This window comes from Erithacus rubecula, assembly GCF_903797595.1.
Source record: "Erithacus rubecula genome assembly, chromosome: Z".
NCBI lineage: Eukaryota > Metazoa > Chordata > Aves > Passeriformes > Muscicapidae > Erithacus > Erithacus rubecula.
This window is the reverse complement of record NC_136661.1, coordinates 19,915,782-20,204,139: the sequence shown is the minus strand read 5'-3', so window position 1 is coordinate 20,204,139 and position 288,358 is coordinate 19,915,782. Positions and strand designations below refer to the sequence as shown.

Here is a 288,358-nt window from a genome sequence, read left to right as displayed (position 1 = left end):
TTACAAAGAAAAAAAAATTGAAAAGGAGATCATGTAAAATTGAATTACAGGCTTACAAAATCATATGGCACTATATCATGAACACAGATTATTTTCTCATAATATTTACGTCCAGCTCTTTCCTTCCTTCTAGCAGTGTTCTTTCTCCTCTGATTTCTGCTGTATTGTGATACTTGATTCCTGGTCTGGAATGGAGTTGCTACCACTTTTATTTTGTTGTCAATGTTGTTATCTAAGCCCCCTCTATGTTCACTTCTTTGCAACAGTAAAATCTGGAAAAGGAGAATCTTTTAAATAAATTCAGCACCAGAACTATGGAACTGTTAGGAATCTATTCAGCAAACACAAAATCTTGTGCTATGTTTTCCACTGTGTTCTATTTAAAACTATTTATAAAGCTTTTCGACAATTTAAAGTATTTTACATGTACATAAAATATTTGTATACATATGAATAGAGTCACTAAGGATAAAATTGGTACAACATCTTCATGAGGAGTCTAGCCACAGAATTTTGCAAGCTTAATTCTCAAATATCAGTGACAGCAACAGAGGGGAGCATTGACAGCTGTGCAATGAGAAGAAATAGTATGAAATAATCATATTTGCTCTTACTGAAGATATTTTAAAATAAATACTAAACATGCTGCAGCTTAAGGTAATTTTCTGTGCCTGAAGTATATGATTGAAGGAGAAGGTGCTCTCCAAGTTCATCTGCAATAATATAAAATTACCTAAAATAAATGTAGGATCATGGACCTGATCCTACACTACCTTAAAGCTGATGTAAAGTCTTTTGAATCTTTTAATTTGAGCTGAATGAATTTGGGCTAGATAGAAGAAGCTGAGTAGAGTTTTGATGTTCTGATAGAGTTTTGTTCTGATATCAATCCCACTGGATATGATTTTCTGCTTTGGTTCATTATGACCTGATTTTGAACTAATAATCAGAGCAGAAGAAAAAACCTATGTATTTTTGGAAAAAAATTCAAACTTAGCTCACAGCATGTTTGAAAGGAATTTAAATAGCTGTAGCTGAGAGGAAGTGTCCCTGAGTAGGCCTTGAAGATATAGACAGGAAACTAGAATATAAAAAGCAGTTCAGAGACAATTTATTCTTTAAAAAAAAAATTAAAAAAAAAAAAAAAGTAAAAGGAAAAAAAGCACTATAAATGTTCTAAGCATTGTTCCAGTTGCAACATCACTTGAGGGGGCGGAGGAATAGTCCCTGCAGGATGCAAATCGTTCACAGAAGAATGTGGGATTTTGTCAGAGCAAATAAAAAACAGATCAACTGATTATGAGGGGACAACATTCAGGCTTCTACTCTTCTGAAAACAAATGCTACATGTTGCTCCATTTCTGACAGTATGTACAATAGAATTCAAATCAAGGCCCAAGTGTGAGCTCAGCGAGATGCTCAAATCACTCCAACCTCTAATAACACAGATAAAAATTAAATGGAGGTGTGTTTCTGCATGTTTTATTCATCCAGGAACTTTCATCCACATCCCATGCTGTCCTGAGATGTAAAAGGTAGGAGCATGACACTGTCCCAGCTGATCAGTCAGAAACACTGATGCAGGGGCTAATGATCCCTGAATAGAGTCTCTGTCATCTTAGTCAGTTGTTTGCATTTCCACATCACAACCACAAGATCACCCTTACCCCAGCACTCATGAGCAGCAGGCTTCTGTGCTCTCCTCACCTTTCTCACCCTGATGGGCACATTTACACTTCAGCAATCAGCCTTAAATAAATCAGTCCTTTTCTAAACATCCCCAGAGATCCCTTTGACCATTCAAATAGATGAAGAATAATGAGTTGGAGAGTTTATAGATATAGAGAAGCAGACAAGCTGAGGCAGGAAGGGCAGTGACAGCCTCAGGACCACACTGTGCATAGAAGGGACTGTCTGTGACCCAGGTGAAGCTGACACTCTTTCCTGCAGAAGCTCTCTGGCACCAACCTCAGCAATCTGGGCTTGGCCAGGATGGGAAGGAGAATTAGTCCCATTTGTTTGGCTCCAGACTATGTTAGAATAAATAGCTGCTTAGCCTTAGAGCTGGAGTGCACACATGCATCACCCAGTTTGTTATACAAATCTGTTTCTCTTTTCTCATTTTGAATACAAAAAACCTCCAGAAAGGAAAGACTACCCTAAAAAGAGGAAAAAAAAAAAAAAAACTAAACAAAAAAACCAAAAAAACCCACAAAACCCTATCTGCGACCTTCATGGCACATGGATTGCTCTCTGAAAAATAAACAGCTCTATGAGCAACAACAGCACACATGAAACTTGATTCCCTACAGTTTTGTGTCCCTGTGTTGCTTGGTAATGCCCTGACTCCAGTTCTTCTCCACAGCCTTTATTTATATTCATTTTGCTTCCTGGTGCAAGATGCAGGCTGTAACGTGGAGAGGCTGGAGCCAAGCAGGACATGGAGCCTGCACAGCCCAGACTGCTCTGTGGGCTGCACAAGGCTACCAGGGCTTTTAAACCCCATGGCTAAATAGTGGAAACAGCAGCAGCACCAACACAAATCAACTGAATTCCCCTAGAAAGTGGAATATACTCTCATGAGCTGCTGCTTCCTCTGAAGCACATGTCATTGTTGTGATAACAGCAAGTGACAGTGTTTTAATTGGCCTTAAGTATTTTATTGAAGAATCTTCATTAATTCCCACAGCTGGGTCACAGATTTTGCACGCCAGTTTTCTATTGGTAAACAAACTTGCCATTGATATACATGGATATAGAAGATTACACTTACTGATCATTGGCATTGAAATAATTATTTTATACAAAACCATTCATGATGCAAAATACTGCAACTACTTTCACATTACTTCATTCATGAAGAACAATCTAATACACACAAATTAGACATGAACACAGTAATTAAGTAATTCAGAGAAAGTTAAGATGATTATGGAAACAAGAGAAATTTTCGCTCTAAAATCTTTGTTTTAAATTTGGCTCAGTGTGTGCTTATGCTGAGCCATGACTGTACCTGAAGGGATCCTGCAAAATGATGGAGGGATACTTTGTGCAAGAGTGGGACAAGGGGAAATTGCTTTTAACTGAAAGAGGGTATGTTTAGACATTAGACAGAAACTTTGTACTCAGAGAGTGGCAAAGCACTAGACCAGGTCTCTTAGAGTATGTGGTGTGAATGTCCCATCCCTGGAAGTGCTAAGGCCAGGTTGGATGGGATTGTGAGCAGCCTGGTGTAGGGGAAAGTGTCCCTGCTCTAGTGGCAGGCAGGCTGGAATTACATGATCAGTCTTTAAGGTCCCTTTCCATCCAGGCCACTCTATGATTCTATGATTCTATGATTCTATGATGATTCTATGATTCTATGATTCTTTGATTCCATGTGATTCCATGATTGATTCCATGACTTTAGATTCTGTGAAATATGAGTCAGATTGCTAGTCAGATTACATTGTCTATAAAGAAAATGAACCAAAAAATGCCCAAGTTTATTGATGAAAAGAGCTCCTATGTTTGAGAAAAAGCTCTATGTAAAATAATTATTTTCTAATAGGCTGGAGTACTAGTTCTAAAATCTTTGTTGAACAAGGTAGCTACATAAAGCATGATTACTCAGTTCATAATCCGGCACTGTTTTCTAAATCAACATAGAAATATATGTTCTTACACTATGGCATCTGCAGCTTGGCTGAGTGAAAAATCACTATCTTCATGTAAAAGAGAAATCTGTACCAGACATTTGAGGAAACTGGACAGTGGGTTTAGTAGTAGACTGCACAACAGAGACACCTGATTTCTTCTACTGGCTGATTTCAAATTACTCACATAAATCTATTTTAGAAGCACTCGGATTTGGAGAAATTTATTATTAAGTACCTATCATGCAGCTACTCTGACAACAATTTTAAAATTACTGGAATATAGATTCGTTGTGGTTGTTTAACTGGTTTGGAAGTTAGAAGGGCTGTCTACTGAACTTGGAGATTCTAACACTCCATAGAGTAAGTTGCTTCACAATTTTTTATGTAAGGGGCTTCCTGCAAATCACAGTAGTATCTAAATTTTTGTACTTTGAAAATGCTACCTAAACTTCTCTGATATTTCTCATCCTTAAATTAAAAATAATGGACAAGATCTGATAATATCGCCAACTACTCCCATTGTTACCAAATGTGATTATATAAACACACACAAGGTCAAAGTGGGAGTTTTTTCTTCAAAAATGTGTTCTTCAAATAATTTAACTTGAGAGTACAGAGGTAGCAGTTGTAAAAAAGGAAAGGAAACCAGAGAGACTTTTTTCTGTTAAATGTGATGAATGATTTTTATATAAGATCCTACTGCAGTTTCACAGAACCTGCATGACTCTCCTAAAACAGGACAAGTTCTTATTGCGAAGAACAGAAACTAGATATCAGCATTTTGCAATTAGCTATTAGTCTGTGCTGCCTAGAAGGAATTTTTTTCAACTTTCCTAGTTGGAATTTGCCCTTCAGTCTGTACAGGTTCATGTACATTTTCCAAATGTTCCACTTTGTTTCCACATGATTATGACAGAATTTACTCCATAGGCAAAACAGTAAGAAACATCACAAAGGAGAATGTACATCAAAGTGGAAAGACACACCAGACCACTATAATTAGCATATTCATAGCATCTCAGCTTCTCTGTGACCAGCCACCAGCTGTGTGGCACTCAGTCTGGAGTCAACAGGACATCCACAAAAAACACATGTATTGCATAAAGCCTTATGTTTTTGAAATATCCCAGAAACAATGTCTTCTGTCTGAAAGGGCTAGTGTTTAATTTTTCCCTTTCCTCTTTTGCAGTTATCTTGATATTTATCTTGATGTTATCAGTTTAACTGATTTAACTGATGTTATCAGTTATCTTGATGTATTTCACCATTGGAATTGTATACTAACTTCAAAACTTCGTCGCTTTGCACACACCTGAACACACAGAGATATCTCTCCCTGTTTCACCTCAGTATTTTCTTGCTGTTCAGCCTGTGGAAGAGGTAGCCACTCTGTTGGATTCTGGTCATTCAAAATGAGGTGCACCTTTGCTGGTGCAGGCTCAGCTCAGTGGAGAGAGCCATCAAATCAGGGCAGCTGCTAAGCTCCCCCTACAGTCAAAGGACAGAGGAGATCTACTGTGTACAATTTAGAGCATCCTTGAACTATAACACCTTATAAAGGTTTTGTAGCAAAACACTCCCCTGCAGGCACCTCCTCTGAATTCATTGCAGTAGAACCTTTATGCTCTGAGCAAAATGTAATATGAACAATGCATAGGTAGACATGGAGTTAACCTCGTGACTTGGGTTTCCAGTGTAATGGCAATTAAAAGCATATAGGATGAATTTATTATTTTAAGCAGATAAATCAGCTTAAGAGTATTAACAGTTTGTATGTAACATCTTCACCTGTGTGTACATATTTATGTGCTCCTCCTACTCACCGTATGTATGAGAATATCTGAAAATTTTCATTGCTAGAAGATATGGGCTATAAACAAATTATAATTTTATTATTTTGGTGAAAAATAGCTGTTGCCACTTTGAAGTGAGGGGCATATATTAGATCTTTGCTCAAAGTGTAGGTTTATTTCCACCTACTTTCTCCAAAAAAAGTCACAAGGCAATAATTCTGTCTGATTATCTGTTCACATTGCAACAGACGTATGTACTTGTGTGGGAAATAAAGAGGGGTCAGCTTGAAGAGAACACTTTTTGTGAGGAGGAATTGGGAGACATGAAAAACTGATTGCCCCATTAAGTTAATTTTTACAAAGGTTCCATCCTTCAAACACGTTTTGAAAAACTAGATTTATAGAAATAATTCTAATTGTTGAATTTGGAGAATATGTTGAAAGGGAAGCTTCTAGCTCAAGGATCTGCTATTACATGGCTGTTCTGATGAATACTAATCAGCAAGTTTACTTTTCACTTTGCTTCTCTAATCTACAAACTAGTACCTTGACAATGTTGTGTAAGATAAGAAACACAGGGTAAACTGTGCTGATATAAAGATGTTTCTCCCAAGCACCCATGACTTAATTCTGACCATTTACACCAGATATATGCTGCAGTTAAAATTGATTTAGGCAGATGTTTGTTTTTCCACATTTTTTTATGTGATCAGAAATTTTTCCTGTATACCAGTTTCCAGATATATGCTGAAACTAAAGGTGTTCATAGTGTAGTGTTAGGATAACAATAACTTTATTCTTACTTGTAAATATGAAATCAAGGTAGCTCATAGATATACTATGTTATGGTTCAGTATACTTTCAAGATATTATTCTTTATACTGAACAGCATATACGCTTTTTCACATGGTATTTTATCACCTCTGTTCTCATCCTTTGGATTTTTGTCCTTCTATCCTCCTGTGAATTTATTTATAGAAAACAGACCTGTAAGGACAAAACAAAGCAAAAACTTCTAATATCTTTGGTTTACTAGTACCTAAAAATAGGATTGGAGTTACTAACACTGCTATTTAGGGACTTTAACTAGGGCTTGTGAACATTGTGAAAGTCAAATTTTTCCTTTGACATTTGGTTCAAGATTAGATTACATTATGCATTCTCTATTACATCTTAATTATACGTACTTATTTAAGAGAAAAATAGAACAGCTTCAACCTAATTAATTTACCTTTAGCCAGATTAGCACATAAGGGAGTGTATTGTATGGTGGATATAAGACCACTGGAAGACCATGATTGTTTCAAACAAGTTGAATACCATATGCCAAAGAATTCCTTAACATTCTACAAAGATAATATTTTATGAAAAATAAATCCATTATTTACTTATTTTAAAACCTCTTACTATAAAAATCTAACAGAAAAAGTGGGTTGGGGGGATATTTGTGTGTGTGTACAAGCAACTTCCAGTAGCTGAGTCCTTCAGGGTGAGCACCTTTAAACTCAGAGGGAAGCAGAGGACAACTCTCTTCTGGTAGCTGCTGAAGCAACAACCTGCTCCTATTCATACACCCACACACAGGCAGACCTGGCATAAGACCTGAGCAGCTATTCCAGAAGAATGTAGTCAATGGATAGATAAAAGGATCCTGGCACTAGCTCCTCTAGGATGGATGTATCCCTGGCAATAGTTTCATTTATGACCTCTTAAAATGATTTAAAGAGACAAATTAGCTTGGCAGTCAAATTCTTCTCTAATAGCAAGAAATAAAGAGACAAGACAGTGCAGATTAGCTCATTGCTTTACCTGTCATTTTTTGACACATTTGTCCAAATTTTGTTTTTCTCCCATTTCCCCATGCAAGAATAAAAGACAGTGACTTAGGTAGCAGCCCCTGGGTTTAAAATTCATAGAATCATGGAATATTTTGAGTTGGAAGTGGCCTTTTAAAAGTCACCTAGTTCAACCTCCTGCAATCAGCTGTAACATCTTCAACTAGATCAGGTCACTCAAGCCCAGTTCAACCTGACCTTGGATGTTTTCGGGGATGGGACATCCAGCACCTCTCTGGGAAATCTGTTCAAGAGTTACACTGCTATCATTGAAGAAAAAGCCTTCCTTATACCTCCTCTGAATCTACCTTCTTTTGGCTTAAACGATTGCACCATGTCCTATCACTGCAGGTCTGCTACTACAGTGTCTGTCCCTGTATTTTGAGTACTGAAAGACCACAGTAAAATATCCCCAGAGCTTTGTCTTCTCTTCTCTTCTCTTCTCTTCTCTTCTCTTCTCTTCTCTTCTCTTCTCTTCTCTTCTCTTCTCTTCTCTTCTCTTCTCTTCTCTTCTCTTCTCTTCTCTTCTCTTCTCTTCTCTTCTCTTCTCTTCTCTTCTCTTCTCTTCTCTTCTCTTCTCTTCTCTTCTCTTCTCTTCTCTTCTCTTCTCTTCTCTTCTCTTCTCTTCTCTTCTCTTCTCTTCTCTTCTCTTCTCTAATAGTTCTGCCTCAATTACTAATTTCTCCTACGTTAGCACTTCCTGGTTTACACAAGAATCTATCTCAAATCAAGCACCTAAGGTTTATCTCAGCTAAGCACTTCATGACTAAGACAATGGGGGCTCTGGCAGTGTCCAGCCTGTCTACCTGTTGCTGGTTCTGGCAGCCCACAGCCAGAATAACTTCCTCTCAAACTTTGCTGCACCCAAAGAAGTAACATGCAGCTGAAAATCTGGTCTCTGGGGGGTTTTGTCCTACTCTTCTTCACTGAAGAATGTCCTAGGCATGACAGCATAACAATCTGGACATCAATTTATAATTTCCAAGGTCCAATGTTCAGAAGTGTTAAGCAGATTAGCACCCCATGCAATGGGAGTATGTAGGACTGGGTGTTAAACACCCTTACCCTTGTTTCTTTTGAGTAAGGAGCAACCAAACCTTTCATATTATGGTAAAGTATGATGAACAGCAGAACTTCTGAAACATGTGACATTTCAGGGGGATCCATAATACCTGACAAGGTTTTCAAACCAGGCAACTTCACCAATGCAGAGGGGATGAACCTGAAAATGAAATGTGGGGCAAGTGCCCTTACATGTCCACAATGCTGCCCCAAAGCCTTTGTGCATTTGTTTTATTTGACAGGATATCCACAGAGGTGTCATATAGATTATTCTGCCAGAGTAATGACAAAGACCACAATTGTATCTGCCTTTTAATCAGCTCACTTCCTTGCTGCTTGGACCACAAGTGACACTGACAGAGAGAACACAGCAAACTCCTTCTATTATGAGCACTGTGGCAATATTTTCAGCATATTTCCTCTGTACCACTGTACCATTGCTACTTTGTTTAATGGGAGCCTACATCAAAAGAAAGAAAACAAGAACATATTCTCCTGCCTTGAAGTCAACAACCTCCCATTCCTCAAATCGGCTTCTAATTGAGACAGTTGTGTCTGGCTTACGGCGTCAATACAACGTCATTGCTCAGTGTTTTTTCCTTTTCCACTGACACCACTGATGCACATTGTTAGACAGTGCTGCTTAATTAAACCACAGTGACAGGAAGAGTGACCCACAAATGCAGTGTCTAATAAAACCATGAGCAGATTTTATCATAACACTGCAAACATTTTATACGTTTGTTTGTTTTTGTTTTTTTTTTTTTATTATTTCTCCAGTAAGTAAAGTAAGGTAACGCAGTAATGACTACAAGAGCTGCTGCTTATGCAGAGTTGAATTTTGCTCATTCCAGGCCCAAGGCATTGTAATTCTGGAGGGATAGACAGACAGTCTGACATGAATTTCAGGAGTCTGAAGTTGTCCTGCAGGAGGTAAAGTGGAAAGAAGTGTGCAGGTAGGACTGTGAAAAGGACAATGACCTTTTATTACCTGGCACTGGTGTTTCTCTTGGAGAGTTTTTCTCCTGTGTCCACAGCAGAAAATACTCCAAGTGGTAACCATTCTACAATTCTAACATATAATTTAAGCTCAGGTTCTCTGTAAAAGTGAATACTAGCAATCATTTGCTTTTTTCACCATCCTGCAGCCACCTTTCTTCTATGTGCTAGCCCAGCTCCTAAAGTGTATGGTAATTATAAAAGATTTTTTCCCTTACCTTGAACCTCACAGTAAAAGAACCAAAATTTTTTCTACTTCAGCAGTGTCAAAATGCAAGAAAATGCAAGATGTGCAAGAAATCTAGATAATACTTGCTATTCAAATGCCACAGTGATTTTGGGCCTTTGTAACACATCTATTTGCATCTTAGCAAAGATATCTACACACCTCTATCACTTTTGCATAATTCCCAAATTCTATGATATCTAACATCCTAATTCAGGTAAATTTTATCTTCTGGAACTTTTCAAAGATCTCTGCTTCACAGTAACTGGAAAGAATCACAGGCTGTTGTCAGATCCACAGGATGGAGTTCTATGAGATGCATCAAATCAAACTTTGGGGGTCTTTAGAAAGAAGAAGAAACAAAAAACTAAAAAGCAAATTGGTGCATTGTAGCAGGGTGGAGTAATATTAGGTACTTTTGAAAATGAAATTTTCTTCTAGCCTAACTTCCTGAAAGGCCTATGTGAAAATTTAATGCTATAAAGATACAGGAAGTGATTAGACTTTGAAAGCCTTCACTCCAGAGCACTCAGAGTGGTGCAACTGAAACTAGTCTTGTTATGTTCCACACAACTTTCTGGTACAGAACAGAGCTACACAGATCTGTAATTTATCTCCAGTGAGATCTGCTTGTGTAGAACTAAAACAGAAAATGCTTTTGGCTGCCCCAGAATATGCTGACTTCACAGAGGACATTACAAAGTAAAGTTAAGATAGGAATTTTTTCACACCAATATCTTTAGAAATGTTTCCTAATCTCCATTATTCCTGCTCCATTGCTCTTTACAGAATATTGATTTATTTTTTCTTTGGGAACATGATTAATCTTATGATAACATCACAAGTCAATGAAATTAAAATATTAAATACATTTTGGGTTGTTATAAAAGAGATTAAGATTTTGATTGGGTTTTAATGGGTTGTTTCATCACTGCATGAAGTCAATGAGTATATCTGGGACTCAGCAGCTCTAGAAACAAAGCCACTTAGTTTACAGGGATTTAGGTCATTAACTTTGGATTAAAAGATTCAGTTGAAAAATCCTTTCTCTGTAAAGCAGTGAGGGGGTTGCTTCATTTTGGGAATATGTTTAAATTAAACTTGAATCCATGAAGTTTAATACAGAGAACAAATGTATTTCATTATACATTTTTGGAACCCATAATAAGAACTAGTCTCTGTCTTACAACAGAGATAATGATACAGTCCTTTAATTTACAAAACTGTAACTTTAGTGGAGTTACTGTAGATCTGTTCCAGGGTAATTGAGAGCTAAGGGTCAGCACCAATAAAAGTAAAAATCCAGAGACAGAAACAGTTTGGAAAAGCTCTGCTTGGGCTTTTCCAAAGTTTTCAGCAAATGCTCAGTCCCTCTGCCACGCCTTCCCCTTCCAGCTGCCAGCATGCATGCCCAAGTCATTTCCCTGCTCCCATTTCAAGGTCAAAGAAATTAAAACTCTACATGAGCCTTCTAAGGATGCAGGAGCAATTGCATTACTCCTGAGGACATTGTGTCCATCATTCTCCCAGCCAAAAAGTTTCACTTTGTAATCCCCCTTTCACAGAGAGGAAAGGGAAAGCAAGCATTGAGTACCTCCATCCCATAGGCAAAGTACAGCCTAAGTTATAAAATGTGATATAAATCAGTAGGGACAACACATGAAAGAGAACACAAAGACATTAATAGCTAACACCTGATGTCTTAACTAAAGGTATTGATCCAGACATCTATTGAGGGACCATAAAACTAATTTCTGAAACACTGTTGCTTTTACTTTGGTAATATCAACATATTCTTTTATCTAAATCCCATTCCTTAGACTGTTACTAAATGACAATAATATATTTAATGGCTGTAGGCACTGTACACAAAAGGTAAAGTAATGTGGTCACAGGAATATTACCAGTTGATATCCTATTATAAGTGTACAAAGATTTATACTAGCAGGCAGTTAAGGGACCTTTTCCTTTATATGCTGTAGCATGTGAATTTGAAGACTTTTCCTGTTCAGCTTAGCAGAATGCAGGTTCCCAGTCACAGATGAGAGTAAAGTCCAGCTCCCAGGTTGCTTGCACAGCAGCCAAAGAGATCTCCTTGTGTCTCCACGAATGTGCACTCACAGATAACAGGCAGCACTGACGTCAATCCAGCACAAGGCCATGTGCACTGCACTGCAATCTTTCCCTTTGATCTTTCCCACTGACTCCATGCAATACTGATTGCAGGGGTCACTGCAGCCTATGCCAGCTAAAAATAGGAAAAAATAAGTCTGTTTACTACAAGCTTGCAAGGATTGTCGCAGTTTTAGAAGATCATGTGTCTTTCTTGAGTGACAGCATGCAAAAAAAAATCAAGGTCTCTTCTGAAATTTTTGACCATTGACAAAGCTGGGAGCAATTGAAAGAAAATGCTCATAGTTTTAATATATTATGTAAGTGTGAAAGCCTGTTTTTACTCTATGTCTAGATCCGAGAAGTCTGAAATTTCTAAATATACCTTCTTTTTCTAAGGCTCCATTTTGCATCCAAAAATGTATAAATATTTGAGCAGTTCAAGAAGAATAATTCAACAGTTCTTACAACCATGTCCCTCTATGGAGGCAATGTTTTTATGTGGGGTATTATTTATACCTGAAGTATTTGGGATCAGATGTAGTTTCCAAAAAATCTTGGTGTTGACAAAACTTTACCTTTCTCATGGGTTTTTTAAAAGGAAAAAAAATGTGGAAGTGTGTAGTTCTTCAGGAGCATGGCAGGGACCTGGCAGCCCTGTCAGACCTTGCCTCCATGCATCTCCTTTCATGGAAATGGCTCTTTAACAGAGGGAGGCTTCTTTCACTTAATGGCAGCTCTTTCTTATCTATGTCACTTCTCATGCAAATGTATCCGTGGAAAATGGGCAGATGCACAGGGAACCCTTTTCCTATGAGGCAACACAGCCACCTGCCAGCTTAGAAACTCCCTTTTATGGTTAGAGGCATGATCACCTGTGAGCACCTGCTTGTGAAATACCGGAGGGAAGAGGAGCTCAGAGGGATTCAGCATAAGCTGGTAAGCCTGCTACAATGGGGAAACCACCTCCCAACTGCAAAGATGTGCCTCTCTAAAGTGAGGAAGACATAACTAGTAAGGTAGAAGAGGCCATGCAGGAGGATGTGCAGCCTTGCATTCTAACAATCAGTGCTTTCTCCCCAGACAGGGGGATGCTCAGTCTCATTCCCTGCTTCCACGTTGATCAGGGATGATGCAAAAACACAGAAATCAATACTGGAACCACAGCATGTCCCCTTCTTCCCTTCCCTCTCCAAAAGGGTATCAAAACTTGCATCACAGCATTTGGCTCCTGTGCCTCACCAGACCAAGGGAGGCTCCTCTGGGCAAAAATTTCATTTTTACACCTATTTGAACATTGAACATTCTTCTTCTAACTGTTGAGCTACACTAACAGCACATTTATGTCTTTTCTCTGCTGTGCTGTGAGACAAGCCTTCAAACATTTTAACATTTAACCTTAACTTCAGTACTTCATCAACCACATTTGTCAGCCAGAATAACCTCTTCTATTCCTTCAGCCACCCTGGGGAACTTACTCTGTATACATGATTTGGTTATAAAACAAACCATTATATTATTCCTTACTAAAGGACTATACTCTGCAGAAGTATTTAAAAATGTAGCTCCTGCTGTTTCTAATGACTATTTTTCTGCCATGTGAAGAATGAGCCTAACTGCAGTTTACAAGATTTTGTCATCCATTTCATAAATTTGGCTCGGTGTTAAAAACTACCCCTGTGGTGCTACAATGGGCCCAACCAGTGTGACAAGTTCCTGTGCAGGTTCACAAAACCTGTAATTCTTGTTCTTTTCCTGGGTTTGCTCAGTCTCACTTTCTCTTCTCCTTGAGGGATCCAAGGAGTTTGCAGCTGTGAGTCATCAATAAGTAATGGTGGTGATATCTACAGAGTTGTATCTTGCCACTCAGGGGACAGCAAGACCTGGGAGCAGAGGAGTTAAACTGACTGACAGCATGTCCTTGGGGATCCAGCCTCAGAGAACATGAGACACTGACATGGTATTTGGCTATTCTTGCTCTTCTTCATTCCGTTCACCAATTTCTCAGAGACACAAATTCTCAAAACAAAATGTTCCATTTTACTTTAAAACCACAGGCAGATTCTTATGAGCAGCCAAGAGCAAAGCTGAAGTGCAAAGCTAACAAGCTTTCTTGTTTGGTGGTGATTAGCATGAAGGGTGGGATGGTTTTAGTTCTGACAGCTTTTTCTAAATTAGCATTATTTGATATCCCAGATGCACACACCAAGGATCAACAAAAACACATTGGCAGTTCTTAATCCAATGAGTTACATCCTTTTGATTAACAATTTCCACCTACCAGAGTTCAAGAAGCATTGGATCAACACTCAGGGACACAAAAACATTCTTGGGGTTGTGCAGAGCCAGGAGCTGGACTCAATCAGGGAGTTGGATCCTTGAGAGTGCTTTTCAGCTCAGGATGTTCTGTGTTTCTATCCCATAGATTTTAATGATTTCTGTACAAAAGTTTACATAAATCAAACACACTCTGGCCGTCAGAAGTGGAAAGTCAAGCAGATACTCAAATATAGATTTAGCAACCTAACTGAAAAATCCTTCTATATAATTTTGGCCATATTGCTTAAAGTGATTTACGACAAGAAATTCCATAGAGAAGTTTAGAAATTTGCAGCAGCAGCAGCAACAGTAGTTGTAATAGTAGTAGTAGTAGTAGTAGTAGTAGTAGTAGTAGTAGTAGTAGTAGTGAGCAAGACTGTTATCTTCTGTTCTGCTACACAAATCTGATTTACTATGTTAAGCAGCAGGATATATGATCACATCTCTTTTATTGAAAAATTATTCTTCCCATGCTATATGTGGAAAACTGAAAATAAAGTCACAATGTACTGACATGTTCACAAATATAGCAGAATAAAAAGGTCTGGAATGAATGTAACCATACTCTATGGTTGTTTTCTATTTATTTCTAGCTAATGTTAATGTTTAACATTACCTAAAAGAATACAAAGATTAATTATCTTCCATGAGCCTGATGAAGAAATTGTTTTATCAGGATGGCTGATATTTAATTAATTCCTAAAATTCATTAAAATTTGCATTTAAAAAGAAACATTATGTCATCTGCTTTATGGATAAGAAAAATAGCAGGAGAATGTGATGTAGAATGAATGAGAGCTAGAAAAAATGTCAATTCCCTTTCAATTTTAATCATTGCCTTCTACTTAGCAAAAATAGCTGAGATTTAAAAGCATTTTTTCTCAACTCCATTATACAGGATGCTCAAAATACCCTTTGGCAGTGTGGAAGGTTCTCTGATGGTTCAGACACCATCTGCAATGCTGAAAGGTCATAGATCTATTTTGGCCTCATCCAGAGGAGGTGGTTTGACCTTCAGAATTTCAAACTACAGATTGTGAGTACCCTGAAGGTGAGGAAGACCTAGAGTCATTCTGCTTTTCCACCATCAGATAAGATCATGGAAATTACCCAGAAACATTTTACAGCAACAATTTTCCAACTCAGCTGTGGTATGGAAAGGAAAATATATAAAAGGAGAAATTAATACAGGGGATATTCAGACACAAATTAATTATATTGAAGTAAACTCATCTCAAAGCAAGGGAATGTGGAATTCTTTAAAATCAATCAATAAGAAAAAAATACTATGTGTATGTTCTGAACTGAATTTTGAACCTAAAACAACTGTACATAAATTTAGAGGTCATTGGTTCACCCTAAACACTCAGAAAGACAGACAGTGCTGTTCTCAGCTTCGTATTGCAGCAGTAACAGCTCCCAGGTGCTTTTATCACCATCATTGTTATTTTTATTATTCTCAGGCTGTGTACATCAATGTCATGACCTCTGACGACAATATAAGTGACAGAAATTGGCAAGAAGAATATTAATTTGAGGAGAGGATAAAGTGAGGGGGTTTTTATATCCTTAAGTGTTGCTCTATTCCAAGCTGATCTCCAGTTACTCCTTGAAAATGAAATTGCTGATTGTTGCTTTCCAGTGTGTTAAACAGATTAATTTTATAGTCCATTTAGCTCAAAACAGATCAATTTTGCATATCAAAATACATATCATCTACCATAATGACAAGGCCTTTCCAGTCACACATATTATACATGTGTGTTTAAACAACCAGGTGAATTTCTTTTTCATTCCTACACAGTTCTGTAATATGCTATGGTTATTACATGCTAACAAGTACTAGTGCACACAGAACACAAAGCATGTGTGCTGTATGGATTCCTGGTAGTTGTAAATGAGATATTCTCTGTGTCTAAAAACAACAGAATGCAAAGCAAAGGAGATTAAGTCTATAGCACAATAGAATTTCAAGAAAACCCAGCAGCACTTTGAGAACAGATTAATTGTTATGGTATATAACTGTAGATGTTTTGGATACTGCTCACCATAAGTAAACATCCGTTTGGACATCCTCAGAAGCAACAATACATGAGAAGCATCCAGATTTCTACAACTGGCATTATTCTTGTGTTTGAATAAACATTTCCTTTTCTAACCGCAGTCCATTCATTTATTTGCTTCAGCTCTTATTTCCTTTGGAATCTCTAACTGTTGTGGAAAAATCCACAGCCAAAAGTGATGCACGAGGAAAAAATGACAAATTTTCCGCACAGGATTCTGTCATTGGTATGGCATGTTGCAAATCTGTGTGTCTCTCTAGACCCACCACTGTCAGCAGTATCAGGGCTATCTACAGTATCTGTAGTATGCTGATCTGTATCTCAGCACCAAAGAAAATAGATTTAAGGGAGTAAAGTCAAGTGAAAAACAGCTCTAGTATCATCTTCCTTGTAGTTGAGCCCTAAATTCTAAAGACCTTTTCTCCTTCTTTCTCTAAACTGATTTGTCATCTTCTCCTGCAGTTTTCACTTAAAATCTTTGGTAATAAGTTCATGGGGAAAATAAATTGAGTTTGCCTTTAGGTCTGAAATGAGATAGTCCAAGATTTGTTCAAACTTCCCTGGCAGGGATACACTAGAAAGCCTTTCTTGGGAGTTCCTCAGCTAATTCAGGGTTAGGAGGTTTTGTCTCAAGTGGATTCACCTCATCCCATCATATTTTATAAATTCATCTTGAGTATTTTCAAAGAGTAAATGTGTTTTGAAATGGTAATAATAACGTGGACTTTATATCTACTTGTATATGTGTGTTTGCATGTTTTATAAGTTTTCTCATAGGAAGAAAAAGCTGCTTTTCCGAACTTTCTCAAAACAATCTTCTTCATTTCCCATGCATCATATCCTAAAAACAGCACAATGTGCTGAACAATTATATCACTCAGAGAGGATCTTGATAATAGAAATGCTTTTAATGCAATTTATCTTCCCAAAGGATATTTCTACATGGATAGATGCTTTCTGAGATAAAATGCATCAAAATCATCTAGAAAAGATGCTCCTCCCTTAACTGAACTTCAATTATGCTGTCTCCCACTCCTTACATATGGAGTTTGCAGCAATTTTTTTTCTGCAAAATCTTTGCTATTGTTTTAGCACACTATTGTTTTACTGTAAAATGCCAGGCAACAAAACTCCTTGGAAATGTTTTGTGAAAGTTTTGGTCTTGATACTAGTTATTATTATTGCTCCAACACTGTTATTATCATAATAATGGAAAACAGTAGCACTGTTAAGAAAATGCTTGTTAGGATGTCCAGTGGGATTTTCATAGTGTGAGGATCAAAGCTCATGCAGGGTCTAAACCTGAGTGATCTTAGAAGAATTTTGTTAAGAAATTATGTTAAGGATATAAATTTCAAAATATTTACATCTTACTATGCTCTAGCAATGATATGGACTACCCAGAAAGACATCACAAATTTATTTTATTTAGATGCAAACTCATATTTTTGGTAAAGGAGATGTAAAGGTGGTATCTCCACTGTGATCTAACATAAAACATAAAAGAAGTATTTCCTGGAGCAGAAAAACAAGCCTCATCGAAAGGAAATTCAAAGCTTTTCTTAAAGTCTCTCACAGTCTAATTAGAATGTTCTCATATTCTCAGTGCTAAACCTGGAGGGACTATTCCTCCAGGTTCAGCTGGCAGCAGAGAAGGCAGTGCATCATTCTGTAGAAATGGATTCACTTATTTTCTAGGCTCCTGCAGGCATTATCCCCTAACAACCCGTTTGCTCTCACAGGGCTGTGAACACTGGCTTGGCAGTAATCTTTCCTGCTCTCCTCCTTTGGCATATTGCTTTACTGTGATTTTTGGAGGTTAGTACTAAAGGTCTTGACTTGTTAAAAGATGTTAAAAGGCTTCAGAAAAAGTTTTATGGATAACAGGCTGCAGAAGGCTGTGACGCACAAGAAACTTTTCCAACGTCTGCACGCAAGGCATGGACTCTCACTGCTGGGGCCACTTCCAGTCCCATGCTACTATTCCAACTGGGACATTGTAAAACAAAGACTTGTTCTTTCCTGCATTGAATGATGACTAGTACTGATGTCTTGTTAGTTGAAATAGGTTAGCTTATTATGATAATTCCAGGCCTTTTGGCTACACAGACTGGTGTCCTGTGGCTGGAGCAGGCAGAGGTGTGTTCTGAGGTCTGTAGTCCCTGGGAGATGTCAGAATTTAGAAAGTGGTTTACATGTTCTGAAGTAAACACCAGTGGTTTTCATTTGCATTTGTGTACCTTTTCTCAACCATGATGAAAAGAAATCTGAGTAATCTTTTTTCCCTCTGACCCCAAACTTCCCTTCAGTTTACTGTTTATAGCTATCTGAAATCTTTGTTCTCTTGCTCTGGAAAAAAAACAATCTATGCAGTCAACAGAAAGAACCTTTGTTCAAGAGTTAGTGATGGTGTTTCCTGCAACGGCCAGATAAACATCCAATGTCCTACCCCTGGAAATTTTATTACAAGTAGGACAAAAGCACAATAGTCTCATCAAACAGATGGATCAAGTGCAAGCCACTTTAAACAAAAGCATGCAAACCAGGAAATCTGGGACTTTAAGGCTAATCTGTAAATGAATTTAGTAGAGAGCTATATCAAAGCTTAAAGGTATGAAACATAAACATGCCCATGAATTCCAGGATAGTCTTTGATCTTAGCTTAGACTTTATTAGTATGTTTGTCATTTAATGCCTCCAAAAAAAACAACTTTCCATTTTTACTGCTACCACTATTATCTCTGCAATGCCACAGCAATGCAATGTATGGGGGGATTATCTGAGTGGAATGACAGTCAGCTAGGCCTTTGAGCTCGGAAATCTTAAGAAACTTTCCAAATGTCAGCTGGTATCATCATACCCACAAAGTTGGGGAAATCTGAGGATCAGAACAGTGATGCCAAAAGCAGGGTAAATTTTCATTTTGATACTCCAGTGTGGCTTGCATTTCCGTGCACTTACTCTGCATTGACTCTTATTTGCCATCTATATTAAGATAAGCAGAGGAGAGACAAGTGATTGAAATCTACACACAGAGTGATTCACAGCTTCTTGCCACATGAAAAAAGAAACAAGCACAGAGGAAGAAGAAATAAGGTTTTCCACTTCAAACATTTCAAAATTGTTGATAACAAATGCTACCCCACAGGTTTTAAATACTTTTCTGAAAGCTTATGCTAAAAGTGAAAATCTGGATTATAAACATTAACTCTGTGAAGATTTCTGCACATAAAAACACAAGAAATTCATTATGGCTCCCCAACAATAGATACCTTAAAGGAAATGCATGGGTTAGAGTAGTTCTGGACAATCAGAAGAGCAACTTCACATGAACTGTTGCTAGAGAAGGGAATGCCATCTAACTCTTCAGAATGTACAGTTGTTTTCATGAGTAAAAGATGTTCAAAAGAGTGACACAATACAAAGGGATTTTTTTCTCTATTGCTTGGATTGCAAACAGAGTTTCTGTGGGTGCCTTGAAACAGCACCACCAGTGTCAGAAGTAAATACTGAACAATGTTGAAAAGTTGCTTTTTTAAACCACGTCACATTCAAAATTTAAAATAGGTGCCTGTCTTAAAATTTTGAGTCTGAACTATGACTTTTCATATGCTTCTTATGACATCCTTGTGGAAATAAATAACAGTGAAGTGAATAGCACTTCTGTGACCCCACTACGTTTAACCCTGACATATGTCAGGATACCTAAAATGGAAATTGTCCTGAGGGTCCTCTTATATCAAAATCTAGAAAAGAATTATGGAATACTGTAAAAGGATGACTGGACAGTTGAGACTTGGCAGAGTTCATCAACTTTTGAGTGTGATGAATATGAGTTAAAGCTCTGATATTTTGCAGCTCAGAATCAGTGTCAGAAACTTCCACAGATCGTCTTCAGGATCAACTTGTTATGAAAAAAGCTCTGAAACTTGTTTATTGTTTTACCCTAACAACTGTAAGAACTATTTGTCAAACTTCAGAGGAATCTGCAGGAGACAGCAGCACTGTATGTCAGCTTTCACAGCAGTTGGCACAGCCAGGACATTCATCTGCTGCAGAAGTGGTTTTCTTAAAATTCTACAAGCTGCTACAAACAAGTCTGATGACAATATGAAGTCACTGTGAGGTCAGTTGTAATCAATAGCAATCCCTGCTTGTTACTAAGTCAAGGTAAATAGCAGTAAACTGTGTCTGTATTAGATTTAATTTGAGGTTTTGCTAATTAATCCTTTTTTGACCTCACCTCACAGTCCTAAAATAGACTAACACCAAAACTCTTTCAAACATTTTTTTAGGATTGGGACATACACACCAGTAATTTCACCTTGCTAGTATTCATATGCATGTTGTTTGCTTCACAGCAACTACTAGTAATTTTAAAATGAAAGAAACAGAAATTTTAAAATCGTAGTTTCCTTTGTTGTGCCTTGCATGTGTCTTGTAGTCAAATTTCATGGTTTTCAAAAATTACTGCAGGGGGACATTTCAAGATGCTATATTACAAGAAAAGCCTGCGAGTGTTTGCAATTCCTTGCCTGCCTCCCTCAACTTTCAAGTTTTCCAAGCCCTCTGCTTTCTAGACTTGACTTAATAATCCTAAATATTTCAAGACTGTCAACACTTCATTGGGGATTTATCTTGTCCATCTTGAAGATCACTAAATTCCTCAAGGGTTACAGAAATGCCATGCCAAGTCTTTCTGCTGCTACCCTGTTCTGGCAAAACAGCCTTTGCAGTCTGACAACAAGCAGTTTTACCATTTTGGGGAGTACATATCACCAGCACTAGAGCCATTGAAAAGGCAAATTAAACTGAAAACCCCCAGGAATCAAGTAATTATTAATATCCAAAAGCTTTTATAAAATTTTAAAAGTTAATTGAAGAAAAGGCCATATATGAGAGCAATGTATTTACCTAAGATAGATCTGCCTTATCAGCACATTCTGATGGGGATTGCTGCTTTTTTTTTTTTTTAAGTAGAGCAATAAAATACCAGTGAAAATGTCAAGCAATAAAGTATCATTGTTATTGACAACATCCTATTTGCATATCTCCGGAAAGTTAAGTTGTTATTTTTTCAAAGATAAGAATGAAAATACTCTAAGGTAAAGAAAGGAAAAAATACTATAAAAAGATCCCTGCAGCAAGAAAACCCTATATTTTTCTCTCAGCACTTTGTACTTCTCTACTACTGCTTTCAATGTTTCAAATTATCAAAAAATCTGGAGTCATGGGAAAAAATTCCTTGTTATTCCTTGGCACACCAAACTGAGAATAAGAGATAGATCCCATTTTGAGGATCTGTTGATCTAAGCTGCCAAAATAGACATGGACAAGGGGAAAAGGAGAGATTTTTATTGATAAGTTAGTGGGAAAGTCTATCTAGATAGTTTTAGGCCCTAAAACATAAAGGAAGCACCCTTCCTGGGTTTGTACATGCATGTCTGTGTATAACTGCCTGTCCACAAACCTGACTGACTTTGTCAAAGTGTCAGCAGAACCAGTTGTGGCATCCTGATTTTACAGTGGCACTCAGCCTGAGTCATTTCATTATCTTACTGGGTTTTGACATCCTCATCCAGAAACCATACATTTTATATTACATGACAGCATTATGATTAAGTCCTACCTAGACCATGTGTTCAGCAGAACTTGCTTCTTTTCCTGTGCCCCAGCCCCAGCCAGGGCTGCAGCTCCATAACAACTCAGTTCCTTTTTTTATGAAAAGGCTGAAAACTCTGTGGGTTTATTAATTTCCTGAAATCTTGTTATTAGTTGTGCTTGTAAGACATACTGAAAATCTAGACTTTCACACATAGGACTACTGCCCTATCTAATGAGGGACTTCAGGAGAGGTGTAAATTCACAGAGGAACTAGGTGACAGGAAGAAAGTTGTGGGATCTAAAGAGTGATGAAGGAGGCAAGTCAGGAATATGATAGTTCATGGGCATTTCTTTTGTACTTTGAACTTGTAGACATGACAGTAAGCTAACTCCAGGCTGAAAGCCAGGGAATTTGCAAGTAATTCAGCATGTTGGGTTATGAAATATTCTGAAAATTAATTCAAAATATATTTGAAATGTTCATCTTTTAAGGGAGAAAAGCAATTTCTATGCAATTTTTATTTAATTAACTAGGAAAATATTTTGCTTAATCTAAAACCATTTGAATTTCTATGAGGCATTTTACATGATACGTGCATAAGAAAAATAACAAAAGATCAGAGTAACAGGTTTACTGGGAATATTTCTAATCTCTTTCTGGTTTACTGCCTTTCAAGAGATACTCTGAACTTAAAAGTTAGCCTCTCAAAGTGGAAAACTATGTGAACTGATCAGCTTTGCAGTTGTGTTTATCTGGCAACACTAACTTCAGGTCTCCCCTAACCTGTATAGTAGCATCTTCTGTAGCCTCAAGCTGTGAAGCCTGCTACACTGGTTTTTGAAGGTCAAACCGAAGGATTGTGTGTGTTGCCCTAAAATAGGCCCTTGATGTACCAGGCATTTGGGGAATGATGCTCAGAAGTCTTCCAGCAAACTTTGCACACCTTGGGAAGGGTTAGTGATGCAAAATAATGCTAATGAGATTTATATGTATCCTCTAGGTATCAAAACCCACAGGTCCTATGTACAAAATCATCAAGGAACAAAATGTTAGTGTGACAGAGGCAGAATTTAGATACTTACACCCTATTGCATTTGCAGTAAAGCCACCAAAACAGCAGCATAAATTCATCTGAAACAGCACCATGAGTTGGTGCATGTAGCATATGCACCCATGCACAGGTGTCCAGGAGCAGCAAACCTGGTGAAACTCTCCCAGGCAAAAGAAGGGAGGTAGGGGCTGCACAGGCATGTGGTGATGCCACTGTGGGAAGGCATTGGTGGCAGTCTGGCACTATTCACAGCAGCAGCAGGCTGCAGCTGCCCTTATGAATGACTTTCCAGACCAGCCACAAAGCAGGAGGAACTGCCATCACTTTGATACCTGTTGGAGGCACCTTTTCTTGCCTGAGCCAAAGGGGGACAGGGTACCATCCTTTGAACTTTGTTTCCCACTCAAACCCCTAAAACTAGAAGCCAGACCTTGAAGCTCATTCATTTTGATCCCTGTAATCTCCTCCAGGGTCAAATCTTACACACCAAATGGGCGAGATCAGACCTACTTGCACCTGCCCGAGTTTGCCTTTAAGGCAGTATTTGTGCACACACTTCCAAGAAAGCATCCAGCCAGATCCTTCCTAGCACTGACTGGAAGCACTTCTAGCTCACTAGGCAGCAAAATGAAGTAACAATGCACAGTAAGAAGCACTGTCTTTATTTGGACTGGATATTTAACACTCTTATAAACTCTGGCATCAGCAATGATCCAGAAAGGGAAGTGCCAAAATGTGGGGTTTATTGAATCTTGTGACTGGGGCAAAAGCCATATGTTACCAGCCTTCAAAACCAAATGTATAAAGCATCCTTCCCACTAAAGATCCTGGGTAGATGGGAGGATCTCAAAATCAGTTCTGATTTAAGGTACAATGGCTCACGAGAGAAGTTGAAGTGCAGAAATGTTCTTGAACTTGTGTTTTAATTGCCATCTGTCAGAGGTCTGTGTCTACAGATCACCCTTCCAAAGACAAGTGGCAGCCTGGAAAACCATCCATCCAAACACTGTCTACTCTTTCAGTCTTGCAGTGCTTACTCTGAGCATCATGAGAAATGGTCTCCAAACATCTTGCTACCAAATTTTGCAGTCCTGATCCCAAGGTCACTTGGTGTGCAGCTTTACAGTGGACTGCAAATAATTTGATGTGGCATGCCCCAGCCACAAGTTGCTTGTAAATTTTGAAATGTGCTACTCTGAAAGTTCTGGGGCAACCTGTTGCTATCACTTCGCAGGACTCTGCAGAAGAATAAGAGACTATGGCCAGATTTCAGAGAGTGTAGATTCACTGGGAAATGAGTCACTTGCATAAGTGCACTGAAGAAAGAGACATTGAGACATCCTAGGCATCTCAAGTTTAAGAAGCATTCAGAAAATATTTTGTCATATAGATAAGACTAGTGCATAAAGAAGAACTCAAAGGTGTTGCAATGCAGACTTCATTTCTGCAATGCCTGCAGAAAAGCCATCACAGGCTCTGAAAGCTATTTTGCCATGTTGCCAAATAGCCCTTTTTCCAGTAAAGTTAATTAGTTTGAATTAAGCATAATGCAGACTTTGCTGTCCTTCCCATTTGTTGAACTGGCTCCTTTTTCAGTTGTCTTGTGAGTTTGTAAACTGTGTTATATTGTAGGGTTCACACAGCCAAAGAATCCTCTTCTCTTTAATGCAAGGCCTCTGCTACAATAACATTCATGCTCTCAGACACTCTGCCAACAGATAAGTAAGGATGACACCATTGTGTGATTCATGGGTGAGCCTTTCCACAATCACCTTATAAAGCAAGAGTGTCAAGGACAGGAACCCTGTGACTCCATCCAGGTCAGGTATGCACTCCCAATATCCTTGTTTGCCATGCTGCTAGGTGTTCCACCTACATACCACATCCATCCCACACTGCTGCCAGAAGCTTAAAAAAAATTATCAGCAATTAAATGCCTGAGCCAGGCAGTGTCAGTATCTATTATGCCCTCTTGACATATTTCTGCCAATGCACATGCACATGTCTGTAAGTGTGTATGCCACTCTAGGGCGTGGGCTAGTGTTAAAGATGGTATCAAGATGGAAGACTGATACTAAGAAAACTGAAACAAACAAAAAACCAAAAAATTTTGAGTCACCAGCTAACACCTTCATGCAGAGTTCTATCTTACTCTGACATCTTAAGTAAAAAGGGAGTATTTACTTTAAAAAAATTATTCATATTCATGACCCTAATTATTCATAATACTCTTTTTCTAATTATTGCTGTACTATCAACAAGGTTTTTCTTTTAGATAAAGGATAGTATCCAAGTAGTTAAGATTCATTTAAGCTCACTACGGGAGATGTATAATAGGCCTGTACAAAAGTACAAACAGCCCAGCACAATGTCCAATTGACAAAAGGTGAAGAGCAGCACAATTAACTACAAAATTACAATCTAGGCAGCTCCACCTAGCCACCCAGAGCATGTCCTTATGCTAAACCCTTTCTTTTGGCTCTCTTTCAACAGTTTATGGGTTTGAGGATACCATTCTCAGGCTGCTCCCACACACTGCAGGAAGCTTGCCTGCACAAATGCCTCTCCATCCAGGATATCTCTGTGGGAGTCAGATGGAGCTGCTGCTTTGGCACCAAACCCATTGGTCTCACAATTTCATCCTGGTTCTAACCCAAAGTCCCCAGATGCCGTAAAAGTGCAGTTAAAAAAAAAGATGCAGTTAAAGCCAGATGAGTTGAGCTGATTAGCACTACCTATAGAACTGGTCCTAATAGTACAATACATCATCTAGAGGTTTTGGATGACAAAGTCTTTCCACTGAATTCAATAGACCTTGAATCTCTAATTCTGTGAAAAGCACATTTCCAGATGTATTTACAGCAAGGCTTTTCCTCTCTATTATTTAACACTACCACCAAATCAACTCTGACTTTACTGTAATGTGAGTCATGACTAGCACAAGGGTCTCACTGTCACCTTCTCTACACTACCAAAACCAAGAAAAATCAAAATATTCTCACTTTTCCAATAGGGTGAAGCAATTTAGCAGCACACACAAAGACACACACACAGACACACACACACCAAAAAAAAAAAAAAAAAAAAAAAAAAGTATGTTGGGAGAAATAATGAGAAAAATAAAACTCTCTGTAGATGGATGTCTGCTTTAGTAGGAGGCCCAGTTCTTCTTCTTTCAGTGTAAAATGATCACACTACACCTAGTCATACACTTGGCCTAATGTGTGTGCTACTTTAAGAAGTGAAAGTCATTGTTTCTGCTGAAACATTTGTCTTCCAGGGCGGCAGGGGAAATCCCCAGATTTGTGCTGATGACTCTGCTCTCTGACCACTGCTTTTCTGGGACACCAGGGACTCAGACTTCTCAGGGGTTTTAATTTTATTCCTCTTTGAGACTTACATCATAGGAATAGGTCACAAATGACCTTTAGAGACATGTGGTATGCCTAGCAGTATCTTTTACTCTAGATAAGGAGTAACTGCCATCCATTTAATCAGTTGTAATTATAACGCTCAAGAGTTTTGCCTTAGGGCTAGGTGTGCTGAGTTTAAAATTCTTGACTGTCCTACCTGAAGAAAACTGGTGAAGCACTCCATAAGCTCATTCACAACTTTTCACTTTTTTTTTGCAGGAAAATTAGTCAGTCTATAAGTTTCTGCCTATGTAAACAGAAATGTGTTGTATTGAAGAAAGTTCAAGTGGGCACTTCCAAACTATACTCCACTTTGCAGCACAGAGCTCCCCAGAGCTGATTTAGCTTTGTGGTAAGTGAATGATGGAGAAGGGAGAAGAGAAAATATCAAAATAATTCAGTATAAAGAGAAAGACGAGAAATCTGAATTACCTGGGGTTAACAGTGTCAGTAAAACACACAGATTTAGATTACTTAGTCACAGTGATTTTTTTCTTCCTCATACCACTGTACATCCTCCACGACCTCTGAAGTACATCCCTTCTCTCTCAGTGATTCCAGCTGACCTAGACAAGGAGAGAGACAAGGCCTGGGCCAGCCACTTCCTATGTCAGAGTAGAGAGTGCATCACTCAGGGGCGTGATTGAACAGTGTAAAGAAGCAAACTGGCACAGTCTGTTGGATTTACATCCACAACTATACTAGTCTGTCTCATCACACCTGCTTTATTGCACTTAAAGTAGGAGAGGACAAGGATTGGATGCCAGGATATGCTGAGCAGCTTAAGCTCACGCAGTGCAGGCTACAAGAGCTGTCAAGAAGATTTTCTGCTGTTTCTGCAAATGAACATTTCCATCTTGCTTGCTTTCTGCTAAGACAGAAAACAAAACCACAGATTGTCTATCCAAAGGCAGCACACTACATATGAAACAGAAGTTCTTGCTACAGCTGTCTAATCAGCACTGCATTGTATCAAGCAGCCTGGAAACACGGGACAGGATAATTGTCAGTGCTGTAACAAGAAGATGTGTAATAACATGTAAATACTTCTGCATGTTAGAAACTATGTCATAACAAAATTGACTTGGCTTTTACACAAAGTTCTGCACCTGAGATGAGTCACTTTGGTGCGTAATCTAGTAACGTTCTCTTTTTTTGCAGTTGTGTTATATAAATGCTCTTACAAGGCATGTATAGCCCAGCAACACTGTGAGGGCTGGATTTTCAGAACACCTGAGCATGTTGTTCTCCTTGGGGACATGTGCAGGTGACAAACCCGTCTTGTATTCCAGTGGAGACTTCTTTGCACTCAATCAAACAATGAGATAATTAGCAAAAGTTAACATCAGCATGTTTTTAACAGGAAAGGCTATGTAGAACTCAGGATGGGCAGAGCCTTTGGAACAGAATTGGAAAGCATCTCTGCATTGTGCGAGGGTGTGCAGAGTGAGGACTGAGCTAGCACATACCCAAACTGGTCTGTCTGCATGGCAGAGCAGAGGGCCAGGTTACCTCTGGTGTCTTGGCAGCAGGAGAGCAGCAGCAGTGTCACACCACGCCCAAGTAATGAGCTTGGCATCGCTGTGCTGACACGGCCACCTCCTCCAGATTCCAGGGCCCCATCAGCCCAGGCATGCCAGCAATGTGCTGTGTTACTCTGCAGGGACAAGCTCAGTCACACGGATCTTTGGATCAAGTGCAAAATGAAGGATTCAAGAGAGCAAAGAAAAGCAACCCCTCCAGTATGGGAAGAACAAGATGAAGAAGATTAGGGATTGCTTTGAACATGGAAGGCCAGTGATAGAAAGGCAGTAAAAGTCAGGAGAGATAAGCTGGCAAAAGATGGAGACATGAGCCAATTCTGCAACAGGCCAGTGTAAAACACATGCACGGTAATAACCATGCAGCTAAGTAATATATGGAGTTGTGCTGGTACACTGCATCTAGATGAGCTTCATCCCCAAGGACATATTAAATTAAATCAATGACCCAGTATATTTTGAGATATCACATTTGAGCTGAACCAGCATGAGAAACCTGGGCTTTATTCCCTTCTCTATAGCTCATTCTGAAATAAGTATTTGCAATGCTACCTCTAAATCAGTTTTCCAAATGTCTCAGGAAGGATGTAAACTTCTAAAAACATTTCAGAAGTTAAGTGAACTTGGAGTTCTTTCTGGAGTTAAGTTACACATTGTGTTTTTATGAACTTACTATCTCTTATATGAACCATTTGTAAAACACTGTGGCAGAGGATAGTCTTGCTGGCTGGTGTGGTTCTACCAGCTGGTTAAAACCATATTTACATTATGGAGCATACATAATGCAAATAACGCAAATAATAAATGCAGTGAATGCTTTGTCAAAAAGATCTTGCTAGTCACTGCTAGCATGCAACCACTTCTAAAATAAAACTATCAGGAACACTAGTTGGTAAATCCATAGCAAAGGAGAAGGAAAAATCCCCTCACCACTAGTGCTGGAAATCAAAAAACAATTTGTCCTGTATAAAATAGTAAAAACATTAGTTGTGGAAAAAACTTTATATAACTCAATAGCTAGAACCTTTGACATATTCATCCTATTATAAAATCAGCTCCTTCTATGCATCACAAAGAGTGTGAATACATCTCAAAAGTCCAATTTTTGTTTGTTTATGTGCAGGAATAAACAAGTTACTGGATGTAACAGTCTCTGGAGATTAGAAAACTTATGAGGCCATACCCTCATTCTTTTCTCTGCCAGTCACTTAGAGGAATCAGGAATATCTAGGACCTTAGCACACCTCAGATTCTCTGTCACCAGGTCAGCAAATGGAGTGCCAGCAAAGACCTGATGAATCCATGTGACAAAGGTTACGTTTTTCCTGACTGAGGAAGGGCTGCTTTTATTAAACTCCCCAAACCACCCTTCCTACCAACGTCTTCTGCTAAAAAAAAAATATTTTTAAAAGGGAAGAATAGAATTGAAAGGTCATCATTCTGCCTGCATTGGCTCATATTTGTCACTTCTTATGTGACTTCCTCTTGACATCTATTTATAACTTCCTTGTATGAGCTGTCATACCACGAATTTATATGACCCAGTTAACGTGTATGCAATTGCTTCAAAGATTGCTCTAGCATCTTGGATTTTTAGGTCATTAATTTAGATCCTATTTTTGCCTTTGCCTTTGTCCTACTTAGGAAAATGACCAGACTGCTTCCAGAAGACTGTGTAAAACATGCTGATGACTAACCTGGCATCTACAAAACCTACACTGTTTAAAGGATGTTTCTGATTTCTGCCTTACTTCCCCAAATGCAAGTTCTCTGCTTTCTCACTTCAAATGCATGACATAAGGAACCTGCTGAGAGGAAGACAGAAGCAATCAAAGGTAGCTGAAACCAAAGCACAGGTCTTTTTACATGCTGTGGCAAATCTAAATGATTGCTAAATCAGGAAAAGCCATGTCCCTATGGTGAAGGGAAAGTTTCTTCAGAACAAAATCTTCTGTTGACTGATTCCAGAGGTACTTACAAGGTACTTATATCATCAATCTCAATGCCACCTTCTTCTTTCAGAGACCCTGTAGAAAACCTTGCTTAATGTGTATGCATATTATCAAAATGTTGCTAACAGCTGTGCTCAGGAGAATGTGTCACAGTGCTAAGCCTAGCAAAGTAAAAGGAGTGGCCATGTCCAAGCTACTCCCACAATATAGAAAGGACACAATGGACAGTTGTGTTGAGGCAGTAAGGACTTGTGCCATGAGGTTATTACTTTTATCATTTGATTAAAACGAAGTTTACTGCATCTTCTACGGGGCAGTAGGAGCTTCAGGCAGTTGATGTGGCTCTTACTTAACTCATAACCCTGTTTCTACTACAGACACAGGACAGCCCCAAAACTTGCACCGTGTTGCCTGAGCCCATTTCCCAAACTCTTCTTGAGCTCTGTCAGGTTTGGTGTCACTTCCCTGGGGAGCACGTTCCACTGCACAACCATCCTTTGGGTGGAGAAGCTAATCAAGAAGTTTGACCAAACACCCCAAGATCACGACAAGAGATTTTAGACTCCAGAAATTGTTTCTGTCCCTGTATGACAAGATTCAGCACAGCTCAAAGCAGATGTTGGTCAGCAGTGTTTAGGTGAACTAGCCCAAGATAAACAGAAACTCATGGCAGGCGCTCCAGGAAACAGGGTGTGAGCAGAGCCTGCGTCTATTTTGGTGGCTCTTGCTGTGTCACAAGTTGCCACATGGAGCTATGATGCAGTAGATGTTGAAGGCCCTGTGTGTCCTGGCAGAGCAGGAAGGCAGGCTGGACAGCACTAACACAGTCATTCAGAAAATCATGTACCATCCTTTATGGCAGAGCTGTGCTGGACTGTGCTGTGCTGCACAGGTACATTGCATTTCATCCAGGACACATTCTCTCCATCACTGAGATTGTGAGCTACCCATTTTCTCTGATGAGAATCATTGTGTTTCCAGGTGGTATTTATTATTATTATTATTATTATTATTATTATTATTATTATTATTATTATTATTGTTATTATTATTATTATTATTATTATTATTGTTGTTGTTGTTATTTGAATTTGCTGTCATTGCTTCTACAGAGGCACCTTCTGTCTGTAAACTGAGTTTAGGGCAACCTTAAAAACCTTAAAATTGTAATTTTATGAACAAATACTTCAAAAACAAGCAATTTCACAACTTCATAAAATAGGAGAATTAAATCTAAACACAGTAATTAAACCAAAATAATGATCTGTTTTTGACAGCCTGATTGGTGAGTGGCTTGCTTCAGTGTGCCTACAAAGAACTCCTTCTGTTCGTGGGAGCAAATATCAGCATTACACTTGAACCACTCTGGAATCCCATTCTTAAAGCTTTTGCCTATTAGGGTTGTGTTGCATTAACAAACACGCCCAGGCTCTCACCCAGTCACACAGAAAGAACCAGGGCATCCCCTCATGTGGCCCCACACTTCAAGGGCTGTCCCCAGCCTAGGACATGCAGAGCAGAGCACACAGCAGAGCAAGGAACAGACTAAGAGAGCTCCCAGAACACTGGGTACATTTTCCTTCACCAAGAAAAGCCATGTTCAACTAGATTTTCATCTTAAATAGTCCACAGGATCCTGGTTATTACCAGCAGAGCAGATTTACAATCACAGGAATTTGCAGGGTCTGAAAATACAACATACTTTTTTTATTCTCCATCCAGAATTTATCCAGGTATTGCATCACCCTTAGCAGACTTGAGCTTTTTGTGGCCATCCTGTCCCATTCCCTGCTTTTTGAAAACATTAATGTTTCTGTTTGAGACCTGAAATGAACTTCAGGTGTAACTGCAGTTACACCACTGTGCATGCAGTACACAGGGACTGTGAGTCTTTCCAAGCAACTTTCCCAGGCCATTTCTTTTATATCTATGAATTGTCACAGACCTGCCCTACACCATCATTTCACTTGTCCACATTGATGGTGTTGCAAGTTTCAGTCTTTCTCTCACTTTTCCCTCAGATACAAACACTGTCATGCCTGTCTTTGTAATTCATTGTGTCTGTTGTGACCTGCCTTGATTATGCCTGCCGCTAACAAAACCACTTTCAGGAAAAAAAAAAGGATGATGTGGCTACTCCTCCAATATCCTTTTGTAAGTCTCACTCACTATCATGTGGCATTTGAAAGTCCAATGTGCTACAACATGGATTTTGATTTAATGTGCTCAGCAAAGGTGAAGATAGACATGCATTTTCTGCATGCTGTTCCTGTCCACTCCACTCCTACTCCCAGCATCTGAGTCTCTGCAAAGTCAGTGTAGCAGCAGCAGTACTGCATAAAACCTCAAAATGAAAATTTCTCAGGGCAGGTTTTATACCAATTTAAGCTAAAAACATAAATTTTCAAACTTTACAGGACCAAGACAAATCCTGAAGGGTTTTTTTCCCTAAAATATCCAATTAATTTTAAAATAATATTTTCTATCATTAAGTGTTCTGGGCTACTTTTGCCTTTTACCTAATCCCAATCCATACAGAGCAAACTGTTGGCAGATTTTGGTTACAGAGAATCAGGGTACTGGAATCCAACTGATTTCTGAAAGGAATGACTCATAACTGCGCTGAATCAAGCACAACACCTATTCATACAAATATAAAATTGCAATATCAACATAAAAATATGTATGTATTAAGATAAAATCCACAGGGTGTTTACAATCAAACAGACAGGAATCCCTTCAGGCACCAGCCCCACACTTTGTGAACCCTTGCTTTTGTATGGCATCGTGTTATGGAAAGTTTTGAGGTAAACATCTTGAGATCAAATAGCTCTTTCTGGTGAATCAAAACAAGAGCTGGGAAACCATGACCCTTAATTTAATAAAGAAATTTTAGAATTCCATAAATGCACCCACTAGGTCTGATTCTGCTCTCAGATATATTACTGTTAAAACCACATATTAAAAATTCAGGACAAAAGGAATGATAACAGCTGTGGTCAATCTTGTTCTACTGAAGCAAAATGGATCACCTGGTATTTAAATAGGTTTGCATGAAGTACATATATTTGATAATGATAACATTTCAAGCATAAGGACAGCATAAGACAAGTAGATTTAGTGATAAATCTGTACTTTATGAGCTTATGTAGAAGTTTCTTCATACATGTTATTTCTATAATTTATATCTATTCATTGCCTAAGCAGAGCTCCATATCTATTAGCAATTGCCACAACCTTTTTAATGTTAGCATCCTTTCTTATTCTATATTATTTCCCTCATTCTGTCAGACCAAACTTGTAAACCAATGTACAATAATAACTTAATATACTTCATAGACTCATCAAATAAAATAAAGAAATATTACTTTGGGAAATAGAAAAATTAATATTTTTCAAAGAATTAACTGTAAAACAGAACAAATATTTGTAAGGTGACCTGCATGACAGAGTTAGCATATTCATGAAAAAATATTTGGAAAATATTCTACATGATACTGTTAATTACCCACAAGACAATGATATTGTGGGTAGGAGAACTACCTATATTTGTTTGGAGTATTCATATATAATAATTATCTTAGCTATGCCTAAATATTTATAATAAATAATTTTTACTTTTTTTTAATTGAAATTCTTCTTAGCTTAGTAGAAAAAGATTTTTCACCAAATATTAATCCATTTCTATACTCAGTAACATGCACTGAATTTAACACTGGAAAAAAAACAGAGAACATCTGACTCATTTCATACTGACTGGAGTAGACATTTAATACAAGGGAATTGCACTCATGTTAAATTACTACATATACCCAACTAGAGTCTTTATAACTCTCTTATGAGTTTCTGAGGTACATAATTCTTTATTAAATATAATATTATAAAATAAGTATCTCACGTTATAATGCAAAATAGACAGATTAAGCTGGCTTTGGAAACATAACAATCTAGACTCATTAAATCACAGCTTCTGACACCAGCAAATTTTTCAAACATCTGTATGACTAAAACATATACTTCAGCTGAACAGCAAGAAAAAGATGATTCACACTGAGAGAACCCTTATGGGGTTGTCTCTGTATAAGACCAACCATCTTGGAGCAGCATTGTTTACAATGTGCAAGATAAATTAATGCAAATATTTCCAGGGAAGAAAGCTGCACCTATTGGATTAAATAATGAATTTTTACTGATATACTTAAATATGTTTAAATTTTTTTTTAAAGCAGTACACTGATTTATTCTTATCTGTTTTCATAGTGAAACACAGTCCCAACATTATAATGATGTGCAATACATTTTTAGACTTTTTAACCATATGTAAAGCAGAATGAGCCATCAGTTATATAAATCAATTTTAAGGTTAAAAAAAAAATACAAAGAAACAATGACAGACAAATGTAACCTTTAAAAACAAACAAACAAAAACCACCAATCAAACAAAAAAAAAAAAAAAAAGCCAACCAAAAAAACCACACTAAAACCCACTGATCAGAGCTAAAGTAACAGGAGCTCAAAATATGTTCAAATGTCATCAATGTAAGCCAACAGCTTAACAGGCTTCACTTACTGGTACAGATGCAGAAACTATCAAGGTGCACATAAGATATCATTAGAGGTTTGGGATGAGGTTTTTTTATGAGAATTTAACTCTTACCCCTTTCTGAAAAAACAACTTTTTAAAAACTAGTCATTTTAAAACTAGTCATTTTAAAACTAGTCACTCTGGTTAATTCTCACAGAAATCACTGTCTACAAAAAGGGAAGATTCAATTAAAATCATTGTGCAATATGGGCTGCTTATAAAAGTTAAAAGCTCATTTGCACCAATAAACTTCACAAATATTTTAAAGACAAAGAAACAATTGAGACCATCTTTCCCCAGACTGAGTAAAACCGAGAGCCAAGTCAAGAATCAAACTCCTCTAATTCCTCTTAATAACTGAAATGTTTTTTCTAACCCAGGACTGGTGCAGATACATGAAGTGTTCAAAAAAAAAAAATTTATCACCTTTTCTTTTTTTTGTCTTGTAAATAAATTAAAGTGATATCTCTGCTGGCCTTATGCTTTGCACTGCTGTTCTTGTAGTTGAACTCTGATTTGCAGAATTTTTCTCATGTTGCAGACACTCAGCATGTTATCAGGTATTTAAAAGGCATTTGCAATGATGTATGACACCATCACAGTCTGAAAGAGACAACACATACAACAATAACTCCAAGGGGATAATACTTTACCTTTTTTCTGCTTGCTTACTTGTCTGTGCAGAATAGACATGGCTGCTCCAGAATGGAAATTATTTATTCTTTTGCCCCAGAGGAGATATACAGGGACAGATTTGAAATGGTCTCCTGGTTTGACAATGCTAATACTATCAAAATGAGCAACAACTTGAACACATGCATATGCTGATTTAACCTAGATGGTATTTCCCCAGTTTTCTTGAGGGAGAACAATTATGGATAATGTTAAAATGAGATTACAAAGCATGTCCTGCTTATACTTTTTCCATTACTTAAAAAAACAACAACAACAAAAAAAAAAACAAAACCAAAAATAAAACCAAAACTGAAAACAAAGACACCCAAAGGCTCTGAAGTAAATTTCTGCTTCACAATAGAGATTGAATGCTTTTTATTGCTGGTTTGAGTGATATAGGTTTTGTACCTATCATAGGGATGCAGTGAAGTACTTCTTCCAGATCACATTTCCCAACTTAACCAATGGCAATAATAATAGTTAATCTTAGTTATAATAGTACTTGGGCATGTTGAGTACAAATCTATGCATGCAAACAAGATCCCTTTGCAGAAGAAGGGAAATTGCTGCACAGATTTTTAGATAGACTGCCTGCCCAAAATGTATCACATAAGGACTTCAAACTAGGTTTGGGTCTCTGAGAACAGCAGGGCAAAACGTTCATGTGAGAAGCAGCCCACTAGTGTTAACATTTGTAAGTCAAGTAGACTCTCAAAAGCACTTAAGTTTGGGCTTTAATAAATCTTTTGATTTACTCTGAATTTGGATTTTTTTCTCCATTAGCATTGCAGAAGATGGTTCTACCTCCAACTGAAGGTTCAAGCTTTGTTTTGTTGCTTCTAACCAAAATCAGTTTGTCCTAACTTGACAGATTCCCTTTTTAATTTAAATTGAAACTAAAATAACATAAGTACTTAGGGGAAAACACTTCTGTTTCCTTTGAAGCAACACAGTAAGCCAAACGGTGAAACTGTGCAACAAGTATAGAATTTTTTTCCATTGATAATTAACACTGTCTATATAAACTACAGCAAATCTAGAGATGCTGCATAGCAGCAGAGCAGACCATTCCTATTTCTGCTTCACATCTTTTGGATTAGGCAGGGCCCCAAGCTTTCTTCGATCAGTATGCTGTGGTTTGGGCCCTGCCCCAGATGACTAACATCTTGGTGGAACTATTTTCAGTCAAGGGATTATTTGTGTACTCCCTCTTGAATACTGATCCTACCACATCCACTTTGTGTCACAGCCCTAAACAACAAGAGGGGAAGTGCTGCCAGCATTTTTTCTGTGATCTTTGCACGAGCACCCCCATCCAGATTGCTGCCCACTCACTCTTCCTGGCACTGCAAGACTGCTGTGGGAATTCTGCAGCCATTGAAACAGCACCTTCACACACAGACCAAACACAGCTTCTGTTTCCTCATGCCTTGTTTCCAACATCATCCCATTTGGTTGTTATTTTGCTGGGAACAACCCCTTTGGCTTTCTCCTGCTGTTAAAGTACTTAAAAAGTACACAAGAATTAAAGGCTCTGTTAGTAAGGTGGTCATGAATTCAGCCAATGGGTTTATTAGTGTCAGACTGACAAAGGGGAAATGGAAAGAGTACTCTGCCACTTGCACTTCAGAAAGAAAAGATCCTGAGCTATTAGTATATATAATATTGTTGCTTTAACATTAAACAGCAAATAGCCAGATTGTGGTCCTCAGACTTTCCTACTTTTGATTTGTATTAATCCCTGCCCAATGTGCTTCTGAATCTGATTTTGAGTAACCTGTTAGTCCTTGTGTATTGCAGAGGGAACAGGGGCCACTTTCCACTCTGGACTCCACTGCAGAGATTATATGCCTTAACTGTGCAAGCTTCAGCATTGCAACTCTTGGATTCCCATTTGGATGCAGCCCCAATTTGCTGTACAGCTTCTCAAGCCTAGAGTAGTATACTGGTAATGCATTCTGAAACACTGAATAAATTTCTGTATCTGATAAATGTATAAAACCCTTCCCCTTGGAAGAACAGTCTAAATTCTCACATATAGAAGAAACTCTGGCACATTTTCCATGTTTGGAATTCAGGGCCATACCTGAATTTTCCTCTGAACTTCAAGAAGACAAATGGACCTAAAGAAGTAGTCTTCCTGTTTGTAGTAGGAAACTGTGCACAATGTCCATGTTTATATGGACAAGGCATAGGCACAGCAGCATGCCTTGATTTAGAGCTGTGGGTGCTGTGCTACACAAGCTATTAATAGCATCAGGACCCTGATACACACTGCTCTCCTTGGCTGAGCCAGTTCTCCAAAAGCTTGCTGGCTCTTTGGTTATGGTTTTCATAGCTGTCTGTCTGTCTGTCTATCTATCTATCTCTATTCAATGTGTGCAAAGCCTTGGAGCCTAACTGAGGGTGAGAATACAAACAGGCAGCAGAGGATGGTGGTCTACATTTCCTCACATAACTGTAGACCTACCTAGGGCACACAAACTAGCACTCCACTCATCCTCCACCCTCTGCACAGCCAAAAGAACCAGCTGAGGGCAACTGCAGGGAATAAGCCAGATCCCAAGTGTGCTGAGTTGCCTTCCAGGTGTGCTTGCATTCTCCAATAGACATGAGGGCAACTTTATGCTCCTAGTTTAGATGCCTCAGATAAGTGCCACGGCTCAGATGGGATATATCTGGGCTCATGTGCTCCTGTGTCAGCTTCATGAGAAGCTGACAACACACCCAGCTCTAATGTGGAAGTGCAGAATGTTATTCATCATTTGTAAATTGGCACCCTGATGTCTTCTTCCTTTCTTGCAGCTCTGCATTTAAGGACTTGGTTGTGATTTACCCCACTGCAGCAGCTGCCAATTCTACATCCAGATTACTTTAATTAAAAGCAATTGTGTTAGATAAGGACAAGTAAAGACATATCATAAAAGAAATCAGACAGAAAGAATAACCTTAAATATGTCTCGGGTTAAAATTACTCTGAAAATTGCTAAGAAGGCTAAATATTGTGGATTTCATTTTTAACTTGCCTTTAATGTGATGACAAAGTTTTAGTTTGTAGTTCCTTGCCTGAGAAAATTCACCTTCTTCCTTTTTTCTGTATGGTACCCCAAATTGTTGTAGACATTTTTCCTTGGTAAGCTCCATCACTGCTAGCTACTTGAAATTTAACTTAACATTACTTCTGTGTTTCACACTGGCTAGCATTCAAAAACAATTGTAAGGGTTTAGGAACATTTCCTCTAGCCAAACCAATGCTGTTGCATGAATAACTGATTGTTCTCTTTTTCCTCCCCTGAAAGCTGTTTGCACAATATAAACAAGCTTTTCTGAGGCACTGCCATGAAAAAAGTCAATTAGTCTCTGTACTGACTGTGTTGGAAAATGATTCTCTGACCTGCCTTGTGTGAGGTATTTGAGCTAAATCTCCCAGGATAAAGCAGTTACATATCTACACAAAGGGAATTCAGGCACTGCATGCACAGTGCATTTCTCACAGATAATCAGGAGCAGCTCCAGACAGAGATGAGAGCAGTCACCCAGAGCAGTTTCCTGCAGGATTGGCAAGGCAGCCACAGACCCATGGTGCATTGGAAAGACGAATCTACTGGTTTTGCTTCCACCACCAACTTAGAGTCAAGATTTATGAGAAGCACAGAGTTCTTATGACAGCAAAAACACCTTTCTTTCTTTCTTTCTTTCTTTCCTTCTTTCTTTCTTTCTTGCCTGCATCTGCAGCAGCAGCAGTAGCAGAACCAGGATTGCTTTCTCTTACCCCACCATCATGGCTTTATTCACTCTCTGATGAATGTGGGAGAACCCTGGCAATGATTTGCAACCTTTTGTATGGCAAATCCCCTTGTTCCCATGTGATTGAGATGTCTCAAGGTAGGTCTGGTTGCCTAGTTGTCCATTTATGTGAAGAGTCCCTAGTTAAAAAAAAGCCTAAGAACCGAAGGTGGTGAGGGAGGTGACTGACTACCCAGAAGGACCTCAGAGCATTTCAGAGGTGTGATCAAGGAAATGTGTAATTGCAGAAAACCCTAGGCTAAGTCAGAAGTCCTAATCTAGGAGCTGGAGACAAAACTACATGTATGTCCTTTGTGAAAAACAGAGTGTGAAATGGATTTCTTCTTCTATGGACTTATGTTTCTCCAGAACCCTTGGAGAGCTTATCTTGCACATGACTTCCACTGCACAGAATTAGTCTAAATGCAATTATTGTCTGCATCTATGCAGGTGCACTCACCTTAGAATGGTAGTAGACTGTCTGACACCTCCTGGATTTTATGAATTATACCAATATCTATACTCAGCAGACAATTAAAATTTGAATATATGCAGAAGCAAGCTGTTCCCAGACCTGCAATTAAACAGCTAACTGGATTAGGAGACTGTTTTTGTGAACAAGTTTTTCTACTGAATCACATTGGCTTTCATCAGCATGTTATAGCGACAGGGTTTCAGAAAACAGCAGTGCATGGGGAAACACAATAAAACTTACTTGTCTTCATGCAAGAAAAGGGTCAGCCTCTCTAGAAGAAGGTTGTATTCAGAAAAAAACCTCTTTTGTATCAAAACAGTTTATGTTTACCTAATGAAAAACAGACACAAACACTGCATATGCAAATACATCCTCATTTTAGTGACCAAGCTGCAAGTTTTGTGTGCATGTGAACTACATAAGGATATATCTCTAAATTAACAACCGATACCCTTAATCTTTCTTTTGTTACAGTAACCTAGGTCCCAAGTGGCATGTCAAATGTCCTGGCTTTTTGTCTGTGGTTGGACTCATCTCACCAAATTTTGCCCATATGAGAGGTACACAGACAGGATAAACTGCTGCCATAATTAACCAGGGAGAGACTCCTCAAGAACAGCACATCTTACCCACCCTGTCTAAAGGAATACTCCTTCTCTACCACAAACTACTGAGATAACTTAAACATCCAGTTTTGGACTAGATGACTAATTTGCTGGTGACCAAGAAGAATTCCAGTCTACATATGCAATTGGTAGAACAAGAGGCTGTTGTTTTGATGTCATCATTAAAAAACAAAAAAACCCCCATTATTTAGAAATGCAAGAGCAAAAGAAACACGAAGTGACATTGTTGGATTTATGCTAATAAATATATGCTAATACATATGCTAATTTTACAAAGTATTTAAGGTTTTAGAAACTGTCTCTATCTTTCTTTAAAATCCATCTGTGAACTATCCTTTTTTGCTGCACAAGCACTTCATATTATTTTTCTGTCTGTTTCTCCATAGTCTTTCTATGTTGTAGATGAAAACGCTGGTTCTCTGCAGCTGATGTTGATTTAGACACATTCTTATATGAATTTTATTGCTTTCCAGATCACAGAATTTTAGAAAAGTTTGGAAAAGACCTCTAGGATCAGAAACTTCAACCTTCAACCAAATACCACCATCCCACTAAATCATCTGTGCCATGTTTATTTGCTTTTGAACACTTCCAAGGACAGTGACTCCACCACTTCACTAAGAATTAGTTTGAAATCTCAGGACATTTTAACTCCTTTGACAATTTCTTCCAAAAGTTTTTTCTCTTCACTTGACAATAAAATTCTCTTTCCAACACTTTTAAAATTATTTCCAGTAAAGTCCTTGCAAATAGTCTATAGCTGAATTTTAACATGTACTTTATTGAAAGTAGAGATGTAGACTGAACAGTTCTGAATAGGTGTTTTTACAACTGCACTGGTTACTGTTCATTTTTCCTCATCAAACTCAAAGATAATTCAAACATTCATGAAAGAATCTTGTCTCTGAATTTGTAAGATGCTGACTTTACAGCAGAACAAATGAAGAATCAGCTAGTCTGATTCTTAATTTAATGCAGTGGATGCTAATTTTTTCATCTATAGTTAAAATGTGATGAAACAACTGCCTGCATAACCTCTGGGTAGTGCTCTGAAATTTTAAATTTTGGGCTGAATGTCTCCTTTTCTCTGTGTCAGCTTGTAGCTTATTTATGTAAACTTAAACACTTGCTGTAGTAAAGGCTGCTGGTTGAAATTTGAACTTTGCCAACGTCTGAAGATGCACAATCACTACTTTGCAGCTTGGTGACAAAGATTCTATGAAAAATAAAGGGAATTTGCAGATGCCATGATACCCATGTGTCCAGTACAAAAGATTTTTTAATGGTGATATGGGAATTGTCAAAACTCCACAGTATGGCCTAGTATGGATAGAGTTAAGATTGTTTACCCCTTTACCATCAGATTTTTTTCAAGAAAGGTGACTGGAATTTCTCTAGCTTGTGCTGAATTCAGTGCTGCCCTTTGGGATGCACTGACTATATTAAGCAGAGTCAGAGCGCCACTAAAAAAATGTGTTTTCCATTTTGCTTTGCTGTTCAGTGCTCCTTTATTTCAGGATTCTTCTATAGAGAGAAATGAGAACAAGGTAGGTGCAAATATACACAAAAAAAATCTTCAAGGATTCTGTTTGTTTTTCAATTTCTCTGAATGTCTTTTATGGCAAAGGTTATGCCATGAGAGCCAGGATCTTAGTCAAGGATTTTAAAGCAGTTTTCCACTTATAGAGACATAATCTACAATCTATCCATCTCTTCTTCAGCCATCTGTCCACTTTTTAAAAATCTGATCTTTGACTATAGCCCTAGTAAGCATCAGTGATATCTGGTATACAGAAAAAGAGTTTAACATCTATTGCCAGGCTTCCTAATCACTTTACATTTCATAAATTACATTTGTATTATCCTACTTCCAGCCAGAGTTCCAGACATACTTTCTGTTTAAGGCAGTCCAAAACCTGTTACTGTATATATTACACAGTAAAAGTAGTTTACATGTGCAGTTTTCTTCAGTGATGAAATAAAACCAGCATGTTGAACTTGACGATCCTTGTGGGTTCCTTCCAACTCAGGACACTTTGTGATTCTATGAAAGATAGCTCCAAAATGGCCTTGAATGTGGCAGCCACCAAGGCATTGATGAGAAACAGATACTCATCTATTTCAAAGACATCTTAAAACTGTCACATTTCTCACCACAATCACTACATAGGGACTACAAATTAGCATATCAGTATACAGAAACATAAATTGAAATATTTTATGGTTTTAATTGTTCCCATGTGACTTGCTTTGTTTTTAAAATGTTAAGCTATTTTATTTACTCAATTATTCTGTTGCAGTCATTTGTATTCAACTAGTAGTTTAATACAATAAATTAACTTGTGGCAGTTTACAAACATGGTTGGTTTTAGACTATATCTTAATAAGCATATTTGCCAGAGGATTGTGTTGTGACTTATGTTCCATAGTGTGAGCAAAAGACATGAAGAAAGGACAAATATTATTTTTCAATGAGACTGCTAGCAACTATATTTATTAGAATCACAGTAACTTTAATTACTGAATCATTAATATTTATGGTTTATCTGCCACTCCTAGGCAGGAACCCAAAAGGTAATAGCCTCTAAGATGAAAGATATTTTAAAACTACTTCAAAAGCCCAAGAAAATTTGAGGCCTCTTTTGAAACTGAGAGATATTTTGAGTGAAGGAAACCTGATGGTTTGGTCTTGGCTTTCTCCTTCATGGCAGCATATTAAATAATTTTTTCTCAGAAAAATGCCCAATTTGCCAGTTAGATTAGACACATCACATCAATCAGACAGTTACTTTACATATATCCAGAGGGTTTCAAGGAGGCTAAAATATTTGATGGGCATTAAAAAAATTCTATTCAGTAAAGATGACCCTCAGAGCTGAGATAATGCTGTTTCAGAGAGGAGCTTCACAATCTTGCTGCAGACAACTTAATTTTCTTTCATGTGGAGAGGGATGTTTTGTAGTTATTATTTTTACTACATTTTAAACTGACTAGAAAATTTTAATTATGAAATTATTTGTTTAGTTAAGTAGCCCTTTGACACTATTTATCAATAGAAGTCAACATAACAGTGAAAAATAAATTACAGATCAAGATAGCAATATTTTAAAAACAGAACACCAAAGACAAATGAAAGCTCATCTTTACTCCAAACTCTGATGATCTGGAACACAGGTGTCTTGTTTTGTTGCTGTTTAACAAACAATATCTTTAGAGATTATATGCTAACGAATCAATTTTATTCAGATTTACCAGCCTCATTGATTATTGCTAAAAACATTGAAAATTCTTTTATTCTTCTTGGTTTTGATAAGGATCAAAGGCTGGTTACTTTTAGAACATACTTGAAAATATTTAAACTGGTTTTTGCTGAAATTATTATTTAAAGTAAAAAAATGCTAACTTATTTGCAGGAGTTTATTTGCTTGAGTTTCTATGCTCATGCAAATAATCAATAATCTCTTGCAGTTAATTCATACAGTCAGTGTTAAACATATAAAACCAACAACATCTAAAAAAAATCTAATATTAAAAACAACAATAAAGTTCATTCTACATATTCTACATTTGTTAACAGAACAAGTGGCTGCTAGATTATCAACATAATGTTAATTTCTGATCAGCCTATCAATTCCTCAGATAATCATGAGTTATACAAAGTAATTGATCATGAGTATTACCTATCATCAGCTCTGGTTCCATTTTGATCTCTATCCATGAAAACAAATATTTTGCATGTATTAACTAACATACCAGTTATAGATTTTTTTTTTCTGATTTTATTTGTTTTCTTGCAACTGAAGATGCTGCTATTCAAGAAACATTTTCTGTACAATCCCAGCTTTCCTGTCTGAACTACACAGGACAAATCAATTTTCTCATTCCTTCACTGTACAGTAGGGAAAGAGGCACAATTCAGTGGATACTGCTTTCATTTGACTTTTCAGTTAACCAAACAGGATTTGATTATTCATTTATTTTAATTTTCCTGAACTATTACAGACATTGGGAAAGGTTTGATTTTGTCATATGAATAAAAAATAAAATTGGTTCCCTGAGAATTAAGGGCAAACTTCATATTGTTATGTAGACCTAGGCTAACTCAGTCTCAGGAACTGACAAAATTATGCAAACCTGCACACAGACAGTGTTACACCCACTCAAAAGTACAAAACAGTAGGAAAATACTCTGTATTTACAAGTATTAAACAACCTTGCTATCCTGCTCCCAAAGCAAACACAATCTTCTGAGCAACAGCATCTGGCAAGTCAGTTATTGTTGACAGGGTTTGCTCATAAGGGCTCAGCCTGCTTCCCCCCTTGCTTGTTCCTCAGGCTCTAACTTACCACTTTCCCTACAGCTGAAATACATCAGCTGATGACAATTCTGGGCCAGATCCTGAATTCTGCTGAGATTTCCTAAGTAACTGCTTGGCAAATGCAGTGAAAGAAGAGACAGAATGGTGGTGGATCTGGAAAAGGGAATAGTGTAAGGGCCAGCAGCAGGATCAGACTCTGGAGACTGCAAGAAGAGTCAGCTGAAGCCCCACAGCTGTGGTCAGAGGAAGCTGCTATATCTCTCTTCATCAAAGCCTGATGTGGCAAGCGCCCATGATGAAATGTTTAGCTATGATAATGTTTAGTTCTTCATTAAAAACAAACAAACAAACAACAACCTTCTTATTAAAATTGAAAGTCAGGACCTAGAGCAGTTGACAGGTAAACAGAGTTAATTTATTGAGAATTCTGACAGTAGATAACTATATTTTCACTCCTTTCCCCCATTAACAACTCGTGAATCTCCATGAGAACAAAGTTAAAAGAGTTTTGACAGTCCCCTCATGGAAGTTATCCAGTTGTCATGAACCTAACAATACTCAGACAAATAAAAACATTTACTCTTACTAAAAACCTAGATTAAACAAATAGCATGCTTTTCAATCTAAGAAACAGAGCACTGTGAGAAAAACCAACAACTTCAGGTGAGCATAACAAATCTGAAAGCTCTATCATGCCTGATTCATAGTAATACTCAGAAAAGAGGAGGATCTCATGAAACCATAAAAATATCATTATTCCTTGTCCTTGTCTGGTGACAAGTTACTTTTAAGAGGTATTATCAAAATCTGATAGTATAAAGCTCAGGCTGATTAGTTCTCAGGTAATGAGATATTGTTTTTTCCTCCACTCTTTTTTCTTTCACAACTCTGAGAGCAACGACCTTTAATGAAATGAGAACTGAGATTCTGAAACCACATGATTCAAAACCTACTGGAAAATACATGTCTGGATATTATAAGCCAATCTGCAAAGTAAACAATATGTAGGTTTTTATTATGATTACTATGATGGCTATTCTCTTTAGTTTGAACATGAATTAAAAGGCTTTGCAGAGAACACAAAAATACTCTGTAAGAAATGCAAAATGCATAACAGGTTCATGAGTTCTGAATAATGATACAAGTAACTGTATGGGTTGGGATTTTATCCTTTGTGTGTACTGGCCCAGCTTAATAGAGGCACTGGACAAGCAACTGGGAAAGTAGCACATGACAATTGAATAAATAACCTCCTAACAAGCACTGCAAAGCAGCTGTCAGAGCTGGGGAAAGCCTGAAAATGGAAAAGGGAAGCAGTCACTTGTCTCCCAGAGGGTCTCATTATCTGATGCTCCTTGGACAGGCACAGCAAGCTGCTGCTAACTCTGTGTTATTTCCTGAAACCCTCTGCAAGGAGAGGGCATCTCCCTGGAATTTAGCCAGCTGAATCTCAGCTAGTGTAAACCCTGTCCACTCTGCCCAAATTCCTGGCAGGGGTGACAGGACATCTGTTGGCCCAGCACCCTGCAGGAACAAAAGCTGGCATTGCCTTCCCATGCAGCAAAGGTCACACCAGTTCTTCTCCTCCGCACAAGGACCTGATATTTACTTCATTTTCTTTAGGAAGAAGGATCAAACCTGAGTGCCTAAATGCATTTAATGCTGAGATGCAGCAGCAATCCACAATCATTGCAAAGCTCTGAAGATCAGCTGCAAACATGCTGGTGCTCCTGCTAATGCCTCTCCCTGGTGCACCTGTTAAAAACACTGACACAGGACCAGGGTCATTTGCTCCCAGCAATGTTCAGGAGGATCTTTAATTCACAGGTCTCTGAGAATGAGTGACACGAAGACCTGAAGCTCTCTTCAGGCAAGCATCTAAGCAATTCCTCAGTAGCTTTTTCAGGATTGTAGAGTGAGGATATATCAGTAGTCTTCTATTTGTTTTTTAATTAAATTTCTCTCCTTAATTAAAGCAAGCAACACCTTTTTTCATTGTTGTTTTCTGCTTGGAGCCCTGACACATGCTTTTGAGAGAAGATGAAGGGATGGCAGGCAGGAATGAAGCACCACTACTCTTCTTGTCTCTTAAAACAGCATTCAAAAGCACTAATGGCATTAATGTATTTTTACTTATGTGTATGCTGTTTGAGGTTGTGTCCAAAGAAAAGGCACAGAGAAGATGGTAGGACATGAAAAGGCTTGTCCAAACTTATAAATATTATTGGAAAAATTACAAGTAGACCCACATCTCCAGAGTGCCATCCTGGTGCCTTAACTAGGAAAGAATACAGCTTCCCTTTTAGCTTACTTTTTGTACATTTTCTGTTTATGTCAGTTTATTCATAACTTGCATTAGAAATTTTGACCCAAGCTCTAGACAGACAGATGGGAAAAAGTGTCCCATCACTGTCCTGCAAACCACACTGCAAACCACACTGCAACCTCTTGATTCTTGTAATGTTGAAATTATTCATGGCATTTTCATCACTTTAAAAATTATATCAACAATACAAAAATTAAATCAGATTTTTTTTTTTCCAATTTAAAAAAAATTACCACATTGCAATTCCAGTTAAACCATTTCCTGGTAAGGATTGGTCTTGCCTGATGTTTCTGATTACCAGCATTCTTTCTTTCAGAAAAATTTACTTTTTTTCCTGCAAAAATTCATAAAATTCTTAAATCAGCACATACAACATGGATTTGATTTGTTCTGTTATGCTACAACAGTTGGCAAGCAGCTTTAATAATATAGTCAAAGGCTGTACTGATTAAAGCTTTCTTACAACTACCACCATAACAAAGATACCTACAAAGGACACATTTTCTCTGTCAGAATTACAGATTTCTCAATACGAAAATTTTTACCTCTATTTGTAAAATACTTCTAATTGCATTCTAAAATCATAATCTAAGTGAATATAGTCCAATAAAACCCCAAAAGTAAATGACGGAGTTGAGGATGGAAACTAAGCCGTGCAGCCTAACTCACTAATTTCCAGAACCAGGCAGGATCACATAACTTTCTGGAAAAGATCCCCAGTAATGAGAGTTGCATACAAGATTCAAACAACACAGGGAAACAGACATACACTTTGATGAGAACAAGAAAAATTGGCATTAACCATAAACAGTGTGGACGAATAGTGCCTCTCATCCACATGAACTCACAATGGAGAAATTTTGTAAGACCTTAACTTACCAGAAACTGCAGTCTCCCTACACCTTTAAATTAATATTATTGCAAAATATAGAATCACTCCATAAAAGTTCTCTCTTTGTTTTAAATTCTGTTCCTACCATTTAGCTATTCTAATTTCCTATTTTACACCAATTCTAATATTATTCAGCAGTAATTCCAATAAATACTTTGTATTCAAAACTATGTCATGCCACAATGTAAAACAGTTATTTCCATTTCCCTCTCCCAAAAACAGTACAAAATTTCTTGGAGGTTTTTTGGTTGGTTGGTTGGCTGGTTGGTTGGTCAGTTGGTTGGTTGGGGTTTTTTGTTTGGTTTTTTTAGGTTTTTTTTTAAGCTTAAGCGTTCTGCCTCAACTGAAATAAGGAAGTTCACTGGACACAAACCAATAATTTCTGCAGATGCAGATACATATAATTTAAATAAAACAAGTCATTAATCAAAATCAGCTTTCATTCAGAAGCAAACCCCTGCACCAAGTACTCTGCCCACCTCAAAACTAATTAGAAATGCTCATGTGTGCTGGATAATTCACACCTTGAGGAATCTGAACCTCTTGTGAGATTATAAAGTACAGAAGAACTTTGGAAACTCCAGGTCTTTCAGGAAGTGCTCAGTTCCCACCTAAATAATTTTTTAGATCATTAAACTTAGTGGTTTAATTCTGGGGCTTGTTAGGTCTGTTTTTATTAAGGGACAATATTCTGGATAGAGGTAACACTAGAATTTGTCTGGAAACTCTCTATAACTGTAGATGCTGTAATATTTATCTTACAGACATTTAGATATTTACTCCACAAACTTTTCTGATTTTAAGCAAAGGTCTTTTACCTGAGTAAAGCAAGTGATGTTAGCAGCCCTACAGATACCAGGGATCAGGGCCCAACATTACAATTGGTTATCTACTCCAAAACCCCAAATGTAAAATAAATATTCATAGAATCATAGAGTGGTTTGGGTTGAAAGGAACCTTACAGACCTTTCAAGTTCCAAGCCTCACACCACAGTCAGGGACACCTTCCATTGCATGGACCAGGCTGCTCAGAGCCCCATCCACCCTGTCCATGAACACTGCCAGGGATGGAGCACCCAGCACTGGGCAGCTTGTGCCAGGGCCTCACCATCCTCTGAGTGAGAAATCTCTTCTCCATAGCTAATCTAAACCTGCCCTGCTCCAGTTTAAAGCCATTCCCCTTCGTCATTGCCCCCATGTATAAACCATGTCCTTATAAAACGTCCAAATTTTCTCTAAGTCCCTTTATGTAGCAGAAGGTTCCTACATACTCCAAGGTCTCCCTGAAGCCATTTCTTCTCCTGGCTGATGAAACCCCTCACCATAGAAGAGGTGTTCCAGCCCTGTGATCGACTTAGTGGCCTCTTCTGGGCTTGTTCCAGCATCTCCATGACCCTCTTGTGTTGGGGATCCCAGAGCTTGTTGTTGCACAACATCTAGTGTAGCCCAAATGGCATTATAACTATATATGTTCTGTTTTGGGGTTTTTTTTTGCCTGATTTCAGTGGGAACAAAGCTGAGCCTTAAAAGCTAAACCAAAAAGATTAAAGAAATTGCATTAAACAAAGTTGAAGTAAACACAGTGGTAATTTGGTAGAGTTATCAACATTCCAAAAATTGAAATGCACTCAGCTCCCGAGAGAAAATATCCAGTATGTCTCATTTCAGACTTGCTAAGCAAGGAAAGCTACTGCCAAAATACACATTAAATTATTGCCACATGTGTTAGAAAACTATGGGGGGGGGGGGGGGTATTTATTTATTTATTTATTTATAGGCAGTTCTTGTTTTGGTTCTGTTTCTCCATTTTATATATCTGCATGATTTTATATGCAAAATAGAAAAAGTGAGTACTTTTCCCTTTGAGATCAGAGTCTAAATCTTACATGACTTGCTCTTGAACAATATTTATTGAAGTTATTTATTAATGTGTGAAATAACTAACCTGTCATGCAACTCCAAATATATTCTGCCAGGGTATTGTGTGTTGGGATATGGAAAAAAAATAATTGGAGGGGTTTAGGATGCATATGTACATTGAAAAGAGGATTTGATCCTTCCCTAGCTTCCCTCAATGACTTCTAACTCAGAAATGCCAAAAGTGACAGATTTCAGTGAATCTGTGTGGCTTTTTGCGCATACAAAGAGATTTCACATGGACACACACAACCATGGACTACTTTCTATCAGAAGAACACTGAAATACTTAAAAGTTTGCAACTAGCATGGCAATTCTGAGCTTCAGACACACTGTTTGCAATATTTAGGTTAAATGTCAGCTAGTATCTATCCATATCTTCAAATTAGATTCACTGGGCGGTTTGCCAGATATTTGAGGCAAGTTATGCCAGAAAATAAGGAGAAGTCCCAAGTAAATTGTTTCTGTGGAACAAAGAAAGTTAAAAGAAGAAACTGCAGAATACCTCCTTAGTGGTATCTCATTGTGGAATACACGGACAAGACACTCTTCCTTGAAGTCATGTGAACACTTGTAAATTTAATGGACAGCTTTGAAACTATGAGGTTTCATACTGAATCTAAACCTTCACTGGTCTCTGTAGTTTTATTTTTAACTTTTCTTTGAAGTCTATTAGTTTAAAATCTCTAATTTAGTTTAGATAATCCCCAGGGTTTGGGATAATTCAGGCACAAAAATGCAACCCAGCCTCAGTTGTCATTATCTTGTCTTGCAGTTTTGTGGAAGCCCTGGGCAATAGGACTTGACCAGCATAAATGAAACCTGAGATAAGTTGCTTGACCAATAGTTGCTCCCAAATAACTCTCAAACACATCAGGAGTTTGAACAGGCCATCCACAAGAGGCATGTTGTAGATGGGCAATGTATTTTGAAGGGTTGAATACTGTGGACATGGGCTCTGTTTTTTGGCTGAGCCCTAATTACAGAAGGAAACCTTTATCTGCTGACAATCTCGGCTTGTTTCTTCAGAATGACTTTGAACCTCCTTTTATTTTCTGTCAAATATTTATGTAAGTGATCCCATCTCAGTGCTAGGAAGTGTGATCTTTTAACAATAGAAAGGCAGGGTTTATATACCTATAAAAATACCATGAGTTAGGTGGTGATAAAACAGACTAACCTCAGGAGAAATACCATTGAGAATAACTGGGGAAAATGAAGGACATACTAGGGGTCCAGTAAATTACCTTTTTGGATTTGTTATTTGGTACCTAGAATACCCAAAATATGTCTCTGGAGCAAAGTTTCTAAGAACCAAAGCAGAATAGGTTCTTCACTGGATCCCTTTATTCTCCTGCAGAGAAGGTCAATGAGACTGGAAATGGCTATAAATCATATTACTGCTGTAAAGTTCTGGAAAGGGATCCTAGTGCAACCAAAAACATATCCATATCTGTGTCTTTTGGTATGTTCCTGCTCTCTCACCAGAACCTTGCATTTCAACAAGAACATATTTGAAATTCTCTCCCATAAACAGTTTAATGGGTACAGGGTCCAGACAGTTCACAGAGGGAGAAAGTCAAGAAACAGAATGTAGAACATTCCATGTTCCTACTCCTTCCCTTGAGGAGGAAAAAAATCTTCCAATTTTCAACCTCAGATTTAAACACATTAGCACTTATCAGTTTCTGGATTAGGTTAATTCCAGTGTCTGAACAATTATATTGAGAGCCCTGGAAGATTCTCAAGTTGAAATAAAACGCTGAGGAATATGTGCATAGAGGAAGAGATGTAAAAACCCAAAACTTTACATTTTTTCACTATATGTATGACATATTTATCAATGGAGAGGATTTCTCCCCAAACTTCTGCTGTTTGTCCTGGACACAGCCTGAATATTAGCACCAGCTGCTGCATCAGAAACCAAAGCAAGATGAAAGGCCAAAGACCCCAACCCTTTTAAAAGCCTTGCTCAGGCTGTGGCACAGAGCAGAAAACACAGCTGGCTGCTTTCAGCTTCTGACAGGCAAAAGGATATATTATTGCTTTATTGTTTTTACTGAAAAATGTTACCAGGAGGGAGAACAGAGTTGTGGAGGCTTGAAACTATATCAGTTGGTAAATACAAGTCTATGTATGACATACAAGATTCTAATTGCTACAACACTGCTCTAATAAACTTTCCTTGCAAATTTTCACATAAATTAGTTTTATTGTGGGGATATTAAAAAAAAAAAAAAAAAAAAAAAGTCATTGGTCCTGCTGAAGAGATCCAAGTGAGTTTGTACAGGAGAAGTTCATGAATAAATTGCAATTCATAATATTTAAATAATAATTATGTATCCATTTTGCAGAAAATAAGCTAGTACTGGAACAATTTTATTATGCTTTTTCTAAGCAGTGTTTGTATATATCTTGCTTTCTAACCTGCATACATAAAACACATGCTGCTACAGACAATATAGAACATTATTAGTTCTCTCCTACCCTTATGTGCATCTGAATTACACTGACATTGGATGATGCAGTTATTGAAAATCCTAGGAAAACTTAACTGGGCTTCATAAAGATATTAACTTACATGCTCAACACCCATACTTTTAATATGGAAGATGTAGTGGAAAAGCAATAACATATAGAAGACATTTTACACTCTAAGTCCAACCCGGAATATTTTATTTTAGAAGTGTTTTATACAACTACTCTTTAATAATATATTGAAGAACGGAACACCTGTATTAAATATTTTAACAGTTTTACCAAATTACTCATAAATAAACACTTCTAAGAACATTTTTGGCCAAGTTGTTTGCAGGCTGATACTGATCATGGATATCTTTTAATATCAGTAAATATTTTCAAGACATTTTCAAAGGGAACAGATGTATAAGACAGAAGAACAACTAGTAACAGATTTCATGGCCAATTTTGTGAAGTGTCTATGTACACAATGAACTGATTGTCCATAAAGTATAAAATATTTTAAAATATAAAGGCTTATAAAAGCTTACAATACTATTTGCTTTCTTGTCTTTAACCAACCTTCAGCCTCTGGAAAAAGCTCTTATCCAACCTTCTGGCAACCTGACTACTCTAATAATCTCTTTAATAATCTATGGCAGAAAACAAAGTGCATCTCTGGCTCTCTTTTATCCTTGTGCTTTATGGCTGCCCTCAGAGAGCTCCAGCAGGCCAGCAAGACAAGAATTCTTCTGCCATGCTGGTTCCCTCCCAACAGGCCATGTTCATTCAGGCACTCATGGATGAGCACAGCCTGTTGGGAGGGAATCACTGATCACATTCTTTATTGTTCACTTCAGCTTTTCATCAGGTTTGGAAATGGGACCTGCTGGTCTCTGGTTCCCCAGACTGCTCCACACCCTTTTTCCAGGTGGGATTACACAGAACCCTGCTCTTACACTGCAGCTACTGGCAGCAACCTTGGCCAGCTCCTCTGCAGCTTCACAGCAGAGTTTATTCAGTGCTGTCAGGAAAATGGCATCTGGCCCAAAGACTACCCACATTGTCTAATGCTTGCTTTACACTTACCCCAAACTCACCCACTCAGACCTGCCCCAAACCTCTGAGGGAAATCTTCCCAGCTACTTCCCAGCAGTAAAGCCTGCATGCTAGAAAGATACCCAATAAAAATCTTGTCATGCTGGCTGGCAACTTTCCTGTGATTTATCATTTTCCCCTCTCATAAATTCAATTAGAATTCTAATCTGGGCACAAAATTCTGTCTCTGAAAAGAGAGGAGTATTCCAGGGAATGTATTAAAGTTTGTTGAAGTTCACACCATAGTAATTGATTGCAGAATTTATCCCCTGATAATATTTTAATAAAAACATTGTGTATAATTACAGATATTTCTACAATAGAAACAAAATAAAAGGCACATTCCTATGAAGAAGGAAGCTTGCAAGAATAAACAAGTATTAGTTTTACATTTCCTATAAAAATTAACTAGAATCCATAGCTAACACTAGAATTTGTCACAGCACATCTTATTATTCCCCTGCATTCCTTCCTGGATGATTTCTTTTTATTTCAATTGCCAAGGAGTGTATTGTTTCCTAGTCATGCTTTGCCAGGAAAATAAGCATAAGAAGAAGAAACAGACTAAACAGCTTAGATGATGGGGTGATCTACTTTTGTCTCAAATTCACCAAGTGATGTCTTTTTCTGGGATTTTCAATTTAAAACAGAAAAAAACTATGATTTGAAGATTACATTTGAAGGATTTGGTGCACTTTTTCTGAAGAGCTCATTTTGGTTATGTATTTGCCAAACAAGAGTTTGACTAGATAAACTTGCTCTCTTATGGTATGAAAAAAACCAGAATTTTTCAAATAAATATAGTCACAGATAAAATCCCTACCCATCATAATTTACTTGCCCCATTCAATATATGAAGATCAATTTTACTCTCTGAATTAAAAATTGGTATTATCATTATTTGATAATAGCATTATCAGTCTCAAATTCTCCATTTTATTGATATCCCTTTAAATAAATCTGAATAATCAATACAGTGCATATAGATTATTTCACCTGCAAGGCAGGAAAGCCTGTAAAAGCAGGCAGAACAAAATACATTTTGCTATCTTAAATAGTCATAACTGAATGCTTCTGCACTTTCTATAGCGTGGCATTTCTGTACTTCCTATATATTTGAAGTTATCTATATCAATTTAGTATGTTCAAGCAGAAATTCTGAATTCTTTTTCCAGGTTTAGTGTCACTTTTTCAATCAACATTTTTTTTATTTTTAGTGACTAAAGCTGCTCAAATCTGTTTGGGATGGTTGAGTAAATCATTAAGACTCAGTGAATTAATTAGCCTGTTAATTCTTGAAAAAACCAGAATGTTAGTGCCCAGATTTGAATAAGTTATATTTAGTAATTAAGTATCAGTCTGAACTACCACTGGACGAGCTGACAAGGTGAACTTAATATAGCTAAATTAGTAAATACAGCAGCTTCAAACACTTCAGAAGAGTCCCCAGTTTTAGGCATTTAACCCAAGATTAATGTCTTGAATCAGAAACCTATGTCTGCATGATATTCTGAGTCTGCACTCTTTTGTTTTTACAATGCCAAGAGTATCTAGCAATTCATGATCAAGTAAACAGACAAAAAGAATTTTCTTGTTAACAATCCTGGCAGAGAAAAAGAGAGAGAGAGAAAAAGAAAGAGAGAGAGAGAAAGAAAGAAAGCGAGAAAAAGAAAGAGAGAAAAAGAGAAAGAGAAAGAAAGAAAGAGAGAAAGAGAGAGAGAAAGGGAGAAAGGAAGAAAGGGAGAAAGGGAGAGACAGAGAGAAAGAGAGAGAGAGAGAAATAGAGAGAGGAGAGAAAGAGAGAGAGAGAGAGAAAGAGAAAGAAAGAAAGAAAGAAAGAAAGAAAGAAAGAAAGAAAGAAAGAAAGAAAGAAAGAAAGAAAGAAAGAAAGAAAGAAGAAAGAAAGAAAGAAAGAAAGAAAGAAAGAAAGAAAGAAAGAAAGAAAGAAAGAAAGAAAGAAAGAAAGAAAGAAAGAAAGAAAGAAAGAAAGAAAGAAAGAAAGAGAAAGAAAATTAACTCTTAATTAACTGCTGTGATTGTCTCACTCTACTTTGAGCACATTTTTGCATAGACCATCTAAGATCCTATTCTAAGAGAATAGAATAGATAATATATATTTTATATATAATATAAAAGATTCCAAATACACTTTACCCAAGTGATGGACCAAGAGGGTCTTGGTGCCCTGAGAAGGAGGACCATGGCTGTGAATGGTCAACCCACACTCAGTCCTGAAATTATGTGTGATCTGCTGTTCCAGCTCCCTGCAAATCTGTGGGGTCTGATGGGATTTATTCAAGAATCTTCAAATTCCTGGCTAATGCCATCACAAAGCCACTCTCAATTTTTAAGAAGTCTTGGGAATCCCAAGAGGTCCTGGCTGACTGGAAGCTGGCAGACCTTGTTCCAGTTTTCAAGAGGAGCAAGAAGGAGGACCCAGAAACTACATTAGGTTCACTTCAGTGTCTGGTAAAGTTATGTAGAAAATTATTCTGGGAGGTACTGAAGTACAACTAAAGGACAGCACAGTAATCAGTCACAGCCAGCACAGCTCCATGAGGGGAAAGTCCTGCCTTCCAAACCTGATTTCCTTTCATCAGAAGGTAACCCACCCAGCTGACCAAGGAGAACCAGTTGATGGACTCTTCTGGCATGTCAGTAAAACTTTTGATACTGTCTCTCACAGAGTCCTACAGTGTCCAGCTCACTGTTGGATAAACACATCTGTGGTGGGTTATCAGCTGGCTCATGGGTCAGGCAAAAAGGGTTACAGTGACTGGGGTGACATCAGGGGTTCCACAGGGCTCCATCCTCAGCCCTGTGCTCTTCAACATCTTCAGAAATTACTTGGACACAGGACTAGAAGGGACACCAAGCAAGTGAAAAGATTATATAAAACTGCAAGGTGCTGTTGGCTCCCTAAGGGTAAGGAGACCCTGCAGAGAGGCCCCAACATATCAGAGAGATGGGCAATCAGCAACTGCATAAAGTTCACCTAGGGTTGGTGCCAGATTCTGCACCTGGGATGGGACTACCCTGGCTGAAGAGACAGACTGGGGAAGGAGATGCTGGAGAGCAGTGCCACAGAAAGGGCCCTGGGGCTGTGGGTCAATGGCAAGGTGAACACAGGCAGCAGTGCCCTGGCAGCCAGCAGGGCCAGCCCTGTCCTGGGGCATCAGGCACAGCATCACCAGCTGGGCAAGGGAGGGGATTGTCCTGCTCTGCTCTGCACTGGGGCAGCCTCACCTCCAGTGCTGGGGCAGCTCTGGGTGCCACAGTGTGAGAAAGGCATTAAACCATCAGAGAGTGCCCAAAGGAGGGCAGTGAGGATGGTGAAGGGTCAGGAGGAGAAGCTGTGTGAGGAGTGGCTGAGGTCATTTTGTCTGTTCAGCCTGGAGGAGACTGAGGGGATCCCTCACTGCAGCTACAGCTGCCTCATGAGGGGCAGAGGAGGGGCAGACACTGATCTCTGCTCTCTGCTGACAGGGACAGGATGCAAGGGAGTGACCTGAAGCTGTGACAGGGTAGGTTTATGTTGGATATCTGGAAAAGATTCTTTATCCAAAGGGTGTTTGGGCACAGGAACAGGCTTCCAGGGGCAGTAGTCACAGCACCAAACCTGATAGAGTTTGGACAATGTGTTTATACAATTCCCTGAGGCACATGGAGGGATTCTTGGGGTATCCTGTGAAGGGCCAGGAGATAGGCTTGATATTCCTTGAAGGTCCCTTCTAACTCAGGATGCTCTGTGATTCTGTGAATTCTAGATTCTCTGATAGAAAACATTGGAAAAAAATTAAAAATTAAAAAGGAACACATTTTCAAAATTTGTTCAGCTTTGTCTACAGTTTCTGCTCTCCAGAAACTCTGAGTGTAAAGTTTAGACTACAAACATGCACATGTTGTCCATAGCACATTGCCTTCCCAGGCTTACAGGAAAAGGAAAGGCTGAAAAAAGTTTCCAAATTCAGCCCCCTCACTAGCAGTGTTTTTAGCAGGAAGGGTGGCATCCAGTTTGACAAATTATCACTCTTACATAAGAAAACATAGTGCTTATGATGATGTAGCATACAAGGACTAAGTGATACTCCAGACATGTGATTCGTGTACCTGAATTGGGAGAATTTTGGTTTTTCACCTAGTCCAAAACTAAGCGCCACACAGAATTCCCATGAATTAGAAGTTTTTTAAGTCTTGAAGGGAAAAACTCCGTATATAGGACTGTCTCATATAAGATTATCTTTAGGGATAAACCTTGTTTATGTGTTTTGTCCAAGAACAGATAATAATGAATCACTAGCTGAATATGAGTCAACAAAGTACTGCTCTTGCAAAAAAAAAAAAAAAAAAAAAAAAAACAGACAAAGCCATACTCAGATGTTTATCCTCAAGTATTACTTTCTGCTTTACTGATCTTTAGTCAAGCCTTTGATGGAATGGTGTATTAAGTTCTCTGCACTGCACTTCAAAAACTGTCAACTAACTGCACAGGATCCACATGAAAGGAAATAATACTATCATACCTATTGAAAGAATTGAAAAAGAAAAAAAAAAAAGGGTCACAATAGATTTTAAAAATAAATTATTTTGGGGGGAGAAATACTAAATACTGGAAAATTTTCCTAACACTGGGGAAAACAAAGTATTGCAATAATTTCCACAAGGGCAGATAGAAATTTTTGTTGGTTGCAGCTTTTAAAAACACATGTTCTTCAGGAACACTGGATAATCTCTCTTTGAGGTTCCCACCACCTTTTCTCATTAGTTCTTGCATACTATATAGCAATTCCTGAGAAAAGGGTTCAAAATTCAAGTTATTTCTCTTTCTTTGTAATGAAGTAATACTTGTCTACAAAAGAAGAAACCCTTTGTTCTCTGAATCTTGATTTTTTGATGGGCTCTGAGTGAACTGAAATGTTCTCACACCCTGCTGAAGGGAAAGAATTGTGGGTTTGTCTTTTTCAGCAGAGGAAGTTATAGCAGCTCCCACATTGTGTAGGAACACTGCTTGTAGCCTGATGCAAACAGCTTTAGCAGTTTTTCACAAAAGCATTATCCTAAAGCAGCAGTGTGAAGCCAGGCTGTAGCACACTTTCCTGAAGCCCAGCATGATGCCATCTGCCTTAAGAGCCACCTAATAACCAGCCTGCACAAGACATCATCTCTGTCATGCACAGAACAGATATCAAACACTTCCTGTTCCTTTCAAGGAAAAGAAAATGCTAATGAAAAGGAGATCCCTTTTCTCCCAGCACCTCAGAGTCTGATTTCATGTTGCTTTATATTACAGTCTGGGTTGGAAAGACCCAGGAGTAAAAGTAGGTCAGGAAAATGTGTTCTCTTGAACTTTCAGGTGAGTGAAGGGCTACCATTATTGCTTCTCTCAGTGGAAAAGGTGCAGCTTTGTTGCTGTAGTGCATGGCTTTCACCCACAGATCCTTCATGCTATAATCCACTTCTGCTGAGAGGAAGCAGAACAAGCTGCAGTTGGCCTGGTCCTTCCACAGGCAAAAATAAGTGGCTGAAAGGAGGTAATTACATCCTGGTACCCATACTGAGCATCTTTGTAAGATCTGGAGCTGTCTAGACTTTACAAGTTTCTCACTCTCAGCCTGTGTCATGCTTAATCAAAGACAAGAAAAATAAAATTTGCAGATGTTTTTATTTGATCAACTGTCTTCTGTTTTATTAGCTGTGAAGCTGGTCTCACGTTTCCTCAGATGTGTCATGTTAATTCTTGCCATTCTAGATTGCACAAATCATACTGGTTTGCTGGATCAGACACAAAGGGAAGTGACTGCCCTAGTTATGTGTAATACTACATGGTCTTCCAGACATTTAACAGACAGAGAGCTTCAGCAACAGTGTAGTGCTGCCAAAACCATGGAGAAAAAAACATTACAAAATGCTTTGAGTTTTTCTTTGAATCCATGACAATTTCAGGGATAATAAAGGCAGTTGGAGTCCCTTCAAGTTTTAGCTTTATTTTAACTTCTTCCACGGGAAGGTCTTCTTTTCAAAACTGCAGCTATAGGGATGGCTCCACATAAAGAGCTCCTCTGCAGAGAACTTGCTGCTTAGCAGATGGCACTCCATCATCAGCCCGTCCCAGTGTCTGCTCTGTACTGCTGGGCATATCTATATTGCTCTGCAGTCTAGGGAATTTTCTGTAGCATGGTCACAGGGCTCTCTCTGAGAGAATTCAATCCATTATTCTCTCCCAGCATAAGGTGGATCTCCAGTGCTGGCCAGTCATGGGTTTTGAGGAACGTACTGCAGCTGACTCCCTTTCCACATCTTGAGGTGTTTTATGGCATTTTCCTCAAGCAAAGCCATTTTACTTGTCCTCTGTCCTGCTTCCTCAGCCTTGCTCTACTGCACCTAACAGGCAATAATCATTGCATCCCATATTTAAAGATATAGAACTGGCTTTAAAAGAAGATAGAAGTCTAAGTCTAGCAGCATTTGTTTACAACATTAGTGAGTACAGCCCTCAGCCCAGCATGGTCTGATTTACAAACTGGAGAGAGCAACACTGTCCTTTTCAAAAGATTGAATCAAATGAGTCAGCAAGGCAGGTCATTGTGAGATACTCAAAGAACATCTTCCAGCTGACACAAGCAGTGCAGTGACTCAAATACTGCACTCAATAGCAGTACTTGCTCCATACAGCAAAATATCTCAGTCTGATGCAGCAGGTTCAACAGAATCAATAACAAAAGTAAAAATAAAAATAATTCCTAATGGATTATGAGAGCTACACCTAATACTTAATTTCCAGTTAGAAATTAATTTAATAAGGCCACTCTTCCCTACATTAGACTTGCTAGAGGGACAACAAAGTTATTGCTTATGAACCACACACAAGTAGAGTTTCTGGAGTCCACAAAGGATTCTGAGGCAAAAGCAGCCCTTACAGAGCTGGCATGACAGATAAGCTTTAGCTTAATACAGCTTGAATAGATAAAGATTTTATATTTCATTTTTAGAGGAGGAGAAATTAACATGCACATACACCACTGATGTATGTATGCTATGCATCTTCTAGATACGTTATTTATCTTCTAGATACATTAGATAAGCGTAAGGATGTACAAATTATATGGGACTGCAGGAAGAAACTGACTGTATAACGAAAGGAATGCACATCTCTTGGTCACAATCAATCAGAAAGCTTTTGCTTTTTAAATAAGGGGTGTAAAACAGGCTTACTTAATAGGAAAATAAACTGTTTTGACCAGTTCTCTGCAGAATCTGTCTAATTTTAATATCCTTAATTGGACTGACTCACAGACCTAAAGTTAAGCACCTGCCAAATAGAGATTTCAATCACTGCAATGTCTAAATCCTGATTGACATCATTTGTGAGAATTTCTATACACATGCTCTCCAGAACCTGATATATTGTATTGATTCATTGTTCTTTGGATGACTGTGTGACCCAGATTTTGACTGAGAAAATCATTACTCCTTCAAATATTTTCTTCCTCAAATGATTTCCCCACAGGGATAGATTCCCTATTTTTTGCCTTTTCTGAGTTTACCCAAAGGTATCTTCTGCAGTTTAAATTGCTTTCTCTTCAGTGTTGCTCGTGAGAGACTCAGCTTGCTTGTAATTCTGTTTAATGTAAGTTAATAATTACTTTTCTGGTAAGTCTCCAGTGCTGATAGGACTAGGTCAAATGCCAGAATCTGTTGCTAATGGAACAATTTTTAAACAGCTCAGAGTGGAATTCAGGTGTTAAACAAGTGCATGGTCATATGGTCCACATGTGTACCCATAAATTAAACAGCCCTAGTGGACAGCCCTGAAAGGATTCACTTTCCTATGCTGTTACTGTCTGGGCTGTTTCATGCAAGTTATTACTAGAGAGCAGTCCTAACTCTTCAGTGTTCTCAGACACATCTATGCAACCACTAACTTACTCATTTCAACCACATATTGACACTATGTTCCGTGTTTTCAGCCTAAAAGCAAGGATTAAACTTGCAAGTGAACAGGATGTAAACTTGGGCACATAAACATTAAACAGTATAAAGACATATTATCTACAATTTTATTTGCTGGTAGGATGGTTATTAATTAGTTAATAAATTATTTCATGCTATTATTACCTTTACAAGAACTACATTATTGTGATTTAATAAGTAACAAAGCAGATTAAGTGTTATTTTTAAATCTTTTGAGCAGATCGTAAAATTACTTAATGCCCTTCTACCTCATGACAAATAACAGGGAGTTATGCAGCACTCAAACGTATTTCAGAGACTGGAGACTATAGAAAAATTTCAGTGGTCATTGAAAAATATTGTGATTGAATTTTCAACTCATAAATCAATAACATGACAAATAAAGGAAGCAGATGTAGATGGAAACAACCGACTGTAAGAAATAATATGAAAAACAGTACTTAATATTATTTAGGTCAGTTCTTTTCCTGTATTATGAAAATGAAAAAGACCATGAAGTATGCAGGAGAGTACAAACAAAATGGGCAGTTCAACAATACATGGCAACCAGATTTTAATTCTGCCCCTCTCGTCCCTAGTGAAGATCAGGAACTAGAGCACTGTTAGCTCTTCCAGTTCACACTGATGATGTTCTCATGCTTGACCCATCAGTAAAGCAGAGTCCTAAAACTGGCTGCAGTGGACTGTGAATCAGCCTTATTCAGGAACAGTGGTAATGATGTGTAAAGCACCGTTCCATTTGTTTCTTTAGGGAAAAAAACATGTGCACACAGATGCTAGAGGTTATCCAAGTCTCTTGTTACATTTCTTGGTTTGTTCTGCTGGGACAAAATTGTGATGTGCCCAAGGAGTTTTCCAGCCAAGCAAAACCAAAACACAACTTGTAAGGGAGAACTGGTTCAGTACTCCTGTCTCTGAGGTCAGTGGATGATACAGCAGAAAAATACCCCTGGCGTTTTATGCAAGAGTGTCTCAGCTAGCTCAGGAATGATTCCAACCAAAACCACATGTTCTACATTCTCAGCCAATGAAACATGACCAGTGGAGCTGTGACACAACAAGGCTGCCATGCTGAAATAAAGACAGACAGTGCTCAAGGATATAGCACATAGAAAAATGGGCACTTGATTTCTGACAAGTACGATCTTGAAAAAAAAAACACTTTAAAAAATTTAATTACTAGAAGAGCCTGAGAAATAACGAAGCATAACATTCATTCTCACATTACTGTGAAATAGACACCAATTGAAGACTGGCTATCTAATGATTTTTTAATGCAACTACAGTTATAATGTGATTTAAAACATTAACTTAGTAATAGAAGCTACATTTGTGAAGGGATTATTTGAAATACTTGAGGGATAATTCTTGTGAATTGGCACTAGGAACCTAGAATTTGACCAACAGGACTGATGGAACTAAACCTCAGCAAAAGAAATCCTCAGCGAATTTATTTTTGAAAACAATATAGTGGAAAAAGTGAGATGATGCTAAATAAAATTCAAGCCTAAGTAACACTTACAAACCTAAGCAAGGGTAATATTTGAGGATATGGCGGTGATGGAAAGAAAAGCCCAAGGTTTGATAATTTTTCTCTAAGTCTACAGAACAAGGCAAAATGAAGGAGCAGCATGAGTGATAACACAGAATTCTGGAAGAATAAGGGTATGATATTCTCATTAAGGTTTTTCTCACCTTGTAGAAAAAATTCATTGCCTAAGAAAACAAAGACTGACATAAAAATAAAGTGTCTGAAGTTTGTCTGAGATGTGAGAGATTGAACAACAACCTAAATTCCAAATATTCTTTCAGTCTCCTTCAAGAACTGGTTGAATAATTTAAATTATTTTCATTAGAATCATAGAATCATAAAAATCATAGAACTGTAGAATCACAGATTAATTGAGTTGGAAGGGACGTTTAAACATCATCTACTCCAACTCCCCTGCAATAACATCTTCAACTAGATATGGTTGCACATCTTGTCCTTTCAATCCCTTAAAACTGGAGTTTTAAGCCTTGTATTTGCCAATATTACTTGCAGTCTGATTGCTATAATCTCTGGTAGTATTTCACTTTTTCCCTTTGAAAATTTTCAACACTTGTTACATAAACAGGTTTATATGTATATCTATGGATGGATGGGAATTTGTATATTCATGTCTGAAATTTAAGAGAGTAACACAAAGTAGCACAGGGCACATTTTAGCTGTGCCATGTAACCAGAGAGGTGCTTTCAGCCAAATCATGGCACCAGCACTTGCTCCACCTTGTTGAAGCCCATCCTTTATGAAAGCCTCCTATTTTGACATTATGTCTGCCCTGTACAGCATAAAGAGATGTCTCTGCTCAATATTGAGAGGCTGTTGTATAGAACAGATGTGTGAAAATTCTGCCACGTGTTGTTGCAAGAGACCTTTAGAACTGAAAATCCTGTCAATCAAGAGCCAGAGACCATCTCCACTGTATAACAGTATCTGCATATGTGACTTCATCCTAAAAACCATGAGGCAAAGAGATTTAAAATAATCTACTGGCTATTTGGCAAGGGCTGAAAAGTTTTTACATGTCATTAAAAGATTTAACACAATTGCAAATGACTACTCATAATGAAACACTTTCTAGGTTCTTAACTGTTAAAATGTAACTCTGTTGGTTAACCATAATGTTTATTAAGCTAATTTTATCATTTAACAAATTAGAAATCTCTGATTCAAATTTTTTATTTATATTATGCCAATAGTGAATCATGCTATCTAATGTTATAAAAGAATGAACACCATTTAATGGAAACTTCTCTTCTAGAGTGTTATATTTAAAGCAAAGCATAGAGAGGTCATCAGAAGTCTTTCTGTTACATTAAATTAAATTAAAATTGAATGCATAAAACTTAATACATTAAATTAAAAAAAATTAAATTATAAGCACTCTAAAGTGCTTTCCTACTTTTGCAGCATCTTAATATGGCTGAAAATCATACATCATTCTTTACATGCAGTTGTAAAGATTTCATTCTCCGGGGCAAGTACTTATTTAACACAGGTCTTTCTTCCTTTTTACAGAAAATCTTTGGCTGCCCTTCATTGTAAACCCCAAGGAATCTGGATTCCTCGTGCACCAGGAATGAAAGGATTTCCTTCCTATATTCCTCCAAGAACAGTTTTAATAGCTGCTTCTCAAATTTACTGTGTAGACCTGGTCTGTTAGGTTTTTAAATTACTGGTTATTATTTCTCACTCTCTGTGGCCCCTGCTTCAAGGGCAATGAATCTCAGTTATGATTCTATTTTAGCACATATCATCTCTTTTTGAGTTTCTCATAAGGAAAGTGTCTTTGGGTGGTCTATGGCTGACAGGGAACAGAATAATAACCAGATACAATGTCAAGTGATTTAAATTTTCCATAGTTCTCCCTGATATTGATTTCTGCCATATATTTGCTTTTCCATTCCTTTCAGCTGAGAAAAATGTAAATTAATGGTTCAAAAAAAGGTCTCTTATTATCTTTACAAAGATTAAATAAGTCAAAGTAAAAACATTGACATTACAAAAACTTAATTACAATTAAAATGATAAAAATATTGAATATAATTCTTTGCATAATGTGTTAATTATTGATTTAAATAAATTAATTTACTCAGTTAAAAAAACCAAAATATTTTCCCATCACATACTGAACAAACATGAGATGAACTTCATTTAGCTTTAAGCACTTTAATTACATTTTGCATAATTCATATATTTTACAAGGATAAATTTCTTTTATTTGGTATTACATCAATAATGTCTCATCTATAAGGACATTCCTAAGGACACATGTGCCTAACACAAAACTCACTGTTGGTAAAGCTAGGAATAACCAACTAACTATGAAATATAGCTGGTAACCAAACAAGGCACAAGACACAGGATCACAGGATGGGTCCAGAACTGGACACAGAACTCCAGATGCAATCTCACTAGGGCCAAGTGAAAATTATATATATATGTATGTATATATATATTTCCCATTAATGTCCCATAAATAATTCATATCTTTATTGCTGTTTATTGAGATAGATTGACCTGATCTTCTGTACTTGCAACCTCAACTTTACCTCAACTTTGGCTTTCAGTATCATTAGTTAAATATTATGAAATTTAATTTTTGGAAGTCTAAAGTACTAAAATGCAGCAAAGCACTGACACACATAATAGGTTTTATCTTATCAGTAGTCCCAGTATGACCTACTGTGACATATCACACAAAGAAAGTTTAGTTAAAGTTTCATTCCTCCAGTGGAGCACGCACTTAGACCCACTGATGAATTGTGTCCACTCACTTGTGGATCAAACTTAAGATTGAACCTGTAGGTAAAGTATCTACTTTAAAAGTGCATGAATGATATGGGAATGGACTCCAGCTTGGGTTGTGGCTTTTGACCATTCCCATTTGCTTACCATGTACTGCTATGTGAAATCCTCCTAAACATTCCTCTTCCACTCGGCATGGTCAAATTGTCTCTTCTTGAAACATGTGGATGCCCCAACAGGAGAGTCCAAACTCTTCCAAGCAGAGACTGGGATTACATGGAGGAATGGTACAGGCTATGAAATTGTCAAAAAGGAAGAAGGGAGTTTAAGAGAGTTCCTCTGCAGAGATACAGGCACATTTACATGTTTGCCCACAGACAGTACGTACAACACCACAGCTTTGACGGAGGCACAGCCCAGGATCTGGACATTGGTCTGCCTGGCACCCAGGAGGGATAAATCCGACATTTAGATATATGCTGATACAGTCATAAGGCTTCCAAAGTGTCTCTTAATGTAAAGATAATAGCAGAATATTTGCTTTAATTCCATACTCAGATATGGAAAGAGGCTGCAGTTCTATTCACGCTGTTTGAGGTTAGTTCACCAATCAAGAAGGAATTATAGGGTTGGGTTTTTTAAAGATTAAGATGCCAGCGATCTCAGGTATTAACCCTCAGTCCAGCATATGCAGTTTTCATTCATTGTTTTCTGATCAGGGAAGGGAGCACACAGTCCCTCCACTGCAGCAATGGGACTCAAGGCACAGAAAATTGCAGGGTCAGGTGAAGATCTACTTGGTTACATTTCAAGGTTATTTGGGAGGGTAAGAAGAAATCACCTGCTCACAAAAGAGAATTGTACAGGTAAAAATTTAGGAATATATCACTGAATTAGGACCAATCTGAAGCTGGAAGTACTATATCCTTTATGCACCTGTGAAGAGAATGTTCAATGAAAAATCGTCTACCACAGTTTACGTAAAAGTCCCTGCCTTTTTTTCCATGCCTACATGAAAAACCTCTGGGAATAAAGGCTTTTTACAGGAATTTTTGGCCTAGTTTTGAACAATGTATTATCAATGCCAACTATGTATGTCAAAATTCACATTTCATTAGCAATGTAGTGAATTTTTGAACTTAGTCTTCGTAACATTTTTCACTTCAGTTTCTTCCTCATATGCACCCAACCTAGTTCCAAGAATTTATGCAAATACTTAGTATTAAGCACAAAATGTTCTGTGGTGCCATGAATAAGCATTCCTAGAAGCAATCAAACATTATAGGATACATGTACAAAAATATACTATTAAGCCATACCTAGTCAGTGTAAATTTTCCATCTCAGAGAAGGTGGCAAACCTGCACCAAGAATGCAACAATTTAACTTCCAGTTGTGAGTCTTCAGAATATAAAGGGAGGTCTCAAGTAATCAAGAAAGGAACAAGGTTTTAACAAATGCTTAATTTATGTGGATTTGAATTTGGGAGTCTAGTCCAGAGACTCTTCAATTTTCCATTTCATTCAGAGAAGTCACATGATAAATTCCTTATTACAGAATAAGAATATCTGGAATGGGAAGAGACCCACAAGGATCATCAAGTCTATGGGGATGAAACCCACAACCTGGAGCATTATTAGCACAATGCAAATGCCAACTGAGCTAATGCTGGCATCTGTAGACAGGGCCACCTATCATCTAACCTTGTACAATCGTCCTGTTCAAGAATCGAATTCAACATTTGTGGGAAAAAACTTCTGTGAAGACAAATGAGGAAAAGACGGTTCCCACATCTCAGTCACCATGATTCAGATTGTTTAACTTAAACAAGGAAGGTCTCCTGGTAAAGAAAAGAAAAAAAGTTACTTCCTTGGATTATCTGCAAATCAGTTAGTAGAGATTAATCCTTCATAATGGGTGCAGAGGATCTGGTACCTCTGGTTTCAGATCACTTTTGATAGTTCTATAACTACCTGAGACATGACTTGATCCAGGAACTGATCCTTTCTTCATTATAAGAAACACTCATATCTTGCATTTACCCATGTCCATTATGGACACATTCACTAAATTTTCCCTGCCAGCATTCTTCTTTCACCCAAGCAGAATTTTTTACAGGATTACTTATCTTTTCCCCTCCACCTCTTTTCCTTTCCTTTGTCATCTGTTGAGCAGAACGCCCAGTACGTGCTCTATCGTCATTTCACTTGTGGATAAGGGCTCATTGTTTTCCACTCAGACACGGAATTGTTTTACGAAAACAGTTAGGATTTTCAGTCTCTTCCAGTCTACTTTACTGTTAAAATTTCCCTTACTCACTGTCTTCATGTGGTTTCTCTCCTATAGGAATGACTCTGGCCGGGTCTCGGGAGAGCGCAGTTGTGCCGCAGCACCTTTCTCCGCTTGCGTCACTGCATCATCACGGTCTGGAGCCGGTTTTCCATCTTGCGGTTCGCCCGTTTTATTTCCACTGCCCGCCCTGAATTCTCAACGAGGAGATTTTATTTTTTTTTTTCCTTTCTAACTGTGGGGCTTAAGGGATCACAATGTTGCAGTTATTTGTGGCTTGGCTTTCACTCTCTATTTCTCTCGTCTTACAATGCTGCTCTCCCACCAGTTCAAACTTCTAAGGTAGTTCGTTCTCTCAAGTCATACAGCCAAGGAAAAAACCTTCTTTTTACTTTTTTCTATTAGCATTTAAAGCTATTGCAAGTGAAGTGTCATGGTACCATCTGGCAATCAGGGAGATGCTGCTGTATTCTAATTTTCTTTGTTATCTGTATGCACACAGAAAAAAATCAAAGGGATGTGGCCCTTTCTGTCTTGTTCCAGCTTTTGCATCAAGGCTGCTAATGCATAAAACTTTAGTGACATTTGTGCTACCCACTGAATTCTGGCTTTTGCAACTGCATCAACTGCATCAACTGCATCATCTGTATAGGAAATTCTCCATGAAAGAAGATACTAGGGAGGTAAATTTAAAGAAGGCAGTTTTTGAAAGTGTATTCATCTTTACATACCAGTGTTATTATACTTGGATTGCACTTCTGCATTTCAGCATTTTAACAAGAGCCTATTAAAGACATTCACCAACTGCTAAGGCAGAGGAAATCACTATGTAAGGGATAGTGGTTACCCACCTATCCTGGAATAAATATGCCTTATGACAAAATAACTTCCAAAAATATAAAGAAGAGACTGAAAAATTCATGCATGTATTTTACCTAAAGGATGGATTTTAATTTAAAAATGTAGTGATACCCCTTTAATAGAAAACTAAATATGATTCTTCTGAAAAGTCAAGACACCTAGGTTCACACAGTTCCTGGAGATGATACTGCTGGGACTGATTCAGCCTCAGTTGTTTTGGCAGATTTTCAGTCTGACTAAAAATACTTATGTGGAAAGAGCATTAGGTACACTTCCATGATGCCCATGAAAGGCAAAAGGAAACTCTAACTTCTGTAACACAGTGCATATGTAAAACAGTTTCATTCTAATTATAAATAACTAACCATGGAATTGCTTTTATACAGCTTGAAAACCTAAACAGTGCTGGCATACAACTTCAAACTCCATGAGGTTCTCTGGTTTCCTGATGTAGTTTTACTTCACACAACAAATAACACAGCCTAATGTGGCAACACAGACACACTACTTTAGGGTGACAGATTGAAACGCTGAGTTTGTTACTTTTAAATATAAAAGCTGTCTGTTTTATGGTGGATTATAGCCCTGTTTTAACAGCACAAATATTCTCCACATTATCTGAAGCATGCAGTCTGCTCAGATGCACAATAAGGAATTTGAATTAAGGCCTTCAGAATGCCACCCTCAAAGTGGACTCTGAGGTAGGCTTCAACCTTGGAAGCACATGCACTCATATAGTTCATTTACAGCAATAAACCCCTTCCAGCCAGTCACGTTTCTCCCTTGGCTTCACTGAAAGCTGGATCACATACTTAAAGATAATCAGTTACAGAAACTGTAGTCTATGATCTTGAATAATAACAATGAGTGCAACAGGAATAGCCCTACAGATGCAGCTACTCAGTCTGAAAGACACTGTTCCTTCATAAGGAGGAAAAACACATGGACATCTCATTGATGATTTGTAGGACATTGTTGACATTTCTCACAGGAACAAAATGCAGAGGGCACAGTGACTGCTACGCCACAAGAAAATATGAAAATAGTGATTATCTCATCATCAAAGCTTCTAGGTTTTGGCTTCTAACGATTGTAGTCCTTCAAATGCTTTTTAAAGCACTTTACTCCATTTTCTCTCTGCAGCGCCAAATGGTACCTAGAAGAGGTTGACAATTTTTTCAGTCCAAAGATATTTTCCTGAACTCAGATAAGCTGGGAATTATAACACTTTTAAGAATAAAACATAGGAAGACAGCTACCCATTGCAAATGAATATACATAAAAGAACAATATTTTTCATGTTGCAAATTGTATTCCTTGTTTATAATCAAATATGTCAAAGTCAGAGGAAGGTGCACATTCCTACAGGATACAAATATTTTCCAGGGACCTACTTAGTGAAACATATGTGTTTTTTCAGAAAATTGTATTGGGGTCACAAAAAGCTTCAGAATCAATGATTTCTGCTGTGACATTGCTGCTTTTAAAAGGCAGGTAAATCTGGCATTTTCTGTTAATATTTGAACTTTCTTATACTTGCAATGGGTTCTGACATTGGCACAGGGGAATAAAAAACTTTTTCTTCCACTACCAAAGATCTTTTATACCTTTGACACACATCTTTTCACCACCATTCAACTTATTTAAGAAACGGCAGTTTGATATTGCCAGTTATGAAGCAATGAATATTATGGAAATAGTTTCCTAATAATTTGCTTAAAATGTAGATATGAACTGAAATTGATCATGGGAAGGCCTTACTCATTATCCAGCAACCTTTCCTACCACCATGTAGTACCACTCTCACTATATTCCATTTCCTTAAGTATTATCACCAGATTATGCCAGACTAAAGTGTTTATGAACTTACTGTTCCTGTCTGCTGTTTTGAGAAATACTTTTGGACTTGGTAGAGACTAATTACAGCTGTGAATTTTACTTTCTCTAAAAAGCCTCTACATGTATGACAGCAGAGCACCAGTAGAACAGGCAACTAAAGAAGTTGTAGAATTTACATCCTTCAGGTTTTTCAGACTTGGCTAGACAAAACCTTCACTAATGTTGATAGTCTTCCTTGAGAACAAACTTTGACTAGAAACTTATGGAGCTTCAATCACATTTCTGTGACCTGTGATCTGAGTTACTGAAACAAACCTGGTAAGCACTCAATTAACTAAGTCTCTCACTGTCTGTGTAGACAGATAGACCAGGTATTACCTCTCAAAACTACTTTATCCTTATGATGCAGATTTTCAAAACATTCCTTAGATAATAAAACAGAAAATCCTTCATGAGAGTTACACAAAACTCAGATTTACTTCAAATTGCATTTCTTTTCCCCACACTTTAAGGGCTGGAGGGAAGAAAATTGGAATCTTACTTAGCTTTATGTTCTTGACAACTTCATTTTAACTGTACCAAATATCTGGTTCTCAGATTGGCTCCTTCTTGTGGAAGCCCAGACTAAAAGTGCACTTTAGGAAAAGGTACACCACACATTATTGCAAGAGGCTTGCAGAATATAACTGCAGTGGGGAAATTACTATCCAGGTGCATAAGGAGCACACGGTTGTGTAGGAGGAAATCTAACTCTGTACAGACCTCAGAACATGCTGGGAAGTAAGAGTGATACATGAAGAAGACAAAGAGAATGGGTTACTGATAGAACAGCATGCATAAGGGCAGACCTGCTGTAAGGAATATTATACCACTGTATATACAGAATATACCACTGTAGCATATATCTTTACACTCTGTAATTGAAAAACTATTTGATTATTTCTAATTTTCAATGAAAGTGAATTTATTGTCGTGAGATAGGAAAGTGAGGGTTACTGAAGAGTTCTTAATGTCTTAAGGTGATTTCCAGAAGGAGTCTCTTTTCCAGGCTGCATGGAGTTCTGTGCATCTAGAAACTACAGCAGTTGGATGCTTGGCCAATGCACAAGCTTTGCCCAGTAGCAAAGTTATAATGCATTCCCAAAAAGGCTGATGGAATGATGTTCATTAACAAACATGAGCTTCTAAGTCTCATCTTAGCCTTAGAGCCCTGAGGCTTCAGCTAACAGCTTAGAGCTCAGGGCTTAGATTTTCATCTAGATCACTTTAATAACAGAGGAATAACTGAAAGCACCTGAGCAGTCCAGTGAGGTCCATGAAAGCAAGCACTGAGACATCTGCCTGGACTGACTCAGACAAGAGCTAACAACAGAAACTATGAGTAAGCATGGAAATAAGACCCTTAACAGTACTTAACAGCACTCCTTAACAGTTTTCAAAATATCACTACACCACCCCTCTAAGAGCTTTGTTGAATAAATATCTGACAAAGTTTATTCTAAGCATTTTCTATGCATTCTACTTTTTCACAGCATACTAAGCAAGATTACTGACACCACATTCTTTTAAAATGTTTTAAAGGTTGTTATCTATGCATTTGCTTAATAAATATCAAATTATACATCTCTTCACTTATACCTTGTGGCTGCACAACTCTGAAAAGATATCCACCTCAAAGCTTTAATCCTCCAGATACACCAGTTCTTTTATTATAATAAACAAGTGGGCTATACCCACCGTGCAATTTGGTGATGTCACATGCAGAAAATTTACATAGCATATTCTGCCAAAAATATTTAGAACAGTTCTTCACAAACACTATAATAACACAGAACAGTCACTTTCTTATCAAAATCCACTGCTGAGAAAAAAGCTGCCACATTGCAGGAGATGATATTGGTTTTTATCTTCTCTAAGTTTAGAATGCTTATACCACCTTTTAAAAAACAAATCATATAAACCAGTTGATTGAGACAATACCAATTCCCAGCAGCTCCAAGTTAGTAACTCTAATGTTACTATCTCTCATTTTGAGTAAACAAGTTCACATTGTTACATATATAAACTGTTAAGAAGCAAAATACACATACTGAAAATTGTGGTAAAATCTGCCATGCAGTGACACTGTATGAGGAACATATTTTGATTACATAAGAAACAAAGTATTTGCAGCAGCAGAAAAAACCCAACAGAAGCAGTTGGTATTGGTTACAAAAAAAAAAACAAACAAACAAAAACACTTCAATAAGCCCTGATTATGTGATGCATGAGGCTTTGAGTAACGGGCTAGTGGAAGGCTCTGTGTCAATGGTAGTGGGTTGAAACTTGGTGACCTTTAAGGTTCCTTTCAATCCAAAACTTTCTGTGATTCTGTGATTGTAACAGTTCTTATGACTATTTTCCTGGTAATTTAAAAAAATATAGTAAAAACTGCTTGTTAACAAAAAGCAAGAACATTCTTGTCCAACTAAAAAACTCCTTTAGAAATAAAGAAGGTTGCAAACACTGAAATAGTAAAGCAGTGGTAGTCTTTTGCATAGTGGAACTGACATATTCCACTTCCTCCAGATCTGTGATTTGTTTACACATTTGTATACACATTCTACTGCAGTCCTCCTTACCTTTCACAGATCAATAACCAAGTTTGTCTAATCAGACTGAGCTTTAATTAGTGCTATTAGAGCTACCAGGACAGAACAATCTTGTGCATTTTTTGGTCCACCAACAAATACTGAGCAAGTTGATCCCACTTGCAGATGGACAAAGAACACCCTTGGCCAGCTGGGTCTCTGCAGTAACACCACCTAACACGTTAATGTAAGAGAAAGCCACAATTACACTGGCCTGCTGTGACTCACTACTAAAACCAGAACAAAACAAAACAAAACAAAACAAAACAAAACAAAACAAAACAAAACAACAGGAAAAAAAAAACAACGCAAAAACCCCCACAAAAATAACAAAAAGAAAGTAGCCAAAATTACTAAAACAAAATGTTTTTAAAATACACAACTTAAAAAAAAAAAAAAAAAACCAAAAACAAACTCCACACCTTTTGTTTAGCAGTTAAATATAGTTTGGCACTCTTAATAGACCCAGAAGCAGCATTCATGAACACCACTGTAGCACTATTTACTGCCAGGTTAATTCCTCTGCAAGCTCTGCTGACAGATTCCAGGATAGTCATGAGTTCATGCAGTAGGAGAAGTCTCAATGGTTGGAGATTTTAAGCGTTATATTTTAACTCCAGCCAGTTCTCAAAACTTCAAAGAAAAGCTCAGATTGCTCTCTTTGACTTTTCAAGAATTTTACATTAAATGCACTTAATAAAAATAGAACATTTCTTCTGTTGAAGTCTGAGGGGAGTCTTCTGCTGCCTTCACTGGAATAACACAAAACTATTCTTAAAAATAAGGATAGGTATTATCCAAATTTAAAAAAAAAAGAAAAAAAAAAAAAAAGCCAAAAAAGCTTTCTTGCCTAGTTCATCATCAGCCCTCAATTTAGGAGACATGATCTGGATTTATGATCCTACTTGTCCAGACTTTATCTCAAAATAGAAACAATGGTATTGTAAATCTCTGGGAAAACAGATGCCTAAACAAAGAGTTCCTGTATTGATCATATGTGGGAGTCAATGCATGTAGGTTGCAAAACCCCTTAATAGCAGCAGCATTTCCCAAGAGCAGGAAACCTCGTCTGCAAGCTTTCTTCTGCAACTCTGGAAACCTCTCCTCCTTAGCTCAGGAATCCACATCCTTGGCAATACAGACTCAGCATAAGCTGTTCTCTAGCAATGCATGTTTGCAGAGCCAGACCAAAGTTTATGTATGTATTCAACTTTCCACTTGTTTAACAAGTGGGCTTAGCCTGGATGATGAGTCTTTGCCATATGCTGCACTATCAATGTCAAAATGAGACTTTCTATGAAAAAAAGTTTGCCCTGTAAATATTATTTTGTGAACATAATATTAAAATTAATTGTTGCTCACAGCAAATGAGAGTATACAAAAGGACCAATTAACTATATTTTAAAAAAGAAATAAGATTATTATTTTATGGTTATGGGCATGGTTATTAGAATATTAGAATATGAGAATATTATTCTATGGTTATCTATATAGACAACTTATGGTAATAGTTTTAAAATACAGACAGCACTAATTATTACACTGCAAGCAGAGAAGTTGCATTTCCTTCTAAAAATAAATACAGCCTAATTTTAAATATGAGAGAAGAAACTAACCTTTAAAAAATATCGGAGAACTTACAGTGAATGACTACTGTTACTGTCATGCAACTCTTGGAGGTTGAAAACCTGAAAGATTGATGATTCCAAACAAATATTTCTAGTTTGCTTTATCCAGAAAGCTGATATTGCCCAGTGCTGTTTAAATCAGTTACCTTCATTGCTGAGCTCAAGTGGAACTTCACACTGCATAAAAATTTTAAAATTTAAAAATATTACTCTTGCCTGTGTAGAAGCCCACTTAACTGAAATGATTAAAATTAAATTCATGTAGACATTGGTAGATATAAGAGGAGATTCACTATATTTCTTCTACCTTCTCAAGATCTAAGTTTGCTTTCAGTGTGGAAAACAACTATCTGATTAAGAAACATCTGTGAAGCCTCCTACACACTCCAGCGTAGGTGGGTGCTGGGGCTCTGTGGGTGTATGTACTTAAGAGCTTCATGCCTCAATATTTGTCTTTTAATCTTTTTATTAATCAGAAAAGTTTATCTCATATTTCTGGCACCTGATCAAAATATTTCTATTTCCTCAAATCATATCAGATGTACTTATACAGCTAAACTGTACACCAGACATGACCCACTTTAATGTCATCAGCTCACTGGTTTTCCTTCTTTCTGTACAGCTAGAACCAAACAGGAATGACACTGGCAAGATAAAAACCTACCTACAGAATCCAGAGAGATACTAATTACATGTGTATTTAAATATGAGTGATGCCTGCTTAAGGAATGAGCTGAGAACTTAAATTCCTCAATAGGCTCATTGTCATTTGAAATGTAGAAGAAAATCACTGTGGAGCTCAGAAAGATTGAATGGATTTATCAGAAGCCTATCAGCATTCTGCATGTGACAACAAGCTTGTGTAGTTTTTCTCCCATCCTTTAAAATCAATTTTACATAAGCATTATTTCTGAATATTCAGGTTATACTAGCTACAAGTAGAGATGCATCTCAGGGACAAGGGATATGAACCTGGCAGTTTCAGTCACCTGAATTTATTGGTCATCACGACATGATGAGCAATTTAGCATCAAAACAGATGCCAGCACAGGTATCAATGAGTAGAGTGGGACTTTTTTTTTCCCCTAAAAAGGGATTAATCTTCCTGCCTAAGCAGACTTTATTTTTTTTTCTTTTTTCTGAACTGGAGGTTCATCCTCAGTCCCAGATCTTGTCATTCCACTATGAAGCAGATGGCTCCATTTGTCTAAGGAACAAATTCTCTCTCACATTTCCAAATTAGTCTACAAAAGTGGACATCTGGCTTAATGAAAATAAAACAAAAGAAAAAGCATCCAGTCAGACTGATGATGCATGAGCATAATAGTGCAATAGAAAATGAATAGGCGCATGGGTAGAATTGGTGTTGTGTAAGTTATACTCATCATAAACCTAAAAAAGCAAGGGTATCTATATTTGCTGCCATGATGGAATCCATCATGGCAAAAGACATGCAGCTGAAAGAGTAATTGGTCAAACAAACATTTTTTGAATGGACATTTCTTGTCATTTTACAACAGCATGAATTTTGTATGTGATTTTGCTCTTGTGCCTTACATCTCAGCTTTATGGTATACTTATCTTATGCATTTGCTGCAATATCTATCTTGAAATACATTCGTTAAAAAATGCTAAGAAGTTGCATTGATTTTTCCCAAACAGAATGAAATAGCTGTTACACATGACATCATAAACCCCTTTCCACACATTCGTAGACTTGAAAGAACAACCTTTCCCAAGGGAGGCAGTGAAACTGATAGCAATTAAGGCTGGAAAGCATAAATTGAGCCAGAGATTAAAAGCAAACTTAGCAGAGCAGTATAAAAGTGTGTTAATACAGACAAAGCAGTGCCTTGCAGGGACAGCAGAAATACTTCCACACGAGCCACCTCCAGAGCTGGGAGCTGTGTGGTGTTGGCACAGAGCTCTTCAGGCCACAGCCTAACTCATACCAAGCTGGTGACCATGGGCATTGCTACCCTAATAATTACCCTAAATCCTAGGTAAGATCCTCAGATGCCTAAACTACCTCAGCCTGGCATGCCTTGTGCCGTAATAACAGAGGGTTCTTACTGCATCTGGGTCTGGAGCCCACAGTCTGCCAAGGCCAGACATTGAAAATTAGTTGTAGGACAAGGAAGAAGAGGAAGAGCAGCAAATTCCACAAATGAGAGTTTCCTCCTAAAAGCTAAGTGTTGAATACTTTGGGACATGTCTTCATCAGCTGGTACAGAACCATCAAAATCTCAGAGCTCTGCAGAATACCTGTGGTTGGGACATAGTCACACAATTACATCCAATGCTGAGCAGCTACTTCTGAATGTGTTTACTTGTGCATTATGCATTGGGCTCTTCTTTCCCAATTACAGTCATCACCTGTGTACCTGCCAAGGTATATGTATATGTTCCTTAAGCATTAATGTCCACTTTCAGAAAACATTGTCCTAAGGGTGAGAAATAACTCTAGACAACCAAAATTGACATATGTTCAGACTGGTGAAAAGTAGGAGAATTTTATCTTTACAATTATATCTATGCAGATTTAGTAAGAGCTGATAAGTGATAAAAAAAAATTACACGGTTAACAAGACTAGCAGGATATGTTTAGAAATAGGAGGGGAGATTTATGCAAACAAAACCAAGGATGATAAAACTGCCAGGTAGAATAATTCACTGATTCTCAGACAGCCACATCATCTGACTATGCAAGAAGCAAAACAGATGGTAAATGTTAATACAGATGGGTATAAAAGCAGGTTATCAAAATGAACAAATATGTGCTGTGCAGCATGCGTAAAGGACATTCAAGCTATATTGTCCATCCTATAATAGCAATACTCTGGATGTAATATAGTTCTTAGACATTTCATATCCAAGTTGTGTGAACAGAGATAATGTGCATGTCAGTTGCAGCTGAAATGCAAGAAAACAGAGGTTACCAGGTCAAGTTTATGCATATTCTACAAGCCCATGGAACAGAGGGCAGAAACCACAGTACAGACTTCCCAAAAATATCTACAAATAAAAAGATAAATGTGCTCATACTGTCCTAATGGAAATCCGCCAATGGTACTATCAAAAATCTTGAAGTATTTAGACTACATTTTAAAGACTTATTACACCTTATATACAAACACTATCTGCTTTGGGAATAGACAGAACACTACCTGGGATAGGAAAATGCAATGTGCTAGCTGGCCATTTGAGGTGTACATAGTTTTCCAAACATATATTGCATTGCAAGCTTAGCCCCACAGTTATGTGGTTATCAGCAACAGAACTACTAAATTCTGGTTGGGCATGTTTGTGTGAATTGCTTTCATGCCTATGACTTCAACACAGATACTTCCTCCTCACCCTCCCCACAAGAAAGCCTGAAAATCAATTGGTGAAGCTTCAGAGCCCAGGCCTGTTAACACCTGACAATCCTACAATCCTTGTCAATATCCAAATGGCAGCAAAAAAATTCTGCAAGTAAATAGTTAAGAAAAACTTTATAGGAGTCATTAGAAGAAGCTTTTACACAGGTTGAGCATCTGCCATGGTACAGATTGAAATCTGAAGAAAATACATAGAAAATAACAATACATTAGTACATTGAAGGTGGGACAGCTACTCTGCCATACTAAAATGAGTAATTCAAGAAAGGCAACAAGTAATGCAACAACAAAATCTGCAGATGACACAACCTTGGAGATAATCAAGATTGAATGCTGTGAGATTATCAGAGGATCTTTACAAAGTTAAGCAAACAGAGAGCAACAAATAAAAGTAAGGACTGTGCTATTCCAAGCAAAGACGAACATTTTTTACTTCTCAATTAACTGTCAATCACTGATGATCATTAGTTAAGAATGTGTTTAATAATGTCCCAAAAGGCAATTATTCAGCAAGAATGCTCAAAGAAATATTAAAAAATGCTTTCAGGAAGCAGTATTGCACATGTACCTATAAGACACAGTTCAATTATTTTAACCTTATTTCCAAGAAAAACACATATACAAAAAACCAACCAAACAAAATTAAAACAAACTGTGAGAGAAACAGAAAAATAAAAGATTCAACCAAAGCTACAAGTAGCTTATCCTTACTGCATGAGCCAACTGACAGCTTTGGCTAGGCAACAGCTGGTTTTCATCTGCAGAACTCAGAACACCTTCAGTCAGATAAACAATGTATATAGTGGCCCATAATTCAGGATCAGTGTTCGTTCTGCACCTCAATTTTTTTTCCTGTGGACTCCATTCTACAAAACACCATTCAACAAACTCTGCCTCTTTGCCTTGCTTCTTTCCTCTGCTGTCAAAACAGAAGATACTCCAGAGACAGCAGAGTATTCATATTTGCAGGGTGCCCATCTGAACATTAGCATTAAGAATTTTCTATCTTGTTTAATTCATATAAATACAATTATTTTCCAAGGGTTCCTCAAATTCTGACTTTTGTTTGAAGTTACAAAACCTAAATACATCACACCCTGATCCTTTTCTATCTGATCCACACAAAAAACCAGCATTCTCCACCACAATCTGCCAGCCTCTCTTCAAGGACAAACTCAATTGTGTGGAATCTGTAAAGCAATTGTTATATTTGCCACGTATTTCCTGCATTAACAGGTGTCAAAACTGTCATGCAGGTATTTACAGAAAAGTTGAAAAAGTTTAAAGAAATAATTTACACCAAGAAGGCATAGTCCTTCTCATTCTCTCCCTAACAAGGAAGACAAAGAATCATCCCACTAATAAAATGAAAACAGTCTTTTACTTTTCATAATTTCATCCTTGAAAGTTCATTTAGAAAAAACAAAGATATTTAGCTCAGGTATCTCATAGACTCATAAACATTGTGCGGAATGATACTGCAGCAGTACTTCTACAGTGAAAATATCAGCTGGGACACTCAACAAAATCATAATATAAAATGCCACATAGATAAAAGTAAACAAACCAAACTTGCTGAAGCTGTTCATGCTATCTCTCCCAGCAAATGTACTTTTCAGTCCTGGTAGCAAAGTCTCAGGAGACAACCATTCAGAGATATCAGCTGATGACAGATATCTGGGAATATCAGTGGAACCTTCTGGAAGCATCAGTGGAACAAACTGCAGATTTGTGACTTTCCTTCTCTTTAACACTCTCAATGTTTCTGCTTTTGAGTGCTTGAAATTGCCTTCCTGAGAAAAGCTTTACCTTCTTTGGCTCTACTCAGCTTTGGAAAAGTGTCAGCTGTGTCCAGTCTGCAGAGCTGCACTGCACAGTAGCTGTGCATGGTATGAAAATGATACAGCATAGAACAATAATAATTAGAAATGTAGAGCTCATGAACTCTGAAAAAAATTTTGAGAAACTATTACCCTAAGGAAGAAAAGAGTGAAGGTGAAATCTAAAAACAGACTACAAAAACTATGATAACACAAAAAAAATGGGGGAATAATCTGTCTTCTGTGTCTTGGATGGACAAGCAAAGAAACCATTACTTTAAATTTCTGGAAGAATGATTAGGAAAGCAACAGAGAAGTCTGGAAATGTTCAGGAAAATTTTGTAAGAGTTAGGACAGGTTAAAATTTGAGACAAATGGCCTGAGAGGCATCATTAGAGACCTTAAGAAATGAGTGGGACAATATGAATGACACATTTTGAACCATGCTTTTCCCTGTCCCCAATGACATTCACTTACCCAGCTACTAAACTGTAAGAACACAAGACCTCAGTTCCTTGCAGCATGGAAATATATGACAAAGGGGTTAAAATTAGAGAAGTAGATTCATGCAGCAGCACTGTGAGAAGCCAAGAGCTCATGTGTTAGAAATCACCATGCACAGAACATGAGCTGGTGGGGACCTTAATAAAAATCAGATTTCAAAGAAGTCCCTTTCAACATGTAAATAGAGTTTATGAAAATGTGAGCTACGAAGTATTTTCATAATCAAAATTGGCAAACACACAGGCAAAAAAAAGCTGCAATGGTGAATGCGCCATTTGCTTTACTGAATAAGTTGATCAGTATAAAATCAAGGAGTTTGTTTCTTTTCAAGTATAACTGAAACAAAACTGGGAAGAAGGCTGAGTAGTAGGCAAGGAAAACTGCAGGTGCTTCAAAGTTATTTAGAGTGGTCAAGTCCAGACAGGACTGTGAGAAGTTTACAAGAGAAACCAAAATAATCGCCAAAGTGGCAAATGAAGCTCAGCGTTAGTACATACAAAATAACCCACATTGGACAGAAGAAAAAAAGAAGAGTGTACTTTCATCATCCTAAATTAACTGTATGAACTTTTGAAAATAGTCTGGTATCACTGTAGAAAACTCATTAAGGACCTCAGCTCAATGCTGAGCTGTGGTAAAAAAAGCAGACATGATGTTTTGAAGGATAAGACATAGGATGGTGAATAATGCAGTAAGCATTGTAATGCCATGATATAAATCAGTGGTGGAGTCTCACCTGGAATGCTGTACGTGCTCCTGATTACCCAGTCTCAAAAAGGATACTGCAGAACTAGGCAATGTTCTGAGAAAAGCAGTGTAAATGATCAAAGGCCTGGACACCTCACATACAATAATCAGAAAGGATAAAAAAACATTATCTCCTGAAAGGACCAGGCCAATTAGAAATGTGCATGGTGATGAAGTGTGGAGAAAGCAAATGTAGTTTCTCCTCATCCCTGACTCATGACACAAGAAGAAGGTAATTAATTGACATGAAAACATTAGAAACTTAAACACAAACAGGAGACACTTCACATCTAACACATAATTAATATGTATGTAGCATAAACATAATGCCAAGTACACATATTCTGCCCTTTTTTCTATACATTACAAAGCAATTTAACAAAAAATTTAAAAACAATTTGGATGAAACAGTAAACCAAGTATGAATAAGTCGTAAGCCAAACCTAGGAGGGAGACTACCCTTTGTTTTGGAAGCAATTTCTCATACTTCCTCAGCTAACTGGTGATGGACAGAGTTGACTGCAACTTGCTGAGATAAATCAACAACCAAACCGATTTGATTCTGGTCCTTTCTGGTCTGTGAGAGAAAAAGAGTGATGGGCACTGTACATCAGTGATGCAGATGGCTAAGACAGAAGCTGCTAAGAAATGCAAATACACAGTGAAAAGCAGTTTCAAAGTGGTTGTCAAAATCCACCATCAGATCTGAATTTGAGAAGGGCAGGAATGAATACTTTGATGATTGTGTGAATACACAACTGGCAGAGGTCAAGCTTAGGTAAAGAAGACAAATTGTAGGCCTCTGTAATGTCACTAACCTACTTAAATGTGAAAACATAATAAATGATGCTTTCTATAAAATAGAGATTCTGTGCATGAAAGTAAAGGTGTGCTGGCATAGGCCTCAAAAGAAGCATACTTAAGTTTTAAAGCTGAGTTGACATTCTAAAAACAGATGAAAAAAATGAAAACTCAGTCCAAAAAGTGACTCAAAGAGTGACTGTAGTTTGAGGCTCCACAAAGGCACTTGGTAAACTAACTTGTATTTCAAAGTATGTGCCTGAGTGACTAAGAATTTTAGCACAACTTTCAGAGACACTAACAGAAGTTATACTTTCAGGGCTCACTGATATTCAAAACAAATTGCTAATTGCATGCTATTTGAAAATCTCCTCTTTATAGAACTAAAGTGGTTTTTTTTTATTTATATGAGTGTTTTGTTTGTTTATATATGCATATTTTCACATATAAATATATATAAGCAAAGTAAAAGTGGCCAGGATAATTTTCTGACACTGAAGCCACCTGGTAATGAACTCAACAGATCTCTACTACTGAAAAGCCTGTGTCTGCAAAACAGAGAGGGCACAACATGGAATTAGATGTTAGACAGAGTCTGCTCCCCAGGAACTGCCTGGAAGAGGGTTAGCTGGCCTGACAAGGGCACTGTGGTGGCTGCTCTGGTGGCACAGCAGCAAAGACTCAGTTCTATCAGATGTTCTGGTGCTGCCTTCTGGCATAAAGCAGCTCATGGAACCCTGCCCCTGACTACCAGTCTCTGAGCTATTTTATTTTTAAATTATGGAGGTATTTTCTTCTTTACAGTGGGGGGAACATCAAATAAAATAAAATTAGTTACAGTTATTTTTCCTTACTTCATTGCTGTTTCTCATTACTCTCATTACGTAAGTCCCAAGTAGATAGCTAGTTTTCTCCCTTGCAGGAAACCTTCTCCTTCCCCCCTAATATGCTTAGTTCACACAAAATGAAAGGCATGTGATACTCAGGTGCTGCCAGAGCAGGAATATGGCAACAACACAAAAGCCATATATGGCCAAGGAGGCAGACTGCTGCCTTGTACTGCGCAAGGACTTATGACAACATCATGCTGAAGGGTTTGAATGACTAAAATTAGGCAAAACATATTCTCCATGAAAGAAAGGCAAGGCAGTCTACAAGCAGTAGCCAGAGGCAGCTTCAGACGTGTCAATTCAGCTGTGCAAAGAATGTGCCAGTCTCACACTTGGAACAGTTTCCACATTTAATATACAGAACGAGTCATTATGAGGGGGAGTAACATGAAAGGGTGAGGCATATGGCACACAGTGTGCTACCACAGCATACCATATATTCGAGATAATAGCGTGCATTAGAAAATCCATTTGCACTTTCACTGATGACAAGTACAGCTACTGCCAATTAACTTCTCACTCCACCTCAATTTCTGTTTCAAGGTAAATTCCTGACCTTAATGAACCAACAGCAAATTTGCTATAAAGGTTAGTTGGAACAATAATTACTTGTTTGGGATTGTGCAAGTGTTTATATTCTTCTAATTCAAATATATATACTTCTTACATATTTTAATACATATTATTTGCTTCACTCCTTCATGTTACTTTCCTCAAGTTTTTTTTTATTATTTGGTGTAGCAAAGGCTGAAAAACATTAAACTGCCCACACTACCATCATATTAAAAAAGATGGGTAGCAATTTAGGAGGCAGAACTCCTGTCTATCTTATCTCATTTCTAGTTCCAATCCTCTTTTGACCTTCATATGAGTGTGTCTCCTGTAAAAGTGGACACAGTGAGGCATAAGCAACATTAGCCAACCCAGATCCTGGAGGTCTGTATGGCATGAGCTCAACACTCACACCACCTTACATTCACCCAGTAAATGGCAATTGTATTCTGATGGTTTGGTGATGGTCCTGATCCACAAAAACCACTGCAAATCACAGACTTCTCTCTTAAGGAAATTCAACCCTGGACTACAAGTGACATCCCTTCCAGTGCCTCCTTGAAAAGAAAACAGCAAATATTGTTCATTCTCATGTGATGGCATTGGTAGTCTAAAGTAGTTAAACAGACCCAATCCACAACTACATGAACATTATAATATCACGTACCAGATTGCTTAGTTTGTCTTTCTGTACACAGATGGTACGGATTCATGCTGGTGAAAGATTAATATTGATAGTCAGGAGCTACCCACATTATTTAAAATATTCCAATGCAACTATAGATCACTTTGATCCATTGCACAAGTGAGGACGTCTGAGTTGATCTAGGAAAAGAGAAAAAGATCATGCAGGAACCTGTTTCAGTTTTGGGCAGCTGGAATGAATATTGTGCTGTGCACGTAAAGGCTCTGCGTAAACACACAGCTGCTGAATGGACTCTGATGAAACTGATGATAGACTCACTGCATTCCTGACACTGACAGGTGAGCACAGCACTGAGCCTCACCAAATAAATTTTAACTTCACTTTCACAGAACTCTCAATGAGGGGCAGTTTAATTTTGCCAGAAATTAATGCTGAAATACTCCCTCTGAACAAACTACAATCTATCTGCAAAGCCCATCTGTACAACCCTTCCAGAGACCCCACAGTCCCCCTGACAATAGTACTGCCCACCAATTGCAGTGGTTCCCTGTGAGGAATAATGCAGGCTGGCCTGCATTTTTTATTACATTTAGCCATAAATCTTACTCATGGAAGTACAACTGCATGAGCTTTAATTTCATAAACAGAAAATTTAAGTGCTTGTTTTATTGCAGTTAGTGTCTAAAAGGCCACAGGAAATCTACTCACTCCAGGATGACTACACATCTTCATATTGTAAGAGAGATTTTTAATTCATTTCCTGTATGAGATTCTGCTATTTGGGATAAATTAAAACATTTAAAAGCAATCTCTTTTCTGCATGAAAAATCCATGACTCTTTAACATTTACAGATCTTAGGTACGTTCTATAAGCAGCAGGGAATTTTCTTCTTATATCATAATATAGATTTGCACAGACATAAAAAGTACTTATTTCACCTTTATGCCAGTCATTAACTTAAAAACAATAGCCTTCTGAGGTTATTTTCTTTTTACAACTAATGAGGATGAAAATAAAGTCCTGTTCTACAAATTAATTAGTCTGGTGCCTCTGTACTTTGTTTTTTATTTCCAGAATCACAATTCCTTCAATGAATGATGAAATTCAGCTACATATGAAGGAAGATTGATGCAAAGACTTTGTGCAGAGGGTGAGGGGTCCATAGGGAAGATCCAAGGATTTAATGCAATTCCTAAAATGTAGAATTATAGAATAGAATATAGAATTCAGTGTATAAATGAAGGTGGAGAAGGCGTGGAAAGAAATCAGATATATTTCTAGAGCTTCAAACTCTTAGAACCCATTGGTACTAATGTCAAGGCAGTAAGAAACTCAAGTGACTTCAAGGGTGCAAACACCAGCTGTGTTTGTTGAATCAAACGTAGACATCATTTCTTTTTTCACAAGAAACATTTTCTATAAAAGGAAATTTGAACAAACATCAAGCTTTAGTCAAGTGCCAAGTTTGTATACCTGACGATTGTACAGGCTTTATTTCTCAACCTTCTTTTCACTTGAGTTATTCAAACAAAGCACTGCTGAAGCAATGCTAACAAAAAGCAGTTGTCCAAATAAGTGGAACCATCAAAACACATTCATATTATTTAACTTAAACCAACTCCTCCTTTATTGCATTCATCTAACATTTTAGTATAAGAACACACATCTGCAGTCCAAGCCATCAAAAGAGGAAAAATTAAAGCAGTACAGCTGTCAATGAAATCAAGTAATGTCAATGAAATCAAGTAATATCAATGAAATCAAGTATTATCAATGAAATCAAGTACTACCACATTGCTCCAAAACACCACCTTAAAAATGAAAAGCCAGGCCTCCTAGATACAAATATGTTCAACGATTTGTACACTTTTGTACCTTTAAGATCATTAATAATCTAAGCAGTAATGGCAAAGCAATGATGAATGGCATTTTCCCAGTATAGGAAATCAGTGACCAACACCCTAATTCTAACTGAGCCCATGAAAGGCAACCAAGGAAATTATCCACACAATTTAAGCTAAAGGTGAATGTCAATAGTTTACATGTAAAGCAACAACAAAAACTTTTTCCTATGCAGAATTTTCCATACCTATCATGTTCTAGAATGGTTTACAAACAAGAGTAGGATTCTGGTCATACAACTTTTTAAGAGGATGAAATATGTCTCTGGAATGTTCAGGTCCAGAGACTAATCTGTTTTCTTTATGTTGTGCTTAAGCTTTGGTGTCTATCCTTAGTAAAATTCATCCTGAAGAAGAACTTTAAGATGGTTTTCTTCTAAGTCAGATTTCTCTTTCAAGAGGCTGCTGATGTTTAAATTCTTAGTCCTGCTGCATTTAACAGCTGTAGCTGCTGTTGACTTCAGTAAAGCCAGGCTTATAAGCAATTTTTTATAAAGATACTTCTACTTGTCATCAGACATACAAAGGTAACATAGGCAGAGGCTGCTAACACATCATAGATAAGATACAAGCCTCAAAAGAAAAGAATTTGAAAATTAAGTTTTAGTTTCATAGACATACAGCCAGAAAAAATCAACTGAGGTGATTTTCATCTTGAGATGAAAATTTTAGTTGTTGAATAACTATTTTACTTTATAGTCACCAACCATACAAATGAAAGGCACAAGCAGTGTGATATGCTCTGGAATTGAATGAACTTGCCTTCTTAAAAAGCACAGAAAAAAAGCAGACAGATCCTCTGATTTCAAGAAAACAGCTAAGAAGATTCCATCTTTCTTCCACAGAACAGTCACACATATTTAATTTCATTTGAATCAATACCGTTTTTCATGCATAAAGTAATTCAGGCTAAATGATAATGGCAAGTTGATCCAAAGAATTTGCACCAGTTGATATTGAACAAGATGAATTCAGGTCTCGTAGGCAGGTTGCTGAACATGTGATTTTTGCAGACCAGCATCAGTTTGCAAACGATCTGGACAGGAAAGGCTTGGATCAGCATTATCACACACAGGACAGACATTAAGAATGCTCTCTTTTGATTCTGAGATAATGTTTTGTTGAGTTGTGTTTAACAACAGAGGACACTGGCAACAAAAATTAAGAACAAATCATCCCTTTGTGCTTTGGCATAGTCCTCACAGTATTGTATCACTACAACTATTTTAACCTCATAGACACATTTTCCATTATTTCATTTTATTACCCAGTGCTTCAGTGAAGTCTCTTTGTTCTTTAATACCAGGAAAATTGGAAGCTCTGTAGTAGCTGTGTTCAGGTCAAAAGCATGTTTCTGTAAGCCACTTTTTTTCCTTTTTTTTTTGTTTCTCCAGAATGAGCAGTTCAAAACAAGAGCCAAAGCACACAAAGAAAGTTTACTTCCATGGTAAAAAAACATTCGGACAGAGGACATGTCCAAACAAAAATTCCTTGGTATTTTCCTCTTCTATTCCTTGGAACAGGTTTGAAAGCTAAAGTTGAAGCTCAGTTCCAAATTATGATTAATGAGCAAAATCTTTATAATGCTTACAGTATAAAAAAAACCCCTGGGGTTTATTGAAAGAGAATACTGTAAGAGAATTCTGTTTTACTTACAGTGACTGAAGCACTGTCACCTTCCCACAATGATTAAGAAAGTATTTTTCCCATTGAAAAAAAATTAATATTCATAAAGCATTCTTGGAAAAAACACACTGCAGTAAACAAGCCCACAGTTTTCCTTCTATTTTCTTCAAATATTTTGCAGATTTCTGGGCTATGCTAGGGAAAAGTTGAAAGAAAAAATACCTGGAAATTAAACTAAAATCAGTGGGCAAAAAACAATATGAAACACTAAGAGACTGAAGGAAAAACAGGAGATATTAATGCTGAAGGCATTGGATTCAACATTAATAACTTAAAGAACATGGGCTCACTCCAAATTTTGACACAAATTTTCTAGTTGTTCATTTCATGGTGTTATTCACATGGGCAGCAGTTTCCACAATCCAACACATCCTCCATATTTTCACTGTAAGGAAACCTAAATCACAGTAAAATTGTCTTTCTATTCAACATGATTTTTTTAAAGATAAATCAAATTAAATAACATAAAAAATCAATATAATAGATTTCTATAAATATAGTGCATGCTTAGAAATTGATTTTTAAATTAATGCTGTTTTCTTAAGGGTATCTGCCCATATCTCAGCACAAGTCCTCTCTTACATACCAATACCCTGAAATACAGATTTGGGAGCAGGATTGATCACACTTCTTTTTATTATTTAAGATAAGGAAAAATGTTTCAGCAAGGCAAGAAGATTCCTTCTGTGGTCAGATGAGATGGACTATCACTCTCAGGGGACAATTCTGCATGGTCTAAGGAATGTCTCTATGGCACCTGACAAACTCCTGAACTCAGGCAGCTGCTGGAAGGAACAGCCCCATCCTCCCTCAGCTGCACATTCCTACAGGCCTTTGTATGCTCACATGCAGTGAGATCAAGATACAGATTAAGGTGAAAATTAACCTCCAAATTGAGGTGAAAGCACTCCAGGCAACAATTTTTCAGAAACATAAACCCCAATGTGAGTCAACAAACACCTACAGGAAAAAAAATCGTCAAGTATAGAGAAGCAGCTTGCACCTAGTTTAATCTAAAATGGTGACAAAACTGCATCTTAAAATAGGAAGAAGTTCCACACTTTCCCTTATCGAAGAAACCTAGATAATACTGTAAGAATACTGAAGTCATGAAACTTGTTTATTTATCTCTACTCTGCATGGAGTATGGTTATGAGATTTTTCCCATGGTGCTTGTTGAAAAAAAATTTTACACTCCATTAAATTGTTTCTTTCCAATGAAGATGCAAACATCAAAGCAAGTCTCTAAATTTGAGATGCTTCTCTCCTTGGCTTTATTGCATTACTGCAGCCAGCTAGGTTCATCTTTAAACTTTCACAAAACTGAAGTTGTAAACTTCATGTGCCACTGAGTTCCACCACAGAAAGTCTTTGAGCAAGAATTTAAGAAGACTTTAGATTGCTTCTGCAAAATTGATAGTTACAGGACCTGAGAGTGGCAGACAAAAATCACTAAATGAACACTGCATAGAATTTCTAAATCCGTGCTGCACTGTTGCAGGATTTTTCTTTTTGTTAAAACTTGTATCACTAGTATTAGCTCATAAACTTAAGAACCCTGAAAGCTACTGCCACAGAGTTTCTAAGCACAATGAAACAGTGTCAGTGAATTACTTTCAGGAAATAAATCCATATCTCTAGAATAAACAAAAATATTATATATCAGAAAGCATATAAAATAATCCGATACATAAATTTTTGCAATTCCTGTGTTAAAACCTTTGGGATTTGATATTTCAAATATTTTGAGATTGGAAATTTTGTATTTCAGATTAAAGAGAAGACTGATTTCTATTGTTATGAGGATACATAAGTGTACATAGTATAAAACCTTGTGTTAGGATTTCAACTTCCATTGAAATGATGAATTCCCAGGCTGCCTATAAGGCTTGACAAGAGAGCATCACACCTTTCAGATTTCCTATAAATCTGAATAAATCACCACTTTCACTTGCTGCAAGTCTCCCTTTGAAACTGATTGCCACCAGCCAGTCTAGCAACACAAAGACTGAATTAATTCTCTGTCCTAGAGATTACAAAGTGATGACCATGAGACCATAAGTGCCCCAAGTCTGGTGCTGGCCCCAAGACACCCTGAATAAGAGCACTTCAGCCTTGGCCCTCTAGCCTCACTGTCTGTTCTCCAGCCCAAGAAATCTCTATATACCAGCAAATGAGGTACTGGTAATACCTAATTTAAAATACCTCTTTAAAAATGCATCTGAAATGCATTTTTATCTCTGGATCTCAGTATTGCTGTTTTAGACAGCTGTGCTTTTCACCACTTGAATTTGCCTCAATTAGCCATATGCTCAAAACAATACAGCTCCTGAAACTGCCAGCACACTCACACACTAACACCCTCCCTCCCTCCCTGTCCCTCCTGCTGACACAATTCACTATTATGCAATCAGGACAATCCCAACCTCAGACAATTTGTTCACTTTCACTTCTGTTCCAGGATGTTGTCCCGTCCTGATTACAGACAGGTGGCATACTTAATTTGCTAACTGCATTGCATTTTAAAATAAATACTTCAACCAAGAACATGATTGCTGAGTGTTTAGAACTATAAGTTCTCCAATTCTGCTGGGAGAATACGTCTCCTTATTTTAATGCCAGAAAATAATTCACAGTAAAGAAAAAGCCTTATAATTTATTTTTTTTAATCTGTTCAAATCTGATTCAGGAAGGATTAACTGTGTAAAAAACCAACAGCAGTTTTGTTCTTTAAACAAAAGGTACTATATGCAATATATACATAGAAAATATGTACATTATGAAGTACTATTGCAATAGGAGTACATCTGCATTCACGAATTTGGAAAGGGATAAAGCAAGCAAAAACATTTTTCCTGGTTAACAGTGTACAGAGAATGCAGATACACATCATCAGGGATACAAGAGACATGAGGCAACACCAAGAGTCAGTGCTCTCAGAAATCATGCTGTGATGGTGACAGGTATGGTGGCAGAAAGAGAAAAAAAAATGAAAAAGGTAGGAGAAAAATCATTACTCAGAAGCAAAAGTACAGAGAAACTTGTGGGAGAACCTTATAACTACCAATGAAATGGTAGCCCTCTGACTCAAGAGAGGAAGAGGGAAATCCTGGACTTGCCAGGGAAACATTCTTGAAAAGCAAAACTGAGGCTACCTAACAGAGGAAATATTACAAAATGTGTCTTTCTTTCACTGCACCATTGAAAGGTCATACTGAAATTAAGCAATGAATTTCCTCTCAGATATTCCTCTCAGTGTCTCATCGTGAGCTAAATATCATTAAAAGTATCTTTATTGTTCCCTACAGTACAGACCTGTAAAGACCTGCACAGGGTCATTATTTGGGTGAAATATCCATATTGGTCTTTTACCTGCAATCTAATCTCTATGAAGACAAATATCTGCCTTTCTGTCATCTAAAACTGAAAGGCTTATCAGTGGAATGCAGGTTTCTGCCGGACATCAAGCAAATTCTTTGTTAATTCTTCTTAAAGAGAAAGTTTATTTTTAGCAAAAAGACAGCATCCATCCACCATAGCAAAGGCTCAGAAAAAAAATTTCAGATTAAATAGCAAGAGCAAATGAAAAGCAGAGAGAAATAGTAAGAGTATGTATCCCTACTGAGAAGACAAGTTGTACTGAGTCTAGCTCCCTTTTTAAAAACTTTCAGCAGCATTTCTCAATGTGCTTTTCACACATAGATCATTAAGGCTTAAAACTAGCAAAAATATCAAACACCTCAGTAGCCCTCGGTTCCTGAGGTTGTTATCTCCACAAGTAATCTGCTGAGTCTATTACTGCTACTGGAAACAAAGCTGCTGGGTTGTTCATTTCTCTAAACTGCTCGTCTGCTGTCAGGCTAAATCTCTTGTGCAATATTTGAGCCTTCCAGTTACTGTAACAGCAATTTTAGCTTTCAGAAGGCTTCCCCTTCCTCTTAAAGACTGAAATTTGTTTTGCAATTCAGTTCATTTTATTTATAAATATTTAATTTTCATTTGCCTCCCTAGAATTTGTTCTGAGTGGATAGTAACATGAATTTATTATGAAGTGTATTTATCTTTCTGTATCTCATTAGTGCTCAAGAGTTCTGTTGACTCTAAGGATTCTGCTAAACAAATTCTGGAGGCCAAATTAAAGTGCATGGAGGAAACAAAATGTAAATGTAGGATGTAATTCTTCTTTTATGCCCCTCTGCAATCTTTCTCAAAACCATATGCCCCCAGGAGTTTAAATGCCTTTAAGTTTGTGATCTGAAGACATGAGATATGGCCCAGATTACTTTTAACCCTCTGCTCCATATACAAATTGCACCATTTCCAGGAATAATCCAAAGTGACAGATTCAGGGGTTATAAACATGCACACAACGTAAGAAAAAGGGTTTTTTAAAGTCAGTTTTTAAAATGAAATTAAAAACTCTGAGTGAGGCTCTGTGACTGTCACACAGTGTTACTTTATGCTAGTTGTTGTCCAATACTACTTTTTACCAGGTCTGCATACTGTTCATGTCTCTCCTAGGCAATGAACAAATATTTCAAATCAAATGAGGCTGCTCGGAAAATAAAAAGCAAACAAATGTGAAAAATGAAGTGAAAAAGACACAAAGAGTGTCAACATTAAAAAAAAAACAAACAAACAAATATGTGAGCGAAAAATAGCTGACAGAAGAAAATAAGGTCCATTTATGCATCTCATCATGACAATGGCTGATAACATTTTCAACATACCTTCAGTTCAACCACTCAGCAAATATTGTGATAACATAAATATCCTGAAAGCATGAGCCAGGAACAGCACAGCATGATTTAAATCTGTTTTGACTTAGGAATATCACTATAATTTCATAGAAACAGGTCACAATTAATGGAATTTAATTTGTCATTTTAAAACCTTTATGATGCAACTTTCTTGGCTGGATATCAAAAGCTCTTTTCACTACTTCCCTGTTACAGGGAAATTAGAAACACATTACTAATTGGGCAATTCCAAGCATATCTGCATACTTTTTCCCCTTACACCAGCATCATAACAGCTCTATTGGTAAGTTCACAAGGAAAATCAGGTTTTATCATTAATACTAAATTATTGGGGAGACAGAGAATAAAAAACTGTAAAAGCAGTTAATTTAGATGTGAATTATGATGGCAGAAATCATTGCAAGGCTAAACACCTTGAGTATAGTAACTGAGTTCATCCATCTGAATGAAAACCATATTTGCATTTAGTTGGCTTAAAGCAGGGCACAGATAAAAAAATAAATTAACAGAGCAAATATTTAACAAAATTATTAAATGAAAATGTGCATCTTACTCTCTCTCTGCACAGATAAAAGACATGGATAATTTATGTTGGGGCTGAATGAAAATGCACTGTGCTTTTCAGAGGCTAAGCATTTAGTCAAAATTACCTCTACTGGTGCTCTCAAAATGTCATGATGATACATTTCCTTTAAAATGGAATGATACTAATATCTGCATGTCCTTCAGATAAAACAAATACTGTTTTTAAAAGTTCACATTGGTCTACTAAAATGGATACTACAGTTCTCTGTATGACTAAAATACTCATTAATCTGCCACACTCTTAGATATTTCAGAAAGTTAAACAGGTTTCTGGTTACTACTAAAAAGCACTTGCTATCAGGTTTGTAAGAGCTTAGGTATTGCTCTAATGCATTCTCTTCTCATTCCCAGACAAAACACAATGCTAAGAACTTCCAGTAAGGTCCTGCAAGAACAGGCACTTTTTCAAAGTACTCAAATTTTTCAAAATATTCACTGCAGATGCCTCTGGCATTAAACTTTCTGAATAGGAACTGCTCCAAAAATTGATGTCTACAACATCATCTTTTGTATTAACAATTTCAGGACAGTAGAGTTTACAGATGTCACATATTTTGTTACAGAAATTTCTAGAGAATTCTAATATATGGCAGTCTCAGCTACTGGAAGAGTCTTACAAGCAACTACATATTAGCAAAGCCTTTTGAAAATTAAAAACTACCACAAGCACTACCACTTTCTCGACTGAGTTCTGCTAAAAAGATTTTATTTTCAGTAAAGTGCTAACTTTAACATCCATCACAACCTTGAAAACAGAAGGCACTATTCTACGCTTAGTATTTGATAAGCAAAAGCATCAACATTATCTTGCAAATACAATTATCATCCCAGTTCCTTCTGAACCAGTAATGAACCTGGGGGGTAAACAGGGACTTATTTTCTTGATGGTCATACTTACTAAGGAAATAGAACAAAGTCCTATAAACTGCATAGTCCCCAAACACTGGAAGAGATTAAATCACTGATAAAAATATTATTAGTACAGACAATTTCTACTATTTATATCATTATATATTTTTATAAGATTCTGGATGAGCCATTGATCTCTTAAAAGGTGATTACCAATGACTATCCAGTAAAATAATCATCAAAAACTAGGATAGTAATTCAGACAAAGTGCATTGATTAGTTCCTGTAAGGAAAAATTGAGCAGAAAGAGCATTGATACCATCATTACCATACATTACTCAAGTTGGTTAATATGGTATCCAAAGCAATCCAATAAGCAAGTGATGAAGACTAAAAAAACCTACAGGAACCACTGGTAAGAAACAGCTTTGACACATGCATGGCACAGTGTATTTGAAGAGCAATTTTAGACATAGAATCCAGCAAAAAGGAACCAAGGATTCTTGATAGAACAAGTGGAAATGGAAAGCTGTGAAAGCAAGAGACACAAGGAGGTTTGAGAGATACATACAATACAAAAAGGAGCAAAGCAGTGATGGCAGCACAAGATACTGCATGGGACTGCAAAATACCTTACATTTTCAGCATGCATTGGCATTAATGGTTAGATCTGTATAAGTACACTAGAGGTAGGATTTAGATGTTTAATTTGGTGTTTAAATTCCAAAACTAGATACTCAGCATCATCCCGGTTACTTAAACCTGCCTACCAGCACACTCAGCTGCTATTGCACAAGAGAGCTGACATCTTTAGTACTATTTTAATTTTAATCAGTTTCACTTCTGTTCATATCTATGGATAGTTCCACTTTCTGCTGCTTCCCTTAACTGTGGTATTCTAATCAAGGACATTCTCAGAAAAGCAGGCTGAACACAGACTCCAGGAGTAACAACAAGCACTCTCTGGAGCTAGGGTTTAAAACTCTCTGCTCCCTGATGTGCGAGCTAATCTGCAAAGTGATCTTCTTTCGCACTCCCAATTAATATTTAATTATTCCACGAACAGCAAAACACCTTCAAGAGGAGACACTGCAACAATCCCACCTCAGTATTTTGTAGCCAGGATACTTTCCTGGAAGATAGGAGATGCTGATTACAGCTCCCTCAGGCAGAGGAAGGAACTGAATGCAAGCCTGCTGCCTTTTAACTGCTGAGGTAGTGCATAGCACACGTTGGGAGTGGCAGACAAGCTACAGAACAGTAGGAGCTTTTGAACAAAAAAGGCCATATGGCTAATTTCAGAAAAGGGAGCCTGTCTTGAAGGTCATTGTTTCCAGACAATGACACTGCTTAAAGTACTCCGTATTTTCAAGATCTCTCCTAAGCAGCTCTCCATTCAGCTTGTTGGGATTTGCCATGGAATTAACTTTTTCTAGAGGCTTCCTAAGCATCTAATCTTAATGATACAAATTCAGAAACACCAAGTATCTAGGTACAGCAAAGCTCGAAGCAGCAGAAACTTTTCATGCTTTTCTTTATGAGCAGTAGTGCCTAGCAGCTTAGAGAACAGGTCAAGAAACACAGTGTCACTGTCAGAGTGGGAAAATATTTTGGTCACTTGGGGTCAGCACAATTCTGGGTGCACACAAGACAAGAGAGTGAGCAGTCCAGACTGAGAGCATTCACTGTAATCCAGCAGAGAGTCATGAGGAGTGAAGACAACCCTTAGGATGTAAAACAATGAAATTTTAAGAAAAAGAAATGCACCTACAAAACAAGTGCTCTTCAACTCCACTTCTTCACAAGCTCCCATTGTACTCCTCTCTTCCAATACTTACAGTCTTATCACCAAATCTACAATTTGTACACCACACCATTTCTCTTGAAAGCTACCATCTTTCCATAGCCATTACAGATAATATTCCTTCTCTCATCACACTAATAAAATTAACATGATTAATCATAAATCAATAAAAATGAAACATTCTCTGTCCCTGAACGTATCAAAAACAGTTTAGATTATTTGTAAAACAGATTGTTATTTCTGACATACTGAGCATACTGGGTTAGGTTCTGACTTGTGATATGAATCAGTACATTTCCAAGAAAGGATCTGATTTACATTGTGAGTGTCATGCTTGTCTAATTAATATGCATCAGGACATTATGCAGGAATGCTCTCCACATGGCATACATGTCCATGAACTGAGGGATATATCACACACATTCCTTCAAGATCTGCCATGTCAGAAGAGGGTGTCCCACAACACTGCTATGTTTGCACCTGCTCAGGAGGGTGAGGCTGAAGCACTACTGCAGTAAGCATATCACAGGTACACATACAGGAAGAAATTACAAAAGAGATGGCATAAAACTGTGAGATCTACAGAGACCCTTATCATCCAACAATAAACATTATTCCTTGGCATTTTTTTTCTTTTTTCTCTCTTGTCAGCACATCTCAAGGGGTCTCTCATCCCACAGAAAGACTTAAGATATCTTGAGTTATCATTCTTCTGAGATCATTTCCAGGATTCAACAACATGTGTCATGCATGTGAAATTTAGTTTATCTATGAAATTATGGGAAGCACACAGACAATTCATTTACCATCCTAAAGCAAACAGTGCTAAAGTGCAATCCTTCACAACATGGTTGCAGCTTCAATCTTCTTTCTTTCTTCCTCCTCAGAGTAGGTGAAAACTGCAGCTACTCAGGTTCCTGAATCCATAATCAGATGCTTAAATAATTTCTCCAGCTGAACGAAAAACATAATACCATCACATTAAAAAAAAAAAAAAACCACCTGTGAAGCACTGTGGAGACACTGTAGAGCACTGAAGTTTTTGTGCTACATAACTAGGAAAGAACCACATAGAGTTCCTTGAAAATGTTCAGACCTCAGCAACCAACAGCCTTTCTAGAATTAACACCAGGCTCAGCAGCCCTGCACAAGACATCACAAGCCTGTAGGATCACATAATTACTCATACCCTCTGCGCTTTCATCGCAACACCAAAACTGTAAATGCTGCACACAGTAGCTGGAGCAACCCAACGTTTAGCCAAGAGTGCTTACATTATCCAAGAGTCTCATGTGCACACATGTAAAATTCAGCTAAAATTTGGCGATATACATACTGAAATTATATAGAAAAGAGCAAGGTGCCAAGGTATATAAACCAAGGATTATCTTGTGAAGTTAAAATTCCTGTTGACATGTGGAAGTTCATGCTGTTGCAATCAAAAGGCGTATTTGCAAGTCTAACATTTATAATTACACAAACATTCCCCCACCCTTAATGTCAAACATACTGAATGCCTTTCCAACAGTGAGAGGCTTTCCAGCTGGTGAAGAAAACAGCGTCAGGAATTCAATGTGTATATTATTTAAAACTATTATCTATCTACATTTCTAAAGAGAATGGAGTTCATTTTTGTTCTAGTCTGCAACTCAGCCTTGGCCAAATGTCAGAATAATGGATAAGATACATAAATTTAAGAAGCACATCACTTAGGAACATCTCAAAAAATATTACTAAGCTAACACATATCTTTAATAAATTGTGAACTGTTGTTATGCAGTGCAGTGGTTCAAAGTTTACTTATGCCTATTTAAAATATATTAATTGCTAGCACAGACATTCCTCATCTGTGTGACAAGCTTACAGTCTCAATTAACCAGGCATTAGCACTTTGCAAACTGCTTACCAGTGAAACAACATAAAGCACTAACTAAATCAACTATAAATGGGTCTGTGTGCTCCCAAGTTATTTCCATTTTGAAAGGCAATGAAGCCCATGAGATTGCAATGGACTGGCAAGCAGCAAATCTGGTACTAATAATATATATGATTTCAGAAAAGCTGTCCTGGGTTCCTCCTTGTTTTGTCTGCTTAATGCTTTGACAAAAGTGATCTTGGATTGGTATTCAGGTCTGAAATCATCCCATGTTAGTAAAATAGATTACCAAAGTGCCTGCACTAAGAGATTAATTGCCTAGGCTTCTTTTATAATTGTATGACATACGTCTTCTCTCAATGCAGAAGTTTTCCTATATTCCTTTGATCATGTAGAATACTGGGGTAAAAAATAGAAGCAAGTTAGCTGGTTATACCTGTATTGCTCTAAAATAAAGAATTCAGACACATTAGCTACACCTGATATAGTTAAGGGGTTTTTACCCAAGAAATAGAAAATTGTAAGTAGAAACCAATAATGTGCCATTGCTGAAAGCAAATCCAAAACTAGAAAAGGAGGAGAAAGCCTAGTCACACAGTTAGATGTGAATTATAGGCCTATCTGACAGAAAGAAAGAAGGAAAGAAAAAGGAAAGGAAGGAGAGGAAGGAGGGAAAGGGAAAGGGAAAGGGAAAGGGAAAGGGAAAGGGAAAGGGAAAGGGAAAGGGAAAGGGAAAGGGAAAGGGAAAGGGAAAGGGAAAGGGAAAGGGAAAGGGAAAGGGAAAGGGAAAGGAAGAAGTCCTGTGCATCACAGGGAAATCTCCAACTGATAGTAATATCAAGATCAAGCTACCCATAGGAGCACGGACATGATTGACACTGACCATATTCACAGGTTTCTTACAGGAATGCTCCTTGTATGATTTTTTTAAAGAGCAAATTATGCAGAAGTTTAAGATTAAAATATGCAGCATAGTATTAATCATATTACACCTCTTACTAAGATAAACAAAAAAGATAAATATTAACATATTTTTATAAAACAGGCAAAATGACCAACATCAATGAGGAGCTGAAGCACTGCTTTGAATGGAAACAAATTCTGAGTTACAGGGCTTAATTGAAATGTGGCAACTGAGCAACTGTGGATCCTCACATCTCTTCTGCTACCCTTTCAACTACTCAGTAATCAGTGCCCTCACTCATGCTGTCATGTCAGAAGAGTTTCTGCTGCACCACATTTGAGTGGCAGCCACAAAAGGTGACTTCAGAACTGCTTCCTGATGACTGATTTAAAATAAAATACCTCAGAGAAAACCATAGAAAGAGCATCCCTCAGTCCACACCCACTACCAGTGAGCAGTGCTGTAGGTGGGTACTACCACAACAAACTGCAAACGTATATTCTCCTCAACAATAGCTGCTGCAGCAGTGAGTACTGTGGCAGAAAGAAGGGCTTTTAAGCAACTGTAAACAAGCCAAACACTCTTCAACTAGAGTAATTTTATGTATTTGAAATTTTAAAAATGCTTCACATTGTATCTACTTCATTAGGTGACAAATGAAAGTGAAATAGCTCTTAAGCTGATAATGCAACTGTTCTCAGCACAAGCAAAATGCAGTAATTCTTGAAGGGCAAATTAAGCCCTTGGTAGCAGAACAGAAATGGGACTACTGTTGAATTTGGCTGCCTTTTCCAGTCCCAGCCTAAGAACATACCACAGCCTAACAATATGTTTTAGTATTTGTTAATCTGATGAGGTCAGTCTGTTGAAGTTAATTTTTATTGCCCTATCTAAAACAAGAGGAAATGGGAATCATTAAGTTACCTTTCCCAATCATTCCTTCCACACACCTAACTTCCTAGAGGATAAACTACCCTCTGCTGGAATAACAGAGAATTTACAGGCAAGAAAACATTTCCTTGAAAACTTCTGGTGGACCTTCGTAAAAACATTCTGCTACAAATACAGTTCGTCACTTCTGCAGACTTACTAAAGCTGGAGCTTATTCCAGTGATTTTGCAGCCAGTGTCCTCAATAAAAATAACTGACTCACCTTATATATGAATCATTCCCACAAAATTAGCCTTTTATTCAGAGAGCTTTAGTAGATTTTTCTAAGAACCAAGGTGCTGACTAACAGATAATATCCAGTAACTTGTTGGTTTCTGTGATTTTTTTGGTCCTGGAATCTTTCAGAATTCAATACTTAATGTAACATAATTTAACCCACCCAAGAGTTGATCACATACAGTACTTACACAGTGTACAAACTCTGAATAATTGCAGTAACAAGCAGTTATAAAAAGAAAAGATCTTTCCCCAAGAGCCCAGCCTTAGGATTTATTCAGATCATTCTTCCACCATGTAACATAAGAGAACCATCGTACTTCACTACTAGCTGCTAGTCTATTCTGGCAGCTGGAAACACTTTCAGGTCCAGCCCCACAGTGGGCAGGATGGTACAAGAAGAAACTTCTATTAAACTTTCAGCTGATTGTAGCTCACATCTATCCTCAAACCGTATGCCCAAGCCAGCCCTCATACTGCAAAGGTAGCAGAGACTCAACTGTGAAGGATTCTGCCCTCTTTCCAAAATGGTCCTGGTACCTTCATGGAAGAAAACAAATTTCACCTCAAAATTACTGACCATCCTCTTGGCCCACTTCACCAGGACAGAAACAGAATACAATTTGCATACAGGCAGTCTATTTTCCAGAGAAACCACAGTTTGTTTTACATGGAGGTGTTGAACAAAAAATGAAGCCAAGCATGACAACAGAGAAAGGAATGCTACAAAACCTTATCATGACTTAAGCCACTTCCATGACTGTTAAACCAGCTGCAAAAATCACAGGCCCTCTGATTTCATCACAGGTGCCTTTGGTACACAGCTTCTAACACCCGACAAAAGTTTCAACTTTCAAACAGAAATGCAAAGCTCTGATTCTTTCTTCAAATCCACAGAACATGGGTGTATATCACACCCTAACAATGCTATCACACCACCCAAAAAACCCCAAAAATATCAACCCTGAGAAAGCCTGATACATTGTTTAAATTTCTGCCACAAAATACTGTCACAGAATTACAAACAAGTTCTCTGGAAAGGGTCTTCAGTCTTATGATCTCCCATGGAAAATCTGCAGAACAGCTAGACTGGAACGGGACCTGCCACCCAACTGCTTCCTGTGCAGTGCTGGGCTGTTTCTGCTTCCACCACAGCTGCCACTTACAGCCCCTCCCCACAACAAAATGAAATAGCACACAGCATCCGCCACGGAAAGTTAAAAAAAAAAAAAAAAAGAATCCCAACTACTGATATTAACAGAGTATATCCTAAGGGATCTTACAACTCATCCAGTATATGTTCTAAAATACTAGTTTACTTCAGCAGAGGTAACAGTTTGAGCCAAAGAAAAATTCAACTCATCTTCTTATGCATAGGACCTGGCTTAGCTGGGTACATTAACACATTAGGTAATGCCTGAAACAGTCAAATGCACATTAAGGACTCTAAAAAAAAAAAACTGTTGACAGTTCTTTATCAGTGGTATTCTATAAACTTCCCATTTCTGCCGTTGGCCTCTGAAAGACAAGTAAAAACTGCTAATTTAAAAACAAATAAATAAACAAACAAATAAACAAGATAGTATAAGCAACAGTTGAAGGATAAGCTATTTTAACATACACTGTTCCAAATAAAGCAGATTGAAAAAATAAATTGAAGCATTTTAAGTATTTTAACAAATAATGCAGACCTCATAACTGCTAAAACAGAATTGTGTGTAGCGTAGTGACAGACATTATTACAGAGGAAAAAACCCAGAGTACTACAAAGATTAACAGCATCATTTAAACAGTCAAAAAAATCCCCAAACTTCAGCAGTGTGATTGACTAATATGGAACACATGACTGTGGAGTAAATTACAGAGCTGTGCCACAGACTGTCCCACGGGGGTGCAGAGGTGCCCTGCACCACTGGGACCCCTGGCACGGGCATTCTGCAGCTCTCTCCTAGAAAGACTTGCAAAAAGAAGAGCAGGAATGGGACAGGACTGCTTCCACTGCACAAAAAACTACCCTGCCCTGGAAAAGCCCCAGCCACCACAACGTTTTATCAAGAACAGAGGAAATGGGCCAGAAGTGCTAGTAATAATACTAGTAATATTAGTAATAACTAGAATTCCTAAAAAAGAAAAACCCCAAAACCAAACTGTTACCATCTGTGATGATTTTATACATAAGTATGAGGGAGGAAAATATAGCAGCTTTAAAGTATAAACTTTTTAGCAACTTACAATGCCACTTCTGTTGAAGTTACATTACAGAATTCCCCAATTCCTTTGAAACAGTTTTTCAGCTTAGTCCTTGCATATTTTTTCTCTTCTAATTATTAATTAAAGACTGTTATGTAACATTTGGTTCAGTCTGTCTCCATTGTCTATTAATAATGATTTTATTTTGGCATACAGACAGAGTTTACTCTAACAGCAATCTTTTTTCCTGAAAAAACTTTGTGTCAAAATTATGACAGCAAAAATTAAGCAAAAAACCAGCAATTAAGTTTTTCCACAGCCAAATTTTCTACAAAAGGAGAAAGGCTGACAAACTCTTGAGTAAGTCAAGAATGTTACTGAACTCCAAATATGCAATTGGAGTTTAGCATGCAAAGTGCTTTTCAGACCTGCAGCATGCTAAGAGCAGTCCAAAGTCTGCAAAACTGGCTGTATACACACTTCCACTGCCTGCTGAAGACATCACTCCTCTGGAAGTGGAGCTCGTAGAAGCACTGCCAGAAAATACCCATCAATTCAAATGTCTACATGGGCATTTCAGTATTAAAATCACAGTTACAAACAGCAGAAAGGCCTTAGCACAGTTTTTTGGCTATGATCCAGCTGCCCCTGAGCAATGCAGGTAAGGTTTTGGAACCATCAGCTAAAGGAGACACAAGGGATACCATGTGGCAGCTGAAACATGCTGAATAAATATTCAATGGAAGAAAAAAACCAAATCAAATATTTAAATTAAAATCTTTCACCAAGCTAGAAATATGACCACAGTTAGTTAAATATCTCAACTGATCCAGCTATAGTAGTTGACTCGCATGTCACAATTAACCTCCTAAAATCTGTAACATTATAATCGGAAAAAGTTTACTCTGAAGCAATTAAGAGTACATCCTAAATATTTTGACTGTCCTAATATTTTCTAATCTAGGATTTTCGAAATCCATTGAAGGATTTCCCATATAGGATTACTCTTCGAAGATTTTATTTTTAATTCGTGATACTTTGACTTCTCATGTTAGTGGTTTCCTCACAAACAGAAGTTCTTTGGTGATTACTCAATGCTACAACGTGTGATATTTCTGCTATGACAGAATGACAACTTATCTTACAAGTGGAATTTCTTCATTTTTTCAGTTCCATTTCAGTTCCACAGTGTCTGCTTTGCTCTGAAGACTAAGGACTTCACGTGATTGTACTTTTCATCTTGACTAGGTGCTCTATATATATATATATATAACAAAGCCATTAGTTCAGTGGGAAATTCCCAAAGTTACTGTATTGCTCTAATAATTCTGAAAGCTAGAAAATGGGTGGACACAGTAAGTGAACATCCCCAGAAACCCATCCCACAATGGCGTGACCGCTTTCTATCCTATTCTCTAATTAAAGAACATTATTTCACAAAACCGATCACATTATCCTTGCACTCAAAACTATACTTTTTGTACAGTTCTCCTTTAAAAAAAAAAAAAAAAATCAGTTTATTCACTGATTTTTCCTGCACTTTTTAATTAGTTCTTCAGGTGTATCCATTATAAGACAGACCTGATAGAACAGAAGATAATATCCACTCTTTCACACCCACACTCGTACACACACCCACAGAAGGGCCTGGGCATCCTCTGCTACAGACTTGAGCCTTCTTAAGACACACCATCTGCTGAGATGGGCAGAACACCTCATAAGATGAGATGCGAAGATGAGAAAAAAAGTGAAAAAAAGGCAGCAACAAAGAAACGCAAATCATTTCCTCTTGCCTTTAGTCACAAAAATCTTTTGCACTGCTTCAGGGAAGTAAGGTAATTCTTTTTTCATACTGATAAATATTGCTGCACGGGTGTTGAATTAATCCCATATAATGATCTTTAATGCCAGAGCTCCAAAGTCCCAGTGTATGAAAGAAGGACTGTTGAGAAACAACGTGCAATTACACCTCCTGAATTCAGAGCTTGCTCTGCACCTGAATCAGCTTTCCTGGAACAGTCAGAAAACTGTTCAAAAGATAAGCAAAAGCAATCTTTGTGCTGCACTTTCTTTGGAAACTGTTTTGAAATGTCTCTAATTTGCTTCTGTTAGGCAAATGTAACTGATCAACTTTTACTCCCACATGTACCCCTGTATTTGTGACAGAATGACTTTCTAACTTTGTAAAAAATAGCCACCAATACCAGAAAAATGGAATGAAAAATGCTGTTTTGTATGAAAAATGTAATGAAAAGACTAGATCACCACCACTGCTACAGTATGTTTATCCCTACTTCTGTTAAGTAAAAAACAAGTCTTCTTCTAAAACTGAATTTTAGTTATCAATTGGATAACAACACTAAAAAAAAAGCTGATCAAATAAAAACCAGCTTTTTTTTTCATGTGTGCCCATACAGCACTGAAAACTTTGTGTCCTCTTTCGCACAGTACAAACTTGTCCTCATATATTTTGTTCTTTTGTCATCAGTATATCATGATGTTGTCGTGACTTTACTGATAGCAAGTTCACAGGCATCATTTTCATAGGCTTTAAAGAAATAAAAGAGAGGGTAGAGAATAACACTGACAAATGACAGGCATTACAATACATTTTGCCTTTACATCAGAGAACAGACTCTTCTCATGATACAGATGTCATATTTTGGGACAGAGGCTATGTGTTCTTTGCAGCAACTAATGTCACAAAGTGTAGAAGGGCAAAAGACCAACAGGTGTGAAATCCAGCATGACAATGTGAAGCTTCATCCCTGAGCCAAAATGATAGCACAGCCACTAGCACAGGAACTCCCACGGACATTCTTGTGGTTGCAGGTCTTGTGTGGACATTTCTGCACTCGGGACTACATCACCACGGTCACCGCTCGGGTGAAAGCCGCACACAGGCACTGCATAGAGCGACTGCTGTCCTTCCAACAGCCCAGATAAGGCTGACTGTAAGCGTAGGGCTCTGCCAACAAGTGTAACCCTATTTTCAATTCACACGCGATCGTCTCACAGTCAAGACCGAACAAGTTCTCGGCACAAACACACAAATGCATCCCCCGGACGCACACACGCCCTTCCAGCGCTCGGTACCCACGCTAGCAGAGGCCAGGAACAGGCACTGTAGCCGATCTTCCGTCGGGCAGCGGGACGCGCTGCCCCGATGCCAGAGCACCGGCTGCCGGCCGTCACCGCGCCCGGCTCTGGGTGCGCGGCCCGGCGGAGCGGGGGGGACAAAGGCTCGGTTCGGTGACCCGGTGGAGCGGGGGTAACACGGGCTGGGCCCGGCACAATGACAGTGGGACCCTCCCCGGGTCCTCCGCCGGAGCACGGCGGGCCGGCAGGGACAACCCGACCCTGCGGCCCTTTCGGTGCGAGCGGCCCGCGCTCCCGCCGGCCGCACCCCAGGGGCTCCCGGGCCGGGCCCGGCCCACACACAGGTGCCCCCGCCGCCCCCGGCCCCCGCCCGCGCCCGCCCCGCGCAACCTGCCCTGCCCGGCGCGGCCAATGGGGCGAGAGGGCGGGGAGCAGCGGCGGAGCGGCCCGGGCCGCCCCCGCCCTCCGCGGCGAAACTCGGCGGGAGCGCCGCGGGGGCTGAGACGGCGCCCGCGCCCCGCACGGCCCGCACCGCTGCGCACCGCTCCGCACCGCCGGCCGGCGGCGGGGAATGAGCGGCGAACACCGCGCTCCGGCACCTTCTCACGCCGCCCCGAGGGCACCTGGAGCCGCCGCCCCAGCGCCGCGCTGAGCCCTCCCCGGCGTCGGTGCGAGAGGCGGTGAGGCGGCTCCGCTCGGCTCCGCTCGGCTCGGGCCGCCCCGATCCCCCTCCGGGCTGGGCGCGGAGCGCTGCGGCAGGAAGCAGCAGCCCCGGCTCCCCCGGCTGCGGTCGGTGGTTGACGGACGGCTCCCCAGTTCAGCCTCGTTTTAGGACTTACGGGTTTTGTTTTTTTTTTCTTTAACTGAAATACGCGACTTTTTTTTTTTTTTTCTCTTTTTCTTTTTTTCTTTTTTTTTTAAGAACTTCTCTCGCATTTGAATTTTTACTTTCGCACTATACAACTCTCTCCCCTCCCTTATTCGGCTTCTCGTTTTCGGAGCCGACCTTGCCGTCTCTGCGCTCGCCAGCTGCAGCGCGGGTACCATGTCATTCGACCCCACCATGGTGCCACCTGCGAACGGCTCCGCCAACGGGACCGCCGGCGGGCCCGAGGGCGGGAAGCCCCCCACTATCCCCACTGTCATGTTCATCTTCGGCGTGGTGGGCAACCTCATAGCCATCGTGGTGCTCTGCAAGTCCCGGAAGGAGCAGAAGGAGACCACTTTCTACACGCTGGTCTGTGGACTGGCAGTTACAGATCTCTTGGGGACCTGCCTGGTGAGTCCGGTCACAATCGCCACCTACCTGCAGAACCAGTGGCCAGGAGGAGCCGCGCTGTGTGAGTACAGCTCCTTCATCCTCCTCTTCTTTGGGCTCTCTGGCCTCAGCATAATCTGTGCCATGTCTATAGAGAGGTACCTGGCCATCAACCATGCCTATTTCTACAACCATTATGTAGACAAGAAGCTGGCAGGGCTCACGCTCTTTGCCATCTACGCTTCCAACGTGCTGTTCTGTGCCCTCCCCAGCATGGGGCTCGGCAAATCTACTTTGCAGTACCCCTACACTTGGTGTTTCATAGACTGGCGAACAAACGTGTCCACCCATGCAGCATATTCCTACATGTACGCGGGCTTCAGCTCCTTCCTGATCCTGGTGACTGTGATCTGCAACATCCTGGTGTGCGTGGCCCTCATTCGCATGCACCGCCAGTTCATGAGGCGCACGTCTTTGGGGACAGACACCACCTCCAGCCGTTTATCTGACTTTCGCAGGCGCCGGAGCTTCCGTCGGATGGCTGGAGCAGAAATCCAGATGGTTATTCTGCTCATTGCCACTTCCCTGGTCGTGGTCATCTGCTCCATTCCTCTGGTGGTGAGTAACATCATGCAACCCTTCTGTTCCATCACCCTTACTGCAGAGTCTTTTCTTCTCCTAGTCTGTGTTTGTCAAACAGATTCCTGTTGGAATAGGTGCTTATTTGTGGCACATATAGTTGGTGTCATAAACTGTTATAATAGCTCAATGGCTGTTAGCATGCATGCATGGTAAAAGAAAGTTCGGTAGATTTACATTTGCACTAAAAGAAGCCTGCTTATCCCAAGATCTGGAGTCCTTTACTTGATTAAAATAGAGCACCAGAAATCTCAATTGTTTCAGTGTTCAGTTGGAATCCGCATAGTAGAATCCTGAGTTAACTTTCAAGTTCACCTGCAAAATTAATTTGTTGTGAGGCTTGGGTCTGTCCTGCATTTCTGGATGTTTAATGTGTTTTTTAAAATGTGCATGCTGTTGCTGAAGGGTGCAACAGTCCCTGATGTGCAACAGGAGGACAGGGTTGTGTTCATTTGCAATAACAACACACAGAATTTCTCACAATTAAAACCTAAGCTTTCACTCCTCAGGGATTCATGCACCATCTCTGGGGTAAATCCTACAGACATTCTTTCAGGGGTTCCCCACTCAGTGGGAGGAGTGAGCTCAGTGGAACCACCTGTCGGTGTATTGCTCAGTGAAATGAGTGTTGGAGGAATCTGACCCACATAAACCTGGAGATCACACTGAAACATTGGACAACTTTATAGCTAACTTTGCTCATTTTCTGAAAAGGCTGATACAATTAGTGTTAGTAAATTCAACACACTAGATCCACTTTTTTTCTATTCCTCCACCTTATCTTCAGAAAAGACAAAAAAAAATGCAAATTCACCAGCTAGAGGCTCAGTTCTCGCTTGCCAACCGCCATAATAAAGCTTGTCAAAAATCGTGTTCTACTCTGGCTCAGAGACATTAAACAAATAGTTGGCTTGCCTTATGTGCCATCTTACAGAACACAGTGGCTGTCAGAGGTGTTTTTAGAAGGACTTTCTTTAAGGAGATTTCTTGTCAGTAGGGTGAGCCCTCTGTCGTAGAGTTGGGGTGCAATATATGTCAAATAGAGCTGGCCAGCTGGAGATGCAAAACGGTGCATATCACTGTAAGGAAGTTTAGAGAAGTGCCTGTGAACAGGACTCATCTGTCAGCGAGTCTGTCGCCCTGCTCAAGGAGCTGTAGTGTCAAGGGCTGGCCGAGGCTGCCCCATTACTGATAAGCAGGAGCTGGTGAGGTGTGGCTGTGCTGGAGCACCAGGGTCCCGGCTGTCACCAAAGGCCATCTCCTGTCCTTTGGCGGGGCTTGGCCGAGCACCACAGCATGTGTTCATTGCCTGACATGCAAAGGAGGTCGAGAGGTGCTGCCTGAGCTGCACACAGGGTGGTCCCGGGAGGAGCACATGCCTTAGACTGAGGAACTGTGCCAGCCTGCCCTGCATTCCGGCTCCAGAAACCAGGGGGGTAAGCTGACTCGCTGCACCGGGACACATCAGGTGGCCAAAACCCTGACTGTGTTGAGGCATGACAGTGCTTAATTTGATTAATCTAGTATCAAAATACCTACTTCACAAAAGAACAATGTTGCATTTTCAAAAGACATGCTGGTAAATGCAGAGAATGAGTTCTCTGAATTAAACAGTGTCATGATGTGATGGACTTAAGCAGCTTCAGAAAATAAGCCAAGCCTTATCTGGTAGCAAAGCAGCTAGAGCAGTGTTAAAAAGTCTGAATGTGAAATGCAAAATTAAATAGCTTATATCCGTTTGAACCTAGGCAGTCTTTTACATTATACCCAAAGAAAAAAAGGCAGGGGGGGCATGGGGGATGGGGGGGGCAGAAATTCAGCAGGAGGGTTTACTGGAAAGTGAGCTGGATTGTTGAGAGTTAAAATTAATGAACCTGGGTGGGGCAAAAGGTTTATTATTTAAACAGTCGCTAGTGAAAAACTTGTATGTAGCAGAAGTATGTGAAGGTGCAGGTGATAAAGTTGTATAGCTCTCCCAGACCTTGATTTCATTTCGTACAAAGGCAGAGTGTTCCCTTGGGAATGTTCACACAAGTTAGCTTTTACCTGTTAAAGCAGTATATATTTTCTCTATCTCAAATGACTCTCATTTCGTTTAGATGGATGACTAAAAATAAAAGGAAGCTTTTTCTTTCAAACCCAAATAACCACATATATACACATCATCACAGTGTCCAGTGTGGTTAAATTTCTCCATTGTGAAGTAGCTTTTTGAATCTTTTGCGTCCCTCTGCGGAAATAAGCCACAGCCACTTTTGCTGCCATGTATGCTGCTGTGTTAAGCACTCTGGATGCACAGGCACTGAGGTTAAGAATGGAAGAACTCAGAGAACTGACACCTTTATACTAGAAATCCCTAGAAAGAGCCACTAGGCAAAATAGGTATATTACTAATATATTGACTTACATTTTCATGACTCCAGGGAGTCTCAGGGAGCCCTCACTGCGTGAGAGGCTCACCTCTAACAGGTCAGCCTGGCAGTCATCAAGAACCATAAAAGTGGTGATGTGGTGGTGCCAGCATGATTCAGATACACAAAGCAGGCTCAGAGAGTGCTTTGTGACTTCATTTTTCTTTTGGTGAGCTGACACCCCATTGGTGATTTCAGCTCAATAAACCATCAAGTCAAAGAAAAGCAACTTCTGAAAGAGGCACGTTAACCTCTAACCTTTTAGAACACTTTTACAAGGTAATAAGATAGCAGATGGGGGCAATCCAACAGGATCCACTTATAGTTTGATAGAAAAAAATTTCAAGACTTGAAATATTAAACAGCCCTGAAATAACTGAGTCACAGATAACAGCAGTTTTTAATAATGAGATGCTTCAGCACATGATTTACAAGTAGGGTACTTTAGAGTTTTAGTGGTTATCCATAAAATCAGTAAAATTTTAAAGTAGCAAGTGCTGTAACCAAATTATGGGAGGTTATGCAAAATGCTGAATGAACCTGACAGAACTGAAGGCTGATCAAATATATCAATGAAAGAAGAGATGAATGAAAAAAAGATTTGTCAAAGGAAACTTCATACAACCTGGTGTGTTCTCAGTGTGCAGAAAGGGGTGTGAAAGACGAGTCTTACAATAGTTTATAAATTAAGTAAGAAAAGCACATAACTTATGTGCTCACTCTTATCTGTGACTCCACACAGTCATCTCTTAAAATATTTTGAGCTTTTTAGAAATTAGAATTGCATAGTGTGAAATGCAGGGAATAAGTTATATGAGGAGAGATTTTGTCAAGAATGGAGTAGAAATTTTTATCTGGCCTTTCACCAAGCTCTTTCAAGAGTAAATAGGCACACACTATTCAAAGTCTAGTAATTCACTCCAGCAGTCTGTAAGATACTCTTAAAATTTTTAAGTATGTGATCTTTTTCTCATTCTGACTGCTGAACATTGTTGTTAAATTATGGTGATATGAAAAATGAAATGTAATGTTTCAGGGTGTACATCTTGTTGATTGCATGAAATGATCAGGATTTTCTAACTTGATGTTCAATTGATCTAAAATTGGATTTTCTTTTGGCTCGGCTGGTTCCAACTTTTTAATATCCGGGACAGTCCATAAGGACACTGCAAGGTGTCAGGTATGATTTTTTGTAGAGTAGTCACCAAGCAGACAGTAAGACCTTGAAGGGCAAAGGTTATTGGCTTGTGGAGCTGCAAAACTTGTTCCTGCTTACTACCATATGTTTTTAAAATTTATCATATCAGCTTGTGGGGAGATTTTGAGGGCAGGTGGAAGCTGTGGAAACAATTACAAGTGTGACTGTAACTATAAAAGTCACTTTATAATGCTTCATAGGGTTAGAAATCATGACTTGCATCTGTAGTTAATAAAGAGGAACAGTGCAAACAGCACAAGGACTCTGATCTGTAAGTGCCTGTCTTGAGCATAACTCGACGCACCTTGGAGCTGTGTACTTCTTAATTGCAAATAAAAATTAAGATACTTTGTCTGAATTCTAAAGCTATTTTTTAGAGATCTGAATTGTTCTAGTTTGCTTCCTTCTTTAATTAGGATTTCAAATTGCACAAATAGATAATTTATTTAGTAGTGGATTCCACTTTCTTGGCACTTGCTTAGAAGATGACAGGAAATACCTTTTATCGTGTTACCTCCTGCAGCAGAGGACTTGTAGCCAAAACAGGGGTACATCTCTTGCTGTTATTTTAAGCGATCCTTTACTAAATGTTGTTTCACTAGTAAGTAAAGAGGGCTAGAACTTACATTCCTATACGGGTAAATTGTTACCCTCTTGTGATCAATGTAAGATAGCAATAGGTTTGAACTGATAAATGCATATGACATTCTGGGGACTCATAGGGGAAGTAGAAACAGTTTTATACAATCAGAGTTTTCACTGACTAGATCCATTCTGTGAATTGTTAACCTCCCATGCTGCATATCTGTCAGAAGGAAATATAGCAAGCAGAGATAGCGTGAAACAAGCTGTCCTGTACCATTAGCAGCAGTCCTTTTCAGCCACAGAGTGAGCACTGGGAGACATTTTCATCTTTCCATGAAGTCTGCCAGGTAGCAGAAAGAGGTGGAATAGGTACCTCAATTTCACGTGCTGCTTATCAAAAGAACAATCCAACTATTAAATCACTGACGTGTAACTATAGCTCTGAGTTAAAAAAAAAAAAAAAAAAAAAAGGCAAGCCAGGCCTCTAAGCTGAGCTGCGTATTTCTTCATCTGTCTTCAAAGTGTGCCTTCTGATTGTGCGATCCGGGTGGATTTGTTATACACGTTACACATATACACACATGTACACATCTATACATTATACATATACATTATATATGTATATCTATACATACGTATTTGCACGTGCATATTGTACGTATGTACACTTTGTACGGATACACACAAACACATTGCAGATATACACATGCCTGTTGTGCATATGTACACATTGTACACAGGAACTCATGCGCGTTACACGTATGTGCGCGCACAGCTCGCTCCTGGATTCGCGCTGCGGAATTTACGCGGATCCGCACCCGCCGCGGGGCGGCCGCGCCATCTAGCGGCGCGCCCGCGAGCAGCAACTTATTTATCAAACTTTTTTTTTTTACTAAACCTCTGTTTGCAGCATAAAAAGGGGAAGCTGCTCACAGAACAAACAGTCAAAATCACAAATAAAACAATAAAGCTGTGATCTTGTAAATGAAATTATTTATGAATAAAATTAATAATGATAAAGGAAATTATGTCTAAAATAGTTTAAAATAAAGCCAAATAAATATTAATAATCAATAAATATTAAAAATAAATGAAAGAGTCTTAACTTTTTTTAAAAAAAGAAAGCCATAAAAATAAGTCCATTGTGCACAAGAATACTGTTTGAAGCACCTGAATGGCATGTTTGGCCTAACAGATCAATAAGACCAAGAAATTAGGCAAAGAAAGGCACCTGCAGTGTTACAAATCATTAGGAAAGTGACTGCAGATAAAACTGTGCCACATAAAACTGGTATCTCTATATATAGATTCAAGATTTTCCCATATCTTGAGTTTAGTAGGTTACCCATAAGCCTAGAGAAAAGCACTGAGAAAGGAAATGCAGTCAATCATCAGTTTGACGGACCCTTTGAGAGAGACTGTAGGCACAGGTCTTCCACAAAGGGCCTCTGCATTATTCTAAACATACCACTGGTAGCTTTGAATACTGACAAGGCTGAATGCCACCACATTGTTCCCCTGCAAGAAAATTTCTCAAGAACTGCGAAATTTTCCACCAGACTTGGATGACTTCATATGCAGGACTTGTAAAAAAATTTGTTTATGAGGGCTGTCCTTATTTGGCTCTTCTATTTAAATGCTTGCTTGCCTCCTTGTCTGTGACCTCATAGCTAGGCAGGCCTTGATTAATTTTAGGAGCCAAAGATGAGATTATAAAACCTTGTAATTTTGCTACTAGATTTTTACTGTATCAGATAAAAATAAAATTAAGGGATCTATTTTGACTTACCTTAAGGAACCTGAAGAAAAGGGGATCTTCCATTATCACTTTTCAGTGACTTTCCTAAGCCTTTCCCTAACTGGATGCTGCATATGTCTTGCTAAAATGGAGTAGAGCTATTTGGAACACAATAAACTCCTCTGATGCCATGGTGGATGGTGCCTTACAGTAAAAGTGCCTTCTAAACAAGGGGAGAGACCTGCTGAAGAAGAAACTAGGAGAATATGCTGAACAATACATTTCTGTGTAGAAGACAGAGCCCTTCTGTTTTAAAATTTGTACGTGATAAACTAGAATCATTAATCACTAATTAAATAGTCACTTTGCACATCCACTTCAGCATCTTAAACTCTTGACCGCTTCCTTAGTGTTTTTGTAAATCAAAATGCTGGCTCTTTCAGAAGAACAGAGTACTCCAGCCCAGCACTGAAATAATCTCACTACTGTGGCCTATTAAAACTCTCCTTGCTGGGCTACCTGTCTTTTTGCAGTTTTTTCCCTACCTCTTCTTTTTTTTACATTTCTGTTTTTCTAAACCATGCTGCAGCAAGCAAACACTTGCGGTTATATAAACATTTCCAGTAAGGACAGGTGCCAGGAAAATACATTTCTAAACTTGGGAATCGACAGCTCAGGACTTGCTTACAGAGTCCCGTGTACTTGGATTATTGTGTGTGTTTCACTTCATTTCTAAGTGATTATTAGACCTTTGCTAGAGGAACTGGTCAGGTCTCCCCAGACCATTACCTCTTTGCAGTTTACATGAGACCTGAGGTATATGAAGGAAGCGGGATACAGATTTGCATCTTTGTTCCTGAGAAATTTTAAAGACACCAACCAAATTTGGAGGTTCAGGGATTAATTATGAGGCGACAGAGAGAGGAAAAAGCCAGCCTTTTTCTGCATATAACAAAAGTGTTCCAGTATTAATCTGATTTTTTTTGTTTGCTATTTCCGGAAATTATTTCATGACTGCCAATCTGAATGCCTAACCCTGCCAGCCTGCTCTTCTGTCATAGTTTGACAATCTGCAAATCTAGATCTCTGCTTTGAAGTGTAAGCTTTTCTGTCCTGATGCAATGATGTAATCGTGTCTTCCTTTTCCCCCTTCTCCTTGGGTAGGTCCGTGTGTTTGTGAACCAGCTGTACCAGCCGGAATCTGTGCAAGACGTCAGGCAAAACCCTGACCTGCAAGCCATCCGCATCGCCTCGGTGAACCCCATTTTGGACCCGTGGATCTACATCCTCCTCCGCAAGACCGTGCTCAGCAAAGCCATCGAGAAGATCAAATGCCTCTTCTGCCGCATTGGGGGGGCTCGGAGGCAGCACTCGGGGGGCAACTTCAACTGCGTGGATGGGCGCAGGACCTCCTCGGCCATGTCCAGCCAGTCGCCGTCGTTCATCTCGCGCGAGCTGCGGGAGATCAGCAGCACCTCGCAGACGCTGCTGTACCCGCCGGAGCTGAGCGAGGGCAGCGCGGGGGCCCGGGCGCTGCTGCCCGGCCCCGGCCCCGGCCCCGGCCCGGCTCAGGCCGACACCGCGTCCGTCAGGACGCTGCGCTGCTCCGACACCTCGGACTCCTCGCAGGGACACGACTCGGAGAGCGCCTTCCTGGTGGGCGAGATCGGCCCCGGCGGCGGGGCCAGCTCTGCGGCCAAGAGCGGCCCTCTCCAGGTCACCTTCCCCACAGAGACATTGAATTTGTCAGAAAAGTGCATATAGATAGCCGTGAAAGGCATCAACCCTGGGGATACTTCCTGGTACATTGGAAAAACTGGTGCAATAGATAGGTGTTCTGCTTATTCGTGGGAAGAGGGGTTCAGCTGTGCTTCAAAGGGCTATTTTTCTCTTGCTGTGTGATGGGTACGTTTCCTTTAGACTACTGAGGACTGTGTGAAACAGACATTGCACTTGGGCCCTGCCATCAGAAATGGCATAAAGCAGATCTGATGGGACTGGAACTGCCTTGTCTTGTTGTGGGACACAGGAGAGCTACTGTGCCTCTGGAAATAGAAAGACCCCATCACTTCCTTTTTTCTTTTTTTCTTTCCTTTTCCAAGTCTGATAGAATTGTTTTTGCTCCTTCCCTGTAGCTGCTCAGCTATCAAGAGTTTATGCTTCTGGTACTAGAGCTGAATATGAGGCAGCTGCTAGGAACTAGACACAGCTGCTCTGGGAGCTGCCTGCAGTAGGATTTTAAAGTGTCTCACTAAAGCATGAAAATGTGAATTTTTATCATTGTATATATATCAGGATTGAAAATATTTAAAACTATATTCTTCTCTATGAGAAGGTTTGTTATGAATACAAGGTATATGGAGATGATTGCCAGCCTTCTCTTCCCTCAGTATTTCCTGCTGATAAGGCATTCTTGGCTTAGATTTGTTGTCCATGCTAGATTCACAGCTAATGAGGTAATTCTCGAGCTGAGAATACATAAGCACTTTCTGAGTGAAATGGGAATATATGCCTTTTTAAGAGAGAAAAAGAAAACACATCCTTCCAACTAAGAATATTAGTTTTCAGTATATGTATATACTAAAAAATCAAATTTTATTTATGTTCTGAGAATGTTTTTCTGTGTAACACACACGCGCTTCTCTGAGTACTGTGGCCCACAGTCTGCACACCTTAGGCACACACTTAACATTGCCCATCAGAGTGGTCCCTCAGCTGCCAGGGAGACTCCTTACATGTAAAGTTAACGACATATAGAAGTGCTTTCAATATCAGGGCCTGAAACTTTCAACTCCTGGTTAATAGTCTTAATATTCACTTTAGTTAAAGCATCACTGATGTAATAAAGGTATTTTTTCATAACATTTATCATTTTTCTTTAAATAGTAAATAGAATTTTTTGACTGTGTAATCTGATACTCCATCAAATAAACGTATGAAACCATGGAAGCAGAATCTTCATTTAAAGTATAGATTATATAGAACTATATCTCAGTCTTAAACACCTTGAAAAGCACTTGTTGCTAGAGTTTTGATGACAAACACATCACCAAAACCAGCTGTTAACCACTGACAAAAAGGAGTTTGTGTTTTATGTTGTAAGGGTTAGATCTTGTTCCAGAAATACTGTGTATCAAAATAATTCTGTACAGATAATTGGGGGATGTTTTGTCAAATACAAAGCATGTTATGCTGCTTAAAGTGTTTTCATGTGAATGCTACATTGTAATGAAAATCTTGAGCCTTATGTTGATGTTTAAGCAGTTGTACCGACCAAAGCAACTTTGGGGATCACAATTAAATGGAAATGTTCTGCTTGATCTCAGATGTCTACATGAATCTGCCATTCAGTGCCAACTCCTTGCCTTAACAAGCCTCCCATCTTGGAATGCTTTGCACTCAGCTACTGCCAAAACATACTTTGTCCTGCAAGTTTCCAAAACACCACAGCATGATCACTGTCAGCAAGAAGCAGCTGTCTTCAAAACTGTCCCCAAAAGCACTGACACAGAGCCACAAAAATTCTTTATTTGAACAAATATGTTTTCCTTTAACAGGGAAGAAGTTGAGCTTGTTTGCCTTCTTGCATATAGAAAGTGAAGTTAAATCTCTACACAAATATTTGCAACAGCAGCAGTCACTTTTCACCAGTTAAGCTGGAGAACAGTATTACCCAAGCTCCTGCTGCAGCTACAGATAAAGATCTGCCTGAATTCCTTGCAATTAAACCACCTCACTATGGTCTGTTGCTTACTAGTGACCAGCAAATACAACAGACTCACCATACTTCCCAGGACAGGAAATAGCACCTGGCAGAGCAGGAAAGTGGGACTGCCTTTGGCAGATAACACCACTTGTACCAATATGGGACCACACCTTTGCAGCTGGCTCAGAGCAGCACAGCAGTGTTATTGGTACTTTATGCAATGACAGAATTAAATATCTACAGTCTGTAAATATTTAAATAAGTAAGGGCTCACTATTTTTTAAATTATTTCATTAATATGCTTTTGTTACTCTTTATCATCATTACTGATGAGAAATACACATGATCTGAAAGAGCTTTAAGCAAGAATAGACCATGTTATGTAGCTTCCCTCAGCAAACATGATAGCCTGAGGTCTTCCTGCCCCCAGCATTCACAATATATCAGCTGTGGACTAGACTCATCATCAACATGAATTCCCTCAGAGATGAACTCCATGATTCCCAAACAGCCCACAGAGTATTCTGAGCAATACTGGAATTGTCTGCCACAGCTCCATGGCAGTGCACAAAGGCACAGTTGGAGCACTTCTGTTGTCTAGTTGCAAACACAGGTGAGGTTCAGGAGCAGCTGGGCAGGACTGGGCAAGGCTTTTTTTAGGGTGACAGTAGAATCACATGTCACTTACCTGCCCCACAGTCCTGCTCAGGTTTAGCACCTTCCTCCAATGCTGACCACAGACATTACTGAACTACATTCCTCCGCCTCCCTGAGCTTAACAAGTCTTCTTAAATAGGGCTGCAAGTTTTAAGAGTCTAATATACCATATGGAGGGTAAAATGTTATTTTCTTGCTAGGTGTTATGAGTAGTTACCATATATACAAAAGGGTTTCCTTTCTCGCACTTATATCTCCCTATATTCCCAAACCCCAGAGATCCATATCCCTCAGAAAGGCCTTTTACATCGGCATCCATGTTCCCCAGTCCTCCATGTTCACAGAAAATGTACTGATTCAAAAATTTCTTACACCGGAATTGTATCTCAGTCACAGGGCTGGCAGTCCCTCTCTTCCAGCTGTCTGTCCTGTCCTCACATCCCAGATCCCTGCCTTGCTGACCCCTTTCCGTGCAGACACTGCTCTGCTCCAGTCCCAGCTCAGTCCAAGCCCCAGTCCCAGCTCAGTCCAAGTCCCAGCCCCAGCTCATTCCAAGCCCCAGCCCCAGCTCAGTCCAAGCTCCAGCCCCAGCTCAGTCCAATCCCCAGCCCCAGCTCAGTCCAAGCTCCAGCCCCAGCTCAGTCCAAGCCCCAGCCCCAGCTCAGTCCAAGCTCCAGTCCCAGCTCATTCCAAGCCCCAGCCCCAGCTCAGTCCAAGCTCCAGCCCCAGCTCAGTCCAATCCCCAGCCCCAGCTCAGTCCAAGCTCCAGTCCCAGCTCAGTCCAAGCCCCAGCCCCAGTTCAATCCAAGCCCAGCCCCAGCTCAGTCCAAGCTCCAGTCCCAGCTCATTCCAAGCCCCTGTCCTGCAGCAGCCCTTGGAGGATCCACCCACCACAGGCAGCACGGGAGCCACTATCTCTACCAGACAGTGGTTTCTGTGAAGATCTGCAGATTGGTTTGAGTCTCTAATCCATGGCAAGTTAGCCTTGTGAGCGGTTTAGGGAGTGGGATGTGCTGTCAGAGGACTTGGGCTGTTTTAAATCAGGCTCACACATTCCTGCTGTCGGGAACAGCCGTGCTGCCTGACCCGAACTGGCGCTACAGGCCCAGTGCCAGTGCACTAACAGGATCAGTGTAATCTGCTATCTTCAAATGGCACAGCCAACATCCTAAGTCAGGAAGCTTTTGAGGCTTTATTGCTGCTGCCAGACACAACAGCAAGCCTGTTCCACTTAAGGCAGATTTAGTATTAGAGCTACCAAATACCACCAGGCCTTTGCACTCCAGGCCCTCTTCTAGACCTGCCAGCTTTAAGAAACCCAGAGAATCTCCTGCTTTGTGAAACCAAAGGCAGCTCAATCCCCACATCAAAATGTTCCATTTGATCATTTATCCTTTACAACCCTTACAGCTCCTAGCCTTATGGCCCTCAAAGCACACCTGGCAGGATTCAGCAGTCACCCATGACCATCAGCCCCTCCAGCCCCTCTGGAGGCACCACAGCCCAAGGACACCAGCACATCTGGGAACACCATGTTAACATTAGTCACCTACAATAAACACATAGTTCCTGCAACCTGCCAACAAACCAAACCCACATGCTTCTGCTTTCCTGTGCCCCAGTCCTAACCACAGTTATTATAGTTTTACAGCAGTTCTGTGAACTCAAATTTAAGATACCACCTCAACTTTAGCATTTTACCTCCCTTCCCTTGGTTTTAGGATTGGGAGGGAACTTACCTTTTGTGGGCAAGCAAGTTTTCAATGCTGCCTCTCTGATCTTGATTTCTAAACTGCTCCATTTGTTTTTTATTCATTTCCATGACTACTTTTAAAATCCAGTATCTTATAGTATTATCAAGTAAGAGTCACTGTTACATTATCTGATCCTTATTCCTTTTTTTGCCCTCTAGAATTGTCAGGAAGGATTTATTTCTCTGTCAGTACATTTAAGGTTTTTAAAGATACTTATCTCCATCTATGAGAGTGGAAGTCACATGCCTGGTTTCAGCATTCGAGGTTAACTGCCCGTCAGTCACCTTGAGCTTTCTTTGTAGCCAAGGGAAATAATTAGGCACCATGGGAGGCTGATTCAACTCATTCTGATACTTATCTAACACAATGCATATAAATGGCCCTGTGAGGCAGTGTATTTCTTTCCACTGGATACCAAGGGACTCAAAGGGAAAAATATGTTTGAATGCTTTGAATGTAGGCTTTTAAATCAAGTAAAATTAATCCATCTAACCCACTGTTGCTCTTGAGCTTTCCTCTTGAATGCAACAGTTGAGCATTTTAATATGTGATTCATATGGAAGGCAAACACATGGATGCTTCTACATTCACTGCTACTAATGAACAACAAAAAGAATTATCTAATGTCAAAGGGGGAGTGTATTTCATTAGTAGCCTGTTTTGGATAACATCTCCTTTTGCTCCATCTCATGTGGATATCCCTGAAAGGTTTCAAAGCTCTGAGCGTCACCTTTTACTAAATATTTTTTCTCCGAGATGTCTTATTTTCTTTTTTACTAAAACAAATCAGTATGTTCACCAGAGACAAAAGCCAATTATTAAATGAGGAACATTCTGGAATGTGAAATACTTATTTTTGTTATAACCCAAAGAATAAACAGGCATCACTAAGCAACAGAAGTCAGTATTTTATTCAAATGGCAAACCGATCCAGAAAATTACATACATGCAAAACATGGCATGCTGTACAAAAGACAATATTGAAATCACCAATATTTGAACTCCTCCGCCATTTGAAAATAGTGTCCCAGGAACTTAACTGCCCTACAAAACACTATGGTTCTGACAATACCAAGAATTCATAACCTAATCTAATCAAAAGGAAAACACATCCAGTACGCGGGATGGAAACCACCACCCCTCGAGCCCGGCACAGCCTGATGGTGCAGATGTGCACCCCTCCAGCAGTCTGGCCCTGCAGTGCTGAAGTCAATAGGAATTTTGTGAATCATTTCAGTGGAAACAGATTCTGTGATAACACGGGCCTCTGAGAGAACGGCAGCAGTCCTTCCTGTATGAGTAAAGACAGAACACTGACGCAAGTAATAAAGCGCAATGAGAGAAGAGATGAGGTGGATACAGCCAAGCTCCTTCAAAATCAAAACATACCTTAGGGCATCTCACATATCCTTTTCCAGCCAGAGAAGATCTCTTCAAGAAATATGTCCAAACTCCTCTCTAATGCTAACTCTTCCTATGGCTGCCTAGATTGTACTAAGTGGATAGGAGACAGAAGATTAAGAAATCCTAACTCTAATAATTTAAACTATCAAACCATATCTTAATCAAGTGCCTATCCAGTAAGCATTTAACATCTTCCTGAACTTCATGAAGAAATAAAAATATAGCATGATGATATTTTACATTTCTTAATATATTTATGTCACTAATTATTCTGAGTATTCAGTAGACAGTAAAAGGTGTTATTTTGTGTGAATGTGTGCCCATGCAAGCACAGATCTAAAAATTCACACATACAAGAAAACATTCAGGGAGAACCTTTCAAAAAGTAACGAAAACTTAGTGCATTAGGGCAATTACGTCTTTTTTTAAAAACTGTATGTATCCTCTTAAAAAAAGATATTCTGATATCAGATAAATAGAAAGTATCATTTGAGACAGTTTTTCTGCAATGCATTTTTCACTGCAAAAACACTATACTTCTCAAGCAACATTATTTTTTTTAAATGTGTTAATTTGAAAAGTGCAAAGATGACTGATTTCAGAAATTTCACTTGTCTACAAAACTATCTATTATCATACAAATTTTTTTTCGAAATCAAGTACAAATTATATGTTCCCAAATGGAATTCTTCAGGAATTCCTCAGGTGACCATTTTTTCCAGTACTGTTATGATGTGATTATCTCTACCATGTCTCCAAGACAATAAAAAAGGTCTCATCACAAAGTACATCAAAGAAACAGCCTGATTTCATTTCTCTGAACTGCCAGTGAGAGGAACCAACTACCACTTTTCCCTGAAAAAAAATCAACATTAAAAAAATTTCAAGGGTTTGTCTCATTTCCCGTAACTGCATCCAAAATCCAAAAAGGATAAAGGAAGACTCTTCCAGTGCTCTCCTGGAAAACTGCTGGGTTGTTTCTCTTTCCTGAGGGCATACTTTTAATGGCTGGTCATAAGAATTAGGAAAAGCAAATTGAGTCCCTTCATCAGATTAGCCTCACTAGGAAAGAAAAGCCTCAAATACAATACAATTCAGCCATATCTATTTCCTACTCCCACCATTCTATTTTTGGTGATATCTGTAGCACAGTGCACAAGATAAGGAAAGGCCAATTTCAGTCACAAACACTGTTCGTTCTTCTGGTGAAATATTTAGTTGTAACTAAGCATTCAGGGCCTTGTTTGGTAAAGCATTTCCTTTCATCTAATCAGAAAGTGTTTAACCCACTCACTGAGGAAAGCAACTTGATTTGGCTACAAATCAGATCTCACACACAGACATACAAAATAATAATCCATCCCCGCTTCAAAGGAAACTTTCTCATAGAACAAGCAATCTTAATGAATATAAAGACTGTCAATAACAGAAAACAGCTCACACTTTTACTGGAAGAAAAATAATGTTAATTAATAGTGATTTGAATAATTTTTAAATGTCCTTTTTTCTTTTTGTGCTGGTTTCGGCTGGGATAGAGTTAATTTTCTTCAGAATTGCAAATAGGGGTCTAGGTTTTGATCTTGTGCTGGCAAGTGTTGATAACACCCAGCTGTTTTCATTATTGTGAGCAGTGCTTGCACAGGGTCAAGACTTCTTCCTGCTCCTCATCCCACCCCACCAGCAAGAAGACTGGGGGTACACAAGAATATGGGAGAAGACAAACCAGAACAGCTGACCCCAACTGACCAGAGGGATATCTCAACCCACAGCACAACACACAGAACGGGGGAAAGAAGGAGGAAGGGAAGACATTCAGAGTGTCTTCCCATGCCCTGCTTTCCTGGGATGGCTGAACACCTGCCTGCCCATGGGAACTGGTGGGTGAATCTCTTGTTTTGCTTTGCATGTATGTGCAGCTCCTGCTTTCCCTATTACGCTGTCTCCATCTCAGCCCTTGAGTTCTTTCACTTTTACTCTTCCAGTTCTCTCCCTCATTCCACCAGGACCCAGTCAGCTGTGTGGGGCTGAGCTGCCAGCTGGGGATAAACCACAGCACTTTTACAGCTTAAATAAAAGTTTCTTAATAAATGGGAAAATGTAGACATTAACTTGTAAAATTATGAAATACACAAAGATGAAAGCAGATGTTAAAATGCAGTTTTAAGCATTTCAACATTACATTTGTTCATAACAATTTAGAATTTCTAGAATCAACTCTTGGCTTTCTTTTTGAAAAATACGGATGGAACAACTCAGGTCATTGATTTTTTAATTAGCCAAAGAAAGATAACTTCAATTATTTAACTTTTGTAAACTATCCTACCATTTCATAAAAAAAAAAAGAACAAACACAAAGCAAGCAAAATACAATAAATAACAATAGTTCTTAAACCTATGGGTAAGACAACCCATGAGGCTGCCCTACCGGGCCCTGATGAAAAGGGTTTCATCAGGAGTTGCAGGACGATTGTCCTGCTCAGTAACAGTCTCTACTGTGCCTGAAGCAGACACAATCACCATTGTTTTAGCTGCTGAAAGAGCTTTCTCCTTCTCTGCAATGGCAGCACAGACTGCCACAATTTCATCACTTTCAAAGTCATAGTCCGGGATTGACTCCTGTTCGAGCTCTTCTCCTCTTGCCAGGGCATGCACTGACTCAGTCTTTGTGGCCTTCTGCTGTTCCTGTAGTTTTCTTGCCCAGGAAAGGTCTTCTTTCCATACTTCAGGGTTCATTGGAAAGATGTGTAAGGATACCTGGAAACTTCGGATTGCCTATAAGTAGAACAGAGAAGAAACAAATATGGAACACTTTAAAGCCTATCTTTTTAATAAAAATTGACAATAACAACAAAAATTATACATATATATATATATATATATATATATATAAAATATATATAATTTAAGGAAAGCCAAAAGCCATTTACTCCTGTCTTTATTGGACCAATCTTCCCTCATCTTGGTTTAATAGCAGCCTTACCTCCAAGCAATTTTGTCTGAAAGGAAAAAATGCAATAATAAGATAGGTACCTGGCAAAAAGGGCACAAATAAAAAGTTCATATATGAAAAACAATACTGATAATAAAAAGGTAATAGGAAAAACTATGTGTTGGATGACTTTCTATTCCACTTTCCTCTCATCATCAGATGTATGTAAATGCAAAAGCAGACAGATAAGGTTTAAAGACATACAGAAAAGGGATGACTGGAATTTGAAGTATCACTGGTATTGCTGCCTTTAAATTAGAATGCAGTTGTTTCACATGCAGACCTAATACTACACTAATACTAGCAACATGGTAAACCATTTCTGGAACAGGTATGTGGTTATAAAAATACATAAAAAAATGCACAAAAGGAGCCAAATAAACTCCAAACTTTGAAAGAAATTCTATAATCTTATAAACTATTTAATATTAGTAGAAGTATAGCTAGTGATGCTTTTCCTTTCTTTCAGTTCAAATGTGAAAATACCTCAACAAAGAAGTTGTGAAATTAAAAATAAAGAAGTGTGATCATCTAAAATAAGAAGAGGTCGCTACAATTCTAGAAAATAGCTACACCAAGAATTACAACTGCATTGTCTTTTAGTAATATTAACAGTGGTCAAGGCTGAACCTACCTCCTCAAATTCAGGTACTTGTACACAAAAGCATGAGTGTATTTCAAGTTTATGACTGTGAGTTATGAAAATGGGTCACCTTAGTGATCAAAATCTTGTCATGACATGTACAGAAGCCCTCCTGTAAAATGGGAAAAGTGTGATGGTATAGATTGGCATGATAATTGGGAAGAGTTTGGGCAATTTAAATATTAAAACTTTAAAGATATATGGTAAATTACAGTTCCTATTCCTTTGCAGTTTATAAATACTTAAAGCATGCCAATTAATTCAGAAAAATCACAACTTTTCTTCTGCATGGACAGAAACTGATAGTTCACCCTTCTGAAGGCACAGATGAATATATGGACTCCATATTATGGGAACTCAGATGAGAGATACAAAATCAGATTCAAGACACGCTATCTATGCTATCAGTATTACTGCTGTTTTAAGAGGCAGCCTTTTAATTCCAGATAGAAAAAAACAGCTTGATTATTGTCCACAGCCAGCTACAAAGCGTAAGAGCACACTGAACTTTAAACGGAAGAAGAACTGAAGTTTAGTTCTTGTAAAACAGTGTCCCATTATTCAACTTTGTTAGGTTTTAATTTTCAGGGACACATGAACAACAAGTAAACATTAAATGTTCATTTTTACATTTCTGTTGAAAACAAAATTTAAACAAACACCATCTGCTTTTAAGCTTTCCATGAAAGAGGTCTCCTAATTAAAACCCGTCTATATAGTTATGTTCATGCACAATAAATAACATTTGGTAAGCGTCAAGGCTGCTTTGATGATTCATACAATACAGCACACAACATAAAAAGATCATCTTAGTAAATCTATTAGAAAAGGGTTTTTGTGCTTGACATTTTTATAAAGAAACAACAAAATATTAAACTAAATTTTTAAGTGCTGCAAAAGATCAGAGGGATTAACTTTAAAGCAGCAATGTAGAACTGAAAACTTGTTGACATAGTTGTCATCCACTTAAAATTTTATGCTGCCACTGGAACAGTGCCCAAAGCCACTAATTTCTACCAAGAAGAAAAGAACAGTGCTACTTTTTACTCTTCTCCTAATGGAGATGTAAATCTCCTCCAATTGACTGCTGCATTGTAGGAAAACACAGTGACACTCCATTTAATCAGCATTTCTAGCTTAAAGAGGAGTTGTGATTTTAGAGACTCTGCCTGTAAGGATTACAGAACTTTAAATCAGCACAGTCATGTATCTGCTTTTGCTTCTGTGGAGAAGCATAATATAAAACCTTCTGCGAGACTTTCTTCCTTGTCATATTTGAAAAATCTGTATTTTTAAAGTAGTTTACATTTTGTCTCACTACATAGTATTCTGTAGCAAACAATCTTCCATTTGTCCCATGAGTAGAGTCTCCTCTGCTGGTTTGCAGTCTTCAAGTGTGAAGGGCAATTCTGATAAGACTGCAATTTTTTTACAAATTTCTGTAACACATGGACTTAATAACTGTCATTATACAGAAAACCCCCCAAAAAGCCAGGTGAGAATATTAAGAGGTTGTTTCTGCTACCAAAGTATGCATTAGGCATTTATTACATTTTCTGACCTGTTTCAAAGGATGTCTATCAGTGAAGTAAGTAATCTTTTTCTGTGTTAAATGATCTTTAATATGGATTTTTTTATTGTGTGTTTTTATAGCACTCAGCATAGTCCTTGGGGGTGCAGTGGGTGAGAGGCTGGACATGCCCCAGCCATGGCACTGACAGCCCAGAGAGCCAAACGTGTCCTGGGCTGCACCCAGAGCCCCGTGGGCAGCAGGGCAGGGAGGGGATTCTGCCCCTCTGCTCTGCTCTGCTGAGACCCCCTGGAGCACTGCACCAGAGCTGGGGTCCCTGCACAGGAGGGACAGGGACCTGCTGGAGCCAGCACAGAGAAGGCAACAAAGAGGATCAGGGGGTTGGAGCACCACTCCTATGGGGACAGTCTGGGAGCATTGAGGCTGTCCAGCCTGGAGAGAGAAGGGCTCAGTGACACCTTACAGCAGCCTCCCAGAACCTGCAAGGGACCCACAAAAGAGCTGGAGAAGGACTTTTACAAGGACATGCAGTGATGGAACAAAGGGCTGTAAACTGAAAATGGGTAGATTAAAGCTAGATGTAAGGAATGTTTACAGCAAGGTTACTGAGACACTGTAACAGGTGGCACAGAGAGATAGATGGTCAATGCCCCATCCCTGGAAACATTTAAGGCCAGGCTGGACAGGGCTCTGAGCAACCTGATCTAGCTGAAGATGTCCTGGCTGATTGCAGGGGGTTGGACTAGAGGACCTTTACCTTCCAAACCCCTGCAAGGCTGCTGCATGTTCTGCTGAAGTCACTGCTTCAGGTTGTCTCTACCACATGGACCTCTTACACTGTGCTCTACCAGATGCAAGGATATGCTCTGTGATGACCAAGGAAACAACCACAAAAATCAATCCCATCCTAGAAATCTACATAGTTAGCCTAAGAAAATAAAGCATAAGTGTTATCAGTACTTTCACCTTGCAAATTGGGAAAATCCAAAAAAAAATTTATTTCTCTATTACCAAATTATACTGCCAAAATTATTACAGGAATTTTGAAACAATGGTCAAATAAAATTTCTTCAACATCCCTGTTTGTCTTATCTTGTGCATCTGATATAGCTAAAGCTTTCAATTACAAGGTCTTGATGTTGAGAAACACACTCCTCAAAAGTCCTGAATATCTTACAAAGGGAACTAAACAGGAGGTGCCAGCTAAATCAGCCTTAGTCACTTGCAAAAACTGAGTATTCCTGGCAGAACTGTAGCTGAAAAGAGCATTTAAACTTTTAGAGTCTTGTTTGCCCTTCAGCTTTCTTGACAGAAAATAAAAATAACCTCTGACAAGAAGATCTTTTTGCATATTAACAACCACTATCACAAAAATATATTTATGATTTCCAATAGTGGTTAAAAAAGAAAGAAAGGTTACCCTATAGCAGATGGAGAGGGCAGGAATAACACAGGACCTTGCTATGGAAGCTTACATTACTGGCTATTACCTCAATACTCAGTTGGACTGATTAAAGCTGTCGAAAACAATTTAACAGAGCCCCACTTTAAATGAAAAAGCATGGTACTTTCTCTCTTAACTTAGCATTTCCTAAATACTTTGACTTGCGTGGAAGGCCAACCACCAATTTCCTTTTTATTACCAAAATACCCTCTTTCTAAATGCAAACATTTGTAACACATCAAAAAACTATCTCCAATTCAGACTAGTTATGTTAATTAGCTGCATTCCAATAAAACACAGACATTGCTCACTTTGGGAGTACAAATCTCCCATCATTATCTACAAGACCTAACACTATTTCTTTCAAGAGAGATGAAAGGAAAAGACTGATATGTTGTCAAGGCATGAGTCTTCTGATAAAATGTGTCACACTTAAAGACTACTAAAGCACTAACTAATTAGCAGGAATACAGGAAACCATATACTTCAAAACATGAAACAAAACCCATGCACAACTGTTGCATATTTATACATCTACCCTCTCAACTTTGTGATCCTTAGTATTCCAGATGTGACAGAATTTACCCAGATTGGGGCAAAGCTGAAGTTACAGAGCCCCAGAATGTCTGAGGGTGGCCAGGGCCAAGCCCCTACTCAGCCAGGGCCACTTGAGCTGGCTGCCCATGACAATGTCACAGGGCTGATGAACTTCTCAGTGGGACACTCACTGCTTCCAACTGGACCTTGATGTTTTTATGATTAGTTTTACTTTTTCTTCCTTTTTTTTTTTCTTCTTTGATTAATCAAAGAATGGGGTTCACCCTGTCTCATGGGAGGAACTGTTCCAATGAAGGTATTAGTGTGAAATTTTAAATAGTTAAGATGTCATCAGCAGTACAGGAAATGTAATTTGTAAAACCAAGTATTTGCAATGAAATGAGAGATATACTGCAAGCCTGACTGTACTTCTACAGTTACTACATTCACATTGCATGTTTACTCAGTTGTGATCTGCACATTGATTTGTAAAATTTAAGGAATTTCTGCCTTTACAGAAATAAAGTTCTCCTTGCTCACATTTAAGTATTACTGATGAACTACCCTATTTTGTAAATTCAGGGGGGAAAAAAAAGAGCAAACAAGTTACCTCATTCTTTTTTGTCACAAGTTTGACAAAAACTAAATCTAAGCAAATCTATCTTTCATTATTACACAGCTCATAAATACATTAGATTTGATTTGGGAAACTTCAAATTAAGACAGTAAATTGGTTTTTTTCCTAAGAAAAAATGCATCATTCATTGTGAAGTAATAAAAGTACTCACAACAGATGTTTGGCAGGATGTGGGTAATGAAGACAGATGTTGGTGGGGGAGAAATGAAACAAAGTAATAGGAGAAGCAGTTTTTCAGAAGGGTAGTAATTCCCAAATCTCAAAAAAAAATTACTAAAAAGCCTTGATATTTATGCTTTATTAACTTTTCTTTGTAAAAAAATATGATACAGGGAAAAATAGAAAATCATGGCAATGAAAGACTAGTGGGAAAAAGGATAATTATGACTTAAACCACTTGGTCAAGAAGACTCCACAAGTTCAATAACTGAATTAATTTCTTATTTTAAAATTCCTTCAGTCTTAACCTCTTAATATTCCTTAAAAACAGCTTGGTTCAAAAACAAATACTGAACATTATTTGCATTCTAGAACAACTCCCCAAGTTCCCTGTATATGAGCACATATTTATCAGAAGGCAGTTCAGCCTACAGACAGAAAGGCAATCAAGTACGAACCCGCAGTACCACAGCACTGGAGACACCAACAGGAGTTTCCACACCTCAGGCTCCCTATTCAGAGACAATCAAAAACACTAAGAGGGCAAACTCCCCGTGATAACCTCTCCTCCCTCCCTCTTCACCACACTAGGGTCAATTAACAATTACAGGAGCACCTAGAGCAGTGTTTCAGATTAATGAAGTGCTTTGATGCCAAACTCCGATTGTTCCCACTTAAAATGCTTTGCTTTGCATCACTGAATAGTCTCAGACACATAAATTAGATGTCTTTCTGATTAAGCTCAACAATGTTCTCTAAGTGAGGAACTGAAGTGCTATTCTAAAATAAAACAAAATTAATAGAATACAAACACTAGTTCCCCACCACTCAAGATATCCAGTCCCACTGGTGTTTTATGATTAGTCTATGTACAAAAACCTTAGAGGGTCTGGTGAATCAACATGCTGGGTGCAACTAGCACAGGTATATTATTACTTTCAATTGATACTACAGCAACTGCAGCATTTTCTACAGAATAAACAGCATCAGTTAATTAGGATCCTTGAAGGAAATAAACCTCTAACTTTCCTGAGGCTAGTGCATTTAAAATTCTGAGGCATAATTTACAGTGACAGTTTCATACACTTAAAAGGAAAAGACTAGACCATCTAACCTTACCTTCTACACCATGGAATGTTACCACTGTTGAAATGCAGATATGCATGGATTTACACGAGATATTTCATATTATGGTACTGCACCAGCAAAGGGAACACACTGCACACCTGTAAAACGCAGCTTTTGTGTTAGTTTTGTCTAACAGGATTGGAGCACCTCCCCAGTCAAGGTGAGCTAAGCAAGTTGGGGCTGTTCAGGCTGGAGAATTTTGTGTGCAGACCTCATAGTAGTCTGCCAATATCTGAAGGGGAGCTAGGGAAGCTGGAAAGAGACTCCTCAGGATCTACAGAAACAGGATGGTAGTAATGGGTACAAACTGAAAGAGGGGAACTTTGAGTATTAGGAAGATATTCTTTACTGTGCAAGTGCTGAGACTCTGGAACAGGTTGCCTAGGGAAGTTGTGGATGCCCATATTCAAGGCTATGAGCAACCTGGGCAGTGGAACGTGTCCCTGCCCATGGCACAGTGGGATTGGAATTAGATGATCTTTAAGGATCCCTCCAACCCAAACCATTCTATGACTCTAGGTGATTCATATTGCTTGCATTGTTTTGGTTGGTTTGGAATTTTTCACACTGCTCCTTACTACGTTTTAAAAATTAATTTTGCATGAATTGTTAATCTCCATCAAAAAAACCCCTCTAATTTTTTCAATTCTTAAAAATTTTCAGCCCAAACATTGTAACTTTGCAAAAAACACTCTAAATTACTAATAAAATTATTTGTATCAGAAAAGCACGCAGCTACTTCTATTCAAAATAAAATCAGTATCTATTTTCATCTAAGAGGTCATGACACATTGTTTTTCAAACAGACCTCTGTGAATGTGTCTGAGTTTGAAAGTTGACCTGTTGTGTTTTCACAGAAAATAGCAGAAAATTATGATACTCCAGAAAAAAAAAGATGCAGAGCATCCCTGGCTTTTTGCTCTCTTATTAAATGAAGAAGCAACCTCAGCCAAAATTTGAGGTCAGGGAGGCAGAGGAAAGAAGGAATGAGCACACATTATTTGCTGCATAAGCAGGACACAAGGAAAACAAGACATCAGAATTTTATCAGCAGACAGGTATAAAAACTGAGTGTGAACAATCAGCTGATCCTTGGACTTGGCATTACTCTCATCTTTAAACTATGGTGAGCTGCACTGTAGCAGAACAACACACAGAATGCAGTATGTGGAGTTATGTCAGCATAATTGCTCTATTGCATAAAGCCACCACATAAATATAGTATATGACACAAAAGTCTTGGAGCTAGACAGGTCTTCCACAAGTCCAGCAACAAAACCACACAGGAAGCACTTGTGAAATACAATAAAGCAGAGGGAACACTGGAGATAAATTATAATGATCTTTTTCTTGTCTATGTTCAAGGACATACATAAGGACATACAGCAACCTTGGTATTTCTGTACTTCCCTTCTCACACACAGTTAATTCTGTTATCCTACCAGTGCTATCTCTCCTAATCCAAGCTGGGCACGTCCCAAAGTCTGCCAGGCATCCCAGGAACGTGGGTTTCTCTGGACAGCCATTTCTGCTGCATGCACTGCTGGGAACATTTCATGTAAAGACATCAGGACCTGTATCAGAAATAGAAAAAGAAGGAAGAAAAATAAGCAACACTCAAAATAAATATAAGTTTTCTGGGATTACCAGGCAACAACCACTGCTTCAATAACTAAGGACTGGATTCATCTTACCCAGTTTTTTTAGTTAAAAGTTAGTTGTCTGACCTCAGTCAGTCACCCAGACTCATTTCGATCCCCACAAAGAGAAACAAGCATACTAGAGGATGATTCACTCAAACTATTTAAGCAACTCTATTACAAGTAGATTAACTGCTTCTGAAGGTGTCTCCTTGTCAACAAACCCTACACCCTATACAAGCATAACAGAATACTCAGGAAGACAAGCACATGGAGAACTAAATATAGTAAATGTGCAAGTACTGTTGAAAAACTCCTGGACTGTATTTATTCTTTTTAATAGAGAACTGGAATCTATCAGAAACAGTGCAGTGCAGATGATATAATTATAGAAACAATCCCTGTAACTCAGCATGGAAACAGACCTTAACAATGGCTGCTGTATTTAGAGAAAAAGCATTCTGCAGAACCTAACTTAGACATGAAGTCACCTACATTAAGTAAGGAAAAAAAGTGGTTTCTGAATGTGAAAATCTGTTACTCAGCAGTTACCACAGGATTAATCTTCTTGCATTGAAACTCCATAACTAAGGCAATAAATCACAGTTAGCAATACACAATGTGGCTCAAAGCTTGCCTTATGTTTCCAATACCACCATGAGATTGGCACATCACCTGAAAACCTGCATCACTCTGAGATCATGATTTCATACACCCACATGCTATGGTGATAGATACCAATGTAAGAAACAAATGACAACTGCATTCTTGCAGTATGATGAGAATGTCAACCACAAGGGTTAGACTCATGTGTGGGCAACCACTTTCATCCCAACTGACCACAACTATGATGAATAATATTAGAACATATCAGGACTATTGCTGAAGTTCAAAACAGATTCATTTAACTTTACTGTTTTATGATATATTAAATAGATAAATATGAGTATGGAATAGAGAAGGATTCAAATGTGATGATCTTGAGTATTTATTCCAATTAACAAATAGTATATGCACAAAATAGAGGTGAGCAGTACATTAAAAAAAAAAAAAAAAAAGAAAGAGGAAAAGGGGAAGGCAAAGATTTACTACAGAAAGCAACCCTGAACTGAAAAAAACACAAGCAATATCATAAGCATAGCTTCTGAATAACCCTTTTGGATTGACACTTCTGCTGTTCTAGTATGACTAAATTTTTCTAAAGACTAGTCTTATGGCTTCACTTTAATTCTGTCCAATGGACTGTACCTTTGAATTCAGAAGTACCTAAAACTCTTTTGAAAAACTACATGCAGCAGTTTATCATCTTCCCTCTTTTTCCAGCTCAACAGTTCTCAATAACTGCATTTTGTATCAAAGTCTGTGATGAGTGTGTTTTTCCAAAACTTTCAGATGAATTACATTTATATGGGAAGTTTCCCTTATCCACAGCAGATGTGTGAATAGAATCAAACCCTTACTAGTGGACAGGTGTACATCCTACCAAGATGAAGGAATTCTGCATCCATCAGCTGTGTCTTAATGTATTTATTCTACTAAAACAAATCCAAGTATACAGTCACAGGAACATTTTTATGCATCCAAGTATTATTTCCTACCAGTACTTTCTACTGCAAACTAATTATAAAACATCAGTGTAAGTGCTTAGGAAATCTTTTGTAGTGCTTAATGAATTTTACTCGTTTTTTTTACTGAATTATTACCTCACTAATAAAGGCAATTATTCCATTTTCATCTATTTATGACTACTGTGTGTAGAAGCATAAGCAACTGTTTTAAAAACGCTCTTCCAGATCATTTGCTCCTAGTAACTTTGGCATCAGATTCTCAAAGAACATTCAAACCAACACATCTTTGAATGTATATGCAATTTTATCCAATACAGGCAGTTTTTACAGTTACTAATAAAATTACTCAGCTACACTTGTCAGTCAGTATAACAATTATACTTATTAATGCACACTATTTTCCTACACTTTTTTTCTTCAGGTGAAGAGGTCATCAAAATGAACCTACAATGGTAGACATGAATGTGTGCAGCCTTGTCTTGGGTTACTCTACCTGTGTATCATAATCACTTCAACAAAACAACTCTGCATGCTACTTGGAAACTGAACCAGCAAACCAGCTATTCCACATCCAAAAAACCACACTGAACAAGGAACAAAAAGCACTGCTAGCACAAAGATTTCCTGTGCAGATTTGACAGGTGGTGCTCAGTTCTTTTGGGGTAGGGCCACATGGGCAAGACAAAACCAAACAGGAACCAAATGTGTATGTGTGCACACGTATACATACACACACACACACACTGATAACATATATATGCAGTGTACATATAAACTGATACGTATATATATAGTGATATATATGTAAAATGAGAATACTCTATTACAAAACATTCTTAAAACTAATCAAAAAATTAGGAAAAAATTTACAAAGCAGAAGAAACATCTCAAGACTCTCACTGCACACACACACACACAGATATTTACGTGTTAGAAGTGACTGGAGGGAAATGTCTTATAAAGATATTCAGTAAGTGGATTTTCAGCACTTGATTTATTCCAAGAAATTTATCTTTATTACATGCTTTATAACAAAAAACATCCATGTCCTATAGTAACTTAGTTTAACTGATCTAGCTTTAGAAAAAGTCATACAAGAGAGTTTACAAGAACTAGAAGAACTCAGAGGCAAAAAATTAAACATAACAACTCTCATCAGGAGACTGACCAAGTATTAGAAATCCAGGCAAAAGAGTGACCCATCCTATTCTGCCCACAATATTTTGGAAGTGTCATGAATCTGTGTAAATTCTAGTTTTAAATGAGCTCAGTGGATTGAGGCTGAATTGCTATATATAGACGCATTCCACTTCCAATGAAACTGATCCAATTCCTTTTTCCATCCAGTAACCCATTTCAAAAAACAGATAAATAAAATTCATCCTACCCATAAGTAGTTTACATTTATCCATGCTCTAAAGCAATTACCATTGCACCACACAGAATAGTTTTTTTGGCAACTTAGATTTCTGGAGTTCACATTAACGTTTTGACAGTTCACTTTCTCAGTATGCATCTCAATTTAAGAAAAACTAATTAATAATAATCAGCACTTACTAGACAATTTGCTATAATCTTAACTTGTTATTCTAAGTCTGGCCATGCCTTAGAAACTTTGTAATTTCTTAGGCAGGAAGAGAGATGGGTAGAAGTTGATATTATTTCTTCACTGAGTTCAACATTAAGAAAACTTTTAGAAGAGGAAGTGGAATGATTTGAAGATGATGAGTTTCATATATAAAAACCAAAAAAGAGACTAAGAAATTATAGTCCTGTTCAATTAATGCAAATTGAGGATGCAGCATTGTAGGAAACTAGATTCTCATACAGCTGACAACAAAACATCCAAAAAATTATTAAAGGAAACTTAACTTGACAGTTTACATTTAAATTTACTTTTATATATATATATATATATATATATATATATATATATATATAAACTGTATTGTCTACTTTAAAAGTCTTGTCATAGTTGCATAATTATCTGAGGTACAAGTGTCATGAGATAAGCAATACAAACCAGGTGAATTCTCAGTAGTACTGAATAGCAGTAAGTCTGAATTCCAAGAGGGTTTGTTATACAATATCACAATGCATCAAGTCCTTTGATATCCCTCTTCATTCAACAATGTCCCATATGGTCCAGCGACAAAATGTTAAGATAAAAAATCAAATAGTCAAAGTCTGCTCCTCCATCTTCATAATTCAAAGCAAAATAATCCAGTCAATATTTAAGGAATTCAGCCCCTGACTAATTTCAAGGAGTCTTAGTGGTTGCATTAATATAGGCAGTCTTTATACATTCCTTTGAATATACTTACAATACTATTTACTTAATACCAGAATCAACACTAGGCTCCTGTTGCTGGGTCTTTAAAAGATTTTTGGTTTTCAACAAAAAAGCAGAAATGAACTTGCATAAATATTTACTTTCCATTGTATTGTCCAAATTATTGTTCTTGCAATGGGGAAGCAGCTTAGGCTGGTGATGACAGTATCAAGCATGTATACTGACAGATCTTGCATGCAAAGAAAAGTGCACCCCTAACCTCTCAAAAACCATAAAAATAAGTTTCTAAATGAATCAAAGAGTAGCTGAGAGCAATGGAAAAAATCTCATCAAATTCTATGTTTTTTTGAAGCAATTGAGCAATTCCACAGTTTCCATGTGATTTTCTGGAAATACACTTGCTTCAAGTATCTTTGACAACTAGAAACTTAAACACTATTTCTGCCCTTCAGAAGTACTGAAAGGCATTTGTCTTACATCTGTTAAAATGCAGATCTTTAAGAACTTGCCATAAGCACTTACAGATTCTACAGGGCCACTATCATATTTATCAGAGCTGCATATTAAACAATGCAGTATTGAAAATGTTAAGTTTGCTGTGGAGAAAGAAAGTACTGAAGAATGGAAAAGCTGCTGTGTGACCCAATGTAAGGCTGTCCTAATAAATGTAAGACAGATGCTTAAGTCTATGCAAAAAAACCCACTTCATCTTCCAATGTTAATTCTCAGAGTTGCTTCATGAATAGACATTTTCTCACTGATTGAAAATTAATATAGCCCATAGAGAATCTCTGCATAGTGTAAAAAGTCATTCCTAACATGAATCTCCACCTCTAATATGTGACACACGTAGCAAGACAGGGGGATTTTTATAGACCTAGTGCTGGTCAAGGCATTGTTGAAATTGGTGTACAGTTCTTCCAAAACATATTCACTGAGCTACACTGTGATAGCTGCAGTATTTGTGCTGGTCTGCTGGACTGGAATAACACAGTCAGCTCTAAGACAGTATCCTTTATATACTGGCCATAATATTTTTTGAATGAATTATGCATTTATATTTTGGCAAAAAGTGGATTTTCTACTGCTCTCATCAGTGCTGTTAGAAGTACAAAGGTATCAAATTACACATTCTACTAAACAGCTTCCAGTAAGCATAAGTCATACTGCAAAAAAACATCTGCAATAATTATTCATATGTATGAAAGACATGTTAGCAATTGAAACAACACATGTTTTATTAAAAAGATTCAAGAATTAGTTTTACAAATGTATATTTTGTACACCAGTTTTTTATGTATTCTCATTCACATTCTCATTAACAAGTGTTATGCAACACAAGAAAGTGAAATCAAATAGAAATGGTGCAACTGCCCAGAACTGCTGTCTTTTTCCAGAAAGAAAGTAAAGGCATGGTGGAAGCAGAGGCCTGGGCTCCTTTGGTTTTTCATCTTTCTTTATTCTCCAATTGTTTCATCAGACAAGGACAGAAAATACACAAGATGAATCTGAGTCACACAGCTGTTTCTCAGTTCCTCTTGATCAGCAGAAAAGCTGTGTGCCTCTAGTTCATCTTTTCCATTTTGCTGAAATACAGGGACTGGGTAGCCAAGCAACCAACAATCTCTCAGTATTAGGTATTGCATCTGGAGCACAGACCAAAGCACATTATAGCAAGCACCTCTTTGGATGATTCACTGCATCATAGCTCAGGCCCAGGTAAGCTTACACACTATACAGTTCTCCTGCTATTTTCAGTGTGAAAATAGTTAATTTTGGTATAATTTCAATGAAATAGAATGCTTTTGGGGACCTATCTCAATTCTTGCATTCACATAAGATTATAATAAAGAACCATTACAAGGGAATTGTTCATTAATTTGTCCTGCTGAGCAGAACTCTCCTGAAATTTTTAACAGCTTTCTTCAAAACAGAGTTAAATCTTTAAACTATGATAATAAAATTCACCAATACCATCTTCATGTGTTAGCAGATTTTCTTTACTATAAACATATAAAGGAACTGCTACATAAGCTAACACCCTTTACAGCAATCTGGAGTGATGTTAATTAAAGCAGAATTGTACTATCCTGTGTCTTCCAATAATGCATAATCAGGACTTGAAATTCCTTAATACCTAGATCCACAGTTGTTAGAAATTTACATGGGAACAGAAAGCATTGAAATAAATTTCAAAAAAGCAAAACCTTGCTGGAGCCTGGGAAAAGGATCAGGAGAGTAGTACTGCTACATGCTTGTGCCATTGGTGCAACTCTTTTCCAGACATTCCACTAGGCTAGACAGATCAGTCCTTTACACTAACACTTAGGGAAAGACAGCACCACACTTCTCTCAAAACAGTTTAAAGAAAAACCTTTAAGCCATGAAGTATCTCTCAAACCAAATGCAAAACCCAGCAAGATCTAAACTTTCTGCAACTATCTAAAACAAAAGCATCCTTCAGTACTACTGCATTGAAATTAATTCTTTTGCAGAATCAAACTTTCTTCACTTCACCAGACAAGATGACTATGAGGAGCGAATGTGGTAGTATCTATTAGAAAAAGCAGCCACCACACCTTGGAAAAGAACCAGCACTGGTTCTTGGTGTTTGTTGACGTTTGGGTTTTTTTGGCTTCTTTATTGGGGAAGTGGGGTGTTGGGGTCTTGATTGGGGATTTTACACAATAAAAGAATTAGAGTAACAACAAAGATTTTAAAACTAAACAGTTCAGCAAACTTCCTACAAGTTACCTAATGCATTTACTGAAATTTTTTCTCTTCCTCTCTTCTTCAAACAATGTATTTTTTCAAGACTGTTTGCTGAAACTAAATAGGCACAAGTCTATGGGGCCTGTTAAAATGCTTCCTAGAATCTGCAGGGCTCCTATGGCAGCCACAAGAAAGCTGGAGTGGGACTTTTTAAAAGGGCACATAGTGATAGGACAAGGGGAAACAGTTTAAACTGAAAGAGGGCAGGTTTAGATCAGATATTGCAAAGCCTCACACACGACTGATTTTTCAGTAACATTTAATGCAAAACCAGACTGAAGCAAACCATTTGCATACAGTTCCTGTGTTTAGTATTGACAGTAGATAGTACTTAGCCCAATCTTTAGAAAGAGCAGGCAGATTTTTAATGGTCAGATTTGCTAATCTATCACACTAAGACTCTCCTTGATCCTTCAAATATAATTTTAAAGTATTTCCATTTTTTTCCCCACAATGTAGCATCCTAATTCACAATCCAACAAAGATGTTTATTGTGACTGGCTGGGATAACAGTGTTATTCCAATTTCTGTTAAAAAACACTCTTCTGGTTGGTAAAAATAAAATATCTGAATTGTGTTGTAATCCCTGAACACAACAACTAAACAATTTGTTTACTGTATCTGCTCACTGTATCTGTTCACAAACACAATGTTTTCTTTTCTAATTTCTGAACCAGCAAAGGATTGCTATGCTTTACCTGTGATTTCATCTCATAAAGTGTAGCATCCTCTGGAGTTAACTGAAGTGCTTCATCCCATTTGACAAGAGCTTCTCTGTACCTGTAGTTAAAACAATATTAGAGTGTCAAAATGTTTAAAGGGTCTGCATATTTATTTTTATATCCTGAATGTTGTCCTGAATAAAATGCCATGGCATAAGATTAATATTAATTATTTTTCTAATTACTTCCTCATAAGACATTTTGAACTGTTTCTAGGAAAGGGGTGTTTTCTGTTCTGATCAAATGGATGCTAACTACTACTACAGAACTGACCTCAGGTGAATTTACAAGGCAACATTGGAAATCTGAGGCAAAGCTTAATGGCTTAAAACTAGAAATCTTCATTTGAGTCCAATTTCCCTCACTGCAAAAAATCATCCTTAGCCAGGCATAAAAAAATATATTCTGAACTCAACATGCCATGGTACAGTCAAAATTTAAAATTTATTTTAAACAGCCTATATTTCTGTACTGCAAGATGTATAAACAACTTTGGTATGTAAATATAAGAATTAAGCTGAAAGTGAACAGCTGAAATCACTACTGAAATCACTATTTGGGAAAGCATACACTACATTGTTCTTTCCCAGGAAATAAAAAGTAGCCTTTTGTCTTGACAATGAGGTATAACTTGAACCACAATGAAGAACTGTAACAGAACAGGGCAATGCAATTACAGATGTGCAATCTTTCAGCAATAAAGGTGGCCTCTCATCAACATTAATGAGTCTGTGAGGTTATCACATTTTCTCTGAAGCTTCACAATACATATTTGTTATGGTGTGGGAACACCTGTATTTATGTTAATTATATAGTAAAGGTATGAAAACAGTTACTCTTGGAAGATACACGTGCTTTAATTCTTATACAGTTAAATTGACTTAATATAGTTAAATTAACTACAACAATTTTCATATGCCCTTCATACAAAACAGTTTTTATCTTCCCCTATTCCCCATTCTTCCTTCCCTTTCCCCAGTTTACAGCCCTTTGGATTTTCCAGAGCAGGTTTTCCAGAGTAGTCACATAAAGAATTCAGAAACTTCTGAAGCAATTCAGAACAGAAAAACAGACTGGAAAAGCAGTGCAACTGAGTCAAACTTTCACTATGATTCAGGTATTATTACTTTACAAATTACACTAGTAAGTCTGATGTTTGAGTGCTAAGCAAACAATGTTTGAATAAATTTTCAGATGTCATCAAAGTTTAGGCACCAGATGCAAACTTTTCATCTCAGTTTGCGCTCCTGGGCAGGTCTTCACCCTAAAGTAAATGTCATAACATTTTCTACATGCCTCAGTAGAAGCTTTATGCTGCTATTTACTCAGTTGGGACTACTTTTGGACATGAAGATTATAATTTAGTTCAAGACCTAGCACAGACCTTGCAAATAAAGCCTACATGAGTAAGTCCTCAGCTCAGTTAGGCGGTGTCCTGGCCATGCAGAAAGGTGCAATGTTGTGAGTACATAATAAAAAGTTTAGTAAAAAAAAAATTTGGAGAACAGAGCAATTATAACAGTAATAATATCAGTAACCAGAAAGAAGGAACAGCACTGGCATTCTGAAGTAAAAAGATGTAAGACAAAAAGTTTCATTTCAGGGACCTTCATCTTTACTTCTATGAAGGGAACATCATTCCTCAAAGCACCAATCTGAAGGTGATAAAACTCATAGCAAGAACCTGCTACCTCTGAAAGAAGGATTAAATATAAGCTAATATCCCCCAAATCCTGATGGGTTTTGTTGCCAATTTGTCAACAGTGTGCCAAGAGAGAAGCAGTTCATTCACAGAAATACCACGCTACATGTGTCATGTGTGTGAACAGTAAATCATGTAACTCTGCCTGTGAGCCTCAGAAAGCACAGTCCAAGCCAAGGAACAACAACAGAATGCCAGAATCACTTCCCAGACTAAGAACACAACAGCAGAGGGCTAGTGAAGGAAAGGTTCCACCTGCTCAGGAGACTGACTGCTGACTACCAGGTTACAGACTGCAGATACCCACAGGCCCATGAAATAGTGATCTTTTCAGTGCACATATTTCCTTTAGAGGAAGGTCTGATAAAATATAGCTCTTCTATTCCTTTAAATACTCAGAAAAAAAAGACGTTTCTATTGCAGCTCCAGGAGGAATTAAGGATACTGTCCTTACTACTTGAAAATTAGTTGCTTGCTCTAGAAATGCAAATTTAGGAAAAATTTTTTATAAAAAGGTCCATTAATCCATTAATCAAAGAATGCTGTACCTCATTCTTCTGAAGGAAAAGATTATATAAAAGATGATATTAAATATCAAACACCTTGCTGAAAAAGGTTCCTAGAGATATAAGATAACAATATAAAGCCAGTGTTCCAGTAAACGCTTTATGAAAACAATAAACCTTGGCTGAAATAAGAAGAGAATTAATGCAGGGGTAGCGTTGCAAAATAAGTAATTTTAAAAATAGACCATCTTACTGTTTCTAAGGACTTTTTTTGAGCTGAACTGTACAGCTTTAACACTGCACTTTACCATCATGAGGAAAAGCAGTTTTGAAAAGCTTTGGTATAAATACGACATCTGCTTAGGGTTTGGACCATCCGTCATATAAGGGCAGGCTAAGAGAAACAGGACTGTGCAGCTGGAGAAGTGAAGGCTCAAAGGAATCTTACCATGTTGCAAAATTACCCAATTTGGAAGTGGGGCAGGGAGTTCAGAAGACGGAATCAGACTCTTCTCAGTCATGCCCAGTGACAGGACAAGAAGCAATAGGCACAAACTGAGGCACAGAAAATTCTGTTTAAGCACTTCTCCACACTGGAGGCATCAAAAACTCAATGCGCCAACAGCCTGAGCACAAGCAGGAGCCAGAGTAGAAAAGTCACCAGTTCACTAGGACTGTATGATACTAAGCCATCAGCAAAAACAGTGACAGATAATTTAAGGTATTATTATCTCTTGGCTAAATGAAATCCAATTTTAAATAAAATATAAACTGACAAAAACAGACCCATTGATTTTTAGATCTCTGAGATGGCTATAAAAACTTGTCTATTGGAGCAGTAAAGTTACAGAATACTAATAAAGGACATATCCTGTTTCTAATAGTTTATGAAAACAGTATTTCCGGAAGAATTAAAACCTTTATGCATATGTACATGTACATTGCAACTCAGTATCTAAAGAGTAATATATTTATAAGATACATTTTTAAGATAAGACTATATTATTTTGAAATATAAATTCTAATTATGTGAATACACAGATATAGTATACTTAATCTCCCCACAGTGATTTCAGCCAAGTGCAATACATGACTACGAAAAAACTATACGGTTACAATCAAAATTTAATTAGCATTTTCTCTACTGCAAAGAAATCTTTTTATTTCTTATAAAAAGAAATAAATTAATGACAACTGGAAACATCTGGAATGGCTTCAGGATACATGACCTGATGGATTTAGACATATTTTATTCAACAGCCCAGTAAATCCCATAGCTCCCCTAAAGTACTAAAACTTCTCTCTTCAGATATGCCCCTGACCATCTGCAAGCTGCAGAAACTTGGCACATTTTTCTACAGCTTGCCAAAATTTTGAAACAAACATTTTGTGCTTACACTTCACTTTTACAACACCACTTCTGGGAAAACAGGATCTCTTGAACTCTTAAATAAAATCACTAAAATAAATTTTAACAAAATGTTTGAGGCCTCTTGGTAAAAAACCTAACATACAGATTACACAGAGATCCATTTTTGAATCACATATATAAAATGCTAAACAACAGCACCACAGCTCATGCAGGATTTAGAGTCCTATATTTTTACTCTCAGGCTTGCTACAGGCTGATGCTTCAGGAACAGAATGAGGCAGGACATACTCAGAATGACACTGAAAATATCTGCAAACAGACTAAAAAGAGGAGATAGTACCAAATTCAGACAAAATGAGACTCACCTGCAGGAGGAGAGACACAGTACAGGAGTACAGGGTTAGGAGAAGGCATGAAGAAACTTAAGTCCTGGGATTTCTTTTAGACTTAGACAAATACTCCCACAATCAAATCCTACAGAATAATGAGCAAAACCACAAAAAGGGACAGCAAATTTTAAAAATAATATGCCTAATTGTCAAAGATTCCTATTTCAGAGGAGGAATATGAATGATCTGTGGCCACCATCTAGAACAATTTTGACCTAGTGCAGGGTCAAATTCTGAATTTGTCAGAAACCAGAGGAAAAGAACACTATTCAGTAATTATACAGACTACATAAAAAGAGAAATGAAAAACAAAGCAGAAGCTGGTTACAGGAATAAACTTCCCTTTTTAAGCTGGGAGATGATGCAGGGCTAGACTCAAGGAGAAAAGATACAAACAACAGGTGAATGAGAAAACTAAGAAGGCAAAAGAAGAATGACCATAACATGACTTTTCTGTGTTTTAACAACTTCAGATTTCTCTAACACAGCTAGATTTTCACAGTGAACTACTTCCTCTGCTGAGGCTGAGGAGGGAGATGTACAGCACTTAGTAGAAGCATTTAGACAAGAACAGTTCAAAAATAAATGACAAGCGACAACACACGCAGAAAATTCATGTCAACAGCACATTTAGCCTGGTAACAGTTGTAGGATTGTACATCTTACTATTGTGTTTCATGCATTTAAAATGTTCTTTTAAGTCTTAGCAACTTCCCAGTTTTTTTGTCAGACAATTCTGACAGCTATTGGTGAATCATGATCACTGCAGCATAAAAGCTGCATTGGCCATTCTGTGACAGAGTGTTAAAGGTCACTTCTGACTATGCATGAAAAACCACCTGCTTTACTATCTGCAAAACCTTTCAACAAAATGTTTTAATTTAACAGTCTCAGCTAGGTGTGGCTACACAAGAGGTGCATGGCAATTCTTCAATGGCACCTGACCATATACCTGGGTCTTACCCCACAGTAAATGAGAGATAAATAAACTTACTGCAGATACCCTTCAAAAGGACAAAATGTTATGAATTGACAACAGGGCAAAACAGCACGCACATACCTGAAGTATATAATTTCAAACCCCAATGTATTCAGAGTTACTATTCTTGCACATGTTAGATCATTCAAAATCAGGGCATTGACACCTGGACACTTGTAGCGCACAAAGTGAAAATACGTCTGGTTTATACAGTGAACACACAACTCTTACATGTGAAACAGCTGAACATACCATAAAATTAAATAGCTACACAAGCATTTCAAAGAGACCTGTCTCTCTCAACAGCTTCTGCAGAAAAACACATGTGAATTACCATTTCATCATGTGCCAAAAGTAATTACCATCTATCATCACAATGAACCACAAGATGAAATTTTTGATTCAAGTTGCCCTCACCAGTTTCCTAATTTTTATTCCAGCTACACATGTAAATATAGCTAATTTATATCTCTGTATTTATTAGGCAAATGCAGTTTTGAAATTACCTTTGTCAAAGAAAAACCGTGAAATACAATACTGGAGAAAAAAGAATGAGTTCATGTAAAAAATAAAGTACCCTAAAGCAAAAGTCACAAAATCAGAATTTTGGTAGTGTCTCTGACAGATACCCTCTCTCACATGCTAATAACATTTAATTTCCTCACACATTATATGAAAAAGTAGTCTCAAAAAATGACTTGCTACTATTTCATAATCATTTTTTGAGACACATGAATATAATATATTGCAGTGAATAATTAAAGCAACAAGTGACAAAGGAAATGGGGAGCTATCAAACCTGTCTTTCACAAACACAATTTATATTAAATTGTGAGCTGAGGGCTCTGTAACCTTTAACTCACTTTACCCCATTCTTTATAGCCTGTCAACCACTGTTTCATGGCCACCCCCCTCAGATGCTGCACTTACCTGTAAACAGACAAGAAAATTCACAACACAAATGCAAAGCATCTAGGTGCTAATCAAATATCTTGAAGCTAACTTCCACAACCAATTTCATTCCCAGGCCATCAGTGTGTGCAATTTCAGGGCTTTGTTCCCAAGGGACACTTTGGGCAGCATGTATGCATGTGCCTACACTTGTGTTTAGTCTTCAAAAATTACATCATTACTTAAGCTCTGACTGAAGAGAATTATATAACTGGTTAACAAGCAAGTTCAAAGCACTTTTTTTTTTTTCAAACCCTTTATATTCAGGGAAAGTGAACAAATAAGTTGCATATTACTAAATAAAATCCTAGTTAAATGACACCCATCACATGCAAAATTCTACATACTGGACATTATACAGCTCTGTTTCTGGCCTTGCTGAAGATCCTCTCTGAACTTGGCACTGGTATTTCAGATTTTTTTCTCAAAATAGGGATTTAACAGAAAACTTATATTACACATACAAATTGACTTACCTGCAGTAAGATTACATCATGCTGATGTCAGAAGGGCTAAATATACACTGCCAATCATTTGCAGTAGTCCTGAGAACTCAGTATTGTATTTTTTAAGTGAAAATACCTAATATATCAAGTTCTTGCTACAAGCTGTTTATTCAGACACCAGAACATTATTCAGAGTGGAGGAAAGGAACTCCAAGAAATTACACTTCTTTCAGTTAAGCAGCGGTTTTGCTGGTTTAGTTTCATCATGAAAACTACAAGTTTTCAATCAGAAATGACTACTGTCACTGCACACTTGATTAACATCAGAAATATTAACAGACAGACTGTGGTGAGAAGTATTTAGGTTTTTACCACGCAAAGTACAGATAAAGGTTTGACCTTCAGGAAGAGACAAAAGAAATAATCTATTTCTACCTGTATTCTATTACAATTAAACTGTCAAATACAAAATAGAATACAAAGATGTGTAAAAATGCACAGTGAAATCCCTTAATCCAGCAGATAGCATGCAAGATTTGAGAACTTCTCTACAGAAGGCAAACCTTTTACCTGTATTTCTCTGATGTCCATAGCAGCAAGTTAGGTAACATACCTATTTTCTACTTATAAAGGCAGTGCTAACCACAGACTTGTTGATACAGAGGAAACAACAGCTATTTTCTCATACTGAAAGTCATATTAGAGTGCTTAAGAACAGCAATCATCATGACATTCCACACCACTGAGAAGTATTCTCACACAGAAGAATATTTAGTATGTTGTATAACTAGTGTTCATTTACAAACATTAAAAAGAATAAACATAAGTTAGATTCATATAGTTAAAATTCAGTTTCAAATGCTTGCATTTTCAACATTAGTAACAGATTAGACCACAACAGGTAAAAAAGACAACACCTAAGATCCCCTCTACAAGGTCTAAAAGCGGCTTTCCAACCATCTACAAACATCTGGGATGCTCTGTTAAATACCAGTCTTGTAATTTAATGTAATTAAAATCGGGTATTGATTGCCATTTTACAGGTGAGACCTCTGTAGGAAGCCCAAATAAGCAAGGACAAATAGGAGCAGCATGGAAATACAAGAAGGAAATCAAGTTTTATTACACCTCAACCTGCTATTTGCATTATTTAAACAGTAAGAACTGACTATCCGAACCCTGCAAGCTTCAAACGAGAATTAATTGCATTGTTTCAGTAAAATCAGTTCACCATTTTAGCATTCTACACAAAAGCTGCAAATTAATATAAATCAAGTATTGGGCATTGCTGTAGTATTAATGTATTCACAGAGAAGTAACACATTTTTATTGTTGAAATGAAATTTTAAATAGAAAGCTTTAGTTCCTCAAAATATTTTCAGTAGTTCCTCTGGAAAATACAGCAGAAAGGAAAAAACTGTTATGCTGCAATTAAAGAAATACTTAGGTCTTGAGAATTATTTGCTCTGATACCCTTTAGACACACAGTACTAGAAGCCAAAAGGGTAAGTGTAATCTCTTTTGCTCTTAGGTGTGAAGACATTTATTCCTTTTAAACTTTTAATTATGTGTCCATAAATAGCAGACAGATCTCTCTTACTTAACATTATGATTCTAACAGTTCTCAGAGATCTGACACAGAAATAAAGGCTTTAGGTCAACAGAACAAAAAAAAATTGTTAAATGCTGGGCTTTAAATACCAGCATTCATCTATCTTTATCAAAATTATTTACTGCCAAATTATGATGCTCAACAGTAGGGTATTAACATGACAAAACATTTTGGGAGAGATGATGCAAGAAAAGCAATAGTCTTCTCACATATTCTGATCAGTTCCATCTCATCTAATAGATATGCTGTTATCTGTGTTAAAATAATGTAATTTTGCTTAATTTTCTTTCTTTCTATTACTTACAGCCTCTTTACTATGTTTGCTGATGAATAATAATGACAAAAGTTATAGACAACAGAGAAAGACAAAGATAGGGGAAATGTATTCTTCTTTATTGTATTTTCATAATTGAAAGGCAATTTTATCTTTTCATCAAAATTCCAGTAAGTTAAGTAGGCAGGTACTCTATAAACCTCCCACACAGCTGAAGGTATTAGAAAGTATTTCAAATTACTATAAAGTACTAATGCAAATACTGGTGAACAAAAGCCATGAAGTCTCCTGAAATAAGGAAGATGTAGATACAATACAGAACAATCTATCTGCAAAGACATAATATACATATATATACAGACTGTAGGGAGACTGGGTGTCACTACCTAGAATTAAGGAAACTATCACCAGGATGAGTTCTAAATCTCGTGATAACTAAGAACTCATCCACATGACAGTGGCAAGAAGAGCAGCAACTCCTGACTACCAGCACTAGAGCAGCAAGGAGCAGTTGCCTTCAGTGTCTCTGGACAAAAACATTCTGTAAAGGATTGGATGAGCTACTTTTGTGCTCCAAGACCTGTGACAGAGCTGGTTAATCACTTAGAATGCTGCTTCTACTGAAATGCAACCTTACAGGAACCATTCAGACTGATGGTTTTGGCTGGTACTGTCATTTTGCACAATAAAGCAATGCCTGTCAAAAGAGAGGAAATGCAAGAACTGTTGGAACTTTCTATTTCAATGTTTTTTCTCCATAATAGAGCATGCAATGCAAAATAAAACATTAAAGATTCAACAGAAGATTAACATATCAGATGTTTTTATCTGCAATGACTTCTGGATAGGAATACTTCAGTGATTTGATCAGATTATCCCATGCTTCTGAATTCCAACTTGTAAAATTCATTCTCCCTCTTAGTCTTAATTTACGACCCAAATCCTACACTCCATTAAGCAGGAAACATCTACAAAGAATATTTTGAGCTCTGAAAGATAGTACCATCAATAGATTCACAAAACACTTTCAGAAAAGAAAACAGGGCAACAGATATGAGTTTGTTGTGAAAATGCACAGGGCTGTAAAGCGTCTATAAACTGAAAGGTAACATCTGGGAAAAAATAAAAAACATCAAAAAGGAAGCAAAGCTTGATAGCCTCCTGCATCCTGGAGAACAGATCTGTGTCTCAATTATAAAATTATGCCCTTTAACACATACTCTTTACTACCTTCTCTCTTTACACGTTAAGTTGCTTACAATGGTAAGAGGAACAAAAACAAGTCCCACTTACAGAAATCTATCTCTATGATTCCTTTTCCTGAGTTTATGGAAAGCTATCATCTACAAACTACAACACCACAAATGAATGTTCTTTAGACTTAGACATATATTACCTCATCTTGGTGGTTTCTTCACAGTTTTGCTTAACATTTATGATTTTTATCTCTCAATCTCAATTTATTATCAGAATATAAAGACTAAAACTGAGTAATCTGGAAACCCTCACAATCAGTTAAACTAAATACAAAACAATAAATTATGCAGAAACAAAAGGACCAGGTTGAAGATTTTTCATACTTACTCAATATTCGATGTAACAATACCAGTAATTTGCATAAAACTTCCTTAGTTTTATTATAGCAATTCCATAAATTAATTAGGACATTTTAATTATTATTGCTCAATTTTAGTATCAATTTATTTCATTCTATATACCAACAGCACTTCTAAATTTTTTCCAGTATTGCTTGCAATTCCTTTTTCACTTTTGAAGACCACAAAAGAAATCAGCAACTAAAATAAGCAATTTCTAAACATCATTCATTCAATTCCACCCACAATGGAGAAGTACCAGAATTCTGCCATATTTCTGAAAGGCAAATATCTCCCAATGACTCTGCAACTTTCTTAAAAGTTGTTCTGCACTCTCCTCACCTACCTCAGTTTACTGTCTTGTCCCTGCTTTACACCAGTATAAAAGATTTTGCTCCTTGAAGCAAATCAGCAGCCCAATCAAGGTTATCACTGGCCCAACAGTTTGGTTTTGAAATACCAGGCAGCTCCCCCATATAATTGTCCATTTGGAGAATTACACTGAGGAGTGTTATACTGGAATTACACCAGAAAACTGCTTTACCAAATAAAAGAGCTGTTGTGATAGTAATGAAACTCAATGCATTATAAAAAAATGCATTTTAGTAAACAGTGTCCCATCACCTTCATACTCAGAGCTTTGCAAGAAGATTTTCTAATCCAACAGTGACAGAAAGATGGTCCAGCAGGGCTGACTAAATCAAAATTTACCTTTTGGACTGGAAAACTTTCATTTCAATCTCAGCATTTGATCCTACCCCCTGGAATGCTTTATGTACATCTTTTCTTTATTAAGCCCCTATTTAAGCCCTTTCTGAGATCTCAGTAAATATTAATCAAATTCAAATCAAAAATGCTCTTTGAGGATTGGAAGTTGAAATACTTAACTGAATGACAAATCTATTTTAAAATATACAATTATGTAAGCAACACCAGGAAGGGTTAACCTTCTGACAAGCAGATGACTTTCACTCACAGCCGAGACTAAAACCAATGTAAGAACATCTATGTCAACGTGCAAATTCACTGAAGGTGAATTTATCATCAGAAGAGCCAATTCCCCAGAAAAGAAGTTTGTATTAAATCTTCCAGACAAACACAGCTTACTACAGAGAAGTCTGAGCTGCAGTCTTCTTCAGTGAGTTTACACTATTCAACATATTTAACACGTGTCTCCTATTTTTAACAGTAAAAATAGGACTGTGGAGCCAGCTGAATACAATCCATTATTCACTGCCAAGATCTCTTATCCAAACACTGTAGCTGAAATAAACCTCACAACTATGAACTGCATTTCGTTTAAATGTTATTTCCTAATTTTTGCAGAATACAAAATGCTTAAGCCATGCGTGGTCTACTACTACACTGGATTTCTATTAACAGCTTACAGGTGAAAGACAAAACATTGCTTTAATATTTGTCATTCAGTTGCTAGAGCCAGCAAAACTCCAGAGACTGGCATGAAAGTATATCCAACTCATGCTAAGAATGGCAGCCTGTAAAAATTATTAATTAGTTTGAACTGACTGCAAAATAGCAAACTTCTGCTCTTTATAAAAACAAAATTTCAGTGACTGTTTTTCAGAAGGCACAAAATGGAAGAAAGAAGGCTTGCATTTACCTCTCACTATATGGTACAAGTGTAAGCATTCACAGGTGGAAAGGTATGGTTCCTGTCTAAAATGTCTGAATTTCGTATTTAAACACAGTAGCATAAAACTGAGGATGATACTGTAAATACCAAGTCTTCTCTTTGAGATCAGAACAAATTTACTGGTCACTCAAATGACTCTACTAAGAAAAATGAACAATGTCTATCACCCATCTCATATGGGTCAGATTATTTACCAAAAGTAATTGACAATATATTTTACCATTTTTGTTGTGCTAAGATTCACTCTGCACTCACCCCCCATTAAAAAAGTGTACTTTAGTTTATACTGCTAAAATTGCAGATAATAACTGCTAGTAAAGTCCCTATGAACTAATCAGAAGTAGTTTGTTCAGTCTAGTGATAAAAGTGCAACAGCCTAATTTGAAAACAGATGAGTATTTTAAATGTATAACAACTACAAGTGCGAGCAAATTCACTGCTAACCATTTCAAACTTTATGTGCAATACATAACACAGGCAACAACTAGACAAGAATACAGCATAAATGAAATAACTTCTCTTCCCCTGTTGTTTGGCCACTCACTCCCAATTTTCTGGCTATTTTGTTTAAAGCATTTGTGAACCAGATCAGAAGCAGCAACCAGAAAGAAACTATTTCCAGCCAGGCTTCTTCTGCACTTTCAGCTGGCTTCCCCTAGGGTAAAAACAAAAAAAAATGGGACCATGGCAAAGCAGTGGAAATGAAAGGGTAGTAGAACTGGGTCACATTGACCCCCAACTCAAATCAGTTAACCCAGTGATAGAGCTGCAATCCTTGACCAGGCTAGAAACCAAAGTTAGGGAGAACACACACACCAGCCCTTGCCTTGGGTTATCTCAGCCCTGACGTAACTGAACAACTGTCTACAAAATTACTGCATTGTTAACTGCCACATAAACAAATAAATGGGACAAAAAACAATAGAGGAAGTCAAGACACACAGTAAATTAGATTTCTATAAATTTGATGCCACATGTCACTATACAGGACTATTCCAAGCAGCTATTCTTGTGGTAGTTATTAATGTTATGAAGTCAACTCATTAACAACTGTCAGTCTTACAATATGAAATATTTCTACAGTGTAAACTGAGAATGCACGAATCAAAATTTTCCCCACTTGCTGTTTGAATTAACCCTTCAAAAGACTTGGCTGAACAAGATGTTGACAGAGAGTCTTCATTCTAAGTCTTTCCTGCCAAGTATCCTCTTCAGTTTAGGGACACTTTCACAATATGCCACTGGAAATGGAGGACAGCATTTAGGAAACTAGAGGGCAAGCTGACATATATAAAGGAACCAAGACCTTATAACAAAGTACACTGCTATATACTACTTCTGTAGAAAAACACTGAACCAAATGGGCAATTACAACTCTTAAAATCAGTACATTTCAATTTTGGAAGATATGGACGACAAGTACACATTCTATTCAGTAAGGATTGGGCAATACTAAATTATTGTTTCAAAATTAAATTCATGAATGACAGCAACAGTTAAAACAACAGTAGTGGAGGAGGATATTATCATTGTCAGCAATAATAACTAGACTTAGATAGTAACTGGCCAAAGTTATTAAATTAGGAAGCCACTTAATTTTTTTCCCTGCTGCTTCTCCTATGAAAAGAAATAATATAATGAAAAAAATATTTCTAAATAGAAATGTTTCATTATTCAAGTAAAAGGAACTAGATGTATCTAACACTAGATCTGGACAAAAACAAAACAACAAAACTGTCACTTTAAAAAATGAGATATCACATTTTAGAGTATCCATGTTGTAATGCATGATATCATTAATACAGGGGATCCTATGACAGATATGAAGAAGGCCCCAGCTTGTATTTTTCTACAAAAACTGCTCAGATTATTAATGTAACTTACTAGGTTTTGATAAATTGTATTATACTAAGCACACAAATAATAGAATTGCCTACATTTAAAAGCTGTGCCATTAGAATTCCTAACTACAGGCAAAATCAAGCATGTTCTTTAACCTGACAGGAAGACTTTTGACCCAAGAATTCACATGAACCTCTAGCTGCCATTTATCAATACAGACCTGCTGGCAGCAATTGTTTTTTGCAGGATGGCACTAGTGCTGCAGGATATATAGGATATATGGCTATACTGCCACCACATCACCTACTAAAAGCAATCCCAGTCTCAGACAGTTTATCACAGTAACATGCAGGAAGAGAAAAGGAATGAAGACAATTTCAGAAATCAAGCCAACTGTGAGAGAAACTCACACTGAAGTACTTCACCTCAAAACAACACCTAAGAGGAAGAAAAAATGCACTCTCCTACATACACTCATTGTCCCTCACATGCAGAAGAAGGTTGTGAATGTTCATGTGGGGAAACACCACCTCAGACTGGTGGCGTATACAGATTCAAGAAGAATCAGACTGCCAGAAAAATTAAGTTAAAAATGGTAAAGTTAATTACTCCACCTTTTTATACTTTGCAAGGCTAGAAATATGCCAGCCCATGTGCTTTCACATATTTTAATTTTTCAAGCACAGCTATGACAGTGAGTGATAAAAATTAAATGCAAAATATTATCATAATTGGTAATGAAAATAAAAGTAATGCAATATCAATAGTTATATTTTTATGCTATTTTTTTACAGTTCATTATGTTACATAGTTGAGAAGTAATACAGAGGTATTCTGGGATGAAATGCAACTGTCCTACTTGTTCATAAACAAAATTGTCTGGAAAGCATGCTAGGAATGGGACAAAAAAAAAGAGGAGCAGTAAGTAATGTAAAAATTTAGAAACTATTGATTACTGCCTATAAAAACCTGATACAAGTATTCATGAGTTTCCAATAACTTCATGTATAGAGAAAGGATAGAAAAAAAAGGAACTGTAAAGCACAAATACTCTACACAGAGATATTAACATATATATTAAAAATACATACATACTGATGAAACACTTAAGAACCCTTTTTTTGTGCTTCTTCGTTTCCAGTAACATTCTCTACATATATAAATATGAGATGAGATGTTAAATAAACAGATGTATTTTTTAAGAGTTTATTTAAAATAAAAAACTGCCTATGACATACCCATTGAAAAACACAGCTTTTCACTTATAAAATTCTGTAAATTATACTCCATGCACAGAAGGAACAGATTCTCTAGACATAAATACAAAGGCAGGTAACACAAATTACCCTTCTTTCATCTCCACAAAAGTGCTAATAGGCCCAAATTCCTCTCACCTCCTCACCTAAGTTTAGATACCCAACCTGAGGTGTTTACAGGAGGACTGCAGACACCTCACAGGCTGAACCTCTCTCCCTTCACACTGTCAAGAGACTGTGAATGAACATTGATTCTAATCATGGCTGACAACAATAACTCCTTAAATGATACAGGATGATAAGCATGCAACAATCAAATCATGCTTTCTCTGAAGGAAAATACATCTATGAAGATATATATAAATTATTCCACAGTCTAGAGCTGGCACATGAATATTCCTTCTGCTTCTATTTACAAATACGTACATACAGAAATATGCACACACTGATGGTGTCACATTTCAATATCCTCAGGGAACAACAATTCTAACAAAAAGATACTCTCAAACCTACCCAAACTCTGGGTACAGCTTAAATAATCTACAATTCTTGCACTCACTCTCAGAAAAATCTGCACTAAATTAGTAACAATTTCATAACTGAACTCCTGCTTTGCCAAATAATAACCAGCTGCTGGAAAATAATGTTTCCCAGAACAAAAAGAAAACAGTGAATTTAAAGATAAATTACAATTTAAGCAAGAATAACTACTTAACCAGTCTGCAAGGAACTTACTCCTCAATGAAAGGGGCCAGCTAGATGCATCACCAGGAAACAGCAACTGTATCAGTAAGTGATGAACAAAATAAAGCTAGCAATAAAAATCAACTTAGATGAAAAAACAGCTTACACAACAGCTTACAGGAGGGTTTTAAACACTGCAAAACACTCTCTGCACTTTTAAAATTCTGTAGAAAGGTTACAAGTGCTGAAAAACAATCCATACCTTCTGACTAATAAGAGAGAAGCTGTAACATGCTTTCTCCAAAAAACAAAGGTACAAAGTCAGTACTTGTTCAGTCTTTTCTGTTTCAGCTCATGTGTTCTGCACCCAAAACTTCCAGCTTACACACCCTTTCTCTCTTCAGTGAGCATATGATGTGTACAGCATTCCCAAGGAACCGTAACAGTCAGGAAGTTTTACACAGACACAAAATAGACAGTAATGTTAAACACCGAAAAACTTTAAAAACTGATCAGGTACTTTGACCAGAACTCATGACAGTTTTAATCAAGTCCCTATTTTTACTGAATAATTTTACCTATAGTATGAAATCCACTTATGTTCTCTGCATTTCTGCATGACTGACCCAAGAAAACTCTCAACCAAATTAAATAATTACTGATACTAAAACTTTTCATTTTGTTTGCAGAACATGGGTGTTGGTAATCCACACTGAAGGACGTAAGCATTATTTATAATAACTATACCTGCCATGCAAATTACATCCAAACTGATACTAAACAGTTATTTTCAGCCTACAAGGAACAGTAGACATGAATACTTAATACATACTCCAGGTTTCATTATAAGCATTTTCCAGCAATTTCTCCAACACTTAGTCATAAAAATCCAAACTGTGTAAGGCTTTCAGATTACTCTTACGAAAGAGTCAGCCTAACAGAACTTTAGACTTTATTCTTGAAGCCAGACACTAAAGCTCATAGACTCCCAGATTACCTACTGACTCAATTCTTATAATTTTTTTATTTTCAAAACACATCTTTGTTTTAAATGACATCAGTTAGCAGAGACAGTAAGAAGGCACAGCAGTTTTTTTAAATTTGTTTCTGCATCCATAGTATTTCACCAAAGACACCTATACTAGTGAATCAAAATTTTAAGTCTGAGAACTACTTTCTGTATTCTCTACGTGTCTGAAATTTTAACGGGATATACTTACAAAAAGGCCAAGATTGGAATGAAACTCTAGAGATCATCTAGTCCAATCAGATGCTCAAAGCAGGGTCAGGTAAAGGAGGTGGATCAGGCTCCTCCTGAGCAGGTGATACTCATCTGTCCTGAGTATCAACACAGATGGAAAACCCACACCATTGCCCATCAGTCTGTCAGCTCTCAAGCCCTGCTGTCAAAACGTTTCAAGCGCAGTTGGCTGGACCTGGTGCTCCTCAAGGCAACTCATCAGTAAAGACCAAGGCAAAGCAGACAGCAGCGCCTGTTCTGCACCCTTTGCCACTAGATTCTCACCTCATTCTCACATTTCTCCTTGTTTTGTTTTGTTGCTGATATACTTGCACAAGTTCTTCTTGCTGCCCTTTCACATCCCACTCCAGACTCAGCTCTACATGAGCTTTTCCTAACTTCATCCCTGCCCCTGCATACTGAGTCTCTGTGGTCTGATTGGGTCAGACAACTTGCTCTTACCTCTTGTTTTACAGCTGGATTTTTTCAGGACCTTCCTATATACCCACACAGGACTCTTATTCACCTTTTCACGACTTCCTCTTCATCGGGAAGAACTACTCTTGAGTTTAGGGGAAAAAAATTTGACATAAATGCCACTGCTCTCCCTGGATGTCTCTTCTCTCTAACACACTCTATTTTTTCTAGGCTACTTTACAATGTAACTCAGTTGATTGAAACTGATGTTTTAATGAAATGTTTTTGCCAAAGACAACAGCTGAGATCTTCTGGGAAACCTCTTTATTAACACTGTATTATGTAAGTAACATCAGTTTCATTGACTGAAACTTGAAAAACAATTTCAACATAATTATGTCTATCCTTTCCAACTTTAGCTGCATCAAAATGAAATAGCATTATAATCTCAAAACAATTTTATTATTTCCACAATTCATTTTAAATCAAGTGCTTACCATAATCTAAACCTAAAACACATAGGTAAATGGAATAAATACATGTGTTAAAATCTGCTCCACCTGATAGACATATTTTTTCAGTACACATTTGACTTACCACAACACTAAGCATACTTTTTAAAGGTGTGTGCCTCATCACGTGACACCCTACAATGTCTAGGGAAAAAAAAAAAACTCAATTACAGCATATACAGCTAAAGAATCACAAACTACACATCTGGGAGTCATGCTGGCACTCACATCAGAGAAAAATGTCTCAACTGCTAAAATGTGGAAAAAATTACCCTTTAGAAAAGTTCAGTTCATTTCAATAGATTAGAAAATTAAGCAATTCTAAAAAATTTATCCCTCTAGAAAAGTAAACAGTTGAGGAAAATTGGCGTATTATCTGGTCTACTTACTGCCCTTTGACATGTCTTTTTTTTAATCTGCTATTGCAAAAGCTAAGGAAATAAAAAGCAAAATATTATTAATCAGTCTAATCTAGACATCAAGTGACAAAGTGAAAGAATTTTTTTATAACATTAATATAGGAGTGTTCCAGCTGAAAACATGACCTTCCCAATCAAGATGAAAATTTTTACTCTTTTTTAGTGCAACAGACATCATCAGAAGCAAAAGAGATAGTAACTTATGTTTGGCAAAACTTAAAAAATGTAAATGCTGCACTTCCAAGAGAAATGCTGCACCTCTTGAGGGCACTCTGAGAAGAGCTCTATCGCCACTCACTGGGCAGCTACAGGAGTCTGAGGTTTGGAAACAGCACAGGGTTGATTGCACAGCTACTCCATGGACAGGCACCTCAGTTGCATTGAGTACACAAGTCTGACAGAAGTTTTTCTTCCTGCTTTTAGCTCTCACATGCCATGTATTTAGGGAGGTCACACTTCAGTGTTTACCTGCACTTCAAACATTTCCTGTGTGCCCTGAGCCAAAGGCTTACCTCTCACCCAGTCAAACAACACTCTCATGGCAAACTGCTGTGTTAAAAACACTAAGGCAGAATATGTGAACTTATCCTGGATTTAAAAGAGTGTAGGACTATCAATACAAAAAACTGGATAGGGGTTGTTGGGTTTTGGGTTTGCTTTCAGTTGCCTTTTTTTTTTTTTTAACTCCAGTGTATGTGGGCACATCCACACTCAGATTACATCAGTATTTGTTTCCTAAAACCAAGAAAAAAATTCTCCTCTAGAATATTCTTCATACTTTCCACCAACAGACAATATTCTGTTCATAGAAATCACAGAATACCCTGAGTTGGAAGGGATCCAAAGGGAACATCAAAGGCCACCTGCACATGACAGCCTGAAGAATAGCACCATGTGCCTGTTCCCAAAAGACTGTGTGTATGTTTGTACATATTTGTTTTCACTGCTCCTTCTCACACATCAAAAGAGTATAAAAACTTCTGGTACTTCTTCCACACATCTGCCTTTTCTTGCTGTTCTGACAAGATCACTCACTTACAAACCATCTTCAACACTGCCTACTTAACAAATTTCTAGGTCAGAGTCTCATCAACAGTGTTTTTCACAGTAACCACCCACTGTGATGATCAACTTACTTTAACACTTTTTTCTGGCAGACTCCTAATTCTTCTTCCCATTCCTCAAAAAAATCCAAACTATGGATCAGAAACTGTCATCTTCATCACTGTTTTTCTTCTGTGTGTCTGTCTCAGCTTATCAGGTTCATGCACACACACCACAGCAGGTACAAATACTCCTCAAACAGTTACACAAAAGCTGAAAACCCACCTCCCAAACAATCCCCCAATGCCATTCCCAATTTTGACAACCAGCAAATAACACAGGCTACACAAATTCTGGTGCCTGAGAAGCTCATTCATTATTCCCTCCCCCAGAGAAGCACTGAGATCCCTCCTAACAAACACCAAACAGTGAGATCTCACTCATCCACACAGACAGACTTACAGGACAGACAGAGACTAACAAAACCACAGTGGGGCTTGCAACACTATCACTGTCTCCCTTTAACAGAAATACATGCTTTTCTTTCATAATAAAGCATAAACGTGTCAATGACTATTTTAGCTAAGGAGCAGTGGGCCTGCTTATAAAATTCATATTAATTTCTGCCATGCACATTACCAGAGTCTTTCTACTGTAAGAAATGAAGTTGAATTAATGACTTTCCATCCTTTCCTTTATTCAGCCCCCTTGCTTCTTCAAGAGATTTTTTTCACTCTATCCCCTTCACTCCACAGGTAACACAAACCAAGAACCAACCTTCGTTACTTTCTAGTGCTAGGTCTTTGCTTTTCTTCTAGAATGCTACACAATCCAACTCAGTTTTGTTTTTTTAAATTGTTGCCGCACTTTGATATTTCAGGAAACAATCCACCTTAAGTATTTCAATATTCACAGGAGTCTGTTTATGCTGTACAAATGTATATTCAATAGACTAAATAGGCTGAACACTATCACAACAACCACTTTCTACCAGACAGAGTAAAACCTATGTGATTTTTATTAAAAAGAGAAAAACCTGTCTGAAAGTTATGTACCCCAACATCACCATATAACTTCCTGAACTGTAGAGTGTGCAGGAGTAACTGATGGAAACTATAAATTCAAGTGAGAACTTCTACTGAGCCTCAGATATGAATGTTAACTTCTTTAGCATACCTGTTGCAAGCCATTCAGAGTTTCTCAGTAGTACTTATAAGCACTTCTGATGAGAGACAGTTCTCCCTAAATTCATAAAAAAATGCTTACTTATGCTACTTATGGATGGGTGAAGCTTTTGTATTGTTTTCTAACTGACAGGTAACAGAGAGCTCAGTTTCTCAGACCAAGTGAAACTATTAAAAGTATAAAAACTTACCTGCTGTTCAGTATGTCCCTGCCCTGAACCACATCTACAACAAAATATTTGCCACCGTTCAAAAGACGTACAGCACTTTAAAAACTACACCAAAAAAAATCAAAAAAGAAGACAGAAAAAATACATCCAAAGTAATCCAATAACATCCAAAGCAAAATACAAGGAAGGCACATATATAACAGAAAACAAAAAAAAAAATTATCTGTTTAATATATGCCAGCACAGGATATATTAGAGATACAAGATTAGATAAAAATATTAGCAATCTCTATATTCCTAAAAGGACAGAATGGATTACCTTTCTGTAGATCAGTCTAGGGGGTTTTTTGGTGTTAAAAACAGAGATGTTAATTGACTACTAATTTGTACATTTTGTATTTTCAATTACTAATATTAATTCAACCCACTTATGTGATTACTATTAAATCTATGGATTAATACTGGCAGGATGCCAGATAAAATGGCAGCATGCTTTAAACTTATTAAGTTTAACTTGGTCTTAATTTAAACTCAACTTTAAAAGGCTTCAAAATTTTATTCAAAAATTACAGCGCACAGGAACACAGAAGAATCAACTGAAGTCATTCACTGAACAGTGCCATTATTTGAGTGACCAGTTAAAAGAGCAAGCTGTATTCAAATATTTGAAAATAGGCCTTTTCTCAAGGAAATTTTGTATTTATTCATTACTTTTTTTAAAATCAGACCCAACAACACACGCAGTTTATTATGATATATAAACTTGCCTGATTTAAACCTCCAACCTTCTCTTCCCCATTGCCCAGGGAACCCTTTTTTAGCACGACATTTCTTAAAACAAAAAATTTAATAGCACAGGAGCACCTACTGACATCTTGGCAATATTTCTGCCAGGAAAATATTATCTCTGATGTGGGACAATAAAGCGAAAATGTTCTTAAAAGTAAGGAAAGGATAAAAATTCATATGTCAAAGAATTCTGAAGATTTTAAGGGGCCTACTCCCATTACTGTTTCTTCCCCCTCCAGTGAAGATCTGGCCAAATTGTGTAGTTAATACGCAATTTATAGTCCACCCCTACCTCTTCTAACACACTTCTACTCCAAAAGGACTTCCTGCCTGAAGTATAACAAGGTAACAGAACCACTTTTGCAACATCCTTCCAGGACTGCCGAGCTCCCAGTGCTCGGGAGGCAGCGCAGCAGCTCCTGACCTGCCTGAACCGAGCACTGGGCAGACTGGCGGTGCACCAGCTGCTTGGCAGCATTCCCCAGGGCACTGTGTGCAGGCAAACAGGCTTACTCTCAGCAAGGGAAAAATGACACATTTTCAAGAGTGGCTAAAGCATTACTTATAATGTGGCTTATCATCTTATTTGTCCTTTCAGCTTTCAAATCCAAGTTTTTAGTCTCTAGACTTCTGCCATCTTTGCTGTTGTTGTTATCAGAACGTGCAGAGACATGGTACAATATATACTTTGTTTCACAGTTTACAACACCACCAAAGGCAAAAACGGAATGAAAAAAATTATCACTTTTCAAATCACTATCAACGCAGATACTAGCAAATTACTAGTGTTTAGAGAAAGGATTGAAATATCATGCAGCAGCTTTTCAACCAATGAAAAAAGAGTAAAACAACATTAGTACCTCCTGTTTTCAGCCAAATTTGCACCTTCATCCTTGAGCTGCTTACTCTTCCTTACACAATCTTCCAAGAGAACTTCCTTTCTTCTCTTAGCTGCAAGCACCCAGTTAGCATCTTCATCGTCACCCCGATCCTTGTCATCCGCAGCTTCTGCTTCGAACTGCTGAGAAGTAGCTTTTGAGACCTTCTCACCGATCTTTCTCTTCCACCCAAAAGAAGCCATCTGGAGAACTAGGAAGAATAAATTTTAAGTAGTTAGGTAATTTAGCTTTTAAGAACACAGCGGTAAAATCACAGCTCGCTCATCCCTTAGCTAAGGCAGTAATGGAGAGCGGCCCCTCTCCCACACACAAATATCCGAGCGGCTGCAGCTGAGCAGTCCCTGCGGCTCAACCCCGGCGGTACCGGTACCGATACCTGCCCCTGCCGCTGCCGCCGCCTCTCCCGATGGAAGCGCCCCGCCAGCCCGGAGCGCAGGAAGCGGAAAGGGAAAGGCGGGGCGGCAGCACAGGAACCAGGCCGGGGCAGCGCCCAGGCTACGGCTCGGGGCAGCAGGGACGGCCGGGAGCCGCGGCTCGGCCCGGCTCAGTGCAGCCGGGAGCCGCGGCTCGGCCCGGCTCAGGACGGCTGGGAGCCGCGGCTCGGCCCCGCGGCTCGGCCCGGCTCAGGGCGGCAGGACAGCCGGGAGCCGTAGCTCTCCTCTTGCGTGCCATAAGGCGCCCGGCGGCCCCGCAGTCTGTGCGGGTTGAGGCGGGGGCGGACGGGACAAGAGCAGGCGGCCCTGGCAGAGCCACCGCCCGAGGTGCTCCAGTGTCACACAGGGATGGGTGCGGGACGCAGGAGTGTCTCCCGAGCACGGGCTGTGCCCTGGGACAGCAGCACCCACCACAGGGAGGCAGCTCCGGCCGGGGAGGCCCGTAGGGAGAAGTGACCCGGGCTGACAAGGACGCTGAACAGGAAAAAGCCACTACCACAACTAAACTACAAAGAAACCCCCGACAAACGAACACCCAAAAACCAACAACGAAAACAAAAAAACCCCACACAACCCTCCTCAAAACACTCGTCCCCAAAAAGAATTAAAAACCAGCAAGCAAACAAAAAAACAACGAAAGAAAAAACAAAACAAACAAAAAAAACCCCTAATAAAAAACCTCAATTTCGCCCACAAAAGATACAAAAAAAAAACCCAAAACCAAACAAAAAACCTCAGTAAAAAGACAGGGTTTAAAGCTGCCTCCCTACTTTCAGGGACCAATACCGAGAGAAAATTCCGCCCCACCCGAGGTGCGAGGGGAAGGCTCAGCGAAGATGCGAGACGAAGGGAGACACGGCAGGGCGCGAAAGGCGCGGTCAGGCTTTGTTCCAAATTCCTTGTCTGCAGCAAAAGGGTTTACGGGACCAAGGGGAAAAGGGTCAGTCGGATCGGGCGAGCATAGCTGGTGCACTACCTTGTCCAGCTGGGAAATCTGCTGAAATTTTTGTCACGTTGCTGTTTTTTCTGTAATTGTAATAGCTGCTGGTTTTAAAATGAGTGTAAACAGTTCTTGTCCACTTACATAAAGCACTAGGAAACAGCAAGCACACAGTTTCAAACAAGATGGTTCAGTATTTCATGTTTACTTAGTTTTTAGTTTTGAAAGTTTAAAAATTGTACAGTTAGAAACAAGCATTTTTGCCATTCAGCTTTGTCAAAAGAAATTAACAGGAAGTAGGCACATCTTTGTTAAAGAACAGGACTTAATATCTTACAATGGTAATCAACTGGTAAAATAAAATGTAGCTCAAAGTTCGTATTAAACACTCATAACAAGACAAACATGAAAGGTTTTCTTTCTTCATATTGCACCACCAAGATGAATTTTTATCCATTACCTAGTGAGTTATATTGCACATGGACAGCCCAGGTTCATCCATGTTACTGAAAATATTACCATACAAAGACAAGGTAACTCACTGTACTCCAACAGGAGTAAGTTTGGGAATACAGAATAACACACTTTACCAGTTTGTGTATCTGCATAAGCTGCCTTACAGCTCTGGCAGCTCTGTTAGTGAAGTTTTGTTTCACAGCCTATTGGCAGCTTCTAGTGCAATGCTAAAGGTCTGCAAGATCAGTGAAGAAAGCAATTTCAACAGCAAGACAGGAAAATCACAAAAGCATAGGAAAGTCACACAACAGGTAACTGGGTTCAACTCGGTTGTTGGTGCCCCTTTCTACCCCTCCCCCTCCCTAAAAAAATCTCAATTCAATCATAAAACCTTTGGCCATCAAAATTGATCTACCATAAAAATGTACTTTTATTTACAGCTACATATATTGTACATGTCTCCCAGAAATTTGCTGTAACCTCCTGACACCAAAACTAAGGGCAAACCAGGGTTTTCTTTAAGCACAAGAGGGCTGAAAAGGTATATAAAATTAGGAACTATTTTGCATCTTTAGACCTTGCATATGTGGTAAGCATTACAAGGAGGAGATAGCATTTATAAATAGTTTTATATATGAAGTGATCCCAAACCAATTCCAGATGAGGAATTACTACAATTTAAAAACCTGTGCGTTCGTAGTGTTTATACAAGTGCAATACTTAATAATTCCAAAATAAAGGGTAACAAAAATGAACACATTGATTTATTCTGTACATTGGAACCCAATTCTTCCAATACTAAAGACAGACTTTTTTGTAGGATTTGCAACTGGTCCCTCACATTGGTATCTTAAAGTCTGGGGTTTCAACTTCTGATGTAACTTCCACTTTGGAAAATTTTTTTACTTTAAGGTACAGTGATACAGCCATTGTCCCTACAAGGACCATCACATGAGGATAAAGAAATTCATTTGTAGCTTGTACCCACCTATTAGATCTCATAATCGCCCAGTTCAGAACACAGTTACAGCAGTTCAGGGGCTTAAGACCAGCCTTATGTTTCTTCAGATTCTGAGCATGTGAACTTCTGGGCTGCAGCCAGCTGGCTAGGATTTAAACTGTTCTTGTGTCTGTAGCAAACAGCTTCTCATGGAAAAAAATCTCAGCCATTGGTGAGAATTTCCATCCATTTGAAGAATCCAGGTTCCACTGTTCCTAGTAATGCCTGGAGTTCCAGCCTCTTCCTAGGGGAGCAACCTTTGAAACTATATAGGTCATGAATATTATTTTGAAGTGAGCATTTAGTCTTGAATGCACAGCTAAGTATTTTATGACTGTTTATGTCTAAGTGTCAGATGAAAATGGAACTGTGGCTAATTATATCTAATATAAAGAGACTAAAGGTTTTCATGCAAATACTACCTGTGATTTTAACATATGAAGTTTAGGATTTTTTCTGAAATGCTGCAAAAACCATAAATGCAAAAGGACTTTTATTATGGGTAACTGCAATCTACTGTTAAAACTCTAGCACTCAAGTTGTCATGATCAGTTTTCAATGCTCAACTGAAAAGTTAAGACTCTTTAAAGTTTTCTATAATGGTCACCTGGGAAAAACTAGAAACCTGTGTATGTAGTTTCCATTTCAAACTGCTACTATATAGTATATCCTAAGTTAACATGGTAACCAGCTGTATCAAAGTATTAACATGTATATTAAAAACCTGTAAATTTCAGATTCTGGAACAGCATTATCAGCCCTCAGGCTCTGCTCTTAACTACAGGGACTGTTTCTAAGGAAAAGGATTCTCAGCCTGCAGCAGCAGTGGGGTGCTACCACACTAAGATAACATGCTCAGACCAGGAGCTTCCTCAGTTTCTCCTCAAAGCAACATTGTGGTTTAGCCCATGGGATGCCACACCTTCTCAGCATTAAGTCTCCTGCCATTGTTAGGCACTCGGTCCTTCTGCTCACTGTCCACAGAACTTTCACCCTCAGTTCATCACAGAGCACCTACACGCATTTCCAACTGGCTGGATTTGCATGCATTTAGTAACATTTTTTTATAAAAGTAGTACATTGTAACGCATCAAAGCATTCTTTATTATTTTCTGTTAAATAGGGGGGAAGAAAACATCGAAGTTTTAACACATTACTGTTAGGAGATGCTGATCATTCTCGGCCACAACTGTAGAGGGTGACCAACAAGTCACACTGAGATCACTGAACTACTATGTGTATGTTAACTTACAGTGCATCAGATATATGTATAACCAGAGAAAAAAAACAAGGAGGTCCATCTAGCTTAAATGTTATAGGCAGCTATTTTGTACTCAACATAAAATGTTACAAACATTACCCAAAGGGCATGTTATTTCCTGTACCTGTGTTATGCTATTGGACAGCAGGCAATCAGAATTCACTCTAGCTTCAAAATAATATATGTTAACTGCCCATAATAATTTTAATCCCCATGCAAATTGCATTCTGTGGCTAGCTTTTTCAGCGCCTTAGTTAATTTCAGTTGATTATAATTGGAAGCATCTGAATATGATTTAGGCATGCTTATTGCTGTAAAAGAAATAAGCTCATCTTCAAAATTACTGTGCAAGTAGTTTAATAAGATTTGCACACATCTCAAAAAACTCTATTGTATGACTCCCTGGTCTTGGAGTTACATCAGCTGTGGAAGAGTCAAGCGAAGAGTTCACTGATGAGGTAAGGGATGTTTCTGCAGATTTTCCTTGAGCATCAGCATCTGAATCTTTTTGACAAGATCTATAGTTGCTCACAGAACCTGATCTCTGTGGAGTTGCACTCCCAGACTTCGCTTCAGTAATTTCATCTGGGAACAAGGGAAGAAAAGAGGAAAATTAGGTATCAGTATCAAATCAATTCTAGAAAGAGAAAGTATCTTCCCTTTCTCACACTTCTAAAATCTTGTCTTTTAAAATCTTGATTAATAAAGAAACAGCTTTTGCAAACTGTATTTGATACAAAAGTAAAGCTAGTAAACACAGTAGTATAACAGAAAATGTTTTTATGCTAATTCTTTTTGTACTTTGAACTGTACTCTTGTACAGTTGTAAACTGTAACAGTTACAGTTTTAACTGTACAGCTGTAAACAGATGTAAACTGCATTTACATCTAGTTCAGACCAATACTAATTGTATTTTTCATGAACTGATTTCAGCAGCTAATTGTTCAATTTAGGTTACTCGAAATAAAACCAGGTCAGCATCATAAGATTAAGTTTGTAGATTTTTTCTATCATCTACTTTATTTTTATTCTATTTGTGTTATCTTTTGGATATTTATATATTATTTGTATTTTACGATAATTCATTCATTTAGCCTTCTCTTTCGAAAGTTTTTCACCAGAGAATGTTGTATGTTTGAGCTGCAGCAATTTGTATTTACCTTCAGTATGAGATGAAAATAGTTTCATCTTCATAGTACTGTTCTGGTGAAGCATCTCTATTCTTATTTTAAATACCCAACATTAACTTGGTTCTAAGGTGGCTCAGGAGAAATGACTGATAAGGTAATTTCTCCTATTTCCACAAAGCTACTTTAATTTACAAATTGTTAAGAGGAACAGAAAACAGTTAACCATGGTGAAGAGAATGAATGTCAAATCAGTTTAACTACTCAAAGAGATACAACAAACCTGCACCATTGGGTTGTATTTCCTCAAAAGTGGAAAGCAGGATTGTAGCAGGCTCCCTCCCCCAGCTGCACAGCTCTAAGCAGTCCAAAAAAATTTTATTTTTTCATGCAAAGTTTTCTAGGCATGTGATCTACACTACTGGCTGTAGGTAATTTTCCTTTAGTCTATTATGCCCATAAACAAACAATGTTTTCAATCTCTACTAGCTCCTCTGTTAACTTCATCAGGCTTTGTATACTGTGTTACTGTGACTCCAGAAAATATATTTTTCTACTGATTAAATTACATGCTTTCAAGATTTTAGCTCCTGCATAAAATTCCTACCTCAACTTTTAGCTACTAGTAGAACTGGTGGGTTAACTTTGCCTTGCAGCTGATACATCAGTGCAAACAGGAAGAAAATTGGAAGGGCAAAAGTGAGAAAACTCATGGATAGAAATAAAGAGTTAAGTAAGGGGAGGGAAGTGATGCAAAGGCAACCACTCACTACCTCCAAAGCAGACAGATGCTCAGGTGGTCTCAAGGTTACCTTCCCCAAAACCCCTTTTTCTGCTAGGCATAACATAATATGGCACTGAACATCTTTGTTCAATCTGGCTCAGCTCTGCAGAGCTATTGCTCCCCTCTCAACTCTTCAGTGTGGAAAAAGAAAGGCTGGATACTAGGCCAATGCTGCTCGTGCGTTATCAATACTCTTTTAGTCACAGCACCATGTAGGCTGCTAGGAAGAAAATTAAATCCATCTCAGTAATACTCAGTACAGCAAGGTACAGAACAAGTCAAATTTAAGTGCCTAGATGTCATGCTTTATCTTCGTTAGAAAACACTGTTCACATGCTTACTTCAGATCTAAATTAATATTTAAATTTGAGGTGAGGCTCCAAAGGCAGCTTAAGTTGGTCTCCATCTCACCTCCAACAAAGCCTTTTGCACTATTGGTATTAGTTCTGATGCAGACATAAAATGGAGCTCCTCAGAAGCTGATGTAGCAAAAAAAAATATTATTTAAGGGATGCAGCAGGTAAGCATGCATCACAGGAACACTAGTCTGGGAAGAAATAAGGAAACACCAATACACGTTATATTGGTTTAAAATAAAAAAGCAACACTTACTTCACTTTTAAATAAGTAAATGAAGACATTTACAAGTAGAATGATTTCCCATACAACACAATTAGTTTAAGTAACTCTTTACATACCATCAATACTACGGAAATCAAGTAAGTATGTTCTGCTGTCCACCTGATACAACTGGAGACTCATTTTGGAATATGCACTTGTTACTGGATTCTTCCTCCGAACACGCAGATAATATGGATTTACAACCTATATGAAAGAGATTTGAGTCAGAACTGCTTGAAAAATCACTATGCTGTTTCTGTCCTTTTCACTCACTAGTACTTATGAAGTGACTTCAGATTTCATTACCTGTTGGATTTGAAGGTTTTTTGAGGGGTGGGGGGGGTTAAGACAAGAGAAATATATTCCTACAGCCCCAAGGGAAAAGTAGCACGACTGTTTTTCCTGTCAGCATGTACAGTCTCCCCTCAAAACCCTTCTGGCACAACAAACATAGACAGGACAGGCACACGAGATTACTGCCAGAACAGGAAAACAGTTTTGGATGTCTCAGCTATGTAACTACACAGCTCAAACCAAACTGCATTGTTGTTCGATGTGAAAATCTTCTATTTTGTTACCTTCCATTCATAATCCAGTTGTTTAATTGCTCGACAAACTTCAGCCATGATATCATTTGGTCGACTCTGACTCCTGATTCCCAAGTGCCACTTAGCGCGTCTTACACCTTGGTGTTTTGATTTCTGTGGATTCAGCTCATCAAGGGTGTGGCGAGGACGTGGTGCTTCAGCTACTAAAAATGGCACTCGTTCAGGGTGAGGGCGAGACAGGTGGTGATCATCCAGAAAAGAATCTGGTGGACTTGTCGCCAAGTAGAAGTCTTTGGCCTCGTTCATTATTCTCCTGTTGTCTATGATGAGGTGGTAAGCAACAGCTAGAGGGTCCTGATGATTTCGGCTGTACAGACAACTTAGCACTTCCTCTTCAGTACATTCAAACTTCTCACATACTTCTTTTAAGGCTTCATCATCAATCATGGTAGAGCTATATGATGGGTCTTCAGGAAATAAGTATTTTGGAAGATCCTGCTTAAACCACTCATGTTCCCTAGATTTAAAAGTAAAAAATTCTCAGTATATGTATGTAAAAAAACATTTTAAACAGGAAATTCCTTTAAAATATAAAATTAATTTTAGTCTGTGCTGGAAGAAGGAATAATGGTTGCCAGTTCAAGACCTCTTGTAGCATGGACAATACACTGCCTGCACGAGATTTTACTAAACAATTTACAGAAAACTGAAAAAAACCTTTTTGCTATCTCACAAATTGCTTAGGGTTAGGAATCAGGTGGCTATTTTCTCATTTATTATTTCAGTCCCTTCCTACTCTTGTGACTGCTCTACTGCAGAAAGGGCTGATCCTTCTGATTCCCTCTCCTGTTCCCTCCTACAAGTTTCTTCATTCCTGACCAAATAAGATTACTTTTGCTTTGGTTGTTTATTTTTAATATAGGAGCAAGTGATACAGTTGAAACTGGGTTTCTGGCTAGCCAAAGTGCCTGTTGATGCTTCCAGACCCACAGAGGGTCTCCTTGAGGGTGATGATGAGTATTGATCAGTGTTCAATAGGAGCAGGCCAGGTCCCAGCACGATGTTAAAAGGCAGGCCTCCTTGCAACAGCATCTCTCTTTCAAACATTCTATCACTTCTGATAAAATGACATTTCTTTCACATCCTACCTGCACATTTTCTCCCCCATGCATTACCACCCATAACTACACTACTGTGAGGCCTGGGAGATGTTCTAAAATAGCTTGTTAATTTTCCAAATAGCCTAAACTATGCTCTTGAGAAATACCAGTAGAAATATTTTGACTGCCCAAGGACGTTCAAGATACTGAAGTTATGGCAATGATGGAGAAAACATCACAGAAGAATGCGGTGAAGATGCCTTTCTGTATTTGCTCCACAGGGAAAAAAAAAAAAAAAAAAAATCTTGGACAAAGATGTATAATTATTGTCACCCTGACATAGTAAGAGTAACAGGGCAGTAACAGCTTCACTACAGAGCCCAAATAGCAGATTAAGCTCAAGGCCAATGTCCTAATTTTAAAAAAAGTCACTATCACTACAAAGCACAACAAATTGCAAAAACAACCCAAGTTTTCAACATCTACAGCAAAAAATGGAACATGGAAGAGATCGGATAAATCATTATTGAGAACAGAAAAATCAATATTCTGACCAACAACCATTATACAGATAGAATTTATAATTATCTTATCTAATATGTTCTGTTCAAACCTGTTATTATCTCAACACCTTCAAACCCCACATTGGGTGTCAAATAGGACTCTCATCATTTAACCCCAGCCAGCAACTAAGCATCACACTTGCCACTGGCAAATAATTGCTTGGTCCTCTCCAATGGGATGAAGGACAGAATCAGAAGAGTAGAAGTGCAAAAAACTTGCAGGTTTGAGATAAAAACAGTTTAATAATTAGAAATTTATTTTTAAAAAATCTAAGGAAAAAAAAATCCAAAAATCACAAGAGAGGTGACAAGGAAACCCAAGAAAAATAAGTAATGCAGATGAAAACAACTGCTTATCACAAAATATCTGATGACCAGCAGACCAGTCCCATCAGCCTCCCTCTTATTTTTACTGCAGAGTATGGTATGCAAATATGCCTGTGTGCAAGTATGGTACTGCAGGTATATGGTATGGAATATGCCCATGGTCAGTTGAGGTCAGCTGCTCCAGCATCATCCCCTCATTTCTTTGTGCAGACCCAGCCTCTGTCTGTTCAGACAGTGTAAGAAGCAGAACAACTTTGGCAATGTGCAAGCCCTGCTCAGCAGTAGCTACAACGCCCACCTGTTATCAAGACTACTTTCAGTACAAATTCAAAACACAGTTATGAAAAAATTCAACATTATTCCAGCCCAAACCAGCACAGTGCGCTAAGCTCTACTCAACATGATCCTGAGAACACTGTGCCTCAGCACAAACATGCTGAGAAAAATACAGTTTAATCAGAAAAATAGTTAATTTGGAAGCAGAAAAATGCTTTCCCATACCATAACAAAGGCTCAGCCATAGCTGGGATGACTGAACCCACAGGAATATTGTTACTGTTCCTGGCACTAGGCCTTTCCCCTTGCATGCACATACATTCAAACCCTAGAAGAATTAAGGCATCCAGTTAAACTCAGTTTGTGCTTTAAACTGTGAAGTGACACATCATATGGATAATAGGATGGATATAATATGGATATAAGAGCTATTTCAGATTCAAATTCCATCCGTGTTCTGTAACCAACATTTTTCAACATCTGTGTTGCACCACTTCTTTTCCACACACTATTTAACACAACTGAGGTAAGTTAAGTTCTCAACCACTCAAGTTTTAAAACGCTTAGTTCTCACAGCACTTTCATCTCTGAAAGGAAGTACTTCCCATTGTAATGAAGTAGCAAGGGATAAGTGTGCCACATTTTTGTTTCACTGAGAAAATGAACATTGCTGATTTCCCAACTTCTGACCTTAAAAGGAGCAGCATTTTCACTATGGTAATATAGCAATATTCTCTCCTTAGAACTTCTTGCAAAGAAAATGTAAGCTGCTGCATAAAGTATGTCTCAACTTCTCTCAGCTACCTTTTTTTAAATTTGATCCAATGCACATTTGTCAATAAAATCAACTTCTCCAGAATCATCTCCTGGAATCCAGGATCCATGATGCCTTTCTCTACCTACAAACTTTAACTTATCAGTACTTGCTGAAGTGATTACCATTCATACACAAATTCAGGCTAGTGCTTTGAAGCTAGAAATTGTTGCCTTACATGCGGAATTCTCACTGTCTTAACAAATGACTTTTCACAGCTATGAATAAAAGCAGTAGTTATCAAAGAGCTTCCTCAGACATTTAGAGTAGAGAGCACTGGTTCTTAACAGCAAAGACAATTTTCTTCCCCCAGAGAAGTCTATATAGTGTAATTTTTGCAAACTATTATGCAAGTACACAGCTTTGCTATGGCTGTCTTAAATCTAAAGTGTTTCGAGATTTCATTTATAATATAAATAATTTGTTTTACTACGAATTCCAATAGATACTTCATTGTCCACTGCATAACAGCACAATCAGAGCTAAAACCAAGCAATCAGAAGCTGAATTTTTCATCTCAGTCTAGAAAACAAGGACAAGCCGTATGAATAACTTCTTTGTTCTGCTTAGTTGCAATACTGTAATTCCAGCATCTTGTGATCATACAGCAGCAAGTATTTTACCTAATGTCTCTGATTGTTGCCCTCTTCATTGGATCCACTTGCAGCATGTGCTTCAAAAGACTAATTACAGATGGATTCAAGTACTGAGGGGTATAAAAGATACCATCACATATCTTCTTAAAAAGGGTTGGCACGTGATCATCATCAAATGGAAGCGTTCCACACAACAAAGCATAGAGAATAACCCCACTGCTCCAAATATCTACTTCTGGACCTGCATACAACCTGTGAAAAAAAATAACTATTACTGATTTATTTTTAATACATTTAAGTATGCTTTCTCTCATTTTATCATTGTATCACAGTAATTAAAAGCACGTGAACTCAGCACAATTGATTTTGCAAGCACTATATCATTTCAGTTCTATGCCATGCCTCCCTTGAACTTCAATACCCCTCCTTTTCTAATATATATCAGGGCACAAGTACAGTTTTTCCTCTCTAATGTGTAACAATAACCCACAGTGCAATTTCACACAAAGACAAACTGAAAGAAACATGCATCTACTACTAAGAAAGCCCATGTTATATACTTTTATTGGTGTTTTAGAAGAATCTGTGCAAAGTCAGCTCTCCCCTGAATTGTGGCTGAAAAGTTTAAGACAAGTCCATATAGCAGAACATGTCACTGTGCCACTGCCAGAGTAAAACAGACATCTGACCTCCAATCAACAAGAGGCAATACTGGGGTTGATAGCTGAAAGAAGACTTGACAATCATAAGTTTATAAAAAGGGAAGTTACCTCCAAAATTAATATCTACTCTGCAGCAGATATTTCACTGCTATTCAGCTTCACAGCAGACTCTGCCTGTAACTCTGCACCTCAGCTTCCAAGATCTGAGCAGTACATGAGATTTTTAAAGCAATTCAGGCAGAGTGCACACAATGGGTTTGGGGCTTTAGACATCATCTCTACCTTACAGAAAAGCCAGTTCACAGAAACTTTAAACATTTTAAAAATTATCAATACAACTAACAGACCTCAGCTTCTCAGCATCAAGCTTGTCAACTGTATTTGTTGTGTACCCTTTAGAATCAAGCAGCAACATAACTGAAGTACATGCATACATGTATCCAATATAAAAGAAACTACCTTCCAGAAATTACTTCTGGTGCAGCATAGTTAGGGGAACCACAGCTTGTTCTTAAAAATTCTCCATCTGACATCATATTTGATAGACCTGAAAGTGTATAAGAGTAACTACTAAAAATTCAGGGAGCAAAATTAATTCACACTGCATATACCACTAGTGATTCAAATCAGAAAATTAACAAGTTTATTACAGTTAAGAAATAATATTGTTTGGAATTATGGACTCTATATATGAGCATGCGACATAATCATCCATATATTTTACCAGAAATCTGAGTAGCATCAATCCATTACTGCCCACAGCCTAGAGATATTTGAGAACATATTCATTCCTAGACTAGAATTAGATAGTTAAATTTGGATGGCACATGCATGACAGAGAACAAAGTGTTCTGAGAGAGATGAAGCAGTATAGCAAGACAAGATTTTAGTCATTAACAAGAAAGTACTAAAAACCTCAATTTGCTTCTAAAATGCCAAAGTGGGAAATGGTACCATAGAATTCCCTAAAATTCTGTTAAGAGGTTACACAGAAGAAGGGAACTGAGGAGTAAACATAACTTTACCACAATTTACACCCCTACACTATGTACCTGCTTCCTGCATCACTGCAGTTTAGTTTGCTTTTCAGATACTCTGTAATCAACAGAAGTGTGCTTTAGAACTAGGTCACCTGCATTCACCAGCACTCAGTATAGTCTAACAGCTGTAGAAAATTTCTTCTCATTTCCTCAGTGAGTCTGCACGATCAAGACTACCAAAGAAGTCAGTCTCCAAGAAAGAATTATGCCCTTTCATGGGTCAGCAGGGAGTGTGGAGAGGGAGTACAGCTTGGCTAGCTTTCATATTCTAACATACAAAAGCTTTTATTAAGCTCTTGTTTAATACACCACTCATGATTTACTGAGTGCTGTGGTTTTGCTGATGCTAAGTTAATGCACTTAATTTCTCCACCATGTGAGCCATTTCACCCAAATAACTTTCTTCACATGAGAAACCAATATGATTCCCACACAGCTGAACATCATACTTTTAAAACATACTTAGAATACTCAGCATTACCTAACACCTTTTACTGGAGATTTATATAAGCAGGTATTATCCACTATATCTACACGAGATCTGTCATGACACAGCAGTATAAATACATTACTATGCTTATCTGGTGAGGTTTCCTCACTCACATGGTTCCACAAACTACCTTCAAGGTTTCTCTACAACTGTGTCATGAACAGCTGGCACAAACAAATCAGAAGGACCAGTGTATTTTTTATAGCACTGTAGCTTCTTAAAAATGATGAATTGCCCCTGCACTGTTCTTCCAAGACAGCTAAGCATCTACATTTTACGAATGGTGAAACAGAGAAGAAGTGAGTTTTAAAGAAGAAAGGTCAGAAAGTAAGTCTACTTAGCATTTTAGAGAAAAATATGTTAAGTGAAACCAAACTAATCAGTTAACAATTTCAGCCAGTCACAGAAAATATCTCAAAAGAAAGCAAGAAAGCTTGAGATGAAAACAAGTTCAAGAAATGTGCAAAAACATTATTTTGCTTTGTATCTATTTTCTTCATGTTCATCTGTTGTATCCCACCACCAGGATATTAAAGTGTACATATTTTATTTAACATTTCCTATTGCTATGAACACGTCTAACACCAGAAATGCAATCAGATAGAAAAATAAAGCAATACTTACCAAAGTCAGCTATCTTGGCATTCATGTGTGCATCAAGAAGCACATTTTCAGGCTTCAGATCTCTATGCACTACCATGTGCCTGTGACAGTAATCCACACCAGAAAGGATTTGCTGAAACAGACGTCTACTTTCCTTCTCATCAAGCTAAAACAGACAAAGATTTTAAATAATTAAGAGACAGCAGAAGCTAACTTGTTTTTCATTTTTACTTCCCATGACCTAAACTTACCACTTATTCAGAAAGTCACTGAAAGTTCTTAATCACACTTTTGAAATTAGGTTTGGCAGATGTTACCTTCTCATTAACTAGAAACATTAGCTCTCAAACATTTAACTTCATCTAACTGGAATTATCAACAAACTTTGATGTTTAAGCACAGCACAAGATTTAAGGCGGCAAAAGCTGCTGAAATGCAGCACATAAATTAAAAGCTTCAGACACTGCTTATGCTATCAGCAGCTAGTCCCAAACAACAGACTTAGGTGGGCATTTCCTACAAAGACCCATAATCCCCATCACCTTGTCCCAGCAATTCAAGTATCCTATATATCTACATAGTTTTGTAAAAAGTGACTTCAAATCTTACACACAAGTTATTCTGATAGTAGAAGACAGGAAGAAGAGCACAATGGTAGCTTTCCAATAATGGGATATACTGAAGAAACATTTTCCCAGCTACTCCAGCTGAGTATATATTCATCTGGTTCACTCCCAGCCATTGTAAATTAAAAGATTAGTAGAAAGGAAGAATGCTATGATGAAGTCACACATAAAAATTTGAAATGTGTTAACATATAACCATTTGCACTTCAGGAAAAAACCACAGTCATAAGATATACTCTAACTGATTGCAGCAGAATTAAAACTGAATGCAAAAAACCACATCCACATTCAACAAGGTGTAACCAGTACCCCTTGTTCTCAGCCCCTAATAATGTGGTTAACTTAATTAAAGCCACTTTGTGAGGCAAGCAGCTATTCTGTGACCATGGAAGTCATGTGTTCATGCCCCTTCCCTCATTACCAGGCCCTGGAGGTCCAGTGAAGCAAATAGACCAAACCAATTTTCTTCTTTTCCTCCCTACCAGTGTGAAGATTCCTGGGTGCCAGGCTGATTATCTGCTTCCTTACTAGCCTTCAGTTCCAAGGCACAGAGCCACGGATGATGACTCTGTCATGGCATATGGAACTGCAACCACAGCCAGAGCAGTGCCTTCAACATCAAACAGTTACCAGTCCTAAATGGGAATGAAACCCATTGACTTCTCAGTGGCCTCCACCACCCTCTGCTTCCTCTGAGGACCGAGATTTGTGTTTGTCCCTATGATTTTCAAGGCTAGACTGTGGTTGCTATATGGATACAGCAAACAAATATTGAGATTTGACCAGATCTACAGAGAGTCTAGGTGAATAGATATCCCAAGTTAGGTTGTGTAAAAATTCTGTACACTACTTATAAATTATAGTACATACATTCCGCTCATAGAAATCCTGTGACACTCCAATCCTAAAACCTGTGCTACAGTAATCTTTTTGAGAAAAGAAAACTTTTAATTGTATCATTCTGACAAAGATACCCAAAAATCTGTCCCCTCAGTGTAGGATGACACAGGAATGTTGCAAATGTGGTAACAGAACGCAAGTCACTGATTTGCAGAGCTGGACTGCTTCTTACCCTTCCATTTTTACAGATATAATCAAAAAGTTCTCCTCCTGAAACATATTCCATCACCATGAAAATGTCAGTGGGTGTACTGATGACCTGGTACCTGATAAGAGAAGGTATCTATTAGTCTACACACTCAGTAAAACACTAGTTACATTAGTTAAAACCAAAGTCCAATAAATAATCCAATAAAAATATACTTTAAAATAGCTACTAGAATGATAATATGTTTTAGAAGCTTTTTACTCTCACTATGTGATGCCACCATTGCAAAGACCAGCACAAAATTTGTAATCCCTATCAGGAATATTAGTTCTTTTTCTTTCAGCGGTACAAATGATTTCTGTAAGACTGTTTACAGTGCTGCCTCATCAAGCTTGATGCAATGACAAAGGACTCTGCTAGTGTTGCAAAAATACACACTTTTCAACATTAATATGCAAAAAAGTTCACTTTCCATGAATGAAAAAGTGGACTTTGAGACCAGGAAAAATTTCTTCTTAAAAATGATGAATATTAGTATTTAAGAGTATTGATCTCTGGTTATGATATTTTTATCATTCTACTTCAATTATATTTTAAAACATAGCTTTGAAATAACAAACTTAAGGACAAAAATCAGAATTTAAGAGATTTTGATTTTCCTACATATCCTTAACCAAAAATTGCTTAATTTGATTTTTTTAGGAGCATTCCACATGCAAAAGAAAAAATTTTCCCTGTGATTCCCTGAGGAAGAAACTATCATCTGAAATCTGCTAAACTGTCTTCATTTTAGTAAACTACAACCACACATTCCTCTTTCCTCCTGGTATGTCACTAGGGGCACTGACACCTCCTATTCTGTTATGGCTATAGGTATCACCTTTGGACTCATTCATAGATTAACTGAAAGCACTAGCAATTTTGCTGACAAATCAGCTCAACAGTCTTCTGAAAACTAGCACACTGAAGAAGTAGGTGAGTTAACCTTACATAATGTAATTTAGCTTCAGAGTAACAGCTGTTGCTGAATTAAAGGGAATGCAGAGATATGGCATCTGCCAGTGGGGTCTTTAGACAAGATTCTACCAATTAAAAAACACCCATATCATGACTAAGACAGTGGAAGTCACTCCGGAAGTGCAGATTCTCTTAACAGGAAATTAGAGCCAAAGAAAATCAATGTTACTTTTAATTTATTACCACATACAAGACATGAGGGGTCTACTCTGAGACACAGTTGTACTCTGAAATCCACTGATGAACTATTGATCAACTAAGAAATGTAATCAGGCATATTTTAAATATATATTTTAAATACCACATTTAGACAAAACATAGCCACTACACTGAAGACTTGTAAAATAGCAATTGCATTCAGCAAACTTTACATCTTTAATTCAGAAAAGTCTTGCAGAGCACTACTTACACTGAAAAAACATTTATCACTGGCCAGCATATCACTAAAAACATTTTGAGAAGATACAATAAACTTACTATAGAAATGATCTTTACACTCTTGTTCTTAGTAACTAATTTACCAAGCAGGGGAAAAAAAAATTAAACATAAACAGAAAAAGAAAAATGAAGTAGCCACTAAATGCAGAGATGACTGCTACCAGAAATATCTGTGATGACATTACCTTTCACACACCTGTCCAAAGAATTTCTAAGCAAAGATCTAACGGAAATTCACCAGCTTGCAGTAAAGATCAGCATTGTGAAAACACAATACAGAGGGCACAGTTGCATACTTTGAAGCTGGTTACTTTTCTGACAAGATACCATTTGTAGAATTGTCCTTTAAATGTATTTCAGATCAGTGACAGCAAAAAGAGATGACTGGCTAAGTTTGATTACAGTAAGGAAAACTTACAGCTTAATTATATGAGGATGCCTGAAGAGCTTGAGGTTCTGAATCTCCCTGCGGATTTTGCCTACAACATCAAGGCTTCGAATCTTCTGTCGATTCAGGATCTTCACGGCAACTTTATGCCCAGTTAACTCATGTTTTCCAACTGCAAGGAACAAGGAAGTATTTAGTCAAGGTTTTATCTTGCTCAGTTAAGGCATTGTTTCTCCTTTTTGAATGTAGCCAAGTTTAAGACACTAGCATACCACATATCCCCACTATGTCTGGGGAAGTTGCAAACCAGATGGTATGGAGTTTCTACAGCCCCACTCCGATTTCTCCCACAATTAATTATTATATAATTAAAATATGTATATAATTAAAATATGCATATAATTTAATATATACATATGAATGAAATTCCTTAAACCTAACCAGCAGAAGTCATGCAGCATAACATTTTTTGCAATATTGTTGTAAAAAAAAAAAACCAAACAAAAAAACCCCCCAAACAAACAAACAAACAAAAAAAAAAGAAAACAATCAAAGCATATCCCCAAACCTTACCATCCTTGCTAATTAGAATGCATTTTGTCTCTCTGTCTAAGTCCCTCTAAGGTTTTGGCTCTCTTGGCAACCCACTCAAACCTGTCTTTCTGTATCTCTTCTACTTCATCTTCAAGGATCACTCCTATCGCTCCCTCAAGAAGTCTGCTTCAGCAATTGCTCTGAATTACCACTCCAAGTACCTGATCAATCTACTTATAAAAATTTATCTGTCCTTGGAGCAGTCTGACAGTTCCACACTCTATGCAGCTAACACCAAAGCTTTATTCTATTTAAATAAGTGGCAAATGCAACACGATATGCACAAAATAGAACAGCAAGAACAAAAAATAATGCAAAAATGCAACCTAATGCATTCCTAGAAGTGGAGAAGAAACTAGTGACAATTTCACTGCTCTTTAAACAGAGGAACTAAGAAGGATAAACCATTTCATAGTCAGTTACCTCTCTTAAAGTCCTTAACTTTGCAATTGCTACTGGAGTACTCACAGTAAAGTCCATCAGAATATTTTTCTTAAACCCAAACACGATCACAGATGGAACACCAAAAAGCTAAGTATCTCTTCTACTAGAAGGCTTCCATATCTGCATGATTGTCAGATGCAGTGATTATAATAATACCATTAATTTGCTGCCTTGATTCCTACCTTCCAAAAACAAGCCAGATTCTCCAGACGCCCACATGGCTCATCCTCGTCTATGTGAATAGGCATTTGTAACAGAACTGTGCTGAACACAACACTCGCTCATTTGAGTGAGTATACTCACTAGAGAATTTAAATAGGCCTGGGCTTCAAGTTTTCTTTAAATATATCCATGGGAAGCTGTGATTAAACAGCAGTGATCCATAAAAATCCTTCTGTGTACAACAGATAATCTGGATAGAATAAACAAACACCCATCAATCTGTAAATCTCATTCCAACACAAAAGACCTTCCTGATGCCTTTTGTCTCTATATTGAGCTAAAAACCAATTCAACTGAGAAGAAGTTCTTAGCAGAGAGACAGAAGATAATGATAAGCATTTGCATGCTTATTTTTACAAGAAGACATCCACCTATAAAATTAAGCAGTCTGAATTTCTGTAGGAAACTAAACAGTCAATTACCCAAGACCGGGAACCATCACACATCACCTGCACTGAGATATGTCTAATACCTACAAACACAGAAGGGCTCTGACTAGGATGAAAAGACATTCCCTCATTCAGAGGGGCCATTACCTAACAATGCCCACAATAAAGGAAGTGCTGGGCTGGAACACTTGCACTACTGAGGAATGCAGAACAAAGCAAGTTCTAGAAAGACCTTAAGGAAGCTGACAGGTGAGTGCCTAAAATTCTGTGAGAATTATTTGCTTTGAACAAGACCTACAATTAAAGTAATCACATTCCCTCTATTTTCTTCAAAAGTCATGGAAGTTTTAAAGGTGATATAATGAGTTTGCTTCCTATGTTCAAACTCTCAGGAATAAAGAATCATCACAAAAATTGATTTAAATTAGAAAAGCAACTTTTCTAACCCTAAAGTCCTTACCCACCTATAAAGGGAACTGATGTACATTAGCAGTTGTAGGGGAAAAAAAACCAACAAAACTTCAATCAGTAAGCTAAAAATGTAACTCTCTTTGTTAGTAAGAAACAACTTCTTAGAGGCCAAGAATTTTTTTTTTGTCAAACACATGAATCCGTCCTGTAAAAAGTACATTTAAGAAGGTGTTTAACCCAGTAAATAACATACATATTTGACCAAGTTTACACACGGTTCTGATATGCACTGGGTTATAAAATCTCATCTCTAAGCTGCTTTAATTTCTGATTTGTCAGTCTACCATAGACTGGAATTCCATCAGCACTCAGAAAAACATTGGAAAGTAATTCATTAGCTACAATCTGTTCAATATGCAAGGCACATTAAGAAAAGAGCTTCTCAAAACAAGTTTTTCTTTCAAAGTAATTAAACAGTAACATTTGCAGTTGACTGAAACCAATTCTAGCAGTCATAGCCTTCAACACTGTGAGCCTCAAGCCTTAATTTTATTCACTGACTGAGAGAAAAACAAGATTTTCTGCTTCTTCAACTCTACCAGCTCAGAATTAATTACTGTAATGAAAACATACTATGGTTCGGTGCCGATGCAGAGATCCCAAAAAGCCTATTCTCTTGCTTAAGATACTTCAAATTAAATCTCTATTTTCTTCAGTTTTATTTGCCTTCCTAAATCCAATTTGAAATTATAACAAATCTAGCCTTGTAAGATACAAGTAGCTTTTGCTGAAAACAGTTCAAGGTATCTGTTACCAGTACAACAGACTCCTGACACTTTTGAATTCAACATTAGGACAGAAGTGAAAGCGTCACCCCAGGTGATAAGATCATGTAGAAAGGTAAGCAGCCAGTGTTATCTTCCTGAAAGCTACTTCACATTACCTACCACTTGATGGAAGCTTTACCTATAAAAGGGAACACACCCTAATCATCAACCACCTATCAGTCCTCCAAAATAATCTCCAGGGGACAAAAAAAAATACATTTAACAGACCCAGTATAATCCTGTATTTCTTTTTTTTTTCCTGATAATGCTAATTACCTTCAGGCTACACTGTGGCTTTGCACAGCACCAAGATTTCCACGACAGTGACAGAGTTTCAAAGCAGCAGTGACTTATTTTTAACTGTAGAAGTGCATGAGGAAGAGTCTCCATCTTGCTCAACAGTTCTTCAATTGGAAAAAAAAAAAACTGCAGGCCATGCAGACCAAATGCAACACACTCATGAAATACAGGTATCAGATACTAAGTTTTTAGAGGGAAAAAAAATCTGAATAAATACTAGGTTGTATTTAATGAAACTATTTGCAGCAGGACAAAAAGCCAATCCAAACCTCAGAGAGAAGCAGTCTTAAGAGTATGAGCTGAACAAAGTTTTTTACTAACATGGGAAAAAATCCTAAACAACAATAGTTCATGCCTGTGCAAAGCCATATTTCTGCACAAGCTTAGGTAACATGTTGATCTGCACTATTCATTTCCAGGTCTCTAATGGTCTTGATCGAGACCCACTTGGTTTGCAGTCTATACAGAAGAGTGTTGATAGATCTGGAGAGCTGCAACAATTATGGCATATTTAGAGCTTTATGTAATATCCCTCATATTCTCAGTATGGACCACTGGAAGCCCAAATAATCTTCCTTTTACGAAAGATTAACTTAACAAAAAAACAAAATAAAACAAAAAAGGTGTCTGGAAATTTACGTTTGCATCTAGTTTCAGCAGAAAACATAAGCAGTGCTAAAAAAAAATTGACAGAAAGAGGGATAGATGTTTTACACTGAATTCTAGTAAAGTCTGAACATGAATGTGTCTCATACTTAGATTCATTGTTCTTCCACCTCAGCTCTTCACTTCAGTGGCATTTTAGCTTTGCCTAGATGCTGGCTAAGATCAGCCATTTCGTGACTGCCCATCTGAGGCACAGTCAGGTGAATCAAATTGCTCAGAATTAATTCAGAGTGGCACAGCCAGGTGAAAATGATAAACTGGACAGAATCACACCAGTGACAGCTAACAGCAGCCGGAATTCATCCGACAGCAAGAGCAGGAAACCTTTCCCAATTACCATATAAAGCACTGGTTTTTCCAATTCGAGTTTTTCAGGCTGCTACCACTACTAGAATAAAACACTCACTTTGAAAAAGCCATATGCCTGACCCCCTCATTACACGAGCTCAATGCAAATCCTAATTGACTTTTCAAAAAAGAACACACATTTTTCACTTTATGTCAATTGATGAAACCATATCACCCAAGAAAGAAATGATGCAAACTGGAAAACAATAGCAGATCTGGCAAATGAAGAAAATGTGTGCTCAAGAGGAAAACCAGTTTATCATAGATAAAATGTTATTTATTAAGCACAGCTGAAGCAAGACAAAAGTAACATAATACGGGAACAAGAAAAGCAGTAGTGCAACAGTGCTCTGCAAAATTTAGGATCATACCAGAACATTGATAGTATGCCAATCTTAAATCTTCTGCAGTGTGGGAGGTAAAAAAAACAGAAAACCAACACATCTTTGACCATCACCCTCAACTATGCAGTCTCTCCATGAAGAAACAGCCAATGTTTGTGAAAAGAATGGTACCCCAGCTGCCAGAAGGGGGAGGTCACTGCTCCCAAATGGCTGGGACTGTCCCTTTATAAGCTTCCATTGAAAAAGAGACTCAAAGGGCCCTGCTCTCAAAATATTTTTTACTGCTTTCCTAGAGCAAAATATCGTCCTATTTCCTATATATTAGTAATTTTTACAGAACATATCAATAGTTAAAAGAGCTTGTGCAAAGCACATATAATAGATAATCTATACTGGGGTGGAAAAGCTGGGTTTTATCATGCACGTATCCAGTTAAAACAAAAACAAACAAAAAACAAACAAAAAACCCAAAAAACCCCCAAAAAACAAAACAAAACAACAACAACAAAAAAAAAAAAAAAAAAAAAAAAAAAAACAAAAACAAAAAAACCCCAAAACATCTGAACCTAGCTCTACTCATTTGAGAAACAATGTTTTTGATTTGTTTGCCCCAATGAAGTTCTCATAAACAACACAGCAGAAAGAGCGTGAACTAATACACAGTCCTGCCATCTGTGGAGAATGGCACCAAGCTGCAGTTTAACTTCTACCTTATTTCTGCCAGCCTACAAATAAGCAGTATGGCATCCATAGCCATACACTAGAAAATTTTTAAAATCAGAGCTGAAAAAAAACCACTTTGTTAACCACTAGTCAAGCAGATTAAACATGAAGTTTTTCCGTATCTGCACATCAGCTGTGTTACCAACTAATGCAACAATCCCAGACCCATCTTTTTACGCGTATTTCTCTGCAGAGAGAGAAATCTTGCCATCCTTACAAGGGCATCAAGAGTTCGTACTTGAACATCAACACGCAGTGTAAGAAGCTCGAGGACTTAGACTCCCTACTTCCGTGACATGCCCAGTATTGTTCTAAACAAGGCAGCATTCAGCTCCCGGCAGCTATTTCCGCAAGCACAGATGAGGAAGTTGTTTCTGCCCCCGGCCGCCGCTTCCCGCCGCGGGACCGCAAGTCCCACCCCGGCACCTCAGCCCGTGCAAACCGCGCTCCGAGCGGGCTCCCGGCGCCTCAGCCCCGCTGACGGGCCGCCGATCACCCCGCGGCCCCGCTCCCGCCGCTCACCCTTGACTTTCCCGAAGGTGCCGACGCCCAGCGTGTCCCCCAAGATGTAGTGCCCGATCTTCACCCGCCCGTGCTCATGCTTCTGTTTATCCGCCACCGCCGCCATCTTGAGGCAAGGGCCGAGCCTGCGCATAGCGCCCGCTCGCGCCGGCGGGGAGGAGCAACGACAGAGCGCGCGCCCGCCCCCGAGCCCGGAAGCGAACGGCGCTGACCGCCCGCCCGCCCGGCCAGGACGAACCATCGCGGCTCTCGGGGGAGGCCGGGCCGGCCCACGGGCGGACGGGGGAGCGCGGCCCCCGCTGGGCTGCGGGGCCGGGGAGGTGGCGGCGCGTCAGGCTGCTGGTCGTGAGAGGCACCCTTGGGGCGAGGCCGCCCTCATAAAACAGACCGCCGAAGTCTGTATTTCCAATAACCTTCTAAATTAAATCCGTTTGTTCTCCTCAGTTCCTCTTCCCATATCCAGACCCCATAATGGGAATAAGAAAAAAAGTAGAGATCGCTTAAATGCCTTGGGCACTTACCCTGCCCTCTTGCTTGCCTTGCCAGCCCCTCACGCCGCTCCCTCGCAATGCATTTAAGCTGCTAACCTTCCTTCCATTCCATGCATTGTGCATTTTCTATACACCGAAGACCATATTTCTTTCATTGTTGGCTATAACTGGATCCATTTAATTGCATTCCAGTTTCCAGTTTATGTGAAACAAACAAATCTGGAGAAAGAGTGACCATTGGGTGAGAATTTTCAAATGGAGAGATCATCAACTGAAGAGGAAGGTTATGGGCAACTCCCGTGCCTTCACTTCCTTCCCGAGTGCTCCAGAATAAGTGAATGATTCAATGTAAAACGGTTTCTCTTGCTTACCCTACACACAGACCCTGAATGTGTTTGCAAATAGGTAAATACATCAGAGAGCAAGAAATGGACAGTTTTATTCTAGTAGTGGTCCTAAATCCAATTCAGAGAGCCTTCAATATTACTTATATTACAGTCACTAATTTACTAGTTGGAATACAGAAATTCTGGTCTATGCAAAAATTGTGCATTTCAAGAAATTGCTCTATGCTAATGGCATAAAAAATCATTGTGAAGTAACCTTGATGGATGATCCCACTCAAGGAGAAATCTTCATACACTCACTCTGGAAAGGGAAGTGTCCATTACAAAGTGGGACTGAGTCTTACAGTATATAAACCATATATATAAAGATGATTGTTGGCCAGATGTTTCTAGGTCACCTGTGTCAGCTCAGCAGCCTTTATCTCAGCAGCCTTATTTAAGTTATCAGTATTATCATTTGTGGGTTCCTTTCTCAGGAACTTTGCCACATCCTTGTCAGTGCAAATTTCTAGCAGGAAACATTGATTTTCACATCCTCAGGATGTTTAACTCTGAATAGTTGAGTCAGGCTGGTCTCAGCATTCTTCAACACCAAAAGCAGAGTGACACCCCTCCCCCATCCACCTCTGATAACTTTTGCTAACAAGATAAAGTTTCAGCAGTTTTATCCCACTTAGAGCACCCTTCTATACTACATTACTAACATTCCAGTAGGCTGCAATAGAATTGCACAAATTTGGCTTGGTATTAGATCTTTGGCTCTAAAAGTCTTGTACATCACAAGTAGGAAACACACACATTAATCAAAATATACAAACTAGCATAGTACATGATCTGAGATTTTGGGAGAAAATATTTATTTTCAGGTTATCAAATTTCAGGGTGGGGTTGGATAGCAATCTAACATTAGGAAAAGAAAACTTGAGTTCTCTTTTATGATGCAACAAACATTATTTGAAAACATTTCAAAACATTCTTTGTAGTATGAGGAGAATATTATGTGTTGAACATCACACTGGGAAAAAAAAAGATTCATTAAGCCATAGCTAGCTGAAGAGGGAAAAATTATTTGGGATGCCTGCAGAGCTCATTAGCGTCTTGCTACCAAATGATTACAAGCTATTTTTGGCTTATGCTTAAGGTGGTGTCCTGATCATGACAATACAATGAGAATCCAAAAAGCTCTACAGGTTTATACTAGAAAATGATGTAATTTCATGAATTACTAAGTAATCTCTTAATCTCTTAGGTACCAGGACATTTTAGAAAAATGAAACCAAATGAGCTGTTAAAGTCAGATTGGAGCTAGACTATAGAAGCCATCACTTTTATATTTGCAGCCAAAACTGAGTACCACCAAAATATTATGTCCATTTGCACAGCAACTTTTCTGCTTACATCCCTGTGTTTAGTTTTATTCAAACTTCTTTGTCACACTTTGAGCATTAAGTTTCTTTAAAAAAGGGAAAAAAGTATAAAATCAGTGATAAGTAAAGTCTTCCAGGCTGACTCAAATCAAGCATAATCTAGGTCAAGTCTTATTGTAAGATCACAATGGATTAATAGTTTAATATTTGATGTTTATGTAAAATGCATATGAACCTACACAGCTGCTTGAACTGTGCTCAGTGTTAAAAGTAATGATAAACACTTTACAATACTAATCAGCAGCACTGCTTCCTCCCTCTTTTGCATGTAAGAGTCAGAAGACTGAGCTTCTTCAACCAACAGTGCAACTTTGAGTAATGTATTGTTAAGGTGTGGGGTTCAGGTTGTCCTCTTAGAATAGCTGTAGGAACAAAACATACAAGAGGAATTCCTCCATGAGTCTTTTAAGCCAACTTACTTTCTGATAACCTTTCCGTTACTGTAGTTATCTTGAAAACCCCATGCAGTACCTTAAAACCACATTTTCTGTTTGTTTATTCAGCGAGCATGCCTCTACCTTTAAAACAGAATTTTAAAACAAAAAATGAACTCAAAGCTGACCTAATGATTTCTGTCAATTATCCCCATAATCTTTTTTTGAGACAGAAAATTGCTGCTAAATTCCCCTTGTACAGTTTATTTCCTTTAAATGTAAATTGTTTTTATCTTTTCAATAATTTATTCCCATGTGTGGGAAGACGCAGAGCACCACAGTGTAAATAGGGCTGCTGTTCTGTGGAAACACTCCCAGCGTTGTGTTACAAGTTTCCCTGAGCTGTGGAGCCGTGGCATGCACGCCCTTTGTGACACACAGGGAGCCAGTGCTGTGGTTCAGAGACACAGCAAGGCTCTCCCAGCCCATGTCTGTCCAGACATTGCAATGCCATCAGGCCCCTGTACAGTTCAGGGCCAGCAAGGAGACCAGGAGTGGTAGATGATGTAATAACTAGACAGTACAAGTAAACAAAGGATTGAAAACAAAAATGAAAACATTCTTAGTTTTACTAACCATATGAAAGGGGAAACATTAATGTGGATTGTTTCTGCTAGCTGGCATGAAGACTTCTTTGGCATCATTTGTGCACTGTGCTAACAGGCACATGCTTCTTGTCCTTTCTCTTTGACTTCTGACTCTACATTACTCCTCAATGTACAGCACATTCCTTCTGCAAGCACTCAGTACTATTTCTACTTTCCCTCTCCTCCCCCTAAAAGCATATGTCATATGTCTTGCCCAGCTCCAGGCTTGTATCTCTTCTGCTCTTTCTAGCTTCTAATGTGAAGACATTGCAAGAAATCACAGAATGGTTTGGTTTGGAAGGCACCTGTAAAGATCCTCTAATCCAAACTGATTGCTCTGCAATCAGCCAGGGCATCTTCAACTAGACCAGGATGCTCAGAGCCCAGTCCAATCTCTCCTAAAATACTCCCAGGGATTGTGAATATTATAGCTTCTCTGGGCAATCTGTTCCAATGTCTCAGCAGCCTCACAGAAAAAGACTTTATTTGACATAGCCTGAATCCACTCTCCTCTAGTTTAAAACCACTCCCCCTTGTCCCTACTGCAAGCCCTACTGATAGGTCTGTCCCCATCTTTCTTCCAAGTCTCCTGCAAGTATTGAATGGCTTCCTGGTGCCTTCTGTTCTCCAGGCTGGACAATCCCAACTCTCTAGGTTCATGGGAGAGGCGCTGCAGCTCCCTGACTCTTCTTTGTGGCCCTTCTTAGGGCATGGTCCAACAGAACCACATCTTTCCTGTTCTGGGTATCCCAGAGCTAAATGCAGTGCTCCAGGTGAAGTCTCTCTGTAGATGGAAGGACAGACAGGCTGAATCACCTCACTTGACCTGCTGGCCACACTGCTCTGGATACAGCCCTGGATGTGGCTGGCTTTCTGTTTTCTGGGCTGCAAGTGCACATTGCTGGCTCATGTCCAGCTTTTCAAGCACCATTACCCTCAATCCTTATTCATTTCTCAGTCTCTTCATCTCTCAGCTGGCATTTGCCTTGACCTGAGTGCAGGACCTTACACTTGGCCTTGCTGAGCATCTTTAAATTCACATGAGCCCGCTTGATGTTGTCCATGTCCTTCTGCATGACATCCTGTCCCTTGGACATGGCAACCACACTACTCGGATAGGTGTCCCCTGCAAATTCTCTGAGGGTGCACTCAATCCTACTATTCACCTACTACAATCACTGATGCCATGTTCACTGTGGGGAAGGTTACACTTTGACTTTCCCTTATGACTCACATGCTTACAGAAGCCCTTCCTCTTTGCAGCTTTGTGACAACTTGGCCTTCCCAGCCCTATCCTGTCACAACTGACCAATGTCCCCATGCTCTTTCCAGAATACCTCTTCCTGCTTCCCTGCCTTTGTATTTCCTTCTTGTCCTTCAGTATGGTGAGCAGGTCTTGACTCAGCCATGCTTTCCTTCCCTGGTTTCTTACAGATGGGGATTGAGAGCTCTTGCTCCCTGTGGAACACACACTTCAAAATCTGCCAGCTCTGTTCCATTCCTACTCTAACAGCAGTGGGTCTCATTGACTAGCTCCTTCAACTCAAGAACTGCTGAACACTCCTGCAGGGAGATGTTCATGCAGATTGCTGTTGTGCCAGAGAGCTCAAAGGCCTCTACTTAGGACCACTGTTTATAGGGTTGCAAGATGACTGACTCCAGTCCTCAACCAGCTTTCATATTGGCCACAATCCAAGGCAGTAACTGCTGAAAGTTTTCTTAAGTTCATAACCACAATTTTATTCCACTTAGGCTATGTTTTGGGCAAGTCACATTCCTATGCTATCAGGGTATGAGTTACTATCTCTTGTAACATTCCTCTATTAGGCAACGAAGGCCTCCTTGTCACTGTATGGACAGTGTTTCTGATAAATTCAAGGGCAGTTTTGGTGGGGGTCAGGGGTAGGTGGAGGTGTTTGAGGATGTAATACATCACCACACAAGGATCTTTCACCAAAGGCAATCCATCTTTCACGACTGCAGTCACTAAACACTTCTCTGCCTCTACGAAACTTTCATCCTATACACTTCTAAAAAGACTTTGGACTACACCATCTACCCATCTGACGGATGCAAAAATCACACATTACAGATAGGGTATGGCAATACTTCTGTGTAAAGTATATAGTGAGCATTATGCAGAGGTTCAATTGATAACCCTCTAGTTAAAATGCTTATCAAGATCTCAACAAAAGATTTTACACTGAACAACCAGCAATGCAGCCTTTCAATATTTAACAACACACTACAAAGATGTGCATCAAAATCAATTTCCTGTACAGTGCAAATATAACTAACACATGAAGTACAGAATCCTTTCTGAACAGGACAAAAACCACCCACAAAAAACTGATATCCTGCCTCTCACCAAGAATTTTAAAACAATTGAAAATGGCTGTCTAAATTCCTGTCCATAAAATTAATTCTTGCTCCAAGTAAAATTCTCAGTGAAATAAAGGGTTTTAGTTACTCCAAGTTGTTGCAAGTTTCAATTACTGTTACTATGGTGTGTTGCTTATTATACAAATGTTAATTTTTCAAGTGCAGAATTCATAAGCTAACAGGTAACAGCAGCAAGGAGCTAAGTATTTACTCTTAGTATTTTATCATGTCTGCAGGTCAAAAAGGCTGTTCAGAGCAAAATCCCATGCCATAGAAAGATAACCTAAGACTTGGCGAGCCAAGGCATTCACTCCTACACATAATCAAAATACCTGCCATACCACTGTCCAACTGTACCATTGCTCAAAAGGCCCTTCCTTCTAATCCTGCTGACCTGCTTTTATAAGGGTCTTGAGTTTATTCTGAGAATAAGGACACATTTTTGATTACTTCCTCCCTACAAAAGTGTTTCCCAAACAACAAAAACCACATTTCAGGAGCACTCCTTAGTCCTGGGAATACACGGCCAATTACTGTGCACAGTCTATTTTAAGAGCATCACTACCACTTACATTCAGACTTTCTCAAATGAATCTACAGCAAGTAGAGTCTATTTGTTACATGCTACAGATCAGCAGCAAATGACTTCTTTTGGTTTAGAAACAGCCCAAGTTGACATTCTTGAGTATCCAAAAGCTCTAACTCAATTTAAAAATGTAGGAAAGTGCAGTCAGGCACTCCCAATTTCACACTTGTGAAAATTTCTGTGATTTTGCAGGTGACGCATTAACTGCTGATCATTCAGTAGTGACAAAGCAATATTCTGTTCCTGGAAGTTCATGACAGGCTTAGAGCACTGGGAACAGCCTCAGAAGCTTAAAGCATCAGTTTTTCAGTTTCTAGTATTATCTCTGCAAGGCAATCAGAAAGTCCTGTAAACCCTCATAGTAATTACTGCAATTCCCTTAACTTTCATTGCAGCATCTTATTATCACTTCCCTAGTGTGAGTTTGAATGCCAGTAACACACAACACAGTGTACAAATCCATAAGGCATTTATCTGCAATTTTTATGTAACTCCAACTGACTTATGTCTGGTATTATTACGCCCAACATTTAACTCAGATCCGTGTGTCAGCTTTCCACACCAACCCCACCAGGCCCTTCAGGCAATTCTGTCCCACCCACAGCAGATCTCCAATCCCCCTGTATCTGCAGTACACACTCCAGGCTTGGGGTTTCTTTTTGCCCAAGAAGCAATGATCCACACTTGCAGGCTTTTCAGTACCACAGAGCAGTAAAAGAACAGTATTGTAAATCCCTCTTTCTCTAATGCCTCCCAAGACAACACACACAACCATTATTATAGCTGCTATCTTTAAAGCAAAGTTCTGGCTCTCCATGCTATGGCACACTGAGATCAGAGGCACACGGGACAGATCCACAGTACCAATATTCCACAGCTCTAGCAGGGGGCCTCCTTTGAATAATACATACAAGCTTATTTTTCAGTTCAGTGCAGAGATTATGGTCCTCTTCAAGACAGAGGTACTAGCAAATGAAGAGTCAATGAAAGAATTGTTTTAAATTAAAAAGCTCAGAATTTGTGTTTTTAAGTATTTATGTATTTTCCTGAATACTACATTTCAGTCAAAGTAAGTAAAAACAAAGTGACAGGTTTTCTGGTAAGACCATTTATTTTAACAAATAGATGAGTCTTTAAGATGAACTGGAGGCTGCAACAGCTGCTCTCTTGGGCTTCGGTGTGGTTCCCTCACGGAATCCATTCCTGCAAGTAGAAATATGGTTACCACTTTCTGAGAAGTTGATTCCTGCTCCAGGCTATTTTCTGACAATCATGTTTTAGATGAAGCTCACTAGCTTTCTTAAATTTATCTCAGCAATGCACTGAAATCACTACAGAGTTCATCCATTCAGACCTTTTCAAAAAGAAAATTATTAAAAATTGTCTTGAATAAGCAGTATGGTTTTCACTCTCTTCTGCTGAAGTCAATTTGACTTCTTGCAACAGGAAGATTTAATTATCAGAGTGAACACTGCAGATACAGCTCAACTGCTGAAAGTTCATGTTCCTTCTAAGCAATCCAACTAAGAGGTCCTGTTGTGAAACCTGCTTCTCACAAAAATCCTCTATGCCTCCAACCACACTCTTCAGCCCTGAGCTTGCTTTTGGATGACACTTCTACTTGAGCAACACTCAGTGGAAAGGAAGCTACAGCTGCACACTGGAAGGTGTTTTATGGCTACCACTAGGAAAGAATGAAGAACCAAAATAAATGAATTGATCCCTCGACCACACCCATGACTGAGACTTAAAAATCTCCTGCCATTTGCTAATAAGGCGAATCTAAATTTTTATGACAACACTCCTGAACTGCTTATTTTTCATGTGCCTTTCTTGTGTAGTAGACCAGAAACTAGAGTTCCATGGGAATCATACAAAATGGCAATCATACTCCCTCCCATTTACCTCCCAAGTAAAACTCAAAAGCTTTTTAATAAGTCCTAGAAACTTGCAACTCAGTAATCTGAAGTAATACCTATTTAATGCTGGCTGAACTATACATAGAGAGGGACCAGAAGTTTTTACTGAACTCCTTTCTGAGTGAGCAAATAGGGACTGAGCGCATTTTGAGACTTATCTCTATAAAACTCCCCACTTTAGTGTAATCATGTATTTAACTGAAATACCACACAAAGCATTTTTAGATGTGGCCTTCTTACTCCAGTAACCTCTGTGTTCTGTACTACCTTCATTTAGTAGCAACATCATAACTTTTTACACACACTCTGCCTTACCAGTAAGTTGTTTTTTTTTTATCCTCAAAGGAGGATAAAATGCAGGCAACTACAAAAAGCAAATGATTCCATTACATATTTAAGATTATACCAAATTAAGTGGCACTACAACAAAACTAAAATGTTAACTTTGAATGGTGACTTTTCTCATTAAGTGGTGTCTATGCAGGATTTCACACCATGCTAATCTTTAATAAAATGTTATACCTGAATCGACGGTAGACCTTTTTCAGGTGCCTCATGCGACCAGTGCCAGTGGTGTTGCGTCTTTTAGCCTTTGCACTCCAGTTATCTAAAATATGTAAGTCACTGTTATTTACCTGCATCAAGTAATTTTAGTTGCATGTTACATTTGTATGGTACAATTATTCAAGCTAACGAAAGAAAAAAAAAATTGACTATAATTTAAGACAGTTTCTATGCAGTAATACTGCACTTTACCTAATATACAGTTAAATCATCATTAATTTGATCAAAGCTCCAAAATGCAAAATGACAATTTTCTTCCTTGACTGGAAAACAAGTCAAATACTGAAAGACAAAAATCCACTTTTTTTTTAAATAAAGGCAGTTAAAAGTTTGTTACTTACACTTTCTCTTACGCTTAGCAGGATAACCACATTTCCCACAGGTCGATTTTTGCAGATGGTACGCCTTGGACCCACATCGACGACACAGGGTGTGTGTCTTATTTCGTCGCTTACCAAACGACGATGTACCCTTCGTCTAAAAAGCATTTCAAGACACGGAAATATCACTAACACTTCCAAGTCACAAAACTGAAAGAACAAACCTTAAAATGCCGACCGCAAGCCGAGACGTATAAACACGTCAGAGGCACATTCAACTGAACCACAACTCACTTTCCACTACAACTAGTCTCCATTTTCAGGACTCCTTGCCGCCACTCCTTATGTGCCCCCGCCCCTGTGCTCAAGTAAAACGGAGCCACAGCGCGTTTAGATCCGTCCCCTCCTCCCCACACCCATCACCCTAAAGCAGCAAAATGCCTTCTCCTGACGAAAGGCAACTTGCTTCACACACAGCAGCCACACACTCACCCTTGGCTGAGCGTGAACCCCCTCCTGCTACGTTACGTCCCGGCTGCTCGGCCACGGCGGCAGCAGGTACGAAGCAGGAGCCCCCAGAGCGCCCGCGGCCCCACAGCGCACCCCGGCCACCCCACCCGGCTCGGCGCGGCAGCCGCCACCCCCATCCCCATCCCCATCCCCATCCCCATTCCCGGCTCCGCCGCCATCCCCGGCCCCGGCCCCGGCCCCGGCGCCGTCGCCCAGCCCGGCCGCGGCGCAGCGCAGTGCGGAGCCTCCCTCCTGCAGCCCGGCCGAACCCCGCGGCGCCCCCGGCCTGGCGCGGCGGCGGATGGCGGCGGATGGCGGCGGATGTGCCGCGAGCAAGCTCAGCACTCACCATCTTCGCCGGCCGCCAGCACCAAAGAGGCCGCGCCCCGCCCCGCTTCCGCCACGGCCCCGCGAGCGCTTCCGGGGGCGGCCGCTGGGGCGGGCCAGCGCGGGGCGCCGTGTGAGGGGCGGGGCGCCGTGTGAGGGGCGGGGCGCCGTGTGAGGGGCGGGGCGCCGTGTGAGGGGCGGGGCGCCGTGTGAGGGGCGGGGCGGGGCGCCGTGTGAGGGGCGGGGCGGCGCGTGAGGGGCGGGGCGGGCCCGGCGGGCGCAGCGCGGGAGCCCCGGGTGGTGCCTGGGCAGTTCCTCAGGACCGGGTGCTGGTCCCGGCCGCACCGGCAGTCGAAGGTACTTTTCCAGAATCGCAGAATCACCGATTTTGGAAGAGATTTACAAGATCATTCAGTCCACACGTCAGCCTGGCGCTGCCCCTATAATCCTAAGCCCCTAAGCCACATCACCCAGGGCCAGAGCCAGGCTGCTATAAAACACCTCCAGGGAGCGACGCCGCCACCTTCCGAGAAAACAATTTCTGAGCACTCGAGCAGTGACAAAATTTTTAGCGCCAATCACTCAGTTTCAGGCCGTTATCTGCTGTCCTCACTGTAGGCACAGCAGAAGAGACAGCCCCCACCTCACTACGCTTTCATTTCAAGTAGTTGTAGAGAGCAATGAGCTCTAATGAGTGAGTTTTAATGAGTGAAAAATATTCTGTGATTCTCTGAAAACTTATTATTTAAATTCCCACATGCCTGCATACTATGCATCTCCAGTAGACTTAAAATCTATACACAATTTTATCTTGAGAGAGTTAATTTCAGGGGAAATTGGAGAAATTTATATATACCTTATTACCAGATCATTACCTTGTCATCCCAAACAAACCCAGAAATAGATGATATAGCCAATATTTATCTTTGATTGTAAAATTATGTAATTTGTCTTAGAGTACTTGACAAAAGCATGTATTTTTTATAATTAATCCTTGTTTACTGACTAAAAATGCAGGGTTTTTTTTAAAGTATAGCTGTCTGGGCCCACCACAAGCTAACAAACTGTGAGCAACCCTCCCAATATGAATGAGTTGAACCCCTGTGAGATGGAGTTCTGATCAGAAAAAGGGATAGTCCCATGGCACTGTCCCCGAATTGGTGAAGCTGTGACTGATCTGCTGCATTTTCACTCCTGGACAAATCATCTTCATATGGTTGTCTAAATGTTAATTTACTGTCACTTCTTTTGGGGTCCAGCCTCTTGTTGAATTCTATGGTGAAAATTTATGTAGTGGAAGGTTTTTGACCTCTGCTAAGGTGCTTTGACTTCAGCAGCACAGCTTCCAGACTCAGAAGGCTGTGGCTCTGGCTGTTCACTCAGTTCTCTCATTTTTGAGTGGCAAATTCTGATTCTGATATAGCAGAAATCTTTGCCTATATTCATTTACTTCACATGAAATCCAGGACTTTACTTTATCCATGGTCCTGCAGTAGTTAAAAATGAGAGATTGGTTCCAAATGGTAAATCATCCCATCCTAAATTAAGTGTCTGAAGTAAGGTGAAAAAATGATCCTTGGTAGGAACCCTTCTTCCATAAATTCTGAGAGAAGCCTAGGCAGGCCCCTTAGGCTGGGCACGTAGGTAGTTGAAGTTAGGTAAAATTAATTTTTCCCTGATTTGACTCAATGAAGATATTTTATAGCAATTCTGTCTCCCGTACCAGAAATCAAAAGAGAAATTGCAGTGTTCTATGGATTAAATATCATACAGGAAAAAAAAAACCAAAACAAAAACAAAAAAACAAACCACTTAACTCAAATGGTATGAATACAGGCTGAACTGGAGTCATATTCTTCCCAGCAATCTTGCTGTGTGCCTTTTATCTAGTGCCTCCTTTGCTCTTTCTTTCTCACTAAATCTCAGAAATCTGAAAGATGGCATGGACATTGGACAGGTGCCATGGCAACAGCCTCCAAAGGAAATCTGTTGGTTTGGCTGCCTGCAAGAATATGCAGGAATTATTCCTGTCCTTTGTGGGATAAAAATATTCTTCTTCATTTCTATGTCTTCAAACTTGTTCAGAAAGAAAATTTTTTGCGATCATAATACATTTGTCTTTAGTCTTCAGGAATATTTTTAGGGTAGAGAATGGGCAGAGCTGTGGCTGACCCACTACCATCCAGAAGGTCCTAGCCCGTGTGAAGCTCAGGAGGGAACAGAGTTCATTCCCCATTGCTCAGAACCCATAGGCTCATGTACTGGCAGCTGCTGAATGGCACCAGTCTAAATTCAGCACTGACTAATTCATACTGTTTCTTTGTTGCATGGGTGGTAAGCCAAAATTTAGAAGGTGACATGTCTGGATTTCAAAACTGTGTTTTTGATGTAGGAAACTGCAGTCTGTCACTGCAGCTGGTATCCCATCACAGCTTCCACACAGCAATTTTGCTCCATCCAGGTTTGTTGATGGAAAAGCCCTTTGTTGTGCCAGTAAACAGTGATCCTGTTAAGCTTCTAGGCTTTGGTTTATTGAATACCATGCTCTGCACCATGTTCTGCAGCCTGGCTGATCTGGTTGGGGTTAAAACACTGAAGTAAAAAATAGATCTGCCTTTAGAAATACGACTTAGAGTTAAGTCTAGTTCAGGGCCAGGGAGATCAGAACCAGGTCTGGCTAGGCATTAGAGAGGAAGGGGTCTGTGAGCAATAATAACCTCAGTGGCCTTCTTTTTTTTTACCAGGTTTGATACCATGCATCACACCATCACTGGGTGCAGTACAACCAGACACAAACTGTGGTGTGACTGGCTTCAAAAACAGATGATTTGAACTGGTTTTACCAAACTTGAACTGCTGAAAGGACTGTGTAGCACTGATACCCAGTCAAGTTCTGTCTGTCATCATATAGCATCACTCATTTGTGCACATGTGCAGCACCTTCTGTGCAAGCAGGGGTGAGTTAAAGGGATGGGAATAGTGAAAATTCAGCCTTCATATATTTGAAGCTAGTCAGCACTTAATAATAACTTCAATTGCCTTCAGTGGTGCAGAAGTCTTTATTTCTTAGTGTGCTCTCGTAGATCAAAGGAATGTCAGTGTCCTCCTGAATATTGAACATTTTGACATAGGCAACAGCATCTCAGGAATGCTACAGGAAACCTGAGGAATTCAAGGGCAACATTTTCATGAAGGTTGATTAGGTTGCCTTTGTTTCTGGGCATCATCTTGATTTGCAGAGGTAAATGTCTCAGTTGGAATTAGTGGGAAAGACTGATTATTTGTTATCTAGCAGGCAAAAGCAGCCTAACTTCATTTGTACAATATCCAGATTCTTCAGTTTGAAAACCTGTATGTGGGTTTGAACCAGAAACACTGGTCACCACAAGATGACAGTAGAGTTCAAGTAAAACCTTTCTACTAAGCTCAGTAAAAACTCTTGAACAGTAACAGTAAATTAGGTTAATAAATTGAAATATTAATGAATATTATTTGTACCATTCTTACATCTCCATGACAATAACAGAAAATTTTAGCAAACAACAGTGCTTATGAATAAGTTTGTTGTATCCTGCTAAGAAATAAGCATAATAGAAAAGTCTTTTTATTTGTTTAAGATGAAAATGAATACAGGAAATTTAAACAGTTGACACTAACTTCTGAAATTGCTTGTTAAAATACAGTAGAAGTGATAAAACATTGTAACAACTCAGTATTTTTAAATTACAATTCTATGGCAGCCTTCCAGTACCTAACGGGTGGTTACAAATAGGATGGAGGGAGACTTTTTAAAAGGGCATGTAGTGATAGGGCAAGGGGGAGTGGCCATAAGATGGAGAAAAGCAGGTTTAGATTAGGTATTAGGAAGAAATTATTTACTGTCAAGGCAGGGATGCATTGGGACAGGTTTCCCAGAGAAACTGTGGGTACCACGTCTGTGTAAATGTTCAAGACTAGTAGAACATGGCCCTGCCTATGGCAGTGGGGTTGGGACAAGATGATCTTTAAGGTCCCTTCCAACTCAAACCATTCTGTTATTGTGTTGCCACTCCTCAACATCAGAGAGAGAGAGATAAGATAATAGCCTTCAGAGCAACCTTGAGGATAATAGGTGTAGATCCTGGCAGGAGCATGACTACCATCACAAGCCAAGCAGGGAGAGCTCCTCACCCATTTCCTCAGTTGCCTTTAACCTTTATCTTAGAGTAGTTGCAGGGAGGATGCTGGTTTCTTCCTCACTAGAAACCACACTAGAATCTTTCTTGTTCCATATGGCTAGGGGAACAGGGAGAGCCTATCTCTTCTCAGCAGAGGTAGGAACCAGTCCGGGAGACACTTGCTACACAGTGCAACAGAATTCAGAAAATTCAGAATTTTGAAATGTCCCTAGTTTCTGTTTGTTTGGCTTTTTGCTTTGGTTCTGTGTTTGTTTTGTTTTGATTTGTTTGTTTGTTTGTTTTAATGCTTATGCACAGATACAGTACAGAGTTGTGGGTCTTTGTTGCACCAAAATAATTTTCAGAGGGGGTTTCACTGGTTGAAGGGTTGGTTGCATGGCAGTTTGGGCTGAGCACCCAAACCAGATGCATAGGAGAAAACCACAAGTTCCTTTACAAGGTGACAGCCATTTACTGCTCAGCTCTATAACAACAAAATATTCTTGTCTTGTTAGTCTTGATAAGAAACGATCTTTCTTGATCTTCTCTTGTTTGACACTGTTGTCTTAAAACTTTTCTGCATTATTCATTCACAAATGTATGCACACAGAAGCCCAGAGCAAACTTTTCTTTGGGAAGGTACAAAAAGGATCTGAGTTACTACCATCTGGTATTATAGTCTGAATCACATTCCAGGTGGAAACACCTAGAGTCTAACCACATGCCTTTTTCATTGAAGCAGGAAATATTTTAGTGAGTTGTGAGGAAAGTGTTTGTACCAGTACAGACAGCAAAGTACTTGACCTAGTTTTCCTTCAGATGGTTCTGGAATTTTTGAGAAAAGGCTAGTGAAATGGTTGTCTGAAATGGAATTTGGTGGATCTCGTAGTGGGAAGGCAAATAAGCTGGCTGACCTTCTGAGGTTCCTCCCAGCTGTACTTTTGTCATGCTGTGATTTCATAAAAGACCTCTAACTATAGACATAACTGTATCTCTAATCTCTCAGGCTGTCATTTTCTCAGAAAAATGCATTTGACCAATTTTATACTTGGAAAAAAAAAGGTCAGATCTTCAAATTTTCTTTCAGGTCTACTTTTCCCATTGTGGTGGCTGGCCAAATAAGTGCTATGTCCCCTTTCTTAAATGCCCACTGACAGGCCTGCATTTTAAACATCCATCCTCCCCCCATGTTATGTAAGCCTCTGACTTGCATTTTTTGAGTTATTCTAAGGCACATTCAACCCCAAAGATTTATTATTGAAAAGAATTCTGTAATAGGAAAGCAAATGTTGCCTAGTCACGACCCTGAGTTTATCTCAGTAGGTCAGAGCATGGTGCTGATAACAACAAGGTTTTGTGGTTTTGATCCCTGTATGGGCCATTCACATAAGAGCTGGGCTCGATCACCCTTGTGGTTCCTTTCCAACTCAGAATAGTCTGTGATATGTATATGTATCTTTCTGTGCAGACACATACACAGATGGTATATGCTTAGCTGTTTTCTTTCCTTCCCTTTGTACTAAAATAATAGCAAAAGCTTGTCTCACTTGTAGCTAGATGCAGCCTATACGGAAGCCCAGGCATTATGGTTAAAATTTCCTAACTTGGAAACCAAGTGTCTACACATAACTTACTATGTTAATTCTTTTATACTTCCAAATGTTCTGTATGGATGATACATGGGCATAATCTTTGGAAAAGAAATACAGTATCGACTGCTTGGGAAAAAAAATCTCTTTCCTGCAGAAGTGTTGGGAGTAAAAGTCTTTGCCTATCTCATCCACTTGATTTTCTCACTTTTCCTGTGAAATTACATGCTTGGCTAGTTGTGTCTCTAGCATTACATTCCCTCCTTGTGTTTCTCAGCTATGCTTTAAATCATATGAAGTCGTCTGAATGTCTTTGTCTTTCATAATAGTCTGATTTTATAAATGTGAATGATTTTACTTATCACTAGCTATTCCTTAGAACATGGCTTGATATTCACCTCTTGGAAATGCTGGAGAAATGCAGACATGCATTTTTACACTGCTTTCAATCTCTCAAGGTAAGCAGATAATTCAGTTTTAGAGGACTCATCCAGGTTTGCCACCTTTTAGTATTAAAAGAACTGGTACAGTGTATACACGGTAAATTTTCAAATTTTTCATGTATATTGCAATTAGAAGTATCCATGTATGTGAATAAATGCAAAGCTGTGCAAAAAATGTAAGGCATCTGATTTTCTTTTGGAAAAATGCACTTCTCACAAATATTTAGTGTTTATAAGTTTCAAGTTTTACTTTAGTTCTAATATTCAGAAAGAAAGATACATATCTGCAGTAAAATGAAAGGTCAAAGAAGAGGGCACTGAGGAAAATTGGGACACTCCTGTTTAATCTGAAACCAGTAAAAAGGGCCTAACATATTAGTTGTCTGTATAGGTGTTTATCTTATATCTCACTTCAAGAGTTCTGAAGAGTTTACATTTTTCTTGCTCTGAGACTACTACAAATGGTTGCTTTCTGTGGTCGCCTGGTGCCTTCTCTAGCAATAAAAATATAAGCTCTCTTTAAAGTAGAAAAACATGTCACTTCTATAGCACTCTTCACCCTATATGGATTTGTGAGGGTTGTTTTTAATTTTTGGATGTGAGACGCAAGCTGTAAGAAAAAAAAGACTTTGCCGTGGAACAGACAATTTTAAGTTTTATGTTTACTGAAGATAAAGGCTTATTCCCCTGGTAAAATAAGTTCACTTTCCTTCTTCAAAATCACTGTTGCATTTTATTATTTTCACTGGCTGAGAAACTTCCCTAAATACAAATGAATTGCTAGCAAAGGTCAGCTCAACTTTGCAGTTACAAATGCTATCTTCTGTTTATTTTGGAATGTTTTCCCTGTATCAGGCATTTTCAGCTTTGCATTTACTGGAATTGTGGCATACTGGCTTCATCAGGGAATTCCCCTAACACCCATGCACAATTTCCCTCTTGCATTTCACTGTACCAAAAATAGAGGACAAAATAGTGTCTAACCTTATTAGTGTGTGTAAAGAGGACACAAAAAAGAAATGGGGCTTTTTGAGTTTTTCTTCTTTGATCACAAACTGTAATTTGCAATCCTGGGGCCACAATACCTAGATTAGACCAACACACACTGCATGGACAGTCTTCCAGATGCTGCAGAGCAAATTCAACTTCTCCAGCAGATGGTGGAGAATATGCCAGTATGTACAGTTTTAGATTTCAGTTGTCCCTTTAGTTAGTCCTTGTAAACTAATTGCACAGTTTTCAGCAGAGCTTGAACATACATTAGTAAGAGATGTAGTCTAAAAAGTGTCTGCTCAAGAAGGGAAAAATGTCTAAAAGAATGTTGCACTGTGTAAAGGTCACAAAATGTGACAAGCCTAAGCCTACACATCTTACTGTATTTCTGCAGCAGAAAAAAAGTTGGTAGTCCTCTCAGTAATAATATCTATATTTATAACACTAAATATAGTTTAATTTGCTTTTGTGCTCTGTGTCTTAACCATTTTACAAGTTTGTAATTTATGTCAGTGCCAAACTAACCACCACCCTTTCTCAGGGTACCTTTCTCATGGCTGATGTTTTTGCACTGAAGTATTTCCCTTTCCTGGAGTTCCTGCTTAAAGTCCAGCTCATAACTGAGCCCCATGCAGTTGCTTGCTCACCCTACAATAGTGGGATTGAGGAGAGAACTGGAAGGGTAAAAGTCTGAAATCTCATGGGCTGGGATAAAGAGGGTTTAACAGGGAAAAAGCTGTGCAAACAAGCAAAGCAAAATAAGGAATTCTTTCACTTCTGCACATGATCAGGTAGGTGTTCAGCCATCTCCAGGAGAGCAGAGCCCTATCACATCTAATGGTTATTTCTTGTGAAGACAAACATCATCATTCCAAATGTCCCCCAGTACCACCTTCTTCTCCTCACTTTATGTTCTGAGCATGATGCCATATGGTCTGGAATATCCCTTGGGTCAGCTGTCCCAGCTGTGCTTCTTCCCAGTCTTCCATGAGCCCCCACCTTCCTCACCAGCATGGCAGTAGGAAAATCAGGAAAGACCTTGGCTCTGTGCAATCCCCCCTCAATAAAAATATCTTTGTATTATCAACCCTGTGTTCAGCACAAATCCAAAACATAGCCCTGTACTAGCCACTGTAAAAAAATTCAATCTCTCCCAGCACATAAACAGCACACCTGCTTTCATTACTATCTCAGAAGGACAAGTATTTATTCACCAATAAATAAGCAGAATTGTGTACCTCTCTTGCCATGAGGCCCTACAAAGGATGAAACAGGAGTCCTTGTCCGTTGCTATCACAATCTTTATATTTTACATTCTCTCTTTGGAATTACCAGTATTTTTCTCTCCTATTTTTATAATTTATAAAAATCTCAAAGTTATTTGCTAGTTCTAAAAAGTCTAGAGATTTCTGTTTGCTGAATACTATTAAAAATTCTGGAGAAGCTCCACCTTTCTTAGAAACACCATCCTTTTGATTATTTTCATGATGATATTTCAACCAAATAAGCACAGAATGATGTCTTCTCAGGCTGATGGGGACAAGTCCAACTTCCAGAAATGAAGATTCTTTCAGAGATGTTTATTGATATGGTCTCCACTATCAGATAAAGCATTTCCCATAACTCCAACTTATCAAAACTGTTGCATAGAAGTAATTGGATGGCTAGATAGGAAGAAGTTTTCTGAGAATTTTATATCTGGAAATAAAAAATTACATCATTAGTATGGTCATAGTGACCCTGTGCTTCAGTCTTGCTCCTTTTAATTGCGCAGCTATAGATAGAAGTCAGAATTACTCACTACGCTTATAAGCTTGTTGTGCAAGAAATAGCTAATGTTGAACACATCTAAACTTCTCTGGGCTCAGGTGAATCTCTGCAACTGCATTACCCTTTTCTTATTACTGGTGCATGTTTTCAATTATGGCAGACTGATGGTGGTTGTGTACATAGCCAGTCCAGAATGAGGGAGAGCCAGAGTCAAGGCTGTGTCACTTCTCTTTCTACACAATCCCTCTATGAAAGTTTGCAAAACTTTATCTGTTGAACTCTGTTTCCAGATGGAGGATATCCACAAAAGCTTATTCCAGGAAGTTTCACAGTAGCAGTTAGGGTTAATTACTGACTTCTCAAGTAAGCTGACAAAATTAAAATGAATTTCAGAGGGTCCTAAAAATGCTGTAGTTCAAAAAGATATCCTAATAAGATCTGTTTCTTTGAAGTCCTGCCTTCATTTTGTTCCCTAACTCTCCTTTATAGGAAAGGAGGTTTTGTTCTGCTTATTGGGAAACATTTTTAAGGTTTTAATTTCAAGATACTTGGAAATTTTCAGAGGGACACTAATGGACTTTGATGAAAGATTTTGTTCAAGGTTTGGTGCTTGAGGCATTTTAGCTTTTCAACTAGTTATAATAATAAGTCTAGAATATATTCACTTATTCAGAAAGAACCAGAAATATAAAAGCATGGGCAAGGTTGCTAATGGTTGATATTTGACATTCTATTCACTCTTCAGAGAAATCAGAAAGATGATATTTTTAAAAGTGGCAAGACCTCAGGACATATGAGATCTGGATTATCAATGTGAGATATTGCTCTCTCAGGCAATCATATAAAGTTCCTCATGAATTTATTAAACTATAGGAATTAAACTTAGAGTAAGAAATGTAGAAAAATACAAGAAAAAAAATCAACAAACCTTAAATCATGGGATGCTTGTGAAAAATTGGCTTTGTTTGGGTCTGAGGAGTAATTGCCTAGAACAGGGTCTGCAATCCTCCCTGTGGTTTAACCTCTAATACATACCATTATATACTGTATGTGATTCTGTGTCACTATTAGCACAAATGGCATAATATTTCACTCTAGCTTATTTCACGTGACACTTCCTATGTTAGCATGTTTAAAGTGCTAAAATCATGATACCAGCCCTCTGGTTCATTAAATTCACCCTTTTTACAGTTGTGTGAGCTGCTCTGTTGCTAGACACATGAGAGCATATAGATCTGCTGTAGACACAGTACTTCTGCTTCTGCACACAGCTGTCAGGTTAGCTCTCACACAGCTGGCAGGTTAGCTCTCAGAAGAGCTTGTGCAGAAGCCTTTGACCCCTGTGAGCCCTGTGGGCAAGATTCTCTGGCTGAGAGGGACTCAAAGTGGGTCTGAGCTTTGGTGATGGAGGCCATTGAAAATCCTTGTTTGCTGTCATCCCCACAGACAGATGGTCTGAATCTGAGCAGTTTTTGTCAGCCTGAAGGTAGAATGTCTGAGGGAGGCAAGTATCAGTAACACTAGCAATGAAAAATAAATATTCACCTTCAACGATCAGCTAAATCAGCCTGTTTAGGAAACTGATCACTAATAGCATGGTGCATTTGGATGCCACAGTCCTGTCCAGGGAAGTCCTTTAGAAATAGGACCCTCTTTTTTTTCCTGATCCTGGCTGCAGAGTAACAAAAGCATAGAAACTGAACCAACATGGTGCAAACCAGAGGGGGAGTAGAGCTGGATTTGTGCTGTTCCTACAACTGAAGTCCACAGGCTCCATGGCACATCATTGCTTTGCAGTGGATGGGTGTTGATTCTTACTTCAGAGTAGTGAGCACTATCTGCTAGTCTAGGATGAGCAGAAACCAGGAGAGTTTGTGCAAGGTGATGGTTCACTGGCACTAGAGTAGATGCAGTGGCTGGCTGCATCTGCAACAGAAGATTCTCCTCCTGCCCTTCATATTTTTCCACTTTCCACTTCTTTCGTCCCATCTCTCTTTTCTGTGATTGTGTATATTTTTACCCTCTCCATGGGTCTGTTGCTCACTGGACCTTTCTGGGAGAAGACCTAACTCATAAACCCAGATTTTTTTTCTCTGCATTTATTGTTTGCTATTGTGATACATTAAATTGGCTCAGAGAGGTCTGAAGTGTGCCAAAGCCAGCACCAGATGTATGGAAGAATGCATAGGAATGGTGATGATTGGGAGTAAAAGCAGGCAAAAATGTGGAAAAAACAGAACAGTAACTTGACTTTGGGCAGATTCAACCTGCTGAGTTAGTTCACCATGCCTTTTGTTTTAAGATCAGAACATAACTCTAAAGAACAGTAATTATTTGCTTGCCCAGTGATGATCTTGGTGTACAATACAGCCAGAAATATCTATGCTCTGGACAAGTCTCATGTATTGCTGATATATCACTGAAGCTCTCTGAATTTTGAATTCAAATAACTTGAGCTCTTTTGTTGTAATCCAGTTCTTTCAAACCAGAACCCTCACAGCCCTTGTTTGTTTGGTGTAGTTTCTGCAGCATACAAATTCTAGTATCTAAGGCAATATCCTTCTACAAGGTCCCCTGAGAGAGAATCATTTGCATTAAAGTTAGCACAGCAGTAATGCTGTTTGACATATTTCTTGGAGACACATCCCAAGGCATTGTCATTAATCCTTGAAACACAGCAAATACATTAAAAGCAAACCAGGCAATTAAAAAGCTTTAAAAAAAAGAAAGCGAGATGGACTTAGCATACAGAAGCAAATACAAAAACTCTCCAAGTCAATTTCACAATTCCAAATCGTAATAACAGGATGTTCTTTCTCCACTCAGTTGTCACTGGAACCTTGGCATTTGCAATAGTCACAGAGCACAGACTGTCTTTAGGGCTGTAATACATAATGAACTTGGACAATGAAGACACAAGACTATTTAAAGCTTGGTAAACTATTGAGTAACCTTAGCATCAATCCTATAAAAGGCCAGAAGTCTACAGGGAAATATCATTGATATAATTATATTCTGGTTGACCTTAGTGTGAAGTAGAATGCAGACAATGCCATTTCAGGCTGTCTCTAGACCAGGCAGGATATCATTAGCCCAGCAAATGAAGCATTTCATTAATTACTCCTGTGCTAGGACTATCATTTGATGCAAGACAAAAAAGTCCCCTGCCTTATGGCTAACCCTTTGTGTCTCTCAAATTGTTCCACTTTTAATCCCCTAAAACATCAGTTTTGATTCTAAAGAAATGTAATTTATTAATTCTAAGGGTTTATTTATGAATACACAGTAAAAATGTTTGGTAAGAACCAAAAGTGGCTATGATGAGACAGTAAAATGGTTACTAGATTGTTGTCATTTTCACAAACAGTAAGGAAAAACCAACTTCCACTTCCCCATAAGTTGCACTCAGCCCTTTGCTGTGGTGCCATCAGGGGATGCTCCCAATAAGGCCTTTTATTATAATTGATGTTATTGTAGAACTGCATGTCAGTCAGCCTGAGACCAGGTGTTGCACAGTCACAAAATTCAGGTGTAAGTAGATGTTTATGTTACTGCATATTGCCTTAAATGTCAATAACACACAAAAAAAAGTAGGAAACTATATGAAATGGTTTGGAGCTTAAATGCTAAGTAGAAAAAAACAGCTGTAAGTACCCTATGAAGTAAGAATCAACACCCATCCACTGCAAAGCAATGATGTGCCATGGAGCCTGTGGACTTCAGTTGTAGGAACAGCACAAATCCAGCTCTTCTCCCCCTCTGGTTTGCACCATGTTGGTTCAGTTTCTATGCTTTTGTTACTCTGCAGCCAGGATCAGGAAAAAAAGAGGGTCCTATTTCCAAAGGAAAAAAGATAAATTCATTAGGTTGAAGTACCTGAAAATGTGTATTTAAAGGACTATTATACAGCATCTGCCAAGTAACAAATGCTGAAACACTTTTTTGCAAGACAGTCTATCAATGTAAACTCATTTGAATATGATACCGTTACTAGTAATGATTTGACTACCTATTAATTGAGACCAGATCCCTGCCAACACACACACTTTCTTTGCTAGCTCCACTTGTCATTTTAAATATTTATTTGCATGTTTTCTTTGGGACCAAATTAGAATATATCTTGGTCTTGAGGGTTATTATAGGTAATGATGTACTTACAAAAAGTGAAATTGCTATCTAAGTCATTAAAACAGCTGACTGAAAGATTAAGACGTGTCTGGATGTAGTATTGCACTAAGGAGAAAAGAGAACCAACACCTGGATAGATAAAATTTTCTTGGTAATTCTGGGCCAGCTATTGAAGTTCTTAACTTAGTTTTAATAATTTCATTTGTAGGCAAATCACCACTGTCAGTGTTACACAAATTTGTCATAAACTAAGTAGGATCATGAGGATTTTGATGAAAAGCAATAAAATATGTTGAGAGTCTGTGAATTACATTATCAAAGAAATTCATAGTTGCTAAACCTGAAAAGTCCCAGAGACAGCCTCTGGCTCATCAGAATTGGCTCTGTGGAGTGGACATAGGCATCTCTCATGAATGGAATAGTGTGACCCAAGATCTAGGCATCTCCTTAAGGAAGGCAGACTATGCCAACAGAGTGCAAGGCTTAGAACTCATCATGTTGTGATGCTGTGACATGAAGCATTTAGTTTTCTGAGGACTGTGTAAGCAGTTCAAAATTGGTGTGGTGCCTGAGATCTAGTATATACTAGACTATAAGTCTTCACATAGGGGGTGCTGCTTTTCCATGAGGGCTTTATCTGGGGTACACCAGGATAAATTAAGGTAAATTTCCCCAGCATTTTCATTTGCATTTTCATTTTCATGCCATTACTGCAGAGGATCAGCTCTGAAAAGTAAGTTTTGTTCATAAGTATCTCCACAAAAAGTATGCAGACCATAATTGTCCAAAACTTGCATTCAGATCCATAAGCTGATTTTCACTGTGAAATTTGATACACAAAAATCAGCATGACTTGGGAAGTGGAGAATGAAGATTTGTGCTTAAAATGAAACCTTAGCAACATCAGCTTTATTCTAGAGCAGCTGCAGCTATGCATTCAGCCATGGTGTAATGCATGTGACATAGGATCTCTCAAAAGTCTTCTTTAGAGAAAAGAAACTATGATGATTCTTCTTTCAGTAAGTGCTCACAATTTTCTGCTAGTTCCAGTTAATATATCCAAGCCTTGATTTATATGTCTTAAAAATACTGAACAGTTCCCAAAGCAGGCTGTGTCCCTGGAGAGAGCTAGATGGGTTAAGGTTAAAATTCCTTGGCAATATTCAGCCCTTTTAGGGAAAGAAAAGCAGGATTGCAAAGCAGAGTGAGAAGAGATGAGCAGCAACAGACAGACTGGCTGACTCCTTTGGCTTCCAAATGCTAGAAGTGCATTTTCCCTGGTAATTGCTGTATATCTGAGTATTTTGTCTAACATGGAGGTAAGAAAATTGCTTACTTAATTTGTACTGGTGAAGTGAATATGGAAAGTGCAATGAAATATTAATTTATATGTAGAAATAGTTAGCTGAAAAATGTAATTGGATAGCATTGCATGAAAAAAGAAAATTTAAAAACAATCTTGCACAAGCAAACAAGCTGACTGGTGTATAGACTGCAGAAAGCATGAACAACTGCATGACTTAAAAAAGGGAGGCAAAACTAGAAAAGCAAAGTAAATTTGCTTTTATGTGTTTTTTTTCCCAGGTGCTGAGGATTTTTCTGTTGCTGGAAGTTTCAGGCTTCCTTCCCATTTTTTCCAGGTGAATATTTATTCAGCAAAATACATGCTGAACGTGGAGCATGTGTAATTGTGGTGCATGCTGTGAGGCAGGGTTTCAAGGGGTCATCGGGTACATTTCCTGGGAGGAATACACACCTTTTGGTGTCAGCTCTGGCACTGCCACCAGTGGCAACAACAGTGAGGCATTATGGTGTCCTTTAACTTCTATCCACAGGAGTCAGCCATCCTTGGGGAAGAGAGTGCACAGTGGTGCTGTGAGGCACAGCCACCCTTATCTGTAAAACACAGCACAAACTGGGCACAGCTTACCCCAAGGCAGCCCCAGTCCCAGGGACAAATTGCACCTCCAATGCCTCCCACGGAAACTGGCAGTTTGTTTTGTTCCTGATCTTTAGGCTAGGTGAATGTGTCTAGTTTCTTCTTTCCAATGGCCAGAAATGCTAAGTTGGGACTGATTTCATTCTAACACATGAAAACCAAATCCAAGTGGTTTTACAGTAAACCTTATCATACCCCTTATTATTATTGAAGGTCGACTTTGCCTTTTATGAAAGTTTTGCACTCATGTTTATGAATGGAAATCCCTGATGATATTCCTCTCTCTTTTCTTTTGTTTTGTTGTTTTCTTTTTTGGGGGGGGTTGTTGTTTTTTGTTTGTTTGTGGTGCTGTGTTTTTTGTTTGTTTGTTTGTTTGTTTGTTTGTTTTTAAATGCAAAAATGAATACTGGAGCAGTCCTTCACCAATCCATTGCCGCTGGAGTTCTTTTGGTCCTTGGTCTGAGTGCAATGGCTGTACTAAAAACCAGGTATAGATGGATATATCATTTTTTGTATTCATAACCTCATCAGCATATGCTTTGTTCCCCAGCAATTAAGAAGCCACTATAACATTAAACCCCCAAAGCAGATGCTCAGAGAAAAGCCCTAGCAGAACAACAAAATTGAAGAGCAAAGAACTAAGAAGATAAATCCTCCAGTCTGTCCCAATATGTTTCCGTTCACACTCATGATGTTTATGCATTATGTTGTAAAATAACTTGTGCTCCTTTTATTTTGGTGATAAAAGCTCAGCTGAACTGTCCAATAAGCTCAGATATTTCTCCACTGGTGTTAGTTTGTACCAATTCCTTTGATTTTTCATTGTGGCCTTGTAACATCATGACACAAGGGAAGAAAACTTGGCTGCAAAGTGTTACCTTCAATGAAAATAAGTTGATGGCTTTTATGCTGCAACCCTATAGATATGCAAGACATTTGCTTTTGATTTTCCTTCTCATTTTCTTTGATTGCATCAATTAAGGAGGGATTAGTCAAAATTAAAGATGTGCCATGAGACAGTACTTACTTTTTTAAGAAACAAAAACCAGACCACTGTATATAAGATTTTATTGTCTTCCTTAATGACGTTGTTTACTTTGAAAAGTGCTAACAAATTCATATCAGGCGTGGTTGGTCCTATTAAAAATGCAAAGAAACCCACTTAAATTTCTTAGCAGATTTATTTTGACTTCAGTTACATATCAGATTTTTAAACAAATTAAGCCAAGATCATGGACCAGTCTAAAAACATTATCTACTAATTTGAGAGTTTCCTGCCATATGGTGGTAATACCAGGTGTGGCTGTTCTCAGAAGAAATTGTGAGTGTCTACAGTAGTAGCACTGTCTTCACAGTAACAAACTATTCTGGCTTTGTGTTTGGGTTTTCTAAGATCTCCTTTGATTTGCATTCAGATTAGGAGACGGACAGTGGCAGTTTATGGCCAGTATGGAGGAAACCCCTGCTCTGGGGATACTTTTCAAACAAGACCATGCACCCCCACAAGGGGATGCCCAACAGAAGATGGCTGTGGTGATCGGTTCAGGTGTTTCTCAGGTACCATCCAAGACCATTTTCAATATCTTCTACTCATGAAGTTAAGAAAATAAACTTCAGTAAATAGGCAATGTATTTGCAGTGTTCTTCATCTACAGATGGATTTGACTTAGATGAATGTTTCCTTTGTTTTCAGCCTCAACTATGCATGCTTTTAATTTAATCTGGAGTATTGCAGAGCATTGAAGATAATATGCTGTAGCTCTCTAACTCATTCTGCCTTACTTTTTTGCCTCAGAGAACAGTTTTTTTCATTATAATAAGGTAGTTAAGCAATGCAACCTTTTGTTGATGTCTTGGAGCTGTTCTAGGTTATTTCCAAATGACCTGGATCATGGAAACTAATGCTCCATAAAATGTATCCAAGCAGCTCCGATTACCTTCACAGAGGGAGCACATTATCTCGTAGGTAGTTATTTATCACAGAAGATCATGATAAACATGTTTTTGTGCTACTAGGGAGACAATCACAGTTAATTACTAGTGATTGGGTCAAAGGCTGAAAGCTTAGGAGGCAGATCTAGAAGTCAATTGTTTCACTGATATATCATAAGCCTTGACTGGTTATGACTCTCTTGAGTGTGTTACGCACTATTTCTATATGTCTGTATTTAATGTTTCACAAGCCCTTGTGGGCACAGGCTGTTCATCATGGGAGTGAATGAGCTAATTAATGTAATAGATAAATAGGACTTCTGCTTTGGTTTTAGGTGCTCTTTTTTTAAACTAACAATCACTTCTTTCCTCATGAATGTTTATCCTAATTTAGGTCAGTGCATTAGCAGATCCCTAGTGTGCAATGGTGATCAGGACTGTGAGGAGGATGGTGCAGATGAAGATCGATGTGAAGAGAGGAAAACTGTATGTGATATTGACAAAACACCTCTGAATTCAGAACTTACAGGAGCAGGGTAATGTTTTGTGCCAGGCTCAGTAGTTCTGGTACCAAATGCACTTAATTTTTGATGTATTTGCAAGCTCTGGGTGTACAGATAAGGCTTCCTGGGCTTATGGAAAAACATCCCATATGCAGAAGTGTTCAGTACAACTGCTTCCACCATGCCAAAGGTTCAGTGCAGAATGTACAGGTCCTTTGATCTGAAGCAGAGAATAAAGCTTTCAGTGTTTTGTTCTGGCTATTGAAAGACACCTACTAAGATATAAAATCAAATTTCTATGAGTAACACATGATATTCAGCATAGAAAAAATGAACCAGCAATGTTCATTGTTTTTGTTCATTGCTGAGCACACTAAATTCAAATGGATTTCTGTTTATACCTCCAAACTGCAACCTAGCAAAATAATTGTTTTAAGTTTCTTTGGTGCTAATTTATCATTTGTTATGCACTACATTTCAGATATAATTAACACTGACCCCCTATTTTGGAATGGATGCCCCATTTTTAGTGTGTTGCAGTAATTGTTCAACAATATAACTTAATATCAGTTCAAATAGATATAAATGTCTTGATCTATAGAGAAGACATGTAATTTTTGTTGACAAATCAAGACCAATATTTCACTTTCCAATATTGTATCATGCTATGCATACTGCAGTTCTGCATATATAAAGGTCTGTCAAGTGATAACCCCTTGGTTAAATCAACCTGTGATCATGATTTGCAGATACACTACTTAGTTCTAATGGCTCTGTAATTTTTGTCTCTGTCTTAATGACATAATTTTCTCCTTGTAGCTTTGATATTATTACTGGTGAGACTAAGGGAAGAGTCATTCATACGAAAAGTTTTGGAGGGCAATGCAGGAAGGTCTTTAGCGGCGATAGGAGAGAATACTACAGGCTGAGTGAAAGTGTTCTTGCTTATAATTTTCAGGTATGTTTCCATTAAGCATAGCTTTGTATTTACAGTCAGGATTAAAAGTGAGAGAATGATGCAAAGCTTGCAGGAGACCTGGGCAGGTCCACTTCCCTAAACACTGCTCACTGACACCTGTACCCTCTCTGCTGTTGCTTATTATTTTGAAATATCAATTGGTGCATATTTTGTTAAAATAAAATAAAAAAAAATATTAATTTCTTAGATCTGATTTCTGAATATCTCCCAGTTAGACTGAATGTAAAGCTAATCGCCTTAGCATAAGCAGTGACCTGAATCACATTAAGAAATGTTTTGAGGGGTGAAGTTCAGGGCTTTGGCAAGCTTTGTGTAGATCTTCCAGAAATGTTTTATTTGAAGTCAATCTCTCAGTGATTTGGTCTCACATTTATCAAAAGCATACCAAAAAGTCCATAATGCACTTCACTGCGTAGTGTAAATACTTTATCTACAAATATGTATGAATGCATTCACATACTTTTCCAGGAGTGTACGGTACTTTTTATCAAATCTAAAATTAATTCAGCCTGAAAAACACAGCTTATTTTGCATCACAAAGACCTTGTTCTACTCTATAAGTTATCATTGTTATATCCTGCATCAAGCTCTTCATACAGACATCTATCTTTCACCTTCTAGGTTAAAGTTCAGAATGATTTCAGTTACGAGTTTTTCAACAGCACCTGGTCTTATATGAAAGTTGTAGAGCGGTATGAAAATTCAAACAAATACAAACGCACAGAGAATAAAAATCTGCAAAAGGTATGTATAACTTGTCACTGTAGTTTAGTATTTTGTATAAATATTTTCATTATTTTATTAATGTGTTTTTGTAGTGAGATGAAAATGCTTGTTTTACTAATAGTTTTTTGGCACAAAGTACATGACAGTAAATATCCCATAAAACCTATAAAAAGACATCACTGTCTTATCAATCCAGAGGAGTTGGCTGCTGTTTCTATTTCTTCCATCTTACCTATTTAGTAGTACTTTATTTATTTGCTATCTGGTTTTCTCCCTGTTTAAGGGAGAAGTCATTGGCTTCTTCTCATAATTGTTTCATCTTTTTGTTTTCTTCAAATGGTTTATTGCTTTTTTTTTTTTTTTTCTGCTACCTCTTGGTCACTACAGTGGAGCAAAAAGATTGAAATACTTCTGTGTTTAAAATTAACTTATTTTATAATTCATTTTCCATTAGTAGTACTCCATTAAGAGAGAAATCTGGTGTCATTATGAGCCAGAAGGTCAGAGTGCTTATGCATTTAACTTATTTTAAAAGGAGCATTAGATAAATAATTTGAGAGTAATTTTCAATTATGAAGTACAACCTCTATCTTACAGAAAATAAAATCAAGTAACAAATGTATGCATTTTATGGTCCCCAAGCAGACACTAACAATGACATATTTTGAGACTCAGCATAACCAAGTTCAAAAGCAACTTTGAGAGTATGATGTATTGTATAGGCAGATGAGATTATATAATTAATCAGCATCATCAAAATGGCTAAAGCCCCTGACAACAAAAGCCTTATCTAGAAAAAATAGGATGTAAAGAATAACTGTACTGCCTGGGATTTGCTTTCAGACAAAGCTTGTTAACTTTCTTCTGCCAGACTTCTGATTCTGGAAGTCACCATCTTTGAAGAATGAAATCTCACTTGTCCTTATTCTAGTTTTCAAGTACACAGGAGGAAAAGAAAGATGTTGCAGCAATTATAAGTAAAGATCCAACCATGTTTCATGACTTTGGGGTGTTCTTTTTGCATTTGCTGTGTTGCTTAGACATAGTTAACAGCTCTGTAAAGCTGTTGGCTAGTGGCTGATAGAATGTGTGTGCCGTCTGGCTATTAGGAGCCACTCTGACAGTCACATGGAGCCTGACTGATGGCTTTTCCTTCCCCCAGAGTAAGCAGCTGATGGTTATTGAAAACAGTGTGGAAGTTGCTCAGTTTATTAACAACCGCCCAGATTTTCTCACTCTTGCGGAGCCTTTCTGGAAGGAGCTGTTCAACCTTCCAGTCGTCTACGAGTACAGCGTCTACCGAAGACTTATTGAACATTTTGGGACACACTTCTTACACTCTGGGTCTCTAGGAGGAAATTACAAAGTTATTTTTTATATTGATACTGACAAAATGAAAGCAGAAGGTAAAGTACAAGAGTGTTTGTTGCAGAAAGCAAAGTCAGTAATCGAGAATAAAAATTTATATGTATGTTTTTCCAGCTAAAATCAAGTAACAAACTTCTACGAGTTACCACATTTTCTTCATGGTCAGAAGAAATAAGACTTAAAAATGTACTCAAACCACAGGATTTAGTTCTAGGTCTATGTTTGTGGCCTGCAGTGCTCTGGGTATATAAAAAGAAAGTTATAGTGAATTTAGGACCTCCTCAGGCTAAACTTGAATATAAATCTCAATGTTAAAGTTTAAAGGTTACACGGAGATGAAGGTTGGGTAAAATTGTGTAAAGCAGGGAGAATTACAGAGCAAACACCAGAGTGGTGTCTGTAATGGTAATCTGTAAATGCGGTAGAATTACAGACTGCTGAGAAAATAAATTATATTTTAAACTGTTCCCAGATACACCTCATGCCTCTGAGCACTCATCAATAAGTTTTAGCAATGTATGGATCTCCCCACAACACAGAAATGCTAGTTAGTTACCTTCTAGTTTAAGTGTACTTCGTGACCTCTTTAGCCAGTGGGAAACTCAGAAATGAATCTGACACACTTTCTGTGTACAATATTGTTAATGGATGGATTATCTACAGGTGTCAGCATAACAGACTTGCACAAGTGCACCTCATCAGGCTGGAATGCACTCATTGTGAAAAAGAAGAAGACGGAATGCACCAAACTGGATGAACTGCTAAGGTCTTCTTCAGGTAAACACTCATTGGTGACTCACACAGTTGTCATGTATCCATCTCTCATCTCATCTTAAATAGCTGTCAAAATGAGGAGCGGGTGTTGATAATTTGATGAGTTCTATCCCAACATGCTGAACCCAGACATCAAGTGTCTGGTTTAAAAGGCTCTCTGGCACTTGTCAGCTATTGCTAATGCTTTCCCAGTAAACAGCACTTTTCTGGACACCCTAAGATAGAGCTGCCATGACACCTGGAAAAACAGATACCTCCTATATATGATCAGTGTGGGAGCTCTTGTCCAGGCACAGATGGTTGAACTTCACCACTGAGTCCTTTCATTACTTGCTAGCAGAGTTTTTGTGTGTGTTGTTTCAATTTCCATTTGTAAACATAGTAATGCCTACATCTTTTGTATCTCCTATCCTAACTTTACAGGAAGCAGTGGCAATAAAATTAAAGGAGACCCGTACATAGAAGGAGGAAGCCCAGGTGCTGTTGCTGGCCTTAGTTATCTAGACCTAGATAATCCTGCTGGGAACAGTCAGATGTACACTGTGTGGGCTGCATCAGTGACAGACTATCCCAGAGTAATTAAGAAAAAGGTAAGGCTATTTTCCTGAAGCACAGGTGAGCAGATGGCATCACCTCAAGGGGAGAAATTATTAAGCTACAGCTGGTGATTAATCATGCCATGATCTACACTCACTTTGTTTTCAGATCACTTAATAAAAAAGGAAAGTTCTCAGGAAGAAATGCTGAAGCTAATATGATCAGGTGCATCACAAATCTAAGTCCTTCAACAGGTCAATACCAGCCTTCAGTGACTTTAGTGGAGTTCTGGTTATGAATAAAGGGTCATGTAAACATTGGAGAAAGACCAGATTTGAGATAGCCCCTTTCCCAAAATGCATATGGGCACATCTGTGTGGTTTCCACTTCACTTGCCAACTTCTGCATGTCCTTTTTATGTCTCCTCCTTCACTTTGCATCCAGAGGTTTAGCATAACTGGAGATTCTCCAAGTCAGACACTTCAGAGCTGGGCATGGCCCTGGTCACTGCTACCTTGTCTATGTCCCTTTTGGGGTCTGCCCACATACTCAAGAATGGTATAAACTCCAAATTTCCAGCTAAATGTAAAGACATATAATATCATAAATTAATCAATTTAAAGGCAAAATATTTTCCATTTTTATTACCTTTGATCACTGTTCAATGAAATGCCATAGTGGGCTCTTTAAATGTTCTTATTTTTTGATGCTGGTAACATCTGGGTAGTTACTGTACATTGGTGGTCTGTGTTGTACTTTTATCTCACCTGTATTCTCATAGTTCAAATATGTTTAAACTTTCTGATATACCAGTAGTTTTAAAGGATGCTTTTAAGCAGAACTGACTTTTCATAAAAAGGCTAATAGTAAAAAAATAGTAACATAAGATTTTAGCTAATTAGCAAATTAGAGCATCTAATGTGCTAACTTCCATGTGCAGAAACATATGTCACAAATTATTTTGTGTGATGAAATGTGGTTATAAACTCTAATATCCCAGTCATAATTATTTAATATGCATGTTTTCCTACTGTGCGTAGCTAACACCATTATATGAGCTGGTAAAGGAAGTGCCCTGCTCCTCAGTCAAAAAGCATTACCTTAAACAAGCTATTGAAGAATATATGGCTGAAAATGATCCCTGCAAATGTCAGCCTTGCCAGAATGGTGGTGAGGCAGCCGTGGAAGGAACACAGTGTGTGTGTTACTGCAAACCTTACACCTTTGGAGCAGCTTGTGAGCTGGGAACTCTCGTGCAAGATCAGCCAGGTCAGCACTCTGTAAGCATGTGAGAGTTTAGAAGTGGCAATGTGTTCTCCTGCTTCCAATCTGTCTGTCACACTGCACACTCATGCAGTGGCTGCTGGGGTGGGATATCTGCAAACAAACAGCATGGGGAGGGTCATGCCAAGCCTGAGTCTTTGTTTAGCATGTCTAAATGGTCCTTAGCAAAGGGCTGGTTTTATTATTGGTGTTAAATACAGTGGACAATACTAACTTGCTCAATACAATCATCTGTAAGTAAGTGCATACCCTAAATTAATTATCAATGACTTATAAATTTTTACTTTTTAATTTTATAATTAGTAATAGCTGATAGCTGGTTTTATGTTCTCTCAGACACTGATAATATATAGCTTCTGTGGAATTATACCTATGTCAAAGCTAGGGAAAGATGGAAGATTAACTTATTGCATGTAATTTTGTGTAAGGGCAGAGTTGGGGCCATCTCTAGCTTTGAACAGCCTGTGCCTTTAAACCTCTCGGAGGGAGCGATTTAAAGAGAGAGTTTTAAAGAGAGTAGTTTCACATTAAACCAAGTATTCCAATTGTTGCACAGGTGTTGTTGATGGACAATGGAGCTGCTGGTCTTCCTGGAGTCCTTGTTCAGGGGGAAGGAAATCAAGGAGTCGAACCTGTAGCAACCCCTCTCCGCGAGGTGGTGGGAAGGCCTGCGTGGGAGAGCAGCATGAAAGCAAAGCATGTGAAGATGAAGAGCTGCAGCATCTTCGGTAAGGAATAGAAAACACTTGGAGACAACAGCTGAAAGGTTTGAAAATTTGTTTCAGAGGGGTGCATAAACTATTGAATTCAAGGAGATCACTTACTGAGCTTTAATATTTAAGTTGAAAGAAAATGAAATTCAGAAGCTGTGAATGTCACAGAAGACAAGGCTAGGAAATGGGGTAAAAGCCAGCAAACTTGACAGCATTCTATTTACCACTCTCTTGGATAGCCTGCAAGTCCCCAATTTCAATATAATCATGATGTAAATGTACACATAAGTGTTTTGAAAATGGGCTTACCTGAGGAGTGTAGCATTTTGAAAGGAAAAAAGACTAAATTCAAACTAAACTGTACTTTTTTTGCTTTATAGATTGATTGAACCACACTGTTTTGATTTATCCATACATCCTACAGAATTTTGTTCACCTCCTCCTCTCTTAGAAAATGGATTTGTTCAAGTAAGTTATTTCTATTGCTGTTATCTGTTCTATCCCTAACTGCAATGTCTTTTCTACAGTTAATATAGATGTTCACTTTCAAATTTGTATTTCTCTTGGCAAGCTTAGTATCCATCCTAGTGAACAGCCACTCTTGCAGCATTTTTCACTGTCTGAAGTTTACATAATGGTATCCAAAACTTCAAATTAAAAATTATATAAAACCAAAAAAGCCCCACGCTCAAAACCAGAAAAATATCTTTGCTTCTCTGGACCATGGTACCTACAGAGAAAAGTCATCTACTTGTCCTTTATTCCATATACATATTAAAAATTTACTGAGCCATGTGAATTACATATAACATCACAACAATATAGAGAAATAATGCTCCGTCGTCCATTAAGCCCATAGTGAAATTATAAACATATTTTAGGAATCTTCACTCTGTAACTCACTATTCTGCTTTCTCTGGTGAAATGAAGGCCTGGCAATGTGCTTGGCTCACCAAAGCTTAGGCCTGTTTGACAAGGGGGACTAATTCCTCCCTTGGAGAAATCGATTATGCCTTCCTCATGATTTGATGCTGTTGTAAGTCTCTTTGCTCAATAAAAAGATGAAAGGATTAGTTCACAATTCCTTAGTTGTCTCTGCACAACTGCAACTGGCAGAAACATCCAAAATTTTGCCCCCCCTCTATTGCTAGTGAGTTGGGTTTTTTTTGTAATCAATAGTTGTCTTCTGTATTGGTATTTTTGGTTCACAACTGAAGGTAAAATCCCTGCAATTCATGGAGTAGTCTCAATTTTTCATAAGATCTCTCTGTAGAAGACAGTGAAATAGACAGTGAAATATAAAATGAGGAAAAATCTCTGTCTTCAAGTCCACCATGTTAACCTTTAAAAAGCTGATAACACACCATCCTAAAAATTGGCAAAGCCAGATACTTTCCACTAATCTCACCCCAGCCCAAGGCTGTTCAAGATCTTATCCTGCTAATGTTTTATAACAGCCATATTTGCAGTTTGTTTATGCACCATCAGGAGAGCACTGTTCCATACCCCTTTTGATCAAATTTAGTGGCTTCATAACCAGGATTGCCACTAGTATTCCAGACTCCCTCATCACTGCAGTGTAGAGTAGCAACAATACTTCTCACTGTCCTCAACTACTGCATTCCAGAAACAAAGAGAGCTCAGTGCTGCTGGTGGTTCTTATATTTTATATCCAAAATTTCACCTTTTCCTTTTCTTTCAGAATGCTGAAAACTCATACCCTGTTGGGAAAAACATTGTTTATGCATGCAAACATGGATATTCTCTAGTTGGTGATCCTGTTGCTAAGTGTCGCAGTAATTTACAGTGGCAAGTTGGAGAGAGATATTGCCAGGGTATGTCTAACTGATTCTTGTTTTGAACTACAGCTCAATTTCTGAATTCCAATGGAACATCTCAGAACATCTGCTTTCTAGCTACAATGGGGGAAAAAGACACACCTGTATTTCCCAGTTCACTAGACATAATCAGTTCTAAATTGACTTCTGCTGTGAATCCAGATATTGCAATGCTGAATTAAAAAAATACTCATAAAGTCTAGTTTTAAGAAAGGCTGGAACTGAGGGAGACTAAACTCCAGCCCAGGAATTACCTCTTGTGGAAACAAGCATTGCTGCATACTTTAATCCTAGGGCTATATGCAAGAACCATGCGGATTTTCAGCACTACAGTTCGACATCTTCCTTTTCTCCCTTCAAGCAGGACTGACTGTCCACAAGTGCTAGCCCATACTGTTGAAAGTCCATCTCTGTCTATACCAGGACATGGTCTCCCAGGGTCTCTTATGTGTGATATCCCTCTACTAGGAAGCTGTTGCCTAGTAGGAACTGTCAACAGAAGTATGGGTCCTAAGGACAGAGAAGCTCTCACAGCTAGGGCTACACCTGCAGGCAGCAGGAGAATAGACAGTCTCTGTGTCCTTAGTTTTGCATGTTTTTCTGCTGTGATGAGTTAATATCCTGACCTTTCTACAGAAAAGTCAGCTAACCTCAGCATTCAATTTTTTAAGCAAATAAAGAAAATAAAATACATGACTGCTTTATGCAATCCACTGATTTACTGTGGCTGTCTGAAATACTTCAATCCACAGAAACTGCTTGTCGCCTGCCTGACCTGGAGGGGGGTTTGCAAGGAGAGCCATGGAAACCTGTGTATGAGATTGGTGAGAGAATAACTCTGTCTTGTCCACATGGCATGCACTTGGAAGGGGCACACTCCATTTTGTGTGAGCCCAGCCTCAAGTGGTCTCCTGATGTGAAGACTATCCAATGCAAAAGACCAGGTAAGTCACTGCAGTCCTCAAGTACAATGCAGGAGTTTCTTTCCAACTAAGCTTTATGTAATTTAGATATGTATAGAGCTATTGCTGAGACAGTGATAGAGAAGCCATATTTACATCACCAAAAAGAAGCACAGAAAACATGGGGGTGTGTTTTCTGTGGCCTGTTCAAACAAGATGCCTGAAGGCATTTCTCTGAAGTTTCATTAAGGTTTTTTGCTTCCCACTCCCCTATTGCTATCGAGTGTTGTCACTCACTATTTTAAGAGACTGCCTGGGATTTATGCTATCTTTTCTGCCACCCAAATATGTTTCGCTTTTTGCACATTGTATAATGCTACCACCATATAACTGCACCTTAGAGTTTTTCTATCTGGAAGCTGTTGTGCACCAGAGCCTCTTGTGACACAGGAAGACAGGGCTGGGTGTCTGCTTTTGCTGATCTGGCAGTCAGACAGCTGATATGAAGTAAATATCCAGAAAAAGGAAGCAATGGGAAAATACTGCTTTAAGTTCATGCTGTTTTAGCTCTAGTTTGATGTGGGCAGGCAGTGGCAGAAAGGGAAATAGGCTATAGCTTCAAGCAGCTCCAAGTAATCTTTTCCAGCCATAGAAGTCGGACAAGAATTTCTCTCAAGCACTGCTGTGATGCGGATCAGTGACACAGAAGCACCCAAGCAGCTTGTGTTTCAAGCCTGCCACATCTTCACCTGAGGCCCCAGATATTCACCTGGGGAGACCCTTGACTGGGGACAACAGCCACTGCTGCAGGAGACTAGCATATCTCTTACATTTTTTGTCCTCTCCTTAGCAGCTAATGCTGCTGACATTGCCTCAGCTGCAGAAAGAGGAAGGTAGCAGTCAGGTTTAGACATCAAAAGGCAGAAGTCCAGTGAGATTCCTGATGTAAGTCATCTGCTGTCATAAACACATCAACAGGAATTGTGTGGTTTCTGTGTAGTGATTTCTGAAGGAATAGCACAGCTGTAAATAAATGCCTTGCTGCTAAAATTCCAGAGCAGCAGTTCTGAACTGCAGTTACCAGTTACTTAGGTTTAGCGTCAGTGACTGATTGTCATTTGTTTTTTGGTTTTTTTTGCTAACATCATGTTCTCAAATTCCAGGAATAATTGAAAGCTTCAAATGCTTCCATCAGAAAGAAAGAAACAGCTTGTGCTTGGCTGTATTGGGAGCATTATATTAGTATAAAAGTTAAAAAAAGAAAGAACAAAAATTGGATTAAGAACAGTTAAAAACTCAAGAAGTATGAGATAAGAAGGGTAAAAATTATGAAGATGAGTATTCACAGACACAGTGGCATACATAAGTTTGAATAGGATTGTTTAGTCATTATGCACCCAGCTATGCAGGGGATAAAGAAAATGCAGTGATTTTTGGTGAAAATTTCCCCTCTGCAGGAAGACAAGGTTATGCTTGGTGTCTGTATCTTAATGCACTGCAACTCTTACTTTTTCTTTTCCTTTTTTTCTTTTTCTCTGGTAATTTATCTATTTTGCTTAGCAAGTCTTAGTCTGTAAGTGATTAATCTGTTTTAGGAAAGGCAATAATCTGAAATAGTAAATTTTCATGTAAGCAGACACCCAATCTGAAAAAAATCAGGGTAAAACCTTCTTAGAAATCGTGTACATATAGATTTAGCAAAGTCTTGCTGTTAACATGCTATAGAAACCTACGAAGAAATGTTTAGCAAAATTTGGAGTATAACTCTCTACTTAAGGAAAGGTACATTTGCAATCATGAAAATTCCCCAATAATTACTGTTATTTTTATTTTAAAAGTTGGTACAAACTGAGGACTGATGATGGAACTTGTAGTTTTCATCACCATCAGAGTATAAAGATATTTGGGTTCACATAGGGGCTTGGATCCTTAGCTTTTTTAATGGCAATAGGGAAGTCAGTAATTCTAAAACCTAATGACAAAACTGCTCCCAGCTATGATTCAGCAGTGCTAAATTTAGCAGAAACAAGTAACTGCTGTAGAAATGAGATGAATGTTTAAGATTTAACGTAGTACCTGTCTCTTTCCATCTGGCTGGTGACCCATGGATAAATTACTGAACAGTAATTTTGCAAAGTGTATTGTATCTTTTTAACACTGTTGATTACCTTCCCTGTAGTAGATACTTTTAATGACCATAAAGGATGTGACTTTATGTCATGATTATAAAATTCAGTGCCTTTTAAACTCAACTGGTAATTTCAGAGTAGACCTCTAACAGCCCTTGTTTTTCTGACCCTTAATATCTGTGTGTTCTTCTACTTCAGTGCCCAGTGTGAAAACAGAAGTGACGGAGCCTAAATGTCAGCCATGGGAGAAAGTATATCAGTCACAATGTGTGTGCAAAATGCCCTATGAGTGTGGGTAAGTTTAGGCTGATTTTGGCAATTAGATTTTCACTTTATTCAAGACCAATTATATTTCTTAAGTTTTCAGTCTATGACAGAGGAGAAAACTTTACTTACATGAGGAAGAGACATTGTACTTGGTTTGCTTTACACGTCAATCAATGTCCTCTTCATAACTTACCTGCCTTGTCAGAACTGTCAGTGGATATTAGCAGTGCTGAAATTTGGTTGGGTGACAGAAGATGAAGGCAAATTTTGCTTGATCTGCAAAGTAGACAAAAAAGGATAAAATTATATTTTCAAGATTTAGAGGATGAGGAAAAGTTAAAACGGAGGCTCTTGGGACGCAAACCATCAAAGCAATAAGCTAGTGAAATAAAGCAGATTTCTTTTCACTGCTGGGAGACTAGGGGGTTATGAAAAGCTCAGTAATCTAATTTCATTGCACATTTACACAGCAGTTTTCACAGTCATGCCACTTTTCTTGACTTCATAACTTGCAGATTAGAGTTTGCTGTTTCCTGTTTGATCTAAAGCTATATTCTGCAATAAGCAATGCAGAAGAAATAATGTAAGGAAATGAGTAAGTCTCTCAGTTCTTTGAGAGACGCAAAAGTAAGAGAACCAAAACAGAAGAGTAACAAGAAGACACCTGATACCAAAGGGCACTGATGAACGGATGTGCCAAAATGTTCAGCACTCCAATACCTGGTCTGGTTTGCATAGACTGGATGATGTCTCCTATCAAGTCACTCCTATGAAGTGGGTGTGAGCTTTAGATCTGAAATCTGGCCAGTTTTATGTGACTGAACTGAGCAGTTTGGAAACTTCAGGATAACACACCAAATATGTCTTACCCTTTTGTAGTAGGAGGATGAAACTGTGAAGGTATGTCTCAAGTGATTTCAAAGTAGAAATTTCAGTGGAGCATGCATATTTCCGATCAGGCATATAGATTAAGAGTGCTCTGCATGATTACTCCAATTTTAAGACAAGATTAGCACTCTGAACATCTCAAAATGAAAATTGGCAAGCTCAGTTCAGATGCTGATCCACTAGGTAGTTCCATAGGGTCTGAGGTCATTGACAATTGTGTAAAGGTAAGTGCCAGGTTTGTAATAACTCTGCAATCTAATGCTATTCCTGTCCTTAAACATCTAAATATTTTAAGTAATCTGGTTCTGCAATTTTTCTCTCAATACTTATATAAAAGGTTCAGCAGCTCCTTTCCTGGTTTATGTATGTCTTGAGGTCAGTTCACAGAATAGAAGGGAAATCAGAGCTAGGGAAGGCCTTGGGCAGAGTCAAGTAACCTTAGAGGTTAAATGAATTACATTTAGTTATGCACTGAAGCTTCATTTGTAATTAATCTACTACTTGCCAGTTTCTGTTTTTTATAATTATGTTTAAAATGGCAAGAATATAGATAACAGTCATTCCTGTTACCTTATACTATCATTTCACTGTCTTGAAATAATGCATCTAATGATACAAGGATAAATCATCAGCTGTCAAAGCAGAGTAATCTAACAGCATGTTACAATGCCGTAGGAGTAAAACATGTGAGCAGATCTTGGTCCGATCTTTCCTCAGAGAGCAGAATCAACTTGCTTTGTTTTGGCAGTGACTTTCAGCAGTAGCCTCTTTGAAGAGAGCTTGGAGCAAGAAGTGTTCATGTGGTAATTCAGGAAAACCTTGGTTTCAGACCTATCCTTTCACTTTCCAAGAGACTTGTTACAGAGACTGCTCATAACAGCACAAGAACCCTGAAACAGTCTGGTAATTTGTCCCCCGTAGTAGGGTGCCTTAGGCTACATCTGTCCCCATGAATAGAGAGCAAGGGAATGATCCCTAAGCACCAGAGCTGCTAAATTGCTATAGCAGTTCCTGGTAGACCTTTGACAAAGGCCAGTTCCTGTATAATTCCCATGCACAGCTTGGGAGTGACCATTCCAATCTGATTAGTTCCCTTCTTCTGGGGCAAAAATGGACAGCAGCTACTCTGTGTGAATTGTCCTTAACACATGGAGGGGGCCAGAGCATGGTGTGTTAATACAGCTGGAACCTCAGCCTCCAGTAGCTGAGAGCTATCTCCACAGTGAAACATGAGTCTTGATAATTTTTAATTACTGTCCCCTATTTTTTCCACTTCAAATTAATTTGCGAAGCATCTGTGTCTCTCCTGAAAGTCCTTGGATTGTGGTACATTAAAACTTCTCACCTCAAATGTAATTTCAGAAAGTTAAAATAATTCTTAGCATGATGAATTTTTCACTTCACCAAAAGTTTCCTACCTCTTATTGCAGATGAAAGGGAGAGAAGGTATTTATGGACTTAAAAGGTATTATTTAATTTTTCACAATAAGTGTTTTAGTAAAATGCTGTTCATATCCTTAACCTTATTTTTTCAGGTAAAAAGTATTGAATTTATCACATTCATTTTACACAAGGATTAGTCCTTACCTCTAATACTTTTTATTGCACTGTTGTGATGTTCCCAGCCCTGGGAAATATCCTTTCTCAGCAATGAGTGCAAATTATTAATTTCTCTTATGAGTGAGGATTCTCCATTCTTTTTCTTATGCATCTTAATATGATGATTTTCACTGCCTTTCTTCTGGTGACCCAGTTGTAGCAAATATATAATTCACTCTCAAGGCAGTCTGGGGCATTGAACTCTAGCAAGAGTTTGGCAATATGGTCCCTGAACTCCTGGGTTCAACCTCCTTTGGCAACTGGTTAAATCAGTTCCCTTTTCTCTTTCGGGTGTTGCTAAAATGGTACAAAGTGACAGATTAGTGCAGAGGTCTGAAGTCAATGTTTTTAGGTAAATTAATCGGCCTTTCCTGCAAGATTTTGACCTGAATACTCAGATATTGAGATTTAGCACTTAGGCAAGTAAAGAAAATGTGAACAATTTTAAATATAATAAAAAAATTAATTACAGATTAAATACAATTGCTTTCCCTGGAACATATTTTGTTCTTAAGGATAATATATAAACAGGGAGTTTTACTTATACTTCTCTCTGTAAAGATAACTTTCACATAAAAATCAGGGCTTCACTATCTTAGACACTGTGCAGCCAGATGACCAAACAGTACAATGCATAGAAATGCACCTGCTTCCTTTATTAGGTGCCTGCTGCTATATATCCCTTTGTCTGTTCTCTTGTACCTCAGAATAAGAGGCTTAACCTCATTCTTTATGTTAACAAAAGAGGATTAGGGAAAATTAATGCAACAAACTTTACTAGAGATTTAGTAACTGTCATTTTGACCCAGTGTAGCAGTTAAGGGACCTGTAGTGGTTGTGGATGCTAACCTAAGTGGTAGATACAATACAGTTAATAAAAATATTTGGCAGCAGGTAGATGCACCAAACTTTTCAGGCTCAGCTAATGAAGTCCATGCCATATTTTAAATACCTTAAAGATGCACGTTGCTACAGGTATTTTAAAATTTCTGTAAAGCCAGCTCATTTAAAAGGCTTCAAAGTCATCTTTTTAAAAACCATTCCCAAAGCTTGGAGAAGGCTCTTTTCCTTAGTGCCTTACTTATAGATCAAAACTCACTTCCTAATTCACAGGGAGTAAAAAAAGGAAAAAAGAAAAAGAAAGAAAAATTACCTTAATGCCTGGCCATTAAGTTAGCAAGGTTTGAGTTCTGGCATTCTGGCTAGACTTTCCTTTCCTTCTACAGGCACTCCCCTGTCCTTCAGTCAGCCTTGTGAAGATCATTAGGGCCATTTCTCTGTCCTCATTATGGTCATTTACCTGTGCCTCATCTGCCTCTTCTCCCACCAACTACCTGTTTATCTGAGGCTGATGTTCAGAGTTGGCTTATTAGGCACCAGAAGTTTCAGTGGAAGTGTTTGTGAGCTTAAAATGAGGAGCTGTGCTGAAAATTAGGCTTTGGGGCTGAATTTCAAAGCTCTCCATCCCCTGGGAGCCCATCTCTGCTCTCTGGTACCCTGTTACCCATTGCTGTAAAGTGCATCCAGGAGAGCAGAGGCATGCTCTGCTCCAGATAGTTGCTCTTTTGTTCATTCCACACAAAAACTGCTGATTGCATTGAGAACAAGTGGAGAAGCTAGGAGTTTGAGATTAAAACTCAGAAGTAATGGAAAGGGGTTTTTTTTCCTCCCCTCCTACACTTGGAACATGAAACACAAATAATGATAACTTCCTGGAATTGAAGTAATGGAAGGGTTTTTTTATTCCCCTCCTACACTCGGAGCATGAAATACAAATGGTGGCAACTTCCTGGAACTGTCCCCAAAGCAAACACTGCATAAGGTTGTCCACAAATTGCTTCTACCAGTTTTAAAAACTCATTTATGTGGGTGTTAAAGTTCTATTCACATTTCAAGAAATAAGCAATTATTCTTGGTAATTTTTTTCTTTAAATTTCTGTGGAGATATATGTGTATTTCCAGAAATATCATTGGCTTCTGATGGTTGATTTTAAGGTATTGTTCAGTGAAAGCCAAGCATTTTAAAGGAAAAAAAAATCTTAAAGTATATTTGAACACCTTATGTTCTAAAAGTTATTAAAGACTTATAAAATATTATATGTGCATGTTTGTATATGCACTCTATGTATAAGAAATGTTTTATGTGTGTGTTTCATGCATGTGTCATAAATTAGAGAATAATTGAGATCAGAAATATTTTCAACTAAAGTCTCTCTCTCAGCTGCTGAGGTCAATGGCAAAAAGATGATAATATCCATATCCTTCAGATGGGACAGATCTTGATTCTGCTGAAGTACAGCATCATGGAAAAGGAAGAAGTCTGAACTGTCCATATTTCATATGTTCTTTGCTGCAGTCTTAGGATATTCTCCAGTGAACAGAGAAGTTGTGACTAGACTCTGAATGTTTTCCACTCTCTCAGCTCTTTTTAAGTTACCAAGATAAAGCACAATTTAAATAGTGCAATTCCTGCTTTTGCTTTCAGTCCTTCCCTGGACACCTGTGCTACAGATCAAAGAACCAATAGAAACACACCTTTAACTGTTTGCAAGATGCATGCCTTGGAGTGCATGGGCAGAAAATACTCTCTAACTAATGCAGAAAACTGCAAAGGACCCCAGGCAGCTGAAATACCATGTGGATCATGCCGTTCATGGGAAAAATGCAATGGTAAGAGATTCTTCACAACTTCATAAAGGAAATCTTTATCTCCACTTACACATTAGCAATTGGGCAGTTGGTTTGTCCTGGTTTAGCATCTGCAGTCCCTCCCAGAAGTACCAGGCACTGCTATATTGGCTCAAACCATTAGCTAAGTGTTTGGTACCCAGTCATGGTAGGAATCTTCAGCCATGGTAAAGAGAACCCTGCAGGATATTGTAATAAAATGTGCAATCTACAAGAAAAGCTTATTCCAATTCCTTATTAAGTAAATAATCCTTTTGGTCCAGTTTCTCTTTGAAGTGAAACCTCTGCCATGCTCTTTTTCACTGTATCTACCTGTTCAGATTCCTTAAAACAGCAACTGCAGGAATCCTTACTGCCCACAGGAATAACTAATCCTCTCCTGAAAATTTCCAAGCAGTCTCCCCAGCAGGATCCTTGGCTAGGAATTAAAAGTCTTATTGTATGCTAGCTGGGAAGCCAGTTACTGTTGTTTGTTCTTCACTGTCTATCCCCAGTTTCTCATATAATAATTAAAGGTGAGGTCTCTTCCCTCAGAGGAAATAGTTTCTGGGTTTTGTAATCTGTCTGCAGTGGAAGTTTTCAAATTCCCTGATTTATTTTCCCTGAGTGTCCTATGCTACATTGCATTTAATGAAGACTAACCAGGAATGGGAAGATGAAGCAATAAATTAGGGTTTTAGAAGTGCCAAGCTACAGGCATGGTTATTGTCATAATTTGAAAATAGAAAGGGTTACTAGATAGGAGTTCATCTGTTTTGTCTAGCAGGGTAAATAATAACAATAACAAAGTCAAAACTGGCTGGATCTTCAGCAAAGACAAACATGGGCAAAAAAAAAATGCATATGACATCAAGAAAAAGACACAGTTATGAAAAATAAATATCAGGTGGAATCTTCTTACCTAAATATCTATCACTGATACAGCTACATACATTTATTTATAGGACTAGATCTTTTGATCTTCATGAACCTGTCTCTATGAAAATACAGATACAAGTTGTAAGGGTTTGCATAATTGGTTTGTTAGTGTCCAAAAACAGATCTCTCATCTTGCAAGTTGTCTGAGCTCCAGAGTAGCAGATACATGGTCCAGTTCAAGAAGTAACATCAGAGAAGGCTTTGAGTACAGCATCTGAGACACCTTGAACAAGTTTTTTCCCCCAAGCATGATCAACCTCTCCAAGCAGAAGCCCCAGCAGTGCACAATTTGTTTCCACTTTGAGTTCTTTCACTGAGCCTGAATATTGGGTAATGTTACTGAAAGAATTAGGGAATTAGGTTAAGGAAAGAATGGCAGAATAGCAGAAAGTTTTGGGTTGGAAGGGACCTGTAACGGTCCTCTAGTCTAATCCCCCTCAATCACCCAGGATGTCTTCAACAAGACTAGGTTGCTCAGAGTCCTGTGAAACCTGATATTGAATGTTTCCAGGGATGGGGCATTAACCATCTCTCTGGCCAGCTTGATCCTGTGTTTCACCACCTTCATCCTAAAAAACTTCTTCTTCATATCTAGTCCAAATATGTTCTCCTTTAGATTAAAAGCATTTTTCCTTGTCCTAGCATTGCAATCCCTATTAAAATGTCTGTCCTTATCCATCTGATAAGCCCCCTTGAGGTAGTGGAAGGTGCTATAAGGTCCCCCTAAAACCCTTTCTTCTCCAGGCTGAACAATGCCCACTCTCTCAGCAGTCTGTGTAGGAGAGCTGCTCCTGCCCTCTGGTAATTTTTGTGGTTTCCTCTGATCCAGTTCCAACAAGTCCATGTCTTTCTTGTGAAATCTGAGCACCCTCCAGAAAATTGCTTTCAGTCTTACAGATTTCCTAGAAACATTTTAGTCTGGCGTGATTCTTTTGGTGATTTCGGTGCTATCCTGACTGTTTTTCCTCTGTGCCTTTGCTCAGTGCCATCCAACACCTGTGTTTGTGACGAAGATGGGCTGTGTGAGGAGGGAGGTGCCCAGGTCTGTGCTGAAGTGAGCGGCTCTGCTGCCCGTCGGACCATGACCGAGTGCGAGGTTGGGCAGCTCAGATGCCGGGGGGAGACTGTCACCCTTGTCAGCATAAGGCCCTGTGACATGCAGAGGAAATAAGATATGCTACGCTTTATTCTGCTTATTGCTGTAGTATATGTCAAAATGTGTCAGCTCTTGGTCAGGACATGCTTTGGACCTTGTTCTGCCAAATGTAAGCTCTGCTGTGAAATCCCTCACAGCTGATGAGACTGTGCATCTGGTCAGCTCTGAATGAAGGCCTGAGGCTCTTTGTTAGACAGAGATGCACTTGCCACAACTGCTCACAACAGAGCTCTTGCTTAGGCACCAGCCTTACCAGTGGCAGATTTACTTCATATTTCCATCAGAATTAAAAATTATTGCTGAAGAGCAATTGCTAAAGTAGCTATTATAGTGATGGATTACCATGTCTGACATTATTGTTTTTCTTAAAGCCATGCAAACATATGCTTGCACTGAGTAGATTTAGATTGGCAAAACATAGAGACTAAGCTTTACAAAGTAAGAAGTATGATTCTTCTCTTTTATTAAAGCAGCTTCTTTCTACCATATGCTATCCAGTTGAGCAAACCCTCTTCACAGAACTGAATGTGTTGTTGAGCCTGATGCACTTAAATGTCAAAACAGCGTGCATTAATAGTAAAATCATATTAAAATAATGATAATGCATCTATGCTTGCAGCTTCTAATGCACAGAACAACTTCATGAGAAATCACCATTTTACAGTCATTATTTTTATTATAATGAGCTACACTACTAAGCACAGGTAACTCATTTATATTTGTCACATGCATTTATATTTGTGCCAAGACTGGTTTCCTTACAGACAGCTGCACAAAGAGGCCTTCTGCCTTATCAAATCTTTCTCAAAGGCAATTATTAGGGAAAGCAAATCTTGACAGCAATGAAGACATTCTGCGTGCAGTCCCCTTGGAGATACCACTGGATAACCTTCAAAGACTATTCCTGAATAAAAGAAGTCTCCTATACTCTTTCCTTACAGAGCTAAGCATTCTCTCTGGCAGAGCTGGACCACGACATCTTTGCTTACATAAGTCTATTAATGTACCCATGCTTGCAATCCCATCCCTTCTGACTATTCTTGGATGCAAACAAGAACAAAGGGCTGAATGTTCAACCAAGTGCAGTATTATCAGCATGTATGATATGGATATATGCTTTTAAAGCAACAGATTTTGTTTCTTACTATCATTAATATAGTAAGATGAAATATCTCTCTTGTTTATCATGTTTCTACCAGTATTTTCCTTGCATAAACCTTACCCTCAGCTGGATAAAGCTTTGCTGTGATGCTGGCAATAAAGAGTAAGCCAGAGCAGGTATGGTTTTCCTTGGAGTCTCTCTCTTGTGGGGCTAGCCATGCTGGAGGGGAAGGTTGCCACACAGTAACTGAAAGTACCTCCTGAACTATATAACCTTTATGCTGTCTGGAAGTAATATCAGATTGTGGGTTTTGGTTATTTTTTTTTCTTGAGCAAATAATAAATTTTTGTGAGCAGCATACAGATTAAAATAGGTAGAATAAAATCCAAATAAATTTAGTCAGCTATTTTGTCTTTATTATTTGCTCTGGAGTAGTAAGTAATAGTTTATAGAGCACCCAGATGTTTTCTTACTTCATTACTTTCCCAGTCTCTTGTCCACAATTTCTAACCTTTTTCTGTGGCATTTGGCACAACACGTTATTGAACCATGGGTCCACTGGATAGCAATAGCTTCTATATCTGCTCAAGGCAAGAAGAAAATCACCCGGAAATTTCCTGATAAATAGCACAGAAATAGTAGTGACTTGGTGATTCATGTCTTCAAACATAGGGAAGTGTAGAAATCCAGCACAGGGCCTCAAGAAAGGTTGAGAAATCCTGTTTCAAAAAACAATAAAGTTGCCAGATAATAATCTCAATACATCAGCAGGAACAGCTCTCCATGTCCATAAAATAAATTAGTCTGAGATAAGGCAGCCAAAATATTAATGAAGGCTGCATTTCAGATGCTTTATTCAGTCCCTGACATCTCACTGTTTATCTGACCCATCTAAATCCTTTTTCTCTCCTTTTTCTTTCTAATTACCCACTCCATCTTTTCCCCTCCTACTTCTCAGCCCAGTCAGCTCCTTCTCTGCGGGCTCCTCACAGACACATTCCCTTCTACCAGACTGAAAGTTTCCAGCAAGGATCTGCTGTCCTTCCTACTCTGATACCACACTCCTTTTCCCTGCCTGACTTGTGACTTCCCTGCCACATCAGGGACATTTCAGTTCCATCACCCCTCCTGAAAACCTGAGTACATTTTACAGTGTCTTAGAACAGACATTATGGGCTTTTTTTGTTTTGTTCTTTTTTAAACCAACTACCTGACTGCATGAGAGGAAAAGTAAGGTGGATAGGTAGACATTTTCTTTAAAGGAATATGACTATTTATTGGAAGAAGTACAGGTTCGTGTTGGACCAGTCACACAGTCTGTCCAGTCACACATGGCACGCATGTCTGCTGGCCACACTATGTCCCTGTCCGTACAGAAGCATCTCCAGTCACTGTGGTCCACCATACTGATATTAAACTGACAAATAAATGCAGGACATTTTTTCTTGGTAAGAAAGCAAAATCTGATGAATGAGAATAAGATGAGGGGAACAATAGGGGGACCATGGCTCCATGGAATCAATAAGCTTAGCAAAATTACCTGGCAGAGAGTGGTAAACCCCTTTGTTTTACCTGAATTAAATGACCATGCATTTGCCCTATGACCATGTATCAGGATAATTGGGAGGAGTCTGATATTAGATGACCTTAGCTTTGGACAGCTATGGGAGATTAAATTTAACTCAGATCAAGGAAAGCTTAACAGATCTAGGTAGGATAAAGCTGTTATTCACACTGCTAAGATCATCCGAGGCCAGTGTCTTGGAAGATACCACAAACTGCTCAGTAAAAAGGCTTGCCTAATGCAGAGCAATAGGTACAAGAACAGAATGGACTTCTATAAAACAGGGATGCTGAAAAATTTCCTCCTAGTTAACACTATTTGGTAAACATTATCAGCATGTGGGGTGAAATTCAGCCTTTATTGCTTCCTTGCAAAAAAAGTGGTCTGCTTGGTTTTCTAGGAAATTTTTTTTGGTGCAGATAATCAGAGTAATAGGAAATAAGTCTACATTGTGTTTTGTCCCCTTGGGGCAGACATTGGAGAGATATTCCTCTCCCCACCTATTTTTGATAGATAATGAAGAATTCATCCCTTTCAGTTCTAAAAATGCATTACTTCTTTTTAAAATATAAACTATGAGTTCATTTACTATTAAAGGGACCACAAAACTAGATTTCTGCTCAAATAACCATGTGACAGGCTCACTTTGTGAAAAATTACAAGCTGGAGAAAGAAGGGTGTGCCCTAGAAGTGAAGACTTTCATAAAGCAGTAGTGCCCCCATGTTAAGCATAAGATGTGGAATATCTCCAGGCAGAGCAACCAAAAAGTTAATAGAAACCTAGGAAGGAATAAAACTCTTCTGATATATTTTTTCCTAATCTGGGAGCAGAAAGTTAACATCTGCAGAGTGATAGAAAATTTGTCTGCCTATACAGTGATATAGCAGAAGCTTCCCAAATTCCTGCCATACAGTAGTCTACCTGCATAGACAAAATTTGCAGCCGGTGTATATCTGGAGATTAACTGAAGGATAGTAAGTTATGTCCACTAACCTGCTGTTGATAAAGTTCTGGTAGTAGCACTAATAGAGTGAGGTATCCTTTGCAAATCTCTTTTTCACTGGAGACTATATTTCCCCATTGTGCTGCTCATGGCTCCTTGAGCTCATCCCCTGACATCCATAGGCATCGTTTGCCTTACAGAATGAGAGATACATGAAGCAGGATGCTGTGATTCCCAAAGCACTCACCTGGGTAAGACCCTCCCAGGTGAAAACAGATCAGCAGTTTAGTGCCTTGCCAAAAACAAAACTGAAAGAAAAATGTTTTGAGGTAGAACATAACTTGAAAAAGTGAAAAAACTGTCATAAATAACATTTACAAGATACATTTTTTCGCCACCATTGAGAAGTCCCTTTTCTCTCTGTTCTCCTAATATCTTTAAACAGCTTTGACCAGTGCACTTCCACTCTTCCATGTCTTCTTGCAGGGCTTAGGTTGCTGTTTCCCCTCACTTGCCAGTCATAACCTGACAAAACAGCCTTGCAATTTCTTTATACCTGACAATTTTGCCAATTGCTTTCCAGTCTGAGAGCTGTTGCATCGTTCTTTGTTCATTTTCTCTCCAGGCCAAATCGAATCTTATTCAATAACCTCCTGCCCTGGTCTTGCTACCACCTAAAGCCATTGCACCACGTTCCTAACACTATTACAGCTCAGCTCCATTTCCACCACACTGTGGCTCTGCCACATTGGTCACTGTGATGAGCTGCCACTGTAAGCAACAGCAGAGCCTTTACTGTGTATGACGGGGCACAGGAATATAAACTGCTATTGATTTCTTTCTCTCTCTACTGCAAAACACAAAGGAGTTGTTTCTGACCAGCAGAAGGTTGCTGCTGGCACTCTGGATCTTCAGACTTAACTTAGGAGACATTGTAATTGCTCAGAGTTCAGCCTCTGGAACCTGCTCTCCTGTGTGTGTTCCTTAGGTGGCTGGTTTCACTTCTTGGGGTCAGGGCCACTGAGCAGAGGTCTGTGCCACAGCATGCAAGAGAAAACTGTCAACTCACTTCATCATTTCTCCAAATGGATTTTTATTATGCAGCCTCTAAGAACTGTATTGTGTGAATATGCAAAATAAACTTTAGGAAGAGATAAGCAGTGGCAAAGAGCTGCCAGCAGTGCTTTTGGGCAGTGATAGTTTAACAAGACTAGATCAGTAGCTTCTGGTAAAGCAAAGCATAGTTTTATAATTTACTGTTGACATAAATTACACAGAGACTTTTGAAGTGATTGTATTATTCACTTTCTGAATAATTATGCAATTTATGTTGATCACTGAATTTACTCATACTTACAGGCATTATTGATCCCAGTAGACATCCAGCCAACACAAGCAATGTTCTTTAATATTGGGAACTATTACTTATAAAATCTTATGATGAGGAGAGCTGTGTAAGTACTGGAATGTGCATAAAGCTGGTTATAGCATTCTACTTGTGCAATTAGTCCAGGCACATGTAGAAGCAAAAGCTGCTGCAAATCCTCTCCAAATAGAAAAAGATGCCAAAGCTGGTATTTCTTGAGTGAAAGCAAATTTATTTATATATCTCCCAGAACACATACATGGTAATATGGACCCAAAAACAGGATCGTCATCTTTATTTCACTGTATATCGTTGTTCCCAGAACACACATACTGGATATTGCCTTTCTCAGTATGCAAAGCTCCCACCAAGATGCATTCAAACTTCTCCTGGTCCTTCAAACACTGATTGGAGCAAGATGAAGAGGTATTGGGACTCTCAGAGGGAAAATTTGGGAACATTATCTACAGAATAGTTGGGCGTTTTTTCTTTTTCTCTCTCTCTACATTGTTTCTTCTACCAGATTTTATGGAAACTCACCAATAAAGTCTTATTCTGGGACAGCTGGATCCCTCTGAATCCCAAAGATGGTTTTATATATGTATACCAACTTTTCCTGCTCTTTAAGCTGCCTAGACACAAGATAGCCTGGTCTGGAGTCCATGTAGCTGCACTGGGGAAATAGATTGGCTGGCTCATAAACATTGAGGAGATTAGAATGGATTAACATGAACACTGGGTAGTGCTTTGAATCCTCAGCCATCTTTATGGCTATTAAGAGGTGGCACAGATAAAGAGCTGGGGCCAGCAGTGCCAGCCACAGCTGCAAGGACTAACAAGGACTGACTACTTGTGCTGTTTTGCTGATGTACTCAGGATTTTTCTCAGGTCTCATTGATTTTAGAATGATAGGCCATGTATCATAAAGCCAAAAAGTAAACCAAGACACTAAGACATGTACTAGTGTTGGCCAGTGCTGAAGCCTTTCTAGTCCCTCCAGTAAATATGTAGTTTTGCACCTGCACACACCCCCTGGCACACCCATCAAGCCAGTAAGGAATGAAGCCACTACCCTGATGCAGGATCCTGCATGCTGTGTCAGCCAAGAAAAAATTCACATTTACGGGAAAACTCATTGCTGGTCTCACCCTGTTACACAGCAAATAAAAGCATTGCACAACAAATGTTGACACAGTAACTCTCAGAGGAATTTCACAGGCAAAACAACCATGTGTTCACAGATGCTAATGCGATAACCCAGGATTTCACATGTATTTATTAAGAAATTATTCGCTAGCAAACAAAGCCAAGGATATGAGGTGATTATCATCTAATACCACCAGGTGCTGTACCATACAGGTTGTAGTTAAAGGAGCTTGAAGACACATAGGGAATATTGTTTAAGGATTTGGTCAATACTGAGAAGACATATTAAAATATCCTAGCTCTTTTTAGACATCTCAGATGACTGAAACAGTATGTCATGCTTCATTTATACTCCAAAAACTGGAACATTTCTCTGGCCCTGAGCTTTGACCCTTTGGACTGTTGTTTGTCCCTAATGGACTGTTGTCCATCCTTAATGCATGCTAGGAAGTTTCATAACATATATGGGCATGTGGATAAAGTAAATCAAGTCTAGGAATTCCTGGGAAAGAGCAAATAACCAGTGATTGTAACAGTAAATAAAACTGGACAGGCCTCATTTTGCAGTCCCAGAGGCAAAGGGGTGCAGGTCAGTTCATATCCAGCCAGCAAACCCCACAAAAACAGTTGTCTTGCTGGAAACAGTCCCTGGCCCATGTGATTGGTTCAGTTGGCCCCAAATGTTCTTTTGGGGGAGAACCAGCTAATACAGACCAAAACCACATTAAATAATTCAACAGGAAGAATAGTCATGTGTCCCTTTCTGGACTCTGGCCTGGTCCTCTTTCATTTTTGCAGCACAGATACAACCAGGCTGCTTGAGAGAGGACAGAAGTGGCTGCAATGATATAAGGACCCTTCTCTGCTGCTTCTGGGAATGCAGAACAAAAACCACTTCTCTCTAAAAGTATCCTAAACTTACACAAGCAATGAAATCTTAAATGCAACTGCTTGATAAAGTAACTATTCTGAAATACTTCCAAGAAATTAGGCCATTGCTGAAGTCCAACTCTGAAGTGCTATTTACTTGCTAAATACTTTTTTTCTCTTGGATGATCACTGGTAATAACTGTAGCTCCCAAAATGATTTCATGAGAGGTACTTATTTTTCAAGCTCATTTCTACCTTTCAAACCTTTGCAAATGAAATCAGCAGGTCATTACATGCAGTACAAAGCTTTGTAACCAGAAATCACAGAACTTTTGTTAATCCAAGGACTGGCCAGCAAATTTAGCATTGAAAATGTGGACTTAAATCAAGGCATTTGATAGTTATACAGAATCCATTACCCAGTGGTAGCAGGTCTCCATCCACTCTCTTCAATAGCCAATTTATGTCAATGTCGCAATTACAGGGACCAAGATGGAGAAGGAGCAGTTGTGGGTCATTGAGACATTTTCAATCAAGTTCTGGGCACATGGCTTCATTATCTTCCATTCTACAGGTCTGACAAGGACACGAGTGTATCCAGAGCTCTGTACTTCCAAACCTGATAGAAGGCCAGCTTACTTTTACCTTTTGAAACCTGAAGAATGCTTGTTGAATCCATCAGCCTGGCTGGTGAGTGTCATGGTTCTTTGTCCCTGCAGTCCTTGGACAAGATGTGTTTTTTCTAATAGATATTTTCCTGGTAAATCAAGATCACCACCTTTCTGTAATATTATCTATCTGTGCTGGGAGAGCATTGATGGATTTCAATGTGTTCAGGGCCTTCCTCAGTCCTGCACCCCCTAGAGTGGCTGATTGACTCATTTCTGGAAAGAGACTTTGACAGTGACACATATGCCACCTCCTTAATATTACTTGGATCTTCCTGATTAGATGTGCATCATAAACAACAATTGTGGAAATTGAGAAAAACAAAAAATTAAGTGCTTTCAACCAGTCATGGTTGATTCTGCTATAACTTTCAATTGCTTCTAGCTGAGCTGATTTCCAGGAACAGATCTCATTTCTGCTGTACTGTTTATTGCAGCCCTCTCCTGGGACTGGTAATATGAAGCTACAGATTGGCTTCTTTACAGTGCTGTGTCAGAAAGCCTTCCTGAGATACACATAAACAGCCAGTGAACTGAGGAAACTGCAGATAATCAGCTTTATTTTCTCCCTGAGTGGGTTTTAACACATGGGTCACATCGACCTTAGCACAGGGGCCTCAATATCACACTTGGTGCTCAGTTACCCACAATCACTTGTGTGATCATTTTTTGCAGTTGATTTGTCTGAAAAGTAAGATATCACGTAAAAGCTAAGGTTCTTCTATCAGCTGCACAATTACACTGTACTCACAGAAGAATCTAATAAAAGAGGAAGACTGATCCTATTATTTAGCAAGGTCTCAGAAGCAGAGAACATGCAAGGGAGAAAGTCCCTGATAACCAGGTTATGTGCCCAGTAAAGAAAATATCATTATAAGTTTGCACTGGCTAAAATGTTTTTGATTTACAGATAAATGTGCACTTCTTCATGCTGTAGGGGCCGTGTCTCCCTAGGGACTCCCAGAGCAGCAGGCAGTACCTGGTAGCTCAAACCAATAATGAAATCATAAAATGTGGTTGGAAGGGACTTTAAAGATCTTCTAATCTAATCCCCATTCCATGGGCAGTGATATCTTTCACTAGACCAGGTTGCTTGAAGTCCTATCTAGCATGAGGTATTTCTCAATTTCTCTGAGCAACCCGTTCCAGTGCCCCACTGCATTCACAGTTAAGAATGTCTTCCTAACATCTGATCTAAGTCTACCCTCTTTCAGCTTTAAGTCATTTCCCCTTGTCCTATCACCACATTCTCTTGTAAAAAGTTCGTCTCCAGCTCTCTTGTGGGCCCTATTTAGGTACTGGAAGGTGCTATAAGGTCTGTCAGGAGTCTTCTCCAGGCTGAACAGCCCCAACTCTCTCAGTCTTTCCTCACAGGAGTGATGTTCCATCATCTGATCATTTTTGTGGCCTCCTCTGGGTTCATTCCAACATGTCCACTCCCCATCCCATACCCAGACAGCCAGGCAGCCAGACAGCCCCAGCCTTGGGCACTTTCCTGGGGATGGGGACAGGCCAAGGCCAGCCTGGTTTATTGGTCCGTGGGCAGCAAGGTCCAACCAGCAAGGTCCATGACCACTAAGGGCAGGGCTTGATGGCCTTGAGAGCCTGAAACAGATTCCTGGGCCGTGGATAGATGGGGAATTCCCATGGGAAATTGGTCTGGTCCATAAGTGTGCCTGCACTCTTTGTGCCCTGTTGCTTGAGATACCATATGTGCTCTGGGTAAATTATTTTCCCAGATAAGGATGATGCTGGGTGGAAGGCTCTGCTACCCTACAAATAAGGGAAGTAACAGCTTTCAAAGATAAAATGGGAATTTTAGCAAAAAGGCTTAATTTAAAAATTAACAATGATTGGGTTAATATCAAGTATTCTCTGCTCTTGGTTTGATTATTGCAGGTCCATGAACTACTGGGCTCTCTGGGTAATGAGCTGGGCAGGATGCACCACAGCCACCCATACCCCATCCCTGTTCTGCTGGTGGCTGGCCATGTCTCATACAGACACCTCCTTCTCTTCCACCCAAGGGTAAATAACTCTGGCTAGTTTCTGGCTGACAGAACATGCAATGGCAAGGATGCACCTGAGGGTGCACCTCATTTGCTGATCAGCATCCTTTCAGGAGCCAGCCTTGAGTTATCAAAATGCTGAACCCCACAACAGCTTTGGTCCTTTGTGGATGGAATGAGTTATTCCTGAAAAGAAGTATTAATACAAAAAGTGCTGATCTGGAAGACAAATCATTTGGTGATGGAAATAAAGTATAAATTAAACTTAAATATCTTAAATATATATTTTTTAAACAGAAGTAGGAAAGTATAGTCCAGTTTTGGAAATCTATAGCATAAATATTTGTCTTAGTGACCCCCTACATTTCTTCCAAGTCAGCACATGAAGACAGGCAGCATTAGGGCATGACTCACTCATCTTCTTTTGAGATGTCTATTGAAGACAGAAATTCTGTCCTTTAAGGGTCTGTTTCTTTTCTCAACTGACTAAAAGGACTACCAAAGATGATTATCTTTTAGGGGCATCTCATTTACAGTAATCAAGGAATGAAGATCAGCCTGCTCAGATTTATCAGCATTGAAAATCTTCATGCCAACCCACATATGAACACACAGCATTGGGAAATGTTGAAAGACCCGCCCTCCCCCCCACCCAGTAAAATAGACATCTGTGGGCACGGGTTTTACTAACTTAGTTAAGGTTTGGTTTTAAAAACATGTTGTTTGTGGTATCTTTGTCCCATAACTCTTCATCAGAGAAACTGAATTGTTTCTGTTGCAGATAGACTTGAAGCTTCCCTTTTCTGAAAAAACAAATGGTCAAAGCATAATGCTGAAGGACATCTGGGTAAGGAGAAATGTGATGGACTTCTTCCTCTGAATATACAACTGAATGTGTTGAACTGGAGGTATCATGAATGCCACAATTTATACTGCTGCTGGAGATGTATCCCTGCCCTTTCTGGAGTGCAAATCCAAGAGTGCGCTGGACAGCAGTGGGCTCTGCCATAACTTACTGGAAAAACATTGGCTAAGATGGTCTGTGTTCTATCACTCACTGGGAAAGTGTTACTAGCAAAACCACTGGTGCCTATTTTCCACAGTGTTTGCTACATCTAGCAATTTTGCATTTAATACTCTTATTTTGCACCAAAATCCTAAATCAAGAGATAATTACCACTCTCACAGCATCTGAAATATAAAGACACCAGGAATCAAACATTTAATATCAGATGTTTTCATATTTGCAACAAGAAACAGTAATTGTTATAACTAAGCCGTGGCTCATCAGCCAAAGTTTGGCAGTTGACATTTAAATTTATAGATCTGATTTGCTTTCAAATCCTTGAAGAAAACTCTGCATTACCCCTTTCTAAGTTGCATAAGGATAAATATTAAACCAGGCATTCAGTTCTCCATTTTCTCAAATTTTGCATTCTACATTACAATAATTACATCACAGAAGTCATGGTGAGATGCCTACAACAGCAGTGCTAATTGTCCAGCCATTGAATCATGCCTCAGCACGATTCAGAATACAGTGGTGAGTGTATTCTATATACATTATACAGACTCATGTACTAGTGAAAAATTAGACATGTTGAAATTTGTGTGGAAATCTGTGTGGAAAGGCTCATTATACTTATTTTTTATGATGTTTCCTCTCTAATGTTAAGACCAAATAGATGGGGATTTTTTCTGTGCAGTAGAGAAGATGCATTACCAAGAAAGATGTCCTTTGAGAATTGGTAAGGTCTCTGTGACCTGGGTTACTCTGACACATTTACTTCAGGTTTGCTGTATCTTCTCCAATTATAAGTTATGGCCCAAGGCAATGATCCATCAAGCCAGGTATGTTACTTGGAGCTTACAATGGCAAAGGAGCAATGGCATTTCCTGCCCACAGTGAACAAGAAAACTATCATTACCTAATATAAGCCATCACATCTGAGAAAAAGACAGATGTTGCAGGAAATATTAAAGAACTTCAGTCCTTGATCTAAGGGTTGGGGGCCCCTGTGACAGAAACAGAGGAGCGACACAAAGTCCTTGCAAAGTGCAACCAGACCCTTCTGAAGCCAACAGTAAAAATCACACTTATTTCAGCATGCTGAAGATTTCTCTGGATTCAGTATATGACAGAACCATCCCCTTATGAGTGGCAGGTGTTGTCTCCATTCTGAGCAGTAATGCTCAGCTGCAAAAATAACCTGAGAATTGTCCCCATCAGCAAGAGACAATAAAACCAGTCTTACTGCAAGCACTTGTATAGCACACAACCATTCTGAGATAGGAGATGCCGGAGAAGTGGAGGCAGTCAGAAAGCACCTGGCTGCCTTCTGTTTACCGGGAAATAACTTCATCTGGCAATTTATCATGGTGAAGTGTCAGGGATAAAAAATTCCTTTTATCAGAAACTTTGCTAGACAGTCAAACTGGAATCAGAAGCCTGTAATGAAAAGCTAGTATTAAGGTTAGAGGATCAGAGCAAGAAATCTTCATTATTTTTTAGTGGTGCAGAGAGCATACACAACCATTCTGAGTGATTCTTCCCCAACAGAATGCAACCAGCAGAAAGAAACAAGGGCACTAAAAGCCAATCTAAACATACTCGAATTTGCAACTCACTCCCAGGTCACCACTAGTGTATTACTATAGATCTTTGGTTGGAGGAAAAAGCTATAGAACTACAAAGGAAAGCCTATCTCAGCCTTTTATAATAATATTTACTGTCCATTTTAATCAAGAAATCATATATTTATTACTTTTAGCAGCAGAAATAATTTCTCCCTTTTCTTGAGCTCTATCAAGTTGAGACTAGCTGCTGCTCTAGGGAGCTTGACAACATCCCAAATATGTTTCTCTGGGGGGAAAGATGACCACTTCACATCCAGCCCACTCCCAGCTCCCAGCCTTTGGCAAGCTGTGACACATATATAGGACATGTTGCTCAATAGTGGATATTTCTCATTCATCATGCAAGGGGTGAGCAACTGATATGTCAGACATAAAGTATTGTAGTGAATGGAGTGCCATCAGACTGGCAACTGGTTATGTATGGAGTTCCTCAGGGCTCCATCATGGACCCTGAGCATCTTCAGAAATTATTTTGGATGCAGAACTGGAAGAGATAATACACCTGCAGATGATACTGACTTCGAGGAGTTGTTGACTCCCTCCAAGGCAGACAGAACCTGCAGAGAGACCCTTGATGAGAGGGATGGTCAATCACCAACATTATGAGCAAGGAAAAATGCTGGATTCTGCACTGAGAAGGGGCAGTCCTGGATGTATAGACTGACTGGGAAATGAGATGCTGGAAAGCAAGAGTAAGGGACTGGATGTCCTGGTTGATGGCAAGTTGAACATGAGCCAGCAGTGCCCTGGCAGCCAGGAGGGCAAACCCTGTCCTGAGGGCATCAGGGACAGCATCACCAGCCAGGCAAGGGAGGGGATTGTCCTGCTCTGCTCTGCACTGGGGTGGGCTTACCTCAAGAGCTGGGGGCAGCTTTGGGTGCCACAACATAAAGAAGACATGAAACTATTAGAAAGTATCCAAAAGATGGCCATGAGGAAGGTGAATGGTCTGAAGGGGAAGCTGTGTGAAGAGTGACTGAGGGCACTTGTTCTGTTCAGCCTGAGGGAGACTGAGTGGACACTTACTGCAGTTACAATTTCCTTGTGAGGGGAAGAGGAGGGGCAGGCACTGATCTCTGCTCTGTGTGACCACTGACAGGACGCAAGGGAATTGGAGTTGTGTCACTGGAGGTTTAGCCTGGATATTAGAGAAAGGTTTTGCACACAGAGGATGTTTGGGCACTGGAACAGGCTCCCAGGGGCAGTGGTCACCAAGCCTCTCTGAGTCCAATAGGCATTTGGCCAATGCTCTGAGGCATAGGGTGGGATTCTTGGGGTGTCCTGAACAAGGCCAGGAGTTGGACTTTAATGATCCATATGGGTCCTTTCCAACACAGCAAATTCTGTTATTCTTTTCTATGATTTTTTTTCTATGAATCTTTTCTGTGATTCTGAGAGGGTTTTTTTTTCCTGATTGCCAGTGTCCTGATGTCTGTTGGTAAAGAAATAAGTGATTTTCAGTTTTCCCCTTCTTAAAATGCAGGTTTATACTCAGATTTGTAAAATTCTGAGTTCTGAAGGGAAAACTCTAGTTGCAACTTCTCAGAAGTACTGATTTGTGACCAAGAAATTCTTGGGGCATGGACCATGGCTGGGCTGAAGTGTCCCATGCAATTGTTCTTAGGTTTGGTACTGATGTGTATGCAAGGAATCTGTGATGTATTTCTGCAGACTTAAAGTAGAACCACTCCAAGCAGAACCAAATATTGCAGTAGGACTTTGCCCAGTGCATTGTTCATTAAATGTTTATTTTATATTTAAAGTGAAAACATTCTTAATTCACCTTGAGGAGTACAATAAAAATTCCCCGAACTTTAGGCTCCAGGTTTTCTGCCTAAAGCTCAAACCCAACAAACAAATACAGAAAGCTAACACCTCCTCCCTTCAGCTACTCCAATTAAAAATCACATTGTTTTGAATACTTCACTCAATCAATGTGCAATTGTGGTTTTCAATGTTTAGTATTGCTCCTTCCGTTTGTACTGTGACTGCAGGTAGGCTCTTGCCACCCCTTCCCCATTTGGTGCCTGAAGAGGTGCTGAAGTGCCTGCTATGTCTGCCTGCATGATACAGCAGGTACTCAGCCAGTGAGACAAGAGTGCACAGCAGTCACAAGCACAAGGACAAAGCAACAAATGGCTGAGGAAAGGAAAATTCTCAGGAGGAAGAGAGCAAAGGCAGTATTTCTTTTTCTCCCTTTCCATTTCTTCCCCTCCCTTCCTCTGCACATCCCCAGAAGTGCCAGCAATGACAATCCATCTTTATATCCCCAACTCCAGGTCATTTTCTGACAAAAAAGCCACTGCCACCCTTTTCCCAAAAAGCTGTTAAGTGAGCTGTATTCTTTTTCCTCATCCTTTTGTTTTGATCCACTTATCCTTTCATAACTGACCGAGTTTTTCCGTGGGTGTCTCAGTCTGCATTTGATGCGATGATCACGGCGTCTGCAGAGAGCAAGTGGGTTATGGCAGGCAGCTGCCCTGCTCCAGCACCTGCAGTTTGATGCCAGCACACTTCATGGCTGCCAGCATGCAGTGACTGACTGTCCTCCTCCTCCCTGTCGTCTCCATTTGGATGCAGTGAGGGCGGATCTCTTCTTTGGGGCACTGGTAAGGCATCAGGCAGGAGCACTGGACCTGTGTCTCTGGGAATGAATATAGGGAAATATAGCAGCAAATGTGATGACTAAGACCAAATTTTATACTTTGATGACATTTCAAAGTCCAACAGGGAAAAAAAATATTGGATGTTTGTGATATATTTGTTACAAAAAGTCTGTCATGCATTCGTTAGATGATTTGATATTAAGAATAGAGACATAATCAGCTTTAAATAACAGATTTTGCAGCAATGGCTCATACAAAAGCAGAATTGATCTAACTATTTTTATCCACTGGCTTTCAATGACTTTTCTTCTAAACAAAGATATATTAAGTTGACTTTCTTTTCCCAATTATCCTTGAACACAATCTTGCTATGAAATGGAGTCTTAAGGTCCATATTGTGTCAGCTCCTATTTCATTAAAGCTCTTTTTATGAATGCTAAGCTACCTACTGCTGGCCTGTGGTAAAGCTCAGTCCTGCTGGTTATTTCATTACCTATTTCTGATCTAATCAGGTTCTGACTCTTTATATTATTTCCCAGAAATTCCCTAGGCAGAGTTTCTGCCTTCAGTTTTTTAAAACATGAAAAATGTGTGCTTTCCTCCATTTAGCTTCTTTCACGGTACTGCAGTATCTTCTCTGCAGCATGTTCTGTCTCTCTGTTGATACCAACTACTCAGTCTTAGGAAAAGCAAAACATTCATTTCCTTAATGTTTGTGCACACTCATGAAAAGTGGACTTCTGTAGAGATGGTGAAGAGTCCAGTTCTAATCTCTTGGGCACCACACTGACAACTAATCTTATTTAATAAATTTTTCTCCCCTTTCTTATTTTCCTGAACAGGGCTCCTCTGTAGGATTATGAGAGAAAAACACTGAAGTGCTGACACAAGATCCAGCTTGAAAACACTTGCACAGTGGAAGCAGAGCTAGATGTCTTAGAGGCTCTGGAATAAGCAATTTATATTAAAAAAAATATCATCTTTTTCCCAGGAGCACAAGGTGCCTAGAGGTTCCACCAGAGCTTGTCCATTGATGGACACACCTGGTCATGCCCTCTGCTTCAGCCCACAAGGAACAACAGTAATTTTAAAGCCATATTTACTTCAAATTCTGTTGCAGGTTTCTTGCATCTTCAAAATAGAGGCTTAGGATTGCTGCACACTACTGTTGCTTTATTTATCATTAAGCAGACCAGGTGTGATAAGAATCAGGTTTGTCTCTGGCAGCAAGAGATGAAGTGAGTGTCTGTCACTCAGTCTTTACCTAGCAAGCACTTGATGTGCATGGAACCAGTCAGCACCTCAGACATTTACAGAAAAAACTACTGCTCTTATCACCTGGTTACACAGTAAATAGTCAAGTTGCACAATATTGTTTAAAAAATAATCCTCTTAGGGATTTTACCAGTTCAGCTAGTTCATTAAAACTCTTGATAAACACATATGGTATTTGCAATTTTTTCCATTAAAATCCCATTAAGCCTGATGGTCCCAGTCTTGATTTTGAAGTAGTATCATGATTTAATTTCACAATTTAATGATATGCTATAGACGGTGTAGCCCAAATTAATTCCTGAAGTACAAACTAGGAGCTAGTAGCCTTAAAAGGAGTGGGTGAAAATATTACCAACTACATTTTTATGATGAAATATTCAAATGTTAATTCTCCTGAAAACATTCTCTTAATCTCCAAGTTCCTCATGGAGGAACTCAAATTACAGACCTGTAATGGGCTGTAATGGGAAGTAACAACACTACACTAGTTGTGAGTAAAGGGAAAAGGCACATACCTAAGTGTCACCCTAGGTAGCAGGGACACAGGACTGACCACACTGTCACACTCTGTGTGGCGAGAGGGACCACAATGTCTGTAAATCCTGTTCTTGGAGCAGTGAAAGTCAGAACATTTTACTTCTAGATCCAAAGGGATGGCTAAATCTCACCATTCAGAAGTCATACCTTCACAATCCTCCCAGTCATAGCAGGTGTCATATCCACAGGGCACTCTCTTCAAGCTATTTGTGGATAGCTTTGCCCTCTCAATAGCCCAGTCTAGGTTGGAATTACCATGGCAAGGGCCAGCATGCAAGAAATAAAATGACTGCACTCCAAGGCACATTTCAGCTGAGTACTGACAGCTGGGCTTGGTCACATTCTGTTCAGAAACAGCATGTAGCACACAGATGTCTTCTGAGTAGTGGCTGCCCAAAGCAATAAAAGAAAAATTATTTTAGTAGAGTGTGGAAAAGTCCATGCTTTTAAACAGTCCACCAGCATCAGATGAAACACTGCAAAGCTATGGCCAGGCTGGAGATCCATCCAAAGACCTAAGACTGCCCTAGCTACTGTAGGACCTGGACCTGATAAAACAAGTGCTGTGAGATGGGGAAGCTTTGGTCCTGTCCAGCTGTTGGGAGGTGAAGGCCATGTATGTGTACAGGAAAAAGGAGAGGCTGTTACCTCTACAAGGATGTGAAATTTCACAGAGCCTGGGTGGCTTTTCTGAGTTAATGCATCCCTGCAGCTGTGTGTGCAACTCTATCTCTGACACACAGTCATGTGACTTGCAGTTTCTTTTTTTTCCATGCTGGTTACTGTATGAATTAATTCCTAGAAGGTGCATGCATTTCCAAGCAGCATCATTTTGTGGAGCCTAGTCATTTTCCAAAGAGAGCATTACAAAATCATAGAATGGTTTAGATTGGAAGGAACCTTAGAGATCATAGTTCTTGCATGCTCCTTGTACATGGTGATGACATTGGAGAAATAAAGAGACAAAAAGGAAGAGTTGGGGTCTCCAGCAGCAGAGAGCAGTGTAGATTAAAAGGATGTGCTGTGGCGCCTCATTTCAGTAATGTAATTGGGTGCATAGAGCACTGCCAGCAGGTTATGGGAGGTGACCCTGCATATCTAGTCAGCTCTGGTGAGGAAATGTGGAGAGCTGTGTCCAGTTCTGGACTCCTCAGGACAAGAGAGACATGGAACTCCTGGAGTGGTTCTAGTGAAAGGTAACAGAGGTGATCAAAGGACCAGAGCATCTCTCTTATGAGGACAGGCTGGGAGAGCTGGGCCTGTTCAGCCTTGAGAAGAGACAACTGGGAGGGGACCCCATCAGGGTCTGCCAGTGCTGCAGGGAGGGTCAGAGCATGGACCAGGCTCTGCTCAGAGGTGCTGAGCAACAGGACAGGAGACATGGGGCAGAGAGTGGTCCACAGGAAATTCCACCTGAACCTGATGAAGAAGTGGATTACTGTGAGTGGAAGAGTGTACACGGAAAGGCTGTGGAATCTCCCTCACTGGAGATATCCAAGCACCATCTGGACACAATCCTGTGCTGTGTGCTCTGGGATGGCACTGCTTGAGTCAGGAAGTCGGGCCAGGAGATCACTGGGGGTCCCTCCAACCCGACCCATTCTGTGATTCTGTGATCTTTATTTCATATGATACAAACAGGGCTGTAATTTGACTACAGCTAGCTAATACCTGAACAGAGAGTAGTCATGATTTTTGGCTGTCTTTTCCTACTCTTCCTGTTTGGTGTCACAATGGCTTCTTGGCCTATCATTAGAGAAACTTTGATTTCTAATTACAGTACTTACTCACAATCTTCTTCTGGAGACATACAAACACATTGAGATCCAACCTGCTTTTGTCCTGGATTGCAAATTCCTCTAATTTTAGTTTGCACATCTGAAACAACAGATTGAGAACTACTGTAACTAGTAAGGAGTGAACAGAAATATCTTACACTCCTACCATAAAAACGAAAATGGATTTATTTCTATTTATCCTAAGTTTCTCTCTGCAAAAGCTCCCTGGTTGGCATGCTAGAAGTATTTTCATCAGTCTTTGCAAAAATCACTGGAAAATACTGTTTAACAAGAGAAGCTGAAGTTTCAATAGAATGAATTTTCCTACTTTGCTTTCATAAAGCCTTGTTAATGCAGTTGGGGTTTGGTTGGTTTGATTTTGGTTTTAAGCAAACAGTTGCAGTGTCTCAAGTTTATTATTAAAGGTTGCAGAACATTGTATCCAAAAATTCTGAATATAATGCTGAAGTTTAGAGCTGAAATTCTGTCACCATGGGAGACACAAAGTAAAACTAAAATTAATGGGCAGCTGTTATATATCTTAAACTCAGTCATCAGCTTTCTAGTCCTAGCCAGCTGAAATAAACAGTACTGTTAATACCAGTGATATGGAAACAGGAAGTGTCTGCAGGCATACTAACCTTTTTCACATGTAATAGACCTCAAAATAGGAGGTATCCAGGACAGGTCTTCCCCACAGGTATACTTTGTGTGACCAGTGACTATAAACCCAGCTTGGCAGCTCAGCTTCATTGTTTCACCAATGTTGTACTGTTGCTTAAATGGGGAAATTGTGACACTGTCAGATATTGGTGGCCTGAGGCATACTGAGGCTGTAACAAACAATAAAGAAAAGCATAATTCTTGTTGGTTTAATGCTGTGTGGATATTTACAGAAAGTCATAATGTTTTATCTGAAGAGCCTTATAAAGATACTCAATAACACTGAACATTTGTCTGCCATTCAAAACTAATAAAAATTTCACATAATTAAGTCTAGAAATTTTCAGTGCATTGTTATAGTCTTTGAAATATTTTTCAAATAATAACTAAATAATGACAATATGTTTCTAAAGTATGCCAATATAAGTAATTTAATTTTGATGTTTAAAAATAGTAAGAATGGCATTTAACAACATATTTTAATTTCTCTTTTGTAAATGCAAGAAAGGCAATGGCAACAGAAATCTCATAAGTATATTCAGGTACTTCTTTTGTTAAAATTAAGACTAAGTCAATTAAATCCCACCAAGTTCTAGAAAACTACTGAAATCTCTCTTGTTAGCAAACATAGGCTGATTCTGATCCTTAATTCTTAACTGACCTATAAATCCTTCAAGGCATTGATTTATGATAGAGATTTTCAAGGCAGCCTGGGAGGTCATGGTTAGAAACACATCATCCATTTAATATAAAAGATAGGAGACAAATTTCTGTAAGAATGATTTTTTTCTTCGTAACTGTATCAACCTAAAGGTATCTATGTAAGTCTGAAAACAAAAGCTAAGTCCTTTTGTCAAACGTATTTGAAACTAGGAAAGAGAAGGATCTCACAGCATCTGAGGATTTTTTTAATGCACGGGATATTAAAATTTCCTTACAAATCACATAATAGTAACACTTCTGAATTGAAAAAGGAGTGATATAATGACTCATGATGTTTTTGCCATGTCTACATCAAATACCTCCTTAAAATGCTATCTTTTCAGATATGTTTGAGATTATTTCTTTAAACCTTTATTAAAATCATTTTTGTATGTTTTCTTCCCCTTCTATTTTGCTGCTGTGCATTTTGTAAATTTTCTCTTTCTTACGTTGGCACTCAATATGTTGCAGTGTCCAGGTTTGATCTGGCAGACACCGAAGGTATTGATAGCCAATGAGGCTATGACCACTCACACAAGCAATTTCAACTTCCTCCCCCACAGCATACTGGTTCTTTTCATTCTGGGAAAAAAAAAAAAAAAAAAAAAAAAAAAAAAAAAAAAACAAAAGAAAAAAAAATTAAGAACACACATCAAAAGGTTCTGCAAGGATCTATGGTAACGAGACTGGGCATTGTCAAAGGAAACAATAGCAAAATCCTGATAAGATGTAACGAATGCATGCATTTCCTATTCTGAAATATGAGTCATCCACTCACCAGTGTAATGATAACTTTGTCCAGTTGCAGTAACTGATGTCATTGTTACAAAATGAGGATTCAAGGACCACTTGAAATGAATTTTACCTTGACTTTTCTTCAGTTGCTAGTGCAGTGTGGTGGGCTAGAGTCCTGCAGCATTCCTTGAACACAGCACTCTCACTAGCACAGCAGCTAGATTGGATATCAGCCACATACAGCAGAGAAGCTATAAAATGTCCAATCTCTCCAGCTACTACACTTTGCTTCTGTATCAGTTTTCATGCTCACCCGAATAAAGCCATAGTCTGGTGGGTCTGGCCTAGAACATCCAGACTCAGGTTCACCAATGTAGACATTTTCTTCTCTCTTGGCTTCATCATCATTTATACAAGGAGCACCTCTGAAAAGTGAAAATTTGCTGTAAGGCTGTATCTGTTAAATAAAAGGTTGTGGACAAAACTGCAGATTGATTGGGGGAGAACATGAGAGCAGTACAAAAGTGCTAAATGTATCTATCAACATAATTAATTAAATATTTTTGTACAGCAAGAAAAAGAGGCAGCAAAGAACAATGTTACAGGAAGTCTCTGAATAATCCACATAATTCTGTTGCCACCAGGCAGTGGTTAAAGGTGGCTGTCTCTGTGAGCATGGAGCTGTACAGACCATGATGTCTAACTAACAAAAACTGTGGAGCTGGTTTTAATCCTCTCCTGTTCGCTCTGGAATCCCCTCTGCAGTCATTACAGCAGGGATAGTGAAAATCTTTTTTCAACTCTTGGTCCCAGTGGAAAAGCTGAAGCCTTGGGCTTGAAGATGAAAAAAACTGAGCCAGTTTGGGGTTAGAATTTGAAGCTGAAAACATGCTAAAAAAGTACGTCAGGCATACTTGAAGTGTACATATGAAAAAACTTGGTAGCTTCATCTGAACTCTCTCTGTGACTGAGTTCAGATCTCAACCTCTAAGAAAACAGAGAATAGCAAAAGAAAAGTAGAAACTGTGAACTCCAGTGAAGAGAAGGAAAAGATTTATCCTTGATTTTGGAAAAGAAGCCGTGCAAAGCAGCATACAAGATCTACAGGCATACTTTAGTAGGCAATTCATCAGCAATTTTCTAGGAATAAAAAATTAATATGTCCAAATGTGAAGCAAATTGCAGAGATTTTCAGAGCTTTCCTTTTCTCTACTCCACTAAAGAAATTCAGAGGGGAAAGCTGTCTAGTAGTTCTCCTTGGCAGCCACAGAGCCACTCTGGATGGCTCTTTAACTATGCCATGGCTATGGAGATGTTTTGATTTTCTTACGTGTCTGTGAAGACCGAGACATAACAATCCTCCTCTTCCTCCCGCGGCCCCTCACACGGCTTCCCGCCGCTCACTGGGGAGGGGTTATTGCATTCCCGTGTCCTTCTTCTTCTGAAGGAGGCACCACACGGGCTCCATGCAGACCAGCAGCCCCATCGGCCATCAACAGCGACTGCAAGGAATGAGAGACACCATCTTCTACTGGCAGACCAGTGCCATACACAGTGTTTCTTTTAAGGCCACATATGAGAGGAATGAGGGTAAATTCATAATAGCCATTTTCAGAAGATTTAAATTTGTTAATGTTAAGGGAGTAGATTGCATCTAAAACATAAAGTTTTCCAAAAGGTGTCCAGCCATATTCCAGCTGTTTCATAAAACCCTAAAACACATTTACCTTTCTAGTTTTCATTGCAAGTAACATTAAAACCCAGAAGCAGCATATTTTATACTTCTATTGCACACACAGATTTGTGTGTTTTCATGGTACATGTTTCATGTTTCTTCAATAGACCACTATTTAATGAGTTTTCAAATAAATCTGAGTTCTAAAACCAGGTCTAAACCCCAAATCTACATCCCATGGCAGTTAAATTAAAATATTACTATTACTCTCTTCTCTTAACCCCTGGCATCTGTTACGCGTACCACCATGAAACATGTATTTTATTTTCCTTATGCACCCTTTCTTCTCGCGTGCAATAGACTTTCTATATCCATCTCTGTCTTCAGTTATTTATTTCTTCCAAAATATTCCTCTATCAGGGTCAGATAATGAGACCTGTATCTGCTTAAGTGACTTTCCCTTTTGGTTGTGGAATATAAACATATATAATGTCTCTTTTGTTTCCCTTAGGTATATCACTAGTGCAAATTTAATTCAAAAATGTTTTTGCATTAAATTGCTCCTTAAATTCTCCAGAATGGTGATTATGTTCTTTCTCCTTATGGTAATTGAGTTTTCCTTCTAAAGTGTAATCAACAATTTTTATGCTCATTAGCCATTTAGTTTTAAGCATAATAGGCTATGGGGAAAACTAAGCAATGGGTTTCCTAATTTTTTGCATCAGTTATCTTTGATCTCACCTTCACCCTTATTGCTGAATAGCTCATTTCATACTACCTTAATTATACAGTTAAGGAATATTTTACCATGTCTTACACTGTATTTGGAGTCATGGCTATTCAGTTTGATTTTTTAAAATTTGCAATCCCTACATCTATTCTTATCCTCTTTGGACATCAGCATGTGGTAGGAAGTGCAGTGCTGTGGATTTTGGGGCAGGCCATGGCAGATTAACCCCTGACAAAGAGGTGCCAGATGGACACCCCTGCTCGAGGACAGGGTCACCCACGTACCTGATGTGTACCCCGGAGCCCGCGTCCCGCAGTCGGAGCCGTAGGTGCCGGCGGGGCACAGGCAGAGGCACTCTGTCCCAGAGAGCACAGGCCTGGCATTGTTGGGGCACGGGGCACACTGGCAGGGGTCAAACCTGCCCACGTATTCCCTCAGGGCTCTGCTCAGATGGCGGCGCTTGGTCACAGCGCACGGCACGTTCCTCACCAGGTCCACGATGGGCGACACCTGGCAGAGAGCTGTGCATCAGCAGGAGCCAAAACACAGCAGGACCCTCACCGGGGCAGCCAGAGCATTTTAAAGGAGCTGGAGCCTGAATATGAAGCTGTATCACACAGGAGTTAGGGATGTTTTAAAGAAGCACGGCAGTTAGGGCTCTGTCAGCCAGGGGACAATCAATAAAGTGGGACAGTACGTCCTCAGATTCAGGACACTCTCTGTCACACATCACATCACTGTGTGATGCAGGGTTTTCTTACATCCAGTCCCTGCCATGTCAGATGCCTTCAGGAGCTCAGCAGCTGCAGCAGGAGAGACCTCAGTGGATGCTGCATTCGGGAAGGTTTTGCTGTTTGCCTCAAGGGCTGCTGAGCAGCTGCTGTACCAGCTGGGGAGGGAGACAGCTCAGTGCACTCACAGCAGCATTAAAGGAGGAGGGCAGAGACTGAAGGTGTTGCTGTTTTATTTCAGTTTATCTATATGACATACTTTGCAACATAGGCCTGACAAGGGAATGATCCCATGCTCTGTTTTCCTGCACAGTAACTAACCCCTGGCTGTGCCTGAGCTCCTGCTGGTGCCAGAGCAATTAATTCATGTTCCTGACTCTTTATTCCACTGTCCATGGACAATGCAAAACTGGTGTGCCTTATAAACCAACATGGACAGGAATTTGTCCTAATAAAAGTTCTGCATGTTTATGTTATGCCCATATTTATATACATTCATATCACACACAGCATCATCCCTGTTTACAAGAAAAAATACCAGCACAGCTCTTTGAAGAGTTGCTAATCAGTTAGTCATTGCTATGTCAGTGTTTTTCTTGTTCTTCTCTTACCTCAAAATCAATCACCACAGGATTGTCCTTTGCTGATTCCAGCCAGTCTGTGAAGACTCTGTGTCCTGGAAAAACCCCCTTTTTCTCCCAGGCCAGAGCTGCTGCATACTCTGACCTGCCACCTTTTACCAGGGAAACAGACCGTTCAGCTGACTCCAAAATGGAACCTGAAAGATGATTTCATCACAGTATTTTCAGACAAAGGCTTCCAAAATCAGTGCATGCGACAACAGAATTATAATAAAAAGTGTAAGAGGACATTAAAGAATATACTAAGATTAATTTTTTGAAACTATCCTTTGAAAAATGAAGTCAAAGCTAAGAAGAACAATCCCTGCCTACTATGACAGCAGCCTGTGATAATATTCCAAATGAAAGTGTTTGAGGCCTGAGCTGTGGGGATATTCAGAGTGTAAGGCAGTTGTGGAAAATGCAGAGGATGCAGCAGCCTCCTCTAGAACACACAACATGGCAGGAGGATACCTTTACAACACACAGTATGGTGGGTTTAGTCCTGGTTGTAAACATTAAACACTGAAGTAACAGATATGAATCAATTACTGAGAACAAAAACATGGTGGAAATGATGAAATTCCTCTCCTTAGTGATGCAGAACATGACTCCTGCCATTCTCAAGGAAAATGTGCCAGCTTTCTCCAGTTTCTGAGACACATTTCTGGCACTCCAGTATCTAAATGTCTGCTTGGCATGAGGAAGGTGGGAAGGGAAAGTCAAGGAGTGTGTTATTGCTGCCCAACTCTCTCAATGAGCTCTGAGCAGCCCTTAAAGAAGATAAGGGACTCGGTTATGGACACAAATTTCTAGCTTTGCTCATTTTTCAGTTCAGCTTTCCTGGTCCTGGACCCAGGGCCAGATCTAATATTTGTCAGATCTGTGACCAGACCAGTTGGAGAGCCAGTGCCACCACCCCAGTGATGGTGCTCGAGAGCAGAGAAACAGCACATTTACATCATCATTTCTTTTGCAAATGAGGACATTATTTCAGTGCTTGTATCAGAGACAGACAAGGAAACACTGGCTCCTCTGACAGTGGTGGAAGAGCATCTGTAGTTCAAGGAAGCTGAGAGGTCACCTGGGGCAGCTGAGGGAAATGGTATCTCTCAGGGTAAGTAAGAGGACATGGGCCCTGTTCTCATCATGGTCACCTTCATGTGTCACAGTCATCCTGTTTGTGGTACATCTTGTGTCGACTTTCTTTTTCTTCCAGAAGAGCACACGCCTGGTTGTTTCTGTTCGGACACACTCTTTTGACTCCTCAACTGTCAGACCTAGAGACAGCACAGAGCAGCATCTTCATCACCATGACACATGTCAGGCACCATGCCCCAGGCTCCCACACTGAGGTGATCCAGCAGCTTTCCCTGCTCCTCTGCCACCACTGGAGGCTTCACTGCAGCAGGCACGTGCCTCCCCACGTGCAGAGCTGGACAAAGCTTCAGCTGCCCTCCATGCCTGTGCAAGCTGCAGCAGTGGCATTAAAGATCAACAGCTTTTAACTTTAGATTTCCATTTTTGTGGTATTGTCTTTTTGTTTGGACAGTCTAGCAGTCATGGGAAAACTTTAAAGCAATTTCTAATCCAAACTATCAACTTTATTTACTGCATCCCAAAAAGTACCCCTTATACCTCTCAGACCTCAGTGCCATACTATAGGATGTTGGAACACCTTTTCCTGTGGCACCTGGTCTTGGTCTGAAGGTCTTAAGTGGTTTCCCTGAACACGGTGACATTTACCAAATAAGGAATGTCCTGAACTTTTCAAATACAGTACAGAGCAAAAATTTCTTCTTGCTCTATATGTAAGCATTGTGAGTAATTAATGAGTCGGTGAAAGTCTAAAGAAATTTGTGCTGTTGGAGAGCTTACTCTGTGGCGTAAGACCTAAAAACCAGGATAAGAAAAGCTGTTAAACAAAAATGATGTTTTCTTAAAACACCACTAAAGATACATTAGATTAATGATTACATACCCGAGTTCTGCAGTTCCTCAGAGCTGTACTGGTAAAGAATATCATAGGAGCCACCCATCTTGCCAGAGGTGTAGTAATGAGTGCCAAAGTCATCAAATATTCTGCTGTATAAAGCATAGTTGTACTCCAGGGGCAGGTGGTTAAGTGCTTTTAGAAAGACGTCTGATAGCTGCAGATCTGACTCTTTCATTGTGAAGTTTCCAACAGAAATTACTTTATGGACTCTAATAAAGTTGGAATTCTAGAAATAATAAAAAGGAAATCTTAGCACCTTCAGAAGCAGGTAAGTGCAGAAACTAGAGGAGACAAGAGTATATCCTGAGGTACACTGCAAGAACAAAAGAATCCTGTTATCATGATGCTTTAACCACAAACAAAGCAGTTCTGGGTTTTCCAAGAGCTTTGAGAGGTTCTTGAGGGCTCCCTTGTATTGTGGCAGTATATATGAAATATTCCAGTATTTGTATTCCAGTAAAAAACTAGGGGTCACCAAGCACCTACCAATCTAAAAGGATTTCTGCCATAAGAAAAACACACCAGCAATTGTTAAGATGACCAAAACATTCTGAGGAAGGGTTCACCTTTTAACTGTCTGTGGGTTGTTTGCAGCTAATCTGGTGAATGGGTATTTTGAATTCCACCATTTAGCAGTCTGTTAAAACTAAAACTAAACTTAGGGATAGAGACCTCCATGAGTTCAAGTGTCTGGCTGTTAAACTGAGAGGTAAATAAAAGAGAATATTCAAACACTGGAAACATAGAATCATAGAATATCCTGAGGTGGGAAGGACATCTCTTACATGCTTATGAAAGAGCTTATTCATATTATTTTGCAATGCTGGAATCTGTTTATGTTAACATTGTACTAAGTAGAAAGGAAACAAATAGAAAATACTGAAAGAAAGGAATTGTAAAGTGACAAAGGGAACTAATGGCACAAGACAAAAGGAAAGAGATCAAGAGAAAAAAGAAGGAAACTGGAGAAAACAACCAACTGGCATATAGAAAAGATTAATTAAAAAACACTTTGTGTTTTATATGTGAGTTCTTCTGCTGGATTTTACTGCTCTGCTCCGCTCCACTTTCTCAATTTTCAATGGTGCCAGCTAACATTTCAGTCATGGCACACAAAATTCTGGGCCACTTTGGCAAATATTGATTCTAAAAGTTTAGTTGGTTTCAGTGTGTGCTTCCACACAATCTGGGCAATCCCAGGCATGAGCACAGACTGCGAGAACTCACTGAGAGCAGCTCTGCTCTCAGGACTTGTGGGTGCAGTGGGTGAGAGGCTGGACATGCCCCAGCCATGGCACTGACAGCCCAGAGAGCCAAACGTGTCCTGGGCTGCATCCAGAGCCCCGTGGGCAGCAGGGCAGGGAGGGGATTCTGCCCCTCTGCTCTGCTCTGCTGAGACCCCCTGGAGCACTGCACCAGAGCTGGGGTCCCTGCACAGGAGGGACAGGGACCTGCTGGAGAGAGACCAGAGCAGGGTAGAGCAGAATAATGACCAGAGTTGGAGCAATTCTGCTATGAGCACACACTGGAAAAGTTATTCAGCATGGAAGTCTCAAGGGAGACCTCACTGTGGCATTGTGATACTTCAGGGAGGTTTACAAGAAAGTTGGGGACAGACCTTCTCGTAGGGCCTACAGTAGTAAGGGAGGGAATAACAGTTTCAAGAGGGTATATTCAGACTACATATAAGGAAAAAAAAAAATTATTATGAGGATGAAATGCTAGAGCAGGTTGCCCAGAAGGATGGCGGATGTCCCCTCTGTGGAAACATTCAAATCTGGGTTGGACAGACAGGGCTCTGTTCAACAGGATTTAGTTGAAGAAGTCTCAGTTTACTTCAGATCATACTAGGTTGCCATTAAAAGTCACTTGAAACACAAACCATTCTATTATTTTATAGTTCTATAATTAAAGGATCAGAACTCATGAATACATACTAGAGGACCAGTCTGCTTAACTAAAAAAATTCTGGTAAATAACCTTAAAAAAGCATCATATTTCTTCCATGCCAATATGGAGAAATGTATGGCACTTCAAGTGTCTAGGGCCCTCTAGAGATAGTAATGTAATTTTTCTTTGCATATATTTATATGCAATGTGTTCATTTATATGCATATATGCAATATTTACACGTTATATATTTTTATACAAGTATTTATATCTTATTTATACATATTTTAACATAAAGGTCTGAATGAGATGTCCCAAAGCACAGGAGAGTTCTTCCTTCCTTTTAAGTGATCAATATAGTCTTCTTTTCTCACTATGAAAGGAAATGTTGTGAATATACTTGTAGGTCTCTTAAACATGCACAAGCACACATCTACCTACAAACACTCACTAATACTATTTATAGAGATAGAGATAAAAGTAGAGGCGTCCTGACTGATACAGTTGATAACATGAGTGAGACCCAAGGTAACAGTGCTGCTGTGGATTCATTAAGAAGGATTTTAAACTGTGTCATTTTTATTACATTTTTATAACATCTTTATGATATGTCATCAACTAGACTAAGTTATTGGTGGGTTTCTGTGATTTCACAGAATTATGGAATGGTTGGGGTTGGAAGGGACCTTAAAGACCATCTAGGTTCAACCCACTGCTGTGGGCAGAAACAATTTCCACTGATGGAGCTTTGAGGTTGCTCAAAGCCCCATCAAACCCAGCCTTCAACACTGCCAGGGATGAGGCATCCATAGCTGGGCAACCTGTTCCTGGACCTCACCACCTCCCATGACAGCAATGCTGAAAACCAACGTATATGCAAAAGAACTCTTCTCTTGCAAGCTTAACCTCAACTAACATTTTCATAAGTAGCTCTGGTCTGAGTTTAAGCTGATGAGAAGCCACTGTCACCCCAAAATAAACTTGCCAATTGTACAAGAGAGCAGCCTGATATGTGTATGGCTATCTGCATGGGCATGAAAGTAAGCTGGTTTCCAGCAGCTGGAACTTCAGGACAGCTACATTCAAATTAGAAGCAATGGACTGCTCAAGAATCAAGTTGCTTAATCATTAGGACTTGTGAGCAAAGCCTGCAGCAAACTTCCATTATAGGAAATCTTAATGTTAAGAATAATGTTTTTTTGCAAAAGCTTCACTGTAATTGCATTGAAACTCTTGGGTTTCAACAGATCTTAGCTTCGTTCAGTCCTATGGCCCTTCCCTTGCAGAAGTATAAAAAATAGCCCATCATTTACTGCCATTAAGCTACTAAGATACAAAATCTTTTATCATACTACTATTCATTTAAATGCATTAAAAGCACAGAATCTTATGGGGAAAATGTTATCTCTATTGAGAATCTTTTCTGTTATATCTGTGTCTGTTATTTCCGAGATTATCTTTTTGACCAAATGTATCTTGTCAGACATGAGACTCAATATGCAAGTTAGTTACCAAATTAAAAAAATATGTAAATTATTACCCAGTGCATGCATATGTATAACATTCTTGAGTGCACTTCCTTTATTTTTTGAGTAGTCTGCTACTGTTAGGTATTATGCCCTTTTAATCTATAATTAGGATAGGGAAAAGAGTAGCTTACCCAATATGATAATGTCAAATCTATGTTTCTAAAAGTCAAGCCTATGTTTTCTGTGCTAAGCCCAGAAAACCATGATGCACTACAAAAGGTATGTTACAACCTGGAATATGTTGTGGTATCGAAAGAAGATTTTTAAAATACCTAATTCTAGTGGGCCAATGTCCTCATAGGGAAAGTAGCCTTTGGCAACTTTGGCAAACAAACAGACAGAAATAATTTGAAAGAAACTGAAAACAACATTCAATTACCTTTTCATGTGAGGCTTTAATAGCTTTCTTGAAGGAGGAAGATGATGTAACCTGGACCCGTCTCTTTTTTGAGAATAAAAATGGGATACCAGAAGAACGTTTATGACTTTGAGTAGATGAGCCACTGTAAGAAGCACTGTCACTCAGGGGAGTTAAATCTTTGTAGAAATCTGATGTTACATCATCCTCTTCATCTGTTACCTGGCAGTTCAATAAAGCAAAATTCATTTGCATAAATGATAATATGAAACAGAAAACTATTAAGCAAAGAATTACTGATTTCTTTATGTTTTTTAATGGAAAAAAGTATGCCTGATTATTTGAGATGTGAAAATAAGCCATAAAACTGTTCTTAACACAAAAGATGAATCTGAGAAAGGCTGAGAGAGAAAATGAATAGAAGTAAAGAGGCAGACTTACTAATAGTTGTTTAGAACAACATGCAAAAAAGCCTGTAACACTTTCTTCTAAAACTTCTCACCCCTGTGCCCTAAACCTTAGGAATATTATCCAACAAGTTTCAACATACTTTTAAAAGAATTCCAGACATATATTTTGTGTCCACATCATCACTACTACACAACCCCGTGGTTTCTATTGTACAACACAGAGTTTGGTGCTTCTTGGCCTTTCGTCTCAATTTCCAGCTAGAAGAATGAACAGGTTTCCATAAGAGAGTCTTAGAGTATACTTGGCCTGCTAATACCTATACATGATGGATTAGAGGCAGATAAAGAGGAATTGTGAGCAAACCTGCTGGAAGAGTTGGTAAACCTCCAGTGGTGGTGTTGAGCAAAGCACTGAGACAACCTCAGCATCAGATAAGAAATTATGTATTTCCCAGAATTGGGAAAATCCCCATGTGTTTTTGAAAAATGAGATTTTTTTCCCTTCCTCTAGACCTGCTTGCTTAATAGGGCTGCTAAGGATTTTGGGATATGAGGTGGTCCATTCTCCCCCTCCACTTCCATTAAGTCATTGCTTTTGCAGGAAAATACAGTGAAGAAGGCCAAATCCAGAGACCCTTCTATATGAGAAGCTGCTCTAAAGATGCACTCTTAAAGGTGAGTTTCACACACCCTTAACAGTTCTGCAAATGGGCATCGGTAACTTAATGAACCTTGCTGGCTATAAAGAGACCTGGACAAATCAAAGATCAGTTTTCCCCTCTGAATATTTCTGCACACAGTAATTTTTCACAATTGTCAACAAATCCTACATGTCATGGCCAATTCAACTGCAGTTTCTGTGGAATGTAGCAGGGTATCCTTTTTTCAGTTGCCTCTGTTAAAATAATTTTAAAATCTCACAACACCTGTGGCAAAAATCACCAGTTTTCATCCATTAGTTGATGTTTCTTCATATCCTGCATTTTTTTCTTCCCAATGCAGCATCTACTGGCTTAGTCAGGTCCTGCTCATATGGACACAGCCACATGATGTGCCCCAACCATGGTATTCAAAGCATTTTCTGAAGCCAGTGTTAGTGAAAAAGGTATTAGTGGTTCCTAGATTTTTTATAAGATACACTCCAGATTCATTTTGGTCATTCCCCAGCCTGTCCTGTGAGACTCCTCTCCAGGCTGTGTATATTTTTTTTGTCTTCCAGGCTCAGTGTCTGTTTCCTTTCCTTTCTGCACTGTGGAGGGGCTGGGCAGGGAACAGGCAGGACTGAAGGGTTGAAATGGGAGGAACTGGGTCCCAAAGCTGTAGGTGACACGAGGGATGCTGGAGTCAGTAGCTGCAGCCATTGGTACTTCAAGTATGCAGAAGTGATGCTGGAATATGCTTTGGAGTTGAACAAACCTCTGCCTAGATGATGTCTGGCTAGGAGAAGGCCTTTGATACCAAGTCAGAACAAAATAAAACCACAACCACAAGGAAGCAGGAGAAGCTCAGATCAATCACATTGACTCTGATACATGGTGCATTGATTTAACACAGATCTGAAAGGCATGAACAGAGCAAGAAAGTTGATCCCCTTTCCATACATCAACTGAAGCATCTTCAAGCCTCACCAGGTTGAGAGATCTTGTTCTAAAACATACAGTGCTACCTAACAGTGAACTTGGATTGTGAGTACAGCAATGGTTTTACAGCTGGGAGCTGCTGCTTGAGAGTACCTGGAAGCTGACAGTCTCCAGGTTCGCAGGGACACGATACGATTTCCTGGTCTCGTTGCGCTTCACGGTTGTGCATTGTCCTCCGTTGAATGAGTTGCCAAGAACTTCCCCTCGGCTCTCGCCTGCCAGAATGTGAAATCTAACAAAATATTTCCAGAGATTAAACAGCTCCAGAAAGATGTACGGACTTGCAATATTTCATGGTATACAGCTGCACTGAGGTATTGCAGATTCAATTGAGAGTATGAGCATCTGGGTCATGTTACTGCTTTGAAATGAATTGTAACAACTTCTCATTCATACTGAATTCACCTGAAAAATGCAGTGGCATCAGTCCAGTTTCCTACTTTCCAGCAGTGCCTAACCTTACTGATAACCTCACAGTCAGCATAAGGCAGTCAGTCTTAAGTGAAGAACCTAAAAATTGTTCTAGGAAAATGAACAACTGTTACTGGACCACACTGAGATAAAAATTCAATTTAAAAATGCAAGTCTGCTTGGGACAGGTATCCCATGTTTAGGCTTTATATTGCTTTAATTAATAGCATGGAAGTAGTTAGTGTCCTGTGAAATGTCACAGAGACAAACATCTGTAGAGGAACATCCTCAAAATTTCTAAAGAACTTGGCACAATGTAGAGGCAAGCAATTCCATGAGCTTGTTACTCATACATGTTCTAGTTGCTGTGGGAAAGAACAAGTCACTCAAGGGCAGTGTTCCTCAACACTTCTTCATCTGGTCTAGCAACAGTTCAGAGCAGCACTGGAAGATGCAGCAGGCAAGTCCTGGCCTGAATGTTTTGTTGTATTTTTATAATTTATTGCCAGTTCTAATTTGAGAGATTACATGCTTTAATGAATGCTCTCACATGATAACTGGGAATTATTTTGTTCATGCAAATTAGTGAGGTAACAACTAAAGCTTACCAAAAAATTAGTAAGGTTGGCTTACCCACTGCCTATTAATTGCACACCTGGGATGTTCTCATACTTTCGGTTACACACAGTCTTTTTCTTTCTACAGTTTCTTTCATCAGAGTTGTCCCCACAGTCATTTTCTCCATTACATGCCAGTGTTTTTGGAATACAGCGACCTGCACCAGAGAAACAGCAGCAGCAAATGTTCATCATGTCTAAATGCAGAAAAGGGAAGTCTTGTCTTTTTCCCTTGCAAAGGTATGAGCTTGCCAAAGATGTTATCGCTGAGTTAGCATAAGGCCAAGATTATCCTAATTAAGAAATGATTGTTTTAATTCTGTGAGTTTTGCCTCAGTTCAAAGCTGCAAAGACTTAATTTTAAATTTGGCAAAAGGATATGTGCATAAAATTATTTAGTCTAATCAGATATATTTAAATTGAAGCAAACAAGACACAGCCACAAGCCCCTAATAAAAATAGTGAGAATTTATGTTCAGACAAACTCTACAGTTATGTTTATATACGAAAAATTTGTGCAAAGAAATACAATTGGAACAGTGTTCCTGTCCAGCTATCATGATCATAGTGACATCCCAGGCAAAGGACTGCATTTTAATTATTTACAGAAGAAACTGAAAAGATTAGATGTTACTAATACATATAAAATCCTCCCATAAACTTTTCTCCCTGGTCCCTTTTCCCTGGAATTTATGCATGGATTGTATGGATGCCTTTTGTCTCAGCATCTAATCTTTCGACTAACTGGTAATACTGCAGTCACACAGTGAGGATTATCATTACCACTTTCACACTGAAATTTGTTCCTGCAGTCAGCTTCCACTATGTTGCAGAGCTTGGCTGGGAAACATGGGCGGGAATCCACCAGTGGCTCGGAACAGTCCTGGCCCCCAAACTGGGACGGTCTCAGGAGCGCCCGGGTACGGAACTGAAAGGCAGAAGAAACAAACCCAGGGTTGTTTTTGTGAGCTCTGTTTGTAGCTAAGTCCCACCCCAGGTAGAGCCACACAGCTCAGTGCTGCTGAAGCTTTATCAGAACCAGAGCCCTGAAGGAAATAATCAGTCATTCTTGTCCTTCCATTCCACCCTGCCATCATCCCAGGTGAGGCAGGCAGGGAAATGGTATTCAAGAGCCACCTGGTCTACAGCACCAAAGGAATCAGAAATTCCATCCCTGTATCTTCAGTATGTACAGTAGGAAATTATGTGAGAACAGGCTTACAGAGATTTCTCCTGTTCTTTACCATCTTTGTAGAATTAAAATACCTTGAACAGTGACAACCAGGTGGCTTGAATCCCACATGTGGAACCTCTTGTCTGAGGAGGACTGGATGACTTGAAAGGACAAAAATGCTTTTCCTGAAGGTTTCTGGGAGCTCATTGAGTTTTCTTTCTCTGAGACAGCACCCTCCACACAGAACAGTAATGTTGAAGGGTGATAGGTAAAGAACTTCAGATACATTTTCCACTCCACTTTACAGGACTTCTAGTGCGACCTGTCTGCATGTGCTCGAATAGTTTCCCCACTAAATATTTTTCCCACTGGAAAAGTATAGTTCCTTGCAGACTTCCCTCCTTATAGAGAGACCCTGGAGACAACAGCGCAGGAAGATTCTAGTAAAAATCAGTAACCAAGTGACTCTGAAGGGAGAGGGCAAAGAGTAACACCAGAAAGTTTTCAAGCTTGTGAGAACCACTCCTTACACTCAATTTCAGTTCCACAACACTTGCTGTTTTATTTGTCAGAGCTTCCACTTTATCCCTCATCATCAATGGGAATTTGCTTACACTAGTCTTCACTCTTGCACTGTAAGCCAGGTCCTCCATTCTGTTGGTTGTTCCTATTTATAAAGGTCACAAACCATGATCTTTATAGTTTGTAGGGTAAAATGGATCACAGTCCACAAAAGCATCTTTTTGCTTGAAGAAACATATATGTTGCATCAATACTCTAAATTACTAAAATTTATATAGGGATGTAAGGTAAGAAACTCAGACATACAAGAGGGTACTGAAATCAGTCCAGTTGAGAGGAACAGTCCCTTTCACCTCTTGAAGCTTTCTGTCTCCCAGTCTCCCACTGATTCCCCTTGCTCTGCTCTCACACTGCCCGTCCTAGTTGCAACCCCACAGGCTGGTTCATGTAGAATCTCTTTTGTCCGTCTTTCTCATTCTTTTTGGGCATCAGAAAGTTAGATATATATGTAAATATATATTTGTGATGTCTGATAGGTTTTTCAGGACTGCTTTTCAGGCATGGATTTCTGAAACCAAGAGGTACATGCAGAGGGATGCAACCTGTGTCTGCAGAGAACCTCAGAGCTGCTCTCATGGTCAGTCTCAAAGCTCATGCCCACCAGCCACACAACTGCCCCACACAATCTGCTGGCACTCTGTCCTCTACAATCTTACATTGACAGGGCTTGGTTTGTTCAGATCAAAATCACTTTAACCTGATTTTTCATTTCTTCCCTCTCTACTGTCTCTAAGTGTACCATTATCAACAGAGAAGAGCTCAAGGGGAAAAAACACCATCCTGAGTGTTTGTCCCACAGATATTAGCACATCTCCCTAGGGATGGTGTGGGGGTTTGTTCATACTGTAAAGGTTCAGGGAATTGTGCTCTGTATTTCTTAACAACAGTCTCAAGCCTGACTATCAGTGTAAGATACAGCCTGAGAATTTCTAGCCAGCAGCATTTAGGATCTGTTGACTCTCTTCATGAGATGATTTGATTCTATTTTTCTTGTGTTTAGAACATACAGAATGTTATGGTTAAGCTAAGATTCTGTGGCTTTCTCCTGCTTAAGCAGATATGAACACTTCACAGTTTATTCTTTATGTGAAGATGATTCTTTATGTGAAAAATTCACCTTTAATTATAGCAGCAGAAACTTTGATGCAAGTTTATCATAAGCATCACAAGCAGCACATAAATGGATTTACTCTACTAAATCACTCCTTTCTGGTTTGATCTGCTTACTTTAACTGGTCCTCTCCAGCACCTACTGTATAATTCATAACCAATTTTCCTTGTTAATTTAAGCTGACATTTTCCAGATCAATTGCCATAAAGTTGAATCAAGGAAATCTCTTTAGCATAATTTCTTGCATTTAACCCACATAATACATTTTCTACTTACTTGTTTTTTAATACATGGGTCACATTCTGACCAAGGGCCAAAGTCTCCAAGCTGACAGTTGATAGGACATGTTTGCTGGTTACAAACACGAGATTCTTGCTTTGTGCACAACTGGTCACAGAAGTTTTGGCTATAATATTCATCCATTCTTATTTGCCTAAAAAAAGTTTAAAAAATATGCTAGGAAAGAACAGACAGATCGTAGGTTCTCTACTTGTGGGTAAAGGTTGGCAAAATGATTTGAACCCAGCTAAGAAAGCCTGAGAGATAATATGCAGTTGCAGAACGTTGTTTACAAGAAAAATCCAAATATGCCTTAAGTTTAGAGAGCAATTCTTTTTGATTCATATCACTTCAGATGTCCCAGAGGACAGCTACAGATATATTCAGGAGGAAGAGAAGGGATTTCTCACAAGCTTAGATTATACCACAGAGCTGCATCAAATTTGATGCTGCTGAATCTTTATTTGGCCTCATCTGCTGCCATAAAATTGATGGTGCAGGGAGGAAATTTGGAGCTCGCCCTCCTATGGCATTGTCCCCAGTGCAGGGCTCCAGAGGGAGCCCTCAGTGTGTGCACAGGGGCTGAATGCCCAAAGCAGGCTGCCAGCAAGGACACTGCAGCACCTGGCTCCTCCCCTCACTGCACCTGTTGGCAGGTATTGGTTTGTTTGGAGGCACTGGCTCATAGGATTAGAATGGTCTGAGTTGGAAGGGATCTCAAGGATCATTTAATTGCAGCCCTCCCCTTCCCTCCCCGTCTCGTGGGCAGTAATGTTCCATATACAACATTTTGTAATTTTAAAGCATTGCAATTAAAATATGTTCTGTTTATCTGATAAACACTTGAGCATGACAACTTTTCTCAATATATCATGGAAGGTGGAGCTTTGGACATGGGTGCCCCTCTCCAGAAATGTTACTCTTCACAGGAGTAGTGAAATGGCTTGGCCCTACCTGTGCCTGGTCTGTGTGCCGAGATTGCAGGTCTGTGAGCAGGCAGACCACGGCCCCCAGGGGTAATGTTCACAGTAGCAGCCCTGGCTGCTCCCAATCACCAGGCTCAGCAGCACCAGGTGCAGTGGCACAGCCACACCCACGGCAGAGGTGTCCATCTACATCACAGAGACAAGCAACAGCTCAGGGAACTGAAGTTATGCCAGAGTTCTCACAGAGACAGCACTTCCAAAATGCAGAGTCTATAAATCTGCTCCAAAGCACAAAGGTGCTAAGCAGGGCTCCTAGAAAGGGGCAATCATGCATGGCAGACATAGCACTAATTCAGTCAATACTTCAAGGACTGGAAGGCACAGTGCGTTTTGTGATCACCTATGTATCAGGAGTACCAAAACAATTGTGCAGTATTTCTGTTTCAGAAGTTGCTTATAAACTATTTTGAATGTGAAAAATAAGGATCTGTTATTGTTTTTCACTGCCCAGAATTATCCTCAAAAGTGTTTTCTAGAAATAAGAATAGAAACATAAGAGTTCTTCCTGTACAGTATGTAAAGCAACAAACAAGACCTTAAGACTAGGCAGCTCCGTCTATTAGCCTGTAACCAATTAATTTTTACATGCCAATAAACCCCCTTTGCATAAGCATTTTATTGCAGTGAATTCTCCCTTTTCAAAGTTTTGACTAGAGTGTTGAAACTGCAAACCATCACTATTCAAAGCTCATCTGGATTTTCTACTAGTAGTGGAAACAGAACATCTATCCTGTTTCTCACTCCAGTGGTCAATCAAACAAGCAACAAAAAACCAAACCAAAACAGAACAAAAAAAAAATCAAGCAAACAAAACACAAATTTTCCAGAAAAAATAGTTATTAATTAAAAAATGCAAACCTCATCATGAGGGTGAATCAACATTAAATGTGATAGGCTGTTACAGTAAGCATTATAAATTTGGTTTACCTCAAAAACCCTCCCAAACCCAATAGGACAATTAAAACCAAAGTACTTATTTCAAAACAATAGTCCAAAATATTTTGTTTCAAAAAGTTTGAAATAAATTGTGCAACTGTTTTTATTTTAGGTTTTTAGCCACATATGCTATTATGATTTTTATACTTTGCTGAAAAAAAAATGATATTGCATCAAATCCAAGCATTGCTTCCTCCCTTAGCAAGGAAAGGCACTTCACTGCTGTGAAGTGAGAACTTGCAGCACTTTTTACATGGAAAGCTCATCAATAAACAATCCTTTCAGAGAGATTTAAGTATACTCAAATACAAAATATGGTAAGACAAGAGGAAGTAGCAGTCTTGCCAGTGGACTAAGAGGAGAACAGATATTTTCTTTTTTCTTACCTGATTTCCCAGCTTCTTGCAGCAAAAATGCTGGCTTGGAAAAAAGATTAAGCCCTACACAACAATTACTTGCTTCATTCTGTCACTGTGCTGTACATACAAAAATTCTCTTTATTCTCATCAAGGAGCGAAACACCAACCCATCAGTGCATCAGAAGCTACATAAATATTAGCACATGAGAAAATAATCCAGCATTTTAAAGAAATAGAACAAAACCCCACAGAACACTTCTCCATATGTCTTGCAACGTGTGTACATTGAAGCCAACCAGCACCAATCCTCCTTTTTAACTTACTGTAAGATTGTTCCCTGAGAAGTCAGAGTATATTGCAGACTCATGCGACCCTGGTGTGGTTTGCTGCAGACTTTCAAATGAAAGGCCAGAGGCTTTGTTTGATTTGGTTATCTTTTAATGAAGGCAAATTGATCTGGTGGCAGGAGTGCTCAGAACAAAGTGGCCTCTGCACCTGCACCCCCAGGGAGATGTGTTCTACTGAAATGTGGAAAACCACCTCTTTGTACCAATGCCGCTGCCCAGGATGACCCAAGACGAATCGAAGAGCATTTGCATTAGACCAAAGTGCCTCAATGCACTGCAGGTCTCCTTGTGCTGCCCAAGAGAGCTTCACAACCTGTCTGCCTTCAGTCTGACAGCAAGAGAGTGAGAATTTGGTAAGAAGGCTCATGCTTGTAGCTCATTACTGCTTTCGCAAGGAAACAGGAGACAGTCCAGGATAAGGCAAGATAACTGTCTGCTGCTGCACTGTCTCCACAAAAAGGGGGGCTCCCAGAGAAAGTAAAAGTCCAGACACATTTGAGGTTATTTACAGCTGTTTGCCTTTTGCCCTTGATGGCCAGATCTGTGCACTGACCCTGGGGAAGAGCTGCCAGCAAACAAGGACTGAGAGTCTCAGTCCTGCAGCGCGAGCAACACCCCAGGACTGAGGTGCCAAGGCAGGGATTAAAAGGCAAATGAGAGAACACACACATGCAGAACACAAACACCAATGGCAAGTACAAAACAAAGAAGTAGTTTGCCTTAAAAAAATAATCATGATAATATGAAATAGAATCCCTGATTTCCAAATACCCAGGAAGGATTCCATGCAGAGGGCAATTCTGCATTGTATCCCCTTGACTCCACTGCACAGGCAGAAATATGTCAAGATGTCAGAATCCTCAAAACATATTTCCCAATTTGTTGGCGTGCAAGATCATCTTGAAAAAAAAACATTGCACTTCCTGCATAGCTTCATTTTCCAGTTGTCTTTGCAGTTTTTTTTTTAAATTCTGAGCTTGGCCAAGAAGTGTTGTTACACAACTTGAGCACAAAATTAGCAAAATTATGTTCTGCCAGATCCTTATTACATTGTGTAAACTTGTCATAGGAAATCAAGATAATCATCACTGGCACTATCATTGCTGCTGGTTGGGATTTTTAAAAGTCATGTGAAAAAATATTGTGTTCTACCCTCCAGAGTGCATCTTCTAAACCTCAGCACTCACAATTCACTGAAGTCAGCCCTTTCAGCCCCACTGGGATCCCAAAGAGGAGATGCTTGGTTTCTCCCAGCCTTGCAGAAACAAACCACAGCTGTGAGCTGCAAGTCAGTGTTCACAGTACATAATGCAGATGGCTAAAACCTTCTAACAGACAAACTATTTTGTTTTTAACCTCTTCATATCAGGGGAAAAAAGGGAGTTACTAAAAAGTTTTTCAATTTTAAAATATTATAAAGGAAAACACACTTCACATAGTGCAAAAGCAGTCTTTTACAAAAGCAGTCTTACAAAAAAAAAAAGCCATTTGTAATTAGAGAACAAGCTCACAAGCAAGTACCACACTTAGCATTAACAGAAATGTTAGGTGGTAAATGGGCACTGGTAGACCTCACACCAAGGCCAGGGCTTGAGAACAGCACGACTGCATCTATATTGACTGCTGAAATGGGAGGTCACATGAACTTAAATCAGTTGCCTGAAACTTACAGACCACAGCAGCAAAGAGCACTTGGGCTAACTCACTTTTTGGCTGCATACAGCTGCTGATGTGCCCCAGGAGGTGCCAGCTCATCTGGCAAGGTGATGAGGCAAATGAAGGGTCTGGGCCACAACAACAAAGTAGACACTCGTGTTGTCACCAAGGTGACTAAAGAAAGGAGTTTTTCACAAGTGTGGCAGCTCACTGCCTGTCACTGAAGGACTGCTCTCTATTCTGTCCCTGTCTCTCAGAGGTTTTGTCTACGGATATCTTCAAAACAATCTCACTCTCTGCCCTGGATGGAGGTTAGCACTTGCAAAAGTGCATCTTTCCCTTACAGCACAGGATGTGCAAGGACATCTTGACCAGTGAACAATACCCTAGTGTTCATGTTCACCTCCTGTCTGACAGTAGCTAGAGATAGAAGCACTTAGAAATGCAGCCAGCAGCATGGCAAATGATGGCTCATACAAACCAGGTTACCTTCTAGAACTGATTTTCACAGGGAAAAGTGCCAGCATAGAAATATATTCCCATACCTGCTGTACCTTACTAAGTCTCTGCTTGCAAGTTCTGGTGCAGTATTCCTTAAAGGCAAAAGCACTGACACTGGAATGAAACTGGGAGCAGCCCAAAGAGATCAGTGTGTAGGTGCCATTTTATTGCCCTCAGACTTTGGAAGTGTCTATGTACATATTCATGGCCTCAGTTTCATTTTTTCTACAGGAAATATTTATCCAGGAAAATAAACATAACATCTCTTCATCTCTGCTGCAATGTCTATATAAAAGATCTTTTTTTTCAAAGAATGTGGAAATATTACCTCAAAGAAATTCAGTGAGTGTTCTGTCTGACACTGTAGCATTTCTAGCTGGTTTTCACAAGGTCACATCTCATCTATTTCATTCATTATCTAATTCCTCATACTCAGAAAAAATATGCTATTTTCCCAAGTCAACCTCGAACTCCCCTCTTAGAGCAGCTCATGTTCTCACTGCAAACCTCTGCTCAAGGGAAAAAGTCTAGAACTGCAAAGGGGAAAGAACAGAAGGAAGGGGGCAAACACCACAACATTTTCTGAGAGGTAAGCAAACCAGAAATCAAACAGCTCTGCAATTTAAGTGACATACCCTAGTGTTTTCCATATTCACTATGTGAATGTGAATATGTGAAGATTTCCATATTCACTATGTACAGAGGTGGGAAAAGCTGTTCATTCTGTCCCATAGAATTTGTATCTGTGGACTGTTACCACCAGCCTTCAGTTCTTCAGATAATGAATAACAAAAGTTTACTGCACTACATCCCTCATCTCACGCTAATCTTACAGACATAGCTTCAGCTGTCTGTATTCTGACAAAATCTAGGCTTTTAAGAGCATAAAGGTTGTACTCAATAGACTTTTTTTCCCTCTAAAAATCTTCCTGAAAACAAAGCACAAGAGAAATCTTTCACCCCTACATGGCAGATGAAAATTTACTATCAGGATGGAGTGGGAGGAAAGTACACCTTGCACTTAATTTAATAATTCAGAAAGTTGTTTTTCCTCCATAATGCCCCCCATGAGAAAGGATATTGAAACAGAAAAAGAACAGAGACACCTTTAAGCACAAAGGCTATCTGAATGGCTTCAATACTGAGCTATTCTGACACAGCCTGTGGCAATAAGAAAAGCGAATTGTGGAATATCCTATATGCTCTGTCCCTCACTGGGCTGTCTGAGGACAGGGGTGGCAGTGCCACTGGCTGGCACAGCAGTGAAGGCATTCCTGCAGCCAGGCACCTGTCTGTGCTCTGCTCCACCAGGGATCCCATCTCTGCCTCCTCCCTGGCTGCCACTGCAGAGAGGAAGGACGTGTGGGATTGAAGGGCAGAGTCAAGGGTGGAGAAGAGGGCTTGTATCAATGGGGAGGATTCTGGGGAACAGCAGCACCTGTGAAGAAAAACTACTTATGTCCAAGGATTGGACAAGCAGATGCAGGTATTATGAGGCAGGGTTTGGAATCAGCTTCCCTCTTCAGCTGCTCTGTTGAATGAACAAAGTCAGGCATTCTTTCTGTTATGCAGAATTTTCTGCTTACTTGAGTTTAACTAATAGTCGAAATATTTGGAGCATCAGCAGTGCAACTAAGGACTTCCTCATGTTGGGGAGTGTGGCTGTGGCTGTGGCTGTGGGTGTGAGTGTGGGTGTGAGTGTGAGTGTGGGTGTGGGTGTGAGTGTGGGTGTGGGTGTGAGTGTGGGTGTGGGTGTGGGTGTGGGTGTGGGTGTGGGTGTGGGTGTGGGTGTGGGTGTGGGTGTGGGTGTGGCTGTGGGTGTGAGTGTGGGTGTGAGTGTGGGTGTGAGTGTGGGTGTGGGTGTGGCTGTGGGTGTGAGTGTGGGTGTGGGTGTGGGTGTGAGTGTGGCTGTGGGTGTGAGTGTGAGTGTGGCTGTGGGTGTGGGTGTGGGTGTGGGTGTGGCTGTAGGTGTGAGTGTGGCTGTGGGTGTGGGTGTGAGTGTGGCTGTGGGTGTGAGTGTGAGTGTGGCTGTGGGTGTGAGTGTGGGTGTGGCTGTGGATGTGAGTGTGGGTGTGAGTGTGGGTGTGGCTGTGGATGTGAGTGTGGGTGTGAGTGTGGGTGTGAGTGTGGGTGTGGCTGTGGGTGTGGGTGTGGGTGTGGGTGTGGGTGTGGGTGTGAGTGTGGCTGTGGATGTGAGTGTGGGTGTGAGTGTGGGTGTGAGTGTGGGTGTGGCTGTGGGTGTGAGTGTGGGTGTGGCTGTGGGTGTGAGTGTGGGTGTGAGTGTGGGTGTGAGTGTGGGTGTGGGTGTGAGTGTGGGTGTGAGTGTGGGTGTGAGTGTGGGTGTGAGTGTGAGTGTGGCTGTGGGTGTGGGTGTGAGTGTGGGTGTGGCTGTGGGTGTGGGTGTGGGTGTGAATGTGGCTGTGGGTGTGGCTGTGGGTGTGGGTGTGAGTGTGAGTGTGGGTGTGGGTGTGGGTGTGGGTGTGGGTGTGGGTGTGAGTGTGGCTGTGGATGTGGCTTTGGGTGTGGGTGTGGCTGTGGGTGTGGGTGTGGGTGTGGGTGTGAGTTCTGAAAATATGTTCATGGCATTTTGCTCTGGATTAGGCCCAGCTTGGGGTATTCAGCTCTGAAATGCATCTTCATTGCTTGCATCACCAGGAGGACTCAGCACAAACATTTTTTGCTGAGTTTCCACCCTCTTGCTTGTACCCTGTGGTAATGGTTGGGCTGGAACCAAGGAGGGAATCCCCAGGTCAGCACCTTTCTTTGTTTCCAGGACACTGTTTCATTACTTCTTTAGCCCACAGGTTACCTGGAAATTAACTTAAAGCTTCTCACTTTTAGAGGACATATTGGGTTTTATCCCCATTGAATGCCCAGCAGTGGCCCAGACACGCAGAAGCATGACTACAGGCCTACCTCAGCACAATTACAGCATAAATGCATTCCCCTGAACCAAAAAACACCCCTTCTTCCAGGGTCTGAAATGCTTAAAAGGTGAGGTTTGTCTATCACAAAGTGCAGAACCAAAACTTTGGAGAAACTAAATCTCATGTTCCATGCTTGTGAGACATCTTGCCAGCAGAAGAGGGGACTGGAACCGACCAGAATTGCTGCATGCAGGCATTTGTCACTCAGTACTCAGCCCCTCACTTCATCATGAAAGGTGGGTGGAAAGGCAGCCACCCTTGGCACATTACCTTGCTTTCCAAACCAGCTTCCAAGGGAGAAGGAAGCACCATCTGAATAAGAGTCTGAGCTGGTCTGTCCCAGAAGAGAGTCCCTCATCCTCCATGATACTGGCTGTAACAGAGAGCACCTCCTGCACCATAGCAAGGAGCCTGTAGCAGCTGCCATTGAAAGGCCACAGAGGGATGAATGCAGGGATGGCGGCATTTTGGCCACGTACCCTTGTTCTGCTTCATCAGCCTGGCCACGGTTCATGGCTGGACATGGAGCATCACTGCACACGAGCTGACATCACCAGGATAAAGTGTCTGGCACGTGGCAACATGAGACCACAGTCTCCCATTTGCAGTTGCTGCCTAAATTACTTCCCATCACTGGTTAAGTAATTCAGCAAATTAACTCTCTCTTGGTTCTCATTGGCACTGGAGCACTGGGGTGGAGATGGATGCTGAGGTCTGAGACAGTGAACAATACCAGATCCGGAATTCCCAAAACAACACCCAGCAAGACACACTGGATACTGCATCTGTGCTAGTTCTTCTATGAGAAATGGTACTTCTGGAGTGCTATCAAACAGGAGGGACAGCAGAGCTGTGAGGGACTTGCACCCCATAGATTAACAGATATTCTAGATAAAATACAGGATAAAGTACCTGTCCTTTCACACAACTAACTCAGCTCCATTCAGAGAGTGATATCATGAGTACCTGCATGCATACCAAGAGTGCAGGAGGCAGCAGGTGGTGCCAGCTGATTTCCCCAGTGTTATCTGAAACACCTGTCAGCAGCAAGGGAGCTGCATACAGGTGTGTATTGCCTGCCTACAAACTTTGGATGCTCCCTGGGAAACCCTTCTCAGAAACTGAGCAAGTCATGGAAAATGCATGGGGGAAAGACTCCTTTCCAAGCCACTGGAAATACACCTTGCAACTGCAGGGACCCTCTGTTGTGCTGGCCTTTCTTGCAAGGAGACAGAAGGTCTAGTGATGTGTGTACATAAGGCAACTACTAGAAACCAGAATTTTCCTTTACAGGTTCCACTGATTTATTTCATTTTACTTCCAGACAGTTTGCTGGTAGAGCTCACTTTCCTGAAAGAGGTAACATGCTGCTGAAAATTACTGGAGATCAGAAGATAAGATCCTGCCTCACAGAAAAACTTCAAAAAGAACAGTGCAAAGCAATAAGGATCCTTGATAAACCATGGTAACTACTATCAAACATGTCTGATAAGTATCAGTCAAAGCAGGTCACCTTGTTTGATTTTAAAACAGAATCTGAAAGCCACTTCACTGAGAAAAGGTGAAGGGAACTGAGTGCACCCCTAACCTGTGCTCCTTCCCCAATGTAACCATTCTTAGCTCAGACTCTGCCTCTGTGCAGAAAGTTGTGATTTTCTGGCTCTTCTCTTTTCTCCAGGGCCTAACCAGGGATAAATTTCCTTTCTCTGCAAAATCTGATGTAGTCAGCCTTGCCCAGGATTACTGGCAGCTTCCTTGAGGCACAGAGCTGTGGTTCGTGGCTGTGCACAGTTCTTTCACGGGCAAGAGTTGATATGTGCTGTGGGGTTTCCTCTTCTCTCAGACATTCTCAAATTCATGAAGTCCAGCCCACAAGTGAGGCCAGTTTGGCATTGATCAAAGTCCTTTCCACAAGTGCTCTGTCCCCAGCCTGGCACACTTATGGGAAGGCAGCCAGGCATGGTGCATGGGTGCCTGGCTTTCTGTTGGATAGTCAGAAAAAGAATAAGAATGGCATATCTTGTCTTACTTAGGGCAGTTCACTAGCACATTAACACTAAGGACAGGACTGAACAAAGCTTAGCAGGGAAAAAGGATTTTCTTTGCTGCAGTGTACACTTTTCACATCACAGAGGCCCTGTGACACATGGAAGCTCAATCCTGCAAATGTGCAATGTGTGAGTGACCTTACATCTCCAAAGAGGCTTCTTGGGTGACTTAAATCAACTAAGATACGGAATTGCACAATAACTAGTGAAATTCCTCCATCTCTACTGAAGGCAAACTTCACCACTAGGGAGCACCAATAGACAAAGGTTTTTTAGAGCTTTTCTGTGTTGAAATCAAACTACTACTATAAACTACAAAATGCATTTAACAATGTTACAATAAATATTTTAAATTGCAATTTTTTGTAACTACCCACTGAGAAACTAGATGAATCAGAAGTAATAGGACAAGAGATTTTTGTTTATTTGATCACTAGGCAAGTCCTGTAAATGGACACCTACTAAGAGCTCTGCTGATTCATCTCTGCAATTCACAGATAATTTTTTCAAGTTTATGTATGATTGGTAACTTTATCATCATAAAAAACTCACAAATACCAGGCAATGAAGGAGCCTTTCTCTACCAGAGATGAACTTTCTAGGTCAAATCCAAAGTGCATTACAGAACCAAGAGAACAAACAGCTTGCTTTTTCTGTAGTAAATCAAGATGAGAAGGGCCTGTCAGTGTTTGGCAGTTACTCAGAAGCAGACAAAGAAAATTCAGAGCTGTAGTTCAAATCCCAGTTCACATAACAGAACTGCCTGACCAGAGATGGTTGCTAACAGCTCACCCCACACACTTTCAGCTCCTCTTCCTCTTGCTGAAACCACAACTCCTCCTTATCCTCTCTTTCTCTCTGAGCTGGACACAAATCATCAGCATTGCTGTAAACACCTGTGCAGAGTGGAGTGACATTAAGGACATGTCAAACTGTGCTCTGGCTGTTCTGCTTTTATCTGTATTTTCCATCAGCCAGGTTGAACCAGGATGTTCAGGAGCCACAACAATGAAGTGAAGACAAAGGCTCAAGGCAGCAGAACTTTGAATACTGAATGGCTTTATGGATAGAGATCAAAGCATAAAATAAACTCATAATTGAGATAATATTTCAAATCTGATCTTCTGTTTCTGACACTAGAAGATGGGATCAGATTTCACAGTTCAGGGACCCAGGAACCACTCTTCATTTTCCCCAACAACCAGGATGGGCACCATTTGAAACACAGCCCTGATGTACCTCATACCAATTACCACTAAACAGAGGAGGTTCAAATGGAGACTTTTCTAAAGGCACTGCTCAAAGGGAATCTCCTCTGTGTTTGGAGGCATGACCACAAGGACATTCTCCAAACAAACATGCTTCTGCCATGGCTGTCAAAAGATGGGTGATGCAAAGCTCTACAGACCTGATGCAGTGGGTGATGGCACACTGAGCACTCCTGTGATAGCTGTGGTGGGTATTTAATGGAAACTAACCTGCCTTCATCGAGCTTCCCAGGATAGCCCATTTTCAGTTGGATTAAGGCTCTCACCCTCATCAGTGGCACATTATTTCCTATCTTGTCATTCCCAATAGTCACATCACTGTGATTCTAAATATCATGAGAAGGTGAAATTGAATTCAGTAGGAAAGCTGCTGTTCACTTGTATATTGCAATGACACTTAAGGTGACATTTATGATCACATACAGCGGGAAGCTTCTGTGCTGTGGTGCTGCTGGGCTGGCCAGGGGCACCAATCTCAGGTAAAGATGCCTTAGTCCACCCAAGCACTGTGGGTTTGAGGGAAATGGGACTGGAAGAACAAGTGGGTCAGCCGAGGAGAAAATAAACTGATAACAATTGTTGCATACCTGATTTATGCTCGATACACTCTACAAAGCTGAGTGAGAGAAACCATACAGAGGGTGAAAGTCTTGAGGGTTTCTGAGCATTGCATGGACAACAGAAAGAAGAAATGAAACAATACCATATATTGGTAGATGATGCTTCCACTTTAATACAAGAACTACTTATTCTTGTCTTAAGATCCTGATTTGTGATCTGCTTTTATAAAGCTATAAAGGTCTGCTCTCCAAAGTGCTTGTGAGCCACACTCTTAGTGGAAAAAACTGTCAAAGTCTGGTGCCAAGCAGGAGTGCCTGAAAGGAATCCTGAGCTGTGAGAGGTCCCAAGGTCTCTGTTGCAACTCTGCTGGGCTTTGACCAGGTCAAAAGTATGTCTGACTAGGTCTAAAAGTCAAACCATGGCTCTTGTCAGCTGAGATGCAAATGCTTAACAAATGCTTGTGAGCACCCTCGGCCTGGAAAGATTTTCCTCTGGCTGGAACCCACATGAACCAGTCTGTATATTGCAGGGCACTGTCAGCTACTAAAGAGCTGGAGATCAGCCTCAGCTTTGCACAGAGACTGTGTCTGACAGGACTGTCTGCCCTGCAAGGTCCCAGAGCCAGCAAACACAGCTTCAGCAAACAGGAGTGAACTGCCTGGTGCACATGCAGGCTGCTGACCTCTGCTCATTTGCACTCATGTCCTGAAATACCCCTGTGTGCACTAACACACCCTGCTAGCAGTGATTCTGACTTTCAGCTACCATTCTGCTCATAGTTAGTCTTCTTTAAACAGAGCATTATACAGACCCTACTGCATTTTTCCAAGGATACAGGCTCCCCCTTGCTGCAGCCACCTCCATGGGAAGAAGGGAGATGGACTAAGCCATCATTGCCAAAGCTTTTGGCTTTCCTGTACCACCCCAAGCCCAGCAGCAGCAGCAGCATCTGGTCCTGGAGACAGGCTGTGTTTCTAGACATCAGCTGCTGCAGGACAGAGCTGTTTGCCCAGGCTCCAGCATTGCTGAACCTGCATTTTGAGAAAGGCCCAGGAGAACAGGAGGCAGCTCTGACCTGGTGCTAATGAACTCAGTCACAACTATGGCATCGCTATAAAACTGTTTAACACCATTCTGCTCAGATGAGATATTTTTGTTTCGTGCTGCTGGAAGTGGGAAATGTTGAACTCTAATGTGCTTGCAGTGATTGACAGTCTCACAAGGGGATCCAAAGATATCTCACAATCTATCTGAGACAGATTTTAAAATCGAGCTTACAGAAGTCAGTCCTTCTCTAGATACTTAATGAGTTTAACAATGATCTCAGTAAACCAACACTCTATAAAAATAAACCTAGAGGGCAGGGAGTAAATTCAGGTAGGTTTCAGCCCCCTAAGCAAGCCCCACCAAAGATGAAAGATGGTTTATGGTGCACCTGTTCTGGAGATAAGCAGGAGACTTGAAGTATTCCTATAATTACATGTGTGCCCTTCTCTGGAAGCAGCGGCTATTTTCATACCTCAGCCCAATAAAGCAAATGTGAGAGGAATCTGTGCTTTGTTTATAGCTCCATTAGCCTTTCTTGAACTGTAAATTACTTGGCGGTGGCTGAGACAAAAGGGAAAGGCAGGGCTGGATTGCAAAGGAAAAGTTTGAAGTTCACAGCTAATTAAAGTCTTTCAGATTTAACTGCCTAAAGTTACAGTTCCTTTGAAAATTTAGCCCATAATTATAAAACTAATTAGAAGAAATCAGCACATTTAGTATATGTTTAGTTGTAGAACAGACTACTGTAAAACACACTTTTCCATCCATTTTTTATGACCTTTCAGCTGATCATTTTCTATGGTAATCTTCACTCCTCTCTCTTTCTTACTCTTCATCAGTCAGTGAATAAATTATTGAGTTTAGGCTCTGCCTAACACATTTGAAATTTTCAGAGAGAAGGCAGTTAGGAGCAATAAATTGTACTCCCATTTTCAGCCCCCTGGTTTAACCACAATGACAGCACTAGGAGAGCATAAAGGCTCAGCCTGTGAGGACCAGCAGCAGGAGGCACAGTGCTGTAATGGCATCTGGAGCATTATCAGTAGCACAGTTGTGAGTAATTGCATTAATTGCCTTTAATTACACTCTGTGACCTGAAGCAGGCTGCTTCCAAGAAACATGACACAATACTAATCATGATGGGTTTAGAAAGTAACTTGAACAAGAATGTGGTTAGATCTTTCAACTGAGAGCTGCAGCTGGAACGACAGGCATGTGCATGCTGCATTTGTGTGCCTGTTTTACAGGTCACCCATAACAGAAAAAGCAGAAGATTTTTTTATAGAGTGAACCCTATACAAAAAGCAAATCTGGAAATTATGCTTTGCTTTCCTCTTCCTAAATGTGACCTCTTTCTTCTGCCATTAGTGTCCCTAGCCCTACAGAAAATCTTCAGAGGTGGTGGGTTTCAACCCAGCTCCTGCTGGAGAGAAATATATTTGCCGTGGGTACAATGCAAATGGTAAATGGCCACTTTCTACACCTCTCCACAAATCCAGAAAGGATTCTCTTTCTGAAAGCTTTGTCCCTTTTCTGGTTGCAGTTCTGCAAACATGAGTAAATGTTTACATGTATGAATTTTTTGTGTTGAGGCAAATCTTTTCAATGATGGACAGAACTTCCTGATGGAAGACAAATGTCAGTGGAGGAACTGCATTAGAAAGGCATCCTCTAAGCTCTCCAGCCAAGTCTTGGGATGGACCTAAACTCTGAGTCTGACCCCCAGCAGAGCTGTGGTGTTTGCAGGTGCCCCAGTGCAGGCAGAGAGGCTTTTGATGGGGTCTGCTGGTGCAGCCAGTGCTACTGCTTCTCTGGCACTTCATGTCCTACAGCAGGATGGAGCTGCTGGTGTTGCCATGCCACCTTTACATCACTCATCTGCAATTATGGGAGCTGCACTCTTCTCCATGACTCAGAATGTTTTATTCATGATCCATTTATGATAAGACAAAGCACAGGGAACTCTGATGATACTGGAACTTCTTTGCATGCTAATGGCAAAGGTTTCAGCTGTGAGTCCCTAAATCTCATGCTTTACACTGGCATTTCATGTTTGAAGGAGAGTTGCATTCTGAACCTGCTGCATGTGCATTTACCTGGACATGACCTGCATACAGAGCACAACTGGCATTGTAAATTTGGCAGTGTAAAAAGTGTGCATGCCTCAGTATGCAAGGATAACTGCATGCATGACTCCTTGAACACCTGTATGAAGATGGAAGAAAAATTATAAACTATGCTTTATTGTTCAGGCAGTCTCCTCACTCCTCCCATCAAGATCCTCCAGAGTGATGAGACCCCCCAGGCTGACCCAGCTCTGAGCTTGCTACCTCTGGGTTGCACTGTAGAGCCTTCCACACTCAGAAAAATAAAGGAAGATCTATATTATGCCTGTTTGATGTACTTATGCTGCTATTTCCTCTGTAGCAGACATAGGTGGAAACCCATACAGGTAGACTGATAAAGAGGGAAAACACAGTTCTACCTCACCCCTCATTGTGAATATTCATGCAGTCACAGGCTGTTCTTTCCCCTGCCCAAGGTGTCAATAGATCCTCGTGAGTCATTTTTGAGTTTCTGATTTTCAGCCTTATCTGTATTGACATATTTTGAGGTGTTCAAGACATGGATCCAGTAGGTCATACTGTGATTTTGTTGTAAGTCTACCCATCACACAGTTCATAGTTTAACATTTATTTTCAGTTGTCTTAAAAAGGTTTTGCAGGAGGCATATATACATATTTATAAAGGAACTCAGTGGTTATATACAAGTGCCAACAAACAAAACAATTAACTGACAGCTTGACCAGGGTCCACATGATTCTTCTTATCTCCTACTTTGGAAGCAGGAGGCAAATAAAGGAGCTTCAAATCTCCATGGCCACCATTTACAAGTAACTGAAATCCTGACCTTTCTAATTGCTTTCAAAACCAGCAAAATCACTCCAAAAACCAACAGCAAGTCTTTGACTCCCTTAACTGTCCCTGAAAGCCCTAATCTAAGGCCTTGCTCCTATTGTCATTGAAGTAATTAAATTAATGAAATTCAAGACAGGGCAGCAGAGGGAAGTGTAGTCCAGACAACCAAACACCAGGTTAGGAACTAGAAATTACAAGATCTAGTTCCATATCTCCTTTTGTATGGATTATGCCAAGTCACTCACTTTTCTTGCCCTTTTCTTCATCTATTTTTATACTCAGGGGTTTATTCATCTCCTAAAAAAAAAGATTTGTTCATCTCTGCATCCCCTACATGATCTTCAAGTTATTAATTTTCTTGGATAAAGACATCTCTGACAGCCAGATCTGGTTTTCATCACATATTTTGGAACTCCCTGGACTTCCTTTGTCACTGCCTGCAGCTGCACAAACTCCCACAAGAGACGAGAGAAGACAGTGCTGTGCAGGAAAGGGAATATACCACAAAGGCTTTTCTGTGAACATAGGGATGGAGGAAGCTGGTGAAGATTCAAGCCTACAGTGTCCTCCAGGATATAACCCCACAGGAAGGAGGTCTCCTGACTATCACAGCATGCCTGGCCCCTGGTGCATCATCATTGCTCACTGCAGGCTTCTGAGGCTTGCTTTCCCACCCACACCTCCCCCACTAAATCCACCTATTCCCAGTGTTTAGGCATGGATAGTCCTGCTCCATTCTTTATACATTCACAGTACATAACCAGCACAGCTGTCAGACTCATCTTTCCTTGCCCAGATGGTCATGCAGCAATGACCTGCTGCTCTGTCCTCCAAGGGTCCCTTTCTCTCCAGCCAGCCCTGCATGCACTCACTCACTCAATCCTATTTGCACAGAGGCTTGGCACCACCCTAGGCTGCCCTGGCTATGGTTTCTCCTTCACAGGCTGCTCCACATTGCCATCCACAAACTTGGCACCACAAACAGGCTTCATGGTGATGTCTTGGAGAGGCTACCTAGAGCACAGGCTATACAGAGTTAGAAAATAAAGTAGGTATTTATTAAAGGCCTTCAAAAGATACACCTCGGGCAGTGCAGGAGCCTCACTGAGTCTACACCCAAGAAGAATGACAGTACGAGTTTCTCAGACTGATATAATTTTGGTCTATTTGCATATCAGGGGTTAATTTTCCAATTATAGCTTCAAGTAATGAAGTCACATTCCCCCAGTTTGTTCCCTCCAATTCACTTTTTTTATACTTTTCAGGCCTGAGGCTAAAATGATGACCTTAGTTCCCATCTGAAAATGGATTGTTTTGTCTGACCATACTGTGAAGAGAACTTGCTAACACCCTATATGAAGTTCAGAGTTATACACTAATGCAGTACAGCATCTAAAAAATATAAAAGCTAAAACCTAAGGTGTCAATGGTGACTATGAAAGGGTACTCCAAGATGGTGGGTTTGGCTATACAGCTTCCCATGTCAATGTCTGAAGTCAGTCTTGGTGAAAGAACCCGGAACAAGCTGAACATTTACTGCAGCATCAGCATATTGCAATTGGCAGCCACACAGAACATTACATGAACACTTGCTCAACACCACCTTTGCCCTGTAAAGATAGTCATAATGAGAGGGTTTTCAGCACTGCTAATGATGGTGAAGAAAGCTGACTGCATCACTGCAGTAATTTAGCCCAAGGGAACCTGTAGAAACAAATGAGGCAACATATATCACAGATTTTCCTTTTTTTTTCCTGTTATTCACCCTAACCAACAAGGTCACGCAAAATGTCTTTCATTTCATTACAGGCAATTAGAGTCATTAACGTCAAGCTGCAGTGTCAATTCTGCTCTGCAGAGGTAAGAAAATGGCCAGTGGCCTGCATTTTGCATAGACAGTGTAATTGCAATGCTGCAGCCAAGGTCAGTTCCATCTCTGGGTATAAAGAGGCTGATCCCTCAGAGGAGGATCAGAAAGGTCACGGTGTGCTGGGTCTGACCAAGGTGAAGTTCACAGCCTCACAGAGCTGTGCCCTGCGTTAGGAGCTGGATGGGTGTTGAGAGCAGAGCAGTGGTTTGGCTACTGTCCAGCAGTGCTATCTCTCTGACATTCCCCACCAGAGGGATGGGGCTGGGCAAGATCCTGGGAGGGGACACAACCAGCTGACCCAAAGGGACATTCCGTACCACATGATGTCAGCTCAGATGTACAAGCTAAGGAAGAGAGGAGGACGGGGAGTGTATTTGTGAGTTTTCAGTGTTTGCCTTGCCGAGGAACCGTCCGTGTGCTGAAGCTCTGCTTCCAGGGAGTGTCCAAACATCAATGCTGATGGGAAACAGACTGATCCTTTTCCTCTTCAGCTCTTGTGCATGCAGATCTCTGCTTTTGTCTTTCTCTTTGCTGTAATAAAACTGCCTTATCTCACTCTGTTGGTCATTCTGCATGTTATTCTCTCCTCTGTCCCAGTGGTAGAGAGGGTGATAGAGCAACTGAGTGGGCACCTGGCACCCAGCCAGGATCAGCCCATTGCACAAGAAAGATCATCAACAGATTGGGAAGAACAGTAGAGGACTCTTCATTTTAAAATTATTTTGGTATTTTGTGATCATACTGGCTGGATTATTTTTATTAAGAAAATAAAAGCAAATCAAATGAGAAGATTGTCTGTTTCTGTCAGCCAGACTCATTGAGTATAACAAAACACAACTATCAACAGGAGGGATTAGTAGGACAAGTAGGAGCTGGAAGTTTGGAGAAGTTTATGACAGCAAAGAGGACCACATTCTGTATGACCGAACTCAAGAAGGAATTTTATTTATTTTTTAATAAGATAAGTGAATGCGCAAGGTATTGTATCACCACATTAATTTAGCTTCATTTTTCCTTATGAATGACCCAACTGAGATTCAGTTTTACTAAGAGGAATTCAGTTTTACTGCTCTGATGCTGACTATAAAATCCTGGTGGGAGAATTAGAACAGTTGAGGAAAGGAAGGATCCATGGCCTAAAAAAAAATAAAAAATTACCCAAAATAAGAGCTATCTATTTAAACATGAACCAGTTGATGTCTCATAGTAGCCATGCATAGAACCCTCACAATCTGACTAAAATGAAAGATGATGTGATCCAGAAGGAGTTTAAGGACTACTGGATTATAAGCAAGATACAACCAAAACTATATATGGTGGATTTGTAAGACACATTCAGCACAGTGCTGTACAAGAGGGAGCTTCTGCTGAATATTTTCCCCAGAGGAATCACAACTTACTTGATACAAATATAGCCTTGAGCATGCCTGCATGTTTATTATAGCCAGGCTGTTTTCTGCCTAGCACAAGACAAGAATGCTGAAGAGGTGCTACTATAACATCGATTTAGATTCTTAAATGTCACTTGAAGTCTCACTGCACTATTCACTTAAGAATTTATAAATTTGAGCAATAACCAATCTTTTTCAAGTTGTCAGGGATAACCCTGAAAGCCAGATCTGTAAGAAGTTGCAGCAGAACCTTGTTATCTGCACTCAGGAGTGTGTTTGCAGACCCACCATCACCCCTGTAAGGGGAAGCAAACTCTGCTACTTAATGCCCTAGTATTCAGTGCTAAGTCCAGAGCTAGCATTTGGTCAGGCTGTACAGATCAATTCAAGAATTACTGTGTTTTACTGTGTTTTGTATATCACTTTTAGGTCACAACACTGCTGAATCAAGCAGCAGACACTTACAAATCAAGTCATGCCTCCCTTGACAGTGGCTGGAACTGGAAACAATGCAAGGGAGCACTTGCAGAGCAAGTTATGGACTTCAGGACCAGAGAAGCATGTGTTGTGTTTGGCTTCTTAATGTGGGATTTTGAGGGTTGTTGGCTGCTGTAAAGCAGCAACTCATCTTGATTTGAGTCTTAATTTGTTCAAAGTACCACACAAACAGGTCTGGCTGGTGGCACTCAGGTAAATTGTGCCCGCAGCCCCACCGCTGCTCACATCACACATTCTTTGTTTGTCAAAAGCCCTTTTTCACCCAATTTGATCCTTGAGCAATGCTGAGAAAGGAATTATCACAGACTCATGCAACCCAGATCCTCTAAAAGCTGTTGGTTTTACAAGCACATTTAAGTGCATTTCAGTTTTATAAGGACAGTTTTGAGTAGGAAGAGGATAGAGAAGGAGGGGACACTGTCCTAAAAGTAGATGCTTTCTTGTCCCTTCCCCACGAAGAAAAAAATCCATGCTAGACTTATGCTTTGAAAATAGAAGAACCAGTAGAGATGCCTGAGGACAGCTCAGTTCACAATTAACCACTGCAATATTTCTGGAAAACTATCAATACCAGTAAAACAATCTTTTCATGGGAAATGCAGGTCAGTCTGACAGGGAGTATTTTGGACCTGATGATTCCCAGGAGAATGAATTTGATTTGATTACATAAAAGTGAGACATAAACACAGATGAGACCCAGACAATAAGCTAATACATGTTCTGCTTCAATAACAGCAACAGGACCACATGGATTTCATAATAACTGAGAAGTGGATCCTTATAGGATGAGATGCTCACAAGCCCTAGTTTAGTCTGAAGAATGAGCTCATTAGAGTCAGATGTCTCTCCTGAATTTCCTGAAAATTCTTTCAGCATCACACAAATATGCTCAGGGCTGCACAGTTCATCACCCTCAAAGCAGCAGGATCAGTGTAGCATGGAGACAGTGTTCCAGAGGAAGCATTCTTTCTGCCATCTGAACACACAGCAGCAACCCAGGGGCACCTGGACTTGCTGTGGAGCCATGTTTATGTCCTGACATGACTGGGAGCTATCAGGAAGGTGTTACCCAGGCAGGAGAGCCAGCTGCACTTTTGAAGACAAACTTTGAGATACGGTGGAGAAATAGAGGAGCCATGGCCATCAAACATAAGCAATTAACAGGATCTCAAATAACACAGCTTAGATACAACAGTCAAAGAAAGAGGTGCTTTTGAAAACAGCTTGAAGGCAAAAAAACTCACAGTCATATTGTACTTTAAAATGTAACATCCTTTCCAAAATGATGCAAAGCCTCTCCCAGCAGATGAGAAGGCTATTTCTTCTTACCCTTGGGCAGCCAGGCATGAAAGGGACACCAAGCCTCCACCACTGCTGTCCCCAGCTGTTTGAAAAATCCCCAGAGAAGCTCCCATCCCCAAGGCTTTATGCTTTTTCCAAGTGAATTCAAAGTGTCTATGCACTTTGCAGAGGTGTAAATGCCTATGAGACAAGCTCCAAGGCAAAAGGGCATAACCAGGGCACAGCCCTGCAGCAGAAATGCTGTAAGAGGCAAGCCCAAGACAATTACATGTTGAAAGATCACACATGACCCCCAAACAAGATGTAAAAATATATATCAGAATCAGCATCTGCTTGCAGAGGGTTTCCTTTCTGGAAGGTCAGTGTGCTCTGAGCCATCTGCTCCAGATGTTTGTACAGCAATTCAAGGAGAGATGGATGAAAAAAAACCCAGTAGACCAATATGTTTTGTTGTCTCTTCTCCTTTGCTCATCTGAAGCTACTCACCTCTTTGTAATCACAGAATAACAACACTAAGGTGCCCAAACCACTTTGCTCTCTTCCAACTTGTACAATTACTAGGAGAGTATAGACTAGAATCAAGATATTCTGTTTTCCACATCTATCAGTATTTAAATGTTTTATGCAGCACAAAAGAGCCCAGGAGGAGAGAATGGAAGAGCTTCAAACCAGTTGGCACATAGACCTGTTCATGGGGAATTGCCTGGGGCTGAAGCCCAGTGATCTTGCATCACTAACATGGGACATGTTAGCAGCTTTGTGTTGAAAAAATATGTGTTTCTGTAAATGAGCTTCAAAAAGGAAAAAAAAAAAAAAAACCAAACCCAAATAAATACATTATCTTGGAAATTATAAAAGCACTGGAAAACTCCTCTTTGAAGGGTGCCCTCTCTTTCCTTTAAGTGCATTAAAGTGCTCACACTTATGCATGTATGGTGCTTATGAGGCAGAATCACTGTTTCTTTTTTCTGAGACAATAAAATATATAAAAAATAAAAATTCTTAGTCTTACTGACAAGTCTTCAAATGGTTCAGCTCCTTTACATGGCTTTACAAAAAAAGTTCTTGCAGCCCAGTAGAATAAATTCCAAATGCATCTAAATGGCACTCAGATCATTAATGCTGCAGTATTTACCACTTGCCTTTAGGTAAAAGAGAACTTCTACATACCTGTGAATAAATCCCATTTATATTTATTAATAAGCTATTTCTGAACAGGCACTAGGTCCTACCAGATAAAACAGATCAAAAGTTAATGCTGATATTTTGCCCTCATGGAATTCCACTGAAACACTTTTTTCCACTACCTGATCTAAGCAATGCTAAAACGCTGTAATAGGAGCTGCCAAAAATTGCCATGACATGCCACTGGTTAACAGCATTTTTATCCTGGTTTCTGTCCATCATGCCCAAGAAAGAGAAGAAAAGAGTGCCTTGCAGCAGTATAAGGTTGAAGCATTTTGTTTGATATGTAAAGTGAGACATTCCAGTTCAATTCTCTATTATTCTACTTAGTGCTATGGAACTAAAAGTTATTACATAAATTGTGAGCATAATTCTCCGAGCTATTTATTTAATTTTTACTGAAGGTCAAGAAATTTCTTCTGAATGTCTGGGAAAAGGACCAATTAAAAAAAAGTAGCAGGAGGTACAGGGAATAATTTAGCAAAGTGCATGCAAGTTCTGAGTATCGGTAACTTGGTCTTTCAAATTAGGCTTCATTTTTACTCTTAGAGTTGTATTTATTTAATCCAGAATCTTATCTTCATTGCACAAAAAGAACATCAGAGAAAAAGCTCCTCAGAGCTCTCCTTTGATAAACATTATGATTATGATTATGGGCAAATTAAAGCACTTTACACATACAGATTTGCTAACTGCAGCCTTTGCACAACTTATGCTTTCAATGAATAGAAAGAACAGCCCTGAAAGCTGAAAAGCAGCTTCATCAGAAACTGTTGATTTACATTTCTCTTTGTCAAGTCCTTGTAGCCATAATTAAGGACTCAAGGTTTAATTAAAAAATGAAGCATGGGGAAAATGACAGACATTTGAGAACAGCAGCAGCAGCAGCCAAGTTTCCCCTTCACGTGCAAGCAGACCAGGAAGGATGCATTTGCATTTGCTTGCATTTGCTCCTATTTTTGGTTTAAAATCACCAATTCCTCCTAATCAGGCTAAACCACAGTCAAATTTTATGAAGTCAGAACCATTTAGTTGAACCCTTAGAAACTTGAAAACCTACCTGATGTGTGCTCCTCTGGACAGAGTAGATGGGTAGCCCAGGGCACCAGCTCTTAATAAATTATTGCCGATAAAAGTCAAGAGCCTAAATTTCCTGTATTTTAAGTACTGTGTAATGGCTGGCTAGGATTTTCATGCTCCTCTTCAGCAGTAAATGTAACTAGCCTTAGTCCTTGCTGAAGTGTACTTCAGCAGCTGCTTGCAAAGCCCATTAGCTTTCAGTAGCCTTGCCATGCACAAGTTTGTCCTTGCTGCTCTCCAAAGAGGGGGCAGCTGCTGGCCCTGGCTGT

At 39.1% G+C, this 288,358-nt stretch overlaps 6 protein-coding genes across 9 annotated transcripts; 2 read left to right on the top strand and 4 right to left on the bottom strand.

The window, feature by feature from the left end:
• Positions 1-104,789: 104,789 nt before the first annotated feature.
• Positions 104,790-115,589, top strand: PTGER4 (prostaglandin E receptor 4). Its single transcript, XM_079330112.1, has 2 exons — positions 104,790-106,316; positions 113,434-115,589. Exons 1-2 carry the CDS (start codon positions 105,486-105,488, stop codon positions 114,031-114,033), a joined length of 1,431 nt encoding a protein of 476 aa, XP_079186238.1. The 5' UTR covers positions 104,790-105,485; the 3' UTR covers positions 114,034-115,589.
• A 3,685-nt stretch (positions 115,590-119,274) lies between these two features.
• On the bottom strand, positions 119,275-160,192 carry TTC33 (tetratricopeptide repeat domain 33). The gene is made up of 4 exons (XM_079330113.1): positions 159,751-160,192; positions 137,830-137,911; positions 130,301-130,432; positions 119,275-122,562 (listed from the first exon to the last, which is right to left on the bottom strand). The coding sequence occupies exons 1-4, from the start codon at positions 159,969-159,971 to the stop codon at positions 122,212-122,214; spliced, it is 786 nt and encodes a 261-aa protein (XP_079186239.1). The 5' UTR covers positions 159,972-160,192; the 3' UTR covers positions 119,275-122,211.
• A 1,157-nt stretch (positions 160,193-161,349) lies between these two features.
• On the bottom strand, positions 161,350-182,921 carry PRKAA1 (protein kinase AMP-activated catalytic subunit alpha 1). Of its 2 annotated transcripts, XM_079330110.1 has the most exons (9): positions 182,740-182,921; positions 176,980-177,121; positions 175,131-175,224; positions 173,454-173,598; positions 171,759-171,846; positions 170,665-170,889; positions 166,992-167,478; positions 166,491-166,617; positions 161,350-164,465 (listed from the first exon to the last, which is right to left on the bottom strand). In XM_079330110.1, exons 1-9 carry the CDS (start codon positions 182,870-182,872, stop codon positions 164,221-164,223), a joined length of 1,686 nt encoding a protein of 561 aa, XP_079186236.1. In that variant the 5' UTR covers positions 182,873-182,921; the 3' UTR covers positions 161,350-164,220. The 2 variants fall into 2 exon arrangements, with proteins under 2 accessions (XP_079186236.1, XP_079186237.1); XM_079330111.1 differs by lacking the exons at positions 171,759-171,846; positions 175,131-175,224; positions 176,980-177,121; positions 182,740-182,921.
• Positions 182,922-190,091: 7,170 nt separating this feature from the next.
• On the bottom strand, positions 190,092-192,807 carry RPL37 (ribosomal protein L37). Its single transcript, XM_079330749.1, has 4 exons — positions 192,656-192,807; positions 191,818-191,953; positions 191,435-191,519; positions 190,092-190,196 (listed from the first exon to the last, which is right to left on the bottom strand). Exons 1-4 carry the CDS (start codon positions 192,656-192,658, stop codon positions 190,127-190,129), a joined length of 294 nt encoding a protein of 97 aa, XP_079186875.1. The 5' UTR covers positions 192,659-192,807; the 3' UTR covers positions 190,092-190,126.
• A 14,067-nt stretch (positions 192,808-206,874) lies between these two features.
• C7 (complement C7) lies at positions 206,875-230,353 on the top strand. The gene is made up of 18 exons (XM_079330783.1): positions 206,875-207,032; positions 207,298-207,353; positions 208,068-208,140; positions 209,068-209,209; positions 209,979-210,120; positions 210,907-211,045; positions 211,688-211,810; positions 212,955-213,198; positions 213,824-213,937; positions 214,358-214,524; positions 215,512-215,740; positions 216,312-216,483; positions 216,849-216,936; positions 218,171-218,303; positions 219,059-219,250; positions 221,536-221,632; positions 226,577-226,761; positions 228,681-230,353. The coding sequence occupies exons 1-18, from the start codon at positions 207,027-207,029 to the stop codon at positions 228,866-228,868; spliced, it is 2,490 nt and encodes an 829-aa protein (XP_079186909.1). The 5' UTR covers positions 206,875-207,026; the 3' UTR covers positions 228,869-230,353.
• A 12,540-nt stretch (positions 230,354-242,893) lies between these two features.
• C6 (complement C6) lies at positions 242,894-267,977 on the bottom strand. 3 transcript variants are annotated; one of them, XM_079330307.1, is made up of 18 exons: positions 267,734-267,818; positions 266,163-266,320; positions 265,206-265,362; positions 262,846-262,990; positions 262,079-262,220; positions 261,128-261,266; positions 259,006-259,206; positions 255,193-255,433; positions 254,369-254,491; positions 253,203-253,369; positions 252,145-252,370; positions 250,786-250,957; positions 249,769-249,880; positions 249,170-249,302; positions 247,997-248,188; positions 247,365-247,455; positions 245,725-245,966; positions 242,894-243,803 (listed from the first exon to the last, which is right to left on the bottom strand). In XM_079330307.1, exons 1-18 carry the CDS (start codon positions 267,773-267,775, stop codon positions 243,622-243,624), a joined length of 2,865 nt encoding a protein of 954 aa, XP_079186433.1. In that variant the 5' UTR covers positions 267,776-267,818; the 3' UTR covers positions 242,894-243,621. The 3 variants fall into 3 exon arrangements, with proteins under 3 accessions (XP_079186433.1, XP_079186434.1, XP_079186435.1); XM_079330308.1 differs by having other exon boundaries at positions 242,895-243,803; positions 267,813-267,977; XM_079330309.1 differs by lacking the exon at positions 267,734-267,818 and adding an exon at positions 267,517-267,727 and having other exon boundaries at positions 242,895-243,803.
• Between the last annotated feature and the right edge of the window lie 20,381 nt (positions 267,978-288,358).

What these genes read in the sequence shown, in the direction of transcription:
- PTGER4 (XM_079330112.1), top strand. Translation starts at nt 105,486, where the DNA reads ATGTCATTCGACCCCACCATGGTGCCACCTGCGAACGGCTCCGCCAAC. An exon ending in TCTGCTCCATTCCTCTGGTG is followed by an intron (nt 106,317 to 113,433) that starts GTGAGTAACATC and finishes CTCCTTGGGTAG; the next exon opens with GTCCGTGTGTTTGTGAACCA.
- TTC33 (XM_079330113.1), bottom strand. Translation starts at nt 159,971, where the DNA reads ATGGCTTCTTTTGGGTGGAAGAGAAAGATCGGTGAGAAGGTCTCAAAA. An exon ending in TTTATGAGATGAAATCACAG is followed by an intron (nt 130,433 to 137,829) that starts GTAAAGCATAGC and finishes TTTCTGATACAG; the next exon opens with GTCCTGATGTCTTTACATGA. An exon ending in GATTAGGAGAGATAGCACTG is followed by an intron (nt 122,563 to 130,300) that starts GTAGGATAACAG and finishes TTCTACTTATAG; the next exon opens with GCAATCCGAAGTTTCCAGGT.
- PRKAA1 (XM_079330110.1), bottom strand. Translation starts at nt 182,872, where the DNA reads ATGCGCAGGCTCGGCCCTTGCCTCAAGATGGCGGCGGTGGCGGATAAA. An exon ending in GCAACAATCAGAGACATTAG is followed by an intron (nt 167,479 to 170,664) that starts GTAAAATACTTG and finishes TTTTAAATCTAG; the next exon opens with GGAACATGAGTGGTTTAAGC. An exon ending in AACTGGATTATGAATGGAAG is followed by an intron (nt 166,618 to 166,991) that starts GTAACAAAATAG and finishes TCTTTCATATAG; the next exon opens with GTTGTAAATCCATATTATCT.
- RPL37 (XM_079330749.1), bottom strand. An exon ending in TGCTAAGCGTAAGAGAAAGT is followed by an intron (nt 191,520 to 191,817) that starts GTAAGTAACAAA and finishes TACATATTTTAG; the next exon opens with ATAACTGGAGTGCAAAGGCT. An exon ending in AAGGTCTACCGTCGATTCAG is followed by an intron (nt 190,197 to 191,434) that starts GTATAACATTTT and finishes TTCTACTTGCAG; the next exon opens with GAATGGATTCCGTGAGGGAA.
- C7 (XM_079330783.1), top strand. An exon ending in TTCCTTCCCATTTTTTCCAG is followed by an intron (nt 207,354 to 208,067) that starts GTGAATATTTAT and finishes ATACTGGAGCAG; the next exon opens with TCCTTCACCAATCCATTGCC. An exon ending in ACTGCTAAGGTCTTCTTCAG is followed by an intron (nt 213,938 to 214,357) that starts GTAAACACTCAT and finishes CTAACTTTACAG; the next exon opens with GAAGCAGTGGCAATAAAATT.
- C6 (XM_079330307.1), bottom strand. Translation starts at nt 267,775, where the DNA reads ATGTACACACGTTGCAAGACATATGGAGAAGTGTTCTGTGGG. An exon ending in GTCTATTACATGTGAAAAAG is followed by an intron (nt 247,456 to 247,996) that starts GTTAGTATGCCT and finishes CTGTTGTTTCAG; the next exon opens with ATGTGCAAACTAAAATTAGA. An exon ending in TGACTGGGAGGATTGTGAAG is followed by an intron (nt 243,804 to 245,724) that starts GTATGACTTCTG and finishes ATTCATTCCCAG; the next exon opens with AGACACAGGTCCAGTGCTCC.